The 244347-nt window shown below is 39.8% G+C and overlaps 2 protein-coding genes and 1 pseudogene across 4 annotated transcripts in view; 1 reads left to right on the forward strand and 2 right to left on the reverse strand.

Moving 5' to 3' along the window:
* The window catches only part of DKK3 (dickkopf Wnt signaling pathway inhibitor 3), a 47256-nt gene extending 26875 nt beyond the window's left edge, over positions 1-20381 (forward strand). The window contains exons 4-7 of the mRNA XM_024756958.1: positions 15287-15379; positions 16511-16655; positions 17808-17964; positions 18787-20381. Coding sequence (XP_024612726.1) covers positions 15287-15379; positions 16511-16655; positions 17808-17964; positions 18787-19006 — 615 coding nt within the window. The 3' untranslated portion in view covers positions 19007-20381. The remainder of the gene's footprint in view (positions 1-15286; positions 15380-16510; positions 16656-17807; positions 17965-18786) is intronic.
* Positions 20382-27595: 7214 nt separating this feature from the next.
* USP47 (ubiquitin specific peptidase 47) lies at positions 27596-148448 on the reverse strand. Of its 3 annotated transcripts, none has more exons than XM_024756991.1 (28): positions 148205-148448; positions 101064-101267; positions 97399-97512; positions 95851-95989; positions 90615-90711; positions 86498-86643; positions 85866-85945; positions 83759-83908; positions 60975-61070; positions 60736-60888; positions 57973-58140; positions 56027-56158; positions 55506-55582; positions 54630-54685; positions 52476-52588; positions 51355-51459; positions 48713-48920; positions 46353-46468; positions 44214-44333; positions 41747-42524; positions 36597-36772; positions 36155-36235; positions 34718-34833; positions 34239-34357; positions 31737-31867; positions 30147-30194; positions 29926-30056; positions 27596-29100 (listed from the first exon to the last, which is right to left on the reverse strand). In XM_024756991.1, the coding sequence occupies exons 1-28, from the start codon at positions 148241-148243 to the stop codon at positions 28926-28928; spliced, it is 4068 nt and encodes a 1355-aa protein (XP_024612759.1). In that variant the 5' UTR covers positions 148244-148448; the 3' UTR covers positions 27596-28925. The 3 variants fall into 3 exon arrangements, with proteins under 3 accessions (XP_024612759.1, XP_024612760.1, XP_024612761.1); XM_024756992.1 differs by lacking the exon at positions 148205-148448 and adding an exon at positions 133157-133188; XM_024756993.1 differs by lacking the exon at positions 148205-148448 and adding an exon at positions 107188-107204.
* A 42706-nt stretch (positions 148449-191154) lies between these two features.
* On the reverse strand, positions 191155-191694 carry LOC112407693 (ferritin light chain pseudogene; annotated as a pseudogene).
* Positions 191695-244347: the final 52653 nt, after the last annotated feature.

The raw sequence follows: 244347 nt of genomic DNA on the forward strand, positions 1-244347 counted from the left end.
TTTTTTTTTTTCTGTTTCTTTTCATTTTTTTCATTTTTTTTTTTTTTTTTTTTTTTAAAGAACTTGAAGGAATCTTTTGAGATGTGTCTTTTAAAGAGGGTGCTAGATGGGAGGCACTAAAGGAGTAGCCCTTAACCTTGGACATGCATCAGAATCACCTCCTTAACCTGGGTAGAACTCATGGAAAAGAAGCGCACTTTGATTTTCACCAACTTTTAAATTAAAGTGGCACTTCCTTCAATCTTGAAAGTAGGCAACAAACCACAGTATCATTAGCAGTTCCCTTGTTACCGGTAGCAGTCAGGCATATATTCGTGCTCTCGCACCACTGTTGCAGATGACTTGAAACGGCATTTACACTCATCACTACTTAGCAATTAAGGTTATTGGCAGACCAGCCAGTAGGTTTTACTGCTCAGTGTGTTAATAAAGAAGCCCATAAAACACTGTATCTCAAAATATTTTGATAACTGTATTTCAGTGCAGTCATTTTCCTTTGTAGTCTTGTGTGTTTTCCTTTATTTACCTAATGCATTATTCTGAGACGGGACCTGTAGGCTTTGTTAAGCTGTCGTAGGAGTCCATGGCGTGAAAAATGTTAAGACCCCCTGTTTTTAAAAAGGCCAGGGGCCAGTGCCCACACTGGGGCCTCTTAGTCGTTCAGAGTTAGACGTGGCCTCCCTGGCAGAGGGAAGGTTGTTGAAGGGGATCTGTCCGTTGCATTCCCTGGGGTGGGGTCGCCCCCACTGTGGATGGGACGTGACCTCCAGACCCCAGTAACGCCAGCCTCCGTTCAGGTATTTGAAGCCTAAGGGCTCCACAGACCTGTTCGCAGGAAACTGAAGTTTGAAAAAATTCTGATCACCGGCTTTGCGGGGCTCTTGAAAATGCAGGGTCAGGGTCCATCTCAGAGTTGGAATGTGCAGGTGGTCCCAGATCTGCTGTTTGACACCAGGTGGGCCAGGTGGGAAGTCTGCAGACCCCTGCAGCTTAGGGCTCCGGTGGGGGCGAGTCTTCCTCTGGGGAGGCCTGAGGCCCTGGCTGGGGCTTGGCAGCCTGAGCCACCTGCTGACGTGTCTCTGGACTTCTGCCTCCCTCTGAGGCCTTTTTCACCAGTGGATCAGCTTGAGGACACAGACAGGATGTCCCACTGGAGATTTTTGATGTTTTGGGAGGGATCATACACACCCCCCATAGTCTGTTCTTCCTTGGAGAAGACTTGACCCGCTGTCCTGCAGACTCAGCCCCGAGCCGCTGGGATAGACAAGAGAAGGAAGACGAGCTAGTCTTCACCACCCCCCGTTCTCTCCAGCACGCGCACCTCGGGACCAAGCGTCAGAATGCTTTACGCTGAGCAACTGGATCTTACGTAGGCACCCTCTCCAAGAGTGTTCTGGGACATGACACATTCATGACTTTCTTCCCAAGGCAAAGGAAAAACTGTTTGAAGGGGTTGGGTTAGGTGGGGTCAGCTCACTAACTCATGTGAAAAGAGTAGAAAGAAACCAAGTGAGTAAATATGGAGAAACTCCATCTATCCCCAGTGATGGAGGGAGGGTCTTAAACAGAATCAAAATAGCTGAGCAGTAGAGACACTCTCAGAAGCTACCAGCTTACTTACTGGAAAGCCTAAGCAGTCGCTCATACCCTGCCCCTGAAGCCTACTCTGTTCCTCCTCCATCTCCTGCATTATCCTTTCCTGTGAATGAATGAAGGAATCACACGATCGCGTGAACCGTGGTGCAGGTAAATGTGAATGTGATTTAAGTTTCATCCTGGTCATTGCTTTGTTTGAAAGCGAGGTGATTTCACTAGGGCCTGTATGAGGAGTTGTGTGAGGGTGGGGACACAGATCTCTGGTCCCCACAGGCCCCGAATGGATCCCGCCCACTGCAGCCCCCTGCGAGCATCCTCCTCGCCTATGACTGGCACTGGCCGTGGCCTCCCCTAGTCACAGACGCAGGAAGGCCCAGAACACCTCTGCCACGGCAGCAGCTCGCTGCCCTCCATGGCTGAACGTTATTTGTCTGGGGCAGGTGCCAGCACCGAGGGGACCTCTGATTCTGGTTGCAAGTGTCCCAAAAAGTGGCCAAGGCCCCAGCAGGACTGGAGGCGAGAGGATACAGAATGTGCACGAAGACGTGAGCCACACAGCAATTTCAGCCCTGAACCAGGAAAGGAGAAAGAGGAAGGTGATGGAAATTTGCCCAAGGTGGCTGAGGGGACAGCAGAAGCAGTGCTGTGGACCGGTGCCAAGAAGCTGGTGGAAACGAGAACCGAGACGCGCCTTCCCATTGACACTCCTGTCCTGACGCCCGGGAGCTGGCTCCTGGGAGACCTTCCATGACACCCAGATCCCTCCCCCTGGGAGAGCCCGTCGTCTGCTCCCGGGAGGGCTGCTCACACTTCCCCAAAGGCATCTCTTCCTGTGTCTCCTTCGAGGCCCCCGACACAGTGGTGTCCAGGGGCGCTCCTGGGACACAGCACAGCCCCGGAGGACCCACCATCACGTCCCAGACGTTGCTTCCGGTGGCCATTCATTGCTCAGAATGTTTATGTTAAAAGAGAGAAGGTATAAGGCCCTTGCCGTGGACTCCCCTGCCAGTACCACGGGGTCCAGGCTGCGATGGGGGGGTGGCCTCTACCTCCGAGACCAACCAGGGCCACAGGGAGCAGTGTCAGCAGCTACTTTGGAGACTCACCATCAACAAGGACTCATATTTTATGAAAAATCATTTGGATTCATAGGATTGCTAGCTCTGCTGGACTCCTGAACAGTGAGGGGAGATGTCCAGCCAAGGAAAATGACATCAAACCTGTCTGGCTTGGAGAGCAGCCAAGAAGACCAAGGAGGCCATAGCCTGGCCGAGGCCAGAGAGGGTCAGAGTGGAGACGAAGGAGTTCACAAAATCAGCCACCAAGCAGGTGACCAAGCAGAGGGATATGGAGTTGGCCTCCTCGCTCTAAACAACTGCCCGAGACTGCTGAGGACACAGCCTGCCATGCTTCCTGTCTGCCTACAGCAGGGGAGCGAGCCCTGTATAGACACCGGCATTACCCGCTGAGCCGTGAGATCATCACAAGGGTGCCAGGCGGGAAGATTGGCGAGGCAAAGGGCAAGTTTGGGATATGCTGTGCTTGGGTGATCTGTTACCCCAGTCACCCTGGTGTAAAACAATCATTTGTTACGCTCGTGGATTAGGGGCTAGGAATTTGGACAGGGTTCAGTGAGATGGTTCATATCTGCTCCAGAGTCTGAGAGCTCTGACTTGAAGCCAGGGTGACTCAGTGGCTAAGGCTGGAATCATCTAGAAGCTCTTCATACTCATGCTTCTAGCTGTCACCTGGGACATTAGCTGGTGCTGCGGCCTCTCCACAGCCTGGGCTTCCTCCCAGCATGGTGGAGCCTTGGTTCAGAGGGCAAGCATCTGAAGAGGGAAAGAGCGAAGCAGAAGTTGTGTTGCCTCTCATGACCCAGCCTTGAAAGTCACGCAGCATCACTGTATCAGATTCACTAAAAGTGAGCCTAGGGGCTTCCCTGGTGGCGCAGTGGTTGAGAATCCGCCTGCCAACGCAGGGGACATGGATTCGATCCCTGGTCTGGGAAGATCCCACATGCTGTGGAGCAACTAAGCCCCTGCGCCGCAAGTACTGAGCCTGCGCTCTAGAGCCCATGAGACACAACTACTGAAGCCCACGCGCCTAGAGCCCGTGCTCCACAGAGAAGCCACTGCAATGATAAGCCTGCACACCGCAATGAAGAGTAGCTCCCATTCGCTGCAACTAGAGAAAGCCCGCGCACTGCAACGAAGACCCAATGCAGCCAAAAATAAAATTAATTAATTAATTTTTAAAAAAAGGTGAGCCTATGTGCTCTCCTAGGTTGGGTGGGATAGCTGAGGGACTGCCCTTTCAGTCCCCCCAGCTACCTGTTTCAAAAAACAATCCAAAGATGCTGTAAGTGCTCTGGTGAGATGAGGCCAGTGACTCAAGTGAAGGTCTCAGAGGGCTTTGGGAGTCGAGGCACGTCCCGCCTTGGGTTGCCTAGAGACACAAATGACCAGCCAGCCACCGGCCACCTTGACTGCTGCTGGACAGGGTCACTCCTCAGAGAGAAAAACCAATTACAGACACTTGAAGCCTCCACAGTTTGGACCTTGGCTCTCCCAGTGTCAGTCTTGGCAAGCCTTATAAATGCCTGTTGGTCTTTGTAGTCCAAACATATTCCTCTCTTCACCCGGCTTTCACTGGGGGTGGGTACTGAGGGCCAGGGGTTTCTGGGAGACAGGCCCTCGCTGCCCAGTGGGGAGGGTCAGGGATGTGTCTGAGGAGGACACATTGTGTTGCTCCTTAAAGAGGAATTGGCAGAGTGGGGAAGTGAGGGCATTCTAGAAGCAGTGACCAAAATTGGGTCTTGGGGAGGTCAGGAAATTGGACTGGAAAGCAGGTTGGGAACTGACTGTGAAGGGCTCTGCGTGCCGTGCAGAGATTGGCCTCGGGTCATCGTAGACAGAGAAGGTGGGAAGACAGTGAGTTACAAGATGGAGTGTCCTCAGGGTGAAGGTCTCACCAGGACTCACAACCTGGGTGAATTTGCTAGGACCCTTGAGCCCTGCAGATGCAGACATGGGACATCCTTGGCCCTCTTGTGAACTGAACTCAGACCTCACTGATGTGTATGTTATTAGTTTGCATGGGTGAGGAACATCTCTTTCCAGTGGCAGGAATGTTGGCGCCCCATCCAGGACACCCCCCATCTGGTGTCAGGGCCTTGAGGAGCCAGGTTGGTTGTCTGAGGGTTGCTGGGGGAGTGAGAATTCCAGCCAAGGGGGCAGTTCACGGTTCCAGGTGCTGCCTGGTGCAGGCAGAGAGCTCCCCGTGCCGGAACCTCAGGCCCCCGTCTCTCAGGTCACAGGGGGACATAACCTGTTTTCTATTCACTTCCCCCCTTGTCACACTTTGTTATTATGCCACCGTCACAGATGCAGTCTGGATGTTCCCTGGGCCTGGAGGGCTGCCTGTCTCCTCCAATCTGGCAATGATTGAATTAGTCCAACCTCAGCTTCCTCCAGGGCCCCTCTGCTGGAGCAGCTTTCAGAACAATTACGGTTAGGCTCCTGATGACTTGGGCAGCAGGCTTCTTCGGCACCAGCTGTGTCCCGTGTGTATTTGGTGCAGCTCAGACCTTCAAAGTCTGCCTTTGGAATGGGAGGTAGGGGCTGTGCAGACTCAGAGCCTCAGAAACGTGGATGGGGAGAGGGTGGAGGGCTCACTCCACTGCTTCTAACCCAGGCGGTGACAACACTCAATTGCTTAGACACAGATTAGACACGTGAACACGTTTTTTTTGGAATTAAATATGGGTAGAAATTCCCCAGAGGCAACATGGCTCAGGCTAAAAGAATGTGCTGGGAAGTTCCGTGAGTGTGGGGCTGGCTGTCTCTGTGGCCTGTCTGTGGGACAGGCTTTAGTCTGGAACACCCCTCTCCGTCCTTGAGGACCTGTGGGTGTGACGGTCTCCTCAGAGGGCCCGAGGTCTGGGCTGGGGGCCAGGAGGAGAGGAGAACTCCAGGACCGTGTCCTGAGTGATATGGGCACCGCAGGCTCTGGGGTATGGGTCTCCACGCCTCGTGTGCTGAGCCCAGCTGGGGCCATGTTTTCCTGTTTCACGGGCTGTGTGACTGGGGAAGAGGCATTGGTGGGAGCAGCCCCGGAGCCCCAGGCCTTTGCAGATGTTGGGACTTTAGGATAATGATAGTTGGCGTCGGCTCCTGGCTCTGGCCTGGGTTTTTCCATCGGGCGATCCCTGCAGCGTGGGTCAGGCCGCAGCCCTGGGTGAGGTTTGCAGCTTTGGCTGAGAGTTTCCAGGGCAGCGTCTAGGAGAGGCTGGGGGCACCCTGCTGTGTTCGAGACAAATGTGCATGAGTGTCACAGCTCCTGCGATTGACCTGGTCTTAAGGTCAAAAAAGGAGTCTGAGGAACAGGGGAAGCTGACTTGGAGATCCTGTAGAAGGAAGGGGAGGCCGCCTGCCGCTGCTCTCAGCACCGCTCCCAGCCCTCTGGGCACCTGCACCAGGGCCCAGCCTTGGAGACCCTGCCCTTCCTTGCAGGCAGAGCTGGCAGCTCCCAGGCTCCCCCAGAGGCCTCCTGCCCCACACTTCTCCCTCCTGCCCCCTGGCCTGGGCCCCCAGGCTGCCTGCTCCCTGGGGTCTGCCCTTTTCTCCCTAGAGCACTGGGTCGGGGTCAGATGGAACTCTTGGGCTGAGTGCCCCGCCTTACCACTTCTTACCCATGACCTTGGCAGGTGACCTCACTGCCTTGGTCTGTAAAGTTGGGCTTCTCTTGCTCACTTTGGAAGATGATGAGATGAGATGAGGGATGCCAAATGCCTAGCACCCAGGGTGATTGAATCGTGTGTCTCCTGGCCGTTTGCATGCCCTCTTGTAATTGGGCATCCCTGGGCCCCCCTTGTACTTCTGTGCACCTGTCCTCCTCCCTCCTGTCTCCCCACAGCAGAGGGCTCCAGGGTTGTCTTGTGGTGATGGATGGAGAGCCCTGGCTGCACCTGACATTCTGGGTCTTTTCAGTAGGACAGGTATTCACTCTAGAATGAGATCTGCTGGCCTGAACTTAGCTCAGAAGCTTACTCAAGGCTTCCCACGGTCACCTTTTGAGCTCCTGCAGTGAGTTACGAGTGCAGACAGAGGTGCGCCCTGGGGGTTGAGTCCTGGGCGCCCGGCACTGTTCCAAGAGCATGCACATTTTATCTCTTTTCATCTGTCCAACAGCCTCTTGAGGATTCTCATTTTACAGACAATTCGAGGCACAGAGAGGCTCAGTAATTTGCCCAAGGTCACCCAGCTTGTAAGTGAACCCGTATTCAATTCCAGGCTGGGGCCCCAAAGCCTGCAGCTCACCCTCTTGCCAACCCCAGGTACACTGGTGCCACGTGGCCTTGAGGGGCTGGAGGACATGGAGTAACCAGAGTGCGTCCAGTGCAGCGACGGGGCCCGGAGAGGGAGGTGTGAGGGTGTGTGCTCCCAGAGTGCCCGGGACTTCCCCAGTGTTGGCACTGCAGGGCCCGCATCCCAGGAAGCCCCCCCAGTTCTGGGAAGATGAGGACGGTTGGTGCCCACAGTCTGCTCAGGAGGACCGGGGCTCAGAGAACAGCCCCACGTCTGGGAGGGACATTTGTTTATCTCAGACTGTACCATCCCCGCATCCCAGGAGCATTCAGGGCCCGGCACCACCACTACACACCTGGGGCCAGGAGAAGACCATCCATCCAAACTCTGTAACCAGAGCATGGGCCTGGGCCCCAAACTTGCCGGTTGAAAGTTTCTGGGCTCAACGCAGAAACCTTGTTCCGGTCCCTGGGGTAAAAATCCTTCAGAATGTGCCGTGTCTTCCCCCCGCCACCGACCCCATCCCCTCTGTCATACCTCTGGCTCCCACCCCGAGGGAGATTTGAAGCTCAGGAACAGAGGCTGGATGTGTGTGGAAGGTCTGAAACAGAGGAGATTTGGCCACAGGCTTGTTGGGAGCGGCGGGTGTCAGATTCCTAGGGCTGCCATAATAAAGCACTGCAAGCTAGGTGACAAGGTGACCCACCAGAAATGTGTTGTCTCGCAGCTCTGGAGGCTGGAGGTCTGAAGTCGAGCTGTTGGCCGAGGTGGGTCCTCTGAGGGCTGTGAGGGAAGAGCTTGTAGATCTTCTCTCTGTTCTTCACAACGTCTTCCTTCCAGCAGTGTCTGTCTCTGTGTCCAAATTTCCCCTTTTCATAAAGACACCAGGTGTATCGGTCTAGGGCCCACCCTAATCACCTCATCTTAAGTAATTATATCTGCAATGACCCTATTTCTAAATATGGTCACATTCTGAGGTATGCCGACTGAAAAAAAAAAAAAGCACAACCTGCAAACTGAGAGTTATGTTTTATTTGGTGGACATTCTGAGGACTTCAAGCCTGGAAGAGAGGACTCTCAGATCACTCTGAGGGAGTGTTCCGAAGAGGCAAGGCGCGGGGCGGGGGGGGGCAGCCAGGATATATAGGAGTTTTTGTAACGAAGACCAGGTAGTCAGGACATCAAAAGATTACTATTAATTAAAGAAAACCAGATATCTCAAGTTAAGGAAGTTAGCACTGTTCTATGTATGGGAAGATGCAAGAGTCTGGGCTCACTGAAATCATTCCTTTGATGTGCACTTCAGCTGTCTGGGGCCAGTACCCTGCTTTTCTCCATTCTGAATTCCCCCGGGGTACACAGTTGGGGGTGACTGCAGTGGCTGAGGGCTTGGCAGTGGGCAGCCCCTTTGGTTTGTCTCCATCCTGAGTTCCCTCAGGGCTCATGGTTCGGGGCAGGTATAATGTGATGGCTTGATGGCTGCAACATCCTTTGTTTACTGATATGGCAGGCAACATTTTTCATTCACAGGTACTGGGAATCAGGGCTTCAAAATATGAATTTGGGGGGAGCATAATTCAACCTGTACCTGGGTATTCAGAGGCAACAGGGTGTGGTGGAAGGTCAGTGAGCCTCAGCGTGGGGGTCTGATGGACTTGGATTTACATCTTAGTGTTTCCAACTCCATCGATGACCTTGGGTTCTGAGCCTCAGTTTACTTATCTGCAAAGTGGAGATCGGTCTTTGGTTCATCTATGTATTTTTAACTGAATGGCAACTCTGCGCCGGCCACGTGCTGAGGGATGTGAAGTGACCTCACGGCGCTGTGAGGATAGAGAGTGCCATGGAAGCCCGAGCAGGTGCTGGCACACAGCAGGTGCTCTCTGAACCTTCCCTGCTGCAGGGGGTGTAGCTCCAAGGGCCAGCGAGTTTCAGCTGGTGGAGGTCCCCTGGGCCTTCATTTCATGTGCCCTGGCTGGTTCCCCTGAAGATGGGCTTGAGAGGAGCCTGTGGAAAGCCTCAGCCCTGGCAGGGGCCCCCCTGGTGGCCTCCTCCTTTAGGCCTCTCGATATAAGAATGTCTGGATTCCCGGGGACCATGGACAACATGTCCCGGCCAGTGTGAGAAGCGAAGTGTGGCAGCAGGAGGGCCACAGAGAAGCTGACCTCCCTCCGCCGCTCGCCACACAGAAGCCGAGGAAAGCCTCGCGGGGTTCCTGTGCTGTTTTCTCCCCCTTCCTTTGCCTCCCCCGATAAACTCTGAAATGGAAAATCAAAGACGCAGAATGGCTCCTTTGCCATTTTCCAGTATTTCATGGTAGTGTTGAAGTGCCAGGGCCATTTCCCGGCCTAGCATCCTGCCAGATCTCCAGCGTGTTCCCTGCCGGTCCCGCCTCCCCGCCGTCCTCAAAGTCCTGACAGCAGGCCTCTAGGCTGTTTGTCAGCCTTCCCCACCAGGATGGGAAGGAGGGGTGGGGACAGACAGCGAGTGGCCGGGACCGGGGGAGCCTCCGAAGAAGCTGGTTCTAAGTGACCCAGCTTTGAGCCCCAGATGCCCACGGGCCGTGGCCTTGGCCCTGAGTCTCTGGGGATGTGTGGGGCCTGGGGCCTTGTCCCAGGCGGGTTCTGCTAAGCTGGGACTGAGGCACAGGAGACTGGTTGGCGCTGAAGGGAGAGAGGTGATCCTCCCAGGAGGGGAGATGGAAGGATCCTGTCTTTAGGGTCAGACCCACTGGCTTGGACTCGCAACGCCACGTCTGGGCTGGGTGACTCTGGACAGATCCTTCACCTTTAATCTCAGTTTCCACATCTGGGAAGTGTGGGTACTAAGGCCCGCGTTGGGGGGATTCAGGAGAACTGGTGCTGAGTGGCAGCAGCAGTGACCCGGCCTGCCTGGGCCTGGTGCCAGAACACCGTGGGCAGCTGGTGTAGGCTCAGCTTGTCATCTCACCCCAGCACCTCATCCCACCTGCTCTGCGGTGCTCACATGAGCCCTTCATTTTTTTTTCTTTCTTTTTAAAAAATTTTTTGGCATTCTCACAGCCCGGTGAGATAGGTCACAGCTGTGAAGTGGCAAAACCAGAATTCAGTTTCTGCTCTTTGGCCTCTAGGGGTTCTTTACACTTTGAAGTTCCAAGATTTCCAGTATGATCACAATTCTCAAAGAGCATCTCTAGCATTTCTAGCTGCTGGGAATGCACATCCACAGTAAGCGAGCTGGCAGACCGTTAACAAAGAAGCACCGAGCTTTCTTGGGGGTCAGTCATGCTGAACTAACCTGCCAGAGTCCCTGGCAGGTAGCAGAAATATGTCTGCAAAGGAAACCATTGCTTTAGTGTATCTGGATTTTTCAAAAGTGTTTGGCAAGGTTCCATGCCAAAAATTTTTCCATACCTAGAAAAAAATTGCTTCACTGTGACTTTGTAGGGAATGCTTTGTTCTGCGTAGGAGTCAGTTTAGGGAAAGGAAGATATTCCTGAGGATGAACCTGTTCTTTGCTTGATGGAGAATTGTGAACAGCAGGGGCTCTTAGCTCATATCTTTTTTTTTTTTAATTTAATTTATTTGGCTGCCCCGGGTCTTAGTTGCGGCATGTGGGATCTTCATTGCGGGATCTTTAGTTGTGGCATGCGAACTCTTAGCTGCAGCGTGTGGGATCTAGTTCCCCGACCAGGGATCGAACCCGGGCCCCCTGCACTGGGAGCGCAGGCTCTTAGCCCCTGGACCACCAGGGAAGTCCACCCCTGCCCCCAGAGCTCATATCTTTTAAATTAAAGATCTGGAAAGGGAAGTATGTAGTAAAAATTCCAAGTCTACAGGATTCTTGGGGAATGAGAAGCCAAGTTAATGGAATGTGCATATTTTCTTGCTTTGGTTCCCAGATCAGTGCTAACGGTCAGCATCTTGTTAGCCTGTTTGCTCCAGTAATATACAAGTGGTTTCATCCACTAAGCGGTATCCATCAGGTGCCCCCACATGCCAGGCGCTGTGCCGGGTCCAGGCGCGTGTCACACGTATTGTTATTCTGCTCTACAGGAGTGAGATTACATGCTTCTTTCACTTGCTTGTTTTACTTACTGATGGATTGTAAACATCACAGTGCAAAGAACTACCTCATTCTTTTTAATGTCTGCCTGGTGCCATTTTCCCACGAAATGATTGTACAATAATTTAATCAGTCCCCTCTTATTGGGCATTTCCATTATTTCTGGATTATAAATATTATACTGCTGTATAGCCTTAAACATCCCTGTACTTGGATATTTGCACGTATGGATGAGCGTTTCTGAGGAGAGCCCCCTGGAAGGGGAATTGCTGGGTCAAAGGATCTGTGCATTTACATTTTTGATAGATGCCGATGAGTTGCCTGCAAAGAACATCTACTTCAATTTTAATTACCCCCTAACTGCCATCTGGCAATGCTCAGTTTCTCGAATCCCTACCAACATGGGATATTATGCAATGTATTAGTTTCCTATTGCTGCTGTAACAGCTTACCATATATTTAGTGGTTTAAAAACAGGAATTTATTATCGTACATTTCCATAAATCAGAAGTCCAACAGGAGTCTCACTGGACTGAAATCAAAGTATTGGCAGGGCTGTGCTCCTTCTGGAAGATCTAGGAGAAATACTGATCCTTGGCCCATGGCCCTTCCATAGTCAAAGCCAGTTAGGTCTGGATAACTGGGGATGAGGGTCTTTGCATGTGGCATTGCTCTGACACTGACCCTGCCGCTCCTTGGCATGTGCAGAGCCCCTTACCATTGCACTGGGTGCACCTGGATAATCCAGGCTTCTTTCCTTATGTCAGGTCAGCTGATGAACACCCTTAATTCCACCTGTGACTTTAATGTCCCCTTGCCATGTAACACGACATGTCCATAGCTTCCAGGGATGAGGGTGTGGACATTGGAGTGGGGGGGGGGGAGTATTCTGCCTACTGCAGATAGTATCAAACTTCTTGTTTCTGTTCTAAGTGAAAACATGGTATCCAGCTCTGTTAAGTTGCATTTTCTTGATTATTGGTGAAATCGAACTTTTTTGGCTGTGTTGGGTCTTCGTTTCTGTGTGAGGGCTTTCTCTAGTTGTGGCGAGCGGGGGCCTCTCACCATCACGGCCTCTCTCGTTGCGGAGCACAAGCTCCAGACGCGCGGGCTCAGTAGTTGTGGCTCACGGGCCCAGTTGCTCTGCGGCCTTTGGGATCCTCCCAGACCAGGGCTCGAACCCGTGTCCCATGCATTGCCAGGCAGACTCTCAACCACTGCACCACCAGGGAAGCCCCTCGAAAATCTTTTCTGCGTGAAGAGACAAAGCAGTTTCACTGGCTGTAAGTTGTCTGTTCATACCCTTCTCTCTTTTCTGCTGGGTTGCATTTTTTTTTTTTTAATTGAATGATAAATTCTTTGAGGGCAAAGGCCTTCTCCTATTCATGTTTGCATCCCAATGCTTCAAAATGTGGCCGGGTTCAGAGAAGGGCCTTGATACCTGTGGGCCCTCTACTTCTCCCTCTCTCCTGCCCCCACCACCCCATGCTCTTGCTATTCTGTTTTGGAAGAAATGTCAGGACGCTTCTGGCTTAACTGGCTGAGTTGAGTCTGTGTCGAGGAAGGCGCGGTGGCTGAGTGCTTTACTTATAAACCTGTCGGCTTCTCAGGCTATTATGGACTCTGGGGTCACACAGACTGAGTGCCCTGCCCCTAGCTCAGCCCCTGATTTGGGCGGCCCTTCCGCCCCTCTGAGACTCAGTTTTCTCACCAGTAAAAAACAGCCGACCTTTTAGGGTTGCTGGGTTGGGAACAGGGACAAGATCGATTCCTTTTGGGAGGGCAGACCCTACTTGCTGAGCTGCTGCACTGCCGTGGTGATGGAAACTTCGGGCAGAGCCGTGGGAGGGGGCTCGTGGGCCGAGATGCGTGGGACGCTGGGGAGACACAGAGAAGAGCCATTTTAGGTCATCTTGCAGGGTGGTGGGCAGTGTGCTCTCCTTTTGTTACTGAATCAAACTTGGGTCCACTTGCCTGCATCTAGTAAAGCCGACCTGCTGATGCTGGGTTGTGGTGAGGGAAGTGCAGCGTTTGTTGCAAGGCCAAGCAAGGCGTAAAGCTCAGAAGATCCCAACTCCCCGATGGCTTTCAGGGAAGGGTTTTTAAAGACAGGTTGAGGGAGAGAGTTGCACATGTGCTGATGAGCTTGCGGACATTCTTCTGATGGGTGGGAAGGTAACTGGGAGTCAACATCCTCAGTCTTCTGGTTCCAACTGCCTGGGGTCCGTGGGCTTGTGATCAGCATAGAGTTAACTTCTTCCACCTGCTGGGGGTTTCAGTAACTGCAAAACGGCTCAAGGACATATTTAATGGCTAAACTATCACTGTTTTGTCTTGCTTGACTGTTTTCCTTTGGTTCTGCATTTTCTCACTTCTCTGATTAAATTTTTTCTTCAGAACTCAGGGAAGGCCTAGGAGGTTAAAGTTTTTCTACAAACAAGAGGCAGGCGGAGGACATGGGGTGGGGGTGAGGGTCTGTCCCAGGAAGGCCCCATTGGGTCCTGCTTGGTTACCCTTGGGCACTTTTTGAGAGGTTACAGTAAAGACTTAAATTACTTTTCACTTGTTCTGGGTGTCAGCCCATGTCCCTTCTGGAGCCCCTGGTGAGCACAGAGCCTGGCACACGGGGGTGACTGGTACCACGTCTCCAGGTTGGCCTCCTCCCCGTCATCGCTCAGAGGGGCTGTGGGAAGATGGTGTCCAGTGGGACTGACCGTCTTCCTGGCTGGGTGAGCCTTGCTTGGTGAACAGAGCATGACCGCATGCTCTAACGTATGCCAGGCTGGGGGTCAGTGCTGGGCGGGAGTTGCAACAGTCCTATGCAGAGGCCAAGCCTGCAGCTGCCCTGAACCAAATACCCATCTTCTTAGGCCTGCAGTGTTGGCCTGGGGACACCTGTCACTTCCCAGGGACAACGCTTCATTCCCTAGGCTACCTGGCCAGAGCCTCCCTGCTGACCCCCAGGCCTACACACATGCTCTGGCCCTGGGGGTCCCTAGAAGACCCCGTTCACAGTCTCCTGTCCATACCCATTAGCACTGGTGTCTCAGCTCACAGAGCAGAGGTAGGGACCAGCCCAGGCCACTTAGGCCAGGGCTTGCCCATCCAGGCCTTTCTGGGTCCGGCTCCACACTTGCTTTCAGCATGGAGCATGCCCAGGTCAGAGCAGGGAGGTAGGTCCCTCCCTCCCCCAGACCCTTCCATAAAGTTTGCTGGGGCCCCAGAACACCTGCCTCAGGAGAGTTTCTCATCCGTGGGTCCCTGACGGCCACATCTGGAGCCCTAGGCCCCCTCAGCCAAGGGCTGGTGGTGGAGAGGGTCCCCCTACCCTGAATAGCTGTTCTATCTTGGGGGGCCCCCTTGGCCTCTCTGAGCCTCAGTTTCCAGGTTGATAGCATGGGGAAAGTAATCCCTCCCTGCTGCTTGCTGGGGAAGCCACGAGGTAGACAGGGGACGTTGAGCCTGCCGGGGCTGGCACCATGACGGGTTGTCAGTGGTGGATCTTATGCCTCTCGCCTCTGCTGCCCTACTCTCCCTCTGAAGCTGCCAGTTCCCAGGCCGGAGCCTGACAGCAGGCCCGGAGCTAAAGCAGCCCTGCTCCTGCCAGTGACGGGTGACCGTGGCCGGGCCGCAGTGGCCTCCCTCTTCTGGACCTTGGGGTGGACAGATCCCTTCTCTCCCTTTCTCCTCCATTTGTCCGGCCGAGCAGGGCTGGCAGCCATGAGAAGGCACCTGGGCTGGAGGGCTGAGTGCCAGCTGCACCCTCCTCGGGTTTCAAAGCTGGCAGCTGCCTTTGCCAGGCAGCCCTGGACCCCGGACCAGGACCCCCAGGAGGCCCCCCAACAGCCCCCCAGCTGCACAGCCTCCGCAGCACTTTTCCTTCACTGTCAGCAGGGCCCTACTGGGCCTGGACCCCAGCCCTTCCTGTGCAGCCACCTGGGCCTGGAACTCATTAGCTCTTCTTATTAAATCCATCTGCTCCTCCTTGAAGAATGGCTCTGAGTCTCTGTGCTCCAATCCTGGGTGTGTGAGGAGGAGGGCTGCACGCAGGCTCGATTGTGTGCACTGGGTGTGGCATCCTGCAGGGCAGAAACCCGGGCGTGCAGGGTGGGTGAGGGCCCCCGCCAGCCTGGAGGGAGTGGATGCTGAAGTGAGAGAGCCAGGCGGGCTGCCTGGGTGTAAGAGGAGTCTGGAGGCCATTCCTGTGGGCTAAGACTGCGGGATAAAGTGGGGCTTGGCCCTTCCAGGGCACCGCGGGTCAGCTGATCTGCCTTTCACTGATGAAGCTGCTCCCTCCTCCCCTCCCCTCTCCTCTCCTCCCCTCCCCTCCCTCCCAGGAGTGCATCATTGATGAGGACTGTGGGCCTGGCAGGTACTGCCAGTTTTCCAGCTTCGAGTACTCCTGCCAGCCGTGCCGGGACCAGCAGACAGTGAGTGTGCCCAGAGGCCCCCAGAGCTGCAGCGCCAGGGCCATGGGGGCCCAGAAAAGGGGACCTGGGGGAGAGGGCCAGTGGCCCCCGGTTCTCAGCTGGGCTTCCTGGAAGCCTCCTGTGGGGCCCCACCGTGTCCACGCTTGGAACAGCCAGTCCATGGTGCCCAGTGGGGCTGACTCCTGGCGTGATCAGAAGCCATTTGCAGACCTGCTGTCACCCTACCCGCCCAGTGGCTTCTGGCCCCAGTGCCTGCCTCATAGATGCGAGAGATGCGGAGGGAGGACAGAGGCAGCCCCACCCTGCCCCTTCCCTGGGGAAAACCATCCCAGTAGATGTAGCTGGCAACACCACGGCAGCCCTTGGGCAGGGAAGGGGCAACCCACGCCCCAGATCTTTTTTCCAGTCTGCTCATAGAGGGCAGAAGGAGGCCCAGGAAGAAGCCAGAGCATGTTCCAGATGGAGGTTCCACAGAGAAGCGGGAAGCCGGGGAAGAGTGACACTCCCTCTGCCCAACAGATGTTTTAGCCAAAGCCATATATGGGCTTTTCTGGTCCTTTTCATTATTAAGGCAATAACACAGCACGATAACAAGTTTGGAAAATAGAGGGCTTCTTGCCGCCCTGCCTGGCCCCACCTGTGGTTAGGCAGCTCCTGGCCTGCTCGGTGCCACCACTCCACATGTGCGACCCCAGGCCCGAGGCACCCAGTGCCCTCCTGTCCATGTGGCTGTCCAGGCTTGGGCCTTAATTTAATCAGCTGATCAGATTCACGCCGCTGCCTGCGTCTGTGGGCCATAAGCCATCTTCCTTCCTGACCGTTAATTAGGGACCTAATGAAAAGGAGGCAAAGCCAAGTCTGGGGGGGAACCGAAAAGATGCAACCATCCTTTATAAAATCTCAAGCTGCGTAGGACTCCCCCAGGTGTCATGTTTCCTGCCCAGCTCCCATCTCCACCCCCTTGACTTCCCTAAGACACCCCCAGACCAAGGAGCTCGGTTTCCTCCTGTCTATAGTAGGAGGATGTGGGGTAGCCGACCTGCACTGTCTCCAGGCTTCTGGATTGGGGGCAGGGACAGGCTGGGCTCCCTCAGGTCCGTGAGCCGCCTGTGTTTTCCCTCCCTGCTGCAGCTCTGCACCCGGGACAGCGAGTGTTGTGGAGACCAGCTGTGCGTCTGGGGTCACTGCACCGGAACGGCCACCAAAGGCGGCAACGGGACCATCTGTGACAACCAGAGGGACTGCCAGCCGGGGCTGTGCTGTGCCTTCCAGAGAGGTGGGTGGGCTCCCCTCTGGGGGCAGGACAAGCCCTGTCCCAAGCTCTAGCACACTGGGCCTCCTGGGGCCCCGTCCATGCCAACCACACCTTTTCAGGGACCTCCTCCTAGGCAGGGTCCCCGATGCTTATTGGTATGTGTCCCAGCACCGCAACTTCTTCCCGGGGCTGAAGACCAGCTCTCTGTCTCACTCTTTTTCTTTTCCTCCTGTGATGCCTAGAAATTAAATTCCTTCAGGATGCATGAGCCCAAGGAGGGAGGAATACCTCTAGATGGGTGGGATGAGGGCACCCCCTCCCCATCACACTCCACCCATTCCCCAGGCCTCAGGGTAGCACCTGGCCCTGGTCCGCTTTCCTGCGAGTGGCCCCCTTCTACTCCCATCTCCCATTCTCACTGCCCTTCCCAGGTGAGGTCTGCTCAGGTGTTCTCCCTATCCACGGGTGTTTCTGAAACCCTCCCTTAACCCCTCCCTCAAGCCCTAGTCCACCTGGTACCTGCTGCCCCAGCAATTTTCCTCAAGGACATGGCTCCCTGGATATCATTCCTCTGGGAGCTGCGGTTGCCCCTGTCCTGTCACTTCAATTCCACTCCTCAGTTGGCCTTCCAAGACCTCGGCCGGGTCCAGCTTACCTGTCCTCCTTTTCTCTCTACTCCTTGGCCCATCTGGGAATCTTGCTGTCCCAACCTTTCTCACCAGCCCATATATATATAAACATAGTTACTTTCATTTTTTAATTATACAAATAATACATTTTCAATGTAGGAAAACTGGAAGATACAGATAAGCAAAGGTCTTATCTATATCCTTCCAGATTTTTTTTCTTTGAAAACATATTTTGTAATAATAATTCCTGCCCCTCCAAAAAAACTTCAGTGCCTTTTTCTACTCTTAATTTCACCATACCTCTGGCCTCAAAACCCAGCACAAGACCACCTCTTCCAGGCAGTCCTCCCTAACTGCTCCAGCCCTCCCAGCTTGTTCCCTCCTGAGCCCATGCCATCATTCTGGTTTCCTACCATTCCACCTCTTCAATCCCAACCTCCACTTTGGGGTTCAGGGTGGAAGCTGGGGGGCTGCACCCCATTTCTCTGCTCCTTCCTTTGGTGCCTGCCTGCCTGGTACAGGGGTAACCCTCAACTGGTTCCAGGTCTGTTGTTTCCTGTGTGCACACCCCTGCCCGTGGAGGGTGAGCTCTGCCACGACCCTGCCAGCCGGCTTTTGGATCTCATCACCTGGGAGCTGGAGCCTGATGGAGCTTTGGACCGATGTCCATGTGCCAGTGGCCTCCTCTGCCAGCCTCATAGGTGAGGTCTCACTTGCCCTTTCTGTTGGGGGCTGAGAGCAAATGAGGTGCCACCCAGTGGGGACCCAGGGGCAGGAGCAGGGTGGGGGGAAGATGTGGATTTAATTTAAGGTAGGTTTAGTTGGAGGTGTCCTTGGGTCTTCCAGATGGAGGGTCCAGTAGTGGATCTATAGGACTAGGGCTCAGGAGGTGTGGCCAGGGGTACAGATTTGGGTTCATCTGTGTGAGGGTTGAAGCCTCCTCAGTAGATGACGTTAAAAAAGACTGGGTGTGGAGGGAGCCCAGGCGCATCACAATGAAAGAGCAGAGGAGACTGAGAAGGTGCAGTCAGAGGTAGGAGGGCAGCCGGGAGAGTGGCCAGCAGAGTAGAGGCCGTGGAGAGATGTGAAGCACCAGGCCTGCTCAGAGGCTAAGTTCTCCATGTGCATCTCACTCAGCAGCCGCTGCTCTGCCTTGTCTCCCAGCAGGATCCAGGGTGGCTGGGGAAACAGACAGAACCCTGGCCCTGGCCCACAAGGCCCAGGGCTCCCCATAGGTGCAGCAGGGGCTGCTGCTGCCTGGGGGCCCAGGTGGGCAGGGGGCTGTAAACTCTCAGACCGCCAAGTCCTCAGGGCTGCCAGAGAGGGTCTGTGACAGGAGGACAGACCTGTGGCTCGATGTGGGGGAGCTCACCTTGGAGCACATTCTCCAAAGGTGACCCTCCCTCAGCATCTGCTTTAAGGCAGGATGTTAGAGGAGGTGCCATGAAGGTGAGCTGGGCTTGTGCAGAGGGCGAGGCCTCAGTTTGGGGGCCTGGGCCTCGCCTCCGTCCCTCCCTCCACAGCCACAGCCTGGTGTACGTGTGCAAGCCCACCTTTGTCGGGGGCCGCGATGAGGACGGAGCGAACCTGGTGCCCAGAGACGTTCCTGATGAGTATGAAGACGGCGGCTTCATCGAGGAGGTGCGCCGGGAGCTGGAGAACCTGGAGAGGAGTCTGTCGGTGGAAATGGCTCTCAGGGAGCTCGGGGCCGCTTCGGAGCTGCTAGAGGGAGAGGAGATTTAGACCCAGGCCTGTTCTGTGGGTAGACATGCAACAGAAGTAGTTAATTTATTTCCCCAGCTGTGTCCCTAGGTGTGAGCTCACCAGGCTTTTTTTCCGTGGCCTCTTCCCAGTACATTTGCCCCTCTGGCTTAAAACAACATGAGGGGCTGCACCCTTGCCCAGCACCCACCCCCTCCCCCATGCATCACAATTCTGGTGTCGGGGAAGACCAGGGTGTGGGAGGCTGAAGGTAGAATAGGGCTGCTAAACTGGTCCAAAGTATTGGCTGCTTCACCTCTGCTGGTTGGCAGACGGCACGTTTCGTTTTGTGTGACATTGCCTTGAGAATAGTTGGAGGGGAGGGGATGGAAAAGAATGCAGAATTTCCCCACGATGGGTTTTGGGGTAATGTTGACTCTCAAACATGTGGAGAAGAATGCCCTGCTTTGCAAACGTAAACCTGCGAAAATGCAACAAGTGAATCTTTCATGCCATTCTCCCCATGGGCACAGGCAAGTGCTGCCCTCAGCTGCTGCAGGTGAAACGTTCTCACTCCACGTTGCCTGCCTAAATCCTCTCAGCAGGGTTACTCAGCTCCTACCTCTGTGCCAGGGCAGCAGTGTCATGTCCTCTCACCACAGCCTGGTGAAGGGGGCATTGGTCTCCCCGTCTGCCAGGATCTCAGAGGCTCAGAGATGTCAAGTGGCTTTGCCAAGTCACAGAGCTAGTGAAGACCAGAGCAGGATGTCACCCAGGTGTGATTCCAAGCCCAGTGCTCTCCCCACCAGCCTCGGTGCCACCTAAAGTACCCGCTATGAGGAAGAAGAATGAGATTTTTTTTTTTTGAGGCACACCTGGAACTAAGGTCAAACTAGTTCACACATCCCTGTAAGATTAAAGTTCTGCTGTTTGTTAGAAAAACAGCGTTCTCCCCAGTGTGGGTGGCCATCACTCCAGTGGAGACAGAGGTATTGACACTATCCCCTGTGGCAGTCAGTTATATCAGTAACTTTGAAGGTACACATGACCGGAGCATAATATGTAAGTTAATGTGCCAGAAACAGTACTTAGGTAATCTTAGGGCCAGGATTATAAATGAAATTTGCAAAATCACTTACCAGCAACTGAAGATCATATTGACTGCATGGAGAAAATCGAGCCAAGCAAGACTTTGTGAAATATGGTTGTAATATCCAAGCTAAGAGCACTGAATTGTATGCTGTTCCATAAATGATATTTTCAAGTGTCATGGACTGTTTCTATCATGTATTCAGAGTTATTAAATGTTAAAGTCACACACAATTGTATAAGCATGCTTTCTTCAAGTTTTAAATTATGTATAAACACATGTTGCATTTAGAAATCAAGCATAAATCACTTAAACTACTCTTTTGTAGCTTTTGGACTTCTTTTTCCTTTTGACTTTGAAAACATTCCTTTCAGCCAGAAAACATAAAATAGAAATGACCTGCATTGTCCAAAAAGAAAAAAAAGTTCTTCCATAAAGCAAATTTTCCAGACAATGGAAGCACACCTCTTTTAGCATCAAAATATTTTAGAAATGTTAACCATTTGGGGATGGGAATTAGTCCTTAAGAGTGTTAGTGCTTCATTGTCTCTGAAAGAGTAAATGGAATTTGTATGCCTCTTTTCAGGGGAGGCTTCTTTAATCAAATGCAGTTCTGGGCCAAACACAGTAAGATCTTCAGTGACCATAATAATCCATAATAATAAACTACTATATATGAAGGTCAGCTAGGTGACTGATAGACACCAGATTAGACAGTCTACCAATATTAATTCAATCTTCATTGAACCCATGAGTATTTTCTTCATTTAACAGATGAAGAAATGGAGACTCAAAAAGATTAAGTGATAGAGCTAGAAGTCAAAACAATATCTAGTACAGTATGCTCAGGATATACTGATAAGTTTCTCTCTTAAAATTAGCTGTTTTCAATGTCCAGAATCATCAGGACCACTCTATATCTTTATTACTCAACAGATATTTACTCAACCAGATGCTGTGATATGCACTAGGGGTACCAAGATGATCCAGATAGGGTCCTACCCTGAAGGCATCACAGCCTAATGAGGGAGATACACTAAACGCAGCACTGACAAAATGAAAGCAGTCAACCTGATATCTGAACGGAGTGTTACGGGATCCTCAAAGGAGCACGTGGCTTGGGAGAGCTGGCGTGGGAACTGGCTTTCCAAGATGATAGTGTATCAGGAGGACAGAAGGAATAGGAAAGGGCATTCTGGGCTACAGGCAGAGGGAGGGAGGCAAGGAGGAGGGATGGTATATAGGGGGAACTGCAAGTAATTCACAGTGGCTGGAAGGCAAGGTAAATTTGAGTGTTTGGAGAAGAGGCTGAAATTTCATCCAAAAACTTACTGAGCACCTACTAAATGTCAGGCCCTATGTTAGGTGCCAGGGAGACAGTAGTACATGACATAAAAACTAGGTCACTTTCTCATGGAGCTTATATGCAGGTATATTATCTTGTTCCACTTTGTCATCATAGCCACAAAAAGAACATGAGAGGCTTGGCAAAATTCTTGGCTGAAATTCACATATAGAGACGCTGGTGTAGCTCCTCTACTCACGGTTCTAAGTGGAATATCATAAAGGTTAGGTGCAGTTTGGTACTTGCATCTTCCTGCCTGCCCTTCCCGAGATCTGGAGTTCCTGCCAAGGAAGCCACAGTAGATGCTGTCATTTCAATTACCTGACAGCTAATCCCAGCCCTCTTTCCTTGCACTTCTCCCACCATCACAGAGGCTGAAAAAGCTGGACACTTGCTTTTCCAGCACCCCCCCCCCCTCCTTGCAGCTAGAGATGGCCACATGACCCAGTCCAGGCCCTGGAAATGTAAGGGGAAGGCTGCCAAAGAGTTTCTGGGAAGGGTTTTTTACCTGAGTGACAAAAGGAAAGAGGCCTACAGGAAGTATATCCCCACCCTCCACCCCCTTCCCTGGTTGCCTGCCTTTGAGCACAGGTGTTTAGGATGTGACATTTGGCGCTGCAGCAGCCATCTTGGGATCATGTGATCAAGATCAAGGCCATCAGAAGGGCTGCCTTCTTGGAGGCTCTGGGGAAGAAATCACATCCTTGCCCTTTTTAGCCTCTAGAGGTTGCTTTCTTTCTGTGGCTCATGGCCCCCTTCATCTTCAAAGCCAGCAGTAACAGGTTGGGTCTTTTGGTGCCATCTCTGCAGCTGGGAAAGGTTTTTCACTTCCAGTGACTCATATATAATCCAGAATAATCTTCCCATGGCAAAGTCCTTAATCTTTATCATATCTGCTGTCCCTTTTGCCATGGAAGGTAAATATTCAGAGGGTCTGGGGTTTGGGATATGGACATCTTTTGTGGGCCGTTATTCTACGTACCTCAGAAGGATAAACACCTGAGTCCTTGATGACGTTGAGGAGGAAAGCAGCCCTTCTGTCAACTATTTCTGGACTCCTTCTAAAGTAAACCAGGAATATGACAGATAAAGTTGCTGTTAGTCTTTGTTGTTTGAAACCAGAAACAACTAAAAGGGGAACAACATGCAGCTTTATGAATCCCAACCCACCCGCTTTCCCACCCTCAATGGGAAAGCAAGATTAGAAAATGAAGTGTTTGGGTGTGTGGTGCAGGCTCCAAGTCTGAGCTCCACCTTCCGCCCAGGTGAGTGGCTGGCTTGTCCACCCACACGGCCTTAGACTAAACTGGAAGAGGACTGTGATGGAACAAAAATGATTGCTGCTGACTCTTCCCAGCTTCCCCTCTTCATGTTCTGTTTCTGCTCCCTCCCTTTACTCCTCCCAGTGTCTGGCTTTTCTAGCCTCCCTAGCTTGGTTCTTTGCGCTTTTGACACAATCAGGAGAAAGGGGTGCAGGGCAGAAGGATGAGAGCTGAAGGGAGAGGCCAGAGGCCTGCTGTGGTGGGAGGGAAGCATGGGATAAAGGGCAGTTAAGTATTCCTGTAATTTGTGCATCCCCTCCAGAGAGTCAAGAAATGCAACTAGATGAGAGATTGTTTTGATAGCCAGATTGGGTTTCCAAAGTCAGAGGGCCGACAGCTGTGTAGCTAGGCACCTCATAACAGGGGCTGCTGAGAGGTGCCACTGCAGCAGCAGCAACTCACTTGCCCTATATAAAGACGATAAGAGAGGTGGTAAGAAACCCCCTTTTGGGAGATGGCAGTGTTTGGAAAACAGGTTATTTCCCCGTCTGACCTCCTATGAGGCAGGGGAAATTAGACTTATTCCTTTGGCTAAAACCTATGGGAGGAACTTTCAGAGAAACACTCATAAAATTTGGATGGGACAACTCAACAACAAAAATACAAACAACCCAATCAAAAAAATGGGCAGAAGACCTGAAAAGACATTTCTCCAAAGAAGAAATACAGATGGCCAATAGGCATATGAAAAGATGCTCAACATTGCTAATTATTAGAGAAACGCAAATCAAAACTACAGTGAGGTACCACCGGTCAGAATGGCCATCATTAAAAAGTTTACAAATAACAAATGCTGGAGAGGGTGTGGAAAAAAGGGAACCCTCCTACACTGTTGGTGGGAATGTAAGTTGGTGCAGCCACTGTGGAAAACAGTATGAAGGTTCCTCAGAAAACTAAAAATAGAATTACCGTATGATCCAGCAATCCCACTCCTGGGCATATAATGCAGACAAAACTATAATTCAAAAAGATACATGCACCCCTATGTTCACAGCAGCACTATTTACAATAGCCAAGACATGGAAGCAACCTAAACGTCCATTGACAGATGAATGGATAAAGAAGATGTGGTACATATGGAATACTACTTAGCCATAAAAAACAATGCCATTTGCAGCAACATGGATGCAACTAGAGATTATCATACTAAGTGAAGTCAGAAAGACAAATACCATATCACTTATATGTACAATCTAAAATATGACACAAATAAACCTATCTATGAAACAGAAACAGAATCACAGACATAGAGAATAGACTCGTGGTTACCAAGGGGGAGGAAGGTGGGGAAGGATGGATTGGGAGTTTGGGGTTAGCAGATGTAAACTGGTACATACAGAATGGATAAACAACAAAAGTCCTACTGTATAGCACAGGGAACTAAATTCAATATCCTGTGATAAACCATAATGAAAAAGAATGTATATATATTTGTATAACTGAGTCACTTTGCTGTACAGCAGTAATTAACACAATATAAATCAACAATACTTCAATAAAAAATAAAATTTGTATGGGAGCCATTGACATCTCAAAGTGGGATGGTTGTGTAGAAGGTGGACACATTGACTTGCCACTAATACCATGGAAGGCGGAGCATCAGGGAGAGATGACTGGATGGAGCAGTGAGGCGGAGGAGGGCAGATGCAAAGATAGATTCCTACTGCACCCACAGCCCCAGAGACAGGGCCATGGAAGAAACATGCAGTTAAGGGTTGAAGACTTGGTGGGGACCAGGGCATCATGGGATAACGTGGTACGCATTTCAGAGGAATGTCCCTTGCCAGCAGGAAGTCGGCAAAAGACAGTCAAGTTTCATAAGGAACCACCACTGTTGTTTGGAGTTGAATCTTTGCCTGGTAGGACCCGCAGGGCGTCTACCTTCTACGAGAGTTCATGGTGACCAGGTAAAAAGGGGACAGTAACCTCACCACCACCAACAGAAGGCTGCTCTTTTCCCTCTTCCACCATCTATAGAGCTAGTGCGGAAAAGAGCCAGTGGGGAGTGAGGGCTCTGACCATAGCCTCCTTCCCTCTCCAGGCAGAGAGTGGCACATCCAGCAGCCACTGTGTGTGTGGTGGGGGGAAGCACTTTAAATCAAATGACTAAAAAACTTCAACAAGGTCAGATTGTTTGAATAATGCAAAGTGCCTTAAAATTTATAGGGTTGCCCCCAAAGTCTGCTTCCAGTGTGAAACTGCATTCTACAAAACAGTTGGCATAGTTACTGGAAAAACAGAACCACTGCATTATTTGTATCCCAACAAGATGATACCTTCTAATTCAGTGGGTTGCTTAAAGCATTATAAGGCTGAACATGGAAGTGTGCCCTCTATACTGGGGGAAGGGGCAGGTTGGGAGCAAAGGAAGCAGAGGCGGAGCACGGTACTCACCTTTAAGGCAGGGCTCCCGGGTCCACAAATAATCCCCTGGCCTGGTAAATTCTCAGGCTCTGACCAGTCAAAAGACCAGCTTCTCCTGTGCAGGTTAACTGGTGAGGGGGAGGTAGGTGGTGGTGCTACCACGGGGAAGGGGGAGCACATCCCTCCCTAACACTTTTTTGCCCTCCTAGCTTGGCCCCTAGTGATTGTCGCATTCTTTTCTAAACAGACACACATGATTTAACGCACTCTTGATTTTGTCAAGCATTGTTTCTGAAAGCCATGTTTTGAAAATTAACACTGTATCTAACCAAATGATCGTAGTACCCCTTTCCCCATACGAACGACATTGAAGGAGCGTCTTCTGTACACCAGCTTCATGTACACCAAGCCTACGTGGCTACAAGCTTCATGTGGACCATGAATTCCTTTGCAAACCTGATTTAAAAAGCATTTACTAGACCCCTAGAAAACTACACATACACACAATTTTGCACTGGATTTAAGGATTTGTGGCCCTAGAAGGCTTTTGACTGCTAGTGACCAAAATATTGATTCGTTTTGCAAAAATTACACAGAATTGTTTAGATGGAATACTTTTATTCAGCAAACAAAAAACTTGCTAATTCAGATTATCTTCTATTCCATATACTCTAGACTACAATTTGCAAGTCACAAGTGCAAGAGCTGGTTAGTCTTGATGCTGAACAAAGGGACAAAATTCAGAAGGAAAACAGCCAATTGAAAAGGAAATACTAGCGAATGAATCAGAATAAAAGATTTTATTGTATTCCATACATTCACAGGTCACTTCCAGATTTAGTAATAACACTGCAGTGCTCTGATGCTGTGCACGCTAGCTCAGACCACGTTGGAAGTTTATAGCTGTCTCCTCCCTCCGCCTAGATATCATTCCTAACAGTGTAGCCTGCCTACTTGATTGTTTTCTAGCTGTGGCATAGTTCACCCCCGTTTCCTCAGAATTTTAAAGTACTTTCTGTTTTCTCAAGAGTTTTAAAGTACTTTCCATTCCATTACAAAAGAGATTACCAAACACTGTGTAGTATAGGGCTCCTTCCCTCACTCTTTTTATCTTGTCATGGCTACTATCACTTACTTACACTTTGTTTGAGAAGCAGACGTTCATCTAGCAAACCTCTGTTCAGACCAGCTAAATAAACACTGCACAGACCAGCTAAATAAACAAGGCAGAGTCCTGAAACCAGAGCTCTGGCTTCTTCGCCAGAATGGACCCCTGACCTTCAGCACCTGCCTTAGATATGTAGGTACTTGGTTCTCACAGGGCGTCCCTGGCTGACACAAACTCATCTTCCCCACAGTAAAAACTCTTCAAAACCTTGGCATGACCCATGGGGAACAGGGTCACTCTTTATTGCATGTGGCCTGCCTCAGACTCAGAAGATTCAGCAGATGAGTGATCACCAGGTTCCACTGCCCCGGGCGTGGGAACACACAGTTAATGTGCCCTTTGGCTTACAGGTGCTCACTTGTTTCTCTGAGTCTGGGCGAGGTTGACACATTAATCTCTTTCCCGCAAATTACTGTTCCCACTGTCACAAATCCACTTTGAAATCACCGCCCCCTTTACTGAAATTATTCAAGTGCAACATTGTGTTCTCTATCAGGCACTGAAGAGCAAGAAGCTTTAACTTTTTCTTTTCCATAATGAAATATATATTTTCTTTACCCTTGGTATTTGTAATACGCCTGCAATTAGAAACAGCAAACACGAAACAAACAATAAAAAGGGCAAAAGGCACAGAATGAGGAGCAGGTATGAAGATTCTACCATTTCCTCTTATAGGGACACTAAACCAAACCAAACACGGCCCCAAACCCATTTTACTTACAAATCTGCCTCCTCTGCTCCACAGTCAGTCCTTGAAAGCAGAAAGCACATTTACTGACCCCTATATCCCAAGGAAGCTGGCCTGCATCAGAACCAAAGAGCTCTCATGTTACATCAGAAAATCGAAATGATCTGAAAAAACAACTCATCACAAATGCTTCAAGTTTTCCTCTGAGAACACCACCAATTCCACTAATGCAAACCCAGAACACTACCGCCATCAAATTTAGCAGAATGCTACAGAGTTTATATGGAATAAAAATTAGTGAGAAAAATGTCTTAGAAAAGATTTTTTTTCCCCTCGTAGGGACTTTTAAGATATTATGGAACTCTCAATCATTATATTCAAACTGCAACCAACATTTGCTAACACTATTTTCTAATTTTTTCTTAAAAGGAAAAAAAGGGTAAAATTTCGACTCTGAAGTATCGACAGGATCGTCCAAAGTTAAATATTAACATCTTTTCATCTCTCCTATGAGAACTTTACTGTAAACATACGTTACCAGAGATGAGATAATTATTCAATATACATTACAAAATGTGGTATTTAAAGAAAACAAATCTCTTCTGAACCCGGATTCTTCATCCACAAAAGTTTAATGACCAAAATAACACAACAGAATGAACAAATGTTTTATTGGCATGTTCATTGTTGTAAACAGCATCTGGCATGAAAAAGTTTTACCAAAACCTTTTTATTGATTTTTTTATAAATTAGATGGCATTTTCAAAATTTACGTAGAATTATGTTCATTGAAGAGTCGCATTTAGCAGAGCAAAAACTTGCCGATTCGAATAGACTTTGCAATGAAATCATGTTGACTGCATTAGCCTGTGTCATGACCTGACTTACTAGCAAGTTTATTCAAAACGATGTTGTTTCCCCAAAGTTAAACTACATGTAACTATGTATCAACCCCCAAAATTAAAGTGGGACTTAAAAGGGTTTTAGAAGATTCAAACTTGGAGTTAAATCTTCAAAAATAAATGTAAAAAAGGAAAAAATCGAAGCCGCTGAACAGAAAAACCTCATTAACAAGGGCAAATACAATCGTATGGGACCCAGCACTGAGGAACCCCACTGAGGGTGACATTTACATAAACTGCTATACTTCTCAATGTACACAAATGTACATCATGAATGATATGTGAAATGAATAACCATGGGAAATAGCTGAACTGCAATTATGATAACTCAGTAGGATCAATTTTATTTACATGCTGAATGAATGAGTGAAATGAATTCTCTACATCCATAACTTAACGTACAATCAGTTATAATTACAGTATTGCAGCAATTCTGAGCTGCCACCTGCTGGGAGTGGTCTAAGGAAATGTTTTGATGATCTAGAATAATGTTCTTAATACTTCGAAAAAAAGAAAACAAAATAAAAACACTTCACGATTCTTTCTTTACTGGGTTACGGCTGGTTCTAAGAATTTCTTTCTTCTGCTCCTATTTTTGCTGCTTTCCAAGAGTCAACACACGTTGCATTTACTTCCGAATTGTCAATGAGGTAATGTGTGTATCAGTGAAATAAACAGAAATTCATTCATTCATGGCCTTTGCACAGCTTTTATTATTAAGCTATGAGCATCCTGTTTGAGGCTGGTTTGACTAGCGGCTATGTGCACATCTGTCTGCAAGAAAAGAAGTTTACTCATTCCCCTTTCCCCTTTTCTAGTAGCAGGTTTTGCTTTTTGTTTTTATTTTTTTGCACATCCCTTTTCACTTTACAGTACATTTGACTATAGTGCACAACATGATTCCAAGTCAAAACAGTGGCCCATTGGGCACTGAGCTTCTGATTGGTGAAGGGCAGTCCAATCAGTGCTGGTATCACTGGGTTACCCCTAACCACGTCCGGCTATAATGGCACACTACACAGTAGCAGTGAACCGTCTAATTAAAACCAAAATCCCCCAGGGAAAATGCTACACTAGCAGAGTCAGTCTTGAGTCAGATCTTTATTTGGTGCTCCATCCAGATATATTTTTAGTGCTTTTTCTTTCCGAGGTGAGTACGTTACACGATGTCCCGTCTTCTGGAGTCGACTGCTTTCTTTTTTCATCAGTTCATTTCTTTGCTCATCTGTCAACTCCATTAATTCTTCTGTTTTATCCCTACGTTTAAAATATTAATGACATATTAGACCAGTAGAGCCATCTGTCTCCTTTAATTTATGCTTAAATGCTCTAAAGCTCCTCAGTGAGAAAATGAAATCTGATCATCACCACTGAAGTTAAATAACCTCATATATTAAGATATCCTAGATTTCTAATGTGTTTATTATATTAACATGGCAGTCACTTTGAAAAATGGCAAAGAATAATTTCCATGTTACTATTAGTATAATAATGGCTATCATTTATTGAACATCTATTTATAACAGGTACTAGGCCAGTTTTTTTAAATGCAATAGTTCCTAATTCTCCTAAAATCCTGCAAGGTTGAAATCACTGTGGCCATTTTACAGATGAGGACCTAGGTAAATAACAACGCTAAATCTGAACACATATCTGCCAGCCTCCAATGACTATTCTTTTCCCTCTGTATCTGTAATGTCTGATCTGGTAGCCACTAGCCATGTGTGCCTGTTGAGATATGTCTGCTCCAAACTGACATGGGAGGCAAGTATAATAAATACACAATATTTCGGAGACTTACTATACGAAAAATAATGTAAAATATCTTGTAAATGATTTTTATATTGTTTACATGTTGTAATGATAATATTTTGGATGTACTGGGTTAGAAATACTTTATTAAAATAGTTTCACCGTTCTACTTTTTAAAATGTGGCTACTAGAAATTTCAGAATGTAATAAATGGCTTGCACTGGTCAGGGCTGCTCTATATCATAACAATTGTAAAGCTATTTATGAAAAACAAGATGCACAACAAAAATGTGGTATCACTAGAAATAATCAAAACATTGTGAATGTTACCTATAAAATATGACTGCACCATCATCACAGATATAAAGAGGCCAGACATTCAGGGTAGAAACTTTAGGATTCCAGTCCAAATCCTGATGAATATCAAGGACAGAAATATCACAGGGAAAAGTTCCTCTACCCTACGGAGAAAAGAATGAATGAATAAATGACACCATTAGCCATGTTTATTGAGCCCTAGTACCCAGATTTAAACATTCTCAGGGCCTTACCTTGGCAAATTCAATATCTTCTAAAGGAATTCCACTGATTTCACAAAGCTGTAAAAGGAAACATTTTACATGAGTTCATCTAAAAAGTAAATTTGCTGAGAAGTTATTTTCCTTTAACCTCATAAGCACAGACATAGCTTGATTTTTTGTTCAAAGAAGTAACATGTTTGATAAAAGTTTTTTGAAAAGCAGGAAGTGGAATTCTCTCCTCTGTCTACCTGCAAACACCATGTCTCAGAAATATCAATTTAGTATATTCCTTTCAGACCTTTCCTATGCATATATAAACTACATACACACATTTATAAATACATTTCATAAACAGTTTTATATATCTATATAATAACTTTATATAGTCTCTATATAAGAATAGGATACCGGGCTTCCCTGGTGGCGCAGTGGTTGAGAGTCCGCCTGCCGAAGTAACCTCATTCTCTTCAATAGTTGAAAAATATACCATTGTATTTCCTATTGATGGACACTGAGCGTGTTTTTAGGTTTTCCCAGTTACAATGCTATAATATGTATCTCCATAAATATCTCTTTGCATATTTCTGCAAATATTTCTTAGATGTAGAACTGCACATCTGAAATGTTGATAAACAATGCCAAGCTGAACCCTGAAAAAAATGTAACAATTTAACCACTTATCAAAGGTGTATGATATTGCATTTTCCCCAAACCATGATGACTCTAGGTATTTTTTTATATTCTAAATCTTCACCAATTTAAGAGGTAAAAAGTGCTGTTATTATTTTAACTTGTATTTCTTCTATGAATTGCCTATTCATGTTCTTTGCTTATTTTACAATTAGATTGTCCAGATTATTAATTTGTAGCTCCTTTTAAATTTGGACATCATGTTTCACATATGTTTCGAATATTTTTCCATTGATTTTTAGTTTTATGGGTTGCTTTAAAAATATTTTTTTGGCAGTTGGGGGGTACTGTGCAGAAGATTTAAACTTTTATGTTGTCCAGCTTTTCTTTTTTGGCTTTTGGTATTATACTTACAAATATTTTTCCCTCTCTGGGATTATAAAAATATTCTCAATATTTTCACCTAGAACATTTATCATTTTATTATATTTTAAAATATAAATTTAACTTATTTAGAATTTATTTTTGTGTTTGGTGTGAAATATGGAAATAAATTTTTCCCCAAACTGCCAACCGTCCTAGTACCACTTATGAATAATTCATCCTTTCTCTAGAGATCCTTAGAATTCCCACCTTTAAAATGAAAAATGCAGAAGACATCTTCATCTGGGTTCTCCACTCGATTCTACCTCATTTGGGTTTTAAGCATATACAGCAATTTACTCTAGTGCCTCTAACTAATCCTAACTACTTAAGGCAAAGTTGGTCCAAGTAACAGAAAGTGGTGGTTCACTTCTGGATGGCCAGAAGCCAAGGTAATTTTTCAAAGCATCAGCAGCCCTAAGAAACAAGAGTAGTGAGGCACAATGTGTGGCAGAGACAAAGAAAGAGAGGTTGCTGCATCAGTGTCTGGCACTCACTTGCTAGGGTGTCTCTTATGCACCACAGAGAAAAATGTATGTTAGTTCATTTTCTTTAAAATGAACTTACCTTGTCTCGCAACTCATCAACACTACTGCTTTCCAACACAACCTCCTGGAAGGGATCCAACTTCATCTCTGAAGGCCTCCACCGTCTTGACAAAACTGCAAGTTGTGACATGGATTTCATCTTCTCTGCCCCTAATATGCAAGATTAGGCCATCATTCTATTTACTCTAATGATTCACAATTTGCCTTTTCTTGTACTGCCTGACTAAACAAAAAGATTTACTTCAAGTGTTATTCTTAAAAAGTGGGCATGGGGACCTCCCTGGTGGTCCAGTGGTTGAGACTCCGTGCTCCCAAAGAAGGGGGCCCGGGTTCAATCCCTAGTCAGGGAACTAGATCCCACATGCCACAACTAAAGATCCTGCACGCTGCAACTAGGACCCAGCGCAGCCAAATAAATAAATAAATATAAAAAAGAAAAAGTGGGCATAAAAGAAACCGATTATCCCAAGGATGTTTTGAGAATAAAATATTTATTCTCTTCCCCCAAGTCTCAGAAGATAATCGCTAACCCCTGCAAGCTCTCCTTCCACCAGTACTCCTAATTCCACTCCCTCGTGCCTCCTGCTGGACACTGCTTGACCAATTACTCTCTTCTTTGCATCTATGATCTTTGTTCCTCTGTTGGCTTCTACCCCACAATCTAAAATCATAATCAAATAGCTTTAAGTTTATCTTCTTTTTTCACTCAAGCTATTAATCCTCTTTTCATTTACTCCCAAACTTACTGATTCTTCAAAACCCAGCTCAGCTGTCATCTTTCTCTTTGAGGTACACAAGAGCCAACTGTACTGATTTGGTCCTTAACGCCTATCATTTTGGAATTACAGGTTTGTAGTTCTGGCTCTCCCATACACTGTGCATCTGGGGGGCAATCACTGGTCTAATTTATTCATTTTTATAGCACCAAGGGTCAGCAATGTCTGGTAAATTACAGGTCAATAAATGTTTCTTAGATTTAATCACATGACATATCTTACTCAAGTATTTCGATGCTAAAATATATACTGAAATGATACTGATGTAAGGACCTACTATCCAGAGACATGTTCTGGCTAATCCATCTCTGCTAATATATACTCCGTCCTAACAAGGGTGACGTCTATGTCCTTCATCTCTTCTTGGCCTACCCAGAAACAGTGATTACTCTCTCAGGCCCCAGATACTCAGAGAAGGAATTACAATCTGGAGCACTTGCTTACAAATCATGGTAGATGGCGTCCTGGTTATTCCTTGTCTCCCCACTTAACTTGTCACTTAATCAGAATTCAAACATTGAAATTTAAACCAAATTAGACCTGAAATAGGTGAGGTGTTAGTATTATTGAACCCTCTGAAAGCTATCATAATCTTACATAAAAATATCCAGAACTTATGATATTTTAATTTCTATGGAAAAAGAAAAGGAAAATCAAAAACTTTCTAAGCAACAGCAAAGTCACAAAAGAATATAGAACTAGTTGTTTCCCTTGATATCTCCCAAAAGCCAACTTTTCCCCCACTAACTCTTCCAAAAAACATTAGATTAAAATGTACCAATGTTGATAATTAAAACCAGGACGTGTGACAAACAGAACTGTTCTTCTAGGTCACTGTTACACTGTTATGGGTTGAAATATGTCCCCCACCAAAAGACATGTTGAAGTCCTGAACTTCAGTACCTCAGAATGTGATCTTATTTGGAAATAGGGTCATTACAATGGTAATCAAGTTAAAATGAGGTCATTAAAGTGGGTACTAATCCAATATGACTAGGGTCCTTATAATATGGGAAATCAGGACACAGATAGGAAAGCCCACACAGAGAACATGATGTGAAGATGAAGGCAGAGATCAGGAGGATGCATCTATAAGCCAAGGAACACCAAAGACTGTCAACAAACCACCAGAAGCTAGGAGAGAGGCATGGAGCAAATTCTCCCTCACAGCCCACAGAAGGAACCAACCCTGACAACACCTTGATCTCAGACTTCTAGCCTCCGAAACTGTGAGAAAATAAATTTCTGTTGTTTAAGCCACCCAGTTTGTAGTACTTTGTACCAGCCTAGAAAACTAATATTGTCACTGTTCTCAAAATCTCTGAAAAATCATTAATACCACAGCCTCAAAACAAGTCACAATTCCACTTGTGACTTGTGGACGCCATGGTAGATGGCGTCCTGGTTATTCCTTGTCTCCCCACTTAACTTGTCACTTAATCAGAATCCAAACATTGAAATTGAATTCAATTTTCAATTGAATTCAAACATTGAAAAAGAGACTAAATAACAAACATGGCTAAGAAACTTTTACTTTCTGTAAAAGGTACTAAAAATACAACTTTGAAATTGCAACTTCCCTGGAAGGAAGAATTCATATTCTTAAAATTAGAGAAAAGAAGAAATATTTAAAAGGCAAATGGTGCCCATAGAAGAGACAGAAGAAACTCATTATTTGAAAAAATGATAACTTTGATTATTTCTAGAGAATTCCTGATATTTCTCCACAAAAATATTGATAATACCATCAAGAACTTCAAGGAAAACCTCCCAGTTGCTGGAAATATTAATATCTTCTTCATAAATATGATAATCCAAAAAGACAGTGCCAGGATTCTTCCATGTTTTTTTCCTTAGACGAAACCTACAAATGTGGTAAGACATTTTAAACTATTATACTTTGAAATTCTTAACTTGAAAAAAAATGACATGAATCTGACACAAAGAAAAATGAACTATGTTCAAACACAAAAGTCAAATGGTTATTCATTAAAATTTTGGGAAAATATAATGAAAAGCTCTCAAGACATCAAATTTAGTATCCTACAGAGCAAGTTCAAACAAATGCTAATACTTTTGCTTAGTTCTATTAATCCGCAGTACTAAAATTCTGAATGGTACAGGAATTTAAAATTCTTCTAGTTTTAGAAAATTATACCAATCCATATCAATTGACCACACTGTCTTTCTTCAAATTGCTGATGACACTGTAATTTTACTTTACCTGTCAATACTGAGCTCTAAACCACATTGCTCCCTGAGCTGAGGAATTAACTCCTCTTTTGATTGCCGTACAGTCATTCCTTTAGCAAACACAGCATCTAGCAGAAACTTGCACGGCTAGGAATATAAACATAAACAATTAGACCCTGAATTACACATTAAAATAAGGATCAACAAGACATTTTATTTGCACTTTATAGTGTGACAATTACTGGACTGGGTTTAGGAGCTTATCTTCCTAGGTTTAAATCTTGGCTCCACTACTTACTAAAGCTCTGCTATCTTGAGCAAGCTTACTTAACATTTCTGTGCCTCAGTTTTCTCATCTTTAAACCGGAGCCAGAGTCATTGTGGAGATTAAATATGATAATACATTCATATTTCTCTTCTTGTAATACAATGACCATAATTTTGAAAGTAAAAAGAATCACCTTTATAGAGTAAAATGAGAGAAATGAATACTAATTCTCCAAATACATTCACTGACTGTCTCAAAAGAGATACAGTATTCACAAACCCCAAATTCATAAGTAAGATGTAAGTCAAAATGAGTGTAATGGATCACATATAAGAGATATGACTGATGCCTAATAAAATATTTGTTGAACAAATGAAGGCATTTTATGAAAACATTATCCCCTTATTTGCTGTTTTTCACATTTGTCTAGGTCTTCACTGAGATGTTATAAATGTCTTAAAAATAGTGTCTTTGCCTTATTCTTCTGGGTATTCACCACAATCTTATATATCACAGGAACTAAGATATTTTATTACTCCTTGAAAAACATAGCTGGTTTAGATCCTTAATCCACCATTTACAAGTTATATGACCTTGGGCAAGTTACTTCTCTGTGCCTCGGTTTCTTAATCTATAAAATGAGAATAACAGTACTTTTATAATAGAGTTAATTGATGAGGATTAAAAGGGTTAATATTTGTAAGCACTTAGAGCACAAAGAGACACTATATATAATGCTAGTTAAATACTAAAAATGATTCTCTGAACACAAAAAGTCGTCAACTACCATCCTTCTGTAGCATTTTACAATCATTCCCAGAAGCACAAACAAACCCCCTTTTAAAAGCAGAAAATGTTTGTCCTTCCAGCATGTGTAGCAATACTTTAGACCAGGGGGATGACAAAAATGGCCTGAGGGCCACATTCATCTGGTGCCTGTTTTTGTAAGTGAAATTTTATTGGAACATAGCCACCCCCATTGGCTTATGTACTGTCTGTGTCTGCTTCTGTACTACACTGGCAGAACTTAGTTGCAACAGAGGCAGTATGGCCTGTACAACTGAAATATTTCCTAAAAAAAGTCTGCCATCCCCTTCTTTAGAGAGATAAAAAGAAATGTCTAGTAATCAAATCTGTGCACTGTATGTTTTTAATAACTATCAAAAGTTACCTTACATTGTTTGTAAGTATATTACTTACCTCTTGTTCATTGACTAGAAGCTGGTACACTTTAACTCTGTATTCTCCTTTTTTAAGTGCTCTCCCCAGTCTAATTGTAATCTACAAATTAAAAACAGTGTTTTTAGATGTATGGTCTCAGCAGAATAAACTACCCATTTTCATCTCAACTGTTTAGTATTTTTCTCCCAATTCTCTAGATTCTGGGCTGTTTGAAAACAGGTATATCTTTTACCTCCGATTCCCCAGTGCCTAGAATACTAACTGGCACACAGTTAACATTTAACAAATGTTTGTTAGATGAATGGAGAAAACAACAACAAAAAAGCCAAATAACCACTAAACCTCAGGGACAAATTATCCTTTTAGGGTATCCATTTCACCTTACTTGGAAGTAGTGCAAGATGTTCTCAAATCTATCATTTAAAACAGACTCTAATTATTCAGAATTATTTTAATCAACCTTATTGTCATCTGAAAATGATGAAAGTGTCTCATTCAGCCGGACGCTCTCAAACTCTTGATTGCTGGCGTACACGCGAAAGACCTTGAAGTGAGAGGACAAAACTCCAACAAAGGGCTCTAAATGTTGTTTGAAAGCAGCCAGAGTAATTCTTTTATCAACATGCACCATCAACCCTAAGCACACACATACACAAAAAACAGAAAAAAAATGTAAAAGAAACCTCTTAGAGTATAAATAAAGCAGATCATATACTTTTTATTATACTGTAAGCAGGAAAAAGTACCTTTTCAGTTATTTGACTTTTAGCTAATATACTACATTGAATGGACAAAAATGTGGGCACTGAGCATATGCTAAGGATAATCTGACAGCTTTAAATGTTCTGAGATATTTAAGTGCTTATTTATTTTGGCTGCTGAATTAAAAACCAAACTTATAGGAACTCTCTTCAAATACATACATTTCTAGATCTACACAGCAGTAGTGTGGGCTCTGGCTGGGTCCCACCCCTACCTCTTCTGCTTTCTTACTAGCTGTGAGACACAGAGCAAGCCACCAGCCTCTGTACCTGCATTTTGTCATTTGAAAAATGGAGCTAATAACAGTACCTACCTCACAGTATCTCACTGTAAATTCAACGAGGTAATATGTTTATAGAATAGTTTCATATATATATATATAAATCGCCTCAAAAATTGTCAGTAAATCTAGTTCTGGGATTTCTACTAGAGAAAAATGTCAAGACTAGCATATGAAGATGTCTGTTTTATCATGTGGTTGGTTGGACTGTAACAGAAATAATATCTAAATGGGTCAGAAACTCCCACCTCCTCCAAGCTTCAGTTTAAGCTCTGCTGGCATTATAATAGTATTATCTTTGATGGGCTTTTTTTCTAATGCTTATTATTTTAATCTTTTGTCCTTTATTTTATAAGCCACTCATGAGGATACTTCTGGAATATATTTCTGTTTACTCTAGTCTTCATATTCTAGTAAAGAGCAAAAACTTCACTCATTTATCTTTCTCTTGTAACAAAGTAATACAGAATGCAAGAACTGCCATGCAGCCTCAGGCCCATGGTCTCTTTGCAGCCCTAAGGCTCTCTCTAGGGCAGACCTCAGTTTTCTGTGAAATTTACATGAAAGGTTAAGGATAAAACCCTAAAACACTCCTGATTTCTATTCTCAGGTCATCCCAACTCAGGCTGATGAATTTTTCTAAATGGATTTTTCAAATAATGTCTATTTACTATTTTCTTGGTTATAAAATACTGGTTCACTAGAGAAAATGTGACAAGTATGAATTAGCAGAAAACATAGATAAGGTGATGAACTTTATTTACTGTATATATCTTTTGAGGCAGCATTTCTTTTAATTTGTTTAAAATGTCGGTTTCTAAGCTTTAAGGAATGCTCCTAAATGTTAAAATCTAGCTTTTGGCAAACAAAACTCTATTATCCAGAGAGGGACTAAATTTCTTGAGAGAAGGGTGTAATGAAAAAATTTCTTGATTAGAAATGAGAAGCCTATGGCTGGATTTCAGTTTTGCCACTTCAGTCTGATAAATGGCTGTAGGTAGGTCATCCAATCTTTCTGAGCCTCCGTTTTCTCAGAGGATTATTATGCCAGTCTCATTGATTGTTGTTCGACAAATATAGTAAATTCTAAGGCATTACTCAAATAAAAGCTATCACTGTCATTTTGGTTTCTCTCATAACTCCTAGTAATGTTGTATCATAGGAAGACATGAATGTTTGTTGGTTATTGATATAGTCCAATATGGTGATTAGGACCAAGTGTTCTAGAGTTACATGGCCTGGCTGGAATGAAGTCCTGGTTCCTCCTCACAAATTAGATTTGTGACTTTGACCTAAGTTCTCTGTACTTCAATTACCTCTATTATTAAATGAAGATAACAGTATTTATATCTCATAATGTGTTTTTGGGTCAATACATGTAAAATGCTTATCATAGCACTGACAAACTGTTAGCTTAACTGATGAGCTGTAATTATTTTGTAGTTTTACAGAATACCATCATATCATTTTTCCTATCTACCCCTTCATACAGAAAAGTTCAGTCTCTTCACAGTGCAACCTCAAAATAGCCTCAAAGGCTTTTCTTTTTTCTTTCTTTTCTTTTATGTATTTCTTGAAAGAGGTGGTAGCCAAAATTGTACAAAGAAATTTCAGTGCAAATACACTACCATTTTTATTACTTTGGCCTTCCTGTTTATACCCCAGTGCTTGAAGACTACAACTAGGTCACACTGGGACAGTATTTTCAAAGACAGGTTCTATATTCCCTGAAACAATTCCTGGATTATAATGAATCACTTAAAGACTATCATTTTAAGTGCTGTTTGGTAATTATCTAAATGAGTTGTCTAGACGGTGCATGGTATACCACTCTTCAGATATCAAATTCTTTGTTTACCTATTCTACCTTGCCATTTCATCACTCTGAAGAACTTGTATTATTACGTATCATCTATGTTTCCCAGGCACCTACTTTCAGATCCTTGCGGAACTGTGACGAAGCAATCTTACTAGAGACTCCTTAAACACTAGGCTGCTGGCTATCATCCCCACTCCCTTTCCCCTAAGCCAGATTTTTAAACACGAAAAGGCATTTTCCAGGGTTTTCACTTTTTCTTTCCAAACAAACTTTCTGTATGGCTTCTGAAAGCCTAAATAATTTGTAGAAAATGGTTTCTCTTCATCACGTTTTTTTTTTTTTAAGTTTTTTTTTTTTAAGTTTCTTTGAAGTAAGCTTCAGGCAAGATATAAACTAGAAATTCTGAATTACATAATCTCAGAAGGATGGAAGAGATCTGTCAGTTTGGGCATTTGGACAAACAACAACAAAAACATATCAACATTGGTGAGATTTAAAATAATAAAAGAATAAATAAAATATAAGACTAAAACCAGCCAGAGAATTAGCAGGACAAGCAGGTTCAAGATACAAAATCTTGAATACTATTTCAATGAATGCTAGTAAATTAGCCCACAATGGATTTCTAAAAAGGTTAAAATGGCCAGCAATCTCCTTTGCAAAGATTTCATTAAGCATTCTAAGATGGAAATGGGACCCTTTAGACTATGATTCTAAATATTTCCACTGAATCCTTCCTACCGCTGAAACTCTTATGCAGTCTAATTTTCAGCACATCTTTCAAAAACAAACGCCTTGAAAGAAATTTCTAACCTTTTTCCAAAGAGAAGCTACTTTTAATTTCTGCAATGCCCTTGAAGGGTTGAGGATGGTAAGAAAGCCGAGTAGGTACTAGCTATTTTTCCTGTACTATGACGTGAGGTAAGTAAGTAACAGTGGTAGCAGTGAGGAGGTGGAGGTATGAGTACTAGGCATACAACCAGAATACCTGAATCTGATCCCAGCAGTGTGACTAACTAACTGTGTGACCTCAGGCAAATTATTTAACTTGTTTGAGCCAGTTTCTTCATCAGTGAAAAGTGTCTAACAATATCAATTTCACACCGCTGTTGAGAACTAAATGAGATAACATGTTAATAAGAGTTATAAGAAAAAAACTCCACAGAAATTTAAATGAAGCATTACTATAATAGAGCTTCTCTATCTCCATTTTAACTCACTAATCCACATTTTCGCACTTGAGTTTCTGCAAGATATAGGTATGGATGTCAAATAATTACATTGTTATTTGGACCTAATTAATTAAAAACACAAATTTATGTATTTTTACTACTGATTTCATGATTTCTGCCACTTCCTTTTTTTTTTTTTGTGGTACGCGGGCCTCTCACTGTTGTGGCCTCTCCCGTTGCGGAGCACAGGCTCCGGACGCGCATCGGCAGGCGGACTCTCAACCATTGCGCCACCAAGGAAGCCCCGCCACTTCCTTTTAAAAGATCTAATTTTGAGACTACAAGTATCATAGCATTTAACTAATACAGTGGTTGTTTGTGCACCTTCTCTCCACAAGATGAAGCATAAGGCTGCATCTTAGTCATCCTTACTTCTGACAAATACATATGGCCTGGCACCTGGCATGTATTCAGGAAATAATAATTGTGTGGGTGTATAAATGGATTGATGAAGAGTGGGACTCTCTTCCAAAAGTAATAGGAGCAAATGCATTCAGTTAGAAGCCTTAACCTCTAGTAATGGTTCCACTATTTACTAGATATGTATGTATTTTTGGGAAAGTCATTCACCCTCTATGAGTTTACAGTTTTCTTACCAGTCAAATGAGGATATCATTGTTTGCTTTATTAATTTCAGAAAAGCTTCAAGTGAGAATAAAAAAGTGTTTTGAAAACTAAAATATAAAAATATAAGTGGTAATATTAATATTTGCCTTTCAGACTAATGCAAAGTATTTAGGTTTTCAGCTATTTCCCTTTTACACTTGAAGAAAGATTTTGTATCTTGAACCTGCTTGTCCTGCTAATTCTCTGGCTGGTTTTAGTCTGATATTTTATGTATTCTTTTATTATTTTAAATCTCACCAATGTTGATACGTTTTTGTTGTTTGTCCAAATGCCCAAACTGACAGATCTCTTCCATACTTCTGAGATTATATAATTCAGAATTTCTAGTTTATATCTTGCCTGAAGCTTCCTTCAAAGAAACTTAAAAAAAACCAAAAACCTAAAGAAGGCCCTTTCCTTTCTCTGACTTTTTACGGGGTGTAGGAAGGGTGCACTTTGGATTAGGTGATGGAGGAAAGGGAAGGAATGCACAAATTAAAAATTTTTCTAGGCACTGAATATAAAATTTTCTAAAGTGTCTGGCCTTTTTTTGGTATATTATTTACTATTTAAACTAATTCTTTTTTTTTTTTTACTTAGTACTGTTATACTTCTTTCCTTTTAAAAAATTTTTTAATTCTTTTCCTTCTTTCCTTTTTTTTTAAAATCATCTCACAAAAGTTGTGACATCATTACCATCACAGGCATAATGCACAGGTCTAAGGACACCGTTTACTATAACTACATCAAAACTGAAAGCAAAGGAGAGAGAGGATAATCTTATAACCCAGGAATCTACAGGTAATCTTAGGACAAAGCATCTCTTATCTGATTCTTAACTAAAAATTTAAATAAACTGATAAAAAAAATTAAGGCTGTTTCAAGGAGGCTTTTTCTTTCTAAGTACATACATTTATGTCCTTCCCCAGAACTTTCATCTGCAGCATAGGGTTCTGCTTGGAAATACATGTACTGTATTTCTCCCCTACTCTTGCCACTCTCATCATATTCACTGTCCGTTCCGGAGTCTTCTTCTGCTGTATCCCATGTCTCCTTCTTCCCTTCATTCGCTTTAGTTCTTCTACTACTCGTGATGCTGTGAGAGTCAAGTCCATTAGCCAAAGGGATTTGAGCATTATCTGCATTGCACAAAGTATCACTGCTATGACTTGAGCTAAGAATGTCACTGTCCACTGAACTTGTACTCCTGTCATTATTCACATCTGAATCTGATCGTTCTTCAGACTGAAAATTTTCAGGATCGGAAGTCTGAATATGCTGTTCAAGTTCTCTATTATCCACTGAGGCTGAAGAGTCCCTCTCATTGAGAGGTGATTCAATGTTTTCAAAGTCACTTGTCTCAGTACTTTTGCTGCTGTCCCCATTATCCCCCTCCTGCTGCTGTTGCAGTGACAAGCTTTTGAGTTTTTCAGTGCTTTCTTCTAGAATAGCTTCCACAGACTTTAGACCCCCTGCAGGTCCTTTGACTCTTTCACAGTCATCATCCACATTACCAGAGTCACCCCCAGCTTTCTGGTATGCTGTCCTTTTGGAATAAGATCCTGGAGATTGTTCAGGTAACAAAACAAATAATCTGATTGTATTTGCATGCCGATCCAGGAGTTTCCATAAATGAGAGTCTGTAAAGGCCATCTGGTAATCCAAAGTCTCAGAACTTTCAACGAACACCTGAACAGTAAGTCAAAGAGTTATATTACATCATTAATTTTGGTGACATTCTCATTCATTATAAGAATAATATCGCATCAATATAAGACAGTGCACAATAAATTATAAAAGTTGAGATGATAATGTTTCTAAAGGACACGCCCATTGTTTTTGGAGACTAAATAAAATAAATATTATGTTCATATGTCTTTGTAATTAGCCATAAAACTGCTAAACAAATATCTTGTTTATCGGAAAATGTATGAAAAAATCTTGGGAATGCAACACCAAAATCCAGGTTATATAAAAAATTTAATGGACAAATGACTTGATTCTAGAGCAAATTAACTGCAAGGAAACAAACATGTAAGGAAATCTTTAGATTAAAATAAACTTGAGAGATCTTATGGACTTTATTTAGATCCTGATTTGAACAAACAAATCTTACTGAAAAAAATTTTTTTAAAGATAATCAGGGAAATTTGAATATTGACTAGGTATTGGTTGATATTAAGGCATTTCTATTAGTTTTTTAGGTATAATAATGTAATTGTGGTTATGTTTTTAAAAAGAATTCTCATCTTTTAGAAATATAAATTCATATTGCTTGTAGATGAAATGATATGATGCTGGGAATGTTTTTCAAGTAATCTGGGGGAAGTATTTAGTTAAATATACATGAACAAGACTTGATAATTATAGAAGCTGGCTGATACGTACATAACACTATTCATGCACTTCTGCATATGTTTGAAATTTTCCACAATAAATTAAAAAAATGAAATGCATATACATAAACCAGGCAATTATGAGTAGTATTTTGAATTTTGCATAAAAAGATTATTATTCAATAAATGCTATAAATCAGGACTATCAGCTAACAATTTAAAGAAAAAAATAAAGTTAGATCCCTCCCACTCCTTACCCTAAAACAGTATTAGGGTGGATTGGCGATTTTAATGTTACACACAAACACCACACAGAAGTACTGGAAGAAACTAGGGGTGAATAAAAATTACACATCAGAATTAATAAAACAAAACTGAAAAAAAAAAAAAACAAAGAGGCTAAATATGATAAAAGACCAAACTGCCCTAAGATGAATGAGACTGGAAATGGTGATAAATAAAAAAGACAGCAAATGAGGAAAATTTGATACAATTTATCCAGAGTAAACCAAAGGCATTAGGAATAAAAACACAGGAAAAATGATAAATGATGGAACACATAATGATATCAAGAGATAAAACAAAGAGATCAACATGAACTTTCTCTTTTCTTACAGAGATAAATGAGTAGGAAAAGGGAATAATGTGGGGTGAATCCAAGATAGTAATTTTCTCCACACTAGGCATGCTTCAGACTTTCACCATGAAGTACTGCTTTATGGGAGAAGCTCAAGAATGAACAAAATTCAGAGAACATAATCATTGTGACCAGAACTAGTCATGAAGTCTCCACCAAAGAAGGAGGACTAATCTTGGGCTTGAAACAAACTGTAGGAAGAGGGGGAAACACTCCAGGAGGGGCGGTACTTGAACAAGGCAAAGAGGAGAGCCAGCAAGACTGACTGAGAAGACAGAGAAGCAAGATGTGACCTGACTACAAAAGGAGGGTAATTATTGGGAGGATGTGAGAACCCAAAAATAAATTTCAGACAGATGGTGAGTGGCAGCATAGAAAATAGTCATGAAAAAATAAAAGACATACCTTGTTACTTCTAAAAAACCCTTCAGCTTTCAGGGTTTTACTGGGCACAGTGAGAAGACGCAAATCATTGTAGCAGCGTTCCAGCACTATTCTCATTGTTTCAGCAGGTAAATAGATGGCCTATAATGAAAGTAATTTAATTAAAAAGTGCTCTTTCAAGAATAATTCTGCTTGACTTGGAAATATGGGAAAATGAGACACTGCTGAGTTCTTCTTAAAAATAGCAGAAAGAAAATTAAGAGAAAAATCATCTTAGTAGAGGTTTACAAATTTTTTAAGAATCTATGGGAAAAATTATTAGTCCCATCCATTAATTATGATGTAAATTAAGAAAACAGAGTATCACTTATAAATGTATGCTCTGAAACTATTTTAAAAGTAACAATTTTTCACTAAAAGTTCTATTTCTCCCAAACTCATGAAGTAAATGAGGTGATTTGATTCCAAAGAAACTGAGTAACTGACTTTGAGAACTGATGTCAAACCAACACCTGTTTAACTTCTTGACTTTGGATGAGTTCTTCTGTATTCTGTGAATAGTTGTTAACACTTTTATTAAATCAATTTTCTTCTGTGTAAAATGAGATTAAATTAGTAGGTAAATTTTAAAGTTTTCTAAAATTCCATGTCCTAAATTTTTGGTGTTATAAATTTCTCATGAAATGAGCAGATAAAAATAATTTACATTTTATAAAACATGATTTGTTTTACAGCTAATGATAACTAATTCTCAGGCATTCTTGTTATACTTTAAACACTATATTTCTTGGCATCCTGTTTTCTCACTGTCTTTATTCTTAGACACATTTTTCCCCAACAAAATTATCAGCTTCTTCAGGGAAGGAAATGCATGTGTTTCTTTTGTACTACCTCAGTGCTCATATTCTAGATTAAACTGTAATACAGAGCAGTTACACTAATGCTGTCTTTATATAAGTAATTTAATCATAAACTATGACTTCACAGTATGATTTGTTTCCTCCAATTATTACTTTGGCAAATTGTTGGAAGTCATTTTTTTCAAACATAAAAATAATTAAAAACTAACTTCTATATAATACTTTACAATTTTTTTTTTCCACAAAAAGAGCATTTATTTGTTTTGTTCATGTTCACAACAATCCTGTTAAAATAGGCATTAAAAAACCCCAGATGAGATAAAAGACAATACTACCATAAAATGACTGAATGGAAACTGGAAGTTCCTTGACTTGCGATTTCTGAACAATTTCGACCACACCAAGGGAATCTTAACCTGGGGTTAATTTTGCCTATGTTTGTGTGCTCAATGTTCTATAGTGTACAAGACCCCTGAAAGGATAATAACCATTTCTGTGGAGTGGAATAGTTTTTTTGTCTAAGGAAATCTGAATGTTTCATCATCATATTTTTCCAGTTCAAAAATTCTGAATGCGCCTGTGCTATTTACCACTAACTCACATAATGTGGCTAATATTTGATTCATCACCTTTCTCTTCTACTTCTATTCATCTACCACTGTCTTTCTGGTTACCCAAGAGTGAAACTCCTCAGGTCTTCTGTGCTCCTGCCTTGTTCCAATGTTTACCAATCACAAGTGCTGCCAATTCTATTTATACATTCATTCTTACAATCGCCACTTCTCTCATTTCTGGTCATAATGCCTTCATCTGAATTATTTCAACAACCTCCTCATCTATGTTCCTGAGTCCTCCCTCAGTCCACAGGGAACACTAGTCTAGTGTTGCCAGAATTACCACGCTATAGCAGAGCTCTCATCATACCACTGCTGTACTTAGAAAAACAACCAACCAACCAACCTACTTCCTACTGTTTAAACAGGGCCCAAACTTTTGAGTTTACATTTAAAAAGCCTCCATGACATAAAGTGAACTTGTGTTCCAGGCACGTACTTTACAATGATCCAGCCAAGCACACATATCATTGCTATGTGCACTTACTTCACACTCCTTACCTCCACGCTTAAGTCAATCTGTTTCTTCCATATGCAGCATCGTTCTCTCCTAACCACAGTTGTCTCCTAGCTATAAATACTGGCTCCTTGAGGTAAATATTGGTTCCTACATCTTGTAACTATCACATAGTGTTTTGTACACAGCAGGTACTTAAAAATATTCATTGACCAATTTTAAAACTTACCTTTGAAATAAGCTGTTTGAACTCTGTAACTGTTTGATTTAAGTAAGCTCGAACAGTGATAGGAGCAGCTACAGATTCTGCCTTTAGATCAACAACATGAACCTTCACCATCACTTCTGTCCCATTGGAAAAACATAAAAACCCAATTGGAGGTTATTTTTTAAAAGGTATTTCACATGAGCAATGCATTCTAAATGTGTTTCTAATAGATGGCAAAGAAAATATTTTTCTAATTATCAAGATGGTAGATGTATATGTTATACATGTTAAAACTTTCACAATTTATCACATTACAAACATATATAAAGAAATAAAAAATGAAGCTAATAAAAAAGTTCTTATAGATCTCTCTAAAAAATGACAAAAGTCAAAATGTGACTTTTAAAAATAAGTGCTTTGTTTCCTTATAAAACATTAACACCACTGTCAAATTTATCAAGCATATTAGAAGTACATACCCAAAGTTCCAAAATACAGACCAAACCCACAACACTAAATAAATGTAAATAACTAGAGAATGCACAACAAATACTAAAGGGGACATAGCAGCCCTACTTGCTTTTGACAACCTTCATTAAACAATTCAAGACCTTGCTCATAATCAAAGACTTCTTTCTCCTCAAAATAATATTCTCTATATCCTATGGAAATTTCAGCAGAAACCCTTTGGATTACATGTTTGTTTTCTGACTTAAATTCTTCGTGTTACAATTTATTTATTTATTATTTTATTTTATTTATTTGGCTGCATTGGGTCTTCGCTGCTGCTCGCGGGCTTTTCTGTAGTTGTGGTGAGCGGGGGCTACTCTTTGTTGCTGTGCGTGGGGCTTCTCATTGCAGTGGCTTCTCTTGTTGCGGAGTATGGGCTCTAGGCATGCAGGCTTCAGTAGATGCAGCATGCGGGCTCAGTACTTGTGGCCTGAGGGCTCTAGAGCACAGGCTCAGTAGTTGTGGCACATGGGCTTAGTTGCTCCATGGCACGTGGGATCTTCCTGCACCAGGGATCAAACCTGTGTCCCCTGCACTGGCAGGCAGATTCTTAACCACTGTGCCACCAGGGAAGTCCTCATGTTACAATTTAAAGCCACCTTCTCTTCTCCTATTTTCAGGAGATCATTATATAACTTAACTTTTAGTCACCAGAAAAATAAATGATCTTCAAACACCAGATTTAGTAGATAGATATTCTCCAGCTTAACTGTTTTAATCTCTTATATATAGTATATGTCAATACTCCATTTTCCCCCAAATGTTACTAATCTAAATCTGAATAAATATTCTGCTAAAGTCTTGATTATTAGTGAATAAAGGAGATTACTTTACAAGGTTTACAATCCACAGTGACATTTAGAATTCTCTTTTTAAAAAGTGGGTTTTTTGCTGACCCATGTTATATTTTTATCATAGTTTTTACAGTCTAGCTCAAAAATAATCTGCAGGGACTTCCCTGGTGGTGCAGTGGTTAAGAATCCGCCTGCCACTGCAGGGGACATGGGTTCGATTCCTGGTCCAGGAAGATCCCACACGCCGCAGAGCAACTAAGCCTGTGCGCCACAACTGAGGCTGCGCTCTAGAGCCCACAAGCCACAACTACTGAGCCTGCATGCCACAACTACTGAGCCCGCGTGTCACAACTACTGAAGCTCACATACCTAGAGCCTGTGCTCTGCAACAAGGGAAGCCACTGCCATGAGAAGCCCATGCAACGCAATGACGAGTAGCCCCCAGTTGCCACAACTAGAGAAAGCCCACGCGTAGCAACGAAGACCCAACGCAGGCAAAAAACAAACAAAACAAAAAATCTGCAAGAAAATGCTCCAAAGGGACTCTTTACAGAGAGAGCGGAATCTGACTAAAGGAGCTCTTGAAAGAATACCACACTTAATCTACTTTGGAAAGAAGAGCCTTCATAAAAAGGAGGTGTATAAGATCCACAGAAGAACAGAATTTGAGTTATGAAACCATAACCATAATAAGGTCTTCAAGGAGACCCTGAAAAAGAGACTCTACTTCTGAGACTTTATGGGAATATACCAGGGTCTTCTCTATAAAAAGAGAGAGGCTGGGGCAGGCGCAGAGGTAGGGAGGCAGGACGATTTAGTACTGGAGAAGAAAAAAAAATCCCACTGAAGACTATAAGCCAGAAGTTTTGTTGTTTGTTTCTTAAATTTTGTGTATAGCTTTTTGGAAAGTAATCTAGAACTTAATTCCCGGTTTGTTGCTGACTACTTCCCAACCTATCAGAATTATTCTACGTTTTAAGAACATGTAAAAAAGTTAAAAATAATTTCTACAAACAAAAAACTTTCTTATGAAAATTTTAAGTCCTTTACAACTCAGAATACCATGAAATTCCTTACCTCCGGGTTTGTAAGACTGGAAAACCTGATCGGGTCTTCTTGTCTCCAACAGCAGATCAAACATGTATGTTGACTTGACTCCACCCAGTAAAAGTCCCATTGGCGTATCTTCTTCTCCTTCATATGATCGTTCAAGATAATCATGAAACTCATCATATTTAACAAGACGACAGCAATCCATAGGTATCACCTCTTCTAAATCCATCATCTAAAAGAATATAACACCCGAGGAAAAAGAAAAAGAAATATATAGTATTGATATTTTAGTCTGATGTGTAACTGTACTAACAATAGGTCCTAACAAACAATACAATCCATATATTTATGATTTGCATCAAAGCTCAAAGGCACAACTTAAAGGGTATTTTAAAATAACCATAGTTCATTATCCCTCAAATTATACAACCTATGCACTAACATATTTTAAAGACTTTTTTGTTTTTACAAAAGTTAACATTCTAAACTTTAGATGTACTCAAAATTAATGCACTGTAAGCTATTGCTTTATAACCAGTCAGCTGGAAACATGAGGGGAAAACAACCAACTAGAACATGCATCTTTTGTTATCTTAATACAATTTGGAGAAAAACTGGTAATTAATGTATCTAGTAACGATCTCCCTAAGCAAGGGAGGATAGCATGCCTTGTAGAGCCACCACAAAGGTCATAGCTTCTGTCTCCCAAGTGCTACCCGACTCCTCTCTGAACCATCCTCTTAATCTTAGCCTCCGGAACACCAACAAATTGGGCACAGGAATTTCTGTCAAAAATTTTCCCTCTAGTACATGTCACTAGTAGATGGCATACCCTGGATGCAACATCACTTTTAAGTGGGAGCTGAACCTCCTGGAGAAACATAGTGGGATTGCTTAGAAGTATTCAATACTCATCTGAAGTTTGTGATTACAACTTTAAAGAAAGCGTTACTGTAAGCCTTGGTATGTCCCCATTGCCCTCTACTCCTCCATCCCTCACTTCCCACAAATGGAGCTTTATTTTCCTTATATAAGATCAATTTATTTCTCTTTTCTATTTCACTCTTTACATTTGTGAAATTAAACTTTCTATTTTCTAAGACAAGATTTTTTCTTCCTACATTAAAAACTGATGGAATATAAACTACCCTTAGTGCTATCACTGATTGACCTTACTGTGTAAAACTGTTTAAAGACATTTTCTCCATTTTAGTTTAATTTGGTTTCACTATTGTTTTGCTTGCAGTCCACCATTATGTTTAACGGATTTTTACTTTAATCAGGTGAACCCAGAGCCATTCATCCATTTTATTATTTGTTCATTCATTTATTCATTCACATACCCATCCAATTTTGACTCTCCTGTTTACCAGGCAAAAGTAGTGGAAATGCAACTGTGAACAAAACCAGAACACTCTTCACCCTTGTAAGTGCTTACGGTTTAGTGAGGGACATTAATTAATTAAAATAGTCACACAAGTGTAAATTTTCAGTACTGATAAAGTGCTCTGAAAGACCAGGTACACAATACAAGTTCTCAAACTGTATGTGTCTAAAAACCACTTGAGGTACCTGTTTAAAATGCATAATCCCACGTGCCAAAACTAAGTTCAGATTCATTTGCAGGAATTTGTTTTTTAATAGGAATGTGATTCTGGTGCAGGTTATGCTGGATCACACTTAGAGAAACAATGCCAGCTATCTTGTGAATTATTTTTACTTCTTTCATTGGTTCTACATATAATTATAAATGAAATGACGTAGTATGCAATTTTTTCTCTAGGTAATGACTGTTTAACTTTAGTCAAATGATGTTAATGTTTACATGGAAAGGGCAAAAAGTTTTGTCAAGTATAACAGATGACATTTAGAATAATCTGGTTAAAGAATGCTTCTTTTTCTATTTGCCTTTCAAAACCCACTTATAAATTTGCACTATTCTTAGAATAAAATGCAAACTTCTATTCTTACACAGCCTTTAATTTCATTTTATGTGCCTCTATTCTCAATCAAGATGATCTAAACACAATGCACCTTTTTTCAGCTTCTTAATCATGTACTTCCTCACCTCAGTTTTTACACATGCTGTTACCTCTACTTAAAGTACTCTTCCCTAACTTCTTGCACAGCTGTCTCCTCATGGTTTAAGTCTCAGATTAAATAACCTTAATATACTACTGAATTACTTTATGGCATCTAATAAGATATTTGCAAACTGTGGTGTTTAAATATTTTTTGTCTGTTTTTTTCCCCAGTGGGATTGTAAACTCCAAGAAGGCAGTGAGCCTGTTTTGCTCACTCTGGTACCTCTAACACCTCATGTGGTCTTGTTCACTCAAGTTCTCTAATGCATCATATAGTAGACACTCAATAAATATCTGCTAAATGAATATAAAGAATAAATAAATATTTTTGTTTCTAATTCTATTTCTGAGTTTTAGAAAGCTTTAACTGGCTTTCGGAGTGAGAAAGTTCTCAAAAGCAATGGACCACATTCCAGAGAAGAGGTGTAAACTATACTCTTTAAGAGACATAGGATTTAAGTGGGCTATCAAAGCTACTGCTAGTGCTTATATTACTACTGACTATAATAAAAACTTGGGAAAATGTTAATACTGTTATGTAAAATATCAATAATTACATGCCAACAGTGCAATTAAACATACCTTATAAGCCATTTCTACTGCTTCCTTTAATGTCTTATCCTTATGAACCTCCAATTTATTTTCCATCATCACTTGTTTCACAGGATGCAAACAGAATAATTTTATCTAGAAAATGTAAAATATCATCATTAACTCAACAGGTCATAAATCAAACTTACTTCTTTTGTAGACAGTATTTTTTCCTAATAGTCAAAAATATTATAATTAAAAAAAAACATAATTGGGATCATTCTCCATCTATTTATCTCACTTAATAATTGATACTGTCTCGTGTTATAAAAAAATTCAAAATCATTAATTTTAACAACTGTATGTTTCTTTATAAGCATGTATCACAATTTATGTAATAACTCTCCTACTGATATATATTCAAGTTGTTTCCAATTTTTCTGTAATTTGGAAAATACTGTGGAGAATGTCCTTGTGGTCAAAATTTTTACCACATCTGTCATTATCTCATTAGGTAATATTTTCTTGAGAGAATTATATAAAAGAATATGAATTTGCTTAAGGCTCTTGATAAATCCTACTCAAATTCTAGGAAGAAAGGTTTTATCAATTTATACTTGTAGCAGAATGTTACAATGTTCATCTCACTGTAACCTCAGCAGCACTGAGCATTATCACTATGTTACTGGTTTTTTTAAATAAATTTATTTATTTTTGGCTGCATTGGGTCTTCGCTGCTGCATGCAGGCTTCTCACTGCGGTGGCCTCTCCCGCTGCAGAGCACAGGCCCTAGGCAGGCGGGTCCCAGCAGCTGCGGCACATGGGCTCAGCAGTTGTGGCTCACCGGCTCCAGAGCACAGGCGCAGCAGCCATGGTGCATGGGCCCAGCTGCTCCGTGGCATGTGGGATCTTCCCGGACCAGGGATTGAACCCACATCCCCTGCATTGGCAGGCAGACCCCCAACCACTGCGCCACCAGGGAAGCCCATGTTACTGGTTTTTTATGCATAAAAGGAAATCATTTTACCTCAGTAATATAGCTGGTTATACTGTTTAATGATCATGATGGCATAACTATCTACAGAATCAACCCAATGAGTCAGTGATGAGAACTGCAGTTAAGCAAAGTTCAATAGCACTTTTTAATTAAAAGTAAAATTAGGAAATCTAACCTTGCATGTATTGCGCTCAATTTCTCGTTGCCTCTTTTCTTGTTCTTCCAATTCTCTCTCTCTCTGCACCAAATTTTTAATATGTTCTGGATATTCATCTACTTCTAGAAATTCTATTAATAGTAAAAACAGGGTAAAACAGTGCCACTGAGATTGAGCTTCCTTTATTTAATTTTGTTCTACTATGTTCCCAGAGTATACACTTCTACTATAGCTGTTATCAAAATATATCTCAATTACATCAATCTTTCAACTTGGAACATGAGCTTCTTCCAGACAAGGGTGAAGAGGTAGTTGATAATGACACATGGTTAGGTCTCAAAAAAGCCATATCTTTATCTGTATACCTCTTGGCTCCAGACAACTCTGGTATGTAAATTAAGATTTTTTAGAATGAAAAAGCCTCCCTTAAACTTGAAAATAACAGCACTTCTGATTTCAAATAGTGCTATCACCATCAAATTGTATAACCCTGGGCAAGTTTACTTCTCCAGACCTTGGTTTCTTCAGCTTATTAACAGCACCTTACCACAAAGAGTTATTACTGGGATATAAGGAAATGTAATAAATACTGTTGATGCTCTACTACTACAAATGGTATTTATTTGTTTACTATTATTCACTAATATGATTCTCTTTCCTTTGTTCTCAAAGTAGTCTTTTAGCTGCCTTCTAATCAAAGAACTTCATATGTAACTCAAAGTATTCAAAGTGACAGTATGAGACTATAACACTGTTTAATAAAGCCAATGATTGTTAGGCATTAAACAGGGAGAACAATTTATATTTTAAAAAATCATGCCTCTGTGGAAGGTAAAAATCCACTGTTTACAGAAATGAGCTCCAATTTAAAAAATATTCCATATATCATACATACAGTGCCCCTTGATGCTTCATCACAAAACTAGAGTTGTGAGGAGCGGATAAAAGAAAGCTGAGTTACTGTACTACATGAAATATCTGGAATGCTGGGTGTCACAGAGGATACACAAACTATAAACCTCGCTCCGCCTCCAGGTAGCTATGACCTTGGACAAATTACTCTTTAGGGTATAGCTGCATTATGTGTAAAGTAAGAATGAATACTTCTACTCTGAAATCTCTGTTCTGAAATGACTTATTATAATTTCCTTTTTTCTTTCATATAATTACACAATAAATTATTGAACAGCCTCTATATGACAGACCCTGTATTATATCATTGGTGAAAAGATAAATAAGTCCTAAGCCTTGCACCAACTGAATTCACAATCTGATGAGAGTTTACGAAAATGTAAACAAAAACATTAGACTGCTTAAAACAGATTTACTCATAGTAATTTCTAAACAAAGGAAATATATTGAAATCAAAGACAATGATTATATTAATTGTGAAAAGAATATGAGCAAACACATCACCTGTGTATATATCGTATGCACACACACACACACACACACACACACACACACACACTTTATACACCTATGTGCAAATACTGTCTCGGTCACGATCAGAGTTACCAAGAAAACACAGGAACTGTAATTTTTTAAAGTAGCAGTTACGAAAGGAAAAAAGAAAGGCAAATCCACATGCTGTGTATACAGGATTATTTTTAGGATCCCTAATAAAATTAAAATCTAATAAAGGATGCATACTCGACTCATAAAACTTTACTTGCTTTTTAAGCAAATAAGCAAAGATGTTTAACTATAGTATGATACTAAATGCTTAAAATTTTATCTCATTTAATTTTTTATAATAATCCTATAAAATACTATAATTATTCCCATTTTACATGTGTGGAAAGTAAGACTTAGAAAAGTTAAATAACTTGTTCTGGGACATGCAGATGGTGAGTTATGGCTGCTACACAGATCTGGAGACTATCATCACTGCACCAAACTACATATAATACAATCTTACTGCAAATAAATATCCAACGTACGCAATGCAGAGTAAGTTTTGTCTCTTAGTGTATTAAAAAATAGTTCAACTTTTTTCCAAGTGATTTTACCAGTTGGTATTATCTCATAACAGTCTTTATAATTAATTCTTCCACACATAAAAAAATTTAATTGTCCTATCATTTAAAAGTAGTTATCTGGGTTTATAAAACTTGCAAAAAAACTGGTTTATAACACAGACTAAAATCAAGTAACTATATGTCAACATACTTGCATTTCTTGCTGGGTCCTTCAGTCTATATATCAGCATATATGCATTTGTGGAGCTAGTAAAATATAAAAAAGATTAATAGGGACAAAAAGTAGATTGTAAAGATTCCATTTCCTAGCATCAAATATTTATTTTAAATAGTTTTTTTGTTGTTTCAAACAATTAGAAAATCATGTAGCTGTTCTTGCACAGGTTCAGATTTAAACGTTCTTGAAAAAAAAGGAGACTACTTTGCTTTTACTGACATATTTATGAGAAAATCCCGTATCTTTTCTTGGTAACGTAGTAAAATCTTCAAAAAACCTTTGTCCTAGGGGCTTCCCTGGTGGCGCAGTGGTTGAGAGTCCGCCTGCCGATGCAGGGGACGCGGGTTCGTGCCCCGGGTCCGGGAGGATCCCACATGCCGCGGAGCGGCTGGGCCCGTGAGCCATGGGCGCTGAGCCTGCGCGTCCGGAGCCTGTGCTCCACAACGGGAGAGGCCACAACAGTGAGAGGCCCGTGTACAGCAAAAAAAAAAAAAAAAAAAAAAAAAACCTTTGTCCTAGAATGAGTACTACAGGTAAGTCAGGAGTCAGCAATTTTTTTCTGGAAAAGGGCCAGACAGTAAAAGTCATAGGCTTTGTGAGCTATTCCGTGTGTGCTAAAATTACTTAACTCTGCTGTTGTGTGGGAAAAGATCAACATACAATATTTAAACAAATGAGTATGATGGTGTTCCAATAAAACTTTATTTCCAAAAACTGAAGGCAGGCTGAATTTGGCCCATAGGTTATAGTTTGTTGACCCTTGGGTTAAACCTCTTTAGTGATAAAAAAATGTTGAAAAGCTGTAAATAATTCTAATTTATAAACAGAAAAACTTAGGAAGTTATTTACCTTGCAAAAGCACTGGAGTAATAGCCTCTGCTTCCTGAAGATCCACCATGTGTTTTCTTAATGTCCTCTTGTGTTATCTAAAAAGTTGTTACATTACTTACTTTTTTTGTAAGATCTATAACACCATTACTTTTATGTCAACATGTAACAAGTTTTAACCTCAGAGTTAAATGGACCACCACACAGATAACAGTTCACAAAATGTAATCATAATCAGTGGCTACTAATGGCCAATCTTTTCTAGTGCTCTTAAATAGACAGCCCGTGTGAAGGCTCAGGGCAAGAAGAAAACTGGGAGTCTAGCTCTGCAAACACTCAGCAAGCCCAAAATAAAACAAAATAAAGAAACAAAGGAAATTGACTGAAAACAAAAACAAAAGAATGACATCTGGTATGTCTTAATGATTTGGTATGCTTCAACGGACAGACTGAGTCTCTCATTTTTAATAAACCCTGCTGTTGATGAGAAACATCCCTACTCCTGTCTTTCAGAATAATAATCTTAAAAAATCCCTCCTTACCCTGCTGACATGTTGATCATTGAAGCTGTACCACTGCTCATCACTGAATGACTTTATACAAGCATAGTAATGACCACCAGCAGCACTCCCTGAATGAACCATAACCGAGAAGAGCTCATAGATCAAAGAATTCTAAAGAAAAGAATAAAAGTAAGTTAGCACAGAGGAAAAACACAAAACCCTAATTTGTATATTTCCTATTCTCTACTAAAACACAGGGAACTAACATGTTAGTTGTCCTCTGTATTTATGGCAAGTCAACTTTTCTCTAAGATCATTAAAATGGTAATTCACCACATAATTTTTATATACCACAAGTTTCATTCAGTGTATTCCTTCACATTTTAATTATGCTATAACCTCTAGAACAATGCATAACTGAAATACAAATTTATATATTTATGTAAAAAGAAAATAACAGTCTGAAATTTTAGAAGGAGGTGTTAAACATGAGACCATTCTGATATGCACATCAAAATCAACAAATCCCAAATAACATTTTTAAAATTTCAAATAAGATTCCACTTCCTTTATAAAAGGGCTAAGGTATATAATTATTTTGAACATCTTCTAATTTATTTATGTAATATCTGTGATACAGTGATCTACTGATTTGATAACTCTAAGGTATGCAAAGCTGGTTCAACATTAGAAAATCAACCTATGTAAACCAGGCTAAAGAAGAAAAGTTACATGATCTTACCAACTGAACCCAGAAACAACATTTGACAAAATCCAAACCCATTCATGATAAAGACTCTCAACAAACTAGGAAGAGAGGAACCTCCTCAAACTGATAAAGAACATCTATAAAAAATCTAGATCCAATATCATACTTAATGGCAAAAGACTGAATACTTTCCTCCTGAGATTGGGAATAAGGCAAGAGTGTCCTCTCTCACCACTCCTATTCAACACTGTATGGGAAATCCTATCCAGTGGAATAAGATAAGGAAAACAAAAAAAAAAAGATAGACATAATTGTCTATGTAGAAAAACAGGTTGGGGGTTGGATTTAGCTCTTGAGCCACAGTTTTCCAACCCTTGTTTGAATGCAATGTTCTCTACACTAAGTTATAATGTATCCACTACATTATTCATCACAGCAATTCACACCTCATCTGTCTGCCCTGAAAGAAACAGATAATTTTAAAAGGTAAAGGGTAGTGGTAATGAGACTAATGGTCTTGATCTAAAAACAGATTTATGCAAGTGAAACTCCATTCTTAAATACTGCCTTAAAAAACCCCTATATTTAATACGACTCTGTAAGACTTGAGCTAGTGATCAGTCTTCACACTGGTGATTCATTATTCACACCATGCTCAAGACATCTGATCTGTAATTCTCCCCTCAATAAAGCAAATTATACAAATGTGAAAGAAATGGTTTGATAAAATCTTAAAAATCACTGACCTAGTAACAAAAAAATTCTATCCTAGATATTATCCAGTCTTGTAGTTTTCAAATGATAATCCATGGAATTGTATCATTTTTTGAAGTCTCTTAAGGGCTGTCATAGGGGAGGGGAGGAAAACTGAGGGGTCCCCTACCTAAAAAAGATTAGTTCTCTTATTGTTTCAGGAAAGGTCCCAAAGCCAGAATTTTTTAAATTAACAAATCTAGTCTAATGCCTTTGTTTTGCTATATGAGAAAACTCTGATATAAGATTTAGAGGCTTGCTGCTACTTTAAAGGCAAAATGAAGTGGTTTCCTCACTACTAGCACCCTTTCCACACCACCACTTAGCTTGCTTCAGCGGTATAGTTCAGCCTCTCAGAAATTAATGCTCCCACCTGTAAGTAGTTTTTTTCTAAAGTTTAATTATGACCACATATATGCATAAAAATAATAGCAATTAAATTTCTTTTAAAGAGAATTATATAGCAGTTCAGAGATTACCTTACTTTCTCTTTCAACTAAAAACCACCAATTACAAAAAGTACCTTTTCAAGTCCAGGTTTTGGAATCTTTTCAGTTCCACTATTGCTTTCAAGGCAGATCCCTTCATCAACACCATCATCATTGGAGAAATCATTGCTCATTTGATCACTGTGACAACTGCCTTCATTTTCTGCTCCACTGTCAGTGCAACTTTCAGTCTGAGGAGATTTCTTAATAAAACATAATTATCTTACAATTATAAGCTAAATAAAGGGAAAATATAAACCTTTCAATCTATATGCTGCTTTTCCACATAATTTATGATGCTATTGTTAATAAAAATACTTATTCTACTTTAAGCAAATTTATTTTCTCTTAAAAAGTGAGACCTTAAATAAAATTAAACAAAAGTATATTTTAAAAGCATTTCTATTAACAACCTTAAAATTTTAATACAACAAATTAGTGTTTCAGAATTCTATTAAACCCCATTTATGTTTACAGCTGCAAAGGAACTATATAAAATTACCATTTCTTTCATCAAAACCATAAAAGCAGAGAACTTATGCTCCAAAATGAGCTTCTGTTGTTCTCAAATCCCAAAAGAATATCATCTCCTTTCTTGAACAAAAAGGTCAATTCAGTTTATCACTATGCTAGGTATTACAGACAATTAGAAAGAAAAACAAGACACTGTATCTATCCTCAAGAACTTTATACTCCAGTTAAAGGAGGGGGAAATGTAACAACAGTAAATAATACTTTTCCATGCTTTTATGATTTTTAAATCCCTTTCAGACAAATTTAAAGAATTCTTCCTAGAAATCCTCAAACAACTCTTTCCTCCCTTTTCCTTTAATATTTTATTTTATAAACTGATTTATTTATTTATTTTTGGCTGTGTTGGGTCTTCATTGCTGCGCGCAGGCTTTCTCTAGTTGCGGCGAGCGGGGGCTCCTTTTCGTTGAGGTGCACAGGCTTCTCTCTTGTTGCAGAGCATGGGCTCTAGGCGTGCGGGCTTCAGTAGTTGTGGCACGTGGGCTCAGTAGTAGTGGCGCACAGGCTTAGTTGTTCCGTGGCATGTGGAATCAATCTTCCCGGATCAGGGCTTGAACCTGTGTCCCCTGCATTGGCAGGCAGATTCTTAACCACTGCGCCACCAGGGAAGCCCCTCCTTTAATATTTTAGATACAGAGTTTGAAAATTCTTCTCTAAGATGTAGGCACTTTATATGTTTAAGGCATTGCCTATAAGTTCTTGAATTAACCAAGCAATATGTAGTAAGTACCAACTTCTTGCCAAGAATTTTGTTGTAAGAACTGCACCTAACATACAGTCTTCATCCCTCAAGAAAGTTTGGTTCAAGGAAAAATGGAGGTGAAAACCAACTTGAGAATCCTACACAAAGTCCAAAGAGATCATCCCTGAAACTCCTTTTTTTTTTTTTTTTTTTTTTTTCAGTACACAGGCCTCTCACTGTTGCGGCCTCTCCCGTTGCAGAGCACAGGCTCCGGACACGCAGGCTCAGCGGCCATGGCTCACGAGCCCAGCCACTCCACGGCACGTGGGATCTTCCCAGACCGGGGCACGAACCTGCATCCCCTGCATCGGCAGGCGGACCCTCAACCACTGCGCCACCAGGGAAGCCCCCTGAAACTCCTTTTAACTAAGCCAGAACATCTTCTCTTCTTCCAAGAAATGGACCTAAAAGTTCTGGTCAAACTTTGTATCTCAGTTTTCTTCCCTTGGAAAAGACTTCCCTTTTTAAGAAATACATTTGGAATATACAGAAAACCCATCTAATACTCATCTCTGAGTAGGAATCTCCCTTGAAATTTTGGTATACTTTGGACAGACTTCCTAGCTTAAGCACAGGTGTTTGAGATATTATTTCAAATTAAACCTTTCAGAGAATGTTACCTGGTCACAGGTACCATTCAATGAACATTTACTTTAAGGCAATCTCATCTTATGAAAGCTATGAAAAGCAATTATCATCCTTACTTTACAGACAAGGAAAGTGAGGCTCAGAAAACATTTGCCACTTAGTACTTAAGAGCATAAATAAAACTTGAGAATGTTTTAAATTATTTTTAAGCCTCCGGGAAAAGGTATTTTTAACTATTGTGATGAATTCCAATCAGAAAAAAATACTTCATGGCAGTTTTGAGAATAAGAAAGATTTATCACTCTGTAACAACTATGTTAAGTCATTGTAAGTATTCCCAATAATTAAATCAGAAGAGTTTCCAAGAGAACAGAGTGGGACATTATGAATCTTTTACTGGATAAGGACAGAGGAACCAGATAGTTGGGGGAGGTCAATGAGTGGAAGAAATTAATGAGCTTTATGTGTGCCCTCAAAGTTCCATTCTCAAACTATATTTAAATAGTTTTAAATTTTTTATTTTAAAAGTTTTAATTTAAAAATAAAACTAATTAAAAAAGAAACACAGAAAAATACCTTTATTACCTAGCTTTCTAACCTAGCCAATTTAAGAGCTGGTAAACCTTAAGGGAGAATAACCCAGAAACCTTAATGCTTGAAAAAGACACTAAGACAAAACAAGAAATTAAGGCCATACTACCCAGTTTGCTCGTTCATTCAATATATCTGTTCTGTGTTTATCATGTGCCAGAAACACAAGTGCAGCCCATCTCTAGACTGGTATGTTCCAATAACTAAGAAAGTTATGAAACATAAGATTATCACACAAATTAAAGAAATAATTCCAGAATTTAATATCCTTTTTGTCATTTCAAAGAATATCACAAGTTACTCTGATCAAAGAAGAATATCTGAAGTATAATTTATAAGTATTCACCTCATCTTCAACATCAATAAATGTACTCATGTCTAGTTCCTCGGGAAATGTCATCCGATCATTCAATTTAATCCTGTGCATGGTTGTATAATCAAAATCAAATCTTTTCAGTTGTAAGGTCAGCAGATAAGGGAAATGCAAAAACCGAAGACCCTAAAAAAAAAAAGTGTGGGGGGGAATCTATTGAATATTGAATATTATCTCAGATAATTAAGTATTAATTTCTAAATGGCATCTACCTTTCGTGCATCACACTTCTTCTTACAACGTTCACAAAAATATTGATTTGGGCCATCCAGGATCTCTGGCTGAATAAATGCATGCAATGCTTCCTCCTAGTTAGAAAAAAAAATTGTTTTATAATTATTGTAAAGTATTATAATGTTAACGACAAAGCCCTGAATATAAAAACACTGCAATTACCAAAATACTTATATGTAGAACAGCAAGAATATTAGGAATTCAAAATGCAAAAAGGGGGAAAAAAAGTATCAACAGCAAAATGATGTTATCATTATAAACACTGAGCAAAAAATTACTTTATTTCATTCTGTATGAGCTCTACGTTTCCTAGTGTTGCACATCAGTTAGTCATTTCTACCTAATTTTCATAGACTTTATGTTGTGATTTTTGGTTAAATAATCTAATAGAAATCCTCAATCTTTAGATTAAAAAGTAATTCCATACTTCTTAGAAAAGCAGTTGCATGTGTCACTGCATCCTTCTTGTAAAAGGAGACAATTTTAAACTGCACAGTTAATAACCCAGCACTCTGAAGAATTTATACTATTTGTACATTAAAAAATCTAATAATTATCCTTAACCCCTACATTTAGGGTCAGTCAGTAAGCTACCACTGCACTAATTATAAAGATTGAAAACCACTGTGCAACCTTCTCACTGCTTGTCAGCTACTGCTCCATTTGAAAATGTATGAGAGATGCTGGATTGTTCACCTAGTGGAACCATGTTGTTCTCTTTTCTCCATAGAGCTTTAAGACAGAAGTAAGAAACCAGTATGAATACTGTTGAAGAATCAGTAGGCATAAAATTTTTATTGTAATTTTTCATCATTGATTTTTCACAATTAAAAAATTTTAGTTGATACAACATACAAGATTGGATTGCACAATTTCATTTGATGTCATCTATTTTCCTCAGACATGGTCTAAGTAGAACTACTGACAATATTTATTACATATAAAGAAGAAGTGGAATCATTAAGACAAAGTATCTTCAAAAAATTTTTGATATAGAACAAGTTGTTCCTCAAAAGATAAGGGAGCTTGATCTAGCAAAATGGACTTAGTTGTAAAACAGCTAGCAAAGCATATAAAAACTACTATCCACATATTGCTTGGTATAGCTTATTTTGGAATAAGATAAAAAATATGAAAAAATATACAAAATGCTTCTAACTTCATCCATCTCCTATTTGGTCCTCAGAACACAAGAAGAACCAATGGGGTGGGGAGGGGGACCAAGTAGCTGGCTTTTCTCCACATAATCAAGTGTTTTACAGGAGGTCATAGGAAAGGACACATTTAGAAAACGATTTTTTTTGGATTTTTTTCCCATATTTTTAAGTACGAAAAAGGCAAATTCTTTAAAAACATGAGAGGTAAAAGCTTTAAGAGCAATCACATCTATAGCTTAACACAGACTGATACCAAATCAGCTGAGCTTTCCGAATGGATTACTGAACTGTTAAAACACTCAATATCTTCAAAAAGCAGGGGGAGGGTAAAGGGAGAGTGAGAACATTATGTAACTCAAATTCTACTTTACTAAACTAAGCTATATGTACGTATTGATCTCTGGCTTATAGTTCACAGCCAGAGCTATCTTTTTTTCTTCTTCTTCTTTTAAACCCGGAGAAAAGTTTAAAGAAAATTCCCTTAAACGTTTTACTTAGACACACCAACTTTTAACATTTTGCTACCATGCTTTAGCATTCTCCCACCCACACGCACATTATGTGTTTTTCCGAACCACTTGAGAGTAGGTTCATACATGCTTTTCCTCTTAATACTTCAATGTGACTTTTTAAGAAAAAACATATTCTTACATAAACAGAAGAGTTATCAAACTCAGGAAAATTTAATATTGGTAAAGTACTTGTGTCAGTTCAGATTCCAATTCTGTCAATTATCCTAATAATGTCCTTTATAGTATTTCTCCCCATCCAGTACAGAATCAAATCCAGGAAAACAGACTGCATTTGGCTGGTTGTCTGCCTCTTCAGATTCATTTTGTCGGGTACAGTTTCAAAGCCTTTCGTTCATAACATTAACAATTTTGAAGAGGCCAGTTATTTCATAAAAATGTTCTGTAATTTGGGTTTGTCTGATGTTCCTTAGATTCAGGTTATGCATTCCTTACTAGACCAATGTAAGTAAGTAATGATGTGTTCTTCTAAGGGTATCACAGTCAAAGGGCAAGATGTCCCTAACATCCTTACTGGTGATATTAACTTCAATCACCTGGTCAAGGTGTTACCCAGTTTTTTCACTATGTGGTTATTATTTTTTTCCTCTTGTGGCTAATAAGCAATTTGTAAGGAGACACTTGGAGACCATACAAAACTACTATGCTTTAAAGAACTTTCCACCTTAGTTTAGCATCCACTATTGGATTCTTGTTTAAACCAAATTTTAATATAATGTTTGTTTTATAAGCCAACTTGAAAATCTTTTGCCTTTAACAGGCAATTTAAGCCCATCCATATTTAATATGACTGATGTTTTGTTTCATCTCAGTCACTATTGTATATTTTAACTACTCTATTAAGTAATGTTTACTGTGTTTCTTTTTCTACATGGTGTTTTTGCTATTTTTTACATTTTCTTTTGGTATTTAGGAAGGTTAGTAATTTTTTTCTAGTGCATTTATATGTACTTTTGTTAGTGCCCTTAATCCTTCCTTTTCCTTACTTAAGCTTTTAGTGTCTGGTCGGCCGATTTTAAATGGTAGCCTTGGTCTCCCACCTATTTAAGTCTGTGATCTCATTCTACTTTCCCTTCTCACTCTCTTCCTTTTTTAAGAATGGTATTCTCTGTACGTTGTTTAACATGTAACATTTCATACTTTCTTATTTCCATGTCCTCACCCTTGTTTTATTTAGTCCTTAATTCTACAATTTACTATATTAAATGCTCACGGTCCTTTTGCTGAAGCTTCCCTAGTGGTCTCTTGGGTGGATGGAGATCATCCTCCAACAAACTCCTCAAGAAGGCTTATGGATACAATGGTCTATGAGTTCTTCAATATTCAAAAGTTGATTTTCTACTGCCATAATAATTGAAGAAGAACTTGGCTGGATAGCAAATCCTTGGCCTGTACTTTTTCTTGATTTTCTTGAAATTGCCATGATTTGCATGTTGCTCTTCAAAAGTATGATGCCAGCCCCATTTGTCTTTCAAGTTTAGCAGTTTACTAAAATATGTCTCAGTTGATCATTCCAGGCCCATTTTTCAGGTACAGTGGTGGGTCCTTCAAAAGGTAGATTTAAATTTCCCCTATTTCCAGAAAGTGTTCCTGGATTATAGTTTATAAGGTTTGTTCTACTGAGTTATTTTTATTCTTCACAGATTCCAATTATGTTGGACCTCCTTTGCCAGCCTTTCCTTTCCATCACTTGCTCTGAGATCCTAATTTTTACTTCTTTATCTCATTTTCATTCTATGTTCTTCCTTAGATTTTCATTCCATTCTATTTTCTCTTGAGCATTTTATAATTAATTCTTCATTTCTAACGTAGTCTTGTCTTTTTTAAAATTTCCTTCCTGAGTTTGATCAGCTTGCATTGCATTTCTTGTTTGCTTGGTTTTTTCTTTAATCCATTTCTCTCCTTAAATTTTTGGATACCAAGTTCTGTTCTGCTTGCTTGAGAATACTTAACTTAGTCTAGACTACTGTGTTACAGTATGCTACTTTGTGGTTATTTTTCTAAGGTTTTGAGGTTGTGTGTGTATAGATTTTCATCAGCTGAAATGATTTAATACATATTTTCTGTTTTCTTCCAACACTGGTGCTGTGTAAGTTTGATTTTTCCCTTACTCATTTTGTGGACAGCATTCTTTAGTTTGTGAGTACCTTCTGTCAACTTAGTGAAGTGTAATTTCTTGAATGGGTAATGGGGGAAAAGAGGTTGGTGTCTTCTTTCATTTTGCAGAACCCTTTATTTTTCTTCTTCTTCTTGTTTTCTCCTCACTGCTAGGACTCAGTGGCATCACCCCGTCTCTGTTTATCTCCTTCTCTAGAAGCAAAATTCCTCTAAGGCTGCCACTTCCTAAATTACTACATGCTCTAAAACTCCTTCCTGGTAGCTGGTATTATAAACTACCAAGTCCCAGTCTGTGTTCACTATTTTGGCACATACTGTTGTACTTTCTCTTTTTGAGGGTGATTCTGTCTTCATTTTGTTTAAGTCTTCCAGTCCCCTCTCTTCTGTTTCATAGTCTCTAAAACATCCCACTTCACACTCTCCACATATACAGACTTGCAGCAGTAGTGGAAGCTCCACTGGCACTTGATAAGTTTGCTACTTTCAGGTAATCTGAAGTTCATGTCATTGTCTCCTAGCAATCCAGAAAGTATGGGTTAGTTGGGTTTCATTTGTGTTCCTTCTAGCCTATGGTTTTGGGAGGATATGTGGAGATATGGAGATTGAGGTAGCCACCATTTTCCTTTAGATTTAGAAAACAGTTAAAGCTATATTAATAATTTTCTTTAGCTTCTTATTCATTTTTTAAAAAGTTGACCCCAGAATAATTATAAATAAAATTATTCAGTCATAAAAATTAGCTTCAATTCATCTATTCATTCAACAATTATGTAAGTCATGGGCTAATGTGGTTATATACATTTGTCTTCACTTAATGTGATGTACAAGATAACTAAAAATCATGCCAAACTATATTTTAGGTAACAAAAAATAAGTTATGGATCATAAAAATGGAAAATATAATAAACATTATGCCATTATTAATACACACAAAAAAACTACTGCTTACCACGAGCTGTCCTCTTGAGTACGTTATTCTTGTGTCATGTTTCCAAACTAGCTTTGGGTTGACTGTGATTGTTTTTCATCATTCCAGAGTGAAGATAATAGTTTTATTTTCTAGAGCTTACACCTCCTTATATATTATACAAAGTGTAATTGTGCAGAGTTTTTTAGACCCTGATCTCCAGCGTTCAGAATAGAACATAGAGAATTCTTACATCCTTAGTTCTCTGAGTAAGAAATACAGAAAATCTAGGTACAGTGCAATCAAAAGATAGAACCAAGGAATGGTATATAAATCCTCTCACTTATTTTTACTCTTAACTTATATATAAAATTCTTTCTCCATCATTCAACATCTACTTCAGCTTGAATGAAGAAATGGTTGCTAAAATATAATACTTTATTTTTCAGACTGAACTACTGAAGATAAATTAGAACCACTACTGATAACTATTTTCTGATTGCGACATACTTAGCAATTCTGTGCCATTGAAATACAGTTACATGTCTTCTTTACAGAGAGTCAACTATCTTTCCCAGAATATATAGTTTTCTCTTTAAAACTAGGAAAAGAACTCTACTTTTACTTAAGTCATCTACTTTTAATTGCAGTTGTTGTGATAACTGATGATTCACATACAATTATAAGAAATAATACAGAGCCTCCTGTACACTTTGCCATTCCTCCATTTGATAACATTTTGCAAAACTACAGTATAATATCACAATCAGGATACTGACATTGATATAACCCACCAATCTTATTCCAATTTTCTCAGTTTCAGTGTACTCATTTGTCTGTCTATGTGTGTGTAGTAAGTTCTTTACAATGTTATTACCTGTATAGGCTTATATATCCACCACCATAGTCAAGAGACTGAACAGTTCCTACACCACAAGGATCCCTCATGTTGTCCTTTTATAGTAACCACCTACCCATCCTTCCCCTGGTGCCAACTAATCTACAAGCTCTGGCAATAATTAATCCATCTCCCAGTTCTAAAATTTTGTTTTATCAAGAATGTTATATAAATGGAACCATATGTAACCTTTTGAGATTGGTTTTTGTCACTCAGCATAATTCCCTGGAGATTCATTCAAGTTTCTGTGTGTATCGGTAGTTTGTCCCTTTTTATTGTTAAGTAGTATTCTATGGTTTGTTTGTACCACAGTGTGTTAAACCATTTACTTGTTGAAGGACATCTGGGTTGATTCCAGTTACAGAATATTAAAAATAAAGACATTATGAATATTTGATAAGTTTTCGTTTCTCTGGGATAAATAACCAAGAGTACAATTGCTGGAGCTTATGATAATTTCATGTTTAGTTTTATGAGAAACTGCCTGTAACTTTTCACATTCCCACCAAAAACATGAGTGATCCAGTTCCTCCACACTGTTGTCAGCTTTTTGTGCTGCCATTATTTTTTATTTTAGCCATTCTGTTGGTAGAGAGTGTTATCTTCATTATGGTTTGGTTTGAATTTGCACTTCCCTAGTGATGTTGAACATCTGTTCCAGTATTTATTTGATATCTGCCTATCCTCTTACATGAAATGTTGTTTATGTCTTTTGCCAACTGTCTAAATGGACTGTTATCATTTTTTACTATTGTGTTTTGAGACGTCTTTATGTATTCTAGATACTAGTCCTTTGTCAGATATGGGGTTTCCAAATATATTCTCCCAGTCTGTAGCTTCTCTTACCTTCATCACATGGGCTTTCAAAGAACAAGTGTTTTAAAATTTTGTTGAGATACAACTTGTCAATTTTTCCCTTTCTGGATTGCACTTTTTGGTATCAAGTCTAAGAATTCACTGCTTAACCCTTTTTCTAGAGGATTTTTCCCTGTGTTTTATTTCTAAAAGTTTGTAACTTTACATTTTTTTAAAGTCTATGATCCATTTTGAGTTAAATTTTTTACAAGCTGTGAGGTTTAAGTAAAGGTTCATTTTTGTATATATGAATTCCTAATGGTTTCAACATCATTTGTTTAAAAGACCATCCTTGCTGAATTGAACTGCACTGTGCAATTCTAAAAAAATCAGCTGGGCATGTTTATACGGATCTAGTTCTGGGTTTTCTATTATGTTCCACTGATCTATTTGTCTATTCCTCCAATACCATACAGTCTTGATTACTGTAGCTATATAATAAGTCTTGAGATCAAGGAGACTGATTTCTCCTACTTTATTCTTTTTCCAAAATTCTCTTAGCTATTCTAGCTACTTTTTTTAGAATGAGCTTGAAAAATCTTCTCAGATTTTGAAAGGAATTTCATTAAAATTATACAATTTGGGGGAGAATCTACGTCTTTACCATGTGAATATTCCAATCAATGAGGACAGTATGTCTCTCCCTTTACTTAAATATTCTTTTCAGAATTTATAGTTTCCAGCACATAGGTCCAGTACATATTTTGCTAGATTTACACCTAAAGGCTTTTTTTGCCCCACAACTATAAATGGTATTGTATTTTTAATTTCACTTTCCACATTTCATTGCTAGTAGTTTTGAAATACAATTGATTTTTGTATGTTTATCTTATATCCTGCTACCTATTAAACTCAATTATTAGTTCTAGGGTTTTGTTTTGGTAAATGTCTTCACGTTTTCTATACAAAATATTATGCTGTTTAAAAAAGGTGGGGGAGCAGGTAAGAGTGGTTCAGGATGGCGGAGTAGAAGGACGTGTGCTCACTCCCTCTTGCGAGAGCACTGGAATCACAAATAACTGCTGGACATTCATCGACAGTAAGATACTGGAACTCACAAAAAAAGATACCTCACAACCAAAGACAAAGGAGAAGCTGCAATGAGACGGTAGGAAGGGCGCAATCACAATAAAATCAAATCCCGTAACTGCTGGGCGGGTGACTCACAAACTAGAGAACACTTATACCACAGAAGTCCACCCACTGGAATGAAGGTTCTGAGCCCCACATCAGGCATCCCAACCTAGGGGTCCGGCAATGGGAGGAGGACTTCCCAGAGAATAAGACTTTGAAGGCTAGGGGGATTTGACTGCAGGACTTTGACAAAACTGGGGGAAACAGACTCCACATTTGGAGAGCACACACATAGTGTGCACATCAGGACCCAGGGGGAAGGAACAGTGACCCCATAGGAAAATGAATCAGACCTACCTGGGAAGTAATCCTTGGCATGAGTCCTCACGGAGTCTACCATTAGCCCCACCAAAAAGCCTGTAAGCTCCAGTGCTAGGTCACCTCAGGCCAAACAACTAACAGGGAGGGAACTCGACCCCACCCATCAGCAGACAAGCAAATTAAAGATTTACTGAGCTCTGCCCACCAGAACAACACCCAGCTATACCCACCAACAGACCCTCCCATCAGGAAGCCTGCACAAGCCTCTTAGATAGCCTCATCCACCAGAGGGCAGACAGTAGAAGCAAGAAGAATCGCAATCCTACAGCCACTGCAATGAAAACCACATTCACAGAAAGATAGACAAGATGAAAAGGCAGAGGCTACGTCCCAGATGAAGGAACAAGATAAAACCCCAGAAAAACAACTAAATGAAGCAGAGATAGGCAACCTTCCAGAAAAAGAATTGAGAATAATGATAGTGAAGATGATGCAGGACCACAGAAAAAGAATGTAAGCAAAGATTGAGAAGGTGCAAGAAATGTTTAACAAAGATGTAGAAGAATTAAAGAACAAACACCTAGAAGAATTAAAGAACAAACAGAGATGAACAATACAAGAACTGAAATGAAAAATACACTACAAGGAATCAATAGCAGAATAACAGAAGCAGAAGAATGGATAAGTGACCTGGAAGACAGAATGGTGGAATTCACTGCCGTGGAACAGAATAAAGAAAAAAGAATGAAAAGAAATGAAGAGAGCCTAAGAGACCCCTGGGACAACATTAAATGCAAAAACATTCACATTATAGGGGTCCCAGAAGGAGAAGAGAGAGAGAAAGAACCCAAGAAAATATTTGAAGAGATTATAGTTGAAAACTTCCCTAACATGGGAAAGGAACTGGCCACCCAACTCCAGGAAGCGCAGAGTCCCAAGCAGGATAAACCCAAGGAGAAACATGCTGAGACACATAGTAATCAAACTGACAAAAATTAAAGACAAAGAAAAATTATTGAAAGCAACAAGGGAAAAATGACAAATAACATACAAGGGAACTCCCATAAGGTTAACAGCTGATCTCTCAGCAGAAACTCTACAAGCCAGAAGGGAGTGGCATGATATATTTAAAGTGATGAAAGGGAAGAACCTACAACCAAGATTACTCTACCCAGCAAGGATCTCATTCAGATTCGACAGAGAAATCAAAAGCTTTACAGACAAGCAAAAGCTAAGAGAATTCAGCACCACCAAACTAGCTCTACAACAAATGCTAAAGGAACTTCTCTAAGTGGGAAACACAAGAGAAGAAAAGGACCTACAAAAACAAACCCATAACAAATAAGAAAATGGTCATAGGAACATACATATCGATAATTACCTTAAACGTGAATGGATTAAATGCTCCAAACAGAAGACATAGGCTCGCTGAATGGATACAAAAACAAGACCCATATATATGCTGTCTACAAGAGACCCACTTCAGACCTAGGGACACATACAGAATGAAAGTGAGGGGATGGAAAAAAGATATTCCATGGAAATGGAAATCAAAGGAAAGCTGGAGTAGCAATCCTCATATACGATAAAATGGACTTTAAAATAAAAAATATTACAAGAGAAAAGGAAAGACACTACATAATGATCAAGGGATCAGTCCAATAAAAAGATATAATAATTATAAATATATATGAACCCAACATAGGAGCACCTCAATACACATTAAGGCAACTGCTAACAGCTCTAAAAGAGGAAATCGACAGTAACACAATAATAATGGGGGACTTTAACACCTCACTTACACCAATGGACAGATCATCCAGACAGAAAATTAATAAGGAAACACAAGTTTTAAATGACACAATAGACCAGATAGATTTGATATTTATATGACATTCCAGCCAATAACAGCAGATTACAATTTATACTCAAGTGCACATGGAACATTCTCCTGGACAGATCACATCTTGGGTCACAAATCAAGCCTTGGCAAGATTAAGAAAATTGAAATCGGGCTTCTCTGGTGGCGCAGTGGTTAAGAATCCGCCTGCCAATGGAGGGGACATGGGTTCGAGCACTGGTCCCATAAGATCCCACATCCCGCAGAGCAACTAACCCCGTGCGCCACAACTACTGAGCCTGCGCTCTAGAGCCCACGAGCCACAACTACCAAGACTGTGTGCCACAGCTACTGAAGCCTGCGTGCCTAGAGTCCATGCTCCACAACAAGAGACGGCACTGCAGTGAGAGGCCCATGCACTGCAACGAAGAGTAGCCCCCACTCACCAAAACTAGAGAAAGCCCATGCACAGCAATGAAGACCCAACACAGCCCAAAATAAATAAGTAAAAAAATAAATAAAATTAAAAAAAAAAGAAATTGAAATCATGTCAAGCATCTTTTCCGACCACAACACTCTAAGATTAGAAATCAATTACAGGGAACAAAACGTAAAAAACACAAACACACAGAGGCTAAACAATACATTTCTAAATAACCAAGAAATCACTAAGGACATCAAAGAGGAAATAAAAAAATACCTAGAGACAAATGACAATGAAAACACGATGATCCAAAATCTATGGGTTGCAGCAAAAGCAGTTCTAAGAGGGAAGTTTATAGCAATACAATCCTACCTCAAGAAACAAGAAAAATCTCAAATAAACAATCTAACCTTACACCTAATGGAACTAGAGAAAGAAGAACAAACAAAACCCAAAGTCAGTAGAAGGAAAGAAATCATAAAGATCAGAGCAGAAATAAACGAAATAGAAACAAACAAAAAAAATAGCAAGATCAATAAAAATAAAAGCTGGTAATTTGAGAAGATAAACAAAATTGACAAACTTTTAGCCACACTCATCAAGAAAAGGAGGAAGAGGACTCAAATCAATAAAATTAGAAATGAGAAAGGGGAAGTTACAACAGACCTGGCAGAAATACAAAGCACCCTAAGAGACTACTACAAGCAACTCTATGCCAATAAAATGGACAAATTCTTAGAAAGGTATAACCTTCCAAGAAAGAACCAGGAGTAAACAGAAAATATGAACACATGAATCACAAGGAATGAAATTGACACTGTGATTAAAAATCTTCCAACAAACAGAAGTCCAGGACCAGATGGCTTCACAGGTGAATTCTATAAAACATTTAGAGAAGAGCTAACTCCCATCCTCTCAAACTCTTCCAAAATATAGCAAAGGAAGAAACACTCCCACACTCATTCTATGAGGCCACCATCACCCTGATAACAAAACCAGACAAAGATACTACAGAAAAAGAAAATTACAGACCAATATCACTGATGAATATAGATGCAAAAAACCTCAACAAAATACTAGCAAACAGAATCCAACAGTACATTAAAAGGATCATACACCATGATCAAGTGGGATTTATCACAGGGATGCAAGGATTTTTCAGTATATGCAAATCAATCAATGTTATAAACCATATAAACAAATTGAAGAATAAAAACCATATACTCATCTCAATAGATGCAGAAAAAGCTTTTGAAAAAATTCAACACACAATGATGATAAAAACTCTCCAGAATGTGGGCAAAGAGGGAACCTACCTCAACATCATAAAGTCCATATACAACAAACCCACAGCAAACATCATTCTTAATGGTGAAAAACTGAAAGCATTTCCTCTAAGATCAGGAACAAGACAAGGATGTCCACTCTCACTATTATTATTCAACATAGCTTTGGAAGTCCTAGACACGGCAATCAGAGAAGAAAACGAAATAAAAGGAATACAAAAACTTAAAAACTTTTGCACAGCAAAGGAAACTATAAACAAGTTGAAAAGACAACCCTCAGAATGTGAGAAAATATGTGCAAACGAATCAACAAAGGATTAATATCCAAAATATATAAATAGCTCATGTAGCTCAATATCAAAAAAACAAACAACAGAATCCAAAAATGGGCAGAAGACCTAAATAGATATTTCTCCAAAGAAGACATACAGATGGCCACGAGTCACATGAACAGCTGCTCAACATCACAAATTATTAGAGAAATGCACATCAAAACTACAATGAGGTATCACCTCACACTGGTCAGAATGGGCATCATCAGAAAATCCACAAACAACAAATGCTGGAGAGGGTGTGGAAAAAAGGGCACCCTCTTGCACTGTTGGGTGGGAATGTAAACTGATACAGCCACTATGAAGAACAGTAGGGAGGTTCCTTAAAAAACTAAAAATAGAATTACCAAATGACGCAGGAAACCCACTACTGGGCATATACCCAGAGAAAACCATAATTCAAAAAGACACATGCACCCCAATGTTCAATAGCCAGGTCATGGAAGCAACCTAAATGCCCATAGACAGACGAATGGATAAAGAAGATATGGTATGTATATACAACAGAATATTACTCAGCCATAAAAAGGAATGAAATTGGGTCATTTGTAGAGATTGCCATACAGAGTGAAATAAATCAAAAGAGAAAAACAAATATCATTTATGAATGCATATACGTGGAATCTAGAAAAATGGTACAGATGAGCCAGTCTGCAAGGCAGAAATAGAGACACAGATGTAGAGAACAAACTTATGGACACCAAGGAGGTAAAGCAGGCTTGGGGGGATGCATTGGGAGATTGGGATTGACCTATATATGCTTAATATATATAAAATAGATAACTGATAAGAACCTGCTGTATAAAAAATAAAAATAAATAAATAAAATTCAAAAATAAATAAAAAGGGGGGGGAACAATTTTATTTCTTCCTTTTATTGGTATGCCTTTTATTTCCTCTTCTTGCCTTACTGTACTGGCTATGATTTCCAGTACTGAACTGAATAAGAGTGACAGCAGACATCCTTGCCTAGATAACCTTGATGTTTTAGGGAGAAAATATTCCATCTTTCACCATGAAGTACGATGGTAGCTCTAAATTTCTCAATACATTCTTTACCAGGTTGAGAAAATTATCCTCCATTACTAGTTTTCAGATAGTTTTTTTTATCAGAAGTGGATATTGAACTTTGTCACGTACTTTTTCTAAGTCAATTGATATGATCATGTGAATTTTCTTCTTTTGTCTGTTAATATGCTAGATTACAGTCATTGATTTTTTACATACTGACAAGCCTTGAATCCCTAGAATGACCTCTACTTAGACATGGTATATAATTCTCCTTATATATTGCTTAATTCTATTTGGTAATAATTTGACAAAGATTTTCCCATCTATATGCATTAAGAATACTCGCTTGCCAGAGATAAACCCATGCACATATGGTCACCTTATCTTTGATAAAGGAGGAAAGAATATACAATGGAGAAAAGACAGCCTCTTCAATAAGTGGTGCTGGGAAAACTGGATAGCTACATGTAAAAGAAGGAAATTAGAACACTTCCTAACACCATACAAAAAAACCCTCATAATGGATTAAAGACTTAAATTTAAGTCAAGACACTATAAAACTCTTAGAAGAAAATATAGGCAGAATGCTCTATGACATAAATCACAGCAAGATCCTTTCTGACCCACTACCTAGAGAAAAGGAAATAAAATAAAAAATAAACAAATGGGAGCTAATGAAACTTAAAAGCTTTTGCACAGCAAAGGAAACCATAAACAAGACGAAAAGACAACCCTCAGAATGGGAGAAAATACTTCCAAACAAAGCAACTGACAAAGGATTAACCTCCAAAATATAAAAGCAGCTTATACAGCTCAATATCAGAAAAACAAACAACCCAATCCAAAAATGGGCAGAAGACATGAATAGACATTTCTCCTAAGTAGACATATAGATTGCCAACAAGCAAATGAAAGGATGCTCAACATCACTAATCATTAGAGAAATGCAAATCAAAACCACAATGAGGTATCACCTCACACTGGTCAGAATGGCCATCATCAAAAAATATAGAAACAGTAAATGCTGGAAAGGGTGTGGAGAAAAAGGAACCCTCTTCCACTGTTGGTGGGAATGTAAACTGATATAGCCACTATGGAGAACAGTACAGAGGTTCCTTAAAAATCTAAGAATAGAACTACCATACAACCCAGTAATCCCACTACTGGGCATATACCCTGAGAAAACCATAATTCAAAAAGCATCATGTACCACAATGTTCATTGCAGCACTATTTACAATAGCCAGGACATGGAAGCAACCTAAGTGCCCACTGACAGATGAATGGATAAAGAAGATGTGGCACATATATACAATGGACTATTACTCAGCCATAAAAAGAAATGAAATTGAGTTACTTGTAGTGAGGTGGATGGACCTAGTCTGTCATACAGAGTGAAGTAAGTCAGAAAGAGAAAAACAAATATCATATGCTAATATATATGTGGAATCTCAAAAAACAAATAGTTCTGAAGAATCTAGGGGCAGGACAGGAATAAAAACACAGATGTACAGAATGGACTTGAGGACATGGGGAGGGAGAAGGGTAAGCTGGGACAAAGTGAATGAGTGGCACTGACATATATACACTACCAAATGTAAAACAGATAGCTAGTGGGAAGCAGCTGCATCGCTCAGGGAGAGGAGCTCCGTGCTGTGACCACCTAGAGGGGTGGGATAGGGAGGGTGGGAGGGAGATGCAAGAGGGAGGGGATATGAGGATATATGTATACATACAGATGATTCACTTTGTTGTATAGCAAAAACTAACACAACATTGTAAATCAATTATACTCCAATAAAGATATATATGTGTGTGTGTGTGTGTATATATATATATAAAGAATAGTGGCTTGGTCATAGTTTTTTGGTGTCTTGTTTTGTTTTTTGTTGTTGTTATTGTTGTAGTTTTAACTGTCTCTGTCTGGTTTAGTATGAGGATAAGACTAGCTTCATAAAATACACTGAGAAGGGTTCTTTCCTTTCTGTTTTTTGGAAGGGGTTGTGTAGAACTGGTGTTCACTGTGCTAAGATGCCTGGTACAAGTCTCCAGTGAAACCATTCCAAAATCCATTACAGATTTTCTTTCTAAGAGATTTTAAATTATGAATTTAATATCTTAAGAGTTATAGGGCTATTCAAGTCATATTAGATGAGTTGTACTTTGTGCTTTTCAAGGCATTGGCTCATTTCATCTGAGTTATCAAAGTTATGTTTGCAGAGTTGTCCCTTACTATCGTTTTGATATCTACAAGGTTTGTAGGGGTACTAATTTCATTCTTAATACCGGAAAATTTTTTCTTATCTTTTTTCCCCTTCTGTCAGTCTTGCTAAATGTTTGTCAATCAGACTGATGTTTTCAAATAATAGCTCTCATTTATTAATTTTCTGTTTTCAATTTCACAGATTTCTGTCCTTTTCTTTATTATGTCCTTCCTTCTGCTGGCTTTGGGTTTCTTTTGCTCTTTTTTCCAGGTTAGGTGGAAGTTTAGATTATTGATTCAAAACAATCCCTCTTTTTTCTAATGTTAAGAATTTTTGCTAAAGGGCAGCATTTAGTGTTCTAAGTTCCCCTATCAGTAGTATTGCTTCAGCTGTGTCTCAAAATTTCTGACATGTTATATTTTCATTTCCATTCAGTTCAAAGTATTTTTTAAAAAATTTCCCTTGAGACTTTCTCTTTGACTCATGGATTTAAGTGTGTTGTTTAGTTTTCAAATGTTTGGTGATTTTCCACTTATCTTTCTGTTGATTTCCAATTTGATTCCAGTGTGGCTGAATAACATATACTCTATGATTTTAATTCTTTTAAATTGAGGTTTGTATCATGGCCCAGGATATGGTCTACCCTAGTATGTAGTCCACAGGCACTTGAATGTTATACTCTGCTGTTGTTGAGTGGACCATATTATAAATGTCTGTTGGATCTTGTTGGTTGATGGTATTGTTAAGTTCCATATCTTTGCTAATTTTCTGTCTAGAGATTCTACCTATCAATTATTGAGAAGGGCACTGAAGTCTCCAACTATAATGGCAGATTTGTCAGTTTCTCCTTTCAGGTAGGACAGCTTTCACATCATGTATTTTGCAGCTCTGTTACTTGGTACATACACATTTAGGATTGCTGTCTTCTTGATGGATTTACCTTTTTATCATTAGATAATGCCCTTCTCTGTCTCTAGTAATTTTGCTTCAAAGTCTACTTTACCTGATATTATTATAGCCATTCCTCATTTATCTTGATTAATGTTTACATGGTATAACATTTTCAATCCTTTTACTATCAACCTGCCTATACCAATATACTGTAGGGAGTTTTTGTAGCTAGCATACTATCGGGTCACTTTTTTTTAATCTAATATGCTGATCTCTGCCTTTTATTTGGTATAATTAGACCATTTACATGTAAATAAGTATGCTATTTAAAATTTTTGGTTTGTTTTATTTTTTCTGCCTTCCTGTGGATGACCGAAAAAATTTTTTTTAATTTTACTTTGATTTATCTATAGTGCTTTTGAGTTTATCTCTTTTTCAGTGGTCGCTCTGGGTATTACATTACATACACAAAACTTATCTGTCTGTTGGTCCCATCCTTTTACCAGTTCAAGTGAAGTACAGAAAGCTTACCTCTATGTCTTTTTACCTTCTCCCATTTATAATATAATTGTCTTAAATAGTTCCTCTATGTACATTTAGAACCACATCAAACAGTGTTACAATTCTGGTTCAACTATCAAACATAATTTAGAAAACTCAGGAGGACAAGGAAAGCCTACTGTATTTACCCAAATTTTTGCTTACTATGTTCTTTCTTCATTCCTAATGTTCCAATATACCTTCCTTTTATCATTCCCTTTCTATTTAGAGAAATTTCTTTAGCCATTTTTTTAAGGTAGGTCTGCTAGTGACAAATTCTCTTAGTGTTCCCTCATCTAAGAATGTCTTGATTTTCCCTTCATTCCTGAATATTTTCACTGGGTATAAAACTCTAGTTGACAGGTCTTTTCTTTCAACACTTCAAAAATATGCCACTGCCTTCAGGCCTCCATAGTTTCTGATGAAAAATCTGCTTATGAGAAATCAGAGTGCTTTTCTCCTGTAGAAACAGTACCTTTTCTCACTCACTGCTTTCAAGATATTTTCTTTGTCTTTAGTTTTCAAAAGTTTAGCTATAATTGAACTTGATGTAAAGTTCTTTTGGCTTATGTTGTTTGCTCAGCTTCTTGGACCTGTGGCTTTATGCCTTTTGCCAAATTTGGGAAGTCTTCAGTCATTATTTCTTCATTTTTCTAGCCCTGCCTTCTTTTTCCTTTCCTTCCAGGACTCCAGTGACACAAATGTTAGACCCTTTGTTATAGTCCCATGGGTCCCTGAGGATCTTTATCCCCGCTTCAGTCTATTTTCTCTGTTATTTAGATTGGGTAGCTTCTATTGTTCTATCTTCAGGTTCACTGATTATACACTGTCTCTTCCATTCAGCTGTTGAGCCTATGCACTAACTTTTTGAGTTTGGTTCTTGCATTTCTCAGTTCTAAATTCCCATTTCATTTTTTTTTATACCTGCTATTTCTTCCCCAGGATTCTCAATTTTCTCATTTGTTTCCAGTGGGTTTAGGAACTCTCACTGAAGTATTTCTATGATGCCTGCTTTAAAATATTTGTCAGATAATTCTAACATCTGTTATTTTGGTGTTTATGTCTCTTGATTCTCTTCTTTCATTCAAAATGAAATTTTCCTGGTTCTCAGAATACAGAATGATTTCTTTAATTGAAATCTTAATATGTGGGGTATTACGATATTCTGGACCCTATTTTAAATCTTCCAGTTTAGCTGGCTTCCTCTGACACTGTTCCAGCTGGGGAAAAGGTTCCTGCCCAGTTACTGCCAGGTGGGAGTAGAAGTCCAATTTCACTTGGCCAATGTTGAAACTGGCGGTGGGGAGGGGTTCCTCACTACTGCTGGCAAGGGTAGGGATTCTGGCTACTCAGTAAGCCTCCGCTGACACCACCTGGGCTGTGACAGCAGGAGTATCTCATTACTGCTCCCTTTGTGGCCTCCACCGACACCACAGGTAGGAGGGAGAGAGCCTCCTTACTCCTGGGAAGCGGTGAAAGTCCTGACTCTCACCTAGGCCTCCTCTAACATTACTCCAGTGGGAAGGGAAAGGAGCACCTCCTTACTGTTTAGGTGGGAGTGTAAGGCCAGGCTCCCCACATGGTCTCTAATGACAGTTAACCAGGGGAAAGGGAGAATGGCAGTGGGGAGGTTCAGTACTGTCGAGCAGGGAAGAAACTCCTGCCTCCCTACTCAATCTTCTCTGAAATCACCCCAGCAGGGGGTTGGAGAGCCTTGTTACAATTTCGTAAGGGTGGAAGTCTAGGCTCCCCACTCAGCCTTGGCTGGCATGGGTTAGGGTTGGGGCCATAGTCTTTCTGCAGTGTTTGGCTACAGCATAGCAGTTACTGGCTACCTTTTCTGTCTTTCCTAGTCTTTTGGCTAGAGAGAGCAGGCTTACTAGTCTGTGTCAGTTGCTATTTCCAGCCTGCCATCATCTTCAAGTTTGGGATATATTAGGCAAAAAGAAAACCCAGGGAACTCACCCCATGTCATTCCTTGAATCCTGAGGTCCCTAGTCTTTATGCCTTTTCTCCACCTTTTAGTCTTCTTATGTTTATTTTATATATAATGTTCAAGATTTTCAGTTGTTTTAGCGGGAGGAATAGGGCAATGTACATCTACTCCATCATCCTGAAAGCAGAAGTCCCCACTTTTTAAACTGGTTCCCACTACGTCCAACCACACAAATTCCTGGAAAAATGAGGATAGAGTCTGTGGAAGAGAGTTTTCTTTATGTGATACTTACATATTTGGACAAATTTGGACTACTCTACCACCCAAATGAGTTATGTGGTTAAGCCAGCCATATAAGAATGTTCAAATTACGTTTTAAATCAGGGTAGCACTTATGATATAAACTTGTGTACACTAAATACTTGGAACACTTACGATTTTGTAAATATTTATGAATTTAACAATTTTCTATTCAAAACTTTAAAATGATAGTTAAATTGTGTTTACTTAGGGAACAAGTACATAATCTGATCTTTCCAAAGACACTATATGGAACTATACAGCTAAATCCAATTTCAGACATTTTGTCATAATAAACAGATACTTAAATGTACTTATCCCAAAAGAAAATAAAACTACCCTAAAATAAATGCTCTAGAACAGTGCCTGCCACAGAATAAGCAATTCAGTAAATACATGACAAAGGGTATCTATAACAAGATAGTGTTTAAAATTTACTATTAAAAAAATTTAAAAATAAATAAAATTTACTATTAAGTAGAAAAGCTTCCCTAATGTCAAACATGAGGCTATATCATTTTTGTTTATGAAATGTTTTCATAATTCACCAATAAAAATATTTCCAATTTTTATGTATCATTAGAATGTATTTAGGAGTATCTTCTTATAATAATACATTCTCAAATATGCTTGGCAATGAGCAGATTCAAGGTTTCTTTGATTATAAAGTTCAGAGAGATTGGTTTTATGCAGATAGCTCTAATCAGTGAAAATAAAAGGTTGTAATTACCTAATAAATTACTGAGAATCAAGTTTTTTTAAAAGATTAATATAATCTTTCAGGATTAATAACAAACTATGTAAAACAACAGGAAATTATAACATATATTTTAGTATTCTCACTCCCCCCCCAAGGTCCCAAGGACATAAATGTTAATGTAACAAAGTAGAGACTTCCTTAAATCACCTTAATGCAGAGCTTCACAAAATATGTTCCTTAGAATCCTAGTGTCTCTTGAAATACTGACATGTCCCACAGAGAAAATATAAGATTGGTTAAACCCAGTTAAACAAATTTCTCTACTACAGGAACACTCAGGGCATTTAAAATTAAATATGCACTGTAAACTTCCCAAAGAGAATTACAGTTACACAGTTTCCCATATTTATTTAATCAGAAGCCTTCTCCCAAACATCTATTAAATCTCATTGGAGACTAGTGTTGAATAGAACTCAATCTGAGAGACAGAATGCCAGAAGAACCCTTTTCACTACTTGGCCAGGTAGAATGAAGACCAGAAATTTAATAAATATTATAGTTATAATAACTAAGAAATGATTCAACAAAGAAATATTAGGATGAAAAGCTTTTTAAAAAACTATATGTGATTCCTAGCACTTACTTAAAAACTAGTCTGTTATCAATCACGGTGAAAAATAACCATGAAAATTGATTACAGATGTTATAATGATAAATTAACTAAGTGGCAACTCCATTCTAATTTAACCTTAAATATTATTCTCAAGTTTGGAGATAAAACATGGAGATAAAACAACTATAGAAATTGGATGTTTCAGATGAAGTTTAAAAAAACAACTTTCATTTTTAACAGAACTTCACACTTAATTATCTGAAATTAAACACCAGGTGTTAACCTCATGGAACACACGTAACTATAGTATTATGGCTCACTAAACAGAATATATAATAAGCAGAACATATAACCATCAATGTTGTATGTGTACGTAAGTACATGTGTGTATATATGTGTGCATGTATTCAAGTATGTTTATGTGTATATGTATACACAGCCAATACGGCAAACATACCAGAGACCCTTAATAAAAGTAGAAAAATAAATTTTAAAAGAGTTCAACTCAAATTAAGGCCAAATATTATACGAGTTTGAATGAGATATTATAATGCTTCTTTTAACTAGACATTTACAATCCACATTTATACCAAATTCTTTTTAAAACACATAGAACAAAATACACAATGGCAAGCAGTGATATAACACTAAATTTAGATGCTGTATGATGATTTCTGCAGTTTAACAAGTGTAGGTTATAAGTTTGAATTCAGAAAATAAAGGGAAACCACTTACCTCTAACTAAAGTTCTCTGAAGGTAGTATCCTCCTTAGAACCCCTATCTTGGGTAGTTTCACCTGCTGCAATTTCCCTCAAGAGATTCCAGCAAAGTCTAGGAAGGTTTAGGTTCCCTTCTGCAAGCCCTATTAGCGCATGTGTGTTATAAACCTGCTCACATACTGCTTCATAGCTGTAACTTCCAATTCCCACTGAATAATCTCCACCACCACCACCACCGTCATCCATGTATCAGTGCAGAAGAGAATTTGGAGAATTTCATTTAGAAATGTGACTTTTTTCACTTCTCCAAAAATGTCCTCCAAATCATTCCACTGCTATGTCTATAATGTACTGAAGAGAGTGGTGACGATTCAGCAGGTGAATAAATTACAACATATAGATTTAGCTATGCAATTATACTTGTTGAATACTCAAATATTAGATTCCAACATAACACAAATAAAACTAGCTTTCTCAACATTCAATAAATATGTAAAAAAAGGAAAAACTAAACTGAACATATATGTGAAAAATCTTACATAAAAAATACTTTCATAAATAAAGTAGAAAAAATAGTGTACATCACTTGGGACTACTGACTATTTCACTAGTATATTTTGTTAAAGAAATGCCAATATTTTAAAATAAGCTAGGAGGTAAGTCACTGAAACACATATGTTAATGATTTTTCAGTATGTCACTTCTACCTTAAACTGTCAAAATAAATAAAGTAAAAACAAAACAAAAATGAAAAATAAAACGAGCCACTCAAAGCAATGCCAATCTCATATACCCAGAGTGGCAGTTTACAAAGGGTACTATTAAGCACTTAACAAAATTTTTCAAATCTATTCAGGAAGCTGACTGAAAAACAGTGGAGCAAAGGACGCCTGATCTTCCACTATCCAGAAAGTCTTTTCCTTTGGATCCCCACTAACTGATTCCATAACTTCTTGCTGATTATTTCCTTAAGTCATATAAAAATAGGAGAAAAAAAGAAAGGGCATCAATTGTCCTAGAGGCCAGAGTACTAAACCATACTTGTAGCACTATTTTAGAGGCTAAAGTATGGACTAGCTTTAAGAACACTGATTTTAGCTGCAGCCACCATCGGCTTGACTGCAGCATAAGTAAGATCCAAAGCAACATCATGATGAAATTCTACTTTTTCAGATATCTTAGTTAGCTTTGAAAGTTTCCCCTGGCTCATAACAGGTTCAAATAAATGTTTCTGAACTCTAATTTTAAATGTCAAATTAACTCCTTCCAAGACTCTCCCTTTGTATAAGCAATTCAATACGCAAACATAAGAATAAAATGCAATAATAAAATTATCAAAACGCAGTTAAAAATAGATAACAAAAAAAACAAAACAAAACAAAACAAAACAAAACAAAATAGATAACAAAAGGGGGAATGAGAAAATCTTAATCACCCAATTTGATACTCAATATATAAGTAACTAAGTTAATTATATATAGTTCTGAGTCTTCAAATTATCTGTGGTTATATAATACCTGGGTCATTTTAAAATTAAATTTTAGAATAGGGATGCTTCTTTAAAAAATGTGGCCTCTGTTTGTCAAAAAAACCAGAGGTTATTTTTCCAATGGAACAAAACAATACCCTCAAAACAAAAAAAAATCACAGAAGTAGACTTACAGGGAATTCCCTGGTGGTCCAGTGGTTAGGACTCCATGCTCTCACTGCCAAGGGCCCAGGTTCAATCCCTGGTCGGGAAACCAAGATCCCACAAGCCACACGGCAAGGCCAGAAAAAAAAAAAAAAAGTACCATTCATAAAATAGATTGTTTAGAGCTTTAAAAAAAAAAAAAAGGAAGTAAAATAATCTAGTCATCTCTAAGAAAGAATAAAAGATTGAGCCATGAGGCAGTATATTTGCATATACTTCCCCTCTTATACATGCACTATTAGGACTCACTGAAGGGTCAAAAATCTTCTAGATCTTGCTAGTTTAAATGCAGGAATGTCTAACAACCCAAGAAGGTGTATCTAGGATGATACTTACCTTAGGATATATTATACCACTGTGCTATTATGTATTCTGTGTATGGATACACAAGCAGTCAGCTGAAAGGTACACACCACACTAGCAAATGCTTGGCTGGACCCATAAGGTCGGATGACCAATGGAATATCAAGATATGTGTCGATTCTCCAACCCTCATAACCACATTCCAGACATCTCACGTAGTCCTTCAGCTTGCCTTGATACAGTTCATTTATAAGATCAGCCTAAAAAATAAGAACATTTATATTTTTTAAAGCATTCCTTAAAAGTAAGTTACCAATATTTTATGCCTTTTAGAATGATTTTCAAAAGGATATTGATTCTTACTGTTGACGTTCTAGAAAGCTTTAAGATTTATCTAATCTAAATTCTACAGAAAAAAATAAAGGTTTAACAAAAACAAAATAAGAATGTGCAAAAATTATTTCAATTCTCACATTACTAAAAATCCCACTATTAAAATGTGTTTTGTTGATAAGTTGATTACTGATTTCACTACTAAGCCCCGTATTATCTTTTCATTAGGATGAGAATACATCATAACATTATTTTAGGCATACTGATAATCACACAGCTAAACAACTGGCTACTTTTATAGCTTTACATATATTACCACCACTTTCGCAATATTCTGATTCCTAAAATCATATCCTCTATCTCAAGGTACAAATAAAACTTTTTAACTTTCAGTAATATACATAAAACAATTTTAAGAAAAAATATACTGTAATTTTTTAAATGTACAGAAATTGAAAAAAAAATCTTAAACTCCATCTCCCTCAAAATATCCTCACCTAAAAGAATGGATCTCTCACCTACTCCCCAAACTTAGCCAACTGGGGCTATTCTGGTTCAAAGGAGGCAGGTAACTCCCTAAGTAAGGACCCTCTATGTGAATGTCTTGTCTCAAGATTCTTGTACCCAAACTTGGGAGCTCAGAAGGAACGCCCTAGCTGGTCTTAATAGAAGTGTTGACCCACATAGGGATGTAACGAGAAGGGTACCTTCAGACCTATGAAAAAGAAACACCCCAATACCATCTACATAAAGTTATGAAAATACAATCCTATAATGAAGAGAAACTAGATCACTAAATGAACTTAAAATTTTTTCCAATATCTCTTAAGAACAGGTAAGAGGGAAAGCATATTACAGTTTACCTCTTTCATAAATTTATACCTCTTCAAGTATCTAGAATTCATAAGCCTTCAAATTAGGATCCACCATAACTGTCTACTCTAATACTATTTATTTAATGAAGCTTTCTTCATTCACCTGCCCCAGTTATATTTGATTATGTCTTCTCTACCTGAGAGGGCATTTATAAGTGTTTCAATCCAGTGTTTTTCAAGCAGTTTGGATAGCAATCCACAGTAAGAAAATAATTTACACCGCAACCCAATATATATAACTGTAACAAAAGTTGCATAAAACAATACTTACCCTTACTTATGTGATGCTTCTCTTATACTTTTCAATTTTATTCCTTTTTTTTAAAGTGCTGGTGTTGATTCACTAAATTGATTTCATAAGTGAATGGATCACAATCTAGTTTGAAAAACTTTAGTCCAAGCCATCATAATAGTTCCAATCAGAGAGTAGATCCTCCAGGCTACCTTCCAGATTCTTCCCCTTTTTTTACCCCTAGTGATCTTCTATCACTACACCTAGCATAAACCCTCCTCTGTACTGAGTCCTGAGCCCCATCCAGTTCAGCCTTATGTCTCACCCCAATGATATATCTAATATTCTCCCACTTCTAACCTGTTCCTCCTTCCACTGGATAAGAAGAATAGGGTCAGATTAACAAGGATCCTAAGTGTCAAAAGCATGCCTATATCTGACTTGTCAAAAAGAAGGTAATGCTAGATGAATATACTTTACAATGTATACTTTATAAAGTGTAACAGATAAGCCATCTAATTTACTTAGCAAATATCTGAAAATACTGTCCAAAAATCATCCCCAAAACACACACACATGTATGAATTACCTAGTTCTTAGCTAAAAAGAGATCATCTAGATCACAGGGCCCAACTTATTTTAAAGACGAGGAAACTGTCAGTACTTTGACAACTGGACTAATGCCCAAGTTTTAAAACATTCCAATAGAATAAAGTCACTGTAAGGTAATGAATAATTTATTAGAAAACACTCCCCTCAACCTGAGAGATAAATTACCTGTTCTGTTTGTTTCCATTTCTGTTCCAAAGCATCAAACATGACTCTGCACAGTTCTTGTACATCATGCTGCTGCCAAGCTATTTTAAGATAAAATTTAATTAAAAAGAGCTATTAACTTAGTGTAATGTAGCATTAACTCGTTGTTTAAAAGCAAATTGTCAGAAGTATGGAAAAGTCTACGTAAAATAATGCTAAATTTAAGAAGAATACAAAATATACATTATAGTCATAAAAAGGCAATCACAAGGAAAAGAATCACAAGAGCTCATCACTTTATAAATAGCATATGCTCTATAGTGCTACAATATTTGCTACTTTTGTTATTTTTCACTGTAGAGTCAAGAAATATGATAATAAAAATCTAAGCCAACACCCTTTTAAAATTTTAGCTTGAGTACATAAAAATAGAGGATAACCAAACTTACTTTACAAGAAAATTTTAATTGATCAAAAATTTATGCCTCAGAGCTTAAATTTTAAAAATAAGTTATTTTTAAATGCAAGCAAAAAGCAATCAAAAGGTTTAAGGTAAAGTTAATTAAGATGTTAATATGTGTCATTTGTTTATAATACGGTCTCAGAATTCCTTTGACTATTACAAATACTTATCATTATAAGAGAATTGGTACCCTCACTACTATCCCATCCAAAGCTCCTCGTAACATCTGTGGTTTCAATTGCTCTCTTTTTGCTGGTTTGTAACAAAACAAAAAGCCTTTGAAGTTGGTATGGTATACTCGTCACTGGATCTTCTTCAGATTCTTCAAATTCCCACCTATTGAAATGAAATGTTTGCAAATTATCTACAAAATATCTTTATTCTTTAAAGCATAATTAATATTATCATAACAAATGTTAAGATGTTAACTCTGAGGGCTTTGGATATTAACTGAAGCTATTAATATCTAATGAAACATTAGTCTTTCTCTAATGCATAAATTTAGAAAAAAGTTAGACTTTCACAAGAAAAGACATAAGAAGGCAACATGAATAAAAGGCAAAGGTCATTTGAAAGTAATTGATGAACTTGAATCTGGTCAAGATTCTTGTCCTAATTATTAACTCATAAAAATACAGGGAACAGAATATTAAATGACACTCAACCATCAAAATCCAAACTGTGAAAAACTATAGAACAAATGCCATCAGTTTTTGATATTCAAGGAATAAATTGCAATGTGGAAAAAAGATCGAAGGGGATTAAAAGTTAATAGGTTGAGTCTTTTTTTTTTTAACATCTTTATTGGAGTATAATTGCTTTACAATGGTATGTTACTTTCTGCCATATAACAAAGTGAGTCAGCTATACCTATACATATATCCCCATATCCCCTCCCTCTTGCATCTCCCTCCCACCCTCCCTATCCCACCACTCTAGGTGGTCACAAAGCACTGAGCTGATCTCCCTGTACTATGTGGCTGCTTCCTACTAGCTATCTATTTTACATTTGGTAGTGTATATATGTCCATGCCACTCTCTCACTTTGTCCCAGCTTACCCTTCCCCCTCCCCGTGTCCTCAAGTCCATTCTCTACATCTGTGTCTTTATTCCTGTCCTGTCCCTAGATTCTTCAGAACCATTTTCTTTTTTTAGATTCCATATATATGTGTTAGCATATGGTATTTGTTTTTCTCTTCCTGACTTACTTCACTCTGTATGACAGACTCTAGGTCCATCCACCTCACTACAAATAACTCAATATGGCTGAGTAATATTCCATTGTATATATGTGCCACACCTTTATCCATTCATCTGTCGACAGACACTTAGGTTGCTTCCATGTCCTGGTTATTGTAAATAGTGCTGCAATGAACACTGTGGTACGTGACTCTTTTTGAATTGTGGTTTTCTCAGGGCATATGCCCAGTAGTGGGATTGCTGGGCCGTATGGTAGTTCTATTTTTAGTTTTTTAAGGAACCTCCATACTGTTCTCCATAGTGGCTGTATCAAGTTACATTCCCACCAACAGTGCAAGAGGGTTCCCTTTTCTCCATACCCTCTCCAGTATTTATTGTTTGTAGATTTTTTTTGATGATGGCCATTCTGACCGGTGTGAGGTGATACCTCATTGTAGTTTTGGTTTGCATTTCTAGGTTAAGAGTCTTATCAATCAATTTCAATGCACAGACCTTGTTTAGATCATGATTTGAACAGAATGTTTAAAAAAGATATTATGAAGCCATCAGGGAAATCTTAGCAGTGACCTGAGATATAATTTACCGATGATATGATTGGGTATGTGCTTCCAAATAATCAGAATGGAGGATTATAGACAAAAAAGATTGATAATGAGTTGATAATATCCAAAGCTGGGTGATGGGTACAGAGGGATTCATTATACTATTTCACTATTTTTTAATATTTTGAAATTTTCCATAATTCATGCCTACACACCTAAAGTGGTAGGTTCTCTCCGGCTGTTATGTAGCAAGTGAAGAAAATAAACAAACAGAACTCTATCCTTCATGCTAGTGCTACCCTGTCTGTAGCCCAGCGAGGTCCAGCTTCTTAAAGGAGCCATTCCTTCCTTAGTTCTACATTATGAAACACCATCAGGCTCTTGGACTTTGTTTCCCCACCTGCAAAAAGCTTCATTCTCTTTTTACAATCTCTAAGGCATCCTCTTTAATCTTATCTCTCACTCCCCCTCCACTCACTGGGCTCCAGTCACAATGGATTTTTGTTCATCAAAGGCTTTTGCACTTACGGTTTCTTCTGCCTTGAATGTTCTTCTCCTGTATCTTCACAGGACTGACTCCTGTCAAGTCTATTCTATGGTATTTCCTCAGAGGGGCCCTCCCTAACTACTCACTCTACGTCTTGACAGTTATTCTTTGCATACTGCCGTGATTTTCTTCATGGCATACATGACTGTGAAATGAGCTCATTCTATTGGCTGACCTAGAGAAGGTCTAATGGAGGGACTCTGTCTTATTCAGCACTGTAATTTCTGTGCCTAAAAGAGTGCTTGGCACACGATAAGTGTGCAACATATGTTTGCTGAATCAATCAATCTGGCTATGCTCTTACTCTTCTCCACAGAGCTATATGTTTACGGACCTCTTCCAGGATGGAACTCATGGTTAAGCTCCTGGGATCCCTGTTCCTAAGTAACACTCCCCAGAGAAGGCACATTATCATGGACTACTGAGTTTGTTCTAGTTTTGAGGACAATCTCTAGATTTCATCTATTAACCTCATCTTCCATCTTCTTCTGACAAAAACTCCATTTAAGCCGATCTCCTAGAGGCCCCTGCAACATATCGCACTTAGTGGCATCAACTACAATACAGGTCGAACAGGGTAATGGAAATTCTGGCATCTAGTGGGTTGCTACTTCTAGCAGTGTGGCCTCTGGCAAACTATTTAACCTCTCTGTGTCTTCAGTTACCTCCTTTGTAAAATGTGGATAACAGCATGTATTCAATAATTCATACAGTTACCATGAGAATTAAATGAGTCTATATGTAAAGTGCTCAGAACAGTACCTGATACAAACTAACAATAACAAACATTTAGGTAGCACTTACTATTACTCAGTTTTGCTCTTGAAAGTCCTCCTGTCTACAAGGCCCTCTTTTTCGTCTCTACCTGGCCAAACCATACCTATCTTCAGGACCTACCTCAAGTTCTACTTGCTCTTCTAAGCCACTTCTCCAAGTTTCATTAATCTCCCTTCTCTCTAAACTCTCATGGTATTTAGCCATCCTTAAATGTTATTTAAACTATTTTATACATACATATATTGCTACTGTGAAGAGATCTGTAAATTACTTAAAAACAAAGATCTTATTTCTAACTTCATCTCTCTCTACCAAATGCCTAGCATATAAACACTAGGTAACAAATACTTGCTGAATGAAAAACAGGCCAATTTTTACAAGTAAATTCAGATGATGAGCTTACATATGAATGCCATGGTAATATAATGTTGTTTGTAATAATCAAAGTTCCAAAAATAGTTTAAACACATATTTACAGTAATTACAAAGATGTTACTCAAAAGTAACACAAAAAGGAGAAAAAAGTCAGTTTATTTGTACTTTAAAATGTCTTAAAAAAATAAGTTATGTATACTGTAAAGAAATACACAAAGTGAGAGTGTATTAAATGTATTATAATAGGATACTCATAAAAATAAATGTCTGACTTTAGGGTTTATTTAAATATGGACTTCCTCCATAGAGCATTTTAAAGTATCTGATATATATACATTCTTTTAAAAATACATTCTCTCTCTCTCTCACACACACACACACACACACACACACACACACACACACACACACACACACACACACAACCGGAACAGCTGCATTGTATTTTAATTAAAAAACAAAATCTGCAAGTTTAAAAAGACAACTTTGCTTCTTAAATTGAGAGGTGGAGGAAAAAAGAATATGGTTTACACATCCAGATTATCTCCAAAAACAGATAACTTATTTCTTCACAAAGGCATTAAAGCTAAAAGTGAGGAAGCTTAAATACAATAATTTATCTTAAACATAAATCTTATCAATTTTATCCTTTTGCTGTCTATGCACTTCTGATTCTCTCTCCCCACAAATTTTTCATATGCTGTCTCTCATAAGATCCTTTTCTTATTTACTACTCAAGGTATGTTTTAAGAGAGATGCCCCAAACTTAACAAATAAGTGCAAGAAGGAAGACAGACTTAATTAGTTAAAAACTATATTTTCATTCTTAAATCAATTTTATTTATAGAATTTTTTTGAATACTCACTTATATAATGCATTCCTAAATTCAGGAGTCATAAAAAGTGTTTGCAAAAGGCTATTCAAATAGCAAGTCATCGCTTGGTTTACTAATCCCACATATCCTTTAAAAAAAAAGCACACACAAATATACATAAATCAGCATTTACATCAAAAAATTAATGAAAAGAAAACTTAACAAGAGTTTACTACACGGTAAAAATTGAGAGGTTAAGGTTACAGTTGGAAATTATTTCAATTTTTTCAACAGCACCTAAGAAAGACCTCTTTGCTAATATGTGCACTATGTAAACCTTATTTCTCAGAAAAAGTCAGGATCTTTGGACATATTGCTATACGTTCAGAGATACACATGGATATTACATAGCATTTAATAAAACTTTAAGAGGGTTATGTTTAATAAAGTATTTTTTGACAAAAATCATCTTTGTTCACCAAATCTAAAAGTTGTGTATTAAAATGGAAAAGTATAAACATATTCACTTTAAACATCATATATACCCAACAAATGAAGACAGTACCGAACCAGTTATCCCAGTCATCAGGCCCCATAAACCAATTTCTACCAAGAATTAACAACATGAGATAAATTCACTGTATACAAACTCAAAGTGACTTCCACTGTTTTAACACACCCATGAAGTATGAAATCCCACAGATCAGCACGCTATGCAAAGAGTGACTATTAAAGTAAGAAGAGAACTCAGAGATGGAGGTAGGGGAGAACCGAGAGAGGGGGAGAAGGAAAGGAGAAGCTTACATGCATTCAAAAGTCAAGTGAACTATTTAAGTACTTAGTTTTATATACCTAATTGGAACTGGCTACCATTGTTGAGAACATTTTCGGAACTTCTTTGAAGGAGACTTCAGGCCCAGTTTATGAGGTACACATAGCTCACAAATCAGCCTCATCATTTTATTATACCTCATTATTTTAGTAAAATGTGGTAAACACATTGCTTAATAATTAAACTTATTTACTACCACTTAATACTGAAAGACTTGGTTATCTCAAAAAAACGTAAATCTTTTCTCAATACATGCCAAAGGCTTTCACTGAAGCTTTTTGAAATACTTTGTCAATTTCCCAAGAATTAACAAAAATATCTTAAGAAATGGTAAACACTGTGGATAAACTATATTGCTAATGAAGGTGATGAAAGGACCAACAAATGCACAGTGAACCTTGGTCAGTTGTGGAAAAGAGGAATAGACTCCATGCTATCTGCACTTGTACAATTCTAAGAAGAGAACAAGTAGCTACCTATCGTTCACTCTGGACTAAGGTTCCAGCTTTGATTTCTAGTGCCTTTCATCTTTAAGAATACTATGTATATATGTTTATATATTTACTTTACATTGTTATATACTTATAAACTGCTTCAATTCCTAACCAGCATGCCCCATCTGAGTTGTGCTCACAACACCCTGTCCTACTCTGTTCTATAACTGTTTATTTACCTGTATGGCTTCCCCAACAGACTGTGAGGGGAGGGGTCAAATCTGATTTCTCTACCTATCCTACTACTTAGCATAGCAGCAGGTGCACTTGAGGGAGAAGTGCATGTGACTTACAAGTAACACAAATCTGTAAGATATCTGGACTGATTATTAATAATAAAAAGCATTATTTCATTCTTAGGTTATATAAACGGACTCTTTCCCATAAACGACAGCACTCAAGCAAGGAGACCAGGTTGTTCTGCACATTCTTCTCAGCTGAGGCTGGCTGGGATTTCCCTTCTTCTCCATCTCCTTCCCCCAATTCCTCAACAGTCAGGGACAACCACTCTACCTGCAGCCTTAAAAGGTAAATGAATACTGCTATTGTTCTTTGTGTACCTTAAGACCAATCATGTATCATTTATTTATGACTTTGTTTCCCTTCCCTGGGCTTAAAAAAGGGTGGCGGGGGAGGGGTTTAAGGGAAGGAGGGAGTAATAATTTTTGCCACTGCTGTTTACTTTACCACTAGCAATAAGAATCATATAGAAACCTATGGTCTTTTGTACCTGACTCAGCACCATATTTAAACAGAATGAACAGTGTTTCAAATAAATGTACGACTATTTTCTAAAAGTATGAAGGTTTTAGTGAGATTAGTAAGATAAAATGTTACTGAATAGAAATCTTTTGTCATTATGCATTGTCTAAATCAGCAAATTTCAAATGATAAATGTTATCAAGTGGGTCCTCTATCTGAAATAGTTATGAATCAATATTGTAAGTACAAGCTAGTTAAGGGAGAAGAACATAAGAACACATGCCATTCTGCAGAGAGCAAATGCAGAAAGAAATCCTGAATAGAACCAACAAAAAATGAACGAGAACTCGAACAGGTCAAATGAAGTAGCATGAAACTGGCCAACTCCTAAAGTAGATAAAATAAAACAAAAAGAATTGTGAAAGAAACTGCCCAAGGAAAGATATCTCGGTTTTAAATGATGAAATACCTCAGTCATGTGGTTTCTCATCACCTGAGAGTCCACATCAGCCTTCAATCCACTCCTTATTCCTTAAAGTCCCCCCGACCCCCAACCATCTCCTATCAACAGTGGCTGGCTACCAAAGCAGCTGGTAGGCAAGGGAGACAGGAAAGAATATGTTAAGTCCTCAGCCTCACTGCATTATGGAGAAATGTTTTACAGCCCTGAGTTGAAATCATGAGAGCATTTTTCAATAGAAACATTTTGTACATTTACAATAGTTTCTTAAGGAAAATGCAAATTCAGTAGTCAGTAACAAAACACTTTTTGGGACTTCCCTGGTGGTCCAGTAGTTAAGACTCCGCACTCCCAATGCAGGGGGCCTGAGTTTGATCCCTGGTCAGGGAACTAAGGGAACTAAGGGAACTAAATCCCGCATGCCGCAACTAAAAAGATCCCACATGCCACAACTAAATATCCTGCGTGCCACGATGAAGGTCCCGCATGCAGCAACAAAGATCTGTGTGCCACAACTAAGAACTGGTGCAAATAAACAATAAATAAATATTTTTTAAAAAGAACAGTTTTTGAACCCCAGCTTCTTTGGATGTGTACAGATTTTTTTTTTTTTTTTTTTTTTTTGCGGTACGCGGACCTCTCACTGTTGTGGCCTCCCCCGTAGCGGAGCACAGGCTCCGGACGCGCAGGCTCAGCGACCATGGCTCATGGGCCTAGCCGCTCCGCGGCATGTGGGATCTTCCCAGACCGGGGCGTGAACCCATGTCCCCTGCATTGGCAGGTGGACTCTCAACCACTGCACCACCAGGGAAGCCCATGTACAGATTATTTTAATTCACAAAGGCAGTACCCCAGAACACCGGAGGAAAATGTACTGGTAGAGAAAACACCTGTATGAGGAACAATAGTTGGGAATGAAAACTATGATTACATGGCAATGTATATCAAAGTCCTCTAAAAATATTTTTCATAAATTTCAACTTAGTAATTCAATTTCTAGGAACTTACTCTAAGGGAATAATCACAGATGAAAATGAAAACTTATGTATAAGTATGTTCATCATAATAGGTAATAATTACAGTTTAAGTATCTAAATCATATAATGAAACACTATTCTTCAGCCACTTAAAACCCAAATTAAAATACTATTTAATAACATTGAAAAATGCTCTTCATATAGTATTACACAAAAAAATATATATTAAAAGTCTGCTCGCAACATGATTTCCCCATTTTCTTAAAAGCATTCAGATGAAGGAAAGATAAGACAAAAATAAGCAAAATCATTAAAGCAGTTTCTGTTAATAGTACTGTCAGTGATTTCCACTTTTTTCATTTTACAATACGACAATGAACATGTATTACATTCGTATTATAGGAGAACTTTTTTTTTAAAGTATGCTTTAGTCTCTAGGAATTTACAGGCATCAGAGAGCCATACAGTACTCAGCACAAAGTAGGAGTTCTGTAAATACTTCTTGCATAAGGACTGAGTTGGATGTCAGAATACACAGCAAAAATTTCAAGAATCCTGACTTGTTAAATCTGGAACTTTCTCTAAGTATTCCAACTATCTCATAATAACCTAGGGTATCTATTTTTTAAAAATGCAATTTATCCAGTCTACTGCAGAGCAACTAACTTAGTATTTGGAGGAGTAATGCCTCAGAACCTACATTTTTAACAAGTATCTCAAAATGATTTTTAAAGAAATAAAAATTTGGGAGTCACTATACTCTAGACAGTATAATGAGAAAAGATACTTTGTCATTCTCTTTTATTCTTGGTAGTTTGCTGCAAAAAGTTCTATTGATATAAATGATCCTAAATACCAAACACGACCAGCTTTTACCATTTTCAGAACAAATACACCATTAAGCCTGTACAAAAGATTAGCTATGAGGAAATTATTCTACATTTCAATTACAAAATATAGTAAGTGGAAGATTACAGAACACATTAAAACAGTACCTACAATATTACTCTACAGTTTTCTTTTTATAATAGATATCTGTGTCTAATATTTACAGTCATCTGTTTTACAGTTCTAAGAGTAAACACTCTGAAGCCATACCTAACATGAAATACCATTAACTAGCTATATAATCAAAGGCTTCTCTAAGCCTGTTTCCATTTCTTTTAACACGAATACTACTTACTGAAAATGGTTGTTTTAAGATAAAATGATATGTGGAAGTATCCAGATTATATTTTCAGGCAATTAACCAGTCTTATATATAAATATAAAACTGCATAAATAAAGCAATTCCATTAGCTCAATAAATTGAAAAAAAGTTCAAAAATATAGGTTTAAACATATTCAGAAAAAAGCTAACAGGAATTTTTAAATTATATGATTAGATTAAACTAGAAGATAACACAGTAGTTCTGATAAAATAAGCCTGGCCCATCTGTTTCCACATGAAAGTATCTGCCATAGTCTATTCCAATGCACATGGAGATACATTCCTTTCCAGAGGAAGTCAACTTCAAAAATTTAAGATTAAATTCAAGATAGAAAATTATCAAACAGAAAAAGTCTTCCTTCAAAATCCAATATTTAATATTTTTTACTAAATAATGGCAGTAACAATACAGTAAAAATAACAATGGGTTGAGGGAAAGGGAAACCACATTCTTGTTCTAACTTTGCTTCTGCTAACTAGTGATCTTGCTCTGGGTCTGTTTTCTCTAAACCATAAAATGAGAAGATTAGGCTTGAGATTGCTAAGATTACTCTGGATTAATGCCCTATGATTTTATGAAAATACAACAACGACAACAATAATATATCTTACCAGTTTCTGATTTATTCAAAATAGATGAATAGGAGTAGCTTTGGCTGACATAATCACTGGTAGAGCCCACAGAACCTTCTCTTGGAAGTGGACCTATAAATTTGTCATGAACACTGTCATCCCCAGCACTGGAATCCTCCTAAAATGTAGCATAACCAATATTTACTGAGTGGTAAATATTGCTAAAACAATGAAAAAAGGCATACTAATTCCTGAGGCAATGAAAAAAAGACAAGGCATTACTGGTACCGCCAAGACATTCAAAGTATATACCCTCACTATTTCCTGTAGGAAGGTTTGAAAGATGCCCAATATAACACACTTTGGAAAAATGCTTAGGTCTCCTTCCAAAGTTCTTACTTTCTCAATTTTATTTAATTCTTTTTCAAATTTTGTTTACATGAGAGAGATTTCTGGTACTAATTAATCAGAGTACAATTGTGAACTCCTTAATGACAGAGTTTATCATTTATTTTTACATCACCCTTGCTAAGTAGGCCTGAAAGGTAGGGGACACTCAATAAGTATTGAATGAAATGGATAGTCTCCTATTGTCTCCAATAAGAAACTTCCTATTAATGAGGAAGATGTCCAAAAGGAGTAAGGGATATAAAATCAGCACAAGCAATTAAGAGCTGAAGACTAATTACTAAGCATTTTAAAACATGAATCCCCAAATTAATAGCTAATTTAGTTTCAATGTCAGACTAATCAAAATCTTCTCATGATGTCATAAAAATAAACAATGAGATTAAGGAAAGTCAGAACATATTCTGGCATTGCTTCTGTATGGATGTCCTGTGTTTAATTACTGTCTACTGTCCAGAGAGGCATTCTAATTCACAATAGACTTCTAAATGAAAAGCATCAAACAGAAGAACTTCTCCTGAGGAAAGCTTCATTAAAGAGAAGCGTTCTGAAAAAGTCCATAAACTCTGTGAGTATCCTCAGTCTGTAAAGCAGCAAGGTAAATCAGACCAGGTTTTTTCAATGAATCTCTCTCAAATTGGGAGTTACTAGATTTGACGATCACTAAAGCCACTGAACCAGACAGGAAAGGCTATTGAAATATGAATTGCAGCAAACACTAAAAGAACAGAAATAAAGCATAGACTTTACAAACTAGTCATTCCAAAAAAAATGGGGGGGTGGTGGACGGGGAGTAGGAGCAAAACCAGCAGAGTAGATAATTCTGGGGCTCTGTTCCTCTACCAGAAAACCTGGGCAAAACTGCCAAAGATTTACACCAACCAAGCAAATGCTTAACCAAACAAAAGGCCACTGAAACACAGTAGGAGATCCTAGACCCATCCCCATCCCTGTTCTAGTGGTGATTCTCAGTGTGGCAAGAGACTATATACACAAAGTGCTATGGATGCCCAGTGTAACCATGTTAACATACATACAAAGCCAACAGAAAACAGAAAAATAATTTATCATACATAAATTGCAAAACACATCTCTCCTCCTTCCTTTGGAAAACTGCTTCCCAAGTAGTAGGTGACAGTGCACAAAAATTATGACTATAGGGCTTTCTAATGAGTTTACCAGCAGTATTTGAGGTTGTTCACCATCTTTATCTGTCAAATGCAGAAAGTTCTTCTTTCCTGGCTCAAAATTAGCATCAAGAAGAGACTTGTCACTGGTATGATCCAGTGGAGCCTACAAGCATAAAATAAGATATCTCAGATTATGAGAAACATTAATTATAATAATAAAACAAGTAATATGTAAATAGACACATATCTACAATTATTGGGCTTAAACAGTATTTTTTTTAATGAAGATTCTGAGAAATTCTGTTAATCTAGGCTTGGAATTAACTCATCTATTCAGGAACTGGGATGGCTAAGCCCAGTGACAGGGCATATACTGACAAGTATCCCAGCTGTTCACATTCCCCAACATCTAAAAAACTGAAGTACTACACAAAAAAGTATTGTAAACATTTGTTTTGATGTTCTCTAAAATGTATGCAATATAGTATTCAATGGGTTTTCATGAAAATTAACTAAAGATTATTTTATATCACTAAAAACTGTAAAAACATGTTTTGATATAGGAATATAATGAGAATTCCCACATAAGGAAACACACTAAGCAACCCAACCCAAATAATTATGTAACATTGAAAAATGGGCACCTTCAGAAAGACCCTCGAAGGAAAAGCCTGTCCTAGTAAATGATACCTATTTCAAGTCCACTGTCAGGATTCAGAGGATCCCAGGGTGATAGAAGTGATCACTCCTTTGAAAACTAAACATCTAACATGTTTAGTCTTCACCTAACTCTTTTATCTGGTAGGCAATTTAAACCCTGGCTGTCATTCTGATACATTCTAGTTGGTGGATGAGAGACAGAGCTTTGCATGCTCCAAGCCATACTCACCCAACATTCCAGTCCACTGTTGAGAAAAATGAGGGATGGGATGAATGCCCTATTCTTTTGTCTTAAAACTATTTTGTTCATTAAGAAATGTTTTTAATGTTTCAAAGACATGAGGAATATCTCCTTAGAAGGACTTACTTTATGGAGATGCCTTTATTTCTTACAAAATGAATGTTATATAGAAGCATAGGTATTAAGGACAAAAAAATTAACTATAAGAGATTCTGCCACTTGCTATTTGTGTGACTCTGTGCAAGTTACTTCACTTCCCCATGACTCAGTTTTTTCACCTATGAAGCTGGGATAGCACTTACCTCAGTGTGGTTAAAAGGATTAAATGAGGTTATATTTGTATAAAGTCTAGTATCAGAACAATACTAGCTACACAGTAAGCACAAAATAAGTGTTAATAAAATAAACATATAATCTCACTTTGGATCACATCTAGAAATCCATGAGAAAAACAGGACAGAGAACCAGAAGCTAAGAGAAGCCACTTGAAAGGAAGAAAGGTATCTTTGGGTCCCTTATATTCTCTGGCAGGAACCAGATCTCTCAGCGTCTCTCAGGTATAAAAGATCAGATGATACAGCTAAAACACACAGGGGTTTTACCTCAATAAATGTGTGTCTGTGTGTATGAGATGGTGAGTAGATAAATGAATCAGGTTTTCAAAGAAGCATACATGCAGCATTGTACAGTAAGCAGGTAAGAGTATACTCATAGAAATGTACGGTAGGCATATTAAGACACAAAAATTAAGAACAGTCACAGCTGAAGAAAGAAAAATAGTTAATCCTGGCATAGTACTACAGCAGATGTAAATTTAACAAACACTTTTTGAGTGCCTAGGGATAGTATCTTTGGAGGATACAAAACTAATACTATGAGGTCCTAGACATCAAAATATATTCTATCAAGGGGGAAGACACAAATGAATAACAACTATAATAAAAAGACTATAAGTGGCATAGCAGAATAAAAAGTGCAATAGGAGAACAAAGAGAAAGATTACTTTTAAAGTGGCATGAAGAAACATCAAGTAAGGCTTCTTAAAAGTAAGAGCTAAACAGGACTTGGGCCGACAGTATAGAACTATCCTTTAAATCGAAAAAGAGGCAACACTAGAAGTTATACAGTAATGTAAAAGAGAATATTCAAAGTTTCAGATTAAATATCATTTCTCTTTGTATAACTTGTTGGACTACCAATTTTACTGCCCAATTTCAGAGGGGGAAAGTTGGTTAATTTAAAACACTACGGTTTTGTTTTTTTGTAAGTACACTTTTAAAAAATTTTTTATCTTATAGTTGATTTACAATGTTGGTTAGTTTCAAGTGTACAACAAAGTGATTCGATTATACGTATGTTGTACATATAGCTATTCGTTTTCAGATTCTTTTCCCATTTAAAAACACTAGTTCTACATTTTTAAAAATCATAAATATATTACGGAATAGAAGGCAAAATATCATCAATTTTAAAGGCAAATCAAGCAACACCCAACACCTTTTATTCTTCTGCAGAGCCAATTAAAACTATGTCCTCCAAATACGATCAGGATACACATTCATTTGCCTTTAAAGGTATTTTCCTGGAAAACTTAAGAGCAGCAATGGTATAGGACAGGAAGAGGTAACATAAGCAAAAACACGGAGATAGAGAAGTATGAAATTTTGTGTTAAGAAAATAAATTAGTCCAATATCTGAGAGCTAAGATTAGATTTAAAGGACCAATTGTCTTGAATGCTAACTTAGGGAATATGACTTTTTTTTTTTTTTTTTTTGTGGTACGTGGGCCTCTCACTGTTGTGGCCTCTCCCGTTGAGCACAGGCTCCGGACGCGCAGGCTCAGCAGCCATGGCTCACGGGCCCAGCCGCTCCGTAGCATGTGGGATCTTCCCGAACTGGGGCACGAACCCGTGTCCCCTGCATCGGCAGGTGGACTCTCAACCACTGTGCCACCAGGGAAGCCCGGGAATATGACTTTTAATCAGGGCAGTGAGCAGTCATTAAAGATTTCTAAACTGGAAGGTGACAGGAGTACTATGATTTAAGATGACTGAAGATAATTCTAGCAATCGTATGCAGGGTGAATTTGGACTGAGAGGAAATTAAAAAGACTATTTAGAATACTATTCTAAAATACAGATGAGATCCAACTCAACAGTCCCCTTTGCCACTCTCCCACGCAAAATTGGTCAGTGCCTCCTCTTTGCACTTACAGCAAAGTAGTAAATCATACTTAATAATACATAAAACATCTTAGTGTAATTATTTTTTGATATACCTGTCTCTAAAACTTTACTGTGAGGTCTTTGAAGCTGAAGTCATGATACCACCAACCTTCCTGTTCAGGTGTTTACCACTCTATCTGGTGCATAATCTCTGTTAATATTGGAGTGTAAGTCCTTCTATTACTTTTTTCTTTCTATATACATTTTCTCTTCTTTTCCAAAAATTAGATTATAAAATACATATGATTTTATATCCTGCTTTTTTCACTTAAATATTTAAAATGAATATCCCATTCAGTAAATGTTGGAAAATTTTCCATAGATGACACAATATTATGATAATCATCTTACATGAATAAAAAAACTAATGAAATGACATTGTGCAAACTTTAAGATAATCAAATGCTGAATCTAGAATGAAAGTAAAGTGATGAAGAGGATCCAAATATCGAGTTGCACAGACTCTATAGTCCTGCTTACAATATTAAGAAGGGTTCCAGGATTTAGTATACTATTAAAAACAACAACAATAATGACTATAATATTATTAGCAGCTTAAGAGAAGATGCTTTCAGTTTAGAGTTTTACCATATCAGCAGAATTGATTCCATTCCCCCACACCAAATCAAAGGTTCCATTTATGTAGCCTACTTTGTTGGCCACATCTTCAAAGAGCTTTCTGAGAGGTGTAGAAGCTGGCAAATTTAAAGTGATCCGTTCATTCACTGTCTTTGAATTAGTAGTATCTTGTATTATACATAAGACTCTTGGTTCTTCAGCAGCATTTTCTACCTGAAATTTAAAAAAATATACTATTTATCTTTAAATATATAATTATGTTTTCTATGATTAAATGAAAAAACCCCCACAAAATACTATTTTCTCTGTGTGAATACTACTGTTTTATGGCTGAAATATATTCTAATGGATATGTCAAACATATAAAGCACCATATATGTTTGTTTTGGAAAAACTGGGGTATATTTAAGAATCAGCCATTGCTCTTGTGGATATTTGCTTTCACCTTTAAAGGCTGTAAATCAATGATCAACAAGCCCATGAAGACAAGTTTACTTGAGCAATTTTCAGTTGAAAATAACAAAATCTGATCCTTAAAAATGTGTCACTACTATGCTAGCACAGTCAAATCAAGCATTTCTGGGTTTCCTGATGAAACAGAAAGAGAACTGTGTAGAAATGCAATGAGGATTGTCTAAGATTGCAAAATCCATAACTAAAGGATAAAAGCAATCAGGCATCCTGACCTTTACTTTGTTGTACCCACAGACCAAAAGTCCAAAAGCCCCATTTATCAGTGTGTTAGGAGCTGACAAGCTTACCCAAATAGATCAGCCAGCAGAGTGGTAAAGGAAAGCAAGGAAAAAATACTTTTCAATTACCAATGTAGAAGGGAGTTAGGATCACAAATTTTTTCATTCTTTTTTATCTAGTACATAAATCAGAGAAAAAAATTTTAAAGGAGACTTTCTCAAAGAAGCTATGCCTTCCCTCAAGCTGTTGAAGGACACGACTCTTTTTCCTATTTTCCACAGCAGTAGTGGGCTACATCAGGCACTTTGGTGAAAGAAGTTCTTTCCCTCCTCCTGTAATGCCCAACTCAATTAATGGTACCATCATCTACCAGCTGCTGAAACCAGAGAGGAGTACCTTCCTCATTTCTTCCCTCTTCTTCAACTCATATAATCACCAAATTCTATCATTTCTATCATCTGAATATCTGTTGAACTATTCCTTTTCTCTTTAATCCTGCCTGCAGCAATCAGAATCTTATCTTAAGATCCTGGCAATAGCTTCTTCCAATCTCATCTTCCTTCAATCCAGAACAGTATTTTAATATGCAAATCTGATCATGTAAATCTCTTGCTTTCCCTCAAAGTCTAGGGCAGCAGTCATTATCTGAGGGACCTCTCGCTATCCCCATAAAAGGCGTTGCACAAATATGAACTGTACAAACTGGTACTGTATACAAGAATGTATTTCTCACCTTTTTTTATAAAAAACACAATAATATTAACCTCAATCTTTTGTTACTTCTATATTATCCATTTTTAAATAAGAATAGTTATTATCATTGACTTGCATTGAAGACAGGACCACCACAAGGTATTTTTGTTTGTTTGGCAGGCTAATACAATTATAATTTGTTTCTGCCATATATAATTTTGGGTTTGTAAGAGATTACTTAAACTAAGGTTAATCCAATTAGTTTAAAACAGAAGTAAGTTGCTATAAAAGAAGTATAATGTTTAAGATTGGCTAGCACTATATTTCAGACAAGTCAAAATATTTAATTACCAATAATAACCCATTTAAAAACAAAATAAAGAAGAATACATTTTTTATAAAATAAACAGGATAACAAAGAACAAAAAAGCCTTCAGCTATAAGCTTAAGGTGTTATATTAACACTTGTAATAGATGGTTTTACACATTTTAATGTCAAACTGAGAAACATAAAGTGGACCTTTTTTAACTCTGGTTCACAATAAAGGAACGAGAAACTCTAAATCAATTTCAACTACAAAAGATCCGCTTTTACATTTTCAACAGTATATTTCAGAGGCAGACTCAAGTTTTCCCGGTGAAAAGCACTACAGCTGCCAGATTTTAAAGCTTCAGATAAGCTGAAGTTGACAGTCCAAGCAAGAGAACTCTACCTAACAATTCAGAAATCAGAAGTGCTGACATTACAGTATACATAAGAATGATGATATGGTAACATATGGCCATCAGCAGTTCCTGGTTCTTTCCTTAAATAAGTGAGTGCAAGGTACAGGCACTCCAGCCTCCTCTCCTTCCACACCCAGATGTGGGTAATATTATCCCCAATGGAATCTCATCTGAAGGATAAATGTACTATTGTAAACACAAAATTTAATCTTATGTATGCCTTTTATTCTTTTTAATGACAATAGCTTTCTTTTCTGTGCACTGCACATAAGTAATTTTGTTCCTTTTTTTGAAATAGGAAGAGTATAGGGACTTCCCTGGCGGTCCAGTGGTTAAGACTCTGCACTTCCAATGCAGGGGTGTGGGTTCAATCCCTGGTCAGGGAACTAAGATCCCACATGCCGTGCAGCGCAGCCAAAAAAAAACAAAATAGGAAGAGTATAAAGGAAAAAGTGGAAATCATTTGTAATTCATAACACAGAGATAACTATTACATTTTGGTCTATATTCTTCCAAATATTTTTCCTACACAAACACAAACAGACATATACATGCACACTTTTTAAACACAAACATTCAGTTAGATATACATGCTGTTTTGAAACTTTTTTTTTTTTGCGGTACGCGGGCCTCTCACTATTGTGGTCTCTCCTGTTGTGGAGCACAGGCTCCGGAAGCACTGGCTCAGTGGCCATGGCTCACGGGCCCAGCCGCTCCACGGCATGTGGGATCCTCCCGGACCGGGGCACGAACCCACGTTCCCTGCATTGGCAGGCGGACTCTCAACCACTGCGCCACCAGGGAAGCCCTAAAACCTCTTTCTTTACTTATAAATATATCATGTAACCTTTCCTTGTCAAACTTTTTCTAACTCATCTTTTTAACAACTGAATAATATTTTATTACATGGATTAATAATAATTTGTTCCATCAATTTAATTTTAATGACTCTTGAGCTAGACTTTATTACACTTTAGAAATAATTTTGTGATGAATGCCTACATAAAACTTTGTGCACTCTTCTGTTTTTTCTTAAGATTCCTATAAGAATTTCTGGGCCAATCACATATTACTCTTGAATTCAATTCTAGGATAATTTAAACAAACGAAAAATTCTGACCTTTAAAGTTCTAAGCTAGCCACGTGTAAATCTTATTACTTTATCCTCAACCTCCTGGGCCCATTTTTCAGTCCTAATTTAATCTATTACATAGCCATCATCCATAGATTACATCTGAATTTTTGTTATCGTGATTGCCCACACTAATTACACTGAGGCAAAATCTCTTCCCTCCCCCTGCCTCCCAGTTTGGGAACTAATAAGAAAAAACTGGTTTTTTCCAATTTTAAGATTTCATCAATAAAGTTGTACCAATCTTTTTATTATAGCTTTTCAAGAGAAAAAGAAATTCTACAATATTATACTAAGCATACAGATTTCCACAATACTTAAATGTAAAAAAGTATTTCTTAGAACTGGGAAAATAGGGGTGTCCTCTTTCTTCTTAATTTCTTTGGAGTTCTACCCCTGATTGGTCCTACTTATGCCCAAAGCAAAAAAATCACCATCTTGAGGTAAATTAAAGATGGCTAAAAATTCTCTGCCACTCTTCTTCTTTTTTCTCTTCCCATGAATCTGGGCTGGCCTTGTGGCCAACTAGGACCAACAGAATGTGATAGAAGTGATACTGTGTGATTTAAAGCAGGAAACTTCTGCCTTTGCACCTCTTGGAATGTTCCTCTTATATGCCAGCCAGGCAAAAGAAATCCATTTATCCTGGGACCACCATGCTGTGTTAAAACCCTAACAATCCACCCGGAGAGAAAGTGGCCACTTAGTGGAGCACTGGGGTGCCTGATAAGAAAAGCCTTCTTGGACCTTCCATCCAAAGCCAGTCACCAGCCAATGCAGCCAAGTAATGATCCGAGATGATGCCATGTGAAGCAGAAAAACTGACTAGCTAAGCCTTTGCCCAAATCCCATCCCACAGAATTGTGAGCAAATAAACTAGTTGTTTTAAGCCACTAAGTTTTGGCGTAGGCTGTTCCACAGTAATAGATAACAGAAGCACACCTAAATAAATTTAAGCACATGCAAGTGCTAGTTGGGAAGAATGTGGTGGTGGTGGTATTAGTGATGGTGGTTGGTGGCGGGGGTTCCATTTAAGCACTACACCCAACATTAAGGTAAAGCATCTGAAGACACATCATAATTTAGGGAAGCGAGCACAATTTTTGAGTCAGTAAAAGTTCTATAATGAATAGGAGAAAACAGGTAAGAAAAAACAAATGCAAAGTTTTAGAAAAGCCTAAAGCATGTCCCACTTGGGAAAACATTTCATCTATATTAGGTGAGCTATTAGAAGGGCACAAAGTTCCCTACACAGAAAATCTGGCCAATTACAAAAAAGGTACAAAGTATAAAATTAAAACTACTTATTTGGTGGGCAACTCATAGCAATATTACACTTGTGAGAAAAAGGGTAAAGTCAACAGCAGTTACGTTAACATTATATGCTAAGAGAGTGTTCTGTCTTTGTGCTCTATGCAGAAACAAAGCCAGATTTCCAAGCAAAGTCTGAAAAAAGAATCCTTGAAAAAACAAAACAAACAAAAGTGACAGTCTTATTTACAAAAGGTAAAACATACTGGGATAAAAACACTGAAAACATATTTCTTCCAAATGTACGGTCACTATAGGAACATCTAGAAGTGGTCAACACAGATGGTTCTGTCTAAGGAGTCTCAGGGCCTCTCAAGTCATCTTGTCTCCTATTCTTGGCATTCCAAACAGTTCTAAGTTCAAATCTGAGTTCTCTGAAGTTAACATAATTTTTGTTTCATAAAAAAATACTTCGTGTTTCTTATTAAAAAAACACAAAACAAGGTGTATAATTAATGCATATATTTAGAATGGCATTAGCATGCAGAAAACAATATCAAACAATTCAAAGTTAACAAGATTACGCTTTTTCTAAGAAAAAAATTAATACGAATAATTTTAAAACATTACAAAGGGACCTCTTTACCTCTAAATTTTATAGTCAACCCATTTTCTCTCAAGACTTTCTTCCTTTCAGTGTTATTACAAATTATAATACTATGGTTGCAAACTTAAAAATGCGCACACACACACACACACACACACACACACACACAGAGTCCATTTTATCTACTACTTGATAAAGAAACTGCTATGAGCTTATAAGCACTAGAGCATTACCCTTCTGGGTATCCACAGTTCACGGCTAATATACTGCCACAGACTAAAAAAAAAATTGATGGTATAAATATTTTTGCTCACTGAAGTTTATTAAATTTATCAGCCTCATTCAGACTGTGCATTTTTACTTAAACAAGTAACAATTCCTGGGGTAGTGCTGGGAGTCTTAACTTACATGAGAAAAAGATTATTTTATTTTTAAGATCCTCCCTCCACTCCACTCCAACTCCCCCAGCAAACCCTAAAATGTTAGATGATATTTTTCTACGTGGCCTCTTGCCAGAGATCACTTGAAGAGGACAGAAGAGATTAAATAAAGAACCTTGAACTCAGAGCTAAAGGGACCTGAGGAAAGTGAGATATTAAGTAAAGGTTAGAATGGGATGCTACATCACAGGACTGTTTAGGTTTGTAGTGCATATAGGCTGTCAGGAAGGTAACAGTTCTATTTAATTCTTCAAATAAGATGTCTGGGTTTTGACTCTGTAAATTATTAACTTAATCCCAGCACTATTAATATTTCAGAAAATAAATACATCCGTAAAAAATAGACAACTATTATACCCAAAAGTCAAAACTAAACGTTCTATAGTTTTTATATCAGTTTTCCACCTCATTCACTTGTTAAAGACAAGGTACTATCAGACACATATTCATTTAAGGTGACTTTCTTATTATTAAAATCAGGTAAAATAAATAAATAAACAAAATGAAAAATAAATAAAATCAGGTAGAAATAAAATAGCCAAACAAGCATAAAACTTAAGACATGCCTTGTTATTAAATAAAAATACTAACATGCTGTTACTTGCTCTGCTGATTATCACACTAATGCAATTACATCAGCAGTCTACCTGTAAAAATTTCTTCTTCATTTCATCAAAGATATTTTGTCTGCATCTCCAAAACACATCCTATGGTGCGTAAGAACAAAATGAATTACAAATTATTTCTTTAAAATAAAGAGGTAAGACAGTGAAATGAGAACAATTAACCTAAAAACATTTTTGCAACAAAATATGTATGAATTAAAGTATTATTATATCATCTAAGATTTCATTCATAAATTATATTTGTAGTTTTAATCTTAGGCCTCAATTACTCTTTTTTTAAAAATAAATGTATTGGGGGCTTCCCTGGTGGCGCAGTGGTTGAGAATCCGCCTGCTGATGCAGGGGACACGGGTTCATGCCCCGGTCCGGGAAGATACCACATGCTGCGGAGCAGCTAGGCTCGTGAGCCATGGCCGCTGAGCCTGCGCGTCCAGAGCCTGTGCTCCGCAACGGGAGAGGCCACAACAGTGAGAGGCCCGCGTACCGGGAAAAAAAAAAAAATTATTTATTTATTTTTGACTGCGTTGGGTCTTCGTTGCTGCACGCGGGCTTTCTCTAGTTGTGGCAAGTGGGGGCTACTCTTCGTTGTGGTGCGCGGGCTTCTCATTGAGGTGGCTTCTCTTGTTGGGGAGCACAGGCTCTAGGCACGTGGGCTTCAGTTGTTGTGGCACACGGGCTCAGTAGTTATGGCTTGCAGGCTCTAGAGCACAGGCTCAGTAGTTTTGGCGTACAGGCTTAGCTGCTCCATGGCATGTGGGATCTTCCCGGACCAGGGCTTGAACCCGTAACCCCTGCATTGGCAGGCAGATTCATTCATTCGTTCATTCATTCATTCATTCATTCATGGCTGTGTTGGGTCTTCGTTTCTGAGCGTGGGCTTTCTCTAGTTGCAGCGAGCGGGGGCCACTCTTCATTGCGGTGCGCGGGCCTCTCACTGTCATGGGCTCTCTTGTTGCAGAGCACAGGCTCCAGACACTCAGGCTCAGTAGTTGTGGCTCACAGGCCTAGCTGCTCCGCGGCATGTGGGATCTTCCCAGACCAGGGCTCGAACCCGTGTACCCTGCATTGGCAGGCAGGTTCTCAACCACTGCACCACCAGGGAAGCCCGTCAGGCAGATTCTTAACCACTGCGCCACCAGGGAAGCCCCTCAATTACTCTTGTAAGGTTACTGAAAACCTACATTATGGTGATAAAAAATAATATTAACATGGAAAACAACCACATTTTAACGAAGAGTAGCAGCTTCAGAACTGTGTATAAGTCAAATGTTCTAAGTCATATTTTCCTAGTTTTATTGAGATATAATTAACATATAACTCTGTAAGTTTTAAGGGCTACAACATAATGATTTGATATATGTATATACTGCAAAATGATTAATTACTACAATAAGTTTAGTTAACATCCATCATCTCACATAGTTATAAATTTTTTGTCCTTGTAATAATAACTTTTAAGTTCTATTCCCTTAGCAATTTTCAGATATACAATACAGTATTGTTAACTATAGTCATCACACTGTATATTACATTCAGAACTTATTTATCTTATAACTGGAAGTTTGTATCTTTTGACCACCTTCACCTATTTACACAACTCCCATCCCCCATCTCTGGCAACCACCCATCTGTTCTGTGTTGATAAGAGTTCAGTTTTTCAGATTCCACATATAAGTAAATCATATAGTATTTGTCCTTCTCTTTCTAAGTCACTATTTTGAGACCATTAAAGGAACTCTGCAAGGAAACCAAAAGATCCCTGATTTTGCTACCTTATAAATTTAGATTTTTCACATTATAAATACTATTAAAGTAAAGCTGCTTAACATTACCCCCTACAGCTATTTTCTTTTAATATCTCTTCCTTATTTTAAAAGAAGCTTATTTTAGCAAATCAATAAAATACAGAAATATATAAAAGGAAATAAGGATAACCTATAATCAAGAGATAATCTCTTGAAAAATCTTGATTTTACATCCCAAACTTCTGTACAAATTTCGTTTTCCTCCACCTTCTTTAATTAATAAAAAGAACCCAACATATTGTTTTAAAAGGTGCTTTTTATCACTCATAGTAGCTTAGATACTATTCTATATCAATTAAAAAATTTTACCTCATTTGCTTTTATAATAGAAATGTATTTCTATTATAATAGTAATACATACTTTTTGACAAGCAAGTCTAAAATAACTCCTATAGCAATTATTAAAAATCTGATATACATCCTATTAGATCCCTCTCCATTTTATGCATATATTATATAAAGATTATTAACCAAAAAAGATCATTCCGAACACCATTGTTTGAATTCTGCTCCTTTTCCCTCAACACTCACTCATCTTTCTGGGTCAAAACATTTAGTTTAAAAACTGCAGTGTTCCATTATATAAGCAAAACATAATTTATTTAACTAATCTATTAATGGGCATTTAGACACCTTCAAATTTTCACTACAGCTTTGCTTATTTGTACAATTTTTTTCCCTAAAGCTTATTTCCTAAAGAAAGAATTCTAGATCAAAGGTTATGTACTCATTTTTAGGATTTTTTTGATACCTGCTGCCAATACGCTCTCTCTTCCACAAATAAGAATTAAACTACAACTATCTGTCAAACACTGTTTTAGGTGCTGAGAAAATAGCAGTGAACAAAAGCCCTTGCCCTCAAGGAGATGACACTGTACGGGGGAAATTCAAAATAAACAAATCTAAACCATCAGGTATCCACCAGCCTCAGAGTCTTTGCATTTCTGTACACTGTACCTGGGATGCTCTTCCTTCAGATATCCTTTCTCAAGTATCATTGTGATGGCTTTAAAATGTGTCCACAAATTCTTTGACATGCCTCCCAGCAAAATTAGGAGTCTAAGTCCAGCCCCTTTTAATATGGGCCAGCCTCAGTGACTTCCTGTGACACATAACATTACTTTCAAGGCTGGGCTAGAAAATAGAAAAGGCAACACAGCTTCTTCCTGGCTTTCTTTCAGATGCTCACCCTTGGAACCTGGCCATTATGCTGTATCAAAGCCACGCAGCCACATGGAAAGGTCATGTGTAGATGTTCTAGCCACAACCCAACTGAGATCCCATCTGGCAACCAGCATCAACAACCATACATGTGAGGAAGTATTCAGATGATTCCAGACCCTAGCCTTTCAGATGCCCCAACTGACGCCTAGCAGAGCAGAGCGAGCTGTCTCTCTTCAGCCTGGCCCAAATTGCACGTCCATGAGCAAAAGTCATTAAGTGTGCGTGTATGCTATTATAAAGCAAAAAATAACCAAAATAGCTAGTTTCTCAAACTGGTCCTCTTCTCACCATTCTATTTAAAATTGCAATCCTCTTCATCTCCCTTCCTTCAGGTTTCTCCATAGTATACTTATAGCCACCTGATATATTTGTTTATATTTTACTTGTTTATTGTTAACTCCAAAAAACTTCTATTATGAGCCAAGATGAAATAGCAGACTGGATTTACCCTCTCCACCTTAAACAACTAAAAAGAAGAGATGAAATATATGAAACAATAGTTTAAAAATATTATTAAATAACAGGTAACACAGGACAGTGATCCCTGTGAAAACAAACAAAAAAGGTAAGCTACCTTCCAGGCTGCAGTGCAGGGAGAGAGAACCCAGTTAAAGTTCAGCCCTGAGCTGAAAAGATAAGGTTAGAAGTTCAAGTGGGTCAATTCAGCTAGAATTTACAGAGAAGAATACGGAAGAGAAGAAAGATGTGCAAATAGCATGCTCCAGAGATATGTAGTGGTCCTCCCTGAGTACTCATCAGCATATGCATGTGAAGAAACTACCTGAGGCAGGGGAAAGAACCACAGGAAAGAATCCCTGGAGCTTACTTCAGTTCCCACCAGCCAAAGTGAAAAAAATTTCATAAAACACGGGGCTCAGATAAGAGTACACAGAAGAGTATTGTCTCAGTAGTGGGACCAAATTAGGCCTAATCTAAAGGCTATTCTGGATCAAACTTACAACACTTTTTAAAAGCAAGCCTCAAAAGGATCAAAATGTTTACAAGTAAAACTCTGTCAGAGAACAAACCTCAAGAATATCTATGGAAATTAAAAATACCCAGCACCCATCAACATAAAATTCAGTGTTTGGCATCCAATCCAAAATAAACAGGCATGCATCAAAGTAGGAAATGATGACCCATAATGAGGAGAAAAATCAATCAATGAAAACCTACCCAGATATAATACAGATGATATAATTAATAGACAAGAATATAAAAAGTTTATAACTATATTCTACATTTTAAGAGGGTACAGGAAAGACTGCAAAGGAAATAAATGAAAGCTATATTAAAGATTCAACTCGAGTGGAGACAAGGTGGCAGAATTGAAGGACTTGAGCTCATCTCCTCTCACAAAAACACCAAAATCACAACTAACTGCTGAACAACCACTGACAAAAAAGAATGGAACCTACCAAAAAAGATATTCTACATCCAAAGACAAGAAGCCATAATGAGGCAGTATGAGGAGGGCTTTTGCAATATAATCAAATCCCATACCCACCAGGTGGGCGACCCACAAACTGAAAAATAATTATATCGCAGAGGTTCTCCTACAGGAGTGAGAGTTCTGAGCCCAGCATCAGGCTCCCCAGCCTGGGGGTCTGGCAACAGGAGGAGGAGCCTCGAGAGCATTTGGCTTTGAAGGTCAGGGGGGCTTGAGCTGCATAGGACTGGAGGAGAGAGAGACTCCACTCTTGGAGGGCACACACAAGGTTTCACATGCACTGGGACTCAGGGCAAAGCAGTGACTCCATAGGAGCCTGGGCCAGACCTAGTTGCGGGCCTTAGAGGGTCTCCTGGGGAGGCGGGGTTCAGCTGTGGCTCACTGTGGGGGCAAGGACACTGCTGGCAGAGACTCCAGAGAATACACATCTGCGTGAGCTCTTCTGGAGGTGGTCGTTTTGGCACTGAGACCTGGCCCCTCCAAACAGCCTGCAGTCTCCAGTGCTGTGACGTCTCAGGCCAAACAACCAAGAAGGTGGGAACAGAGCCCCACCATCAGCAGACAGGCTGCCTAACATCTGTCCTGAGTGCACAGCCGCCTCTAAACACACCCCCTGACATGGTCCTGCCCACCAGAGGGACAAGAACCAGCTCCACTCACCAGGGGGCAGCTACAGTCCATCCCACAGGAAGCCTGCACAAACCCCTGGACCAACCTCACCCACCAAGGGGCAAACACCAGAAGCAAGTGCAACTACAAACCTGCAGCCTGAAAAACAGAGATCACAAATACAGAAAGTTAGACAAAATAAGACGGCAGAGAAATATGTTACAGGTAAAGGAACAAGATAAAACCCCAGAAGAACAACTAAGTGAAGTGGAGGTAGGCAATCAGCCTGAAAAAGAATTTAGAGTAATGACAGTAAAGATGATTCAACATCTCGGGAAAAGAATGGAGGCACAGACCGAGAAGATACAATAAATTTTTAACAAAGAGCTAGAAAATTTAAAGAACAAACAGAGATGAACCATACAATAACTGAAATGAAAAATAAATAAGAAGGAATCAATAGCAGAATAAATGAGACAGAAGAATGAATAAGTGACCTGGAAGAGAGATTGGTGGAAATCACAGCTGTGGTGTGAATTAAGAATAAAGAAAAAAAAAAAGAATGAAAAGAAATGAGGACAGTCTAAGAGACATCTGGGATGACATTAAATGCATCAACATTCACATTATAGGGGTCCCAGAAGGAAAAGAGAGAGAAAGGGCCTGAAAAAATATTTGAAGAGATAATAGTCAAAAACTTCCCTACCATGGGAAAGGAACCACTCACTCAACTCCAAGAAGTGCAGACAATCCCATATAGAATAAACCCAAGAAAGAACATGCCAAGACACATATTAATCAAGTTGACAAAAATCAAAGACAAAGAGAAAAAAACATTAAAAGCAACAAGGGAAAAGCAACAAATAACATACAAGGGAATCCCCATACAGTTATCAGATGATTTTTCAGCAAAAACTCTGCAGGCCAGAAGGGAGTGGCATGATATATTTAAAATGATGAAAGGGAAAAACCCACAACCAAGAATACTCTACCCAGCAAAGCTCTCATTCAAATTTGATGGAAAAATCAGGCAAGCAAAAGCTAAGAGAATTCAGCACCACCACACCAGCTTTATAACAAATGTTAAAGGAACTTCTCTAGGCATAAAAGAAAAGGTCACAACTAGAAAAATGATAATTACAAATGGGAAAACTCACTAGTAAAGGCAAACATACAGTAAAAGTAGGAAACAGTCCACACAAAAATATTATACAAAAATCAGCAATCATGAGAATACAAATGCAGGATATTGGAAATGCATTTGAAATTAAGAGACCAGCAACTTAAAACAATCTTGTATATATACATATAGAGACTGCTATATCAAAACCTGATGGTAACCGCAAACCAAAAATCTACACTAGATACACAAACTTAAAGAAAAAGTAATCCAAACACAACTCTAAAGATAGTCATCAAATCACAAGTGAACAAAAGAGGAATGAAAAAAAAAGCTACAAAAACAAATCCTAAATAATTTTTTTTAATTGCAAGAAGAACATACATATTGATAACTACCTTAAATGTAAATGGATTAAATGCTCCAACCAAAAGACACAGATAGGTGAATGGATACAAAAACAAGACCCATGTACATGCTGTCTACAAGAGACTCACTTCAGTTCTAGGGACACATATAGAATGAAAGTGAAGGAATGGAAAAGGTTATCCTATGCAAACGGAAATCAAAAGAAAGCTGAAGTAGCAATATTCATATCAGACAAAACAGACTAAGACTGTTACGGGACTTCCCTGGTGGCACAGTGGTTAAGAATCTGCCTGCCAATGCAGGGGACATGGGTTCAATTCCTGGTCTGGGAAGACCCCACATGTTGAGGAGCAAATAAGCATATGCACCAAAACTACTGAGCCTGTGCTCTAGAGCCCACGAGCCACAACTACTAAGCCCACAAACCACAACAACTGAAGCTCATTGCCCTAGAGCCCGTGCGCCACAACTACTGAGCCCACATGCTGCAACTACTGAAGCCTGTGCGCCTAGAGCCCATGCTCTGCAACAAGAGAAGCCACCGCAATGAAAAGCCTACGCACCGTGATGAAGAGTAGCCCCCACTTGCCACAACTAGAGAAAGCCCATGCACAGAAACAAAGACCCAACACAGCCAAAAATAAAAATTTTTTTTTAATTGTTACAATAAAACTAAATGTGTACAAAAAAACAATTAAAAAAAAATTTTTTAATGGAATAAAATAAAGACAGTTACAAGAGAAATAGAAGGACACTACATAATGATCAGGGATCAACCCAAGAAGATATAAGAATCATAAATACCTATGCTCTCAACATAGGAGTGCCTCAATATATAAAGCAAATGTTAACAACCAAAAAAGGAGAAATTGACAGTAACACAATAATAATGGGGGACTTTAACACCTACTTACATCAATGGACAGGTCATCCAGACAGAAAATCAATATGGAAACACAGGCCTTAAATGACACATTAGACCAGATGGACTTAATTGATATTTATAGAACACTGCATCCAAAAGCAGCAGAATACACATTCGTCTCAAGTGCACATGGAATATTCTCCAGGATAGATCACATGGTGGGCCACAAAGCAAACGTTGGTAAATTTAAGAAAAATGAAATTATATCAAGCACCTTTTTGGACCACAACACTAAGAGATTAGAAATCAACTATAAGAAAAAACCTGTAAAAACACACAAACACATGGAGGCTAAACAATATATTACTAAACAACTAATGGATCAATGAAGAAATCAAAGAAGAAACCAAAAAATACCTAGACACAAATGAAAATGAAATCACAACAATCCAAAAGCTTTGGGACACAGCAAAAGTAGTTTTAAGAGGGAAGTGTATAGCAATACAATTTTACCTCAGGAAACAAAAAAAAACTTAAATAAACAGCCTAAACTTACACCTAAAGCAACTAGAAAAAGAAGAACAAAATCCAAAGTTAGCAGAAGGAAAGAAATCATAAAGATCAGATCAGAAATAAATGAAATAGAGATGAAGAAAACAATACAAAAGATCAATGAAACTAAAAGCTGATTCTTCAAAAAGATAAACAAAATTGATAAACTGTTAGCCAGACTCACCAAGAAAAAAATGGAGAGGGCTCAAATCAATAAAATTAGAAATGAAAAAGAAGTTCCAACTGACACCACAGAAATACAAAGGATCATAAGAGACTACTACAAGCAAATATATGCCAATAAAATGGATAACCTGGAAGAAATGGACAAATTCTTAGAAAGGTACAACCTTCCAAACCTGAACTAGGAAGAAATAGAAAATATGAACAGACCGATCACAACTACTGAAATTGAAATTGTGATTAAAGAACTTCAAACAAACGAAAGTCCAGGACCAGATGGCTTCACAGGGGAATTCTGAACATTTAGGGAAGACTTAACACCTACTCTTCTAAAGCAAACAGTATGATACACCACATTAACAAATTGAAGAATAAAAACCATATGATCATTTCAATAGATGCAGAAAAAGCTTTGACAAAATTCAACACCCATTTATGATAAACACTCTCCAGAAAGTGGGCATGGAGGGAACCTATCTCAACATAATAAAGGCCATATATGACAAACCCACAGCTAACATACTCAATGGTGAAAAGCTGAAAGCATTTCCTCTAAGGTCAGGATTAAGACAAGGATGTCCACTCTCGTCACTTTTATTCAACATAGTTTTGGAAGTCCTGGCAATAGCATGGCAATCAAAGAATAAAAATAAATAAAGGAATCCAAATTGGAAAAAAAGAAGTTAAATGGTCACTGTTTCCAAATGACATGATACTATACATAGAAAATCCTAAAGATGCTAACAGAAAACTGCTAGAGCTCATCAATCAATTCAGAAAGTTGCAGGATAAAAAATTAATACATAGATCTCTCTTGCATTTCTATAAACTAACAATGAAAGATCAGAAAGAGAAACTAAGGAAACATTCTCATTTGCCATTGTAAAGAATAAAATACCTAGGAATAAACCTACCTAAGGAGACAAAAGACCTGTACTCTGAAAACTATAAGATGCTGAAGAAAAAAAATTGAAGATGACACAAACAGATGGAGCGATATATCATGTTCCTGATTGGAAGAATCAATCAAAATGACTATACTATCCAAGGCAATCTACAGACTCAAAGCAATTCCTATCAAATTACCAATGGCATTTTTCACAGAACTAGAGAAAAAAAAATTTTAATTTGTATGGAAACACAAAAGACCCTGAATAGCCAAAGTAATCCTGAGAAAGAAAAATGGAGCCAGAGGAGTCAGGCTCCCTGACTTCAGACTATACTACAAAGCTACAGTAATCAAAATAGTATGGCACTGGCACAAAAAAAGAAATGTAGATTAATGGAACAGGATAGAAAGCCCAGAGATAAACCCACGCACCTATGGTCCACTAAACTATGACAAAGGAGGCAAGAATATACAATGGAGAAAACACAGTCTCTTCAATAAGTAGTACTGAGAAAACTGGATAGCTACATGTAAAAGAATGAAGTTAGAACATTGTCCAACACCATACACAAAAATAAACTCAAAATGAATTAAAGGCCTAAATGTAAGACCAGATTCTATAAAACTCTTAGAGGAAAACATAGGCAAAACACTCTTTGACATAAATTGCAGCAAGATCTTTTTCAATTCACCTCCTAGAGGAATGGAAATAAAAACAAAAACAAATGGGACCTAATTAAACTGAAAAGCTCTTGCACATCAAAGGAAACCATAAACAAAATGAAAAGACAACCCACAGAATGGGAGAAAATATTTGCAAATGGTGTGACTGACAAGGGATTAATCTCCAAAACATACAAACAGCTCATGCAGCTCAATATCAAAAAAACAAACAACCCAATCAAAAAATGGGCATAAGATCTAAATAGACATTTCTCTAAAGACGACATATAGATGGCCAAAGAGCCCATGAAAAGATGTTCAACATTGCTAATTATTAGAGAAATGCAAATCAAAACTACAATGAGGTATCACCTCACACTGGTCAGAATGGTCATCATCAAAAATTCTACAAACAATAAATGCTGGAGAGGATGTGGAGAAAAGGAAATCTTCCTACACTGTTGGTGGGAATGTAAATTGGTACAACCACTATGGAGAACAGTATGGAGGTTCCTTAAAAAATTGAAAACAGAACTACCATATAATGCAGCAATCCCACTCCTGGGCGTCTATCTTGAGAAAACCATAATTCCAAAAAATACATGCTCCCCAATGTTCATTGCAGCACTGTTTACAACAGTCAAGACACGGAAGCAACATAAATGTCCATCGATGAATGGATAAAGAAGATGTGGTATATACACACGATGGAATATTAGTCAGCCATAAAAAAGAATGAAGTAATGCCATTTGCAGCAACATAGATGGATCTAGAGATTATCATACTAAGTGAAGTCAGTCAGACAGAGAAAGACATCACTTATAGCTGGAATCAACAAAAATGATACAAATGAACTTATTTACAAAATAGACTCACAGGGCTTCCCTGGTGGCGCAGTGGTTGAGAGTCTGCCTGCCGATGCAGGCGACATGGGTTCATGCCCCGGTCCGGGAAGATCCCACATGCCACGGAGTGGCTGGGCCTGTGAGCCATGGCCGCTGAGCCTGCACGTCTGGAGCCTGTGCTCCACAACAGGAGAGGCCACAACAGTGAGAGGCCCGCATACCTCAAAAAAAAAAAAAACTCACAGACTTGGAAGATAAATTTATGTTTACCAAAGGGGAAAGGGGGTGGGGAGAGATAAATTAGGAGTCTGGGCTTAACATATACACACTACCATATATAAAATAGGTAACCAACAAGGACCTACTGTATAGCGCAGGGAACTCTACTCAATGTTCTATAACAACCTATATGGGAAAAAATCTGAAAAAGAATGGATATATGTATATGTATAACTGAACCACTCTGCTGTACACCTGAAACTAACATAACATTGTAAATCAACTATACCCAAAATAAAAATTCAATTATAAAAAAGCATGACTTGAACACTAAATGCTACGAAAGAAAAGATTAATAAACTCAATTATAGAAAAAGGAAATTTAAAAAAGGATCCAACTCAAATTTCTAAAGATGAAAAGTACAATGTCTGAGACAAAACATAGAATGGATGGGGTTAACAGATTAGGTACCACTGAACAAAAGATTATATAAACCACTTGAAGACACAGCAATAGAAACTATCACAAATGAGACAAAGAGAGGAAAAAACCATACACACACACACACACACACACAGAGAACAGAAAAGTGGGACAACTTTCTTATCAGAAACCAAGGAGGCCAGAAGGAAGTTGCACAATATTTTTCAGGTGCTCACAGAAAATAACTGTTAACCCAAGAGCCTATAACCAGAAAAATGTCCTTTAAGAATGACCCAGAAATTGCTTCTGTAACCAAGCAGAATTCAAGACATGCTCAGATAAAGGAAAGCTAAAAGAATTTGTCTCCAGTAGAAATACCCTAAAGGAACGGCTAAAGGAAGTTCTCTAAACAAAAAAGGAAATGATTAAAGGGGAACCTTAGAACATCAGGAAAGAAAAAAGAACACAGTTAGCAAAATATGGCTAAATAGAATACAATTTCCTTCTCCTCTTCAGTTTTTATTATATGTTTGACAGTTGAAGCACAAATTAAGAGACTGCTTGATGTGGTTATAAATGTATGTAGAGGAAGTATTTAATTCAATTATATTGTAGACAGGGGAGGGTAACAAGACATAAAGGGAGGTAATGTTTCTACATTTCAATTAAACTGATAAAATAATGACACCAGTAGACTGTGATAAACTTGTATATACACAGAAGAACCACTAAAAAAGCTATTACAAGAGGATATGATCAAAATCAGTATGGAAAAATCAAAACGAAATTTTTAAAAATATTCAAATAACACAAAGGAAGGCAAGTGAAAAAATAACAGCAAAATGAAAAACAGAAAACAAAATAAAATGGGAGGTTTATGCTAACATGTTAATGATTACATTAAATATAAATGACCTAATCACACCAATTAAAAGAGAGTTGGGAGGGTAAATTAAAACTATATGCTGTTGGGCTTCCCTGGTGGCACAGTGGTTGAGAGTCTGCCTGCCGATGCAGGGGACACGGGTTCGTGCCCCGGTCCGGGAAGATTTCACATGCCACGGAGCGGCTGGGCCCGTGAGCCGTGGCCGCTGAGCCTGCGCGTCCGGAGCCTGCGCTCCGCAGCGGGAAAGGCCACAACAGTGAGAGGCCCGTGTACCACAAAAAAAAAAAAGAAAAAAAAACCAAAACAAAACTATATGCTGTCTCTAAGAAACTCAGACACACACACTTACACACACAAAGATGTACACCCATAGATAATACATACTATGTCAAATACATGATATACATAAAACACTTTAAAATAAATTTACATACAAGATATATATTTCATGTAAAATATTTAGTATGAAAGTAAAAAAGGGAAAAAATATACCATGCAAACATCAATCAAAGAAAGCAAGAGTTAATTTTAAAAATTAATATCAGTTAAAGTAGACTTCAGAACAAACAAAATTATCAGAGATAGAGAGAAACATATAATGATAAAAGGGCCCATCCACTAAGAAGGCATAGCAATCCTAAATTTGTATGAACCAACCAGAGCTGCAAAATTTGTGAAGCCAGAACCAGTAAAACAAATAATAAAATAACTCTACAATAATTAGGAGACTCCAACAACTCTCTCAACAATTGCTACGACAACTAAACAGAAAATAAGCAAGGACACAGAAAAAAACCAACAATACCATCAACCAACAGAACCTAATTAACATTTGTAAAGGGACAGAATATACATTCTGTCCAGATGCACTTGGAACATATTCCAAGACAGGCCATATCCCAGGTCATAAAACAAATTTTAACACATTTAGAAGAACTACAATCAAATAGAGTATATTCTCTGCTCATAATAGGACAACAGAAGATCTAAATAAATAAAGCAACATAATGTATTCTTACACTGGAAGACTCAACATAGTAAAGATGTCAATTCTTCCCAAACAAAAATACAGTTTTTAAAGCAAGTCCTATCAAAATCCCAGCAAGTTTTTTTGAAGATATAGACAAGAATATTCTGAAACTTATATGGAAAGGCAAAGGAACTAGAATAACTAAAAAGATAAAGTGAGAGGACTCTGTCTACTCAATTTCGAGACTTATTATATAGCTACAGTAATCAAGACTGTGTGGTATTGGTAGAGGAATAGACATAGAGATCAATGGAATACAATAGAGAGCCACACAGATATGCCCAACTGATTTCTGACTAGGTGTAAAAGCAACTCAAAGAGTGTGTTTTTGACAAATGGTACTGGAATAATTGGACATCCATGGGCAAAAAATAATAATAATAATCCTGGACCTAAGTCTCTCTCACCTTATACAAAAAGTAACTAAATACAGATCATGAACTTAAATGAAAAATGTAAACCTATAAAACTTTTAGAAAAAAAACATAGGAAAAAATCTTTTAGAGCTAAGGATAGGCAGAGTTCTCAGACCTGACACCAAAAGCATGATCTACAAACAGAAAAATTGATCAACTGGACGTAATCAAAACTGAAATATCTATTTTGCAAAGACCCTGTTAAGAAAGAAAAGACAGGGAATTCCCTGGCGGTCCAGTGGTTAGGACTCAGCACTCTCACTGCCAAGGGCCGAGGTTCAATCCCTGGTCAGGGAACTAAAAATCCCACACACACAAAAAAAAAGAATGAAAAGACAAGCTCCTGACTGGGAGAAAATATTTCAAATGACATAACTGACAAAGGACTAGTATCTAGACTATACTGTAAAGACCTCTGAACACCTAACAATAAAAAAGCAACAATATAATTAGAGCACAGGCAAAAATCATGAGACACATTTCAATGAAGAAAACAGATGACAAGTAAGCACACAAAAAGATGGTCAACATCATTAGCCATTAGATAAATACAAATTAAACCACAATGAGACATGACCACACACCTATCAGAATGGCTAAAATTAAAAATAGCGGCAACACCAAACGCTGACAAGGATGCAGAAAAATTGGATCTCTCCTAATTTCCTGCTGGGAAGTAAAATGGTACAGCTACTCTAGAAAACCATTTGGTAATTTCTGAAAAAACTAAATATGCAACTACCATACAACCCAGCAACTGTACTATTCAACAGTTATCACAGAGAAATAAAGAATTATGCTCACACAAAAACCTATACATGAATTTTATAGCAGCTTTACTCATAATATCCAAAAACCGTAAATAATCTAGATGTCCTTCAACAGCTGAATGGAAACAAACTGTGGTACATCCATACCAAGGACATTAATAAGCAAAGGAACAAACTGTTGATACATGGGACACCCAGAGAAGCCTCCAGAGAATTATATATTAAGTATAAAAGGCCAAGTCCAAAAGGTTGCATACAGTAAGATTCCATTTATACAACATTGTTGAAATGACCAAATATAGAAATGGAAAACAGCTAAGTGATTGCCAGGAATCAAAGAGGGGCTGGGAGTGGGAGGGAAGTGAGTGTAGTTATAAAAGGGCAACATGAGAGATCCTTGTGGAGATGAAAACGTTCTGTATCTTGACTTTATCAATGCCAATACCTTTATTGTTATATTGTACTATAGTTTACATGATGTTGCCATTAGGGGGAACTGGATACAGAGTACATGATATCTTTTTATTTCTCAGAACTACAGATGAAACTATAACTAACTCAAAATTAAAAGTTTAATTTAAAAATAATACATCTGCCTATCCTGCTACTCTTCCACCTCTCTTCTCCTAGAGACTAAAAGATGATTGCCTGTTTTAAACCTTGGAGTGAAGTGGGAGTGGTACATATAGTCACAGACTGGCCCTCATGTTGATTTGCAGCCCCAATTCACACTATCTGTGTGGCATTAAAAAAAAACCACAAGTTAAGAATTACTTGGAAAATGGTTCCAGAACAGTAGTACTCCCAGATACATGGCAGAAACAATCACAGTTTTCTTCTGAAAGAAGCCATCTGTATTCCAAAGCTCATATAATTTCCATAAAAATTATTTTCACAATTACAAGACATATGAACAGCTCAAAATTTTTTTTTTTAATCACTAAATACATAAGAAAAAAGGCACCATGAGTGAGAGTCAGCAAAGAATAAAACATAGCAGATGACATATAATAAAGGTTTCAACATTGAAACTATTGGCAACATTATAAAAGAAAAATGTACAATATGCTTCAAGAAATAAAAAAGAACTTTGAATTCATGAGTAGACGTTGGCAATCAGCAGGCTTTTAAAAGTAACAAACAGAATTCCCAGAAAAGGATATAATAATAAAAGTAAAAATCACAAAGTTTAAATGTATTTAAAATATTGAAGAATTAATGAATCTCATATGATAGAACTAAAATTTTCTAAACTTTTAGTGACAGAACAATGTAAAACATTAGACCAAAAGAGGCATGAAGGATACAGTAAAAAGGATACATCCAGGAGAAGGGAGAGAGAATGGAAGTAGAGAAAATTTAAATACATGATGAACTTCAACAACCATTGGAGGATACCAAATCAGATTCAAGAAACCCAACAAATTTCAAGCAAAGTAAATAGAGTTTACATGCAGGCAGGGAGAAATGAGAGATTACCTTTAAATAAACTAAAACAATTAGATTTTCAGTTGATTTCTCAACAGCAAAAATGGAAGCCAGAAGACTGAAGCATACCCTTAATCTTCTAAATAATAGTAACTGGTAGCCCAGAATGCTATATACAGCAAAAATGTCTTTTAGGAATACAAAACCAAAGATTTTTATGACCAGTAGATCCTCATTAAAGAAACCCTTAAAAAGGTATTTTTCTTCTTTACCAGTTTTTATGCTTTGGCACTCAGTGTTTTTTTTTGTCTAAGAATCTTTTCTAAGGTCTAAAATCCCAGTCAACATCTGTCTATAACCACATAAGAGACTCCAAGTGAGCCACTCATTTGAGGCAGGTCAATTCTTAGACCTATGAGAGACTTGTATCCTCATCATCACAAAAGACTACAAAAGCTTGAGGCATCATATGCTCTTAGAACTTCATTGAAAGTTCATGATGAAAGAGAGGATGTTTCCTCTTCTGTCTTCCTGTTTATATTATGGAAAATTATATTTCACAGTAACCTTTCAAAAAAATGTATCATGGGCAGAAAGAAAAGTAATCCTAGAGAGTAAGAGATGAATTCTGATCTAGCCTGACAACAGTGAGACATACCTGATTTCTACTAAACAACTCTTATGGTGCCATAATCATGTCACCAGGAGGACAACTTTCTAGAAAAACCACCACCAGCTCAATGCACATGCAATGTCTAAACAAAGTGCTTATATGGGATTGGCCAAAAAGTTTGTTCGGGTGTTTCCCAAATGAACTTTTCTGGCCAACCCAATATATTGTCAGCTAATCATAGGCATGGAGAAAAAGACTGTTCATGGATTTCAGCTTTAAAAAACCATATTCCCTCTCTTGAGTCTTGTGTCACTTCCTCACTTCCATGTCTCTGTACTAGATCTAGTTCCCTCTTTGGTAGTAACATTTTTACTCAGTGTTTAAATTCTGGTCCCAAAGTAGTTATTTTGTCTTTGACAAAGGAGTGGGATACAAGAATAAATAAATAGCTGCAAAAATTAACTCTAACTGGATCAAAGATCTAAAAGCAAAAGCTAAAATTATAAACTATTAGAAGAAAACATAGGAGAAAAGCTTCATGACACTGGATTTCACAATGATTCTTAGATATGATACCAAAAGCAGAGACAATAACAACAACAGAATACATAAATTGGATTTCATTAAAATTCAAATGCTTGTGCACCAAAGGACAAGAGAGCAGAAAGGCAACCCATGGAATGGGAGGTAACACCTGCAAATCATGTATCTGTTAAGGTATTAATATCCAGAATATATAAAGAATTCTAACAACCCCAAAACAACAACAAATACCCCAAAACCCTGGTTAAAAAATAGGCAAAGAACTTGAATAGACATTTCTCCAAAGAAGATATACAAAGAGCCAACAAGCATATCACCAATCATTAGGAAAATGCAAATACAAAATACAAGATAACCACTTCACACCCATTAGAATGGCTATTACCAAACAAAACCAAAAACTGGTAACAAGCAAACAAAACTCCCACTAACACGTTCGAGGGTGTGGAGAAACTGAAGCCCTTGTGCACTGCTGATGGGAACGTGAAATGGTGCTTCCACTGGAAAACAGTATACGTTTTAGCAAGATAGCAACACTATTCACAATAGCCAAAAAATAGAAACAACCCAAATGTCTATTGACGAATGACATTATAAACAAAATGTGGGCATAAACATACAATGGAGTATCATTCAGCCTTAAAAAGGAATGAAATCCTGGTATATGCTATAACATGGATGGATCTTGAAGACACTATGGTAAGAGAAAGAAACCAGACACAAAGGACAAATATTGTATGATTCTACTTATATAAGAAGGAGAGAAGTCAAGTTCATAGACAGAAAGTAGCATTGTGGTTGCCAGGGACGAGGAAGAGGAAGGATACGGAGAGATATTGCTTAATGGATACAAAGATTCAATTTGGGAAGATAAAAAAAGTTCTGCAGATGGCTGGTAGTGATGTTTGCACAACAATGTGAATGCACTTAAAGCCAGTGAACTGCACACATAAAAATGGTTAAAATGGTAAATTTTATGTTATGTGTATACTATCACAATTTTAAAAAGTGAGGAGCAAAAGAAGTGACAAATAGGTGGGTAAACTAAACAATGTCTTCTATGTTTAAAAAAAAAAGAGAGAATTAAAGTATATAACAATTATACCGTACAAGTGACGGTGTTACTGGAATGAAAGCATTCTAACATCCGTACACTATTCAAGAGGAAATTAAAGATAATTAATTTTAGACTTTGGTAACTGTGCATATTAAATTAGTTAATTTTAAAAACACTTACACTAAAAGAATATAAGCAGTATATAATGTCCAAACCAACAGAAAAAAAGTGGAATGAAAGAAATCATTTGAACCTAAAGAAGCCAAGAAAGAAAAGAAAAAGAAACAACAATAATGGAATAGGTTAAATCATGTCCCTAAAGATAATATGTCCTAATCCCAAGAGCTTATAAATTTTACCTTCTATGGCAAAGACTGCAGATATGATCAAGTTAAGGATCTGGAAATGGGGGATTATCCTGGATGTAACAGTTCTAAATGCCTGAATATATTAAATAAAACAGCTTTGAGATATACAATGCAAAAACTGATAGTATAATGAAAAATAAATCAATCCAACATATTAGTGTGAGATTTTAATACACGTTTTTGATAGGTTTAATAGACCAAAAAAACCATAAACAAAAAATTAACAACATTACAGAAAAACACACATCAAAATTAACAAGGCTCATATAACAGATACATGCAAAGACTATACTTAACAGCTGCAAATATATATATTTTCAAAGCACACACAGAATATTTATAAAAACTGACCTGATACTCGGCTTTTTTATAAAGCAAGTCTCAATAAACTTCAAAAGACTGGTATCATATAGAACACTTTCTTTCACAATAATGCAACTGAATTAAATATCAGTAACAAAAAGGCAACTAGGAAAATCACATAATTACAAAACTAACATATACTAGTTGATGGGTCAAAGAAGAATAATGGAAAATAGAAAATATTTAGAACCAAATGATAATGGAAACATATCAAACTTGTACAGAATATGGGGGGCAGGGGAGAAGCAGGGAGCTTTCCTGGCAAAATAGGTGAGCCTTTGTGGTACTAGGCAGAGGTAAGATAGAGTGAAAAGCCAGGAAGAACTACAAAAATCTAGACCTGAAAAAATAGTCAGTTCTCTGCTACTATTTGGCATTTGGGGCTGTGGCTGGTCTCCAGGAAGCAGAAAACAAAAACAACAACAAAATCTATGTCATGTAACTAAAGCACCAGAACAGGAGAAATAAAAAGCAGAAATTAATGAGATAGAAAATAAAAATACTATAACGAAAACTATCAAAGCCAAAAGCTGATTTTATTGAACAACAACAAAACCTAATTAATGACAAACCACTGGTAAGATCAATCCCCCAAAACGAGAAGGCACAAAAATATTATAATAAGGGGATGTAACTATTAGATACAACAACAACAACAAAAGATAAAAGAATGCCACAAGCAAATTTATGCCAACTTATCTGAAAACATAATGGAATGGATAAACTCCCAGAAAAATAATAGTCATCAAACAAACTCAAAGGAAAACAAAAGAAAACCACAATAGTGCTCAAGTCATTAAACCGATTGAGTTAGTAGTTAAAAATCTTCCAATAAGAACAAGAAAAACTTCCATGCCTGGATGATTTTACTAAGATTTTCCAAATACTCTAAAGGTAATTTGACTTTTACAGAACTTCTTCACAGCTATAGAAAATGAAGAACACTCTCTAAATCATACTATGAGGCTAACATGTGATATTAAACTCTAAAAAGACTAATATTAAGAAAGGAAAATTATAAAACAATACCACTCATGAAAACTGCAAAATATGTGAAACCAAGTATTAGGAAACTGAATCTAGCAATGTATTAAAGCATAATACATCACAACCAGGTTCATTTAACATTGGAAATATCAATTTACATAATGCCACACATTAACAGGTTAAGAGAGAAAATCATGACAACAGATACAATACAGAAAATTCATCTGAAAATAAACATCTTTTCATGATAATGCATAACAAAATAGGAAGAGTATTTCCTTAACTTGATAAAGTGCATCTACAAAAATTTACAGCAAACATATTTAATGACAAAATGATGAAAGCTCTCACTTTAAGAACAAAACAAGGTTGCACACTAGTCACTATTTCTGGTCAACACTACCAAAGGGACAGTTCGATAAGGAAGAAAAAGAAAAACAACCTAAATGGATTAGGAAGTACAGTCATTATACACAGATGTCATGACTGTCTACCTAGAAAACCCAAAATACTTTTCATATAAATTATTACCATTAATAATAGCATATCAAAGTTTCTGTGCATTAAAAAACCAATAAACCAACAAAAGATTTAAAATGCAGTAAAAAAAACTATTTACAATAGCATCTTATAGAATACTTAGGAATAGATCTAACCAAAAATCTGCAAGCCTTTTATGAAAAAAACTATAACATCGCTTTGTAAGAAATTAACAAAGATCTGAATAAATGATAAGGTAATGAAAGATGTGTCATGTTCATAAATTGGAAGATTCAATACTGTAAAAAAGTTAACTTTCCCAAATTAATCTATAGGTCCAATGTAATGCCAATCAAAATTCCAAGAGTGTGTGTGTGTGTGTGTGTGTGTGTGTGTGTGTGTGTGTGTTGGGGGTGGAGGGAGGGCTAACAGGCTTACAATACTGTAAAAAAGTTAACTTTCCCAAATTAATCTATAGGTCCAATGTAATGCCAATCAAAATTCCAAGAGTGTGTGTGTGTGTGTGTGTGTGTGTGTGTGTGTTGGGGGTGGAGGGAGGACTAACAGGCTTATTCTTAAACCTGTACAAATCTGTAAAACTACAAGAATAGCCAAGACACTCCTGAACAACAGTACATGAAAAAGATCTAGGGAGATTCCAAGGACTATACTCCTAGTGTGTACAGCAAACAGAATGATGAGTCTACAGAAAACAAATGACAAAACTAGCACAGTAGGGCTTCCCTGGTGGCGCAGTGCTTAAGGACCCGCCTGCCAATTCAGGGTACATGGGCTTGAGCCCTGGTCCGGGAAGATCCCACATGCTGCAGAGGTACTAAGCCTGTGCGCCACAACTACTGAGCCTGTGCTCTAGAGCCCACGAGCCACAACTACTGAAGCCCACGCGCCTAGAGCCTGTGCTCCACAACAAGAGAAGCCACTGCAATGAGAAGCCTGTGCACGGCAACCAGAGAAAGCCCGGCGCAGCCCGCGCGCAGCAACAAAGACCCAACGCAGCCAAAAATAAATAAATATATTAAAAAAAAAATTAAATAGAGAACTTACGACCAAAATTTGTGGAAGCAGCAAAACTGTCTGCAAATTGGGTTTCCAATGGTTCTGTATTACAGACACATAATATGCATAAAATATATTATGGATATATATAAATATATGTATAAGCATGAAATAAATTTCCCTTTTTTCTTGTAAACCAAAAAAATTTTTTTGCCTATGGATTAAGGACTTACAGATGATTTGATTGTATATACACGTACATTTAGAGAGAAACAGATATAGAAATAAAAACAGATTTCATGTTTATATACATGTCTGTGCATATTTTCTACCTCCTTCCACTGAGAGTACCTAGAAGCAATGACATCCCTGTAGCAATAAACACATCTAATGCCCAGATCTTGGTTTCTCAATACGATTCTCCACAAAAAGGGTCCATAGGTCTTTGTAGAAATGGCTGATGTTAGTGTTAGGGCTGGGAAAATACACAAAGAGTTTGGAATGCCCTGCGCTGCCAGAAAGTAAGGACATTCTCCAACATTGATGGGATATGTCAAGAGGACACAGGAACCAGTTGAAAAGGCTCTCACTGGCCAAATATGGAATAATTTAATCATCAAAATAAACAGATGATTTGTTCCATTCAAAAGTTAACATTAAAAAAAAAAGTTAACATTAAAGACATTACTGTGTAGAATGGAAAGTAATCAAATGACTAAGAATGTATATGTAGGTATTCTGAAACTTTTAATAGTATATCATTTAAATATGTCACATTTCCCATTTCTGTTTAGCATTCCTAAACAGTCAAGCCTTTATAATAAAACATCTCTATTAATCATTACAATCAGAAAGTGATACAAATGACATTTTACTAACAAAAATTCAAAACTTTCTTAGTATCCACGTTAAGTCCATTTTCACTAGCATCCTCTATAACTTCCCCCAAATGGCTCAGTCTTCTTAACCATAGCTTTTCATAATATTTCATTTTAAGCTCAAATCTCTAATAAAAAAAATTCTTTCACATATCTAAAGTTTGTATCAGTTTTTTAAAAAACAGAATTTAGCTCTTCTTCTTAATATACTCAAAACAAACAAATATGTCCAAGGAATTGAGGAGATTAGTCAGGAGTACGTAAATAGTTCAGAAAATCATAAAGATACAATATGAACATGAATAAAGACCATAACAACTGTGTAGGAAGAAACATAAGCAGATTAAGTGTGATTCTACTTAGCTTAGAAATAAAAACGGATACTTTAAAATCTCAACTACCAAAAACAAACCACAGAAGCAGAAAGTCTAAGGTCCTTTAGGGAATTCTCTAAACAAAATATATTCATTCAGGAAAATAATTCATAATATGTTATAGCTGATGCTTTTGGAAGCATAGTGTGCTCTTAAAACTTCTAAGTAAATTTTTAAAAATTGAATTGATTTTGGAAACTCTGAAAAGTTTCCAAAGTGATTTTAAATTTTGAAATTTTTTTTACTGCAAGGGCTTTTACTATTTAAAGGAAGTTTGATAATAATCACTCCCTGCTTTAACCTGCTTTCTTCATATATATTGAGTTTCTTCAAATCCAAATCTTCATATAGGAATTTTCTAAAAGATGACTTTGTACCTATTCTAAAAGCTTAGTTCAAGGCATAAAAAAATTGTAAGTACATTCTACTTTACTATTTTAGTTAAATACAGATTCTGTGATAAACTAACTTGCAATTTTAACAGGTACTTATTTAATATATCATGGAATGGATTTTCTGAACTTAAACTAATATAGAACATGATAACATCAACTGCCTGTCAACATATAACATTTGTTTTTAAAATTCTGTAAAAATACATAGTTTCATACCTGCCTTTGTGCTCTAGTATTAGGTGTCCCTCAGAATCCTGCATTCCACTTCCTTCTAAAATACCCATAAATCAAGCTCCCAGAACCCCCATAATATAATTAGAAAACTAAATATATAAAACTGAAAACTCTGTAACATTTTTTCTTGTAACAGATTACATCAAGTACTCATTCGAGTGATTAGTAGAAAAGTAACAGTGTAAAGTTTCAGCACTTTAAAAGAGTAGTTTACAATCTATTTAACTATGATCAACATATTTCATTTGATAGTTAAGAAGCAATCAATCAGATGACTCATCACACACACACAGAACTATAATACATATATTTAAAGATGGATGAACCTTTGGACATCAGATCAAGGTCCTTATTTTACAGATGAACAACAAATTAAGAAACCTAAGGTCACATACGAACACAGATCTCCTAAGAAATACAAGCTTTCTGATGACTTCATAATGTTGAATATATTTGTGTCATTAAAATTATGATAATAGTATTTTTCCTCTCACTTCTATCCTAACACCATTCCCACTTTTGCCATACTCCTTTTAACAGTTGTTCTACTACTGTTAATGGGTAACCCACTGTTAAGGCATCTATACTTAGAAACTAAACTACTCTCAGGAGGGTATATAATATATCCTTTACTATTCCTGTTATCTTTATTTTTGATTACAGCTAAGTTTTCTTCTGTGAGTAGGCTGTTCTTGACAAGCAGTGACTCAGCTTGTGATACAACTGACTTGTTTACAAGTCTTGAATGTTCTACTGCATTACTACTAAATCAAAGTAGATTTTTATATTATGTGTTACCATGCTTTTTATTTAGAAGCATGGATAATAAATTTTATAATACCCTGAACATGAAATTATACAACTGAAAAAAATGTTAAGGTTATTTAAAACAATTTAAAGATTTTATTTCCTACTGGAATGGTCTACAGTGCAAAGAGCAATGTAGCGCAGAGGCAAAGGATCTAGGCTAGAACCCTTAGGTCAAGGTGGCTACTTTTCTTTCAGCCGTGTAATCCTATGCAAGTCACTTATCTCTGACTCTCATGGTTCACAAAGAGTTTTTCTGAAGATCAAGAGAGAACATCTTAAAAATGCTCCATAAATGATAATAATAATAATATAGTATCATACAAAATGTATTATCATAGAACTGTCAGCTACCATCCTTATAATAGACTTTAGAAATATATAATTCTCAGACTTCCCTGGTGGCGCAGTGGTTAAGAACCCGCCTGCCAATGCAGGGGACATGGGTTCGAGCCCTGGTCCAGAAAGATCCCACATGCTACAGAGCAGCTAAGCCCGTGAGCCACAACTACTGAGCCTGCGCTCTAGAGCCCAAGAGACACAGCTACTGAAGCCTGCACGCCTCAACAAAGAGTAGCCCCCGCTCACCACAACTAGAGAAAGCCTGTGTGCAGCAACGAATACCCAATGCAGCCAAAAATAATTAATTTTTTAAAAGTGTTAAAAAAAAGAAATATATAATTCTCAACTATAATATTTATATTATAATTTATATTATTTAAAATTTCAGAAGATGATCTTTTTTGGGTAATAGAAATTTCATCAGACAGGAAAGATCTGAAAAGATCTTTGTTTTCTGATTGCACAGCCTTCTTACATAATTTAAAAACCTACTACTGAGGGACTTCCCTGGTTTGCACAGTGGTTAGGAATCCTCCTGCCAATGCAAGGGACACGGGTTCGAGCCCTGTTCCAGGAAGATCCCACGTGCCATGGAGCAACTAAGCCTGTGTGCCACAACTACTGAGCCTGCGCTCTAGAGCCCGCGAGCCACAACTACTGAGCCTAAGTGCCACAACTACTGAAGCCCGTGCGCCTACAGCCCATGCTCTTCAACAAGAGAAGCCACTGCAATGAGAAGCCCGTGCACTGCAATGAAGAGTAGCCCCCGCTCGCCGCAACTAGAGAAAGCCCACACGCAGCGACAAAGACGCAGTGCAGCCAAAAATAAATAAATTTATTATTTTTTTTAAAATAAAACAGGGCTTCCCTGGTGGCGCAGTGGTTGGGAGTCCGCCTGCCGATGCAGGGGACACGGGTTTGTGCCCCGGTCCGGGAAGATCTCACATGCCACGGAGCGGCTGGGCCCGTGAGCCATGGCCGCTGAGCCTGTGAGTCCGGAGCCTGTGCTCCGCAACGGGAGGCCACAACAGTGAGAGGCCCGCGTACCGCAAAAAAAAAAAACCCCACAAAACCTACTACTGAAAAAAAAGCAAAAAACTACCACCAAACAGTTTATGTAGATTTATAATTTAGAGACAAATCTTATACCTTATCTAGTCCAACTCCCTCATTTCAGAGATGAAGAAAGAAGTAAAAAAAGGCCCAGAAAGGATAAGCAACGCAAAGCCAAACCAATGCATTTTCTGATTCCCAAACCATTATCCTCTCCACCAGAAAGCTAATATATGACCCCCTTTCTCAAGAAGCCTGTCAAAATTACAGCCATACTCTTTAACACAATTACCAGTTTTCTCTATGTAAATCATCAACTCCTTGAGAATAGGTACTCTTTTTACTTCTCTCTCCTTTCAGTACTAGCAAAACTTTAAATATGTAATATACAAATAAAATGATTTTTTAAAAGCAGGCTTAATAAAAAACTTCAAGTAAATGAAAAGATACACTACATCACTAGTCAATAAGAAATGCAAATTCAAACCACAGAGATATCCCTACACACTAACTAGAATGATTAAAAAACTAAACTGAAAAATATTGACATTGCCAAGTACCAACACGGAGGCAGAGCAGTTGGAATGTGCATACACTGCTCAATGGAATGCAAAATGGTACAGCCATTTCAGAAAAGAGTTTGGCAGTTTCTTACGAAGTTAAACACGCACTTACCATATGAAGACATATGTCTACCAAAAGAAAAAGCTGTACACAGATATTTGTAGCAGCTTATTCAGAATCACCAAAACCTGGAAATAACCCAAATGTCCACCAGTTAATAAATGGATAAACAAATTGTGACACTGGACAATAAAAAGGAAGCCTAGTGATACAACAGATAACATAGATAAACATCATAGTTTTATGCTAGATGAAAGTCAGACTCAAAATGCTACATACTATTTGAATTCCAGTTATATGAGGAAAAGGCAAAACATGAGGGCAGAAAACAGATCAGTGGTTGCAGAGCCTAGAGGTGGGAGGTAGGGTTGATTATAAGAGGCATGAGAAAACTTTTTTAAGGTGATGGGGATGTTCTATATCTTGACTGTGGTGGTGGTTATACAACTGTATAAGTTTGTCAAAATTCATAAAACTGTATGCCTTAAAGGAACAAATTTTACTGTATATAAATTATACCTCAGTAAACTTGACTTTTTCAAAAAAGTCTCATTCTAGCTCTTCCACTACCTGAGACATTAAGTAAGTTATGGGGTTTTTACAGCCTTCATGTTTTCCTCCCCTATAAATGAAGGAGCTGTAATACCGAACTACTACTTCCCTTCCACTGTTAAATCATATTACTGCATTGTAGAAATATTTTCTGCATCACTGTCTATTTTTCTTAGAATTTTAAAAATCATACTTGTGTTATGTTAATGGTAAATGTAATAGTAAATAAATATTTCAAGATGTGAATTTAAGATGTCAAAATTAAAGCAGTAATATTTCTTAGATGTCTTTTTTTTTTGATATGGATCATTTTTAAAGTCTCTACTGAATTTGTTACAATATTGCTTCTGTTTTTATGCTTTGGTTTTTTGGCCACGAGGCATGTGTGATCTTAGCTCCCCGACCAAGGATCGAACCAGCAACCCCTGCAATGGAAGGCAAAGTCTTAACCTCTGGGCTGCCAGGGAAATCCCTTAGATGTCTTTTAATAAGAGACTTCATTGTTAGGTATCTAATTTTTCACCAATTCCCTTTCATTACCACAAAGTGCTATAAATAAAGTAATAAATTATACAACTTGGTGTACGTAAAATTAAAGGCAACAAAATTAAAATACCTAAACACATAAAAAGGTAGACATTTTATATCTATAAAATGGAAGAAATGTATATGAATTCATAGATAGTTTATGTATTGATATATTTACTAAAGCAATATGTATCTTTTACCAGGTAAGTCATATAAAAATTCTACTTTCTAATGCAACCTGGAACTGGGGTTGTAATCAAGAGCTCCTCTCAGTAAAATATTAAAGTCAATTGAATTTGGAGCACTGGGGAAATCCTTGGGAAGATTTCATTAATCCCCTATTAACACTCCTTGTGGTGTTCTCAGTTGCTGCTGCTGCTGCTGCAGCCGCCACCAGTCATCACTCTAGCACCTGTGCCACTTTAGTCTGTTGAGCTGCTGAAAAGAAGGGGGGTATAAACAAGGAGTTCTCTATACTATGGCTCCTACTAAGACAAATGCCTGTAAAAAGCCAGTGGTAAAGCACTCAAGAAAGCAACCAGCTACTAAAGTCACTCACAAGAATATGTCTTATACTGAAAAGGTGAAGAAACCACATTTTTACAAGCCTCATACTGCAGCTGTCCCTGAAGTACACTGAACTTCTCACTTGCAAGTGTTCAGGACTTCAAACCAGATCTACACTACCAAAGTGCAGCTACTGGCACATTTCTGGAGGCAAATGAGGCCTATCTAGTTAGCCTATTTGAAGATACCTACCTGTGTGTTATCCATATCAAATACGTAACAATTATGCCAAAGGATATCCTGCCAGGATGACTCAAATGTGGAGAATGCACTTAAGATGCATTATGAAAGGGAAACATTTTATTCTTAAAAGAACAAACAAAAAAAAGTACCTAATTATATGACTGCAAATGAAAAAAAAAAAAACAGGTGAGAGAATCGGTATTATAGCAAATTCTGCCTTGCCCCATTTTCATTTGTGTGTAAATATTAATGCAGCGATATAAAACATTCATGCAAGTAAACAATGTTTCAGCAAACAAGTTTCACTGAATTTGCTTGTAACAATTATAAACAAATTGGTTAACTTTTTCTGCCAAAAAAACATTTCCTGCCCACTAATTTCTGCACAATAAAAACCTAAATTCCTTTTAGGCATACAAAGCCTTCAGAATTTTAAAACACAATCTGTCAGAACTATCTTCTCTCACTCAACCCCAGGCACCCCATGCATTTACCCCAAACTTTCTGCCACTTTTAAAATGCATTACAGACTTGTGTGTTTTAAATGCCATTTCTCCTAACTAAAAGCTCTTACTTCTTTACTTGGCAGTCAAGTCATCCTTTGTGACCTAATTTAAGTGTTACATTCTCACAGGATCCCCTAGATAAAGCTGGTAGTGGTAGCTCCCTCCTCTATGGTCCCACTTTATTTCCAAATTATGCATTTGCCTCATTACAAATTTTTGTCTCCCAGACTAGACTAGCAACTAGAACTAGGTCACATTCCTTATTCATCTTTGATCCTCTGGTTCTTGGCAGCTACTAACTCAATGCTTAACTGAATGAATTCGACAGCATCCAGAACTATGGAAATCTACATTAAGAATAAAGTGTATTTATGATGAAATAAAAATAGGTAATATCATTTGAAACAAGAAAGGTATTTATAGTCAAATTACAATGCTTTGGTTATACTAGAAAATTTCACTTAGGTGATAAATGAGGTTCATGGTTTTCCTTAAAGCTAAACCAAAAGTACTGGACTCACTGTATACAGAAAGATTTAAATTCCAGATCTTTTTTCTTAATTATGTCACTTAGCCCTAAGTTTTTCTCTACTGGAAAGCCACTATATTTTTGCTAATTTGAATGACTCTGCAAGTCTTATAGCAGTCAATTACACAGCATCAAATCTAAAGCACAATCAGTAATACAACTGACAAAAATAGACAGGTTAATTGGTTCTTCTATCCATGTCAACTGGTTATACTCTAGAATTTTTGAAAATCAGAATTATCAAACACATAAAGTTCTCCCAGAAATAAACTATTCTTAACATGAATCCTGCTTTAAAATAACATTTCACACTGAAACTTATACACAACTAACTTGCTGATCTAGTAAGTTATTTCAACAAATATCTATATACACTAAACCGATTTTTCTTAGGATCTCATTAGACTAAAAAGTTTCATTTGTACTTTGTCACGTTTCAACTATCAAAAAGCAGCAAAAACAGGTCTTACTTGATAATATAAAAGAACCTGTCAAATCTAACAATCATTTAGGGTTTATGCTGACAGGTCATATCAAATCCCCGACTTCAAACAACTAAGCATATTTAATAACTAAAATATGACTTCATTTTTATTTAATCAATACATATTGGACAACAACAATGTACAGTACATTATGCTGGCCCCTAGGGAGAATACAGGATGAAGGTAATAACAGTAATGAAGATAGTAACACTTATTATGACAGATAACATTTATAAGAGTGCTTATTAAGTGGAAGGCACTTTGTATGTATTAACTCATTAACCGTTCCCAACAACCCTAGGAGGTGGTTACTAGTATCCTCATTTAACTTAGGTAATGGTAGGTTAAATAACTTGCCCAAGGTCACAAAACTGGAATTTGAACCCAGGCACTCTGACTGTTGTGTCCTGACTTTGAAGAGCTTCTAATAAAGGTATTAACACAAATAATAAAGGTATTAACTTATAATTTTTCAAATGTCAAAAGCTACAATGTTATGGGATTTCAGGGTTAGAAAAATGTTATCAGGTTGAAAGAGGAGAATCAGGAAAAGTTTCTTATAGTAGTAAGAAGGGCTAGATTTTGCTGGTTGGGTAGGATTTGAAAAGCTTGCTTTTTAAAAACATAAAAAATTCAATACAGCTGCATGGCATGGCCAAAACAAACAAATAAATAAATAAACATATTGGGAATTCCCTGGCAGTCCAGTGGTTAGGACTTAGTGTTCCCACTGCCAGGGCCTGCTTTCTATCCCTGGTGGGGGAACTAAGATCCTGCCATCAGTGCAGCATGGCCAAAAACAAACAAACAAACAAAACAAACAACAAATTCAAGACATATCTCAGTAAGTTTCATAAAAACAGTAATCTCTCAACACTCTCGACAGTGGATTGCAGCAACAGTTTTATGTCAATGAAAATGTTCCTGTCCATGGCTACTTTAGGTATGCTTGTTTCAGTTTAGTTCCATTAAACAAAAGAACAGGGCAATTACTGTTGCTCCCACACCCTGAGACAAAGTAAACAGAAGTATTCAGTAGAGCAGAGAGGAGACATCTGTTCACTTACACTACACCTATATCCATCCCTTCTTCCATTATACTGACAGAAAAGCAGGCTCAGGAAAAATACATTCTTTAAGAATCTTGATGTGAAAAAGCACATCATTTACAGTGGAGAATGTTTGTACAAAATTAGATTCTAAGCAGCAATACCTAGACAGAACACTTTAAAATCCATGTAATAAGCCTCATAAAAGAATATGCCTCTGAATATCGTGACACTTATCATGTTGCCTGAACTGAATAAGGTCCTTAATACCAATTAATCAAGTTTTTAAAGTCGATGTCTTCTGGAACCTAAATTTACAATAGGTATTTTAATGTATATTTAATACTATGTTTTTCACAACCCCCTTTCTTTTTCTTTTTTTTGGGCAATAACTTTTTATTTTTTAACTTTTTATTTTATATTGGAGTACAGTTGATTAACAATGTGATAGTTTCAGGTGTACAGCAAAGTGATTCAGTTATACATATACATGTATCTATTCTTTTTCAAATTCTTTTCCCGTTTAGGTTGTTACATGATATTGGGCAGAGTTCCCTGTGCTACACAACCCCCTATTTTCAATACAATCTTTTCTTTCAACTTGGGCTATGATGGTGATGGTATGTTAGTACTCTAGAAATGCACTAAGCCTCTCCCCTCCATTTTGGCAAAAAATTTACAATATTTGGTACTAAGACACAAAACATTTATGTGACTAATCCAAAAATTGGAAAATAAGAGGCAAGAATCCTAAAAATGTACTTAATAAAGTACTTAAATAGTTTTCATGTAAAATCAAAGTTCACCCATTTAAAACTCCCTAAAAAGCAGGTATTAAAAAACATTTCATATTATTCACTCAGGGCAAGTGACACATGAAAGCATACAGCACATCAGGGAACAGCAACTAATGTGGTTGAATGTGGCTAAAACAAAATTGGCTTGGGACAGGAGATAACAAAAACATTAAGAATTTCTGGTCAAAGAGGACAAATTGAATACAAGCATTTAGCTCAAAAGCTTCCCAAAACCTCTCTGAAACAAGAATAAAGAAATTTTTTAAAGAGCATAAATCCATAGGAAACCAGAAACACAATTTTAGAAGCTAGAAAGCAGAACAAGTGGTAGTGACAATTACACCTGAGAAGACTGAAACCTACATTAGCCTAGAAAAACAAAGACACCTGGCTTACAGGACATACCACAGTTACAATTATACCAAAAGACCCCTAAACTCTCTGGAGAAGTGGTTGATTGCAGGGTTGGGGCAGGGCAAGTATAAGATGGGTTGAGGCTTTATGTGGTGCCACAAAGTACAGAAGTGCTCAAAAGGCAAGGATGAGCACAGATGCCAACCAGAAAGAGCTCCCCGTGGCCAAAACTGGAACAATTTGAGCAACAAAATAAATAACAATAGTTTGGGGTTATAATCGAAAGAATAAAATAAATATCTTAAGTCTATACTGACATAAATAAATAATTAAGTAAATAAATGTGGGAGAAGGGACAACTCTTCCTCACAAAAGAATTCCAATTAATAAATGTAGAAATAATGAGGGAAACAGAAAATCACTATTAGAATGCAACAGTAACAAGATCTATAAATGGATGCTAAAACTAGTGGGCAGAAGTTTAAGCTGAAACAGGATATCTGCATGGTCTCAAAGTAGTTAGTAATTATTAAAGAGGAAAATAGTAACTTTACAGTGGAGAAACCTAGCAGAATCACCTGAACCAAGTGATCAAAGGTTAACATCACAGTAGGACACATCAGCATCATGTCCCCCCACTACCCCCCGCCAAATGATGCACAGAGAAGGACATATCACTTCTGTGACAGCCTTCTCTTTAATAACCTCAATCTAATCATGAGAAAAGATCAGACAAACCCAAATTGAGGGCGATTCTGCAAAAATGACTAGTGCTGCTCAAAATATCAAGGTCATGAAAGAGAAGGAAAGTCTGAGAAATTGTCACAGATAAGAGGAAACTAAGGAGACATGACAACAAAATTCAATGTGGGACTCTGAATTTGGATCTTGGAATAAAAAGAAACATTAGTGGAAAACTGGTCAAATCTGAATAAATTCTGTAGTATAGTTAATAGTATTGTACTAAAGTTAATTTCTTACTTTTGATAAGTGTTCTGTGGTTATAAAATATGTTACCATGAGGAGAAGCTTGGTGACAGGTATATGGGAACTCTGTGTATTCTTTTTTCAAGCTTTCCATAAAAGTTTAAAAAGAAAAAAGGGGAAAAAACCCGAAAAGGCTCAGGAACTAGCAGTTTCCGATACTCTGGGAGCAAGAGTGAAGTCCAAGCTAGAATAAGAGATTAAATTCTGCTTAAGAAGCAGTCAGAACTCCCAGATCCTCTTTTACTCTTTGACCCTTCCTGGCAAAGACTAAGCAATCTCAGAAGAGCATAAAACAAGGTATCTCTGGACTAGAGGATGCCAGGTGCAATCAAATTTGAGGGCTGCCACATTGAAAACTGGAGAAGTAAATGAAATGGTATTCATGTACTTTATGATGAAACCCACAACCCCGTTTCCTACTCAGCTCCCAAGCTTGTTCTCTCCAAGCAAAAGATCAGAAATCTTTTCTGGGAAATCAATTCAGCACAAGGGAAAAACGTGTCACTGGGAGTCTACAAGGAAATTAACCACATATATCTAAAGTACAGGGAAAACCATAATTACCCACTGGCAGAGCTTCCATTCAGCTTTTTAAGGCCCCTCTTCTAAATAAGCATTGAGTTCCAAGGAATACCAGACATCTAAAAAAAGCATCTAATATGAAAGACAAAGCCCAAAGCAAACAAACAGAAAAAGGAAATTTGGAGAAAAGAGAGAATATGCAGAGAAGAAAAGTATCAATAATTTCCTAAGAGAGATAAGACACTGCATCCATAAAACAAATAGGATATCAAAAACAGGATATATCAGGATATATTAAAACTTTTTCAGAAAAAAAAAGAGTACTTGGAAATTATAAACATGACAGCAGAAATAAAACCTTAGTAGAAGAATCAGAAGATAAAATTGAGAAAAATCTCCCAGAAAACAGAGGAAAAAGGAAAAGAAATGGAAAATAGAGGTAAACAGAAGAAAATTAGAGAAACCAAGACAGTAGACCCATTACCTAAATAATAGGAATTCAAGAGAGAGAACAGAGAAAATGAAGGGGAAGAAACAAAAGAAATGACTTAAGAAAATTTCCCAGAACTGATGATACAAATATCAGATTGAATAAGACTACCCTGAACCCAGGAGAAGTGGAAAAAAACTGACCTGTACACATAATACAGGAATTTCAGAACTCTAAGGGAAAAGGTTCTCCAGGCTTCCAGAGAGGAAAAGTAAGATTCAAAATCAGCTAGGCAGGGACTTCCCTGGTAGTGCAGTGGTTAAGAATCTGCCTGCCAATGCAGGGGACACGGGTTCGATCCCTGGTCCGGGAAGATCCCACATGCTGCGGAGCAACTAAGCCTGTGCGTCACAACTACTGAGCCCGCACGCTGCAACTACTGAAGCCTGCGCACCTAGAGACCGTGTTCTGCAACGAGAGAAGCCGTGGCAGAGAGAAGCCATGGCAATGAGAAGCCTGCACAGCGTAACGAAGAGCAGGCCCTGCTTGCAGCAACCAGAGAAAGCCCGCACACAGCAACGAAGACCCAGCGCAGCTAATAATTAATTAATTAATTTAAAAAAAATCTTCTAGGCATCTGATGTCTCAACAGCAACACTGAAAACAATATGGCAATGGAGCAATGTATTCAAAGTTCTGAGAGAAAATTATTTCTGACCGAGAATTCTCTGCCCAGCCAAACTATCTATAAAGCAAGAGGGTAGAAACATTTTCAGACATGTGAAGTCTTGAAAAAATTATAGCCCATCCAGAAAGCTATTGAAAGTGGTCCTCCAAAATAAGAACACAAAGAAAGATGAAGACATCAGATACAGAACCAGGAGCTCTAATACAAGAGAGACCTGACAGAAACTTCTAAGATGATTGTAAAGGCAAATCTAAGATAGCAGCTGCAATTCAAGAAAATTCATCAAAAAATTGGTAGTTGTGAACATAAGGAGAAGACTCATACACTTGAGAGTTTGGACTAAATCAGAGTTTTTATTGACATTTTGGACCACATAATTCTTTGCCGTGGGAGGCGGTCCAGTGCAGTGCAGGATGATGCTTGGCAGCATAGCTGGCTTCTGCTCGCTAGATATCAGTAGCACACTCCTGCCCTCCCTCACCTACCCAACACAGCCAATATCCCCTCGGTTGCCCCCAATTGAGAACCACTTGGTTAAATTAATGATAAATACATAGAAAACAAAGCAAAAGCAAATTCTTAGAAAATATTAACTCATGGAAAACAAAATACTGTACAGGAAGGAAAAATCATCACAATAAACTACAAGGCTCAACTATGAATACAGTGACATTGATATAAACTTTGAAACTTGATGTATCCAAACAACTTGCAATATGACAATATTGGAAGGATTGGGCAGAATTGAGAAGTGTGTCTGTGTTTGGGGATAGTGGTAAACCGAATCTTCCATTGCGGGAAGTCCGTAGACAAGCCATTCAACTGAAAAAAATCACGAGGGAAAACTACAGGCATACTATTTTGAAATATGGAGATAAATATCAAAAGAATGAGTAGCAAGTGGTTGCCTCCGGAGAGCCCAAAATGAAGGGGAGGGAGAATCTGCAGAGCAGAGTTATTCAACTCTTTTCAATATGTGCATGTATAACTTTGACAAAAATTAATTTTAAAAAACAAATCAATTGAGGCTACATTATGAAGGACTTTCCTACTGATTAAGGCCACAATGACTTAGAAACAAACAGCTATACAACTTTGAATAAGTTACTTACTCTTTTTTTTCTGGCTGCGTTGGGTCTTCATTGCTGTGCATGGGCTTTCTCTAGTTGCGGCGAGCAGGGGCTACTCTTTGTTGGGGTACACAGGCTTCTCATTGCGGTGCCTTCTCTTGTTGTGGAGCACGGGCTCCAGGCACGTGGGCTTCAGTAGTTGTGGCACGTGGGCTCAGTAGTTGTGGCATGCGGGCTCTAGAGCACAGGCTCAGTAGTTGTGGCGCATGGGCTTAGTTGCTCCACAGCATGTGGAATCTTCCTGGACCAGGGCTCGAACCCGTGTCCCCTGCATTGGCAGGCGGATTCTTAACCACTGCGCCACCAGGGAATCCCAAGTTACTTACTCTTTAAGCCTTACTTTCTTTCTATCTATCTATAAAATACATAATGAAAGATAAGAGATGCCTTAAAGCGCTTTATAGATATTAAGTGTGTAAACTGTTTAGCACAGTGTCTGGTGCATAGTGTTTATTAATATTACCTAGTATTCAATTTGCAATCAGAGGGTAATAATTATAAACTTTAAAACAGGTAAGTCATAATGTCATGTGTTTTAGAAGGTAATGGCTGTCGTGGTGAGGACGGTTACGAAAAGAAAAGAGCCTAGAAGAACACAGACCATTTAAAAGGGCTACATTTGAATGAGAAAATAGAGGCAGAGCCACGAAGAGAAAGGTAAGGATACAAGAGATATTTTTCAAGTGACAATTTAACTATATATGGAAAAAAGGAAAAAGGAGGAGTCAAAAAACTGTTCCAACTTAAGCAAATAAACAGATGATGATGACACTAACTGAACAAGAGAATACAAAGAAAGAACTATGCTGGGAGGAGGACATGAGAAGAGAGGAAAGAGAAATGAGGTTGATATTACACATATTTAATCTGTAGGTCCTAGAGTACAACCAAGTAGAGATATCTAGTATGCAGGTGCAAATCCGAAACTAGAAGAGAGGTCAGGGCTGTAGATATAAATGTGTAAATTACAATCAAAGGTTGAAGCCATACAAATTAAAATAATACTCATTTGACATGTTCTATAATATTAATTGAATTTATTTTTTTAAAAAAACAGACAATAGAGATGAAAAACAAGTTGTTTTAATGTTTTGAGGGCTCTCAATATCAACGGCCCTGATATAGTTATGAGGTCATTGTGAAGTTCAAATGAGTTAATACACACAAAGCACATACAACAGTATGTGACATATAATAAATGCTCAATAAATTTTGGTTATTATTATCATCATTAGTTCCAGATATAAGTAGTGTTTATTATATGGAAAAGAGAGGCAGAAAAAAATCCACTGAGATATGGAACTAAATATTCTTTTTCTTTCATTTTTCTATCCTTTCTACATTTATATACTCCTTGGACGCCACTTTAAGTATTGCAGTGAAAGTATTATTTTAAAACTATTAGTAATATGTACCTTTTATCCTTAATTATACTATAAAATACTTGAGGAAAAAATAATTTTATCTAAATATTCCCTATATGGCAGCGTACAGTAACGTACAGTGAGTACACAACAAATATTAATGTCACAAATCCTTATAAGGAAACAGAATCATAAAAACAATGATGCAATAAATGAAAGTGGAATGACATTAAAAGAGATCTCAAAGTCAACATCAATATAAAACAATTCAAAGACATATAGTAGAGTGAAAAAGTGAGGTGAAATGCTTTGTTGTTTACCACAAAGAACAGACCACACTCACTTTGCTCTCCTCTGGGTACAACAATTAGGAGAAATATTAAAAACACTGGATTATGTCTAAAAGAAAGCAACTGAGAAACAAAGAACTGTGGATGCCCAGTCCTCCTCCCCTGCCCCCTCTTCAACAATGAGAAAAAGCTGTCCTATGCAAAATGATTTAAGATTTCTCTGTTGTTTAGGGGCAACTATCAAAAGATGGCAGCTACAGAGATCTAGACTTCTCTCAACTCAAAAACTTAAAACAGATCTCTTCTAAGACAAAGATGTTATCAGAGATGTCATGAAGGTATTCAAGCAAAGGCTGGAAAACAGTTTGCCAAGGATGTTGTGGAAAATATCCAAGCAGGGGAAATTGGTTAGAACTCTTAAGTTTCCTTGCAACCCTGTAACCATATCAATGAATATTACTGAAGATCAGTGTCCTTCAGAAAGCACACTGTCTTAGACCTATAATACATACCAAAAAAAAAAAGAGAGAGAGACAGAAAGAGACAGACACACACAAAGATCTCTGCTGTCAAGAAATCCATAATGAATAATAATAAAATACAGTCTGAGACCATAAAAGATGTCACAAAGCACTATTTATTAATTGCCAAATGAATTCTATACATATATAAAAGTCTTCTAAGAAGGAGAAATCCTTAAGGTTAAACGGTCAGAAAAGGCTTTTTAGAATAAATGAGATATGAGGTACTGAGGGAAAGATGTGTATGAATGTTCTGTATCAGTGGGCAGAAGTAAGAAAGAAGAGTTAGCACAAATAGAAATGAAAAGCAAGTTAGAGAAAAACCTGTTTGGCTGCATTAAAAACTTGTTTTGAGGAAGAAGAGATAAGCTGAAAGGGCAGACTGTGGCCAGAATCAAAGTGTACTAGGCATTGAACACCAAGCTAAATAGTTTCAAACTTATCCTGCATACAGCATCTGTATCAACTACACAATTCTGCTACAGCCATAGATAATAGTAAATAAATGGGCATCAATGTGTTCCAATAAAACTTTATTTATGAATACTGAAATGAATATACAAAATCTAAATGAAATATATGAAATCTAAACTTCATATACTTCCATGTGTCACAGATTATTTTTATTATTTTGATTTTTTTTCAACAATTTGAAAATGTAAAAATCATTCTTAACTCATGGGCCAAACAAAACAGGCTGTGGGCTGAATTTGGCCCAGGGACTAGTTTGCCAAGCCCTGCATGACACTAAGCTGCCTTCTTCAGCAGTCCTCTAAGGTACACTTGTCCTTGAGCTTCAGGGACCAGAATAACATACTATTCGTTCAACAACTGCACACACATGGATGCACACATTTAACCAATATCTAAATCTAGTAAGTGTCAGAGGTTCTCTAAAAAAGAAAAGCCCGCCAAATTGTTGGTAATAAGCCAGTAGAACAGAAGTAAGACATTTTATAATTCTGTAATTTATTTTCACACAGTAAATGGACTTAGAGAGTTACATACTACTTTTACGGAGCCTCTAGGTTCCATGAAGGGATGTGTAAAACAGAGTATAATCAAGGGGATGTGAGTTCTAGTCCTAGCTCTGTCATTTATTTACTCATTATGTGACCCTGAACAAGTCACTTTCAATCTTCTGGCCCTCATTTCCTCATCTATAGAAGTGAAGGGGTATAAGTTACTAAATGGTCACTATGTGTTCTCTCAGCTTTAGCACTATATAATTCTACTCCTACTGAAAAAGACCAGACAAGGGATAACAAAGATGAGACGAAAGTGATAATTAATGACACAGAAAAAAAGAGAAAGACATTGACTAAATGAGTGGTCAGATAGTACAAACAGGCAGGGGCAAAAGGCCCCAAAGTACAGTATTACTAAAATCAAGGAATTTTTTTTAAGTATCAAATGCAAAAGAAAATTCAAGGAAGAGAAGCAGGCAAGAATTCAAGAAGAGAAGTATGGCCATCAAAAAAGAATGAATTACTTAGCTAGCTAAAACAGTGACAGACTTTTGAGATTTGAGAGTACTGTGCAAGTTTCCAGGAATCAAAAAAGGAGTCAGGGAAAAAGAAAAGACTGAAGATGAGTCTAGGGAACAGAAAATAAAGGCATGTGGTCCAGAAAGAGTAGGGAAAAAAAAAAAAAAATGTTGGAAGTGGGGATGAGTTTGAAGCCTCAGGTAAGGGAGTTAGTCTTAAAGGAGAGGCGTTTAATCTTTAAAATCCAAAAGGTAAAGGCAGCATTTCAGGTATGTTCCTGTGAAAGTGTTTATTTACACCATGTTTTCTATAAATCAAATTATTAGGGAAATAAACCTAATATTGGGCTTCCTTAAAGCAAAGTTCCACCTATATTATATTTTCTAACGGTCAAAAAATTAAGAAAGGGACTTCCCTAGTGGCTCAGTGGTTAAGAATCCGCCTGCCAATGCAGGGGACATGGGTTCGAGCCCAGGTCCTGGAAGATCCCACATGCCGCAGAGCAACTAAGCCCGTGAGCCACACTACTGAGCCTGCGCTCTAGAGCCCGCGAGCCACAACTACTGAGCCCGCGCGCCTAGAGCCCATGCGCGCCTAGGCAACAAGAGAAGCCACCACAATGAGAAGCTCGCACACCACAAGGAAGAGTAACCCCGTTCACCACAACTAGAGAAAGCCTGACCCAATGCAGCCATAAATTAATTAATTAAAAAAATAAAATAAAATAAAGGACTAACTTTGCTTTTCATAGGAATGAAAACCAGCACTATGTAGCTCTAAAAGAAAATTCATTTTTATATCTCTCATAGCACCTATCACTTCCATCCCTGCATGAGAGTTACCTTTGTAGAAAAGTACCTAGTCCTTACTTGGAGTTCAATGAATACTAGTGTTACCTTCCTTAGTAGCCTTAAAAGCTCCCACGGCAAGAATTCTGATTAATTCATCTGTTTATCTGCTTTGCAGAGTTGGTGGTGCTTGATGAATAAATACTGACACATGATAACTTAGTTTAAAAAAAAACTGTCCTTGCAAAACAATCATCTGATAATGTTGGGAAAATATTCATATCATACATACACAACTCCAATAACACTTTTGCAGTGTCGGAGCTTGGTCAAGTAGCAACAAATTGCTATAAAGCAGCCAAAAAAGGCAAAAAAAAAAAAAAAAAGAATTAAGAATTTTTAAGAACATCACTCAAAAATATCAAGATCCAACATAGCTAATTTCAACGGACACTTGCCTCTATTTAAGGTATATGAGAACTAAATATCCAAAGCATTCGCCTGATGATCAACCAGTTAAAAATACACGTTTGGATACCCTGAAGATATTTATAAAGCCAACAGAGATACTATTAATATGTTGAAATTCCCTGGCCAGTGCTGGATTCTACCATTAATCCTCTCCTACTATTCAAGAGAAGCCAAGAAGTCAAGCCTTCTCATATCACTTGCTTTTAAGAATTTAAGAAGTCACCCAAACTGGCGTACACAGCCCAACTACAAAAAGTAATTCAGCTCTCCATATGGTAATGCTTCGCTATCTCTTACCTTTACGTGGAAGTCGCATTTATTACTTTTCATCGATCATTGGGAGGCCCCATTTAGGCAGGCCCATAGTACTACCAAGTAAGAAACAGTTGTTCAAAAAAGTCGTAGCAGTTAACTGCCCTCCCACGAAGCTCAAGCTGGGTGTAGATTTCACAAGCCCTGAAAGCTATACACTGCCACTGTCAAAACCAGAAGCAGCACCGTCACCCTGTCGTGCCCGTCTACCAGTGTTGCAGAATGTTTTCTTTGAAATCACCTCTCTACCTTGGCTCAACGTGTTAAATAACTACTTGAGAAGCCACCTTCTCCCCCAAAGCAGGACCCGATTCCTTCCAGTGCGCTCCTTTATTTGTCCAGCCCCAGAAACCCAAGGGGAGAGGTCTCCGCTCCCCGGCCCCCTAGACCCAGTCGGGTCTCCCAATTGCTCGTCGCACCCACCATGCACCCCCAACACCTCCTTCCCCCACAGGCGGGCCGGCCCACGAGCTGGGCCCGCAGCCGGCCCCTCGCCTCGGCCTGCGCTGCCTAGAGCGGCCGCAGGCCTCGGGCCTAGCCTCCTCCGCTGGCCCCTCACCTCCTTCGGGACCAGTTGGTTCTCCTCGCCGGGCACCATCGCTCAGACTCCGGCCGCTCCTCTCCGCCCTGCCGGGGGAGGGGGAGGGTAGCGGCGGCTCTAGCTCAGGAGAAAATGGCAGCGGCCGTCATCCTCACCACCGCCTGCGCTCGGGCTACCGAAGAGGCCTCAGCCTGGGCCTCAGACACCAGCGCGCAGACACCGACCCAAGGCTCCGCCGTCGTCGCCGCCGCAGCCGCCTTCGTCGTCGGCCCCTCCCCCAGCCCGCCGCAATCAATGGAAAAATGGCGGCTGCCGTTCTCGCGAGAATTCGGGCCGTCGGGCTCCAAGCCAGGTGCCTGGCGCCCAAGGTGCCGAGACAGCTGTCGCTCGCATCTAATTACCTCAGCTCTTAGCCTCGGGATGTATAAAGTTAGTTGAGCGGCCAAGAAAATGCTTTCCGGAGGGGGTTTCTGGACTGTCCATCTCGGGAGTCCCTCTGCCGTCAAGGAAAGGACCAGGCCTTAGGGTCCTCCATGCCTTCCTGGGTTCTTCGGACTCCCTGCCCACCAGGAAGAGACTCGAGCCTAAAGCCGCTCCTCTGGCCCTACTACCAACACTGCTCTCCCTCCCGGTTAGAAAAGCACCTGAACTCACCCCCTCTTCACAGACCCCCCCTCCCCCGCCCCCCGGCCTCTGCGCTCAGACACGGTCCCAGCCAGAAAGGACTGCGTTTTCTTTTCCCCTCTCCCCACCCTCCCGAGGGCACAGCTCAAGGGACCTCACGGCTGGCCTCCTGCTAGGGGAGGGGACAGCCCATGGCTTGGAAAAGTGGTATCACTCTCCCTCCAGTCCTCCTCCTTCAGAGCTGCACTCTCCTGGGCCATTTCGGGGAACTTCCTTCTCCGACAGGTTCAAGTCTGGGGCTGAGATAGCTTCAGAGAGCAGGGCTGCAGTTTGGACCTAGGATCTCCTTTTAAAAGTGTTTTTAGAGTACTTTAATCTCCTCTGGCAGTAAGCACTGTGCTCTGTTTTATAGGCAACAAATTTTGCAATAGTTATTTTTCTAAATCCTGCTCATTCCTCAAACCTCCGTTTATGAAAACCTGGTGCGGTGTCCTTCACGAAGACTTCCGTGGTACAGCGATTCTACAGCACGCTGAGATAATATAATCCTGCCACTTTCCTAACACCCACGGCATTAACTACCTGTACCTGTGCTCTCCAAACTTTTTTTGATTGCACTTCCCTATTACAAAAAAAAAGTCTGTATACTGATGTAAGTTATATACACGTCCTGTTGTGTTCCTGTTGTGTATGACATAAAGCATTTTTAAAGCGTAAAAGGATGAAGATGAAATAAACATTTAAAGTAACTGTAAGAGTTATTTTCTATATTAATTGTCTTTTTAAAAATCCTTGTTATTCTTGCTAAAAATATTTAATGGAAGCAATATGATTGACTAGGTTTCGGTGGTTTTAAAAATCTGTAATACTTTATGAAATGGTTATTAAAATGTGTGATTCAACGTTCAGGTTATTTCTGTACTTTGTTTTAACGGCTGTCATAAGCTGAAAAAGATAACTTACAAAGATATTTAGATCTTAATGGAAGAAGTACATCTTTGGCTGCTCTTCTAATGCAAGTATCCATTTTTATCACCTCCGTCCACCAACCATGAAAAGTTTTTGTTGAAACTCAGCTTGTAACTTTCTATCTTCCCTGATGTCAGCCAGAAGAAGTTGCATTGTTATATATTTTCAAAACTCTTTGGAATGCATTGCCTGGAAGATTTCTTTTAACAAGTTGCAAAATTCTGTCTTCAAATTTTAGTGTACATGTATAAGGTTTTTTTTTAAGAGTACTGATCTTGTCTTTACTTAAAATTTTGATATTTTGTTTATCATAGGTTTTTGCATTAATTTTGACTTTTTAAAATATTGCATTTAGATATTTATCTTGATTGCTGACTTTGGGGCATCCCCTTAAATTTCATGTGTGAGGTGAATGCCTCACTTGCCTCACTGCGGTCCCAGCCTTGGTTAGCACACATACGTCATTTTGCATCAAAATCACATAATGGAAATATTTCCAGATCTCTGATTTCAAAATGTCATGCCCACTAGTTAATAAGATGGCTTCTGTAGAGCTCATGCTAGCAGCAGATGTGTCATCTCTATCGTCATCTTTTTGCTTAGGCCTGCTTTATTATCTCCAACTCATGTTTTCTTTCCAGAAATCTTTTTTAGCTACTTCCATTTTCGTGAGGGTTAATTTAATGAAATAATAATGTAATTGGTGGGCTTCCCTGGTGGCGCAGTGGTTGAGAGTCCGCCTGTCGATGCAGGGGACATGGGTTCGTGCTCCGGTCCGGGAAGATCCCACATACCGTGGAGCAGCTGGGCCCGTGAGCCATGGCCGCTGAGCCTGCGTGTCTGGAGCTACAAAAAAGAAAAAAAAAAAAAATAATAATAATAATAATGTAATTGGTAAATCTACTTAACCCAGCACACATAAACTGGAAGAAATCACAATATATTAAAACAAAGAAAATGAAGAAATCTCCAAATTATTCTCCACGATGCCTAACTCACACTTTTCACTCATTAGTAGTGAGATGGCAGTGTCGATCTATATATTAAATATTTGAAAGACTTTTTTCTGTTTTTAGATAAAAATCAATATTTTTAAAAGTTTTAGTATTTTCTTGCCATGACCCACCTTCTCTGGCTGCACACTCTTCTCTTCAGATGCCATTGGCATGACTGTACTAGAGCCTGATATGTTGGTAGGTATACAATAAACATTTGTAGAATAAGTATATGAATGCATGAATTGATTAATAAATAAATGAACAAACAGGGATGTATGGCTACTCTTCCTAGTAAATAAAGTTACTGATATTACATATTTATGTGTTTGCTTATTTTTTATTTTATTTTATTTTTTTTGTGGTATGCGGGCCTCTCACTATTGTGGCCTCTCCCGCTGCGGAGCACAGGCTGCGGACCCGCAGGCTCAGCGGCCATGGCCCACGGGCCCAGCCACTCCACGGTATGTGGGATCCTCCCGGCCCGGGGCACGAACCGGTGTCCCCTACATCGGCAGGCGGACTCTCAACCACTGCGCCACCAGGGAAGCCCTGTTTGTTTATTTTATATATAGATTTTATGTCTCCAGCCCTGACTTCTCCCATGGGCTCCAAACTCATATATCCATCTACTTTTTCAATAACTCAAAATGTCTCAGATTTAACTTGACCTAAATAAAACATTTGATTTCCAAGTCTCCCCCACCTATACCTCCTGCAACATTTGCTCTGTCAGTTCTCCCCACCTCAACAGATTACACCATCCTCAGTCTATCAAGCCAAAAACTTGAGAATCTTGATCTTACATTCAATTCATTACTATGTGCTGTTGCTTCCTCCTCTGAAATATATCCCAATCCAACCACTTCTCTTTATATCTACTGCTGCCCATCTCATTCCAATCACCATCTTTTCTTGCCTGGACTACAGCATTTGTCTCCTAACTCCTGGCTCCTGATTTCTACTTTATCCCCCAACAATTCTGGATGCTCCACACAGCATCCAGAATCATCTTTTAAAAATATATCAGATTATGTCTTTCTCTTAGTTGAAACTTTCAAAGAATTCCCATCTCACTCAGCATAAAATCCATATTCCTTGCCATGGCCTATAAAACCCAATGTAATCCAGCCCTGTCTGCCTTGTTCATCTCATCTATCCTCTTCGTCTTACACCAGTGACCCAGCCACTCTGCTTTTATTGAAGCTTTTAATATACATCAAGTTTACCTCTGCTACAGAGACTTTGGCTTGTTATTCCCTTTCCCTGAAATGTTCTTCCCCCAAATCTTTGCCCTTATCTAGTTCCATCTTGTTATTTGGGCCTCTCAAATGTCAGTTTCTCAAAGAGGCCTTTCATGACCATTCACTCTAGACTAGTTTCCTTAATGTATCTTCTGTGCCTAGAACAGTGCCTGGCACATAGTAGGTGCTTAATAAATTTTTGTTGAATTAATGACATTTTTTACATGAGATTCATGTAAAAAAAGTGCTAGGACTGTTTTCTTTATAACTTTTTTTGGATTATTTTTCTTTTTTCCTTCACTTTTAAATATTCATAATATAACCCCAGTCAAAACATGACAAAAACATCAGAAAAACCCAGATTGGAGAACACTCTACAGGATATCTGGCTAGTATTTCTCAAGACAGTTAAGCTCGAGAAAACAATGAAAAAATGAGAAATTGTCACAGACAAGAGGAGACTGGGGAGACATCACAACTAAATACAATGTGGTACCCTCTATGGGATCCTGAAACAGAAAGAGAACATTAATGGAAAACCTGGTGAAATCCAAATATAGTCTCTAGTTTGATTACTAATGTTCCAATGTCAGTTTCTTAGTTTTGACAAATGTACAATGGTAATGTAAGATGTTAATCATGGGGGAAGCTGGAAGGGGTATATGGGTACTCTCTGTTCTGTATTAGCAACTTTTCTGCAAATCTAAAATTATTCCAAGATAAAAAGTATATTTTAAAATATTCATGGTAACACTTAAGGTATTTCTTTCCTCTTTTACATTTTAGGACCCTTTGTGAAACATTTCTATGTTTTAAGTGACTTTTAAAAAGCCCTATAGTCAACTGAGAGAGTAGCGTTGACATATATACACTACCATGTGTAAAATAGATAGCTAGTGGGAAGCTGCTGTATAGCACAGGGAGCTCAGCTTGTTGCTCCGTGGTGACCTAGAGGGGTGGGATCGGGGGGTGGGACAGAGGATCAAGAGGGAGGGGATATGGGGATACATGTTTACATATAGCTGATTCACTTTGTTCTGCAGCAGAAACTAACACAACAATGTAAAGCAATTATACTTCAAATAAATAAATAAAGCCCTATAGTCAAAGTCATATGATACAATTTAAGAGCTAGTGTTAACGTTCACCACTATAACTGGAACTATTAGTAATAATGTTAAAAGTATTTTGTAAATGTGAGTGGAGGTTTTCACCATGACTATGTTTTAATGGAGTTAAAAAGAAGATCTTTAGTTACTGTGATGTGACTTTGGAGCCAGACTGACCTGTTTTGAGATCCAAGCTCTCCATGTAAGACCTCTCTGAACCTCTTTGCTCTCAACTAGAAACTGAGAGTAATAAAGTGGACTCTTGGCATTTACCAACTTAATATTTGCAGTTTTGACCAGAACAGCTCATGGTATGTAGCACTCCATGTATAATTTTGATATATATTGCCTTCAAAGAAGTTTACATTAATTCATATTCTACAAAATTTAAATGAGTTCTTATTTCCCTATAAGTCTTGCTAATCTGAGAGTAAAGATGGCAGTTTTTTACACTTGCAGTTCTTTAGCGACAGGTAAAGTAGAACATCTTTTCGGACGTTCACGGGCAATTTGTAATTCCTTTTTTATGAAATGCCAATCTTTAAACATTCTTCTGTTGGATTGTTCATTTTTTACTTATTGATTTATAAGAGCTCTTTTATATTAAGGAAATTAGCCATTTGTCATATTTGTTGCAAATATTCTTCCAGCTGATATTTTGTCTTTTAACTTTATTTATATTTTGCGATGCACAAGTTAAAAATTTTTAATGACTATCTTTTCCTTTGCATCTCTGAGTTTTGTTGCTGTTTCATGACAATACTATTATAAAATATTCACTTTGGGACTTCCTGGTGGTCCAGTGGTTAAGAATCCACCTTCCAGTGCAGGGAATGTGGGTTCGATCCCAGGTCAGGGAACTAAGATCCCACATGCTGTGTGGCAACTAAGCCCGCACGCCACAACTAGAGAGGCCATGCGCCACACCTACAGAGCCCGCATTCTCTGGATCCCGTGCCACAGTTAGAGAGAAGCCCGCGGCCACAACTAGAGAGAAGCCCACACGCAGCAGCGAAAGATCCCTCATGCCACAGCTGAGACGTGACACAGCCAAAAATAAAATAAATATTTTAAAAAATAAAATAAAATTCACCTTTGTATACACTATTCCTAATCCTTGTAATTCTATAAAGTAATTACTACAACAAGCCCCTGAGATTCTCAAGGGATACTGAGATCTATCAAACCACCGAATTTATAAATACTACTCTATTGCAAATATCTTATGGAATCATTTCAAAAGATTAATGCCATGGCTCCAGTTTTATTTTATTAGATTCCTCCTTATTCTTTGACCTTGAAATTTGAGCATTTGCAAAACCCTAGAGAAAGCTTGGATGTATCACGGTCAATTTGTCTTTGGTTGTTGTAAGCGCTAATATTTATGTCTCCACCATTGATATATTTGCCAAGGTGTTTTCTATTGATGTGGGTATGAAATCTCTAGTGGCATATGATACTACCCTACCAAAAAGAAAATTTATACTGGTTATCTCTGAGTTCCTGGAATAGAGGTTGTCAGTGGCAATGTCAAGGTTAGCTGGGATCTTTTCTTTTTCACTTTCACATTAAATCACACTGTGTTCCTTTAATTATTTTACTGGAGGACATGTTTGTCTTATATAATTTTAAAGCAACTAATTTAAAAATAAGGTATGGAAATTGACTAACATGGTGACTGAAACATTGTAGATGCTCAATACTTGAAAACTTTCATGGTCTTTTATCGTCTGCTTTGGCTCATAAGTCCTTTATTATACCTCTAATAACAATCACAAATTGTTATCGAGTGTTTACCATGGTCCAGGGCTTGTATTAAATACTTTCATATAGTGTCTCATTACTCTCCACAGCAACCTGCTGAGTTGGGTACAATTATCATCCCCATTATACAGACAAGGAAACAAGAATCGAGAAATGAAGTAATTTGCCAAGGTCACAAGGCTAATAAATGGTGGAGCTAGGATTCCAATCCAAGAAGTCTGACTCCAAAGTCTTTTATCATAGGTAAAGACTTGTTTGCTTCTATAGACACTATAGAATAGATTTTAACACATAGAAATATTTCAATAGAATGTATTTTCTTTGTTGATGGTTAAGTATAATTTATCTTCAGTGGAACAAAGCAATGAATCACCAACTTATAATTTTTTTTAAAATGTAGATCCACATATTTGCAGTTTAATGCATTCCTCATTCAACTGCGTATATACAAATTTCTATTTGGTATTATTTTTCTTTTTCTTTTTAAATTAATTTTTATTGGAGTATAGTAGCTTTACAATGTTGTGTTAATTTCTGCTGTGCAGCAAAGTGAATCATCTATACGTATACATATATCCCCTCTTTTCTAGATTGCCTTCCCATTTAGGTCCCCAGAGAGCATTGAGTAGAGTTCCCTGTGCTATGCAGTATGTTCTCATTAGTTACCGATTTTATACATACTAGTGTATATATGTCAATCCCAATCTCCCAATTCATCCCATCCCTCCAACTTTTAATTTTTAACTAAGCTGGTGATTCAAAGTCTCTGGGTCTTTCTTTTAAATTTTCAGCAAATGATCTTTGTTGCTTGATCTTTCACATTTTAAATGTTGAAACTGGTCTTTCAATTATTTGATGATTTTCACTAGACTAACTGATTTCACTTTCTAATCATTTTTAAAGATTTAGTTATTTAATCCTTATAGTTGCTCTTTTCTGGAAGATTATCAATCTCTTTTTACAAACCGTAAAAGTGAAACTTTTCTTTAAAAAGATAAATAGCAGGGAATTCCCTAGCTGTCCAGTGGTTAGGACTCCGTGCTTCCACCAAAAAAAAAAAAAAAAAAAGATAAATAGCAGTTGTTATTCCTTTCCTACTTTTCCTCTTCTCTCTCTTTATGACACAGGCAGTTTTTCATCAAAACTTGTCTATTCAGACCTTTCACAGACCAGTACAAGTGAGTAAAGGAATATTTTCTCATTGGCTTACATGAGTCCCTTAGTAGGAAAAATTGTAATTGACACTTGGATGTTAGTTGTTCATAGAATTTTTTACATGCACGGATTAGGCAATCTTTTCAACTTAAAAAAAAATTCAGAAACTTCAACTATTATCTCATTTACTTATCTGCAGGCAGATTGTAAATTTTTAACTTCAATAATCATCACAATTTTTGTCAATAATCAACATTTATTGCGTTCATGCAGTGTATATGGCACTGCTGTTTATGAGGAACCAAAAATTCTTAACCAGACTCAATGTCTCATTTGATTTAACTACAAAAACTTCAAAATTTATCATGTGTGTGAGCACTACAGTCATACAAAGCTCTTTGGAAGATAAAGTATAATAAATAACACTTAGAAAGTAGATCATAAAATAGATAAAGAACATAATGAAAAGAACAGAAAATGAGCAAGGGTCTTTTATCATAATAAATTAATCCCCACTAAATATCCCTAAGATGTTTGATATTTTTTTTTAACATCTTTATTGGAGTAAAACTGCTTTACAATGGTGTGTTAGTTTCTGCTTTATAACAAAGTGAATCAATTATACATACACATATGTTCCCCATATCTCTTCCCTCTTGCGTCTCCCTCCCTCCCACCCTCCCTATCCCACCCCTCTAGGTGGTCACAAAGCACCGAGCTGATCTCCCTGTGCTATGCGGCTGCTTCCCACTAGCTATCTACCTTACGTTTGGTAGTGTATAGTCCATGCCACTCTCTCACTTTGAGGTGTTTGATATTATGATAGATGCTTAACAGAGCATACAGTCCATGTGACTGATTTCCTGCATAACTGAATAAAGAAGTTTAAAAATGATGGGGCATGCACGGGTTTTATGTCTGAAAACGTACTCTGAAATTCAATTCAACAGATACTTATTGAGAGTCTTCTGACAAGACATGTTGCCAGGAGCTGTGCCAGAGAGATGAGCAAGAATGTTCTCTACTCTTGGGGAGCTTTCTCTGGGGCTCACAGCTTGGTGAGCAGTGCTTGGGCCAGGCTTCAGCCTCCATTCACCCTTAGTTGGGCATCTGTGTGCAGTGCACAACTTGCACAATTGCATGTGGCAACCCTGTTCATAATTAAAACAGATATGTTAAAAAGATATAATAGATTTTGTGTAAAGTCCTGAGTGTGTAGGGAAATAGATTCTGTCAGGTCATGGCATTGGAGCCTCAGATGACTGGTAGGATGTGTCACAGTGAGAAAAAGGAACCCCTTCATCTATGATTGGCCCAGACTGGGTCACACGCCTAATGCAATGGCCAAAGCAGGAACCAAGTGCTGAGAGCCCAGTAGAGGCCCCAGGGAGAAGAGATTCCTGGAAGGCAAAACCAACAGACGGCACTCTGAGTTGGAGAACAGGGTCACAAATGTCATGGAAGATCTAAAGTGTCACACTAAGAAGTTAGGCACTTTGGGGTTATTGGGTAGAGACATATAAATAAATTCTGTTCTTTAACTTTGCCTCATAAAATGTTTGATGGTAGTTTGGGAAATTCCAACATTATTAAGTCTAGATGTAATAAGCAGAAATTTTATCTTAAAACTCTTTTGTGTATATAATCTCATTTCTTAGAAAGTAACTACAATAAATAATTTGGGGTGTAAGCTTCCGGACCTTCACAGAAAGTTGTTTAGCTATTTGTTAGTCTCTAGGGCAGTGGTCTCCAAATTTTTTTTGACCAGGTTCTTATTTAATAAAGCACTAATATGTGTTGATATTTATTTATCTATCTATTTATATACTTACATTCCTACTATTATTGGCTAACAGCCTCAGACATAATAAACAACTTAAGGCAAAGTTGATCACTAACGATAGTGAATGCAAATCTGTATTTCAAATACCTTTGACAGTCACACTGGTCAGACTTTTAGCTTCCTAAGATGTCTGAGGTATTGTACCAAGAAGAGGAAGAGTGTTTGCTCTGCCATGCTCTTGTTTCCTCGTGCTTTCAAGGAGCATCACATTAAAACACGGACTAGAGACACATTACCTGGGGTGACCTGAGGCTCTGCCATTGACTAGCAACTTATTTAAACTCTCTATGACCCAGTATTTTTTTTTTTCAAATTTAAAATGAGAATAAAAACTGTCCCTTCCTCCCAGGGTTTTTGTGAGGGTTAAATGAATTAATAAAGCACTTAGGGTAGTGCCTGGTGTGTACTAAATTCCGCGTAAGTATCTTTGGCATTATATTCCAACGGTCGTTTTTTCGTAGGAATCTTTTGAAGACACTTTTCTATTTTGTGAGGGCAGGTGAGTTAAAACCACATAATGTAATGTATAAATCCACCTCACTGAACCCTCAGTGACCTCCCCCCCTCTTTGCTGTGGAAGGTCCCCTTCCACCTCCTCCAAGTGACCCGGGGACCTCCAAGTATGTGCGGAGAGGCCATCAGACGTGCACGCCAAGTGGAAGGGCGGATGTCACTCACATATAACATGTCAGTAAATCTTAATTTTTGTTATTTTTTGGATAAAAAGTAAATAGGTAGGTGTGTGCGTGTGTGTTCTAATATTTTCTTCTCACACCTCAGGATGTTTTCTAGGGTATTCCCTGGAATGTATCCACCCACCTTGGTGGTCCCGGTGCTGGGAGCTGCGCCTCCAGGAATATATGCACCACCTGCTGTGGAAGCAGGACCCGAGCAAGGCTGAGCCTTGGGATGGCGGGAAAGGTCAGGCAGAGCGAGGAAACCTGGCAACAGCCTAGGAGTCAGATTTGAGCTGGAGGCATAATCCTGCTCTGAAGACTCTTGCTGGGCAAGTCAGTGAGGCCCCATGTATTCCCGCAACTCAGAGCCAACGGTGCACACCGAGCACCTCCAGGGGCCCAGCACTGTGCTGAGAGCCTGAAGGTAAGTGGTCACTTCTGAAAGGGGTTTAGAGTCTGATTGAGATGACCAACACCAATGTAGAATTTCAATAGGAATGACTTATGTCTACAAATACTTGAATACACGTACAAGTTATGTATATATTGCACAGCACAAAATGCTGTGACTTACAGAAGAAGAACCTACTCAGCCCCACTTGAGTCTTCAGAGAAAAGGCTTCCTGGAGGAAGGAGGTGGAGTCTGAGATAAGTATTGAAAGAACAAACTTTCCCTCATTAATGTTAAAAAAACAAAAACAAGCAAACAAGAAACTGCTTTGAGCTGTTTATTAAAGATGTTATTGCTGGGCTTCCCTGGTGGCGCAGTGGTTGAGAGTCCACCTGCTGATGCAGAGGACGCAGGTTCGTGCCCCAGTCTGGGAGGATCCCACATGCCGCGGAGCGGCTGGGCCTGTGAGCCGTGGCCGCTGAGCCTGCGCGTCCGGAGCCTGTGCTCCGCAACCGGAGAGGCCACAACAGTGAGAGGCCCGCGTACTGCAAAAAAAAAAAAAATAATAATAAAGATGCTATTGCTGATGACCCATGTATGTATAAAGGCCACTACAGACGCTAGAATCTAAATTCCATGAGGATGTTTGTTCCCTGAGGATGTTTGCTTTTGTTCCCTGGTGCTTGCAATAATATTGGCACATAGTGGGTTCTCATTTGTCAAATGAATTAAGGAATGATTAAAGAAACCGTGTCTGTGAAATGTTATGTAGGTGCCTTCATGTTCTCTCTTCGAATCATAGAATGAGTACTATGGGGACCCCAGACATAAACTAGGCCAAATCCTGCAGCTGAGAAACCAAGGCCCAGAGAGGCCAGGTAATTTACTCAAGGCACTCCAGGACCACGTCTAGAACTGGAATTACAACTCTTATTTCCTAACTCCTAGCCCAGAGCTTTCTTCACGATCCGATGGCACTTTTGCCGAAGTACCAGATGGCCACAACTCCTCTTTCACTATTCATGCCTTCTCCAGAGCCAGGAAAGATTCAGATTCCAGAAGACTGAAGGAAATGAAGACAGCTAGAGATTTTTCTCTCCAGCTGCTGTGTCTGTGCCCAGCTTCCCAGGAAACCAATGGTTTCAATGGTTGTAAGTCCTTCTTCTTTCAGGAATGAAGAAGAAGGAGAGTAGCATTAAGTCTGTAGGTAGAATTTAAATTATGTAATATAAATGCATTCTGTAACTTCATCTGTTATTTCTCAAGCAAATCAACTGGGCTGAGTAGTCCGTTCTGTGTAGCCCAGTGTTCTACAGGATTATGACCTGAACATCTCAGAGTTCCTCATTGTTCTTAAGGGCACATTTGAGTAGACATATTCTCATAGATGTAGTATGAATATATATTCATATCTATATGAAGATATAGGAAATGAATGTGTAATTACAAACAATTACATTTTATAAAAATAAAATTTATATATATAAAATCTGACCTTACCTCTGTACCCTTCAGTCTCTGCATAAATGTTACTCTCTTGAAGTAATCCATGCCACCCTTTCTAAATAAAGACCTCCCTGAAACTTAAGTTTTTTCCCTTTTTAAACTTTACACTTAAATTTAAACTTCAGTATCTACTGCTTTGAATTTTCAGGCCATAGTTGTTTGTCAGTTCTACCTCCTAAATATATCTCTAAACTACCCAGTTTTCTCCATCTCCACTGCCACAAGCTATCATCTCTGTGAGGACTAACGAAATAGCTTCTTAATTCTACTCCCTCCCTGCAATACCTTTCCTACCCAGTTGTTAGAATAATCTTTTTAAAAAAGAATCATGTCACTTTTTTGCTTATAATCTTTTAATACTTCCCACAGCCCATAAGGTAAAGACCAGAGTCCTTAGTGTGGCCAACAAGCCCCTCATGATCTGGTCCCTGACAGCTCCAGCTTCCTCTTGGGCACTGTTTGCATTTCAGCCACATTCTTTCAGTTTCTGAGAGGAGCTATCTTTTCCCTTCCCCAGGGCCTTTGCACATGCTGTTTCAACTTCCCGGGATGCTCTCTGCTACTGCACTTTCCCCCACCCCACATGCTTCTTTTGCCCAGTTATTTTCTGCTTACCCCTCAGAGTTCAGCTCATTCAGCACACCCTCAAGGAAGACTTTCTCCCTCTTTGGATGAAGTTAGGTGCTGTGTCATACTCTCTCTTAGCAATTCATTTTCTTCCTTTTTTGTATTTAACGTAACTATAATTAAATAATTATGTTATTAGTTGTTTAATATTTATCAATCCCAATAGAATATAAGTTCTGTAAGAGCTATTTTATCCATCACTGTCACCATATTGGCAGGAATAAATATCTGTTGAGTGGATAAATAAGAATAATTTTAAAAATCAAAGGTGTGTGTTACAAAAGGGAAAATTCAATCATGAAAATGAGTTCACATTTTTTAAGTGAACATAATATAAATAGAGACTGAGAAGAAGAACTAGATACTGCCCTAAATTAAAATACATGCACACAGACACGTGCACTTGCATACACGTGCTGTATCTCTCACAAAAAAAGGATGAAGGGGAAACATGTGCAGGTCCAATGAGAGCAATCTTTCTAGGAAGGAAGCAGAAAGTATCTTAGATCAGATGACTGAGTAGCTGAGGGCCTGGTCACCAACCAACTGAGAGAGACAACAGCCTCATCCTAGCCAGGTATACTGGGGCTCCTCTCCGCTGGGGGCGCTCCATTATGCTTCTCAGGGACAAGAGGAGAGGGACTGTGAACTTGGCTGACACTGAAGAGGCAGAGAGGCAGAAAAGCCATCCTGGGACATACCAGGTTTCTGGGACCAGGGGAGCCTGAGGTTCTTTCCAGATTAAACACATAGGTGGGGAAGCTGAGACTCAACCAAAGGCCTAGGATTCTGCCCCAGAGCAGCACTGTGCTGTGGAGGAGGCGGCCAAGGACATCAGGCAAAAGCAACATGTGGGATCTTTGGTAGCTATCAGTGCCCAGGGGTAGTGTAAGGGGAGAGTATGAACACCCCTCCCTCAGCCATCACTATATATAAGCTATTGCTAGTTATTTATTGACTGTCTATAGGATATTAGGGATTATACAGTAGAAAAGTATATAGATAATTATTTTTTAAAATAATTTTATTTTATTTATTTATTTTTGACTGCGTTGGGTCTTCGTTGCTGTGCACGGGCTTTCTCTAGTTGTGGTGAGTGGGGGCTACTCTTCAGTGTGGTATGCGGACTTCTCATTGCGGTGGCGCCTAGAGCACGGTCTCTAGGCGTGCGGGCTTCAGTAGTTGTGGTGCGTGGGCTCAGTAGTTGTGGCTCATGGGCTCTAGAGCACAGGCTCAGTAGTTGTGGCGCACGGGCTTAGTTGCTCCGTGGCATGTGGAATCTTCCCGGACCAGGACTCGAATCCACTGGCAGGTGGATTCTTAATCACTGTGCCACCGGGGAAGCCCCTAGATAATTATTTATTAGGAATTCACATTTAAGGAAAATACCAACTGTCTATCTTTTTATGGTGCTTGAAGCTATTTCTTTAAACCTGTGATAGAAACGGGGTCACCTGGTTGGGCAGATTTGTAACTTAACTTTTGGTTAACAGTGAATGCTCATCCTGGTTGTGCTAAAAGCTGAACTACTATGCAAAAGAAAAGATTGTTTATAGTGAAGATTCTTGACCAGAGATAGGTGCTCATAGTAATATGGTGTAGAGCTTGAGAACTTATTGTTTGCAAGTTAATAATTAAAGGATGTACACAACCACTGATTTACAGCACAGCATCCCATGTTCCTCTCTATGGACCATCTTATGCATTTCTGCCAGTGGGCCATGGAGCTGGTGAGAGCTGGAGAGCCCTCTCTAGTGGCTCAATGCAGGAAGATGAAGGAGAGGAAGGAAAGAGGACTAGTTTTGGGGGAAACCACAAGATGCCCTGTGGGGGTATTGCAAAACAATTGGGAAGAATCTGGGTGCGGCTGGACTTTGGAGAGAATAGGTACAGGAAAAGGGGGAGGGTTAGATCAAGAAATATATTGCTCTGGATCATGTAGAGTTCTGTTTTATTTTTATTTTCCATTTTTTGCTTTAAACAGATGTGGCCTGAAAAAGACAAGCTACCTAAATTAATTTTCCCCAGTGAGCCTGGATAGGCACCTAGGCGCTCTATGTATTTTTATTGACTTGAAATTAATAGAATGGTGGAAAGAGTTTCTGTCTAGAATGTTGAAGAATATGTTCTAGATCGTAGTTCCTGTTAATTACCCATTATGCTACCTGCTTCACATTTAATCCTGTAACTAACCGCAGGTAAATGTTTTTGAGTTCACTGTTTTACAGGAAGGATACCGAGGTCAAGTCACTTGTTTAAGTCACATCCAGTAAGTGGCCAAGCCAAGAGTCAAACCAAGAAAAGTCTGCTTCCACAGCCTACGTTTCATTTTCCCATGCTGCTCTGCCTTTCTGCATTCCTGAGTAATCAGAACCAAGATAATTTTCCCGAGCTATATTAGTCAGATTTCCTGTGGAATTATTACTTATATGTCTCTGCTAATGTGTGAACTCCCAGGGTGGAGAGAGCTGTCTAATCATCTTTTTGTCCCTATTGCTTAGCACAATGACTAGTACATAATAATAATAGCATTCATGAAATATTAGGTGTTAAATGTGCTTTATGTATATTATCTTAATCCTCACAACTTTATAAGCAAGACACTGTTATTATCTCCATTTTACAGAGGAAGAAATGGAGCCACAAAGAGATGAAGTAGTTCGCCCAAGATGTCAGGAGTCTTTTAGTGCTCACTTTCCCTGGTCTCATCTTTCTAGGCATGTGGGAGAATCATTTTCCTACCCTCTTGTAGTTAGATGGCCTTGTGACTAAGAAGGGTCAATAAGCTAAGAATAGAATTGATATGCATCACTTCTGTGCTATGGGTCAGTTCCCTGCTAAAGCATTTAATTGCTGGTATGAGACCCTCCAGTGCTCAAAAAGCTGAAGTGCGTACACAGCTGCAAGACACTGTGGTCCCCATCACTCTGGATCTCTGAGTGATTATGTGAGTACAGCCCCCTCTCCCTAACAGTGGAAATGTAGTATGTGTGAGAAATAAACCCTGATGATTTAAGTCACTGAGATTTTGGTTTCGATCTGTTACCATTTGCTATAGACTGATATTAGTAGCCCCTCACCTCCCCAATTCATATATTGAAACTTAATCCCCAATGTGATGGTATTTGAAGGTAAGGCCTTTAGGAGGTGATTAGGTCATGAGGGGAAAACCCTCATGAATAGCATTAGTGCCCTTACAAAAGAGACCCCAGTGAGCTCTCTCACCCCTTCTGCCATGTGAGGATGCTGCAAGAAGATAACTGTCTATGAACTAGGAGGCAGGCTCTGACCTGACACTGAATCTGCCAGTGCCTTGATCTTGGACTTCCCAGCCTCCAGAGCTGTGAGAGATAAGTTTTTGTTTATAAGCCACCCAGTCTATGGTACTTTTGTTATAGCAGCCCAAACAGACTCAAACATCATAACAAACCTAACTTATCTTGACTAATACACAGGATTAGAACTCTAGCAGGTGATGGAGTGGAGATGGAAACCAGCAGTCCCCAACCTTTTGGGCACCAGGGACCAGTTTCATGGAAGACAATTTTTCCACGGCTGTGGCTTGGGGTCTTGTTCAGGCGGTAATGCGAGCGATGGGGAGCGGCAGATGAATCTTCGCTTGCTCGTCGCTCACCTCCTGCTGTGCGGCCCGATTCCTAACAGGCCACGGACCAGTACTGGTCCTCAGCCCGGGGGTTGGGGACCCCTGATTTAAACCCAGGCAGTCTGGCTCTGAAGCCCATGCCTTAAATCACTACCCTATAAGTGATTAGTAAATGTTAATTGACTAAATGAATGAATAAATCATAAGAGGACTTTGCTATTCACTCATGCTTACTGAACAGGATCCAGCTTCTGTGGGGTTTGATTCCTTTCCTATCTTTAAGAATACCATCTCAGTGTCATCTTGAAACACTGGACAGTCTTGATATTTATAGTGAGATGAATATATCTAATCACCACAACATTCATCTTGACCTTGTCTTTTGAAAGTATTTAGCTAAATTAGAGCTTTCAGAGCTCATTTAAACCAAAACATTTGGTTGTTTCTATTTAGTCGTTCTGACTGTGTATTTAAAATAACAGTACTCCTATAAATCAAATGAAACTTTAATCACAATTGGAATCTTCAATAACTAACAAAAGTCACAGTCAATTTTGTAATAAAAGACACTTCTCCACAGAAGATACCCGTAGGTGCTTTCAAATTATTTTTTAAATTGTAAGTGATAAAAAAAGAACGTCTAGCAACATTTCAGAAAACAAAATTAGTAAGGCGAAAGTGACTCATATTTCAATCTATTACTATTCTCATTTTTACATTACCTTTATAGTTTTTAAAATGTCATTGTAATCAGAGTATGTCTTATTTAAATTTCTTACTTAATATTACATCATAAATATTTTTCAAAATTTCCTAAAACAAGAGTTCAGGGGCTTCCCTGGTGGCACAGTGGTTGAGAGTCCGCCTGCCTATGCAGGGGACACGGGTTCGTGCCCTGGTCCGGGAGGATCCCGCATGCCGCGGAGCGGCTGGGCCCGTGAGCCATGGCCGCTGGGCCTGCACGTCCGGAGCCTGTGCTCCGCAATGGGAGAGGCCACAACAGTGAGAGGCCCGCGTACCGCAAAAAAAAAAAAAAAAAAAAAAAGAGTTCATAGTTATGCAGTCAAAGCACCATAATTTAATTCAACAGTCTCCTATTTTTGAACATCTATGTAGCTTCCCTGCTTTTTTTTTTAACTTGTTAAAAACAGACTGACAAGAATAGGCTTACCATATAGTTTGTTAAGGAAAACCTATAACTTTACTTCATGACATTGAGGAAGAGTCAAATTTATTTATCAATTATTATTATTTTGCAGTTTATAGGACAGACAAAAATACCTAATTCGATCCTGCTGCCTTCTACATTGACAAGTCATGGAAGGAGGTACAGAGCCAGGATCAGAACCAGTTTTCCAGACACCTGATTGCATGTTGTGTTCTCATGTCTTAAGGGTGATGGTATGGGTTATGCCAAAGTATGTATTAGTTAGCTTGGGCTGCCATAACAAAAATACCATAGACTGGGTGGCTCAAATAACAGAAATGTATTTTTTCACAGTTCTGGAGGCTGGAAGTATGAGATCAGGGTGCTAGCATGGTCAGGTTCTGGTGAGAACTCTCTTCCTGGCGTGCAGACAGCTGCCTTCTTGCTGTGTCCTACATGGTGGAGAGAGAGAGAGAGGGAAGTCTCTCTCTTTCTTTTCTTATAAGGCCATAGTCCTTTGGGATTGGACCCCACCCTTATTACATCATTTAACCTTAACTACCTTTTCTAGACTCTACCCAGATAGAGTCACATTGGGGTTTAGGGCTTCAGAATATTAATTTGCAGGGGAGTACACAATTCAGTTCATAGCAAAGTGTCACTAAGGTGGTACGGTTTAATGGTCAAAGAGAATGGGACATGATTCACGTTTCACAGGTTTCTAAAATTTAATTTTCTCCTTTCTGATGACAGTTCCTCAGGTTATCTAGTTTCCCTCTGGACCTTAGTACCAGAGAGTCTCGATCCCTAGCCCCATCTCGATAGCTGAAGTGGCCCCTGTTACTGGAATAGTCTCAGTCTGCCCTTTTTTTTCCTTGATTGTTCTCCTCATTACTCTATTTGTTTCTTTTCGTTAGCCAGTTCATACTTCTTTTCTGGGAAGATATAAAGTATAAATTAAAGAAATAGCCAATGATTTCTGTCACTAGCTTTTGGCTTCCTTTTTTACATACCATCAGTTTATAGTGGTACTATTTGTATTTTTTCAGTGGAACATATTATACTTAATAACAAGGAAACAGTGACTGAACAATGTTTCCTTCCTACAGGAGCTTAATATTTTTCTCATATAATATGTATTACTCTGTGTCTGAGGATTTTACCTTTTCTGTCATTTAAGTAACCTTAAGAACTGAGTGTTTTATCAAAGTTAAGACATTACATCCTTTGAGTAAGAAACCAACATGAAAGTAATCAATTTGCCAAAAGAGTGTTGAACTAAGTTAAGTTGTAAAGTCCTGAAAATACCAGATTATAATGAAAATATCTCCTTAACCATGACTGCAGTGGTTAAAATTTAATGCAACGTTAACGGTGAAGTATGGCTCTTCTAATGGTCGCTGCTCCCGCTTTGTGAAAGCTAAGGTTGGATTTATGCTACCAACAGCAATCTATATGCATGGAAATATGCAGCTTAGGTTTTAAATATTCCCAGCACATAAAAAGGCCATTTGCTCTGTTTCATGTATTTATTAGTTTGTAATAATAACCATGACCTCCAGAGGCTGGACATTTTCTGGGAGCTAATGATCTGTCAGGGTTAGAGACTCCCAGCTTCATGCTGAGACCATTAATCAGCCTACCAGCCCTTAACTTTCGGGCAACACCCTCTTTCATCAGTCATTGTGACTCAGGTCCTGCAAGCCAGAGCATGGGGTTTGGAAGGCCTACCCTGTGGGCTGGCTTTGCTGAATACCACGGCCCACTGCTCTCCTACCAATGTAAATCAGTGTCAAGAACTTCATACCGCAGAGGCCATATATTCTATGATTGTCACTCTTCAAAGGCCTTGAGTCTGTATCACAAAAGATCAGACTGTGGGACCCATCATCATTAACCCCCTCTTCAAGCCATTGGTCAAGCTGTATTAAAAACATTTCAAACTGTTTCATATAATTGAACCCGATTAAATAAATGTTTTAAATAATTTAAAAACCATGATGGGTTTTGTAAACAGGAATATCACAAATGAGCCAGATATTCCATTGTTTTTCTTACAACTCTATTATGATGAGCTGAACTCTAGGGCAGCTTATCTGTTGATAGCACACCAAGTTCCTACATCTCTCTTTCTGGAAGGTCTCAGAACACTAAAGCTGAGAAAACCAGGGGACTTTTCCTGTTGAGGCTGCTCCCCCTAATTCCAGCTCAACCCTCACAGGCCTCTTTAGAGAGTTCATCTTTCATGACCTCCCTGTGGCCTGTGGACCACATCTTCCCTCTGGACACCGCTGTTCTTTCATTCAACAAGAATTCATTCGGCACCTACAAGACACCAGTCACTAGTCTTTTCATTTGGCTTCTGGGCCATCTTTCACCTTTTTGACGACTCCTCTTTTCCTTCCCTGTTTGCTCTCTGTCTTTTCATCCTTGGTGTTGTCCAGGGCTCTTGTTTGTCCTTCTTCTTCCCTCTTGATTTTTCTTTTTTCTTTTCTGGCAGTGTTTTGAGGTACACTTAACATACCACAAAAATCACCCATTTTAAGTGTACAGTCTGATGAGTTTGGGTAAATGTATGCAGTTGTGCAACCACCATCACCATAAAGTTTTGGAACAGTTCCATCACTCCACAAAGTTCCTTCCTGCCCTATCTCTAGTTCCAAAACCACTCGTCTGCTTCTTGTTGCCATTGTTTTGCCTTTTCTAGAATTTCATAAAAAATGGAATTATTGAATATGTTCTCTTTTGGGTCTGGTTTCTTTCACTTAGCATGATGTTTTAGAGATTCATCCACATTACTGAGTGTATCAGTAGTTTATTCCTTTTTATTGCTCAGTAGTATTCCACTGTATGGATTTACCACTTTCTGTTTTGTCCATAGGTCTTTTTTTTTTTAATTGGGGTATAGTTGTTTTACAATGTGTGTTAGTTTCTACCGTACAGTGAAGTGGAGTTCGCTGAGCTACACAGCATGTTCTCATTAGTTAACTATTTCATATGTATTAGTGTATATATGTTAATCCCAATCTCCCAATTCATCCTACCCCTCCTTGGTCTCCATACATTTGTTCTCTACATCTGTGTCTCTGTTTCTGCCTTGCAAACCGGTTCATCTGTACCATTTTTTCTAGATTCCACATATTTGTGTTAATATACAATATTTGTTTACATATTTGTGTTAATATACAATATTTTTTTTCTCTTTCTGACTTCACTCTGTATGACAGTCTCTAGGTCCATACACATTTCTACAAATGACCCATTTTCGTTCCTTTTTATGCCTGAGTAATATTCCATTGTGTATATGTACAACATCTTTATCCATTCGTCTGTCGATGGGCATTTAGGGTGCTTCCGTGACCTGGCTATTGTAAATAGTGCTGCAATGAACATTGGGGTGCATGTGTCTTTTTGAATTATGGTTTTCTCTGGGTATATGCCCAGTAGTGGGATTGCTGGGTCATATGGTAGTTCTATCTGTAGTTTTTTTTTTTTTTTTTTTTTTGCGGTACGCGGGCCTCTCACTGTTGTGGCCTCTCCTGTTGCGGAGCACAGGCTCCGGACGCGGAGGCTCAGCGGCCATGGCTCACGGGCCCAGCCGCTCCGCGGCACGTGGGATCCTCCCGGACCGGGGCACGAACCCGTGTCCCCTGCATCGGCAGGCGGACTCTCAACCACTGCGCCACCAGGGAAGCCCCTATCTGTAGTTTTTTAAGGAACCTCCATACTGTTCTCCATAGTGGCTGTATCAATTTACATTCCCACCAACAGTGCAAGAGGGTTCCCTTTTCTTCACACCCGCTCCAGCATTAATTGTTTGTAGATATTTTGATGATGACCATTCTAACTGGTGTGAGGTGATACCTCATTGTAGTTTTGATTTGCATTTCTCCAATAGTTAGTGATGTTGAGCACCTTTTCATGTGCCTCTTGGCCATCTGTATAACCATAGGTCTTAAACTTTTAACCCATGCTGTTCCTCAGTCTCCCAATTTGTAAAGTGGGTACAATAATGGTAACTTACTTAGAACAGAGTCTGGCAAATATTAAGTTCTCTGTTAGCTCATATTATTATATTTAATTATCTACTCATGGGTGGTACAAGTGTTTTACCATAAGGGACTCAAACCAAGAACTTCCAGGGCAGAGTTTGACTTCCTGTTTGTCAGTATAGTACCAATGGTGGGGCTCTCTACACCTTCCTGTTGGGGCTGGAGGTAGAAGGGGAGGCCAGGCAGTATCTGGGGAGTGTGGGGCAGCTCTGGGAGAGGGGAGTACTGCAGGCTGGGGGGAGGAAGGTTGGGGCAGGAATGGGTGGAAGAGCAGGACAGCAGGGTGCGTAGGGGAATGGGGAGGGCCTCAGGGTCAGAGGGTAGGGCCTGGGGTGGGCACGGCAGGGGGCCTTTGGCCGCAGGTGCTTTGGCTCAGCCTCTTCCCCTTACCCAGGGTGGAGTCACAGCCCCAGGGTCATTCCCAGCCTACTGTGCTCCTTTCTTCCTGGAAAGGCCAGCAGGGTAAGTGAGAGAGGGGCGTGGCCACAGGTTCTGGGACCCAGCTTTGCCCCTCTGCCTCTTTTCCCTGGTTTTAGGGCTATAGGGAGCCCAGGCTGTTGCATGGTCCTCATGAGCAGAAAATCGAAGACAACCAAGTTCTGTGCTATGATTCCTCACCCTCTGCCCGAGGAAGGCGTGAGAGACCAGTACTCTGTCACAGCTTTTTGATACACAGTGAAGAAGGGAAATATCTTCTACACTAAGTGTGGTGGGCGTTTAGTTTTTAGGAAATGTCTTTATTAAAATATTAAGGGGAAGAGATAGGATCACATCCACTCCTAGGTCATTTCTTCAAATACACAGCAAGTATTTAGATTTCAAAAACACCCTTCAGTGGAAGGGGTGCTGAGCTGGGAATCAGGGTAGTCCATACTCTCATAACTAGGGTCCTTCTGTTACCTCAAATGAGTCAGTTAACTTTCTGGGCTTCCCTCATTGTGTAAACTGTAGAATGGATGATCTCCAAGACTTTTCAGTCCTGTGATTCTATAAAAGGCAGCCTGGTAGAGCTGAATAGCCTCAGTTTGTACACCCTTACTCACATGGGATGGCTGCAAACCTCCCATCCCTTTGGCAGTGAACAGTTGCTACGACAAAGAGAGTTGGGAGTGCTCAAGGTGCCACGGCAAGAAGCCCCCTGTGCTCAGCTCGGGGGGGACTGGAGAAGCCTGCCTTTCGTTCCTGACCTCAGGGTCCGGGAGAATGGATACTAGATGTGTGGTGTCCTGGGATCTGAGCAGAAGAAGGAGGAGGCTGTGTTTTGAGAGGCAGGGAAGGCTCTCAGACTGCGACGACGAGGAGACAGAGGATGCAAGAACCAGGCTGGTGTGGTAGGGGCGTCACTGGGACCAGTGATACAAGCGTATGACATACTTCTGCGGTTCCAGGGAACAGACAACAACAGCTGTTTGTAGGTCAGGTCAAGCACCTATCCCCAACCAGGTGTTCTAACATGATAAGCCCACCTTATCAAAAAGCCCTGTGTAATTGTGATTTCCCTGAAGGGAAGGGGACAAGGGGCGGGACATGATATGTGGACTCTTTCAGGGCTGGATCGTATTCATTTGTTTCTCCAAAAGTCCCTAGTAGAGAGCTTTGCACATAGTTGATTCTCATTTGTACTTTTAAATTTAATTCCAGAATCACAGAATAAAAAGCATGGTGAACTCTTCCCCACCTCCCTCACAAACACCCCTCCCCGAACAAACAAACAAACACCCAAAACAAAACAGAAAGCAACCAAACTCTGATAAAAACAACAGAAACCCTTCTTTTGTTCATATGAACCTTGGTGACTGTAGCTCTTTTAAGATAACAAAGGCTCTCATTCCTTTTGTAGGCCATTCCTGCAATACTGAGTTCCATTCTGGGCAACACGTTTGAAGAGGGATTTTATTGATAGCTCCAACATGTCCAAGAGAGAATGATGATTAGAAGCAAGATGATTAGAATCTTATAGATCATGCCCTATGAGGAGCATTTGGGCATATGCGAACTGCAGGGACATAGCACTCAGTGGGGAGGTGACAGCTGCCTTCAAAAGAAGTGAAAGGCTAGTGGGAGGAGGAGGGCTTGTGTTATATTTCTCAAGTGAGGAGAAACTGGAGGGGGCTAATTTGGGCTAACATGACTGAGAACCTTTTAATGACTAGAACAGTCCAGAAATGGAATGAGATGCCCCAGGAGGCCTTGATTTACAATCAAGGGAGTTGTTTATTCAGAGGCTGGAGTCCATGTGTGGGGATTATTATAGGAGAATAGATGCAAAGGATGAAAAATCAGAGGAAAAAGACTTCTAAGGTGACTTCCAGACATCTGCTTGTATGTGTTAAGTTTTGGTTAAGAATATCTGATCTCAGTTGATTCACTGAAGATCTGTTCCTGTTTCTAAGCCACAGGAGTGGGGGGTTGGGAAGTCTGAACAGTTGGGGTTCAGGTGGGGAGACTAAAGAACTATAAATAGGAAGGTAATAGACAGGATGAGAAAGAGCCCAAGAAAGAGGTTGCTTAGCCCACTTCATGGGGTTTTGTTTGTTTATTTTGTTCTGAAATCAGTTCTGTTTATGGAGAGGTGCCATGTGGCTTAGGTCCCTTCTGTAAACCACACTCTATTTATGTGTTTCCAACCCCATGAGTTGGACGGGTAGGTTTAAAGATGAGATGACAAGCAGTTTAAATTAACCAGTGGAATCTAGACTCGTGTTCTATTTTTACTCCTTCTCTGTTATTGTGTAGGTCAATTGGGAGAGGTTTGATTCACATACCCAGCATGCTTCTCTTGCCTTGTCCTTTAGTTGTTTTGTCAGCCTTATTGGGTTTTGTTTTGATTGGAGGCCAGCTTCATAGTCTGGGTTTTATCTTTACATAATACAATGTGTTAAAGACAAAGCTATTCTGCCTGCAACCACTGCCTAATTGTCCAGACATTTCCTCCCTCAACTTATGTTACAGCTGTATCTGGCACATCGCATAGCATCCTTTCTCATTTATTGCTATGGGATGTGAAAGCATTTTGGAAGCAGAAACACACTATACAAGAGTAAATTACTATTATGGATAATATGCAGTTCTTAGGGGAAGATACTTACTAGTACCTTAGCAGCAGAACATGGCTTTGTTGGTTTTCTGATACAGTGTTAGGTGGATACAGCTTGTTACTGTAAATTGGCACCTTTAAGTTTTGGTGACTTGATATGTCTGTAGCTTTAAAATGACTTTTCTCCTAGATGCAGACCATCATCGATCCTTTGCTTTCTTAATCAAAACATCACATACCCCTTTGATACATTTTATCAAACAGAAACATTCCTTTCTTTAAACTTCACTAAATTGGCAAATTGACAACAGAAACCTTCTTTCCCCTGCACTTTAGAGCACATGCTTGGGAAAGTAACCATTTCTACCTAAAGTACATCAAGTCACTACCCCTTACAGCTGAGTCACCTTACAGTTTTGCTAGACATATCTAATACTATTTATATTGCAATGAAATTATTGTAATGTGTACTATGTATAATATCACTAAGAGAATACTTACGATTTACTTTTAGATATAACAGTCTTTGGTCTTACCACCTATTATGTATTTGCTCATTTAGTACTGACTTTCTCCTTTTCAAGGACCTATATCTCCCCTTCTCTAACAAATCTCCTTGAGGTATGACCATAGATAATACCTAGTGTAGGTCTGTGTGCATACAGTGACCACTTAAATGTTTATTACATGGATGAATGTAGCTTACTGTTGTCTATCTTATTTTAAGTCTCGTCAATTGTAACTAGGTGAGCACCAGTGTGATAACCAGTGACTATAAGGCAAAATTCAGAACAAGTCATCATTACAGAAAAGATACAGCTAGAAAATCAAATGAGACATGGAAAAAAATCCCATGAATCATCAAAATAAGCTTCAGCTGTGTAAGGAAAATGAAGATATGATGTTATATTCAGGAAATCTGAATATTTTGAAAAACATGTCTAACATTTCCAATGCCTTGTCTTGTAAAAAGAGTAAAACTCCTAAAAACAAACATTCTAAATATGACAAAAAGGGTCTAGGCAATATCAAACCAATAAAAGATTACATTTATCAGCATCCAACCTTTTCTCTTTCATCTTCAGCCTTATCTGTTGTTGATAAGAAAAGAAAGAAGAAGAAAACACATTTAAAAAATCTTAGCCAAGACTCATTGTCAGACATAACTAGTAAAAGCTTTCATAGAAACCTCATCTCTCCCCCAGAAAGTGAAATCAAGGTAAAGCCAAAAGAGCTGTGTAAATGTTTACATGTTTGCCTGTCCAGAGGAACAGTAACCACCAGGTAGCCAGTACTTCTAGAGATAATAGCAGTGAAGATCTTAAAACTGTTTCATACTGTTTTGATGATGGGATCCTAGCAGATTCCAAAAAACAGAAAAGGCACACAAGGAAATCATTGTTGGCCTTGTATTAGGAGTTGCCATCCCTGAAATAAATAGCTGTCCTCATAACATAGAGCTTTCTTTGTCACCCAATCCATCTGTGCTGGAATTGAAAACATGTAACTCAGAAGATGAATTTTGGGTGGAGACCTTGAAAGATAAGAAGGCTTCTCAAACCCTGAAAAAATAGGCAGCAGTTTTGATCACAGTCAAGAGATTTTTCTAACTCAAAAGACTTAAAAAAATTTTTTGGACTTGTCCCCAGTAGTCACTGTAGTTATTTGTTCTTAACAGCTCCCAAGCATGTCAGAGCTAAAAGTGGGGAAAGGGGTCAGCATTTTATGATTCTATAGAAATTGGGCAGAGATCTTTACATGGAGAAACAGTTCAAGAGTACAGCTACCAGACCCAGAGGAACCTAAGATCCTCTAAGAGAATCAGAAGCCATGTGGGCACCCAAGAGAAGACCAGTCAGACTGAAGATTTCTTTAGTTCTGCAACCAGAGTTATCCCCTTGCTCTTCAGAAAGAAAGAAAGCAGGTTTAGATAGATAGCCTCTGGATTTGAGTTTGACTAGAAGAAACAAGTCTTGGCTAAAAGGACCTGGGAGTGTATTTTGTAACATGCTAGAGGCTAACGATGGAGTTCATATGATTCCTAAAAATGTTCTGGAGACTGTGAGCCTTAAAGAAGACAATAATGGAGACTTAAGTATAATGATTAAAGTCCTTAGCGATTATAGCCAGATGGGAAAATGTGTTTGCAACAAGTTGCAAGAAACAGATGAGATAAAATATATTCAGACAAAATTGAATTCATTCTTTTTCTTAAAAAGTGAGCATTTTTGGGACTTCCCTGGTGGCACAGTGGTTAAAAATCCACCTGCCAATGCAGGGGACACAGGTTCGAGCCCTGGTCCAGGAAGATCCCACATGCCACAGAGCAACTAAGCCTGTGCGCCACTACTGAGCCTGCACTCTAGAGCCCGCAAGCCACAACTATGGAAGGCTGCACACCTAGAGCCCGTGCTCGGCAGCAAAAGAAGCCAGCACAATAAGAAGCCTGCGCACAGCAACGAAAAGTAGCCCGCACTCGCCGCAACTAGAGAAAGCCTGCATGCAGCAACAAAGACCCAATGTAGCCAAAAATAAATTTTTAAAAAAAGTGAGCATTTTTATTCCTGAAGAGTTTTTAGTGAGAATAAAAACAGAGACAAAGAGAAATGTTTAAATCCAGAAATTACTCAGGAATATGAGCTAATCCAAAATACAAAGCAGAGTTTTTCAGCTTGTATATTTGTGATATTTGTACTATGAAAACAAAAATTCCTAGCATGATATACACACATGCAACTACACACATATATAATTTTGAATTTTAGAATGGTTTCTGTTGTTATTGTTTTAATTGGAAGAAAATGGGTTGGAGAACTAGGGAAACAACAGTTTCTTGGGATGTTAACATTGAGTTATCAGCAAATCTAGATAAGGCAATGTCAACTGAACTCCATCTTCAGTAAGAATAGAAAATAGTAATATTAGTTGTCTACTGTTCCAGAAAAAAAGTTGTGTGTTTCTTTTCTAAGTAATAATCCTCAGTGTGAATGTTTATTTCTAGGAAACAATTAAGTAAATAGTAAAAAAAAATGTTCATTGTTGATTTACAAGGAGGGATTTTTATAAAAATCACCATATTTTATTTTATTTTTCTCTAGAAATGTTGGTGTCTTGTAGACAGCCTGGGTTTAGGTTTCTTTACCATATGAGAAATAGTTATTTAAACAAAACTCAGAGTTTGATCCTTAGCTATCGAATTAAATACTGTGCGTATTCGAAAGCATTATTCAAAAGTAGTTTAGAAATACGAGCACTTTTAGACAAATAGATGATTGCTTAATTGCTGATTACGTTGCCTAGGCTTTTTTTGCTGCTGTTTAAGCAGTAAAATTTACGTTACTCCAAGTATTTCTTTAAAGCTCACTGTTTGGGAATGTGGGATCTTAAATATTATATGTACATTATTCATGTGTTATAATGAACAATATTTTACAGCTACCTTGACAAATGTGAGAGTAGATATATCATCACATATAGTCTTAACTGTTTTTGGAAAGTTATTATTTTTTAAAATATGTTTTTTTAAAAAAAGTAAATTTATTTATTTATTTATGGCTGCATTGGGTCTTCGTTGCCGTGCACAGGCTTTCTCTAGTTGTGGTAAATAGGGGCTACTCTTTGCTGCAGTGCTTGGGCTTTTCACTGCAGTGGCTTCTCTTGCTGTGGAGCACAGGCTCTAGGCACACGGGCTTCAGGTTGTGGCACACAGGCTTAGTTGCTCCACGGCATGTGGGATCTTCCCGGACCAGGGCTCGAACCCGTGTCCCCTGCATTGGCAGGAGGATTCTTAACCATTGTGCCACCAGGGAAGTCCCTTAAATATGGTTTTTATGTTTTCCATAATATACAATATTTTTCTGTTCTCATTCATAAACACGAAAACACGTTAGAGGTGGGCACAAATGTTCCTTTTGTGAGCTCACTGGAAAACTGACTAAAGCACTTTCAATTTGTAGAACGTATTACTTGTCAGATTTTTTGGCTCTTCATACAATTTAGAAGCAACTCTCTGATTATGGTAAACACTAATTTCCAAAATTTTAATGATGACTTTAGTTGTCAAACCTCATTTGAAGTGAAGCTTGTGAAAGAGATAAAGTTGTGGGTCTTTCCTTTTCCTTTTCTTTTCCTCTACAGTCATTCCAAGGTAGAAATGCTTACTCTGCCTGGATTTCCACTTGTCCACATAGCCTTTGAGTCCCTTGGTATATGTGAAAAATGAAAAGCTACAATCAGCGAAGAATACTTTAGGTGGGCGTACTTGGTTATGTGTGCACGTGCTGTAAACACTGAACAGTGGCACCCAAACTCTCCTTCTATGCTGCATGGATGACTGGTCAACGTGTCAGCCAAAAACAAGAACAATGTTACACCCTCAGAAGCCCCTCTTCCCTGTGTCAGACAGATCTTACCCCTCCTGTTTATTTTGCCGGCAAAGGCTTGCTAAATAGCATTTGGAGAGGACGATATCTTTTCCTTCTGACAAAGTTGTATCATCCCCTATAAATTGCCCCCTGGATCAGCATCATCACAGAACCACAGTAGAAAAAAACAGAGAAGCGTGGGGCAAGAAAGGTGTGAAGCTAATAGGAGTAGAATGTGCCAGGTACTGCCTAAATCATAAGTTCACAGACACCCCAAAAAACACCACCAGATGCGATCCTGCTCACCAAAAAGACAAGATCTAGGCTCATTCACCAGAATACAGACACCAGTCCCCTCCACCAGGAAACCTAAACAACCCACTGAACCAAATTTACCCACTGGGGGCAGACAACAAAAACAACGGGAACTATGAACCTGCAGACTGGAAAAAGGTTGTCCCAAACACCGTAAGTTAAGCAAAATGAGAAGAGAGAGAAACATGCAGCAGATGAAGGAGCAAGGTAAAAACCCTTCAGACCAAAAAAATGAAGAGGAAATAGGCAGTCTACCTAAAAAAGAAGTCAGAGTAATGATAGTAAAGATGATCCAAATTCTTGGAAATAGAATGGAAAAAATACAACAAATGTTTAATAAGGACCTAGAAGAACTAAAGAGCAAACAAACAATGATGAACAACACAAAAAATGAAATTAAAAATTCTCTACAAGGAATCAATAGCAGAATAACTGAGGCAGAAGAACGAATAAGTGGCCTGGAAGATAAAATAGTGGAAATAGAGCAGAATAAAGAAAAAAGAATGAAAAGAATTGAGGACAGTCTCAGAGACCTCTGGGACAACGTGAAACACACCAACATTCGAATTATGGGGTGCCAGAAAAAGAAGAGAAAAAAAAAGGGACTGAGAAAATATTTGAAGAGATTATAGTTGAAAACTTCCCTAATATGGGAAAGGAAATAATCAATCAAGTTCAGGAAGTGCAGAAAGTCCTATACAGGATAAATCCGAGGAGAAACATTCCAAGACACATATTAATCAAACTATCAAAAATTAAGAACAAAGAAAAAATATTGAAAGCAGCAAGGGAAAAGCAACAAACAACATACAAGGGAATCCCCATAAGGTTAACAGCCGATCTTTGAGCAGAAACTCTGCAAGCCAGAAGGGAGTGACAGGACATATTTAAAGTGATGAAAGGGAAAAACCTACAACCAAGATTACTCTACCCAGCAAGGATCTCATTCAGGTTTGATGGAGAAATTAAAACCTTTACAGACAAGCAAAAGCTAAGAGAATTCAGCATCACCAAACCAGCTTTACAAGAAATGCTAAAGGAACTTCTCTAGGCAGGAAACAGAAGAAAAGGAAAAGACTTACAATAACAAACCCAAAACAATTAAGAAAATGGTAATAGGAACATATCTATAATTACCATAAAGGTAAGTGGATTAAATGCTCCAACCAAAAGACATAGACTGGCTGAATGGATACAAAAACAAGACCTGTATATAACCTGTCTACAGGAGACCCACTTCAGATGTAGGGACACATATAGACCGAAAGTGAGGGATGGAAAAAGACATTTCATGCAAATGGAAATCACAAGAAAGCTGGAGTAGCAATACTCATATCAGACAAAATAGACTTTAAAACTAAGACTATTAGAAGAGACAAAGAAGGACACTACATAATGATCAAGGGATCAATCCAAGAAGAAGATATAAAAATTGTAAATATTTATGCACCCAACATAGGAGCACCTCAATACATAAGGCAAAGGCTAACAGCCATAAAATGGGAAATTGACAGTAACATAATAATAGTAGGAGACTTTAACACCCCACTTTCACCAATGGCCAGATCATCCAAAATGAAAGTAAATAAGGAAACACAAGCTATAAAAGACACATTAGATCAGATAGACTTAATTGATATTTATAGAACATTCCATCCAAAAACAACAGAATACACTTTCTTCTCAAGTGCTCATGGAACATTCTCCAGGATAGATCGTATCTTGGGTCACAAATCAAGCCTTGGTAAATTTAAGAAAATTGAAATTGTATCAATTATCTTTTCTGACCACAATGCTGAGAGTACATATCAATTACAGGAAGAAATCTGTAAAAAATACAAACACATGGAGGCTAAACAATACACTACTAGATAACCAAGAGATCACTGAAGAAATCAAAAATACCTAGAAACAAATGACAATGAAAACACAATGACCCATAAAACCAGACAGAGATGTCACCAAAAAAGAAAACTACAGGCCAATATCACTAATGAACATAGATGCAAAAATCCTCAACAAAATACTAGCAAACAGACTCCAACAGCACGTTAAAAGGATCACACACCATGATCAAGTGGGGTTTATCCCAGGAATGCAAGGAGAAAAACCATATGATCATCTCAATAGGTGCAGAAAAAGCTTTTGACAAAATTCAACACCCAGTTATGATAAAAACCCTGTAGAAAGTAGGCATAGAGGGAACTTATCTCAGCATATTAAAGGCCATATATGACAAACCTACAGCCAACATCGGTCTCAATGGTGAAAAACTGAAACCATTTCCACTAAGATCAGGAACAAGACAAGGTTGCCCACTCTCAACACTATTATTCAACATAGTTTTGGAAGTTTTAGCTACAGCAAACAGAGAAAAAAAAAGAAATAAAAGGAATACAAATCAGAAAAGAAGAATATACCCTGAGAAAACCATAATTCAAAAAGATTCATGTACCACAATGTTCATTGCAGCTCTATTTACAGTAGTCATGACATGAAAGCAACCTAAGTGTCCCTTGACAGTTGAATGCATAAAGAAGATGTGACACATATATACAGTGGAATATTACTCAGCCATAAAAAGAAATGAAATTGAGTTATTTGTAGTGAGGTGGACGGACATAGAGACTGTCATACAGAGTGAAGCAAGTCAGAAAGAGAAAAATAAGTACTGTATGCTAACACATATATATGGAATCTAAAAAGAAAAAAGAAAAAGATTCTGAAGAACCTAGGGAAAAGACCGGAATAAAGACGCAGGCGTAGAGAATGGACTTGAGGGCAAGGGGAAGGGGAAGGGGAAGCTGGGGCGAAGTGAGAGAGTTGCATGGACATATATACACTACCAAATGTAAAATAGATAGCAAGTGGGAAGCAGCTGTGTAGCACAGGGAGATCAGCTCGGTGCTTTGTGACCACCTAGAAGGGTGGGATAGGGAGGGTGGGAGGGAGATGCAAAAGGGACGAGATTGGGGGTTATATGGATATGTATAGCTGATTCACTTTGTTATACAGCAGAAACTAACACACCATTGTAAAGCAATTATACTGCAAAAAAGATGGTTTTTTTTTAAAAAAAAGAAAGCAAGAAGAATGTGCCATGTATCTGAATAAAAGTAATGTCCTCTCCCGGCGATTGCTTTTTTTCTTTTCGTTTGAGCAGAAAAGTTGCTCCCTAGAAAGCAGTCTTACTTTTACTCGGTTTGGTCAAAGGAAAGTTTCAGTGCAGAACATCCTGCAGCTCATGACCTCTCTGTCAGAGTCAGTTTAGGAAGGTCATAATCTGCAGCCCTTGATGGTCTAAGACTGTTCTGGGAAGGAGCAGAGGTGGGAGAGATGTGGAGAGAGGATGTGGAAGTCACAAGAGAACTACCCCCTGTCCTCTTCTATGGCTGCCCAGAGGACCCCTCTGTGTGAGATGGCCCTCCTCTGTGCTGGGGAGATGGCAGTACCACAGGGGTCTCCACTTGTACGGCCTTTTAGCAGAGTATTTCCTTGGATCTCACTTAATGGAAGTCATGCAGGCACATGATAAAAATTCAAATCATATAAAAAGATATGCAGAGAGAATAATTCTTCCTCTCACTTTTTCTTTTTTTTTTTTTAGCAGAGAAAGTTTTATTTCAGGGCCAAGCAAGGGAAAAGGATGGCTAGTGCTCAAAAACCTGAACCCCCCGGGTGGTTTTCAGAGAGAAGTTTTTACAGGGAAAATTTGGGGTGAGGGCTGCAGAGTGTGTGACTGTCTTCTGATTGGTTGATGTTGAGGTAACAGGGCGGTGCTCCAGGAATCTTGCCTTCAGCCTGAAGTTGCCATCCTTCACCTGGGTGGGGGGCTTAGTTCTGCAGAAGGACTCAAAGATATTGTTATGTATATTCCTTGAGGAGGAACCAGGAGCCTGCCCCAAGGCTGCACTTTAGGTTTCAAGTCTGCTCCTCCTTTGTTTCTGCATTCCCTCCCTTCACTGATAAGCAACTGTTTGAATCTGCCCTTTGGAACTCAGTTAAGGTCAAGGAAGCTGAAGGAAGCCTATTTCCTACAAGAAATGGGAGACACAGAAAGGATTTGTACCCTGGGAGGACCCCGCAGGGTCCTGCTCAGTTTCAACATCACACTCTTTTTTTGGCTTCTTGCCACTTATTAGCTGCTCCATCTCAATGTCCCTCTTCTGTCTCTCCTCTTTTTTTCTGACTTCTAAATGTCTGAGTGTCTCCAGGCTCTGTTTCGGCCTCTTTGTTCTTTCTTATTCACTAAGACATCTCATTCAGTCCTATGGCTTTAAATACCATCTGTAGGCTGATCATTCTGAAATGTACATTTCTATCCTCAGATTCTCTCTTGAATTTCAGACTTGTATTTCCAACTGCCTACTTAGCATTTGGATCTCTAAAAGAAATCTCAGACTCAACATGTCGAAAACCCAGCTGTTGATTTCTTGCCAAACTGCTCCTTCACAGTCTTCTGCATCCCTGAGTCACTTTTGATTCTTTCTTTCTAACCTTCCACATTTAATCTATCAAAACAGATCCTTGGGCTTCCCTGGTGGCGCAGTGGTTGAGAGTCCGCCTGCCGATGTAGGGGACACGAGTTCGTGCCCCGGTCTGGGAAGATCCCACATGCTGCGGAGCGGCTGGGCCCGGGAGCCATGGCTGCTGAGCCTGCGCATCTGGGGCCTGTGCTCCGCAACGGGAGAGGCCACAACAGTGAGAGGCCCGCGTACCGCAAAAAAAAACCCCCCCAAAACAGATCCTTGATCCATTCTCTTTTCTCCAAGCCACCACCATTTCTCAATGAACAGCTACAAAATTTGCCTGCTTTCGCATCTGCCCTGCCTATATTTTCCACAAGAAGCCAGAGTAATCACTTAGCAACTTAAATTAGGTAAAAATAGTCCCTTGATTAAAACCTTCCACCAGCTTCCCATGATACTTCAAATAAAATCTAAATTCCTTAACCTTACCTTCAAAGTCCTACGTGACCTGGACACTGTCTACGTCTCTGATATAGTTTTGTTCCCTTTTCTCCTTTGCCCATTCTGTTCCAGCTGCACTGGTCTGCTTTGGATTCTTCCAACCCAGGAAGCCACTTCTTTCCCTTGATTTTTCACGTGGCCTTAGTGTTCCCGGTGAATTTAAGGTTCTTGCTTCATTAGGAGAGAATTCAGAGATGAAGTGACAGGTAAGACATGGATTTATTTAGAGAGAAACACACTCCTCAGGCAGAGTGTGAGCCATCTCAGAAGGTGAGAGAGCTTTGAAATATGGTGTGGTTAGTTTTTATGGGCTGGGTAATTTCATAGGCTAATGAGTGGGAGGATTATTTTAATTATTTCGGAGAAAGGCCAGGGATTTCCAGGAATTGGGCTACTGCCCACTTTTTGGACTTTGATGGTCAGCCTCAGAACTGTTATGGCACTGGTGGGTGTATCATTTAGCATGCTAATGTATTACAATGAGTGTATAATGAGGCTCAAGGTCCACTGGAAGTCGAACCTTCTGCCATCTTGGACCTAGCTGGTTCTAAACAGTTTTTGTCGTGTCCTATGGCCATGTCATTCTTTTAAAGGTTGTGCCCTGCCCCCTTCCCTCCTGTTTCATTAGCAAGCCTAAAGGGCATCTCTTCATAAAGGTTTCCCTGACCACTCATTCTAAAGGTACTCAAACCCTATCATATCATCTTTTGTTAATTGTCTGCATAACACTTTTATCTACCAGATAATTTTGTGTTGATTGGCATTATCTGTCCCAACTAGAAAGTGATCAGAAACCTTGTTTTGTTCATTCTTGTGTCCCCTGCATAATTTGACATAATACTCAGGAATCATCCACAGAATGTTGGATCTGAGAGTCTGAGGTGCAGTTGAAGAGGTTGGAGATGTTATCAGCTGAAACATTATGCAATACTTTCCCAAGACTACTGATCTATCTTCCAAGTATTTCTCTGTTCCACCGCTTTCCCTCCATCATCCAAGAGATGGAGAAGGTGCAAAGGTGTCGTCACCTCTTTCCAGGATTACTTGCACAGTTTTCCCGCTGATCTCTCTGCATTCCAGCTGTCCCCTCCAATCCATTCTCCACTTCAGTTTTCAAATCACAAGTCTCATGTGTTACTCTCCTGCTTGAAACTCTTCAAAGGCTCCCAATTATCTGCAAGATAGTCATTTGCCTAACGTAGAATACAAGGGCAACTCCTCTCTCCATGGTCTTCTCATGCCTTATTCTCCAGGAACACCCAACTACTTGCAGGTCTCTGTGAATACTTTGCTTTTCCTCATCTCTGTGTCTTTGCTCTTGCTTTCCACTCTGCCTTGGAATGTCTGTCCCTTAGAAGCTGTGTGATCTTGGGACATTACTTATTTTTCTGAACCTTAGTTTCCTAATAGTCATAATTCTTCACAGGGGCAGCATGAGGGCCAAGTGGTATAAAATATAGAGAATAAAGTACATGCCTGGTATACAGCATGTGCTCAACAAACTACATTTTTTTATTAGCCATGTGAATATTAACAACGACACTATATAATAATATTGTGGAGCTAGTATAGGATTTCTGATAGTTTCTTGACCGCTTGCCTTGGGGAAAGTAACCAGATCTGGTTAAAAATTCAAACTACCAGCTCTGATTCTCTGATCCTCTGATTTAGCTCTTTCTCTGTCCTGCCTGGAAACTTTGCCATTCACATAACTCTCACCCCATGATTCTCAAATCTGCAGAGACAAGATAAGCTCTTGTTTCTCATCGGGCCCTGGGGCTCTCCCTGGCTGTACACCCAGGTGAAGGGTCAGTTGAGATTACCCAGCTTTCCCATGTCTTGGGATTGGAAATGAAAACTTTGAGGTTTTTCTCCAATCTTTCCCATGGACTTGCTAAACAACCAGGCTTCAGTGACTTGCAGAAGCCTCCAAGAGGTGGCCTCTTGGCAGAGGGATGCTCATAACAACAGGGTAAATGGGTCCTGCTGAGTTCAAAGCACTTTGACACCAGTTGTCTTGCTATCACTGCAAAGGGGGTTAGGCATCTACCTAGCATCTTGTAGACTTTGAGACATGAAGAAGGATAATGACCTGTTATGAACTTCCAAGGTGTGGTGGGAATGGTGAGGAAAGGGCTTTGGGGCCAGTGACATGGTTTAGCCTGGAGTGTTCCAGAGGAACACAAAGCAGACTGGATCGGAAGGGGACCCAGGTGAGCAAGTTCTCCTGGTGATTTTAATATACTTTCAGGCTTTAGCTGCTCTGAACTCTGTGAATTTCAAACAATCTAATAGTCAGTTTGGTTAATACATTCATTTACATAGAGACTTTAAAAACTAAGCCAGTGATTACCTACCGAATACCTACCATATGCTAAATACTGAGTTAAGTGCTGTGGAAAATTCTGAGATTAATCATGGTGTCTGCCCTTTAGGAACTCATAGTCTGGTGGGGGATATCAGACCTCTAGATCAATAACTGAAATAGAGGGTGGAAAGTGATAATGATTCAAGATAAATATAAATAAACTGTAAAGCGAGTTCAGAAGAGGGAGAACTATTCAACAGCCAGTGAAAGATCTGAAGCTGAATTTTAGAGCAAGAAATTTGCACTAAACTTAAAGGATTAGAGATGGAACATGCCACGTGGAACTGTGGCAGAAAAGCCTGGGTGTGTATAGAACTGCCACAAGTTTTGTTTGGTGCACAAAAGAGATTGGAAAGATAGATGGAAACTAGATCGTAGGGGTCGTTATGGTCTGTGTAAGAAGTTTGGACCTTATTCTGCAGGCAGTGAGCAGTGCAGCAGCAGTGCAACCTGATGAGATGAGTGTTTTAAGAGGAGCTGGATGTAGAATGTAGGACAGGAGGATGGAAAGGATGGGATGTGGAGGACATTATGCAGTTGTTAAGTTAGTTCAGGCTGGTGGGATGGAGAGGAGTGGGCAACCTGGACAGAAGTTTTGGGTAGAATTAGCACAACTTTGCAACTGATTATGAAAAGAAACATGGGACAGACATGAATCGAAAATACTATGGGGACTTCCCCGGTGGTCCAGCAGTTAAGACTCCGCCCTCTCAATGCAGGGGGCCTGGGTTCGATCCCTGGTCAGGGAAGTAGATCCCACATGCCGCAACTAAACATCCTGCATGCCACAACTAAGACTCGGTGCAGCCAAATAAATAAATATTTTAAAAAATACTATGAAGTTTCCAAGCATGGGTGGCTGAGGAGATTGTGGGACGAATAGCAGGTACAGAAGGCAAAGCATATTTGGAAGGAAATGGGAGGAGTTCAGTTTTGGACAAGAGGAGTTTGAGGTGGAAATTCAGACTTTAGAGTATGGGAGGGAAATGGCTCTGGAGATGTAGAATACAAGATTGTCTGTACTGAATAGAAAACAAAGCAGTAGAATTCAATAAGATTTCAGAGGAAGGAGGGAGGTCTATTCTTTATGGAGAAAGAATGAGAACCAGTGTGAAAACAACTCTGTACTCTGGGGTCAGAGAGACCTGAGTTTGAACCCTAGCTCTGCCACATACTTTTTGTGTGACCTTGGACAAGCTACTTAACCTCTCTAAGCCTCAGTCTACTCATCTGTAAAATGGGATAGAAAATAGCATTTTCCTTGGAGGAGATGTGAGGATTAAATAAGATGATATATGTAAAATATTTAGAATGGTACCTGGCATATGTTCAATAAAAGCTAGATATTTCCAAAAATTTATTACCACTAACAATATTACCACTAATTACCACTAATAATAATGGGAATGATTGTGGACAGACACTTGGGGGCACTGACATTTTTGGGGGGGTGGAGGAAGAGAAGTCAGAGAAGAAGATAGGAAGAAACAATGGAAGATCAATGGATAATGATTTTGTAACATAAGGAGAGAGTTTCACAAGGACTTGATGGCCACTGTTATCAATTGAAATGAGAAGTTAATGTAGATGAGTAAAGAGAAAACACCATTAAATTTTTTAAAAATTATTTATTTATTTATTTTTGGCTGCATTGGGTCTTCGTTGCTACGTGTGGGCTTCCTCTAGCTGCGGTGAGCAGGGGTTACTCTTCTTTGCAGTGCGTGGGCTCCTCATTGCAGTGGCTTCTCTTGTTGAGGAGCACGGGGTCTAGGCATGCAGGCTTCAGTACTTGTGGCATGCGGGCTCAGTAGTTGTGGCTCGTGGGCTCTAGAGCACAGGCTCGGTAGTTGTGGCCCACGGGCTTAGTAGCTCTGCGGCATGGGGGATCTTCCCAGACCAGAGCTTGAACCCGTGTCCCCTGCATTGGCAGGCAGACTCTAAACCACTGCGCCACCAGGGAAGCTCAACACCATTAAATTTGGAAGAAGAGAGTATTAGTTTGCTAGGGCTTCTATGACAGAACTACAAACTAGGTGGGTTAAACAATAGAAATGTATAGAATCACAATTCTGGTGGCTAGAAGGCCAAGATCAAGGTGTTGGCAGGGTTGGTTCCTTCTGAGGGTATGAGAAAGAATCTGTTACATGCCTCTCCCTTAGCTTCTGGTGGTTTGCTGGCAATCTTGCCATTCCTTAGCTTGTAGACACAACACCCCAATCTCTGCTTTTGTCATCAGATGGCATTCTCTCTGTGTGCATGTCTGTGTCCAAATTTCCCCTTTTTATCAGGACACCAGTCATATTATATTAGGGCCCACCCTACTCCAGGATGACCTCACCTTAACTAATTATATCTACAAGAACCCTATTTCCAAATAAGGTCACATACTGAGATACTGGGGGTTAGAACTGCAACATATGAATTTTTCTGGGGGGGTGGGGCACAGTTCCACTTGCCACAGGGAAGGTGGCCTTTGGGAGAACAGTTTTAGCAGAGACCAGATTATACATAGGACAATAGAAGTCAGGAAGTGGAACTCTGTGGTGGAAGGGTAACAGAAGAGCATGGGACTAATTGAAGTAGATTGACCGTGAAGGCAGAGAAAATGTTTATACTGAGGACAAAGCAAAACGGATGTCTGAGCAATAACATGTGTCCATGTCCAAGTCCAGAGGGTGGACTTTTCTGTACTCTCCTGCCTGGCACCCCCCCAACTCTTTTCTTTTGTTTTTGCCTGGATTATATGAAGAATTGGTTTATCTCTCCAGTTGGCTCATGAAAAAAATTGTCACTGAGAGAGAAAGAAAGCAAGCACATGCAAGCAACCCTGATTTATATTATACTACAGAAATATAATGAGGGAAGGAGAAACGAAGTCCTCCTTTGGGTATAACCAGAGCATATGCACTCAGAGTATTTCAGGATTTCTTTTAAAATTCCTTTTTTTCCCCCCAAAGAAGATATGTAGCTTAGAATGAAGAACATTTCCTTTGAGAAAAAGCTTTAAAGATAGTAATAATCTTAATTAAATAGTCTTTCATATTCAGAAGGGAACAAAATTATAAATGTACATGCAACTTTCTAAACCGTATGTTCTTTTTAATGATATTAATATATCCCTAGAGATAACAGTAAAGCTTCTTCCTAAATAGGTAGTATTTTATTAAAGTGAATGAAATTTCATGTTAGTTTGAACATCATTTTCAAGAATTAAATAGTAATCATAGTCTCAGATAAAGTGGGTTTCACTTTCTTCTATGGAAATTATTGGTGCTGGTCAAAAACTAGTTTTAGGATGAAGGAAACAACGAGTCTCCTTGCTAAATGAAGACAATTCAAATTCCCTGAGATCTTGCCAAGCATGACCATGTTATTGATGATTCTGTTTATGCCAAGATAGCTATCTTAAGTAAAAATTTAAATAATAAAAATAAAAATAATTTAAAATTTGTATAAATCTAACTTTTGCAATTGACTGTTTTAATCAAACAAGTCAAAATAATTTACATTTATGGATTCAGCCTTAATTAACCTCTAAGGGCATAGTATGGAGCCGTGGCATGAGGACTCAGGCTGGAAGCAGAAAGACTTGAGTTCAAACCCTGGTTCTAAGACTAAAGAAAAAAGAGATGAAAAAGTATGTAAAATTGGAAATGATGGAGATTAAAATAACTGTACATATAAATTCCCCAAAGGAATAAACTGAAGTGAAAAATATAAATGTACCAATTACCAAACATGATGCTGGAAAAGCGATTAAAAAGCTAAGATTGAAGAAGGCAACAGGACCAGACAGATTCACAATTGAGTTTTTTTCCTTATTTTTAAAGAATACATAGTTCAAATGTTTTATAAACTAGTCTATGTCATAGACAATGATCACATATGAATGTAGATGCAAACTTGCTAAAATATTAGCAAATAGATTCTATTAATGTATCTAAGAGTAGTACAAGAAGTACAGTTTATTCCAAGAATGCAAATATAGTTCAGTACTGGAAATCTATCAGCATAATCCATTAATCAACAAGCTAAAGAAAAAAAAATCAACTTATCAATTGAAAAGACATTTGAAAATTTATCAACTATTCCTAAAAAATACTCTGAATAAAATAAAGATTATTTACCAGAAATGAACAGCAAATATTATCCTAAATGGTAAAATGGTAAAACCATTTCAGTTCAAACCAAGAACTAGACAGGAATGCCTACTCTCCCCATTATTATTTAACATTGTCTTGGAGGTTCTTGCAAATATAATAAACAGATAAAATAATCGGTAAAAATACTGGGAAAGAGGAGAAGAACAATCTCTTTTTCTGACCATATGATTATATACATGGAAAATCCAGGAAGCTGTAGTAAAAAACTTCTTAGAATTAATAAGATAATTTGGCTAGCTGTCCAGCTGCAAGATAAATATATAAAAATCAGCAATTTTTATCTATTATAAAAATAAACAGCTACAAATGGAAATGTTAACAAAATAATAACAACAAAAGTATAAAATAAAAAGAAATTTAACAAGAAAGGTATAGGACTTATATGAAGCAAATAATTCATTAGAAGTTGTGTGTCTTATAGAGGGACACAAAACAAGATATAAACAAATAGAAATACCATGTTTTTGGATGGGAAGACAATATTAAAATGGCTAAATCTTCCAAAATTAATATATGAATTTAATGCATTTTTTAATGCAGTTAGGACTCCAGTGGCTTTGGAGTGAGGAGGATTCAATAAAATAATATTAAAGTTTATATAGAAAAATAAATGCCCAAAGATGGTGCAGAAAAATATGATAAAAAGACTAGTGAGAGAGGATTTACAAGATGTCAGAACACACTATAAATTAAATGTTGTATTGGCATAGGAATAGGTAACTAGATCAGTAGAATAAAATAAATAATCTGGAAATAGATCCTGAAATGTATAAGCGTCATCTATATTAGAAAATTGATAGTTTAGTTCTGTGGGAAAAGGATACATTTTATAATGAATGATCCTGGCAAAACTGGCTATCCATTTGGAAGAAAAACTTGGACCTCTATCTTGTGTATGAAGCAGCACTAAAAGCCCCCAGAATCAAGATGAATGGGAAACCATCCTAATAAACACATTTTGGATAAAAAGTAAAATAACATAAAATAAATAAATAACTAGTTTTTATATCTACCTTTAATAGATAATTAAAGATAGATGTAAAAACTAAATATAAAAAAATTAAACTATAATATCTTGCAAGATATTCTGGGAGACTACATTCCCGGATTTTATGAGCATTGCTAGTGATGAGGAAAGACCCTTGTAAGCAGAAGCTTGATCATATTTAACTATATAAAAATTCACACTCTTGTATGGTGAAGATATCATGGGCAAAGTCAATAGACAAACGACGAATTTGGAAAAAATAATTGTAATGCAAGTGACAGGTAGAAGATTTGTTATGAAAATATACCAAGAACTCTTACACAAGGCAAGCAAAAGATAAACTATCTCATAAAAAATGGTCCAGTCATATAAATAGGCATTTTGGGGAAGAGCAAATTCAGTTGCCAGTAAACATACGAAAAGGTGCTCAAATTCATTAGTAGTTAGAGAAATGCAAATTAAAGTAATAATGAGGTTATTCATTACCTCTACCTGATTGTTAGAAAGAAACAGTAGTGCCAACTACTGGGATGTAGAGAAAAAGGTACTTGTATACTTTGCCAAAGGAAATATGAATTATTTCAGTCCTTTTGGAAGGAGATCTGGCAACTTCTTCTAAAAATAAAAATATATCTTTTCTTCAACCTAGCGTTCTCTTGAAGACTTTCTTTTATACAAATGAACCCATCCTGATTTGAAAGGATTTCTGTAAGCTACTGTGTTTTTTTGTTCTCTCTCTCTCTCTTTTTTCTTGGCTACAGAAAGCTTTATTTTTCCCATTTGGTCCAAGGCTTGGGAGAGGGCTCCAGGGCAGTTAAAAAGCTGCGAGAGGGTTTCCCTGGTGGCGCAGTGGTTGAGAGTCCGCCCGCCCATGCAGGGGTCACGGGGTCATGCCCCGGTCCAGGAAGATCCCACATGCCGCGGAGCGGCTAGGCCCGTGAGCCGTGGCCGCTGAGCCTGCGCGTCCGGAGCCTGTGCTCCGCAACGGGAGAGACTGCAGGCAGAAGCCCTGACGCCAGAGGGGCTCCTCAGAGGCCGCTGGGCTCCAGAGGCTCGCTAGTCACGATTGAGGGCGAGCCTTTCAAAGAGGTACTCGTCCAGCCCAGCCTGGGGACCAGCCAGCCTGCGGAGGTTGGTCAGGTGATCGCCCATCTTCTTGACGGCTTTTACCTGCTCATCTAGGAAGTGGCTCTCCAGGAAGTCACAGAGGTGGGGGTCTGCGCGGGCAGAACCCACGGCATGCAGATCCAGAAGGGCCTGGTTCAGGTTCAGGTTCAGGTTCTTCTCCCTGAGAACGGCGGCTTCCACAGCGTCTTGGGTTTTACCCCACTCATCTTGCTATGGCTTCTGCCCGTCCTGGAAAATGGCGTGGCAGCCGCACTGGTTTTGCATTTTCTAGAGACGCTCGGCGCCCTCGTGCTTCTGCTCTGTCAATTCATGGAAAAAGTGGACCATGCCCTCCAGAGCCACATTGTCGCGGTCAAAATAGAAGCCCAGAGAGAGGTAAGTGTAGAAGGCCCGCAGGGGCACGTTGGCCAGGCGATGGACAACGGCCTCCACCCCAGGGGAAAAATTCTGACGAATTTGGGAGCTCATGTTAACGGGTAATAAGGAGCTAAGCTCAGAAAATGGTGTTAGCTTGTCCTGGAGGCCGAGGATAGCTGAGTGGCTGGTTCCCGAGGTTGCGACTGGCAAAAGGGTTGGTGGGTGGTTGGAGACTGGAGAAAGGGGCGTTGCTGGGTCTAATCTGGTCAAACACCGTGGAAGTAAGAGACAGAGCTGGGGACTGATGAGTGCACTGCAAGACTAAGATATTGTTAAGTGAGAAAAACAAGGTGCCAGGAAATGTAGATAATATGATTCAATTTTTATAAGAGAAAACTTCCCTGGAGGTCCAGTGGTTAAGAATCCGTCTTGCAATGCAGGGGACGCTGGTTCGGTCCCTGGTCGGTGAACTAAGATCCCACATGCCTCGGGTGCAACTACTGAGCCCGCACGCCACAGTGAAAGATCCCGCGTGCCACAACAAAGACCCCATGCACCAAGGGGGAAACTCGGCAGTGGGTGGGGATGGTGGTGTGCTGAATTGGGCGATTGAGATTGACATGTATACACTAATGTGTATAAAACTGATGGCTAATAAGAACCTGCAGTATAAAAAAACAAGCAAAAAACCATCTAATACTAAACTTTCTTTGGGTTATTTGTATGGAAATATGTTAATATAAATGTTTCAGACATTACATGGAATTTCTAAAAATCTTAAAAAAAGACCCCATGCAGCCAAAAAATAAATAAATATTTTTTAAAAAGTCAAGAAAAGGGGCTTCCCTGGTGGCGCAGTGGTTGAGAGTCCGCCTGCCAATGCAGGGGACACGGGTTCGTGACCAAGTGCAGGAAGATCCCACATGCCGCGGAGCGGCTGGGCCCGTGAGCCATGGCCGCTGAGCCTGCGCGTCCGGAGCCTGTGCTCTGCAACGGGAGAGGCCACAACAGTGAGAGGCTCGCATACCGCAAAAAAAAAAAAAAAAGTCAAGAAAAGATAATATGATTCAATTTTTATAAGAGAAACAATGAAAAGCTTCCCCCACTCTGAATATGAAGGTGTGAGATTATATAAATATGGAGAAATACATGGTCAGATTCATGCTAGGTTATTGACATGAGTTTTCTGTGGTATTGCATAGAGAGGGGAAGTTAGTAAACCAAATATAATGTCATCAACAATTTTCTGTGCAATATATTTACTTCTTTTTCCAATTAAAATTTTTATTTTACTGAAATTATTTGTCTGAAGGTCAATTTTTTTTCATATATATTTTTCGACAAAGACTCAACTAATTAGCAATTTTTTTCCTACCTAGCTTGACTGGTTATAACTTTTGCTACTGTGAGTTTTCTTTTTGGCCATAACTTTTTGTTTGTTTGTTTTTCTTTTTTTTTGGCCATACCACAGGGCTTGTGGGATCTTAGTTCCCCCACCAGGGATGGAACCAGGGCCCCTGGCAGTGAAAGCGCTGAGTCTTTTTTTTTTTCCCCTAAATTTATTTATTTTTGTCTGCATTGTGTCTTTGTTGCTGCGCCTGGGCTTTCTCTAGTTGTGGTGAGCGGGGGGCTACTCTTCGTTGTGGTGCACGGGCTTCTCACTGTAGCAGCTTCTCTTGTTGCAGAGCACGGGCTCTAGGCGTACAGGCTTCAGTAGTTGTGGCATGCGGGCTCCGTAGTTGTGGCTCACAGACTCTAGAGCGCAGCCTCAGTAGTTGTGGCACATGGGCTTAGTTGCTCTGCGGCCTGTGGGATCTTCCCGGACCAGGGCTCGAGCCTGTGTCCCCTGCATTGGCAGGTGGATTCTTAACCACTGGGCCACCAGGGAAGTCCAAGCTCTGAGTTTTAACTGCTGGACTGCCAGAGAATTCCCAAGGCCATTACTTTTCATAAGTACAATTCCCCTGGATCAAATTATCAGATCAAAATTTTGAGTTCAAATTTTACTGTTTTCCGTAATACCTAAAAGATGTGATTCTTTTAGTCATTTAAAAATCAATAATAGATTTTCTTGTTTGAAGCTTTTGCCATTGCAATTTTTGTTTTAGATAGATTATTTCTGCAAGTAATATTTATTATGAATTGGATGTGTTAGTGACTTTATATTTCTTGGCCCAGAGCACAAAGCAAATACATAGAGCAAGGATGTCAGATCTAAACGCACAATGGGATGAAAATATCTTTGAGTTCGAAAGTTAGGGTCAAAATGCTCTTCTTTGTGCCTGACGTAGACTAAATGCTTGGTAATTACTAATTATTATTACTTGAGACTATAAATCAATCCTACTCTATTTAGCCATCCTCCTCTGTACAGGGTTTGTGGTTGAGATTAGGGAGACGACAGTTTGTGCAGAGCCGGGCCAGGTGTCAACAAGGTACCCTTACTAAGTGAGGCAGGCCAAGCAGGAGATGCAGTGGGACCTGGAGGTAATGCTCCAGGCTAAAGGGATGTTTGCTACTCAGCTTCCGCTAACTGTGGGTCCCATGTTGCCATATCCTTAGATTTTTTAACAATCTGAAAGTTCACATTTTCAGGTGAAATCTGATATTTAAGCATTGGTGGATAATTTGAATTTTATGAAACATATAATGGGCCAACATTATGTAGTTTCAGTGAAACACGTCTGCATACTACTTTTTTTTTTTAACATCTTCATTGGAGTATAATTGCTTTACAATGTTGTGTTAGTTTCTGCTGTATAACAAAGTGAATCAGCTATATGTATACATATATCCCCCTATCCCCTCCCTCTTGAGCCTCCCTATCCCACCCCTCTAGGTGGTCACAAAGCACCAAGGTGATCTCCCCGTGCTATGCATACTAGTTTCTGACTTCGGTGCGGCTCAGCCCAGGGCTGTCCTCATGTTCCCAGTGTTGGAAAATGCGACCTATTAGGAAAATGTCATCCTCTGTCTGCAAAGTCCCTCCTGCCAAGGAAATTTGGCTGTAACCCCAGGGTCAGATAAGTCAGGTGTGCCCTTGGTCCAGATCTGAAGGACAGAGATGAAGGGAAGTGTGCTGGGGAGGGATTTGTCTAGTTGCACCCCATAGACTCCCCCATGTATTTCAGAGCACCCGCTTGAAATAGTAGCATGGGATGTTGGCTGTCCAGCAGCAGGTGGCAGCATTAGAACAAAGATTGGCCATGCTAGACCCCATGATGCTCTCAATTCCTTCCTTATTTGTATATGAATAAGGGAAGGAATAGATTACCCCAGATCAGTTTTAGAGGGAAGAAAATTATTTGCCATACATTTTGAATTTAAAAAAAGATTTAAGCCCCTACTATATGTCGGCCTCTGGGCTGTGCATTTTCTCAACACTCATCTTGTTTAAGCCTCACAGCCTGTCATGCAGGCAATTATTCCTCCTGTTTTAAAGTTGGGGAAATTGAGTTTTAAAAGGCTAAAGGAATCTGCCCAGGGCTGTACTGTTTCTAAGAGGCAGAGTTGGGCCTGGAGCTAGATCTTTGACTCTTTTCATGAAATCACACCTGTCACTACCAGCCTTGTAGTCGTGTTGCTGTCTCAATCCTGTTGACATTTTGCCTGATTCATGCTCTTAAGAAACTCGGACTGTGTTCTGGGGCAGAGAAAGCCAGCATGGCAGAGTACATTTGCCCTAGATGCCAGCCAGGTGGTTATGCCCCAGAGCTGGTGGTTGAGAGAAGGTGAATCCTATTACGGAGAAACACCACATTTATGGTCTGGAGGATGGATGTAGAAATTTGATGTGTTTCTCCTTTTTTTATGTAAAAATTCCTGTGACAACAACAGATTACCTTTTCCCTTTCTTCTTATTGTTCAAAATGTTGGCATAGAAAATACGTTATCTAAGAAGTTTAATATTTCTTGTGATGAATGCGAGGGGCTGGCCGTCATTCCAGCCATTTGGTAATTGAAGTTGGAGGATGTTTGCACGACAGACCTACCCTCAGCTATTTCGTATGGTGTCAGACTGTGTTTGATTAACAAAGATTAATCTCCTGATTTTGTATAAATGGCTTAAGTCTGCTAAAAAATTTGCTAAATAAATCAGATCAACTAGCAAATTTCAGATTTTTTCTGGCTTAAGGCAGTGTTGAGTAGAGAACAGATTCAGTACTGTTCCCCTCTTCCTGTGTGACCTTGTGCAAATAACTCATTCTTCATTGATAAAGCAGGGGATGGATTGAATGACATCACAGGCTTCTTCCTGCTCTGCAGTCTGTCACTTTCTGGAGTCCCCATGGATCTGTATGGGAACATAACTAAGCCCCCTTCCACGAAAAGGAGCTGCAGAGGTGGGCACAGGGATTAGATAAGCCCTTCCACCTTCACAGGAATGATCCCAAGTCACTGGCTAGTTAGGAACCAACGAAAAAGAACACTATTACATGGCATTTAAAGAGCATGAACTTGAAATCAGACAGTTCTGATCCAGATCCTGGCTCCACTGGTTAATCTTTGGCAAAATCTGAATCTCTCTTTTCTTAGTAGATAGCTAAAGATTTGCTGTGAGTTTTATTTCTTTTTTATTTTTTTATAATTTTTATTGGAGTAGAGTATAATATAGTTACAATGTTTGGTTCAGGTGTACAGCAAAGTGAAACAATTATACGTATACATATATCCACTCTTTCTTTAGATTCTTTTCCCATATAGGTCACTACAGAGTATTGAGTAGAGCTCCCTGTGCTATACAGTAGGTCTTTATTAGTTATCCATTTTATATATAGTAGTGTGTATATATCAATCCCAATCTCCCAATTTATATTTTCCCCCCTTCCCCCCTTCCCCCCGGTAGCCATAAGTTTGTTTTCTACATCTGTGTCTCTATTTCTGTTTTTTAAAAAAATTAATTTATTTATTTATTTATTTATGGCTGCGTTGGGTCTTTGTTGCTGTGTGCTGGCTTTTCTCTAGTTGCGGTGAGTGGGAGCTATTCTTTGTTGCGATGGGTGGACTTCTCATTGCGGTGGCTTCTCTTGTTGCGGTGCATGGGCTCTAGGCACGTGGGCTCAGTCGTTGTGGCATGCGGGCTCAGTAGTTGTGGCTCACGGGCTCTAGAGCACAGGCTCAGTAGTTGTAGCTCACGGGCTCAGTTGCTCCGTGGCATGTGGGATCTTCCCGGACCAGGGCTGAAACCCATGTCCCCTGCACTGGCAGGCAGATTCGCAACCACTGCACCACCAGGGAAGTCCTCTATTTCTGTTTTGTAAATAAGTTCATTTGTACCATTTTTTTTTAGATTCCACATATAAGTGATATCATATGATATTTGTCTTTCTCTGTCAGACTTACTTCATTCAGCATGACAATCACTAGGTCCATCTGTCTTGCTGCAAATGGCATTATTTCATTTTTTTATGGCTGAGTAATATTCCATATGTACCACATCTTCTTTACTCACTCCTCTGTTGATGGATATTTAGGTTGCTTCCATGTCTTGGCTATTGTAAATAGTGCTGCAATGAACATTGGGGTGCATGTATCTTTTTTTTTTTGACTTGAATAATATATATATATATTTATACAGCAAGTTCTTATTAGTCATCAGTTTTATACACATCACTGTATTATACATGTCAATCCCAATCGCCCAATTCATCACACCACCATCCCCACACCCCCACGGTTTTCCCCCTTTGGTGTCCATACGTTTGTTCTCTACATCTGTGTTTCAACTTCTGCCCTGCAAACCGGTTCATCTGTACCATTTTTCTAGGTTCCACATACATGCGTTAACATACGATATTTGTTTTTCTCTTTCTGACTTACTTCACTGTGTATGACAGTCTCTAGATCCATCCACGTCTCAACAAATGACCCAATTTCGTTCCTTTTTATGGCTGAGTAATATTCCATTGTATATATCTACCACAATTTCTTTATCCATTCATCTGTCGATGGGCATTTAGGTTGCTTCCATGACCGGGCTATTGTAAATAGTGCTGCAGTGAACATTGGGGTGCATGTATCTTTTTGAATTATGGTCTTCTCCGGATATACGCCCAGAGATGGGATTGCTGGATCATATGATAGTTCTATATTTAGTTTTTTTAAAGAACCTCCATACTGTTCTGCATAATGGTTGTACCAATTTACATTCCCACCAACAGTTTAGGAGGGTTCCCTTTTATCCACACCCTGTCCAGCAGTTGTTGTTTGTAGACTTTTTTTTTAGATCTTTTTTAAAAAAAAATTATTTATTTTAGTTTTGGCTGTGTTGGGTCTTCATTGCTGCGCGCCAGCTTTTTCTCTCATTGCGGAGAACAGGGGTTACTCTTCGTTGCGGTGCACGGACTTCTCATTGTAGTGGCTTCTTTTGTTGTGGAGCACAGGCTCTAGACTCACAGGCTTCAGTAACTGTGGCACATGGACTCAGTAGTTGTGGCTCGTGGGCTCCAGAGCGCAGGCTCAGTAGTTGTGGTGCACGGGATTAGTTGCTCCGCAGCATGTGGGATCTTCCCGGATCAGGGCTCAAACCCATGTCCCCTGCATTGGCAGGTGGATTCTTAACCACTGCACCACCAGGAAAGCCCTGTAGGCTTTTTGATGATGACCATTCTGGCTGGTGTGAGGTGATACCTCATTGTACATTTGATTTGTATTTCTCTAATAATGAGTGATGTTGAGCATCTTTTCATGTGCTTTTTGGCCATCTGAATGTCTTCTTTGGAGAAATGTCTATTTAGATCTTCCACCCATTTTTTGATTGGATTGTTTGTTTTTTTTGATATTGAGCTGCATGAGCTGTTTGTATTTCTGTGGATTTTAAATGAGTCAGAGTTTATAGTGTGGCATAGCAGTCACCCAATAAATGATAACTATTTTTACTAGTCAATGTTGTAGGTTAAATTATATCACCTGAAAATTCATATGTTGAAATACTAGCTCTCAGGACTTCGGAATGTGACCTTATTTGGAGATACGGTCTTTTCAGAGGTAATCAAGTTAAAATTGAGGTCACTAAGGTGGACCCTAATCCAATATGATTGGTATCCTCATAAAAAGGGAGAATTTAGACACAGAGACATACATAGAGGAGAGATGATATACATAGACACATCTATGCCTAGGAGAGAGACCTGGAACTGACCCTTCCCTCACAGCCCTCAGAAGAAACAAACCCTGCTGACACCTTGATCTTGGACTTCCATCCTCCAGAAATAAGAGCCAATAAATTTCTGCTCTTTAAGCCACTCAGTCTGTGGTGCTTCGTTAAGCAGCTCTAGCAGACTAATACAGTTATTTTCACTCAAATTGCCATTCTACTGCCATATTCCCCCGTGCTGAATGCACCTTGCCTCACACTTATATAAGACCACATCTTTTTGTTGTGGCTTTATGTTCACTGCCTCAGCTGCTCCAAAGTGGTCAGCCAGTCTTTGCGATGATATTGAAATAGTTCACATTTATTGGTATTTTTTAAGTACTCTATATGAATTCCTTCACCTAAACCCTCACAACAACTCTCTGGGAAAGATATTATTTCCACCATCTTGCACACCGGAAATTGAGGCATAGATATGTTTAGTAACTTATCCCAAGGTCACACGTCTATAAAGTCGTAGAGCCAGGATTTGGATGGACCAAGACACTCTGACCCCAGAGTCCTTGCCCTTAAATTTTATGTGTGCCCTTAACCACCATGCAGTGAATCTTGAAGATGACAAGGCTTGAAAAAAGTCTGAACAGCCACCTTTCATCAGCAGGACCCCTGGACGAAGGACACCACAGAGAGCTCTATGTCCTCAGCATCAGCCTCTGAGCATCTCTCTCATCACATCATTGGAACATGCTAGACACACTGGTGCCCACTGCCTGTAGATCACCAAACTTCTAAGGGGTTCCACTGGCCAGAGCCCAGGGCTGTTGCTCTCATTTTATGCCCTGGACCCTCCTTCATCTTTCAGGCTTCCCAAAAGCTGCCATTGATGAACTTTCTGGACTTTTGCCCAAGGATCTGATGTAGAAAACTGCTACGGAGAGGCAGAATGACATAGTGGTTAAGAGTGCAGGCTCTGGTGTCAAATGCCTGGGTTTGGCCATTGGCTTTGTTAATTACAGCCTGGGTAAACTTAGGTGATTCATTTAGCCTCAGATGTTCACCTATAAAATGAGGATGACAATAGTACTTACCTCGCAGGGTTTTTGTGGTGAGGGTTATTAACACATGCACACATCTTAGACCAACACAAACTGAGCACTTAACACATCTTGGCTATTATTATACAATATCAATGGACTGGGATGGAGTACTATAATTGTAACTGCCTAGGAGTGCATCTATTCCAGAAAAAGGACATTTATAAAATTTCAATAACCTGCCATCCATATTGCAGTAGAATTACAGAGCTTGATGTATATGTAAGTTATTTTAGGAATTTTGCAATTTGGTAGAAAATGTGCATGGCACATAATAAATATTTGTTTAATGAATGAATGAAATGTGAGGTGAGGCCTTGGCATTGCAGGAGGGAGGGGAGCACAGAGGGATGTCTGGGCTGAGGGATGCCTGGGCAGCTGTGATAAAAGGCAGAGTAGTCAGTTGTCCAAATACTCAGTTCTAGAGATGAGGTGAATTCTGATCCATCCAAGACAGCAGGTAGAGGAGTGGGCATCTCAAGAATCTCAGCATGACCATTGGTGGTGAAGATACTGGTGCTAAGGCTGGGCTGACAGGAAGCAGGGCTGAGAGGAGCGAGGAGAAGAAAGAGGGGCCGCAGCCAGCTGAGTTCCCTTCCAAGTGGGAACTGAAGACAAAGCCAGGGGCCAAGACAGAAGCTTGCTAGACAGACAGAAAGACTGATCTGTGGGAACTGGAGATGGCTCTGGCTCTGTGCTCACTTAAGGAGGCCCCATCACTCATAGGATCTCTGGAGACAGGGCTAAGGGCAGCAGAAGCCCTGCAAATCCTGATGGCCGTGTGCGTCAAGCCTGCCTCCCGTGCGCTGAGGGCAGGCCTTCACTGCTGGCAGCTAGGAGGGGTCGGACACCCAGGCTGAGGGAAAGTGCCAAGAACTGGACTCCAGCTTACATGTTGCAAGACATGAAGGCAACAGCCAGTCCCAACGAGAACGGACGCCTCGACTCTCAGCCTGAAACTTGAATTGTGAGCCTCCTGCCTCCTAGAACTTTTTCTTTCTTTTTTTTTTTTTTTCGATACGCTGTCCTCTCACTGTTGTGGCGTCTCCCGTTGCGGAGCACAGGCTCTGGACGCGCAGGCTTAGCAGCCATGGCTCACGGGCCCAGCCGCTCCGTGGCATGTGGGATCTTCCCGGACCAGGGCATGAACCCGTGTCCCCTACATCGGCAAGCAGACTCTCAACCACTGCGCCACCAGGGAAGCCCTCCTAGAACTTTTAAGGTGGAGTTGACTGATGGTTTTCCAAGAGCAATGGAAAGATTTGCATCGCTTTTGTCAATTGTGTCAAGTGTAAATTGTTATAATCTTTTTGGGGGGTATTGTCAGAATTTAAAGGACGTTCATTTCAGTGTTGTTTGTAGCAGTGAAAAAGTGGAGATGCTCTAAATACCATCAACAGAGGACTGGTTAATAAATAATAGTACATCTCTACTATGGAATAATATGCATTAATCAAAAATGATGAAGCAAATACTTATGCAGAGATGTGGAAAGGCGACCACATTATATTAAATTAAAAAAAACATGTTTCAGAAGAATGAATAAGTATTATCCAATAAATGTTAAAAGAGAGAATTATATACATATATATGTTTGAACAATGCATGGAACATATCTGAAAGGATACAAACCAAATGAACAGTGGCTAATTCTAGAAAGGTTTGATGGGAGATGGGAGGGAGAGGAAAGGAAACAGGGAATTTCACTTTATACTTGATTTCTGTACTGTGCTTGTATTGTTTTGTTTTACAATGAGTATTTATTGCATGCTATTTTTAAAACAATGTAAAAAAGAATCTCAAAATAAAACAAAAGTCTGTTACATTAGTATCTGGGGTTTCATATGTTCTTGGCTATCTTCAGGTTTGGAACAAGTTGCTTGTTTTCGTTTTTTTTTTTGGTACACGGGCCTCTCACTGCTGTGGTCTCTCCGGTTGTGGAGCACAGGCCCCGGACGCGCAGGCTCAGCGGCCATGGCTCACGGGCTAGGATCTCATGGATCTTCCCGGACTAGGGCACGAACCCGCGTCCCCTGCATCGGCAGGCGGACTCTCAACCACTGCGCCACCAGGGAAGCCCAAGTTGCTTGTTTTGATCAAATGATTTTATGTGGCTTTTTAAGGACCCCAGGGTGCTATGGAGAGGCTGCAGTGAGGTTGGAGTCATCAGGAGGCCAGCGGGCCAGTCCTAGGGGACTGCCTGGGGTGTTGTGGGCAGAAGAGAGGCTTCCTCTGGGGTTTGAAGGCTTTTCATTGGGCACCACTTGCTGGGCACTAGACATCATACTTAGCACCGTGTTGGACCTCTCACTAGGTGCTGCTCAGAGCACTTCAGGGGGTGTTTTGCTGAGCATGGCATAGAGCACTTGAGCAGGTGTTTCGTTTGGGATGGCTGAGGTCCTCTCAGGCCTTCCCCAGGCTGCAACACATTATACCTCATTGGGCTCAGGGCAGTTACTGCGTGGAGCCCTTGACTAGGTAATGCATGAGGCTCTAGATGGAATCCTTCGTGTGCCACCACACTGCACACAGAATGTGACCTTCAGTGTCATAGTTGGCACCCTGCACAAGTCTGAGCTGATCCTGAGGAAGAGCACCCTTCTGGGCACTTTCATGACCCCAATATTGGGTAGAAATGGGCCGCTGAGGAGTTTAATTCTTGCCTCCAGCCCCTCTCAATGGCCCCTTGAGGAAGAGAGCCTGTGCTATGGAGGAAACTCAGCTACAAGTCTACCAGGGTAAACGTGTTTTTTCCTGCAGGGCTCCCTGAGCTGACTGTGGCAGTGAGGAAGGATGGGCAGGGGAACTGTAGTGCCCACTCACACTCACCATCTTCTCGCTCCTGGAAAGGTTGCAAGGGTTTGAAAGGGTCATTTTGCTGTGTGAAACTCCAAATCAACAGAAGCCGCTGTCGATAGCACAAAGACTTCTGAGGGTAATGTGAAGTGACATGCCCAAAGTGCCTGAAAGGACAGTGAAGCTCTGAGATAGGTCCTGCATCCAGGCTCACTGCTGCTTAGATGGTGACCCTTGCCTGGGGGGTGTGTCTAAGCTCCCATTTTCATGGGTTGCCTTAGTGCCTATCCCTTCCTACATAAAAGGCAGTAAATCCAAATCAAAAATCTCAAGTGACCCCTTAGGCCCTTCATGAGAGTTTCTATACCTTCAATGGCAAGAAGAAGCCCAGTTGAGGTGGGAGGTTGGGTCTATCTAGGTCATTAGCTAAGAGATTATTCCATATAGTTCAGGTTCACAGAAACTCAGTTTCTCCTAAGCAACCTAGAAATGACCATATTTCATGAACCTGTGGGGTCACTTGAGAATGATCAAACAGAATATTGTGTCTTCTGAATTCAGGGTACCGACAATAGGGGTGGCCTTTACCCCTCATAACACCAAAATACTCTCAGGGTCATTTTGGACCGTCTTGGGCACCTCTGTCTACCGTGATTGAGAAACACGGGTGTCTGTGCTTGGAAACTCTTAACTCTGAATTAAGGAGAGAGACTCACACCTTTATCCAAATCCTTAACTTGAATTGAGAAGAAAATTCTGGTCCATCATGATTTCCACTTGGCTCAGGCAGCTCACTATTCCCCAGATATGCTGAGGGGGTTTTCATTTCCTTAGTTTTGTCTCCTTGAATTCTCTTTCCCGGTAGCTTTTAAAATGGAGGTAAAATTCACATAACATAAAATGAATGATCCCCCATTTTAAAGTGTAAATTCAGTGGCCCTTAGTACATTCACTAGCTGTGCGACCATCATTTCTATCTAGTTCCAAGACATTTTCATCACCCCCAAAGGAAACCCTGTATCCATTAAGCAATTACCCCCCATTCCCTTCTCCCCCAGCACCTGTCAACTGCTAGGTTTCCGTGTCAATAGGTTTCCGTGTTCTGGATGTTTTATATACATGGAGTCATACACTCTGTGACATTTTGTGCCTGGCTTCTTTCACTTAGCATGATAATTTTGGGGTTCATCTACATTGTCCTAATAGCTTGTAAGGACACTGTGTGAAGTGAAAAGAATTTAGTGTTTGGAGTCAGGCAGACCTGGACTTTCGTTCTGGCTCAGCTGCTTCATAGCTGTGTGTTCTGGGAAGGTTATTTACTCTTTCTGAGCTTCAGTCATCCTCATTCATGAAATGAGAATAATAATCCCTACCTGAATTACAGTTGTGAGGACTGACAGAAAATATATATGAAACGAACTGGTCTCATATCTGGCACAGTCCCTAATTGTTAGAAGAAAGGAAATTACATTAAATGTGGGTGTATGTGGTGTGTAGCACACCATTTCTTTCCTTTGCCCCCTCTTTTATGCTCTTCCTTACACAGTGGCAGCTCTTTTCTCAGAATTCCTACAACCTCCCTTCCCCTAATGTAAATAATTTACTTTGCTTTGAACACACACTTCCTTGTCCCTTTGTCAAGTAGATTCTTTTTTTCCTATATGTGTATTTTATGCCCCCAACCAGACTGCATATTTTCTTGAAGTCAGAGACTCTTTTCTTCTTCTAGCAAACACATGTTCTAGATCTTCCAGGCCAATCGCACCTTTAAATACTCTGTTATGTAGACTCCATAAATACTGGGATATCATAGAAAATCCAGTTTGGCTTCCAAGTCATGTCTTCCACAGAGAAGTGGTATAATCTACTTCAGCCACGGTTTGGACAATATAATCCTTTTTTTAAAAAATTGAGATATAACTGATATATAAAATTATACTAGTTTCAGGTGGTGATCCCTTTCAATGTTTGTTGAACGTGTCATGTGCTCAGAAATATCACATCTGTCCCCCACCACCCACATAGAAATGGAATGGGCGGCAGGCAAGCCTCCATCCTAATTATCTGGCCATAACTGAAAGGTACAAGCTGGCATTCTCATGAAGGTGCTTCCTCAAAGGCATTTGCTGCAGAAGCTAAAGTCCAAATTAAAATTGATTCACAGAAGCACCAGCTATTAGAGAGTAGGTTCTGAAATGGTGTGTGTTACCAGAGAATGAGGTCAGGTATGGGCAGGGAAAATGTCTTTCAGAGTTTCACCATAACTTAGACCCAGAGCTGAATTTATATGTTGGGTTTTTACTACAAATAAAATGTAATGATGTTCACAGCACCCATTTAATGTTGTGGACCCTGTTTTTTCTGTTTTTATTTTAATAGGAAGTTAATACTTAGAGAAGGAATAAAAACAGAAACCAAGAGTCAGAAACATTGATGAAGGTGACACATTTCTAGAGCAGTGGTTTTTAATCATTTTTGGGGGGGATCACAGGGCCTTTTGAGGATATAAGAGAGATGGTACAGTAGGTCCTGTAACGGACTAGCTGAGGTATCACTATCTGAATATATGTTTGATCCCCCTCACCAGACTGCAAACCCCCTGAAGGCAGGAACCATGTCTTATTCATCTTTGTGGCCTTAGTGTTGAACATAGGTGGCTCTCGTTATAGTAGAAGTCTTAACTTGGTGACCTTAGTTGGGCTTCAAGGGAGCCTTTAAATTCTCCCAAAATGGTATGCAGACTTTTGTGTGTCTGCTCTTATCTTGGTTTTGTCTCTCATTTCAGAGCCAGTAGCAATAGCTTTCAAGATGGTGGCCTGTTGTTAATTTCTCCATCCTTCCCATGGATGAGCTTTGATCCTCCTAAAGCTCCTTCATCTGAGGAAGGATCAGATCAGTCCTCTCTGGAGAAACCTGCCATGGAGCTTTTCCATCCCCTCCAGAATAAAGACCCAACTCCTTCCCACAGCACCGAAGGCCTTGTGTCATTAGACACTTCAGCTTCTTTTGCTGTCCTGCCTGCTATGAACCCTGCTCTTTATCAACACTGAACCCTTCATTGTTCCCTAAGTAAAGCTTATATTTTCAAGCTTCCCTGGCTGGCTCATTCTGCACCCCCGTCCTAGAATGCCACTTCCCTTATTATCTATCTCTTCAATCCTTCTTATCCTCAAAGAACCAGGTCAAATACTTCCTCTGTGAAACTCTCCCCAATTCAACAAGTTAGAATTAATGAGGACTTTTGGAACCTATATTTAACATTTAGTCAGCTTACCTTATAAATGTGTTATTGCCCATGTCAGATTCCTCAAAAGATCATGATTTTTTGAGGCAGAGGTGCATCAGATTTATCTCTGGGGTTTGGAATCCCTGCCAGGGGTACGGCTCACTAGAGATTGAATTTGTGCATTTTTTTTCTCTTCTTCAGTGGGAGGGATGCAGAAAGCCACCTCTGACTCTCTGAGGCTAGCATTCCTTAGCAGGGTGGCAGTGGAATCCTTTGAAGGGTCTCTCTGAGAAAGGCAAAGCCGTCTGGAGTCACTCAAGATAGATTTTGTTTAAAGAGTAGGTATAGTGTGATTGAGGGAAAAGGGCTTAACAAAACTCTGAGAGTGAGAGTTCAAAATAAAAGCTGCTCAATTCTTGAAGACGGGTCCCAGGAGGGAAGAGGAAAGTGATTCTGGGTCCAAGAGGTGGGCAACCCCAGAAGCAATCCCGGAAAAGCTTATTCCTGATCAGGGCTGCAAACAGAAAGACATGCTGTGTAAGGACTGTGTCTGTGCTGGGCTGAAGCAGGAGCAGAAGCAGAAGCAGAAGCAGAAGGCCCACCTCCACCTCTGAGCTCTAATCTGGCTTCAAGAGAGAGCCCTGTGCCAGCAGGCAGAGCACTGTGCCCCTCTGAAGGCTCTCCTCTGTGAAGCCTCCGGGCTCCCACCACCACCCCCGCCCCATGCCCAGAAGCTAGAGTTTTCCTTTGTTATGGCTTCCACACCTCTGCAGAGCTGGGAAACGGGAAATGGGAAAAGGTTAGCCTGAGGGTCCTGAGGGTTCAGCTACGCCCTTTAGGTTAGCGTCCAGTGGAGAAGACATACCTTAAAACACATGGCTGCTACTGGAGCTGAGGACTTGAAGCCACTTTTGTGGGTGGAAGCAACTCCCCAACAGGAACTTCTGCTCAGTCACTAGTGCCCCTCCCTGAAGCTGGAACGGTGCAGTAAGCCAGGATGGTCTTCTGGGCTTCTCCTAAGCTCTAAAGACTGCTAGGAACATTGCCAGGAGGATATGGTTATGGAATTTATGCTATTGTTGTCAGAGTGCAACCTGGGGCATCCTAGTTGGACCCCAATCAGGATGAAAGAATCTCCTGCTACATCTTTATCTCTAGCATTTGGGGCTTTGTCCACAGTAATGCTCAGAGAATTAAATAAAATCCAAATGCTTCTTAGCTGGCTCTGAATATTGACTCTGCTATGCAAATGTTTCTTCCTCTTCTCCACAATACTAAACTCCACTGTTTTGGTCCCTCTCCAAGGTCTCTGTCTCTAAGCTCTTAATTAAAAAAAGGAAGGAGTAATTACTAAAGTTATTAAAATATGGAATATTGCAAAGGAGCAGATGAGGAGTCTTCATGCTAATTCAAACAAATCATGCTAATGTTACTTTGATTCAAGCAAAACCCAAACCCACAGAGGAAGATAAAAGCTAAGGCTTGTTTTCTAAGTGGAGGGTTTAGTTTATTCGCTAAGCCAGGGTTCATCAAGCATTCACTGGGAGCTGCAAAGGAGAAGCAGGAGGAGATGAAAGGAAGAAAGATAAGAACATGATAGAAAAGATGAGGTGGGTAGGGAGGAGAGCAGTGCCAGGACAGTCAACCCAGTGGCTGTGATTCATCAAGCTCTTCGCTTGGCTGGGAGCTATGGGGTACAAGGAGTGCCTTTTCCACCCTATGACTTTAGGGACTGCATTTTGAAGATGATTGCTCAAAGCCTCTGTCCAGCCCAGACACATCTGCAGGTCTATTGGCTACTGGACATGGTCACTTATCAGAAAGAAGGATGTAAACCTTAGCCAGCATGGTCCCAGAGCTCCAATAGAGTTACATATTAGACGTATCTTTGCCTGGGAACCTACCGTGGTTTGGAAAGGTCCCCACATGCATCTCAAATTCAACACATGCCAGATTAAGCTGAAAATTTAGGTCCCCACCTGCTCTTCCTACTAGGACTTCATCTCCGTCAATGGAGCCACCACCTACTCAGTCCTCCAGGTTGATTACAGAGAGCCCTCTTTGATGCTTCTTCTCATCCCTTCTTTTGGTTGCTAACCAATGCCTTTTGGTTGCTAACCAGTCTTTTGGTTGCTAAGAACTGAGGATGCAACCTCAGAAATGTCTCCTACCTTCTTTTCTTCCTCCTTACCTTCAGCACCACTGCTCTTGTTTGGATCTTTATCATCTTTTCCTGTCCTGCTTCTCCAACCTCTTCTCCTCCCACTTTCCTACCTTACCAGGTTTTAGCCAACCCCAACTTCTCGCCATTTCCTGTCTCCATAGCTTTGCACGGATCATTCCTTTCCCTCCCTCGACCACCGGCAAACTCTTCCCCCATCCCTATTATTGTATTCTTTCGCTCTGTTTGGTCTTCTTTATATTTTCTAAGTCTTTGTTAAACTTCTCACTGTGTTCATCCATCTGGCTCCTGAGTCTGCTGAGCACCTTGAGATCACTACCCTGAACTCTTTTTTTTTTTTTTTTTGCGGTACACGGGCCTCTCACTGTTGAGGCCTCTCCCGTTGTGGAGCACAGGCTCCGGACGCGCAGGCTCAGTGGCCATGGCTCACGGGCCCAGCCACTCTGCGGCATGTGGGATCCTCCTGGACCGGGGCACGAACCTGTGTCCCCTGCGTCGGCAGGCGGACTCTCAACCACCGCGCCACCAGGGAAGCCCTACCTTGAACTCTTTATTGAGTGGTTGCTTATCCCCGCTTTGCTCAGTTCTTCTGGGGGTATTGTCTTGTTCCTTCATTTGGAACATATTCTCCTGTATCCTCATTTTGCCTAATTCTCTGTTTATTTCTATGTATTAGGTAGGTTTTTCTGACGTTGGAAAAGTGGTCTTATGAAGGAGATGTCCTATGGGGCCCAGGAGCGCACTCACCTCTGGTTGCCAGAGCCATATGTTGTAGGAGTGAGGGCCACCTATGTGGGCCGAGTGGGCCCTTCTGTTGTGATGGGAGCTGTGGGTGCACTGGTAGGTGGGGCTGGGTCTCAGCCCAGTTGGCTGCCAGGGCCCACCTCATGCAGTGACTGTCAACCTGCTGATGGGGAGTGGGGTGGGGTTGGTTCCGACATGGCTGGCTGCATGGCCTGTGGGCTCCCAGGGCTGGTGCCAGCCCACTGGTAGATGAGGCTGGGTGCCAGAGCAGCTGCTGTGGGGCCTGGGGGGCCCAAGGCTGGTACCAACCCGCTGATGGGCGGGTAAGTGCTAACAGGACTCCAAAATGGCACTTGCCAGCACCAGTGTCCTCGTGGTAGAATGAGCTCCCCATATTGGCTGCTGCCAGTGTCTGTATTCCCAGGGGGAGTCCCAGGTGACTCTTGCCTCTCTGGGAGGCTCTCTAAGATGAGCAACTGAGTCTGACCCAGGCTCCTTACAAATTATTGCCTCTGCACTGGGACTCAGAGCATGTGAGATTTCGTGTGTGCATTTAAGAGCGAAGTTCCCGTTTCCTACAGTCCTCTGGCTCTCCCATAGGCAAGCTCCACTGGCTTTCAAAGTCAGCCTTTCTGAGGGCTCGTCTTCCAAGTACAGGACTCCTGGTTTGGGGAGACTGATGTGGGGCCTGAGCCCCTTGATTGTTGGCGAGAACCTCTGCAATTGTGATTATCCTCCCATTTGTGGGTCACCTTCCCAGGGATGTGGGTCTGGACTATACTGCATCTCTGACCCCCTACAAGTCTTGTGTGGTTCCTTCTTTACATCTTTAGTTGTGGAAACTCTTTCCTGCTAGTCTTCAGGTCATTCTCATTGACAGCTGCTCTGTAAATAGTTGTGATTTTGGTGCGCCTGTGGGAGGAGGTGAGCTCAGTGTCCTCCTATGCTGCCATCTTGGCCACACCTCTCCATAAATCATCTCTTTTAATTCTCATTACAACCCTATAATTCAGGAACTGTTATTTGTCCCACTTTACAGAGAAGAAAAATGAGGCACAGAGAAATTAACTCACTTGATTAAGTGGCAGAGCCAGGATTTAAACCTCGTTCTGATGCCTGTGGAGGCTTTGCTCTTGAAAGTGGATAACACGCTCTTCTGTGTCTACTATTCATGGAACATCTTCCAATTATCTCCCCTCTCAGAGGAGGCCAGTGCTATCTTCCTTTAGCGCTAGGCTCAGTTGGGTACAATCTTACGTGGCAGGCCTCCTCAAAAGACTCCTTCCAAGTCTTTCCTCCAGACTTGGAAAAGAAATGAAAACAGTCCCCTTGGAAAATGGAGCAGAAAGATAGTTGGTGGCTGGTTTTCCTTTCTTTTTTTTTTTCTTTCTTCCTTCCTTCCTCCCTCCCACCCTCCCTCTCTCTCTCTCTCTCTCTCTCTCTCTCTCTCTCTTCCCGGACCAGGGCTCGAACCCATGTCCTCTGCATTGGCAGGCAATTCTTAGGCTGGTTTTTCTTTGTCAGTACTAATCAATATCAGCTTTGGAAACCCTTGGGGCTAAGTGATGGATATTTCCTTGTATTTATTTCTTTTGAATTGTTTGCTGAGTAGAATTCTGAGATAAGACTCTATGCAAGCAATGACCCACCGCAGAAACTGTAGGTACTATTTTCATCCCGTTACTGGGTTTTATTAGCTGAGGACAATCCTTTTAGGGTTTTTATCTGTTTTCAGAAAAAGCCCTAGAAGGGAATTTGGGGAAATGGTGATGAATGTGGTGATGACTATGCCCCAGACTCCCCAGGTTATGGGACCTCTTGGTTTTTGCCCCCCTCTCCCTGCCTCATTTCTTAGCTTTTCATAGTCTGAAACTTCCTGAACCTTCAATCTCCTTGTCTGCCTAGCTTTTATCGGTTAGTTTTCTCATCTGCCAAATTGAGCTGGGGTGGGGGCATGAAAATAACGAGTAGTAATAGTAATAATAACAACAGTTCTTTAACCCTGACATCTGTTGGGTCTCTTACGCTTCAGATAAGATTGGTTCCAGCCCCAACCCATCTCAGTAGATACCCAGTAGACCTCCATTCCCTGGATGGGTTGGGGTTTCTCAAGCTCATGGTCACCTTGTATTCTAAGCTCATATGTTTTCAGAATTACGTTCAGTCTCACCTGTCCCTGGCTGCTTCCAAGAGACAAGTCTTTTTACTAAGTTCTGCCTGGTATCAGAACTAGTATCTGTCTTTTTATGTAAATGTGGTGGCTTAAGTAGTTAAAACAAAATTGACCTACCAAGTAGTGTATAACCTCACATCACCTTTTACCTACCTGGATCTTGAGCCTGCAGCCCCTCCCTTCAAAATAACAAATCATATCATTTATTGAGGCCTTATGATGTGTTAGGCATTGGGCTGATCACTTACCTATATTAGCATATTTAATCCCCCTGAAGTTCCAGCAAGATGAGTTTTTATTCCCATATTGCAGATGAGGAGACGACAACTCAAATGACATTGCAAGGAAGTGTAGGAACTGAGATTGGAAAAACTTCTAGTTCCAAAGTCTTAACCCCTGCCTCCCCCATGCTGCTCTGAGGGCTGAAAGTTTGCTGTTCCTGGCTTAGCCCCTGGGGCAAAGGAGGAGTTGAGGCAGACGCTTTTGTTTGGTTCCATCTCTTTTTTATGTCTGAATATTCTAGTAGGTGTTGGGCCACATTTGTCAATGGAATCTAAGGACCTTGTCATTTATAAAGAAAATAGAGCCCTCTGTCCCTTTTCTTCTGAGTCACTCAACTTCGTCCTGAGTTCTCTCCACCAGGATGTGCCCTCCACACCCTCCTTGGGCATAAGTGTTGCCACGTAACCCTCACATCATCTCCGAACCATGATTTTAGTGTATTGGTGTTTTTGAATGTATTTAGTGTAGTTTATACCAATTAACATAGTCTCTACCTCATGCTCTTGACAATATATGCCTGGTGTATCTGAAAAGGTGTATCAACTCAAATGTCGGTCTTTCTCAAGGAGGCCTTCTCCCACCATCCAAAATGAAGGTGCACCTCTCTACTGCCCAGCTACTCTATCACATCTCTCTGGTTCATTTAAATCATGTATTTATCTCAAATTGAAATGGTCAGTATGATTCCATTTATATGAAATGTTAAGAAAAGGCAAACTTATATGGACAGAAAATAGATTCTTGGTGGCCTGGGGCTGGGAGTGGGAACTGGGATTAACTGCAAATGGGCATGAGAGATCTTATTATGGGGATGAAAACGTTCTAAAACTGACTTATGGTGATTGTTGTACCACTCTGTAAATCTACTAAAAGTCATTGAATTGCCCACTTAAAATGGGTGAACTTTATGATATGTGAAATATATCTCAGTAGAGCTGTGAGAAAAGAAATTACCTTGTTCAGTGTGTTTACTTTATTATGGTCACGTACTCTTTAATTAGAGTATAAGCCTCTGAGGGCAGGGCCAGCACCTGGCACAGAGTAAGAGTCCAGCAAATATTCAGGGAATGAGCGAATAAATAAGCTAGTCATCTCTAACACTTTTTCAAGCACCCAATGTGGAAGGAGATAGACTCAAAACGGAATGAATAAATTTCAAATCTACAAGTTACACGCCAAGGATAAAGAAACTGGCAAAATCCCCATCCTCAGTGGGTGTGCCAGATTGTCTGCTTCTGTATTATCTTCATCATTGCATCATCATTACAGAGAAGTCTGCAAGTACATTTCCTAGAATTCCTTTCTGGAATGGTCTGGGTTAGATTCTGTAAATTCATTTGACAGTTGGAGGACAGCAGAGCAGGAGAAGCCATTATTCTCTGGCACAGTCATAGACAGATGGGAAGGGGGCAAAAATGAGATTTATAGAAACTTCCAAGTGAGTTCTTGTGACCCACCTGCTGCAGGTAGCTGAGACTGAGGCTTCTCTGTCATTCCTGAAGTTAGCAGCACCCCTGGGAAATCTCCTATGTCACTTGCTCTGAGCTGTGGACAGCGGAGGTTGTCTGAAGCTCCTTCCCTGCTTTTACCACTTCTTGATTTCATGGACTCTGGCAGCTGCTACCCCGATCTTTGCTCCTGTTTGTGTATGTGTCTAATTCCCTATGTTAAAAACTTCCCTATTTGGAAAACCGGGAGGACTCTCTTTTTCTGATTGAACCCCAACTGATACAATGGGTGTAGAATATCATCTTTAAAGACTCAGAGTTGGATGATGGTGGGAGGAGAGAAGGATAAAGATTCTGTGTCCTTTTTTAGACTTCAGTTGGCTGCAAGAGGCATATACATCATTAATCCCTGGACACCTGGGATCTTGAATGAGAAAGTCTCCTTTCCTCTTTCCATCATGACCTCTGTCCTCTCTCTCTCCTACTCTCTGTGCCATGGTCATTGTGAGTGGTTTCTTTCCTCCTTCCTCTCCTCATCTACTGCCGGAAGCCCCCAGCATACCTTTCGCCAGAGCACTCGTATGTGGAACTCGACCAGTTTTCCTGCCTTTGCCGTCTTGATAAAATCATCTGGTTGCCTGGTTACACTGAGGCAGCACAGTCAACACTGGACAAGATTCCCCAAAGCAAGACACATCCAACCTACTTACCAACCTCCGTCAACCTTGTGTCAGACACTTAAGGAATCGAGACCTTAGATCTGCTACCTAGAAAAAGATACCGTACAACCTGCTCTTTTCCTTCAGTTAACAAAGAAAAGAAATCAGGCCAAGACCATCTTTTAATAATCATTCTGCCAGAATGTACTGTTTTCGTTCAATCTGAGCCTAAACTATCATGCCTCTGAACCCTTGGTAGAAACTGGGAGGAACAGCAAGTTGTTCTCTGCTGTGTCTTGGCTTCATTCAGCTCCTCCTATCTGCAGTTCCAAGACCTCATAAATCCTCAGCCATTCCTGACCAGGACACAGCTTACGCTAGCAGCCTGACTTCCATCCCTGGGGAGCTTGGAGTTAAGTCACACTTCCAGAGTTGACGTTTGAGGGCCAAGAATGAACTCTGCTTGTTTGAGAGGCCACCAGTCCTGGCACTGCCTGATTCAGTATCGGATGGAGTTGCCTGGCTGTCATGCCCTGTATTATAATCTCTCTCTGTGACTGGGGCCCGACTTAAACTCTCTGTGGCTGGAACTTAACACCCAGTTCATTTCTCCCCTCTCAGCTAGGGGTGCTGGTGGAGAGGTGCTGAAATCTCCTTTCTTCCAAATTACCGGCTGAAGTCCTGCTAGGAGTAGAGGGATCATTAGAATTGCCATCACCTCTCTGTATGCATCTCCCCCAATACCAAGCTCTTCCATTTCGGTACTCATCACGCCCTGTCCTGTTTCCCCCACATCACACTCCATCATGTCCTGGCCTTGCCTAAGTCAGTGCAAAACAAACTCTACCTGTCAGACCCTGAGTCCTCGACTATCTAGTTGCTCTTAGCGGAACCAGCCTCTTTTAACTGAGCTCGCTGAGTTTCAACAAGCATTCAAGGATCCTCTACTAGGTGCTGGAGGATGGAGAACAAGTGAGTCTGGGTCCCTACCTCCACAAGCTCACAGTATTGCCCACAACAGGACTTGTCCCTCGGCTGGTTGACCCACATTACTGAGGGCCCACTGTACATTGCATCTAGGTCTCCATTCCAGTATGGTAGAATTTCTCATAGCCGGGAGGAGGATTAAAGGCAATGTAGAATGAAATATTCTTGTTAGTTCAGGCAAAACCAACACTGGGGTCTGAATTCTCCAGGCAATACTCTTTTGATTTTTCTGGGAGAAATCTATGGAGCCTTGAAATGCTTTTCTGCTCACAAAGGTGGAGGGAGTTTTTCAGATCCCTGGAGAGTTCTGGTCTGATAGAAATAAAAATGCAACAATGATAATATAAGATTCATTATAGGTGTACTGGTAACTTAGGGAGAGCCTTGAAAGCTATGCATTTTTGATGATTTGTTGCTTTAGGCAAAACTAGTGCCTAATCTAGCAGTGATGGCAATAATAACGATAATGCCTGAAAGAAATCTAGAAGAAAAGCAATCACTTTGCTTCTGAGAAGTGCCAGTCACCGCGGAAATGGAATCGTCAAATAGTAGGAGGATTTCCTGCTACCGACCTCAAAGACCCTGGGCATGGATATGACGGTTCATTTCTTCTAGGAGATATAAGCAAATATTTTAAACTACTCCCAGCTTCAATTTTTCTTTTTTCTCTGAAAAGCTGTAAGCTTTTTATGCCATAGGCTGCCTTTCTTTATAGAACTATGAAAATCTCCTTCAGATGCATTCAGATTTTATTGCCAAAAACCAGCAGATAAATTGGAGGTAAACACACAGCTGTATTCATTAAAACCTGCACTCCATAAAATGGATTCTACTCTTCATAAACATTTATTCCATCAGCACTGGAAATAGCAGAAATGGTGGAGGTTATGTATCCAGAGGTGTTGCCACCTGGAAACAAGACAAGGAGGTGATATGTGCAGTCCTCAGTCTCTGGGACTTTGCTCCCTCAGTTTCCCATGAGGATGGATCAGTCTAATAATGGGTTGGAGCGCCGCTGATTGACATATGCACGAAGTGTCCTGGGTACCTCTGAAGGAATGCAGGCTCATTTGGAGGATCCTCTCACCATTGAGCTTAAAAAATGGCAGAAAGCACTGGGCTCAGTGGACTCATAGTTATTTTAAACCAACAGCAGGTCATCAACATATTTTGCAAACAATAACTTTCTGTCCCATAGGTCTCCACAGGCATTGCTCAGGTGCTTTATTGGTATAAATCCTCTGATTTTTATCTTCACTCTAGATAACGGTTTTATACTTAAGGTCTATAAGCAGCTGGGAGGATCTGCCCCCTTGGAGGACCTTCTATGCATCGAATAATCCAAGACTGTCTGTAAATGAATAATACAATCATCAGACCAGAGAGGTGATGGTCTAGAGTCTGCTCAGACAGGATTTTCAGGACCTGGATAAAGGGAATCCATTCATTTATTTTAAGGAAATCTGTCACTTTGGAAAAAATGACTGCTATTTTCCAAGTCACATATCCTCAATGCCAAGAGCTAATGGAACTTCTTGGACACAGTATAGTCATGTTCTTCAGAGAAACGCAACTGCTATTTGGAATTCTATCGTTATCCTGTCCGATCTCTCATCATTTATTGGTGAATGCTTCTGGCTGCAGGAACAGTCCTTATAATGTAAGAATTTAGGTTCCAGTCAAAAGAACACGTACGTGTCTGGAAAACAACTTGGGGGGGTCTTCCTCCTTGGGAAATTTTATATACAGTTAAACCACCCACAAAGTGTAATTCTGTCCTGAGAAGGTCTAGAGTCAGGAAACTCACAGTGAAGCAGAACGGTGACTCTGCTAACTGGCCAATGTCCTTTGCACAGGAACTTCTCACTGCAGACCAGCCGGTAGCTCTTTAGGAATTGAAAAGCTCAAAGCTTGCCCTAGCACTGCCATCTTCACTTACTGTCCTCAGGGTGTAGGCCACCCAGAGGGGGGACCCAGGCTTTTCTTGACCCTTTGTGTGCTCTTGACCACCCGCTCGTGCACTGGCCTTAGCCCAATAACAACGACAACAGTAATAGTTGCTACACACTTATGAAGAACCTATTATGTGCCAGGTGTTGGGAAAGGTGCTTTTCATACTTTATCCCATTTAATCCTCATGATGACAACATGAGGCAGGCATTCTTTTTATCCGAACTGTATGAAAGAGAAAATGGAGGCACAGAGGGATAAACAACAAGCAATTAACCCTGGGAGTCAAACAAGTCTATCTGAGCCTAGTCTTAATCACTATACTCTATGTTAGCTCTAAGATTTTGGCACCATTTGGAAAGACAATTTTAAAAAATAAAGTCAATTTCTTTGTTATAAAATTTATATTCATTATAGAAAGTTGGAAACTAGAGAAACAGAAAGTAGAGAAAAAATATGACAGGGCTGCTATAACAGAAACATCATAAACTGAGTGGCTCAAACAAGAAACATTTATTTCTCACAGTTCTGGAGGCAGGAAAGTCAAAGATCAAGGTATCCACTGATATGGCATGTGGTAAGAGCCTGCTTTCTGGTTCATAGATGCCTATCTTCTTGCTGTGTTCTCACATGAAGGAAGGAGTGAGAAAACTCTCTGGGGTCTCTTTTATAAGGGCACTAATCTCATTCCTGAAGGCTCCACTCTCATGACCTAATCACCTCCCAAAGGCTTTACCTCCTACTAGCATCACATGAGGGTCTCAACATATGAATTTGCAGGGGCCAGGGGGGAGGGACACACAAACATTCTGTCTGTGACAATGTCTTATAGTCTTACTACTCAGACAATCCATGGTTAATACTTCGTTATGCTTCTAACTCAGCCTTTTCCTTATGCAGAGTTCTGTTTCTTGTTCTCATGTATTTGTTACGTTCTCTACTGAAGACTTTGCAGACTATATTTCCCCACATTATAAACTTCATAAATGCCACTTATAATAGCTACATATTATCCTATTATCCTAATATAATATGCTTTTCTTGACTCTTGGTCATTCAGAATCCTTTCTTGCTTTTTTCACTATTACAGATTATTTCCTTATGGAAAGATAGTCTTAGCTGTCTAGAGTCAAATGGGGATACCCAGGGAGGAGACAAGAAGAGACAAAGGAACTATCTCCATGGTGCTTCCTACCTCCCACAAGAGGTGATCCTACAAGAAGCAGGGGAAAGGCCAGGCAACCACAATGCATGGAAGGTCACTCACTCACCTTGACCTCCGCTCTCTACCACTGCCTGTTTTCTCTCACCTCTCCACAGACTCTATGCACACGAGGGTTAGAGAGAGAGGACTTCTAGAATTTTGGCAATGTTCTCAAGGGGTATTGTGACACTGACAACATCCTCAAAAAATAAAGCTGAATTAATTAAAAAAACATCATCACCTATAACATGTAGTTTAGGAAGGCAGCAAGGCCATGGAGATAGTTCAGGGGAAGCTTGGTGGGGTAGAGGAACACTGGAATGGGAGTCTGAAGGCCAGGGTTAAATGAGTCTTCTGGTTTCCACCTGTGTTATTTTCAGCAAGCCAGCCTCTCTGAGTCTTGGTTTCCTCATCTGAACAAGGTAGGGCAAGAGCTACTATCCAAGCACCTACCTATCTCTGCTGGAGCCTGCCCCTGCCAGGGTCACATGAGGCCCACAGAAGACCTCGAGATGCCATTCTCTGTGTGGCATGGGGCAATCTCCTAGAGTGTCCTGAGTTGGAAATCACCCACTTGAGCTTAGGACCTGCTTGTATGGTGCTTCTGTTGACTTGCTCTAAGAGGCAGAGCAAATTGTTGGTGTGAGGTGCAGATTCTACAAGGACACTAAACTCAGTCCATGGAAGTGAGGTATGCTCTAAGTGTAAACTCGTTCCCGGATTCAGTGCTGGAAATCCCTGTGCTTCCTATCCATCTCCCTGCTTGCGACTGGTCCTGCACGTGTTTCCTATGTCCTCCTTCAGGAATGAGAACCTGGCTACACCCCATCCTGTTCTGTTCCCTCCAATTAGCTCCTGATTTGTGTTTTGGCATCCTAACTCTATCTGCCACAGCTGGGCTTCAGCTTCTTGCTCTGACTTCCTGCCCTTTACAGCACATGATTATCCAGAGTTTTGAGTATTCCAAGTATTTAAAAGCCCCTTCATTTAAGTCAGATTCCTGGATCCACAATGTGTTAGGAAGAGGACTGAGCTGGGAGTCAGAAGATCTGTGTTCTGGTCTTGGCTCTGCCGCTTGTTGGTAAGTTTCTTAACCTCTCTGGACCTTGGTCTCCCTACGTGAGACTTCAAAGCAGTAACAGTAGGTGAGTGGATACAATTTTCCTAGTCCCAGAATCCTGGTATTTGGCGAGCAGGGGTGAATTCTGAGCTTGCTAGAGAAAGAGAATCTTATAAGAAATCAAAAGGCATGGAGAAAAAGTGAGTGTGGGCCAGGGTGAGACTGGACCTTCACCCCACTCTAACCCTGAACAAGTTGGCAGCAAGACGGGAGAGTGGAGAATCTCACTCTCAGGGCCCCCTAAGTGAGCGGTCTCCTTCCTGACATCCCCACAGGGCTGTAACTCACTCAAAATTGTATTGAGGCTATAAACTGCAAAGAGCTCCTCTTGAAGAATTTATGAAGGGTCTGAAAGCTGTATATTTGCTCTCGAAGCATCTATTGTTTGTTTATAATGTGTGCATGTTTAATTTGCAATAAAACTGGGAGGCACTACCGTGCAAATAGGCAAGTCATCCACCCTCAAATGCTGTCTGGGAAGAAGGAGGATGGGAGAGGGGGAATTCAGGAAAAACCGATCACTTTAGCCTGTCAGTGGAAGGGTTTTCAGCTGTGGATTCGCTGCTGAAGGGCTGTCCTGTTGTGCTTATGGGATGGGAGACTGTGCCTGGGAGTTTCTGAATGTCTCCTTATCCCCAGTATTCCCTTATGAGAATTCCACACCCCCTGCATCCTCCTCTGGGTGATTCCTCTTTATGTGCAGAGTCTACAGGTAAGCGCTGAGGACTCAGACCTGTGGTCCCAAGGATGCCTCAGGTCTTGATGGTTATCTGTTGACAGAAACTGGGGAAATTGGAGTTTCGGTGAAACAAGTACTATCCTGGTAGGGGAAGGAAGCCTGTGTAGGGTGCTCTAGAGGACCATATGGGGTCCACATCAGGGGGTGGGAGGAGGGAGAGTCAGCCCAGAGGGGGAGGGGGAACCTGAAATTTGCTGAGTCTTATAAGCCAGGCTTGGTGCAAGCCCTCTTTCAATGTACTTAGAAATTCTGGGAAGTTGGGATTATTATCTTCATTTTACACATGGGGAAAGTGAGACACAGAGAGGATCAAGTTCATAGAGTCAATAAGTGGTGGGATCAAGCTGTCTCACTCTAAAAGTCATTGCTTTGAGTTAAGGCGACACACAGCCTTGTTGTGATCGTTCTTCTAAAAGACCAGCTTCTTTGTGGACCAGGATGGGAGACTCAACTTTCCTCCCAGGGCAGGCTCCTAGGATGCTGTATTGGAAAGACAGGCCCTTGGGAGGGAATGTAGAGTCTTCATTACCAGGAACCCTCGATATGTAGAGCATGGTGCTGCTATAACCCTCTTTATAAAAGGGCACGGTGCTCAGGTTCTGTTTTATTCATCCAAGACCTGAAGGGGTTTGTGAACACCCTGTGTAATGATGTTGGGGACTTCCTGTACCATGCTTGGCTCAATGGTTGGTTCCCTTAGCTTTGATGCTGGGGCAGAGATGCCACATGGCATAGATCACTTGCCACATTAGAAATGCTTATGTTCAAAATTGCATTGTAGGCCTTCAGGCTTTCTCTGTGGTCAGCTGGAGTAATCCCCTTTGTGGGAGCTGGGGCAGGGGACAAAAGATCCCCCAAGATGTGTCCCTTGCTGTCAGGACCTGTGTTCCTCAGTGGTTCATTCCTGCAACAAACGTGTATAGAGCTCGTGCATTTCACCCCTGCGTCTGTGAGGCCCTCCTGTGGAACAAGCCAGATGCTGTTGAATTTGGAAGTGCTGGGGTCCCTGGGAAGGAGTGGCTCACTCTTCTGGGGGTATCCCAGGAAGGCTGAGCAGAGGAGGAATTCCTAGAGGGATCCTCCTGCCTAGACTTCAGTGGGGCTGTGGGAGACTGTTTATCCCACTGGCTGCCCACCGTCATGGTTCTGGATGGTAGTCCTTACCAAGGAGGTGTTTTCTTCCTGACCGTCCACTTTCCTATGGGCTACTCTTTCAAGCTACAAAAGGTTGCTTTCACAACCAAAATTTATCTCTTCAATATACAGAAATGGTAACATCTACCTTGATACCCTGGGATCTCAGTGGTATCCAGCACTTTCATTGTCAAAGTTCACTAATCTGTCTGTCTCTGCTCTGTGACCCCCAACTCCTAGGATGCTCTGGTGACAGAGACAGCCCATGCCTACAAGGCTAATGGAGAGGATTACATACCTTCTTTGGGTTGCCTTTGAGTCACAGCTTCCCGAGACAGCCTCAGATGGTACAAAAGATCAGCAAGAATGGACTCAGAGGGCTTCCCTGGTGGTGCAGTGGTTGAGAGTCCACCTGCCGATGCAGGGGACACGGGTTCGTGCCCCGGTCCGGGAAGATCCCACATGCCGCAGAGCAGCTGGGCCCGTGAGCCATGGCTGCTGAGCCTGTGCTCCGCAATGGGAGAGGCCACAACAGTGAGAGGCCCGTGTACCGCAAAAAAAAAAGAATGGACTCAGAAACATGCTGTGCAAATGCCTTGGAAGTTTTACAGGGAAACATTGTCCAAGAGAAACTCCCCAGGCAGAGAAGTCCCTTTCCTGAAACTCAGCTGGCAGTGTTTGCCTTATGCTAAGAGCCTTTCACAAAGAGCTGTCTGTTCAGTGAGCAGATGTTAGTTGTCTAGTTTCTCCAGCCTTGGCATGTTGGTGACACGCTTGGCCACTATGGTTGTTTTTTAAAAATTGTGGTAAAATACACATAACATAAAACTTACCACTTAACCATTTCAGCAGTGTTAAGTACGTTCACATGGTTGTGCAACCAATCTCTAGAACTCTTTTTATCCTGCCGAACAGAAACTATATCCATTAAACAACAACTCTCCATTACCCCCTCCTTTCAGCTCCTGGCAACGACCATTTACTTTGTTTCTATGAATTTGACTACTCTAGGTACTGTGCTTAAGAGGAACCATAAAACTTTTTCTCTTTGTGACTGATTTATTTCGCTGACCATGATGTCCTTGAGGTTCATTCATATTGTAGTATGTACCAGAATTTCATCCCTTTTTAAGGGAGAATACTCTATACATACTCCATTGTGTGTGTACGTCACATTTGTTTATCAATTCATCTGCTGATAGACAGCTGGGTTGTTTCCATCTTTTGGCTATTCTGAATAATAGCCATCGTGGTTTTGACTTCACTTATTTGATGCCATAGTCAGTAGCCACTGTTACTTAATAATGTGGAGCCTTGCTGGTTACTACTGAAATCAATCCCACCACTTAGACTCATCTGCTGACCTTTCAGCAGGCCAGGGACTTTCTGTGTCTCTCCTGCCTGACCTCATGCAGGGGTGTGTTTGCTTGCCCTCAGTGTCACACAGGACCTCAGCTTGGTCCCCTCACTGGGTGTCCTTTACCTTTTAGAGCTGAATGCAATCCTGGTGTGCCCACGGGAGGCTGGGAGAGCTTTCCTCGGATCCCAGTCTGTGGCAGACTCACATCCAGAAGGAATCTCAGCTCATCCTGGGAGACTCTTAGGGCTCCGGGAACAAAATTGCATTGTGGTGTGTGGTGGGGGGACTAAGAAATGGGAGTTTCCCTGAAATGCTGTAGGAGCCGCAGCTGTGGTTGAGTAAATGATTAGATTCTTTGTAGGCCAGTTGGAACCCTATTACCCCATGCTGAGCCCAGCTTGGAAAGACTCAATGGTTTGAATTAGAATCCCAGAGGACTGGATTCTTGTTGACACCCTATCAGGTTTTATTACTGCACATCTCACTCTTCCATGGAACTCCTCCTCTCCCAGCGTCTGGATCTGCCTCTGCTTCCAGGCAGGGCCAGGCCACGTCTAGAGGGAAGAGCCATTTCTCCGTCCCGGTGGACCCCTGGTGACCAGTGGTACTATTGTGACTGAGAAAGCCTTGCTGCTCTCACTACCTCTTGTTTTTGGCTGCTGGCCCATTGATTCATTCACCAATTAATTAAACAAAATGTGTTGCCTATCTACGCAGTGCCAGATCCCATGTATTAGTAAGATTTCTTTGATTACGAGTATCAAAATCCAAGTCAAGCTATTTTACTTACAGAAAGGGAGTTTGTCATAAAGATGGAGGGATGTTTCCTAGAACCCAAGGACAGGTGTGCAGCCAGTGTCTGCAAAACCATCATGGACCCAGAGGTGCTGCATCTAGTCCCTAGCCTCTGCTTGAATAGGTTTAATTCTTATTTCTTGGAAGATTGGCTTTCTCTGTGTCTCAGTTCACGTGATAGTGCAGGAGACTGCTGCCAGCTCCCAACTCATCTGTGCAAAAGACCAGCCCATGATGACATAGAGCCCATCAGTCTCAGTTCCAACGAGAGGGAGAATCTGACGGTTGAGTTTGAATTAGGCATCACCTTTTCTCTAATGAACTACGGCCAAGGGACCAGGACTGTGAAGTACAAACCCTGGGAACAACAGGTTAATTTAAGTGGCCACTGTGAATTGAAAGGTCTCTACTGTGTGCTGCAGCGGCGAGCACAGACAGCAGAGCCCCCGACTTCAAGTAGCCCACAGTTAGGGGGAGACAGATATGTGTACATTTAATAATGAAATAAAACAGTAGTTGTCAACAAGGAAGGATGATTTTGTTCCCCTGGAGACATCTGGGAATATCTGGAGACATTTTTGGCTGTCACAACTGGGGAAGAGGGGGCTGCTTCTGGCATTAATGGGTTGAAACTAGGGATGCAGCCAAACATCCGAAAATACACAGGACAGCCACTGCAGTAAAGACTTATCTGGCCTCAAGTGTCAATGGTGCAGAGGCTGAGAAACTCATGACATAAAATCAATGTACAATATGCAAAGTCAGTCAAATTTGTGGTTATAATCTGATCACCTTTCTCCAAAACCCCTTCACTGATTTTCTTAGGGAGCATAAGATACTTAAGGAAGAGGGACCCCATTTCTCTGACTTCTCAGAGTTCCTATGGTACATATACAGATTAGACCCCCTCCTGTCCCCTCCCCCAACACACCCACCCACCCACCCACATGCACAAAGCCCCAGCCTCTTCTGACATGAAAAGTGATTACTTCCATTGTGATCCCTGAGCCCAGGGCTGAGTCTGGAGGACGGATGTATGGGGGAATGCAGTTGGTCTCAGCCCTGTCTTCATGTTAGAACCCCCAGGAAACTGTGGACATGCCCAACACATACCTGGGTCCAGGCCCCAGTCCCATAACTTTTGTCTAATTAGTAATGGTTTTTCTTTGGCAGTGGAAGAAGCCTGGGCTATCGACTCAGGAGAGCTGGGTTAGGCCATCCATAGTGTTCTTTACTTTGGCAAGACCCCTATCCTCACCAAGCCTTCATTTTCTGATCTGGAAAGTGGGAAAACATCACCTCCTGAGATTGTTAAAAGGCTCAAAAGAGGTAGTGGATGTGAAAGCGGTCTGCAAATCGAAAGCTCTAGGTAGGTATTACCACTCGTATTGGAGCTGGCTCTTGACAACACACTTTCAAGGTTTTCATGAAGCGTGAGAGATGATAGCCTGAAAACTGGATGAGTCACCCAGAGGATGATGGGCTGCTAACTCTGAGCACATTTCAGAAACAAGAGAGCACCCACGCCCCGGGATCTTAATTAGGCAGGGTAGTCACAGAGCTACCACGCTTCCCCCCTTTAAATGCAAAGTACTTATTTCCGGAAAAACTAGGGAGAACATTCAGGAAGGGAATCTCTTAAGTAGCGTGTGAATCAGGGCAGCAGTGGGGACCTTGGAAATGAAGGCAATCCATGGGGTTCTATTTTTAAAGCACGTGGACCAAGACTGCATTTCATTAGCAGATGGTACTGCTCAGAGGCCAGGACCCACATGAGCAGGGTGAAGGCTTGTGCTTCCACTTGGGAAATATCTGCTGGAAGCTTTCATTTTATTTCACAGATGCATTTTCAGAGGTAAAAGAGAATTTCACACAAAATGAAAACAAAGTGTATTTCTGACAGACAGGTAAATGCCCCTTTGCGCAGGCAGTAATAACACGTTTGTCAGGGAGGCGAGGAATCTCAAACTTATTTCTGGTACAGATTCAATTGCTCCTTTAATCCCAAATAACCACTCCACAACTGTATGAAATGGAGGAGCCAAAGGATAATTGCCAAGATGGGGAAGAGGCAAACCCACACCTTTCTATCTTGAAAGGATTTAGTCTGTCTTTCAGAAGTGGTGGATGTAAGAACTGCTCACAGCCAGCATAATGCCCCCTCGGTGTCCCCCTACTGCAGGGAAGCATGCTTGGAAACCAGCCATCTATCACATGCCCAAGAGAATGGAAAGTACTCTTTTGTAATTACCACTATTCTCCCCAAAGTACACAGATTGAAACATCAAAAATTCATGGAATAATATATGTCAAAGATGGAAAAGATGCACTGGGGTCATGGATCCTGTCTCCAGTGGGCCAGACAGCAGAAATCATGATTGTCCTTGACCCAGACAGCGCCTTGCACTTGCCTCACAGCTGACGCAGCACAAAGTGCTTGCACATCATTTTGTAGATGGAAGAGGTTTATTCTTCCACAGCTTGTCTCTGACTGGTATTCAGGCTGTACTTACTCAAAGACTTCCCTTTTCCTCTTCTCCAGATATTTCTTCTAGGGTTTTGAGACTCATGGCTGAGTAGAGCTAGTCCAGGTCAATACTAGAACCGTGTGATTACATGGGAGCTTCAGTTTATGGTCAGGGTAATGGAGAAAGGCCAACAGCAGGAAATCACTAAGAGGTTCTTACAGCTGTACCAAGGAGGTCCCCAACCAAAGTCATGGTCCAGATTTTTGTCTTTTTCTCCTTTTTAAAAAATGTTTGGCCATGCCACGCAGCATGTGGGATCTTAGTTCCCCAACCAGGGATCGAACCCGCACGCCCTGCAGTGGGAGCATGGTCTTAACCACTGGGCTGCCAGGGAAGTCCTCTGATCCAGATTTTTGGGCAAAGATCAGAGACACCGCAATTACTTCAAGTGTGCTTTGACCACCACTTTGTATTCCTAAAATCTAATCTATGCCAGGCCCTGTGCTAGGTTGGTCCTGGGGTTACAGAGATGAATGAGATAGGGAAGGGACGAAAAGCCATAGTTCCTCATGGGAGGAGTTCACAGTCCAGTGAGGCTTATAAACAGTGAGTTTAAAAAAAATTGGAAGTAGAGTGACAGAAAGATGCATGATGTATCATGGAGCACAGGGAAGGAAGAGGCATCTGACCAAGCTTGGGAGTGGTCATGAGATCCAAGTTAGGAAAAGTGGACAAAGGATTTAAGGACTAATTTGGGGAGAAAAGGAAAAGAAGGAAAAACCTCAACTACTTACAGGAGGCTGGCTTGGAAGGGGAAGGGGATCCTATTTTATCCTTTTATGTGTTGGACCTTGTAAGCTTGGATATGGCTTTGCTTCCATCTTTTATTATATTGATGTATAAGTGATAAATATATTAATATCAGAAATGCTTGTTTCTAATCATTGAGACCCTCAAAATATCAGGGTGGTTCTGTTAAAGGGAGAGGACTCATAACAGGTGAGAGTGGTGGGATAGAAATATTTGTACCTATAATTATATGACCAAAGCATCCCTAAGACACGTGAATGTGGCAAAACTCCAAAAAGCCATGAGTGCTGGTTCATATTCCATTTGGAGGACCAAAGTGGATCCTTTCCAGACTCCTCAAGATTGTTAGACAGTGGCTTATGAACACAGCTGCATTAGGAAGGAGAAAGTGTGGTCTCAGCACAGTTGAGGCATGAGCGTGTTGAAATAGCGAGCTGTGGCCATGATGGTATCTCTCTGGCCTGCCCTTACGTATGCACAGTATAACCACAGCCTCAATTTGCCTTCTCCTGAATCCTACACCCCTGCCACAGCATGGATCTTTCTATTTCATCTTCTCTTACTTGACTCTTTTGATGTCTCTATGGCTTGGGGTTTCTACCAGTATCTTTCTTCTACTTTGATGTCCGCTTCTTGATACTCTTTTTGAGCTCCTGTTTTGGGCTTGATACTTCAGGTGACCTGTCAATTCACCTGGATCACACCAGTCTGTGAGCTGGCACTTATCTGTCTGTTATACAAATGAACAAATGGGGAAGTAATTGATTTCTGCTGGTGCTGTTGCTGCCACCGCCTCAGTTCTCTTGTTTGTTCTATTGTCCTTCCCATCACTGAAACTAGACCTTGGCCTTCAGGGAAGGGAGGTGATAGCATGGAAAGAAAACAAAAGCAAAATGAATTATCTTGACATAAGAAATTGGTTTGGAAGTATACTTGGCTAGCCAATTCCCTTTTCTCTGTATTTCTACTGTTAGAGGAAAAGAAAAATTTCTGTACTTGAAGAGAGAAAAGAGTTGAGAATGAAGGATGAGAGTGTATGCAGGTGAGGGTCATTGAGAAATGGGTCCCCAGTGTGAACTAAAAATGCCCCCTGCCATATCAGTAAACAAAGGATGTGGCAGCCATCACATTACAGCTGCCCTGGTGGTGAGCCCTGAGGGAACTCAGGATGGAGGCAGGATTTGCCCCCCATCTAGCAGTCAGCCACTGCAGCCACCCCAGATGGTGCACTCTGAAGAGACTCAGGGTGAGAAGCACAGGATACTCGCCCCAGATAGCTGAGGTGCCCATCAAAGGAATGATTTCAATGAGCCCAGACTTTGCATCTTCCCGTACATAGAAAAGTGCTAAATTCCTTACCTTGAGATATCTGGTTTTCTTTAATTAATAGTAATCTTTTGATGTTCCAACTACCTGGTCTTTGTTGCAGAAACTCTTATATATCCTGGTTCCTCCCCTGCCTCTTCGGAACAGTCCCTCAGAGTTATCTGAGATGCTGAGTCCCAGGCTTAAGTCCTCAGTTTTGTCTGCTGAATAAAACATAACTCTCAACTTTTAGGTTGTGCATTTTTTTCAGCTGACACCAGTGTTAGCTCCAAACTGTTTGTGAAGGGGCTGTAACCTCTAGAAAATATGAGGCATCTGAGAGTCAAGGGAATTCTAGAGGGTGGCAGCTTTTCAGTAATTCCCTTGCTGCCATGGTGTGGAAGCAAGAAAATAAAATATGGGTATCAGGGCAGAGAAGACCATAGAAAACACTACTGAATTCCTGCTGCCCCAAGAGGGATAAGAACTTGAATTTTTTTATATTCCTTAGATGGAGGTGGGAGTTAGCTGAGGGCATGTCAGAGATTCAGAAGATCCAGACGGTGCCTCTTAGCCAAGTACAGAAAAAGCACTTTTCAAATATTTGTTCATTCAGGCCATTCACATTCACTTTGATAAAGTGAGTCACATGACAGAACCCAAGCTGGGGGCAGAGTGGGAGTGGGCACAGGAATATTATTTACCTTTTTCAGAGGAGAGATTGAAACATCACAAAGAAAGGGAGTAGATCCAGGGAGGATGAAGAATTGGAGCTATCAATACAATCTCCCACAGCAGGTAAGTGAGAAGAGGGTCAGGATTGAGCACTGGGTGAGCCATTTAAAAGCGGCTGCTCTATCAAGCTTATGCTGGACCACTTCAAAGTCAGGCTTAGATCCCAGTATGGGGCAGAAATGTTTCAGGAAAAGGATGGAGGAGAATATAAAGCTGATAATGGAGGTATACACGGTCAAGCGTCTGGCTTCCTCTTGAGTTGGGAAAACTGCAGGCATGATGCCCTCAGTTTAAAATGTTTAAGAACTTTCCTGGTGGCGCAGTGGTTAAGAATCTGCCTGCCAATGCAGGGGGCACAGGTTCGATCCCTGGTCCGGGAAGATCCCACATGCTGCGGAGCAGCTAAGCCCGTGTGCCACAACTACTGAAGCCCACGTGCCTAGAGCCCGTGCTCCGCAGCAAGAGAAGCCAACGCAATGAGAAGCACGCACACCGCAACCAAGAGTAGCCCCCGCTCGCCGCAGCAGCTAGAGAAAGCCTGCGCGCAGCAAAGACCAAACACAGCCAAAAATAAATAAATAAATAAGTTTAAAATGTTGTTTAAAGTTGTTTAAAAAGTGGATTCATGTAGGTAATTTAAAAGCTACTAGCTATAATTAACTTTCCCAAATCTGCGCCTGCTAGAGATAGGACAATAGTAGAAGGATGGTTAGGCTGAGACCATAAAGGATAACATTGCCCCTTTCCAGATTCATACTCATAATTCTATCAATAACACCAGTGCAAAGCTTACGCTGATGCCTCAGGAAAAGAATCAGAGCTGCAGGTGGAGAGGAAATCTGAAAATTGCAAAATATTTTCTTAAAAACCCCAGTCTACAGAGATGATCACTCTGTAACATTTACTGAAATGTCATTGTTCTCTAAAAGCTCTCAAATACCCATCATGGTGATTAAGAAATCAATAATTAACATGCAAATCTGAAAGCTCTAGGCAAATTGAATATTAATTACTGACATCATAAGTGGAGGCTGCTTAGCAGTATGAAAATAGTTCAGGATAATTAGGATTTAACAACCTTCAGACGTAAAGAAAATAAATACAGGGTTCTTGATGAATGACTTTATTTTTATTTCATTATTGTATTATAAACATTCTTGGCTTTTCAAAGACCAAGGAGAGACAGAGAAAGGGTGGTTTTGGATATTTAGTATATATCATAGTGAGAACTCCCTTCCCCTCCTCCACTGAAATCCTTTGAGTATTGTCAAATAGAAATTAAGTTCTATAATCTAAGATTGCAAGGTGACCTGTGTCAGTTGGGAACCAAGACAGTAAGACTAAAAAATAATTAGGATAAAAGGTTAAACAAGTCACGATTTCAGATGATCTCATTGCTCAGTAATGCCTGAGCTGGCATTATTTGAATGCTCACTTGGGCCACTTCCTTCACCTTTGAAGGTGAAGATTTTTTCAGCTTTTTTAAATATATATAAATGTATTTACTTATTTTTGGCTGCGTTGGGTCTTCGTTGCTGCACGCGGGCTTTCTCCAGTTGTGGCGAGCGGGGGCTACTCTTCGTTGTGGTGCGCGGGCTTCTCATTGCGGTGGCTTCTGTTGTTGCAGAGCACGGGCTCTAGGCACGTGGGCTTCAGTATTTGTGGCACGCGGGCTCAGTAGTTGTGGCTCGCGGGCTCTAGAGCGCAGGCTCAGTAGTTGTGGCGCACGGGTTTAGTTGCTCCGTGGCATGTGGGAACTTCCCGGACCAGGGCTCGAACCCGTGTCCCCTGCATTGGCAGGCGGATTCTTAACCACTGCGCCATGAGGAAAGCCCTTTTCTAAAATTTTCATTGGAGTATAGTTGATTTACAATGTTGTGTTAGTTTCTGCTGTACAGCAAAGTGAATCTGTTATACATATACATATATCCACTCTTTTTTAGAATCTTTTCCCATATAGGCCATTACAGAGTATTGAGTAGAGTTGCCTGTGCTATACAGTAGGTCCTTATTAGTTATCTATTTTATATATAGTAGTGTGTATATGTCAGTCCCAATCTTCCAGTTTATCCCTCCCTCCCCCTACCCCCTGGTAACCATAAGTTTATTTTCTACGTCTGTAACTTTATTTCTGGTTTTTAGATTAGTTTATTTGTGCCCATTTTTTAGATTCCACATATAAGTGATATCATATATTTGTCTTTCTCTGTCTGACTTACTTCACTCAGTATGACAATCTCTAGGTCCATCCATGTTGCTGCAAATGGCATTATTTCGTTCTTTTTTATGGCTAATATTCCACTGTTTATATGTACCATGTCTTCTTTATCCATTCCTCCGTTGATGGACATTTAGGTTGCTTCCATGTCCTGGCTATTGTAAATAGTGCTGCAATGAACATTGGGGTGCATGTATCTTTTTGAATTATGGTTTTCTCTGGATATATTAATTGGCATTTCTTTAAGAACATCTTTTCATATGTTTATTGGTGATTTGGAAATCCTCTTTTTCTACTTTTCTGCCTTTTTCTCAGTTTTTTAGACATTCTTTTTATCTATTATTGATACAGTTCTTTGTAGGTTATATATACATCTTGAAAATATATTTTACTAGCCTGAGGCTTGCTTTCATACTCTTAAATCTCCCAGTCTGTGTCTTGTCTTTCCATACGTGGAACTTCCAAATTTTAATGTAGTTAAATTGTCAGTCATTTCCTTTGTGATTAGTAATTTTTGTGCCCTGTTTAAGAAATATTTGGCAACCTCAGGGTCATGAAGATATTTTTCTATGTTCTCTTCTAGAAGATTTATTGCTGTGTCTTTAATATTTACATATATAATACATTCAGAATTGATTTTTTGGTATTGTGTGTGGTGTGGTAATGTACTGTATGGTGTCACCATAATTTTTTCCATATATATATAATCCGTGATGGCTTTTGATGTGTTAATTTGGCTAGCCTGAAATATAATTTCCCAGAATTCCTTTTCTGATATGTTTCCAGCTAGGGTGGGCTACAAAGGACATTGTCTCATGAAAATTGAAGCACAGATGGGAGGCAATGTCCATTTCGTAGTATTCTTCCAGCTAAATTCTCCCAGTTATTCGATCAAATGTAAAACTAATACACTTTTAGGAAAACATAGGCCCTGAAGATTTTCTCCTGTGTTTTATTCTAAAAGTGTTATAGTTTTACATTTTACTTTTAAATTTGTGATCCATTTTGATTTATTTTCTGTATAAGGCATGAGGTTTAGGTGGAGGTTTTTTTTGTTGTTGTTTTGTTTGTTTTTATTTTTTTGCCTGTGAATATCTAGTTGCTCCATCATGATTTGTTGAAAAGATAACTCCTCCATTGAGTTGATTTTTACCTTTATTGAAAATCAATTGGGTATATTTCTGTGGGTTTATATCTGGGCTCTTTGTTCTGTCCCATTGATCTTTGTGTCTTTTCCTCTACCCATACCACATAGTCTTGATTATTGTCACTACCTAATAGGTATTAAAATTGGGTAGAGCGATTCCTTCCTCTTTATTCATCTTTTCCAAAATCATTTTTAGTCATTCTAGTTCCTTTGCCCATCCATATGAATTTTAGAATGAGCTTGTCTATGTTCTCAAAAACCTTGCTGGAATTTTGATAAGAACTGCATTAAACCTATGTAGGTTATGTTGTGGAGCATTGATGTCTTTTGTTGAGTTTTTAAACCTGTGAGTGCAATATCTCTCTCCATTTATTTACATCTCCTTTTTGTAGTCTTTAGCATATAAGTCCTATATGTGTTTTATACCGAAGTATTTTATTTTACTTTTTAATCGTTGCAAATGATACTTTATGTAAAAGTTTATGTTCAACGTTTTTATATCTAATATATAGAAATACAACTGATTTTTGCATGTTCATCTTGTATCTTGTGACCTTGCTGAACTCACTTATTAAAGGATTTTCTTTGTAGGTTCTTTGAGATTTTCCATACAAATAATCATTACATCTGAAAATAGGGACACTTATTTTATCCTTTCCAATCTGTATACTTTTATCTATTTTTCCTTTTTATCTAATTTTCTTACCTTATTGTGCTGGATAGGACTTAGTACTGTGTTGAATAAGAATGGGAGTGATGTGATTTCAGCCCTTATGTCCCCACAGAAACACCAATTTAACAACCATCCACAGTGAAAAATACCTTCACAAGAAATTCAGAACCCAGGTGAGAGGTTACAGCACCCCAGGGGAGCACAAAAATGAGAAAAAATATAATGAAAAGGGTAAGAAGAACAGCTTTACTTTACCTACGTCAGGGGTCCCCAACCCCTGGGCCATGGACTGGTATGAGTCTGCGACCTGTTAGGAACTGGGCTGCACAGCAGGAGGTGAGCGTCAGGTGAGCTACCAAAGCTTCATCTGCTGCTCCCCATCGCTCCCCATTGCTTGCATTACTGCCTGAACCCCCCACCCCCTTTCGCTTGTATTACCACCTGAACCATCCCCCCACCCCTGGTCTGTGGAAAACTTGTCTTCCACAAAACTGGACCCTGGTCCCAAAAAGGTTGGGGACTGCTGACCTATGTCACACATACTCCAAGCTAGCACAGTGCAGCATTGAGAGAAATCCCTTCAGTCCATAAGTTCTTCCAAAAGGGAAAGATGGAGAGCAAAGTGAATATCCAGCTTTTTCAGACCTTTGGGGTACTACCCAAGAGTCCCACCTCTGTCATGCCTCACTCAGACCATGGAAGGAATCAGAACAAAGAAAAGGGGTGGGAATTTTCAACAACCAGTAGGTATGGATCTCAGTTGTCAGCCTGCAGCCCCTGGTAGACCTTCCTGCAGTGGATCCTGGCACCTGGCCCTCCTAGAATCTCTGGCAAAGCTGAATGGTGGAGGGTGTTCACTGCCAAAGCCAGTCTGTAAAGACTGGAGGATGTGACTGCTTCTTCAAATGTGCAGACACAAATGCAAGGCTACAAAGATCATGAAGAATCAGGAAAACATGACACCACAAGCTAGGACCAAAAGGAAAAACATAAAACAAAACAAATGAACAAAAAAAGAAACAAAATAAAACTCCTACCTGAAAGAAGTGGAGATCTATGAACTGCCTGACAAAGAATTCAAAATAATCACCTTAAAGGAACTCACTCAGTGAGCTATAAGAACACACAGAGAGAAAACTAAATGAAATTAGGAAAACAATACATGAATAAAATGAGAAGTTTAACAAAGAGATAGAAACCATTGAAAGGAACCAAACAGAAATTCTGAAACTGAAGAAGACAATGGCTGAACTAAAAAATTCAATAGAGAATGTCAATGATAAACTTAATCAAGCTGAAAAAGTAATCAGTGAAGTAGAAGACAGGTCATTCACAATTATTCAGTCAAAGGAACATAAAGATTAAAGAATGAAAAAGAATGAAGAAAACCTACAGGACTCATGGGCTGCCATCAACTAAAGAAAAACATGCACTATAGGAGTCCCAGGAGTAAAAGACAAATAGAAAGGAGCAGAAAATTTATTTAAAGAAATATGGCTGAAAAATTCCCAGAAATGGATATCCAGATTCATGAAGCCCAAAGAACCCCAAATAGATTGAACTAAAGAGGCCTACACTGAGACATATTGTAGTGAAATTGTCAAAAACAAAGACAAAGAAAAAATATCAAAAAAGCAAAAGAAAACTGACTCATCATATACAAAGGAACCCTCACAAGGCTATGGGTGGATTTCTCGGCAGAAATCTTGCAGACCAGGAAAAGAGTGGAAAGATACATTTAAAGTGCTAAAAGAAAAAAACTGGATAGCCTCATCGACCAGAGGGCAGACAGCAGAAGCAAGAAGAACTACAGTCCTGCAGCCTGTGGAACAAAAACCACATTCACAGAAAGATAGACAAGATGAAAAGGCAGAGGGCTATGTACCAGATGAAGGAACAAGATAAATCCCCGGAAAAACAATAAAATGAAATGGAGATAGGCAATCTTCCAGAAAAAAATTCAGAATAATAATAGTGAAGATGATCCAGGATTTCAGAAAAAGAATGGAGGCAAAGATCGAGAAGATGCAAGAAATGTATAACAAAGACCAAGAAGAATTAAAGAACAAACACCTAGAAGAATTAAAGAACAAACAAACAGAGATGAACAATACAATAACTGAAATGAAAACTACACTCGAAGGAATCAATAGCAGAATAACTGAGTCAGAAGAATAGATAAGTGGCCTGGAAGACAGAATGGTGGAATTCACTGCCACAGAACAGAATAAAGAAAAAGGAATGAAAAGAAATGAAGACAGCATGAGACACCTCTGGGACAACATTAAACGCAACAACGTTTGCATTATAGGGGTCCCAGAAGGAGAAGAGAGAGAGAAAGGATTCGAGAAAATATTTGAAGAGATTATAGTCGAAAACTTCCCTAACATGGGAAAGGAAATAGCCACCCAAGTCCAGGAAGTGCAGAGAGTCCCATACAGGATAAACCCAAGGAGAAACACACTGAGACACATCGTAATCAGATTGGCAAAAATTAAAAACAAAGAAAAATTATTGAAAGTAGCAAGGGAAAAACAACAAATAACATACAAGGGAACTCCCATAAGGTTAACAGCTGGTTTCTCAGCAGAAACTCCACAAGCCGGAAGGACAAGAGAAGAAAAGGACCTACAAAAACAAACCCAAAACAATTAAGAAAATGGTAATAGGAACATACCTCTCAATCATCACCTTAAACATAAATGGATTAAATGCTCTAAACAAAAGACACAGGCTCACTGAATGGATACAAAAACAAGACCCATATATATGCTGTCTATAAGAGACCCACTTCAGACCTAGGGACACATACAGACTGAAAGTGAGGGGATGGAAAAAGATATTCCATGCAAATGGAAATGAAAAGAAAGCTGGAGTAGGTATACTCATATCAGATAAAATAGACTTTAAAATAACGAATGTTACAAGAGACAAGGAAGGACACTACATAATGATCAAGGGATCAATCCAAGAAGAAGATATAACAATTATGAATCTATATGCACCCAACATAGGTGCACCTCAATACATAAGGACCCAGGGATGCAAGGATTCTTCAATATATGCAAATCAATCAATGTGATACACCGTATGAACAAATTGAAGAATAATAACCGTATGATTGTCTCAATAGATGCAGAAAAAGCTTTTGACAAAATTCAACACCAATTTACGATAAAAACTGTCCAGACAGTGGGCACAGAGGGAACCTACCTGAACATCATAAATGCCATATATGACAAACCCAAAGCAAACATCATTCTCAATGGTGAAAAACTGAAAGCATTCCTCTAAGATCAGGAACAAGACAAGGATGTCCACTCTCACCACTATTATTCAACATAGTTTTGAAGTCTTAGCCACAGCAATCAGAGAAGAAAAAGAAATAAAAAGAATACAAATTGGAAAAGAAGAAGTAAACCGTCACTGTTTGCAGATGACATGATACTATACATAGAGATTCCTAAAGATGTCATCAGAACACCACTAGAGCTAATCAATGAATTTGGTAAAGCTGCAGGATACAAAATTAATGCACAGAAATCTCTTGCATTCCTATACACTAACAACAAAAGATCAGAAAGAGAAAGAAAGGAAACAATCCCATGTACCATTGTAACAAAAAGAATAAAATACCTAGGAATAAACCTACATAAGGAGGTAAAAGACCTGTACTCAGAAAACTATAAGACACTGATGAAAGAAATCAAAGATGACACAAACAAATGGAGAGATATACCGTGTTCTTGGATTGGAAGAATCAATATTGTGATGATGACTATACTACCCAAAGCAATCTACAGATTCAATGCAATCCCTTTCAAATTATCCGTGGCATTTTTTACAGAACTAGAACAAAAAATCTTAAAATTTGTATGGAGACACAAAAGACCCCAAATAGCCACAGCAGTCTTGAGGGAAAAAAACGGAGCTGGAGGAATCAGACTCCCTGACTTCAGACTATACTACAAAGTTACAGTAATCAAGACAATATGGTACTGGCACAAAAGCAGAAATTTAGATCAGTGGAACAGGATAGAAAGCCCAGAGGTAAACCCACGCACTTATGGTCAACTAATCTATGACAAAGGAGGCAAGGATATGCAATGGAGAAAAGACAGTCTCTTCAATAAGTGGTGCTGGGAAAACAGGACAGCTACATGTAAAAGAATGAAATTAGAACACTCCCTAACACCATACACAAAAATAAACTCAAAATGGATTAGAGAGCTAAATGTAAGACCGGACACTATAAAACTCTTAGAGGAGAACATAGGAAGAACACTCTTTGACATAAATCGCAGCAAGATCCTTTTTGACCCACCTCCTAGAGAAATAGAAATAAAAACAAAAATAAACAAATGGAACCTAATGAAACTTAAAGCGTTTTGCACAGCAAAGGAAACTACAAACAAGATGAAAAGACAGCCCTCAGAATGGGAGAAAATATTTGCAAACGAATCAATGGACAAAGGATTAATCTCCAGAATATATAAACAGCTCATACAGGTCAATATTAAAAAAACAACCCAATCCAAAAATGGGCAGATGACCTAAATAGACATTTTTGCAAAGAAGATATACAGATGGCCAAGAAGCACATGAAAAGCTGCTCAACATCACTAATTATTACAGAAATGCAAATCAAAACTACAATGAGATATCACCTCACACCAGTTAGAATGGGCATCATCAGAAAATCTATGAAGAACAAATGCAGGAGAGGGTATGGAGAAATGGGAACCCTCTTGCACTGTTGGTGGGAGTGTAAGTTGATACAGGCACTATGGAGAACAGTATAGAGGTTCCTTAAAAAATTAAAAATAGAATTACCATATGACCGAGCAATCCCACTACTGGGCATATACCCAGAGAAAACCATAATTCAAAAACATACATGCACTGCAATGTTCATTGCAGCACTATTTACAATAACCAGGACATGGAAGCAACCTAAATGCCCATCGACAGATGAATGGATAAAGAAGATGTGGTACATATATACAATGGAATATTACTCAGCCATAAAAAGGAATGAAATTGGGTCATTTGTAGAGACATGGATGCATCTAGAGACTATCATAGAGAGTGAAGGAGTCAGAAAGAGAAAAATATCTTAACGCATATATGTGGAACGTAGAAAATGGTACAGATGAACTGGTTTGCAGAGTAGAAATTGAGACACAGATGTAGAGAACAAACATATGGGTACCAAGCGGGGGAAAGCAGAGGCAGGTGGGGGATGTGGTGGGATGAATTGGGAGATTGGGATTGACATGTATACACTGATGTGTATAAAATGGATGACCGACAGGGAAAATAAATAAATAAATATTAAAAAAAGAAACTTCAGTGAGGTGTTGTTTTATCTGTTAAATTAATCTTACTGTCCTTAAAGTGACTTAAATCAGAGATTTTCAACTTTAATGTGTTTAGAAAATCATAAAAAAAAGAAAAAAACCCCTGCCAACTCAGAATATTATACTCACAAAACTGTCCTTTAAAAATGAAGAAGAAATAAAGTTTTTTCCAGACAAACAAAAACTGAGGGAGTTCATCATCAGTAGACCTGCCTTCCAAGAAGTGCTAAAAGAAGTTCTTCAAGTTGAAATGAAAATATGCTAAACAGCAACAGGAATACAGATGAAAGTATAAATCTCAATGATAAAGGCAAATGTATAGACAAATGCAGAATAATGTAATATTGTAATGGTGGCGCATAAATCACTTTGAACCCCAGGATAAAAATTACAAAGCAAAAGTATTAAAAATAACTATAACCGGGCCTGCTGATGCAGGGGACACGGGTTTGTGCCCTGGTCTGGGAAGATCCCACATGCCGCAGAGCGGCTAGGCCCGTGAGCCATGGCTGCTGAGTCTGCGTGTCTGGAGCCTGTGCTCCGCAACGGGAGAGGCCACAACAGTGAGAGGCCTGCGTACCACAAAAAAAATAAAAAAATAAAATAAAATAACTATGACCAAAAAAATTTGTTGATGGATACACAATATAAAAGAAGTAAATTCTGAGATTAATAACAAAGTATGTGTCTGTGTGGGTAGTAAAAGTGTAGAGTTTTGGGGCTTCCCTGGTGGCGCAGTGGTTGAGAGTCCGCCTGCCGATGCAGGGGACACAGGTTCGTGCCCCGGTCCGGGAAGGTCCCACATGCCGCGGAGCGGCTGGGCCCGTGAGCCATGGCTGCTGAGCCTGCATGTCCGGAGCCTGTACTCCGCGACGGGAGAGGCCCCAATAGTGAGAGGCCCGTGTACCGCAAAAAAAAAAAAAATCAAAGCAGTAAAAGTGTAGAGTTTTTGCATATGATTGAAGTTAACTTGTGATCAGTTTAAAACAGACTTATAAGAAGTTTTATGCAAACCTCATGGTAACCACAAAGAAAATACCTACAGTAGATACAAAAAAGATGAACAGAAAAGAATCAAAGTATATCACTACATATATATATATAAAACATCAAATAACATTATATATATTTAATATTTATATCTATCTATCTATCTACCTATAAATATATAAAATCACAGAAGAAGACAGAAAGAGAGGAAGAGAGGAAAAAAAGAAGTACAAAACAAACACCAAACTCACAGAAAAAGAAATTAGTTTTGTGGTTACCAGAGGCAGGGGGAAGGGGAATTGGAGTAAGGTGAACAAAATGTACAAACTTCCAGTTATAAGATAAATAAGTACTAGAAATGTAACGTACCACATGGTGACTACAGTTAACACTGCTATATGATGTATAGGAAAGTTGTAAGAGAGTAGATCCTAAGAATTCTCATCACAAGGAGAAATTTTTTCATTTCTTTTTCATTTATCTATATGAGATGATAGCTGTTAACTAAACCTATTGTGGTCACCATTTCACAATATATGTATATCAAACCATCATGATTTATACCTTAAACTTATACAGTGATGTATGTTAATTATTTCTCAATAAAACTGGAATGAAGAACTACAAAACAGAAAACAGTTAACAAAGTGGTAATAGTAAGTCTTTACCTATGAAAAGTTACTATAAATATAAACAGATTAAACTCACCAATCAAAAGATATAGAGTGGCTGAATGGATAAAAAACCAATATACTAATATATGCTGTCTATAAGAGATTTGCTTTAGATTTAAGGATACACAGACACTGAAAGTGGAGGGATGGAAAAAGATGTTTTGGTTACCATCTGCAGAGATGGTAACCAAAAGAGAGAGTGGGGATGGCTATACAGTCGACCCTTGAACAATGTAGGGGTTAGAGGCACTGACCCTCCATGCAGTTGAAAATCTGCCTATAACTTTACAGTCAGCACTCTGTAACCATGGTGCCACATCTCTGGGGTGTTGGTAAGGTCAGGGGGAGAAGGCAGACAGGAGATGCCAGGTGAACGGTGTGGGCTGCTTCCTGTGATCAGGACAAAGCCTTGCAGCTAGGATCTCAGTTTCTGCTCAGTGGAGACAGGTTGATGCTGCTGTTCAAGTCGACCCCAGCTGATGATGGATCAGCTCTCCACCTGCCCTTATGTTTCTGGCATGGGGGAATTCTGCAACGTGAAACTAACTCCACACCTTCTGCCATGATGTGTAAAATACATCTATCCTGTGGGATTTTGTCCTTCTTAAGTGACCTTCCACATGGGACTTTCCTCTGCCCATCGCCTTTTCCCTCTTTTTTTTACTTTAGCTGTCCCCTCTCTTCAGGTACCTTCTTCTCAACTTAAAAATAAAACGCCCTTCTCCTTAAGCTTGCTTAATTTCTTTAAGCCTCAGCTGCTCAAATATCAAAATGGAGTTCGTGCCATCAACCTGGCTGGGCTTGGTGAGGCAGAAGAGGTAGAATTGGAGAGCATGGTTTGGATTAGCATGTGTGTCTTTCCTTCCTCTCTTTTCAGTCTTCCTTCTTAAACTGTGCTGTCCAATATGATAGCCATTAGCCACAGGTGGCTACCGAGACTTGAAATGCAGGCCGTCCAATTTGAGATGGGCTGCCTGTGTGAGAAGCATCATGGTTGTGTGTTAACACCTGTGAGCACTATTGCTTGTTCTTGAAACTTTTGCTCTGGCTCATGTTCAAATCCACTGTTTGTTTTTTCCATCTACGTCATCTTGATTCATATTGCATGTATCTCCTCCTGAGATATCTCCAAAGTGAATTTTATATAAGCCACATGGTGTGCACACACACCCACACATTTTTTTAAAAAAATAATAGCTTTATTGAGATATAATTTGTATACCATAAACTTCATCTCTTTAAAGTATGTATACAAATCTAATAACATATATGGGAAAAGAACCTGTAAAAAGATATATATATATATATATATGTATAACTGAGTCACTTTGCTGGACACCTGAAACTAACACAACATTGTAAATCAACTACACTCCAATATAAAGTAAAAATTAAAAAAAATAAAGTACGTATACAATTCTGTGATTTTTAGTATATTCAGAGAGTTGTACAACCATCATCATGATCTAACTCCAAAGCATTCTTATCACCCCCCAAAGAAACCCTGTACCCATTCCAGTTACTTCTCATTCATCCTTCCCACCAGCTCCTGGCAACCACTAATATGCTTTCTGTATCTGTGGATTTGCCTAGTCTGGATATTTCATATAAATGGAATCATACAATATGTGGCCTTCTCACATGGCTTATATTTTATGTGAGACCATGCCAGTTACAATCTCCACATCTGGTGACGAGCCATGCTGCCTATTTTATGTCATGCAGTGACAAGCGAGTGCATGGAAACTTAATTCTATTATACGTGTACCTTTATGACCACTCAGGAAATAGACATAGTCTCTGTTTCATAGGTGAGGAACCTAAAGCAGAGAGGTTATATAGCTGGCCTAAGGTCATATATATATCAAATGGAAGAGCTGGGACTTACACCCAGGTTGCTTTTTGTTGTTTTCTTCTAATCTCCAGTGTTAAAGTACACGGGGATCTTTCTCATCTTTCTCCTCTGAACAAAGCAGAGTATCTGACACTCACTCACGTATATGTTTAGGAAATGGATGAATGGTCCAGGTAGTTAATCAGCTGAGATATCAGGTGTCGGGGAGAGGGGAGTAGGCTCTGAATTCCGAGTATCTGCCTGCCAGACCTCAGGCTTGCGTATGCTGCTTCTGACTGAGAGCAATGGCACAGGCCCAGCAGGCCTTGTCACTGAGCTGTGGAGTGTGTGCTGCCTGCCTGCCCTGGGGTTGCTCTGCTGTCAATCTTTGTGCTCCTCCTCCCTGGGCCATTAGCGTGCCACGGGGGTGCAGCCCAAAACCTCCCAGGGCACTCTAGGGGGCTGCACGCTCCAGGAGGACAACTTTCTACAAATCAGGATAGATGAAGTTAGGAACCGAGTGGTGAGTGGTATTACCCAGAGTAATTTAAAGTATGAATCGATTTCTCAGCTGGAGACGGTGTTGATGTCCTGCTTCTCCTTTGTGCTTCATTGTGCATATTACTTCACATGGAAAATTAACAGGCAAATTAACCCCTCTGCACAGCCCAGGCTGGAGGAATAGGCTCCTGTTCAGAATGCAAAATCTTGGCGTAAGAAGGAGGCTGGCTATAGGGCCAGGGCAAGGGGGAGACCCCTGTCCTAGGTTTCTAGGAATATCTCCAGCCTGCCCTTGGGCCACATTAGCCCTAAGGACCTTGGAAAGGGAACATCCTGTCTTTCACTGAGATCTGTGGCTTTCTAGTGACTGTGGTGTGACAGCTGGCTAGGAGAGTGAATTAGACACAAACAAGCTAGATTAATCAGAGCTCCATCGACCCACCAGAGAGCCCTGTTTCTCCCAGAATTCTGGAAACAGCTTGTTTATCTTGTTTCCGACGGTCTCTTTTCAATTGCTTGTGGTTTCACCTTCTGGCTTTTGATCACATCGCTCACTTAAACTTCTAGTGCAAAAGATCCTTTTGTTCTTTTCCTGCTTGCAATCCCCTCCAGCCCTGCCTCCCGCAGCTCAGTGTGTACCTGTCTTCTCTTTATTCTCTATATTCTAGACACACTGACTTTTAGTCCTACCCTATCTCATTCTGACCCAGGGTCTTTGTACACACAGTTTCCTCTGCCTTGAATACATGTCCCTTGCCTTTTCTCTGGGCTAAATTTCACTCAGTGTAAATGTCAGTTCCTTGGGAGATGCATTTTCTGATTATATGCCTCCCACCTCAAACCATTATACGATATCAGTCTCCTATATTTTTCTATTAATATCATTTGTCAAAACTGCAATTAAATAATTAGTCTGTAATTATTTGTTTAATGACTTCCTTTCCCACTATACTGTTAGCCCTGAGAGAGCGGACTGTATCAGTCTTATTCACCTTTGTATCAACAGTGTCGCGAACACTGTGCCTCGGGTAGAATAAGTCCTCAAAAGTATATTGGATGAATGAATATCCTTCTTGTTTTTTTTTTCTGCCTTGGCGTTCTTTCTGAACTTAAACTTGTCACTTCCAGGAGACACTTGCTGATTGCTAAGTACATTAGGTCCTGAGAATCACATTATAACCTATATGTGAGCCAGGGTACCACACAGCCTAATCTTGGTGCAGTGTCACATGCAGAGAAGCAGGACTCAACACTAAAATAAAGTTTTCTGTCATTTCCAGTTCATTTTCTGTCTCTGCCCTGATCCTCCACTTCCTGTGTTTTATTAGGCAGATTGATTGAGTTGGGTGTACAATGACAGTCCCTACCCATGAGGATGGGTTGATTATTTAGGAGGTTCTTGATATAGTCCCGGTAAGAGATTATGGTAACTTGGAAACCTATGCGCTGGACACATTTAAGGTATTTTTAGGAGGTAAACTGATAAGGGGTATCAAGGACATTGGGGTTGATATCCCACATCAGCCCCAATCTAGATGATTATTGCAAGATGTTCATGGAAATTTCATCATCATATTTTCTGGGGATGCATTTTTAAATGGTCATGTGACAATCCTATTTGATTCTGAGAATGAGGAGAAGTTCAGTGGGAGATTTGGGGGAAAAATTAATTCCCTCTTTTTAAAAAAATTTTTATTAAGGAATTATATTTTTATTAGAAATAGATACTATTGATTGCCAAATGTTTGGGACCTATTATACTAAGGTTTTTCTAAAAATTTTATTTATTTAATTTCTTTTTGTTTTGGGCTGCATTGGGTCTTCATTGCTGTCTGCGGGCTTTCTCTAGTTGCAGTGAGCGTGGGCTACTCTTTGTTGTGGTGCGTGGGCTTCTCATTGCGGTGGCTTCTCTTGTTGCGGAGCATGGCTCTAGGCATGAGGGCTTCAGTTGTGGCATGTGGGCTCAGTATTTGTGAATCACGGGCTCTAGAGCACAGGCTCAGTAGTTGTGGGGCACAGGCTTAGTTGCTGCGCAGCATGTGGAATCTTCCCAGACCAGGGCTCGAACTCATGTCCCAAGCATTGGCAGGTGGATTCTTTTTTTTAATTTTTGAATTTTATGTTATTTATTTTTTATACAGCAGGTTCTTATTAGTTATCTATTTTATACACATTAGTGTATATATGTCAATCCTAATCTCCCAATTCATCCCCCCACCACCACTTTCCCCCCTTGGTGTCCATACACTGTTCTCTACATCTGTGTCTCAATTTCTGCCTTGCAAACCAGTTAATCTGTACCATTTTTCTACGTTCCACATATATGCACTAATATACGATATTTATTTTTCTCTTTCTGACTTACTTCACTCTGTATGACAGTCTCTAGATCCATCCATATCTCTACAAATGACCCAATTTCGTTCCTTTTTATGGTTGAGTAATATTCCATTCTATATATGTACCACATCTTCTTTATCCATTCGTCTACCGATGGGCATTTAGGTTGCTTCCATGACCTGGCTATTGTAAATAGTGCTGCAATGAACATTGCGGTGCACGTATGTTTTTGAATTATTGTTTTCTCTGGGTATATGCCCAGTAGTGGGATTGCTGGGTCATATGGTAATTCTACTTTTAGTTTTTTAAGGAACCTCCATACTGTTCTCCATAATGGCTGTATCAATTTACATTCCCACCAGCAGTGCAAGAGGGTTCCCTTTTCTCCACACACTCTCCAGCATTTGTTGTTTGTAGATTTTCTAATAGGAATGCAAGAGATTTCTGTGCATTAATTTTGTATCCTGCAACTTTACCAAATCCATTGATTAGTGGTGTTCTGGTGACATCTTTAGGATTCTCTATGTGTAGTATCATGTCATCTGCAAACAGGGACGGTTTACTTCTTCTTTTCCAATTTGTATTCCTTTTATTTCTTTTTCTTCTCTGATTGCTGTTGCTAAGACTTCAAAACTATGTTGAATAATAGTGGTAAGAGTGGACATCCTTGTCTTGTTCCTGATCTTAGAGGAAATGCTTTCAGTTTTTCACCATTGAGAA

The sequence above is a fragment of the Neophocaena asiaeorientalis genome, unplaced genomic scaffold (genome assembly GCF_003031525.2).
Source record: "Neophocaena asiaeorientalis asiaeorientalis breed wild unplaced genomic scaffold, Neophocaena_asiaeorientalis_V1.1 scaffold504, whole genome shotgun sequence".
Lineage (NCBI taxonomy): Eukaryota > Metazoa > Chordata > Mammalia > Artiodactyla > Phocoenidae > Neophocaena > Neophocaena asiaeorientalis.

Coding starts and splice junctions, on each gene's coding strand:
- USP47 (XM_024756991.1), bottom strand. CDS start 148,243: ATGGTGCCCGGCGAGGAGAACCAACTGGTCCCGAAGGAG. Junction 60,889..60,974: donor AGAAGTGTGATGCACGAAAG/GTAGATGCCATT, acceptor TTTTTTTTTTAG/GGTCTTCGGTTTTTGCATTT. Junction 29,101..29,925: donor GGTGCAGTCATATTTTATAG/GTAACATTCACA, acceptor TTTTAAACGTAG/GGATAAAACAGAAGAATTAA.